This window comes from Apodemus sylvaticus, chromosome X (genome assembly GCF_947179515.1).
Source record: "Apodemus sylvaticus chromosome X, mApoSyl1.1, whole genome shotgun sequence".
NCBI lineage: Eukaryota > Metazoa > Chordata > Mammalia > Rodentia > Muridae > Apodemus > Apodemus sylvaticus.
The window spans coordinates 105,338,545-105,626,902 of record NC_067495.1 but is presented as its reverse complement, the minus strand read 5'-3'; the positions used below and the strand labels follow the sequence as shown (position 1 = coordinate 105,626,902).

At 39.5% G+C, this 288,358-nt stretch overlaps 3 protein-coding genes across 9 annotated transcripts; 1 reads left to right on the top strand and 2 right to left on the bottom strand.

The window, feature by feature from the left end:
* The first annotated feature begins 60,028 nt into the window (after positions 1-60,028).
* On the top strand, positions 60,029-208,431 carry Trpc5 (transient receptor potential cation channel subfamily C member 5). Its single transcript, XM_052170833.1, has 10 exons — positions 60,029-60,422; positions 99,342-99,863; positions 155,886-156,222; positions 158,511-158,650; positions 163,937-164,259; positions 175,930-176,125; positions 202,257-202,460; positions 202,690-202,731; positions 204,774-204,863; positions 207,736-208,431. Exons 1-10 carry the CDS (start codon positions 60,045-60,047, stop codon positions 208,429-208,431), a joined length of 2,928 nt encoding a protein of 975 aa, XP_052026793.1. The 5' UTR covers positions 60,029-60,044.
* On the bottom strand, positions 110,450-110,782 carry Trpc5os (TRPC5 opposite strand). Its single transcript, XM_052170834.1, has one exon. It carries the CDS (start codon positions 110,780-110,782, stop codon positions 110,450-110,452), a length of 333 nt encoding a protein of 110 aa, XP_052026794.1.
* An 8,636-nt stretch (positions 208,432-217,067) lies between the features above and the next one.
* On the bottom strand, positions 217,068-266,750 carry Alg13 (ALG13 UDP-N-acetylglucosaminyltransferase subunit). Of its 7 annotated transcripts, none has more exons than XM_052170794.1 (24): positions 262,634-262,720; positions 244,452-244,535; positions 242,540-242,590; positions 242,167-242,213; positions 241,087-241,159; positions 239,247-239,328; positions 238,891-239,068; positions 237,518-237,593; positions 236,513-236,621; positions 236,074-236,138; positions 235,445-235,545; positions 234,282-234,409; positions 233,067-233,313; positions 232,618-232,731; positions 232,086-232,227; positions 231,331-231,451; positions 230,365-230,397; positions 230,211-230,266; positions 227,995-228,063; positions 226,594-226,759; positions 224,455-224,673; positions 219,900-219,940; positions 217,942-218,185; positions 217,068-217,479 (listed from the first exon to the last, which is right to left on the bottom strand). In XM_052170794.1, exons 2-24 carry the CDS (start codon positions 244,479-244,481, stop codon positions 217,223-217,225), a joined length of 2,649 nt encoding a protein of 882 aa, XP_052026754.1. In that variant the 5' UTR covers positions 244,482-244,535; positions 262,634-262,720; the 3' UTR covers positions 217,068-217,222. The 7 variants fall into 7 exon arrangements, 6 of the variants coding, with proteins under 6 accessions (XP_052026754.1, XP_052026753.1, XP_052026755.1 ...); XM_052170793.1 differs by lacking the exon at positions 262,634-262,720 and adding an exon at positions 245,144-245,378; XM_052170795.1 differs by lacking the exons at positions 217,068-217,479; positions 262,634-262,720 and adding exons at positions 223,579-223,616; positions 245,144-245,378 and having other exon boundaries at positions 217,955-218,185.
* Between the last annotated feature and the right edge of the window lie 21,608 nt (positions 266,751-288,358).

Genomic DNA, 288,358 nt, shown 5'->3' with positions numbered 1-288,358 from the left:
TCTCTCTCTCTCTCTCTCTCTCTCTGTGTGTGTGTGTGTGTGTGTGTGTGTAGTATATGTACTGATTTTTCAAAATTCTTTCATTTTGGCCACCACTCGCTTTCTTCCCCACAGCCTCAGGAATATAAGAGCAATGGAATAGTGCAGACATCCTCACATGCTGCTGGTGCTGTTGGAGAACCCCACTGTTCTGCCAGAAATGCTCAGCACAGCCAGAGTGAGTTGACTTAGGTAACAGACTTTGATCCTTGAGACTGTGTGGGCCTCCCTCCAATGGGAGCAAACTGCTTAATAGAGCCAATTTCTCCTAAAAGGCAGCAAATGACTCTAAGTTTAGTCATCATGAGTTCTGCAACCTTTCCATCATAAAAAAAATCTATGCACATTTTGGAGAGCCCTGTATTCTTCCCCATTCTTTGGGTGGGTGCTAGATCTTTACACCAACCAGATTAGACACATTCTGAATTACTGAAGCACTGTGGATAATAGGTCCCTCTATCCTGAAAACAACAAAATCAACCATAGAAACTAAAGGCTTTCCAAACCTAAGAAGTGGAGAAGATTTCTCAAAAACAGCCCAATCCCAAGTTATGAGTCATTCTACCCTGTACACAGAATCTAGCAAATCCTGTTTTCTCTCCACAGTCTTCTCAGTTTTCTCTCCACAGCCTTCTCAGGCTTAACCTGGTCTTTCCCCTTGTCACACTAGCAAGAACTGAATGCTCTTCCCATAGAGAAGAAAGACCATGACAAGTCCAGCCTTCTCTCCCTTGATGCAAACTGGTAACTCTCTAGCTGGTCCTCTCACAGGCATGGGTCTGAAACTGTGCACTTATTTAACATCTATGGAATAGTTACTACTACGGTTTGGTTGTGGTTTGTTTCTCAATAGCTAATGTGTTAGAACCTTGTGACCCTAGGTGAGATGATGGAACCTTGAAGTGATTGAGCATAGTACAGAGTAACTAGATTGTTGGAGCCCTGCTCTGGAAAAGGATCCATGTGGTTCTCATGGGGTCCTGTTAGTTCTCATATGAGGATTGTTATAAAAGATCAGAGCTAATCACTTATTCTTCTTTCCTGTCTTGTTATGTCATGTCTTCCCTTTACATGTGCTTCCAACATGATACTGTGGCACAATGGGGACTCATCAAAGGCCATATATATGAAGCAGCTCAGTTTCAGACCTTCACTTCCAAAACTGGGAACTACATAAACCTTTTGTCTTTATAAATACCTAACTCTAGTATTTCATTTCAGCAACAGAAAATGAACTCATGCACTTACCGTGTTCCAAGCACTATTCTAGTTTATTTATTATTCTCATAACAACTTTGAGATGGGTGTACAATTATTAAAGCCCTTTCACAGATGAATAAACCAATACAGAAAGGATGAAATAATGTGCCTACAGTCAAAGAGCTAGTTAAGAGGACTGCTGGGGTTTGACCTAGCAGTATCACTCCAGAGCCTAATTTCCAAATAAATAAAATACCTTTGCCTTTTCCAGTAGTCTAGTCCATTTTCACCAGGGCTTGTGTTGCGAGGCATTAAAGATTCCTGCTGAAACGTGGCTTACAAAAGGGCAACTCAGAGTAGCAGATGCTGATCTGTACATTGACGATTTCACATGATCATTTCCCAGGATAAGAAAGCCCCAAATTGGCAGTGGTGGCACACGCCTTTAGTCCCAGAACTTGGGAGGCAAAGGCAGGCAGATTTCTGAGTTTGAGGCCAGCCTGGTCTGCAGAGTGAGTTCCAGGATAGCCGGGGCTATACAGAGAAACCCTGTCTCAAAAAAAAAAACCAAACAAGCAAACAAACAAAGCCCCAAATTGAAATGCCACCCATACTCTTCTCTCCACCAAGGACAAAGCTTGCTTACTGGAAAGTTCCACAGAAAATGGTATGGTGGTTTGGCTGAGAGCCTGAAGTGGTGTTTAATAGACAACAAAAACTGTGACTCAAAAATACAGACTCCAACTGTGAAATCCTTCACCCTTGTATTGCTGAGTCAATAATTTCACACTTAGTTCCCTTTTCTGAAGTATCTGAGGTCCTTCTTGAATTGGGAGTAAAATCTGGCAAGAGTAATCCAATTAGCATCCAGTCATAAATGCATATTATCATAGGCACAGCCCTACAGAGTACCAAATGCTTAGAACATGGGCCTCTGAGCAGGCACGTTGTAAAAAATAAGAGAAACAGAGTTTAAGAAGTGCCCATGGCTGGCACAGTTGCTTAGACTGCAAAGACTTCAGGATGATCACCCAGAGCATCCCCAAGTAGCCATAAATTCCATGAAGGTATTAGGTATCTAGAAGGCAAGTCCCCCTAAGAAGTGAAACTACACTGAAGACACATGTGACACCACCCTTCTCTGGCATCAGAAGTTACAACATAAGCAAGCACAAACGTGAAAGGTGACAGTAAAGTCATGTTTTCAGTGGGGAAGTCTCCTAGTTGGACAAACAAGACTCTTGGGGATGCACATGGTCTTGTCCAAACACAGAGGCACTTCCATCTTGGCTGTACTGCTACTCACTGAAGCCTGACTCCAGTACATGGACCCTAAGACCACATAGAGCAGAGTCATAGGCAAAGAATTTAGTCCCTTTCATAGACTAAGAAAGCAAAAGCTATGGACAACAGAAGTGATAGAGATCCCAGAAAAGCTTGAAGCCCAGATTTCCAGCTGAAGATGGCCACATAGCCCACACACCCTAACCGACTGATTTTGACTTCTCTCATTATTCTTTAGATTATGATTATTATCCATTTATAAACTATTTGATATGTCAGGCACTATTATAGTGTTTAATAGGCATTAACTCATTTAAAGCCGGACATGGTACCAGCAATCAGGGAGGGAGCTAAGCTTGTGAGTTCAAGGACAGCTTGGGCTGTTTCTAGTTTCAGCATAGCTTGGACTAATTGGTGAAATCCTGTCTCAAAGACACACAAAACAAAAACCAAGCAGGTATTAGCTCATTTGATAACAATAATTTATTGAGTAATTGAGCAAACAGGTTTTGAGAAGTAAATGGTCAAAAATTGCATAGTTAATAAAAGGTCAAGTGAAGGTTTTCTACTACAATGTGATTATCTCTTTTAAAATACAAAATGCCAGGATAATGGCTCAGTGGTAAAAGCACTGCCACAAAACCTAACAACCTGATTTTGATCCCCAGAATTCTCATAGTGAAGGAGAGAACTCTGACCTCCACACATCTCATGGAACAAATAAAATACAATTGTTTAAAAGTACTCAATTGAAAGTATAATCTGTTGTTACTTTTCTGTTGCTTTGATTAGACACTATGACCAAAAGCATCTTATAGAAAATTTGTCTTGACATGTGGTTCTGGAGGAGTCCATAATACTGAGGAAGGCAAAGCAGCAACCGGCCAAAGGAGGACACCAAGAGATCTCAACCACACATAGGACACAGAAAGCTATAGCAGAAAGTAGAGCAAGGCTAAACCCTCAAAACCTGCCCCCAGTGCCATACCTCCTCCAGTAAGGCCGCCAGTCCTAGAGAATCCCAACTAGTAACCAGATGTTAAAAACGTGAGCCTCTAGGAAACATTTCTCATCTAAACCACAATAGTATCCATCTATTATATCTATATATACTTATGAACAATCCTAGGCCCCATCATCAGGAGACTAAATTACAGGTATATGTTTTGAAAAGTTTCACCATGGATGACGTAGAGGGTTCATTTTTTTTCTTAAGTTCTCATTTGGAATAGAAAATGATTCTTCATAAATATGAGACAAATATGGGATATAACGAGACTATTTTATGAAAGATTCTTCTTTAAATCGCTTTACTGTGCAGATGGTTGGGTCATGGTTGGTAGATTTGCTGTATTCTAATCCTTACATAAGAAGTTGCAATAATACTGTTTGTTAACAGATCTGCCAGTATGCATTGAATCTCCCCAATTCCTGTGAGATCAAATTGTCCTTTCCTCTTAGTGACCTAAACAGAAAACAATGCAAAGACACCTTAGAGTGCCCTTGGAATGTAGTTGAGGGAGAAAAGGATCAGAGAGTTTCTGGGGAAACCATGGAAAAAGTAAAGCAACACTGTTCATCTGCTATGTCACCCTACTCTCCTGAAACGGAAATAATCAGCAACATATTCCTAGACCTGCAGGTAGGAAGAAGTTCATACTGTGCTCTCTAAATGGAGCCCATGTTGGAGTTCACTTTCTAGTTCAAAGAGAACATGTCCACCTAGGGAATGATCTTTAAGTAAATCCTTCTCCTTCCATGCCCCAGAGTAAGGGAATGTCAGGTCAGGAAAGTTGGGGGAGGGGTTGACAAGCAGAAGGAGGGGGATGGGATAGGGGGTTTTCTGAAGGATAATGAGGAAATGGCATAACATTTGAAATGTAAATAAAGTAAATATCCTATAAACAGTCACCAAACTCTGACACTACTATGGATGATAAGAAATATGTGCCGAAAGGGGCCTGTAATGGTTGTCTCTAGAGGGGCTCTGCCAGAACCTTACAGATTCAGAGGCAGATGCTAGCAACCAACCATTGGACTGGGCATGGGATCCCCAATGGAGGAGCTGGAAGGCTGACAGGAAGAGCTGAAGGGGTTTGCAGCCCCATAGGAAGAATGATGATGGGGTGTAGGTGGGAGTAGGTTGGGTGGAGGAGCATATTCTTGGAGTCACTGGGTGGGAAGATGGGTTGGGGATTTTCAGGGAGAGGGGAAACTGGGAAAGGGTATAGCATTTGAAATGTAAATTAAGAATATATTCAAGAAAAAAGAAAGAAGATCCCTCAATGGAGGAATGGATACAAAAAATGTGGTATATTTACACAATGGAATACTACTCAGCAATTAAAAACAATGAATTCATGAATTTCTTAGGCAAATGGTTGGAACTGGAAAATATCATCCTAAGTGAGGTAACTCATTCACAAAAGTACACACATGGAATGCAGTCACTGATAAGTGGATATTAGCCCAGAAGCTCTGAATACCCAAGACTCAACTCACATATCAAATGTTTCCCAAGAAGAAGGAAGGAGAGGTCCCTGGTCCTGGAAAGGCTTGATGCAGCATTGTAGGGGATTACCAGGACAGAAGTGGGAGGGGTTGATTAGGGAACAGGCAGAGGGAAGAGAGCTTATGGGACTTATGGGGAGAGGGGAACCAGGAAAGTGAAAATCATTTGAAATGTAAATAAAGAATATAGAAAAGAAAAAAACAGTAAATCCTTCTCCTTGGACAGATGAAATAAAGCATAGCTTCATGACCAAGCAAGAGATTAGATCACTTTCTGGGTAATCTCCAGTGAGAACTAACCACATTTGCAGTCACCTGAATACCACTTATGCAGAAGGAACCATGGAAACATTTCCAAAGCAAACTTTGCTTCTTAAGCCAGTTCCTCTCCTAGTCATTCTATTCGGTTATGCAGACCTGATCTCAGAGATCACAAAGCATGGGAAGTGGAAGGGACTGGGACATTCACATCTTCCTGTTGGTTCTAGTTTCACATTCTCTTCATAGCATCCGTCCACTCCCCCATGCCCAGAATTCATTCACCAGACTCCCACCTCCCAGTACTCTGTGCCTTCTCCACTAGCTTTCTGTCTCTAGGACTGGCTGTGTGGACATGTTCTCTGAAAAACCTCATGGGGGCACTCATGTTTGGCTTAAAGCTCTAGTAGTATCACTTTCAAAGTCTCAAAGACTGGGCCCTAGTTTTTCATTTTGCACTTGGTCCTGTAAGTTGTGTAGCCATTAGTGCCTGGCTCTCCCTATTTGGGCCCATCTTGTGAGTACTTTTTCTTTTCTATTTCTGAAAATAATTTCTTTATGTGTCTAATGTCTCTTCAGTACGTCCAGAATAGAACTATAACCCCTCAGCCAGACCTTCAAGGCCCTCTAGCTACAGCCTCTATGTAATCATCGATGCATCCCACATAAGTTCTACCATTCTACACCTGTGGATCATTTTGTCATAACTAATAACAGCAAAGCTGTTAATAGCTCACACTCTGGATGTAAACCGATATCTTTTAAAGCTCTTTTGATATCCCTGCCTTTATAGCTTTGATAAAAACTTTAACCTTTCTGAAGCTACTTCTTCCCAAAAAGAATACCAATATATCCTTATCCTAATGTTAAATGAGATGATCAGCAGACACACACACACACACACACACACACACACATCTCTGAGTAAAGTGCCTGACCCCTGATAAATGCTCAGAGGATATTCAATGCTAATGTTATGGCTTGTGGTTATTGTTGCTACAGAGCTGCCTCTTTCTAGTTGTCACTCATCTTTGTTCCAATCTAATTAGCTACATTGCTGGCTAGATTCACATACTACACCGTGGCCTGTCATGTCTTCGCTCATCCCTCTCCTGTACCTGACAGATAACCTTCAGTGGCTGTAGAGGATCATAATTTGTAGGCTTTTTGGCTGTGTTCACATACATATTGTCTCCTAGTGTGGGAGAAACCAAATGGGCCAGCAGAAGCTACAGATGCAGCCATTAAGAGGAGGCAGCGCGTTTGCCAAGTATGGCTTCTGAGGAAAGAAGCTCAGCGAACTTGCTTTCAGGAGTTGAACTCCTCGCCTCCCTTGCAAGGCTATCCATTCTCCTGCTGGTAGGCTTTGGGGGGCGCTACACAGATTTCAGATGAGCATGGTCTAGACTCTGGGATGCCCCACCTCTATTGCATCAAAAAATCAACTTTAATCTCACAGCAAAGTTTTATCCTGATCTGCTGATGTCATTCACAGAGTAGTCAAGGAGGAAGTGGTTCACAATATATGAAGAACTGCCCCAGTGATTTTTGTATGAGTCCTTTGCCACACCCCAGTGGCCTTGAGAAGAACAGCAGCCAGCAGTGGTCATCCTTGTGGGACCAGAGAATTTGTTCTCATCCCCAACTCATGCAGGAGTTTAATTACCAAAGTCATGTTAGGATTAAGAGGATAGAAACTTATCTGACCAGGTGTTTAGAAGTGGAGCCTTTCAGAAGAGAAGATTAGATAATTTCATCAGGGTGGAAGACTCTGTGATTGAATACTAGTGGCTTTATGAAAGAGCACTAGAGACCATAACACGTATGTACTTCCTGTCTCTCACCATGGGGATACCCTGTGCCATCACAACAATAAGTTCTATACCATATGAAGTGTCTAGACATTATACCCTTAGAACCGTGAGTCTAAATCAAGTTCTTTCTTATAAAGTAGTCTGCATCCCATAAAAGGGACTGCTCCTTCCACACACTTACAAAGGTATGTTATCCTTCTCTTAGAAAAGAAAGTCTCTACCCAGCTTGCAATGCAAAACCATCTGTGAAAATATGAAATGAATCATTGCTGAGGTGCCCTCAAAACCGATTAAGGCTGAATATATGGATTTAGGAAAGAATACCCAGAATTGGTAATATCAAGTCCCCACACATTTCTCTTTTTTTAATTTTTTATACATTTTTAGTGAAAACAGAGTTACATCACTTTCCCCCTTTCCTTTCCACCTCTAGACTGTCCTAGGTCTCCCCACTTCAACCTGTCTCATGTCCCCCGCTCTCAAATTGATAGCCTCTTTATCTTTGATTATTGTTGTGTCATACATGAATACATGTGCATAGATATACACAGATAATAAATATAACCTGCAGGGTCCATTTTGGCTGCTTATTCTATTCATTGTTTCAGGAGGGGGAAAGAACCAATAGGTAAGATGAAAATAATAGCTTCTAAGTCAATATCTAGGTCTCCATGTCACCAATCTTCCTTAAAAACCTCTATGTAAGCTATTACTGAATGAAGCTTAAATAAAATAAAACATGAAGTGCATACGCCCCCAGTAGCACTCTGTTCATTTTCATGTCTCCTTTATCCACGCACCATACTCTGACCTCTAAGGATCCTTAGCAGCCCACAGAGGCGCCCTCTACCTTCATCTCACAGAAAACTCTCACGCTGTTTCCTTGACCTAGTATGGCTCCTCTTTCTCTTCCTCTTTGCTAACAGCAGGGGTTCTCAACTGTGAGCAGGCAGGCGGCAGAATCCCCCAGAGAACTTGTTAAAACAAAGCCAAAGCGAGCTGGCTGTGCTCAGTTCCACCCCAGATTTTTCCACAGTTAAGGTGGACCTGAGATTTGAGTTGCTAACAAATCCCTAAGTGCTGCTGCTCCTGCTGCTGCTCTAAACAGCATATGTAGAAAAGAAGTTGCCTGGGAGACTCCTCTTACAAAACCTGACCTGTCCACCTCCCTCATTCAAGACAAGGTCTTCTTTAACTTCCCACCTCCTTTCCCTGGTGAGGATGAGCATTCCGTGCTCTGCATCCCTATGGAGTTCAGTGTTCCTGTTGATTACACTTGCTGTAGCTCTTACTCCCTCTGGAATACAAAGCCATCGAAGCCATTCATGTTATAGTTAGTTTTGCATTCTCTCCGAATGAAACTGTCTCCCATAAATGAAGTCATTTCTCTAACTCTAACACCTAGAGGAAGTACAGACTTTGAATTTGTGTCCCATAGAACAGCACCTTTCATCATCTTCTTATTGATTGACAATCACTTACTACCAGTCCTTATTTTGTATATAATCAGGGGTGAATATGTATAAAAAGTTAGGAGGTGATGAGGACACTATAGTAATAATCACTTATTTCATTCATTTGTAAAAACTATTGAAATGTTGAAGAAATGTTCAAGAAGCATCTAAATGCATACCCCCACAACCTTCACACACAGAACACTTTCATTTTTCAGCGGTGACCCCAACACTGCTCCTCAGTGCAGTAGTTCAAGGGCTACGGATGTAACTCAATAGGAGAAAATTCACCTCATGTGCACAAGGCTCTGGGTTCGATTCCCAGGATGGCATGAAAAAAAAATCAAAGAAAGAGAGTGCAAAGAAAAAAGAGGGGGAGTCCAATTCCAGATCGCAAAGTCACACTTCTTATTGGTCACACTTCTATAATCTTCCATATGATCACTTGTATTGAGTGATTATATTAACGTTGGCCTTTGGGAAGATTCCAGGCCTCATTGCAATTGACAGTGACCTGGTTTTGGTTGGTGTTTGCTCAGGCAGTACTAGCAATTGAAATAGGGACTGACTCGCATGTCAAATAGGTATTCTACTACTGAACCCTAGCCTGCTTTGTAAATTAATTTTCAAAATATAAAAGGCTTCATTGTGACATCATCATATATGACTTTTTATTCTTATTGCTTTTGTTTTAGTCTTATCTTATTTTGTGAGATAGACTTTCTCTATGTAGTCCAAACTGGCCTCAAACTCGTGTCCTTCCCACCTCAGCTTGCCAAAGGACTAGTGTCCCAGGCATATACTGCCATACTTCCCAGGGAAAACTTTAAAAGTATAAGTTTGTCTGCAGCGTCCTTTCATCCCTCTTCACTCTTTTCTCATTCCTACCCTCCTATTCTCAAGGACTCAGAATTTTAAAATTCTTTGTTTGTTTGTTTGTTTGTTTGGGAAGATGGCATTTGTCACAGTGTGCATGTGGAAGTCAGGGTAACTTGTAGGAATTAGTTCTTTCCTTTCATTTTGTTGCTCTTCAGAATTAAACTCGGTTCATTGGGTTTGGGGGCAAGTGATTTTAACCACTGGGATATCCTGCCATCCCTAGATGTGTGTACCTGTCTGTATCTGTGAGCGATCTCTCTCTCTCTCTCTCTCTCTCTCTCTCTCTCTCTCTCTCTCTCTCTCTCTCTCTCTCTCTTTCTCTCTCTCTCTCTCTGTGTGTGTGTGTGTCTGTCTGTCTGTCTCTCTCTCTCTGTGTGTGTGTGTCTGTCTGTCTGTCTCTCTCTCTCTCTCTCTCTCTCTCTCTCTCTGTGTGTGTGTGTGTGTGTGTGTATTTCCTCTGGGTGTATGTGTGTGTATGCCTGTTTGTATGTGTGTGCCTGTGTGTGAGCATGCTTGTTGTGTATTAGAGAGAGAGAACAAGAGAGAGTACAAGAGACAGAGAGAGAAAAGCAAGGATGGAGGGAGAGAGAAGTAGTCAGAGAGACAGAGAGATAGAGAGATAGAATTCTCCCTTATTCTCTTAAAACAGGAACTCTTACTAAAATTGGAACTTGGCTGGTGCAGCAAGCCTCGAGCATCCTGCTGTCTCTGCCCACCCTTCCATGTTGGGGATACAGGTTTTTGATATGAGTGCTTGTATCTGAACTGGGACCCTAATACTTGCACAGCAAGTCCTCTTTCCTACTGAGACATGTCTCCAGCTCCTCGCTCAGGATTTTCATACTGATTGTGTTGGCTGTGCAAAGTGTTCCATAACAAATGTTCTTATACTCCAGCCAGGCTTTTCGGCTCTCCTCATGTGTCCTCCAAACTCTGCCTTTATTAAGGTAGTATAACAATTACAAGTAGCCCATAATTATTAAGAACATGTATTCTAGGGTCAAATAAGTCTGACAGATCCATTATCAATCTGGTATATGACAGTAGGAACACACTAATCTCTAAGGCTACATTCATTCACTCATCTGTCTGTCATGGGATGGTATTTTATGTACCATAAGCTAAGATTATGCCTTAAAAAGTAACTGATATAAGGCATATACCACCCAAATGGCTCACACAAAGTACTGAATAGGTAGCTGCCATTACAAAGATGTTAAAACTTTACTATTAATATTTGCTGAGTGAGAGCCTGTCTGATTACCTCTGCATGCCTGTTCCCTCCTGTGGAGCTGGCATTTTGTGTTACTATTTTGTCAGTATAACACTATGTAGCTCAGTCTAGCTTAGAACTCACAGCTCTTTTGCTACTTCTCTAGGGCTGAGATGACAGGGCTGAGTCACTGCCTGCCTTCAGGAATGGTCTCTAAAGAAGCTTTATTTTTTCACTGTAGCCAGAATAATCTTTTCAGAATCTGGAAAGACTTTTTTTCTTTCTCCTTTCACTTAAACTATGTCTTACTGAATCCTCTGGCTTCTAAGACAAAACTATAAATTCTTTGCATTCAACAACTATTAGTTCAGAGTACTTGGAAATTTAGGAACATTTGGGTTGTCATAAATACCAAGGGGACGTTTAGTGTGTAAAGGCCTTCAATCTTGCCTATGCAACCTCTGGGCACAAATAGAACTGTCATACTCTAAAACATGCGCTGTCCTATTGAGAAACACCCTTGTCAAACTACAACCAAATCTCCCATCATTCCTTTGTCCTCTGTACTCCAGCTGCTCCGGCCTTGTTTCTACTTATCCGAAGAACCTTGGACCTGCTATTCTTTCTTAGACGACAATTCTTACTGATAATTCCTGTAAGTCTTAATGGGTCCCATAAATCTCAAAGCTTGGATTAAGCAATATTTCTTTGTGGAGGCCTTCATTAATCCCCTAGTTGGGATGGTAAATCTTGATTAACCATCAATTCGTGTCCCTAGGAGTATCTGTGCGGGGTTATCTAAATTAGATTAATTAATGATTGACCTAGAATGACCCACCTGAAATGTGAATGGTGTCATTGCATAGGCTGAGGTTCTGGCATGAATAAAATAGAAAATATAAGCTAAATACAAGCAGTCATCACTATCTGGTTCCTATCAATTCAATGTGACCAGCTATCCTAGGTTCCTACCACAATGACTTCCTACCACAATGGGACTATATTCTTGAAATGTGGTCCAGAATAAACTATTTCTCTTCTAAGTTACTTCTGTAAAGGACTTTACCAAAGTAATAAAGAAATGACCTAATATACTATTATTGCATATGCATTCTTCAAACTGGGAGACTTTCTTTCAATGTATATATCTCAGTTCATAATTCCATGTTCATTTATACAATCATTTAATTTATGCTAGTTTCACCATGAGATCACAGCATCCAAGAAAGCAGGAACAACATTCGTTTTTTTTTTTTTTCTCACCACTCTATATGGAGCACCTCTCTCCATACTGGTGTGTCAGTAGGCCCTTTGGCCTTTCTATAAATGTGCGCAATGAGTACTGAGTCTTACAAAGCTGCACAGGAGAGTGGACAACTGTCAACTTGATTTGTTTTGGAAGCTCTCATTGAACTCTCTGACATAAAATAGGGGATTAGATAGAGTAGAAGGATTCTTCCCTTTAATGATTTTGTTTGCACTGAAGCATATTAGAATGCAAGTGTTGGCCCTAATGCATGTTTCCAATTTCTCCCTGATTCCAAAATGCTACACAGAGACACCCTGATTAATTGCCTACTTGCAATTGGAATTATAGTAAAACAAATGAATTGTTTAAAGCACATTGTCCCTTCTTTATTTTAATGTTTCTGTCATGCAAGAAGTCCTACTTTTGGAAATTTTGAAAAATACACTGCCATGAGTCTTAAAGTCTTAGAACATGTTACTGCATATGGTGGTCCTAATTAAACCTCAACTCTCGTGTGTTCTGCATCAAAATTCCAGCCAATAGGTTCCTTGAGCTCTAAGTGATTTGGAGTTGTGCTGCCTTTTGTATGCCACAGTCTAGGTGATCCAAAAGAATGAGGAAGGGGCATAATAAGGAGATGTGGACAATGAGAGAAGAGCTACAGAGACATGCAAAAGCACACTTCATTGGAGACAATAGTGCCCATGAGGAAAGAATATGGTGCCCGAGAGCGCAGTAGATCCCACCTTGATAGACAAGATGGCTCCTTTGGTGGGAGGCTGCATTTGTGTGGTGGTTATCACTACTGAGATATCTGTCTTGGTTTTACTGCTGCTAAGGGACACCATGAGCAAGGCAACTCTTATAAAGGACATTTAATTGGGGCTGCCTTACAGGCTCAGAAGTTCAGTCCATCATCATCAAGGTGGGAGCATGGCAGCATCCAGGCAGGCATGGGGCTGGAGGAGCTGAGAGTTCTACATCTTCACCTGAAGGTTGCTAGCAGAATACTGGCTTCCAGGCAGCGAGGACAGGGTTCTTAAAGCCCATGTTCACAGTGAGACTCCTACTCCAACAAGGCCATATCTCCTAATAGTGCCACAGCCTGGGCCAACTATATACAAAGCATCACACTATCTGAGGACATTTTTTTTTGCACCTCAGAAATATAGCTGTAGCTGAATTTAGGAACAGGTAACCCTCACTTGCTTTCTTCCCTCTCCTCCTAGACATCAGTTATGGGTGACTGACTACCTTGCTCCTTTTCCCCATGTTTCTTGTTAAGATTTGGGCTGGAAAGAAGCAGATTAGAGTTGTCTGCCTTACCCATTTAACTGGAGTCTTTTAGCACTGTTTCTGGAGAACCGGTACTTTGAGAAAACAAAAAATTCCCCCCCAACTAAATCTCATTGTGACTCATATGGTTATATGGATGTAACATAAATTCAAGCCTTCCTACTGTTTATGTCCCTTCCCTTTCAGAATATAAATTCTTATCTCTGAGCAAATATCTATGAATTACATTTCATTTGGAGCTATAAGTTCACAAAGTATAATAATCCAAAACCTCAGCATTGTTACCAATAGCTTTCAGTTTCTGTTACTTAAGTTGTGTGTGTGTGGGGGGGGGGGCGGGGTACACATGCATGCATGTATGTGTGCATGTGTTTGTGAGACAGTAATAATGCAAAAAAGAGGCCATGAATTTGAAAGGGAATGAAATGGGCTAAGAGAGGAGTTGGATTGAAGAATGGGTAAAAGTGATATAATTATATTTAAATTAAAAATATTAGCCCTACAAAATCTTTAGTATCTCAGATTTTGCAACCAAAATGATTACAAGAAAAAAAAGGTCATTTTTCCACTTTTGCATAATCAAGATGAAATATGACCAAACTTGGAATGGCATTATGTTAGAGTAAATGATTTTTTTGTTTTGTTTTTTTGTTTTGTTTTGTTTTGTTTTTTAAACTACATCTGGAAACTTTATTCTTTTTTTTATTCGATATATTTTTTATTTACATTTCAAATGATTTCCCCTTTTCTAGCCCCCCACTCCCTGAAAGTCCCGTAAGCTCCCTTCTCTCCCCCTGTCCTCCCACCCACCCCTTCCCACTTCCCCGTTCTGGTTTTACCGAATACTGCTTCACTGAGTCTTGTAAATGTTTTTTTTTTTTTAATATTTTTATTTTCTATATTCTTTGTTTACATTCCAAATGATTTCCCCTTTCCCGGATCCCCCCTCCCCATATGTCCCATAAACCTTCTTCTCTCCATCCCTTCTCCAATCACCTCCCTCCTCTTTCTCTGTCCTTATATTAAGAAGATAGTAGTAAGGGACAGTATAGTTTGTTTTATTGGTTTTTTGTTTTTTGGTTTTTGGTGTTTTTTGTTTTGGTTTGGTTTGGTTTTGGTTTTTTCTGTGTAGCCCTGGCTGTCCTGGAACTCACTCTGTAGACCAGGCTGGCCTCGAACTCAGAAATCTGCCTACCTCTGCCTCCAAGAGCTGGGATTAAAGGCGTGCGCCACCACCGCCCGGCTTTGGTGTTTTTTTCAATGCTAACATGCTCTCGTGTACCTTATTATCACTGAGCTGTATCCAAAGCCCTTCTGGGGTGCTTTGTTTGTTTTCTCTTCAACTAACATTTAGGTTACCATACTAAGTAATGGGTTTCCCTATAGTATTTTTCCATTTTGATCCTTCTGTATCATTTTGTTTTATTTTGATTTTCACATTCTCCTTGGCCCCCATCCCCTCAGCAGCTCACTGTCAATTTCTTTTCCCTTCCCTTATTGGCTTTCATGTCACATGTAAACTCTTGTTTTATGCTTTTTCCATAAGATTTATTTCCCTTTCATTATCTCCCCTTTTAATTTTTAAAAATTATTTTATTTTATGTATTATGGGTGTTTTGCCTGCATGCATATCTGTGTTGCCACAAGCATGCTTTGTACCTTTGGAGTTCAGGACAGGGCATCATATCTTTAGAACTTGAATAACAGATTGTGGGCCACATTGGCGGTGCTGGGAATTGAACCTACATCCTCTGGAAGAGTCAGTACTTTTAACCACTGAGCCATCTCTCTAGTCCCCACTTTTTAAAACAGTATTTTAACATAATAAAATGTTTATAGTTTTGCACCTAAAATGCAAGAGGGAGGCCAGACCTTTCAGTTTTCTTCCCATAAATAAACTGAAAATATGAAATTGTTTATTCCCGATCCTGTAGTCTGTTTACTGTGCTTAGGGTTGAACCTACAGCCTTAAGCTATGCAAACTATATGCTGAGCTACATCTCCAGCTGTAGTTTGTTTCATTCTGTAACACATTATAAAAAGTGCTTATATAAATATTAAATCATCATATTCATATCTTATGTCTACATAGCATTATATCATGATTCCCTTGTAGATTCATGACACACATACAAGTACACATATATAAATACAATTCTAAACCTAAGTTCTGTGTATGAAAGAAAATATATAGCATTTGTTTTTCTGAGTTTGGCTTATTTTACTTAATAATTTAAAGTTCCATCCATTTAGGCAAGAAACTTTTTTTGAATGAGTTTTTTTTTTCTTTAACAATGATAGGAACATTTCCTATGGCCAATTATTTCCTAAAATGGTACAGGTGCTGTTATAAAGATAGACACGTGGACATCTGGTTGGGGAGCAAAGGAAAGGTATAGCACCATTGTAGCAACCAGATCGGGAACCCAGGTGGGTTGGGAAGAAGCCTTTGGGGAGATTGTTAGACATAGGCCTATGAAGTGCTCCCACTGGGTTACAGGAAATCCTGATGGGCTAGGGAAGGGGTGAGAAACTACAGTCCTGAAACCTCAGAAGAAACAAATACCAAACATCTCACAGAGGCTATGCTAAAAGCTCAGGAAGGGGCCAGAGACTGAGAGGCTCTTTAAGTCTGCTTTTATGTGTTGGTGATGGAGATGCTGAGTAAAGAGACAGGCCCAGGGAATTAGTGGATTAGCACAGAACACATTCCTGTTCCAAATGCTTCAGAGCTCTGTTGGCCCGAATCTCCCACTCAGTTTGCAGGTAAGGAAGCTGAGGTCCAGCGAACACAGCCCTTTAGCATCGGACAGATTCCTCTTCTCTTTTCTGGGCTTCCTCCGTCCTTGCTGTGGCGGTTTGAATATGTTTGGCACTATTAGGAGGTGTGGCCTTGTTGGAGGAAGTGTATCACTGTGGGGGTGGGCTTTGGGACCTTCTTCCTAACTGCCTGGAGACAGTCAGTCTTCTCCTGGTTCCCTTTGCAACTAGATGTAGAACCCTCAGGTCCTTCTCCAGAACCATGCCCTCCTGGATGCTGCCATGCTTCCCACCATGATGATAATGGACTGAACCTTTGAACTTGTAAACTAGCCCCGATTAAATGTTGTCCTTTTTAAGAGTAAAAAAAAAAAAAAATGTTCCATCCATTTGCATGTACATACCATGATTCAGTTTTTCTTAAAGCTGAATAAAATTCCATTGTGTATATTAACACGATATCTTCATATGCTGCTGATCATCTGGGTTGTTTCTACATTCTGTCTATTGTAATAATACATCAATAAACATGAATGCATATGTTTCTTTGTGGTATATTGACATAGAGTCTTTTAGAATTGTGTTCAAGGGTGGACCTATAATATTCCTTTCTCCTCCTCCTCTTCCTCCTCCTTCTATTTATTTATTTATTCATTCATTCATTTATTTATTTTTGTTGGTGGTGGTGGTGGTGGTGGTGGTAGTGGGTTTTTTTGTAGTAACTTCCAAAGTGATTTCAAAAGTTCAGCTCTTAGATTTTTGAGACAGTGTTTTACGCTGAAAAATTAGATAGCCCTTAAACTTGGAATCTTACTATCTCAATCTACCAAGTACTAGAAGAATTACGTGTATGCAACAACATGATTGACTAGAAATACTAAAAATACAAATTGATTCTGATCCAGTGTGATGAGACTGACGAGCAACTAGAAACACAATAAAAACATGAGATCTGGAAGACAGGTAATAGGAGATTTAAAAATAAATTCCCATTCCTGTAAGTAAAATAGACAGCCTTGGAAGTTCTTTGAATAGATAAACAGTATGATATAACTTGTGTCCTTTAAAGACCACTTTGAGTGTTATCTGAAAGAAAGATGGAGGAGACTTGCATGTTGCAAGGGATAAAGGACATGGGCATCCAAGAAGTCTAGGAGGCTCTCTTGATTTCTCCAATAAAGGAATATGGATACTCTAAAGCAGATGATAGCAGAAGGGCAGTAAAAACTGGTTAGATTCTAGGTACATTTTTTTGAAATATACTGTATGTCATTTATATACCAGGCAGTAATGCGTATGTTTGGATACAGCACTGAACAAAAGCCAACCTCATTTTCTTCATACAACTTGCTTTTCTAGTACATAGTAATACCTGACAGTTTTTGAGCACCTCCTGTGCTCTAAACACTTTGCTTTCTTAACTCACTTAATGCTAGTCACAACCCAACCACATAAGTAAATTCAAAGATGATGAAATTGGGGCTGATGAGATGGATCAATGGTTAAGAACACTGGCTAATCTCCCAGAGGACAGAGGTTCGATTCCTAGCACCTAAATGGTGGCTTACAACTGTCTGCAACTCCAGTTCTGGAGAATCCAATTCCCTCTTCTGGTCTACGTGAATACCAGACCTGCAAATATTAAATATACATACATGCAGGCAAAAACTTCATATATATAAAATAAAATCAACATTTAAAAGATGGTGAAATTAAGATAGTACAGGAGATAATTTGTTTCTTGACAGCATACAATTTGATAAATAAAAACCCAAGAAATATACCTTGATTGTTAGAGAACAAGCCATCCTACCCAGAACTTGCCTTTTTGCCACACAGTAATTTCCACAGCAGAGTTTCTCTTGGGGTCCCCTTTTGTCTTTGTTCTACATATGGTGGAAGATTTCACAGAAGATTGCCAGGGTGATTTTACTGTCCAAAGCTTCCAGAGTTAGCTATTGGTGTGTCAAGTTTTCAGAAGGCCCAGTAAACCTCTTCCATTTTCACATACACTTCACCATCTTTGTTGATACAAAGCTGACTTGAGCATGGTACAATAACACACCAAATAATGGAGGACAGTTTAGAAAGTACTTACTGGGTCAGATCCATATCCAGCCTACCAATTCATGTTCAGAATCAAGTATTTTTCAACTGTTTGTATGGTTGTTCCTCAGTACCTGAGGAAGATTTGTTCCAGGAACCAAAAACCAAATATCAAGGATACTCACATCTTTTATATGACATTATACAATATTTGTATGAAGCACATCTATATCTTTCTAAATTCCTTCAACCATTTTTAGATTACTTATAATCCCCCAATAAAATGCAAGTACCATATTAACAGTTGTTATACTGCATGATTTAAAGAAGTGGTTCTCAACCTGTCAGTTGCAACACCTTGGTGGTTTTAACAATCCTTTCACAGGAATCGCATATCAGATATCCTGCATATCAGATGTTTACATTATGATTCACAAGAGTAGAAAAATTACAGTTATGAAGTAGCAATGAAATCATTTTATGGTTGGGGGTCACCATAGCATGAGGAAATGTATTAAATGCCCACAGCATTAAGAAGGATGAGAGCTATTGATAGAAAGATTTACAAGAGTAAAGTCTTCACAAGTTTAGTTTAAAATAATCCTCTAAATGAAGAAATGTTCATAGCTCCAATACTAACTTGGAATCATCTGATTTAAGAAGCACATACAAAAGAATCCTTATTTCCAATTATTTCAGAGCATAAACTTGTACTGTCCACCCTCAACATAAACTCTCTTCTATCGCTGAAGATGTCCAACCATGTTCAACCATGTTACACATAATGACATGTTCAGTGCTATAGTATTATCCCCCCTCTCTATGAGAGACAGACAGAGAGAGAGAGAGAGAGAGAGAGAGAGAGAGAGAGTTAGTTTACGCTTTAAACAGCTTCTTTTGATTCTGTACACTTTTCACCAAGACAAAAATTAAATTCTAGGTCCAAGTAAAATAATTGCCTGCCATTTCTCTCAGGCTTTATATGTTCTCAGTATAGATGTGCTATCTCATTTAGTTCTGAATGGTTGAGTTAGGTTATCTCACTACTGTCCTTATCTTCAGATGATACTCAAAGCATTTTAGTGTTTGCTTGCTTGCTTGTTTGTTTGTTTGTTTGTTTGTTTGTTTTAAGGAACCCCAAAAGGCACTCAGCTAGGAAATAACAGAACCACATGCCTTCCCAATGCCCCAACCAGTTTTCTTAACCACTGACAGTTTGACCTAGGGAAAAAAAACACAATTAAAAAAGCAATTTTATCTTCAAATTCTCTCAGAAACAGATATATAAAGATATAATTGAAGTATAATCAACTCTGCATGTTTGAAGTATGTGACTCAGTAAGTTGTAGCATATGTATGCACCTATGATGCCATTGTCACAGTCAAGATAAAGATGGATGATAATACTGATTGCTTGCAAAAAAAGTTCCTGGGTCAAAGCTGGATACTTTTTGTTTGCATTACTTTGGGCTTTAAAAGACAGCGTCTTTCTTGCTGTATAATCCTCACTGGCTTATATCCACCATGTAGGCAAGACTGTCATGATTTACAACATACTGCACACTGCAAACTTGTGGAAGTCTTAGGTATCTGCCTCCTAAGTGCTAGAATTCCAGGTGGACACCTCTATGACCAACACAAAGTGTTTTCTTAGTGTAAAAAGTGGTAATATAAAAGAGTCCCAACTGACCATACCAACACTACCCTTAATATACTCATTCACTTGATTAATATCACAGATTGCCACTATGTAAGTTGTGATTTTCGATGCTAAACTTCCCAAGCTAAGAACAGCAAGCAGAATGATGATAAATACTGAGTTAGAAAATTGGTCCATGGAGTCACTAGGCTGATCGATTTTTTCTTATTTTTAGAAATAAAATATGTGGATTATTTATCAGATAAAATGAAACCTTAGTGTTCCTTTTGGGTACTTATATATGAGAAAAATGGGCTTGGTATTTATAAGCTTTTGAAAAGATCTTTATATTGCCTAGAAAAGAGAATCTCTGTCTATGACAAAGGTGGCAGCTAAACTCATTTAAAAGAAAAAGGCAAAGGGAGGAAGAGGGAGATGGGAGTCAGGGAGAAAGGAAAAAAAAACTACACACCTGTTTATTTGATGGATGTACCTAGTAGTGATAGATTGCCACCATGTTCTTAGAAAATTATGCACAGGAGCCCTGAAGGGTTTTTCTTTATCAAATTGATTTATCAATCACCTTTGCTCAAGTACAGCCTGCGCCGCCCACATTGCTATAACGTTTTCACTCTAAATGGGAGAACTGAGGTTGAAGAAAGATTACATGGGCATCTGGGCCATGACAAACCACTGCCCTGGGCCACTTTACCCACCCTTTTGATTTACAGTCTTCTTCATGAAATCTGACAGTAGGAAAAGAAGATTAATATCACTTAAAGGAGTATAACATCAGGATGAAAAGAGCTAGTTGTGTATACTAACGATGATAATGCAGCCTTCTTAACGAGGTGCTAGATACAGGATCACAGAAGAAGGGAAATTATTTCAAATGCCACATAGCCACCAGGGATAGAGATACAAATGAGTGTAGCAACTATAATGAGTATTGATGGGAAAAGCCATTTCTAGTATGTTAAGTCTCTAATGGCACTGAGCTGTTGACCTAAAAGAAATAGACATCCCTTCTACCAAAAAAAGGAAGAAACCAAGAACTAGTGGGAGTGAGACCATAGGTGCCTATTAAAGCTTCCGTCTTTCTACCACATCCAGTGGCAGTCAGATGTCTAGGTCTTTTAATTTGAGACAAATCCTTGTCTCCCCATCAGATATAAAGTAATTGTAATTAGAACAGATTTTACGAGCAGCAAAGGTTAGCACAAAAGAAAAATTAAGCAGGGAGAAAGAAATTCTGCACTTTCTTTTCCTATGGAAACAGAAATATCCCATAACGGAAATGACTGGGACAACCTCCCTGTGGTAAACTATCTGGTTGCCAAGTACCTTCAATCCTCAATTTCTTCACTAAAGGCAGGCCATAACTCATGTAGTCTAGGAAAAAAAATCATTGAAGAGAACGATATTTACTTATTTTCCATTGATTATATCAGAATTGGATCCCGAAATTTCCAATGGAAATACATAGATAGGTACTGTAAAATTCAGCACAAAAAGTCTCTAAATTCTGATGAATCTTTAATGGTAGGAAAGACTTGTACACTCTCAGTGGGAATGACCTCTCTCTCCTTGTTTAAAAATTAAACTTATATGTCCTAAAAAGCAATATACAATGGCCTCCCTCCCCTGTGGCCAACTGTTATATGGGAAGGCAGTTCTGAATCTCCTCAGTATCTACACACAAAAACCCTCATGCTTTTCAGCCAGTAACTAGTCAGATATGCAGGGAGCATATGTTACAATGCACATTAAAGGTATAGGATAAAAATGAAAGACTGGAGAAATTCACTTATGTCAGTTTGCTATGAGAGATTCTGCATTTAATGTTGTGCCTTGTGGAGCTTGCAAAGTTTCTAAAAGTGTGGTTGGTTGATGAGGGAAAACAAGAACCAAAGGACATCTAGTGAATAAATTAGAGGTCTGAGACCTACCTTACATTAACGTAGAGGAAGAGATCTAAAAGTGTAGTGAGACAAGAATTTTTAAGCTGACATCATTTTAGACCACCTCAGCAATTCTTGAAAGGTCTAGAAAACATGATTCTCCCTGGCTGTGTAAGTTGATTATTGGTGTCACTGACACGTTCTAGGATTGACTTTCTTTGTAGGACAAACTAGGAGCTGAAGTCCCAGACTTGTAAAATGTAAATAAGATGAACGTAATTGAGTTCCAGGAGCACGTATAACACTCATGTATCATCAAAGCATGAGTGCAGTTAATATAAAGGGCAATGGAGCCAAAGCAGCAATCCAGGTAAGACATCTGCAACCTACGGCATTAGCTAGCTGGTTATAGAAACCCTGAAAAATGAAGTACACAGGAAGGCTAATCAATTGCTTCATTGTGTAACTGAAAAGGTCCCATGTTAAATGAGCAATAATGTCCAACCAGAATCATAAAATCAGAGTCAATGAACTCCTTGACTTCCATCATTTGACAGACCCAGAGCATCTCAAATGGCAAAGAAGGTAGATCCCTTGATAAAAGATCTCAGTCTGCTAGAAAATTCTATTCTGTTAATCTTCCCCCCAACCTTCCCAAAAAGAATCCATAGCTTTCTTTCAGTAGAATTGTGCACTTATGCCTTAGGAATATATCCCAACATGGGTTTTAAAGTGACAATGTGGCCCACTGTTCAGAGTATTAGCTTATTTAGATCAGGAATCAATAGTGCTTTAACTCTGGACTTTTTTCACAGTAGACATAATTTTGACAGCATCACTGTTCAGAGTAGTTGCTTCTTGGAGATCAAGGTATCAAGAGTTCTTTAGACTCCAGAGAACCAAATAACCCTATTAAAAATGAGGTACAGAGCTAAACAAAGAATTTGCACCTGAAGAATTTCAAATGGCTGAGAAGCACCTTAAGAAATGTTCAACATCATTAGTTATTAGGGAAATGCAAATCAAAACAACCCTGGAGGGAGGCACCTTGCTCGGTGAGTCCCTCTGACCAGCAAAGTAGAGGATCCATCCGGAGGCCACTGGCGGGAGCCTTCTGGTCACCACCTCTAGATCAGAAGCAGCCTGGGCCACCCGTCCAGTCCCCGTCCCCTGGGAGGCACCTTGCTTGGGTGAGTCCCTCTGACCCGGCAAAGCAGAGGATCCATCTGGAGGCCTCTGGCGGAAGCCTTCCGGTTGCCACTGCTGGATCAGAAGCAGCCTGGGCCAGTGGTGCATTTGAAGGCCGGCCACAGGGAAGCACCTTGCTCGGGTGAGTCTGTCTGACCCAGCAAAGCAGAGGATCCATCCTGAGGCCTCTGGTGGGAGCCTTCCAGTCACCACCTCTAGAACAGAAGCAGCCTGGGCCACACGCCCATCCCCAAGCAGTGCACAGGGCCAGTGTGCATCTGGAGGCCGGCTGCAGGGAGGCATCTTGCAAGGGTGAGTCCTGCATTGACAACAAGACCAACTAACACCAGTGAGATCTAGATGGCAAAAGGCAAACTTAGAAACGTTACTAACAGAAATCAAAGCAATATGGCATTACCTGAACCCAATTCTCCTTTAATAGCAAGTCCTGGATACCCCAACACACCAGAAAAGCAAGACTTGGATGTAAAATCACTGTTTGTGATGCTGTTACAAGAACACATGAAGGACATAAATAAATCTCTTAAAGAAATTCAGGAGAAAAATGATCAAAAGCTAGAAGCCCTTACAAGGAAACACAAAAATCACTTAAAGAAATTCAGGAGAATATGGGTCAAACAATAATAGCCAATAAGGAAGAAATGCAAAAATCACTTTAAAAAGTACAGGAGAAATTTGATCAACAGGCAGAAGTTATAAAAGAAGAAACACAAAAATCTCTCAAAGAATTACAGGAAAACACAAACAAGCAAGTGAAAGAACTGAGCAAAAACATCCAGGATCTAAAAATAGAAGTAGAAACAACTAAGAAATCGCAAAGGGAGACAACGGTGGAGATAGAAAACCTTGGGAAGAAATCAGGGACCATAGATGCAAATATGAACAACAGAATACAAGACATAGAAGAAAGAATCTCAGATGCCAAACATACCATAGAAACCATGGAATCAACGGTCAAAGAAAATGCAAAATGCAAAAAGCTTGTAACCCAAAACATCCAGGAAATCCAGGACACATTGAGAAGGCCAAACCTAAGGATTATAGGCATAGATGAAAGCGAAGATTTACAACTTAAAGGGCCAGCAAATATCTTCAATAAAATTATGGAAGAAAACTTCCCTAATCTAAAAAGAGAGATGCCCATGAATATACAAGAAGCCTACAGAACTCCAAACAGACTGGACCAGAACAAAAATACATCCCGTCACATAATAATCAAAACCCCAAATGTACTAAACAAGGAAAGAATATTAAAGGCAGTAAGAGAAAGAGGCCAAGTAACATATAAAGGAAGACCTATCAGAATCACACGAGACTTCTCACCAGAAACTCTGAAAGCTAGAAGATCCTGGGAAGATCTCATGCAGACTCTAAGAGAACACAAATGCCAGCCAAAACTACTATACCCAGCAAAACTCTCAATAACTATAGATGGAGAAACCAAGATATTCCATGACAGAACCAAATTTACACAATATCTTTCTACAAACCCAGCCCTACAAAGGATGATAGGAGGAAAACACCAATACAAGGAGGGAAAGTTCACCCTGGAAAATGCAAGATAGTAACCTTCTTGCATCAAACCCAAAAGAAGATAACCAATCAAATATAAAAGATCAAAATTAAATCAGGATCAAATAGATCATCTAAACAGACCCATAACCCCTAAAGAAATAAAAGGGGTCATAGAAAGTCTCCCAACCAAAAAAAGCATAGGACCAGATGACTTCAGTGCAGAATTCTATCAGACGTTCAAAGAAGACCTAACACCAATACTCTTCAAACTGTTCCACAAAACAGAAACAGAAGGAACACTACCCAACTCATTCTACAAAGCCACAGTTACAGTGATACCAAAACCACACAAAGATCCAACAAAGAAAGAGAACTTCAGACCAATTTCCCTTATGAATATCGATGCAAAAATACTCAATAAAATTCTTGCCAACCGAATCCAAGAACACATCAAAATGATCATCCACCAGGATAAAGTGGGCTTCATCCCAGGGATGCAGGGATGGTTCAATATATGGAAATCCATCAATGCAATCCACTACATAAACAAGCTCAACTTCAGCAATTAAAAACAATGAATTCATGAATTTTTTAGGCAAATGGATGGAACTGGAAAATATCATCCTAAGCGAGGTAATGCAATCACAAAAGAATACACATGGAATGCAGTCATTGATAAGTGGATATTAGTCCAGAAGCTCTGAATACCCAAGACACGACTCACATATCAAATTATTCCCAAGAAGAAGGAAGGAGAGGTCCCTGGTCCTGGAAAGGCTTGATGCAGCATTGTAGGGGATTACCAGGACAGAGAAGTGGGAGGGGGTTGATTGGGGAACAGGCAGAGGGAAGAGGGCTTATGGGACTTATAGGGAGGGGGGAACTGGGAAAGGGAAAATCATTTGGAATGTAAACAAAGAATATAGAAAATAAAAAATAAATTAATTAATTTAAAAACTAAAAAAGAATAATAAAATAAATAAATAAAAGAAAAAATAAATAGAAAAAAGAGTTATTTAGCTCTGGACTGGTTCATAGTAGACATAATATTTTACTCAAACCCATCTGGTAGCTTTTTTCAAAATTGAGATTACACAATTGAAATACATACACTTTGCAGTTGGAAGAATCACCACATTCCTTTGTTGACCTGTACACTGAGATGTAAAAGTTCAAACAGATGCCACTAGAACCATTTGTTCCTCTATAAACAGCAAAGCAAAAGCTACATCCTATTCCTCAAAGAACTGAAGAAATTAATGTCGTCTTCAAAGACATGAAAGATACAGGAGTAGTGATTTGTACCACATCACTATTAATACCATCCGCTTGGCCTATATGAATGGTAGTTGGATCATGGAGAATAATGGTAGGTTATTGTAAATTGAATAAGTTATTAACTCCAGTTCCAGCTGCTGTATTAGATGTTGCTTCATTACACAAACAAATTAACATGTTTCTCCCGGCTTAGTTACTTTCTCTGATGAAGTGATAAATACTTTGGCAAACACAACTTGAGTGATAAAAGGTTGATTCTGTCTCCCTGTTCAAGAGCATAGTCCATCATAGTGAGAAGTCAAAAAGTCAAGGTCTTGAAGTGTCTGGTCACATTGCATCCACAACCAGGAAGCAGAGAACAATTAATGCATATTGCTGCTTTGCACCCTTTCTCCATTTACACAGTCCAAAATCCAAGCCGTGGATCTACAACCCATGATGAGCAACTTTGGCCCCATCAAATGTAATCAAGATCATTTTCTGATAGGCATACATAGATGCCCTTCTCCCAGGAAAGTCCAGATTGTGTCAAGTTGAAAAAAACCATAACATCATTGCCACTAGGATGTAACTGATTAGCAAGTGGATATTCTCCACCTATGTCATCACCAGAACACTTTTCATCCTGTTGGTTCTATTTTTCTGGGCAAATATTAGGTGGTACACACCTCTATTACACATTTTTGATACCCTTTGTAAATAACAAATGTATAAGACTATTTATTGTGAAGTTTATGTGCAGCTTTGAATGTTTCACTTAAACTAACATGTTTAATTCAATTTAAATAATGTTTAATTTATGGCTTTTAGTGCACATTCAAACTCATCCCATTCCACCTTAGATTGAAATTGTATGCCTTCTATGTGTACAGAAATATAATATATATATTTACTATAATATAATAACAAAATAAATAAAAATACAATGCTCACATTTTTCATATTCCAGGCTTTGTAATATTAATGACAAAGGTTTTATATTTATATATATCTCAAGCTTTTGCTAAAATTTCCCATTACATTTGAAGAGGTTTAAATAGGAAAACTATATTTCTGTCTATATATTGTATCAGTTATTTTTCCTGTTGCTGTGGAAAAAAATAGTCTAACAAAAACAATTTGGGGGAAATGGTTTATTGTGGCTCACATTTCAAGGATACGGCCCGATCATGACAGGGAACCGTGGCAGCAGGAGCTTCTTGCAACTTATTTCATTGCATCAAGCCAAGAGCCAGAGTGATTATTCCGAGTGCTCAGTTTTTATTCCCCTTTTTATTCAGTCCGGGACCTCAGCTCATATTTATGGTGTGTCATGCCAAGTCAGTTATTAGCCTAAAATAGTTAACTGCTCACAAACATGCCCAGAGCCTTGTCTCTGCAACGCTGTGGATCCTGCCCAGTTGACAGCCAGCAACTGAGTATACCAATGAAGTTTCTGATATACCAATGGAGTTTCCACTCTCTGTTCTCATAATACCCTGTTACACATCCATAGTTTTATATTCTCTTTCTTTTTGCTATAAGACTTCCATTCCTATTTCTTCTGCTTGTGACATCACTCAGATTTTTCAGTCTAATTATTTTTAATCTTCATTTCTGAAAGACATTTGAAGAATAGTGTTCTAGGTTATAAAATTTCCTTTCATTACTTACATTACATGAAAATGTTGCCTTTCTTGTTTTATAACTTCTGAGAACTCTTCAGCTATCCCTTTAACTGAGAACTTAAGATTTCTGGTTTTGTGACTGCTTTCAATTCTCTGTTTATCATTAATGCTACATAATTTAATTCTGATATTTCTTGATATAGTTCCCTTCAGGTTTCCTATACTTAAGGTTCATAATACATATATATTGTTTATTTCATAAAATTGATATATATTTCAACTACTATATTTCAAAGATTTTCTTTGACAGCACTATTTCCTTTTCTGCTACAGTGATTTCAGTCATAATTATATCTCTTACTGAGATGATCTTTGCTGGGTGGTGGTGGCGCATGCCTGTAATCCTAATACTTGGGAGGCAGAGGCAGTCAGATTTCTGAGTTCGAGGCCAGCCTGGTCTACAGAGTGAGTTCCAGGACAGCAGAGAAACCCTGTCTCGAAAAAAAACAAACAAACAAACAAATAAATAAATAAATAAATAAATAATTAAATATGATCTTGTCATTTGTTTCTCTGTATTATTTTAAAAAGATATTGCTAGGGATTAATTTTTCTTCTTTGTTGTATAATTGACATTGATCTTCTGAAGTGAAATCACTTCATTACTTGTGTTTTTCATCTCTTAAATATTTAAATTGCACCTTTTATACCTTCAATGTGCTCTTAGGCTAACAGTGTCTTAAATTGCATACTGGTTCATATATGGCACATGCACAAATTTCCCTATTAGAGAAAGCACTTTAGTGACTTGTAGTATATTTATAGTTCTATGAAACAATTAGAATCCAAGAATTACAAATGGACAATAACATTGGAAAGTGGTATGCATATTTAGCCATCAGAGCAATGCAGATTGAAACTACTTTGAGAATTCATGGTACTCCAGTCAAAATGGCTACCATCAAAAACGAAGTAAAATACTAGTAAGGATGTGTAGAAAGAAAGACTCTCTAAACAATACCGTAAGGAATACAAATTAATGTAACCACTGTGGAAATCAGTATAGATGTTTTCAAAAAACTGAAACTAAAATCTAATATGATTTTTTGCTGTACTAGCCTGGGAATCAAAGTCAGCATACATTAAAGATCCTACATGCCACGTTCATTGTGACAGTATTCATAATATAAAAATTATAGAATCACCTTAACTCCCCAGCAAGAGATGAATGTATAAAGAAAATGTGGTGTCAATACACAGTAGAGTATTATTTAGACACACAGATGAATGAAATCATGTTGCTTGCAGGGAAATGTTTGAGACTAGAAATCCTATTAGTAAAATAAAACAGCTACATAAAAACAAATATCACAAGTTGCCTCTTACATTCAGAATAGAGATTTAACAAAGAAAGTAGAAGAGGTATTATAAGGGGCCAGGAGGAGGGAAGAAAAGGGATCAGAAAGACCAATGAGTATGTTGTATACAGTGTGTGAAGATACCACAGTGACACTATTTTGTATGATTATCATATATCTGTGCAAAAATTTCTATAGCAAATTGCAGAACATTTTCTTCAACTCAGCAAACAGTTACTTATCCTTTAGCTATTACTTTCTTAACCTTCCTAATTCTGTAACAGTAGGATGATTTCCAATGTGGATAATCCATTTTATAGTGCCAAAAAAGTAGTATATGAGGATTGCAATAACTTCATATCTTCAACAGCACTGGTTACTTTCTTTTATAGCATAGCCACCATAGTGCATATGAATTAACTTTTCACTATTGCTAAAATTTGCATTTTCCCAGAATTAATGGTGTTGGCCATTCATCTATCTTCTGGGGGAGAAACAAAAATAATAAATCTAAGTCCTTTCCCCTTTAAAACTGATTTCCCTTTTTAAAAACATTTTTAATTAGATATTTTCTCCTCAATGGACCGATCGGGAAAACAGAAACTAAACAGGGACACAGTAAAACTAATTGAAGCTTTGGACCAATTGGATTTGACTGATATTTATAGAACATTTCACCCTAAAGCAAAAGAATATACCTTTTTCTCAGCACCTCATGGTACCTTCTCCAAAATCAACCATATAATTGGTCACAAGACAGACCTCAACAAATATAAGATGGTCGAACTAATCCATGCCTCCTATCAGATCACTATGGTGTAAGAGTGATTTTCAATAGCAACAAAAACAATAGAAAGCCCACATACACATGGAGGCTGAATAATACTCTACTCAATGACACCTTGACCAAAGAAGAAATAAAGAAAGAAATCAGAGAGTTTTTAGAATTTAATGAAAATGAAGGCACAACATACCCAAATCTTTGGGACACAATGAAAGTAGTGCTAAGAGGAAAACTCATAGCCCCGAGTGCCTCCAAAAAGAAAATGGAGAGAGCATACACTAGCAGTTTAACGACACACCTGAAAGTCCTGGAACAAAAAGAAGTCAATTCACCCAGGAGGAGTAGAAGACAGGAAATCATCAAACTCAGGGCTGAAATCAATCAATTGGAAACAAAGAGAACCGTACAAAGAATCAAAGAATCCAGGAGCTGGTTCTTTGAGAAAATCAACAGGATAGATAAACCCTTAGCCAGACTGACCAAAGGGCACAAAGAAAGTATCCAAATTAACAAACTTAGAAATGAAAGGGGGGATATAACAACGGAAACTGAGGAAATCCAAAAAATCATCAGATCCTACTACAAGAGCCTATACTCAACACAACTGGAGAATCTGGAGGAAATGGACAATTTCCTTTATTTACATTTCAAATGCTATCCCCTTTCCTGGTTTCCCCTCTGAAAACCTCCTATGCCATTTCCCCTCTCCCTGCTCGCCAACCCACCCACTCCTGCTTCCCTGACCTGGCATTCCCCTACACTGGGGCATCCAGCCTTCACAGGACTAAGGGCCTCTCCTCCCTTTGATGTCCAACAAGGCCATCCTCTGCTACATATGCAGCTGGAGCCAAGGGTCCCTCCATGTGTACTCTTTGGCTGGTAGTAAAACTGATTTCCTAATCTTTGCACATATATAGTGAATTTTTGGTTCTTTTCACTTCATTTTACCCTGTCTCACTCCTCCTCCTTTTCCTTTTAAATTCGTTCTTCTTCTTAACATATTCCATTTCATGCACTCATTCTTTTCTGTGCATGTGTATAACCTGCCAAGATTAATTGGGGTTGCCTGCATGAGCACAGATGGGAGATTATTTACTGAAGAATGGGCAATTTAGTAGTGGCTATACTACTAAATAAGGTAATACATCTTCCTCCGTTTACCACTAGCTATTAAGAGTTTCTCAATGATCCTTTCCTCCTCCAATGATGAAATAATAGACAGCCTGCCTGCAGGTTTTGTGAAAGTAACCACAGCAGTGGCTCATTGGCCTTACCCTCATTTTACATTGGAATATTTGTTTTCTTTTTTTTTCTTTAAGAATCACTTATTTGAAAAAAAAAAAAAAGAAAGAATCACTTCTTTTATGCATATGACTACACTGAAGCTGTCTTCAGACACACCAGAAGAGGGCATCAGATCCCATTACAGATGGTTGTGAGCCACCATGGGGTTGCTGGGATTTGAACTCAGGACCTCTGGAAGAGCAGTCACTGCTCTTAACCACTGAGCCATCTCTCCAGTCCCTGAAATATTCATTTTCTTAATGTTGAACTTTAAGAGATCTTTGAATATCTTTGATAAGTACACTGTATCTTTTTAAAAACATTTTCATAGAATATATTTTGATCTTTTATAAGTAATTTCTACCTCTGTATATTATCTTCCTGTTTTATTGACAGTTTCCTTAACATAGCATAAGATTTTAATGCCAAGGAAATACAGATTATCAATGCATCCCTTCATGGATCAAAACTCCAGTATTATATCTATAAAATTAGCAGTATACCCATGTTTACCAAGATTTTCTTTTACCTTTAAATGATGTAAAGTTTTTCATTTTGGTCCATGATCCATCCTGAACTAATATGTATAAATGGTATAAGATTTCTATCTAGATCAATTTTTGAAAGTGGATCTCTAGTTGTTCCAGGACTATTTGATGGAAAGATAACCTCTGGTCTACTATATTGCCGTTGTTCCTTTGAAAAAGACAAATGGTGTTTACAAAGCTCTACTTCTTTGCTTTCATATCTATTCTTGTCTATTCATTGATCTTCTTGTCTATTCTTTTGCCAACTACATACTGGCTTGATCACTGTAGCTTTAAGCATAATTTCACAGGTTCGATAGGTCAGACCTATCCAAAAGAATTTATTCTTCACCTTCAACTCTGAGTTGGCTATACTTGGTATTTTGTTTCTTTGTATAAATACTACAATCAGCTTGTCAATATCAAAAGAGACGTGCTTTGTGTTTGCAATTGTGTTAAATTTATAACTCTAATTAAGGATTAACATCTCAACAACATTCAGTCTTCTTATCTATTACCATAGATACTTTTCTTCCATTATTTTAAGGTTATTTGTTAGCAGAATGTTACAGTTTTCTCCTTGTACATATTTTTTAGATTTGTACATTTATTTTTTCATTTATTGGTAGAGGTGGTGCAATTGCAATGTGGTTTTTTCAATACTGTGTATTGATATGTCAAAAGATAATGGGGTGCATATTAACATGTTTCCTTTCTCCCCTGGTTCTCCCAGATTTTCTACATAGATAGGTGTGTTATTTTGAGAACAAAGACTTTTATATTTTCTTTTCTAATTTGCATATACTTCATTTCCTTTTCTTATTTGACTCCATTAATTTGGAATTCTAGAATGACAGTTGAATGTAGTAGTTAAACAGACTCCATTGCCGTATGATGCTAGAAGAGAAAGTTTCAAATGTCACACCAGAAAACAGGATATTGGCTATGGGACTTTTGTAAAAGTTCTTAATAAGGTTGAGAAATTCTACTTCTATTTCAAATTTGTTGAAAGTCCTTTTTAGTCTCAAATGAAAATTGGGCATTGTCAAATGCTCTCTCTCTTTGATAACAGTAATATGAATGTATTTTAAAGATTTATTTGTTTGTTTATTTATTCTATGTATCTAAGTACACTATTGATCTCTTCAAACATACCAGAAAGAGGCATCAGATCCCATTACAGATGGTTGTGAGCCACCATGTGGCTAGTTGCTGGGAATTGAACTCAGAACCTCTGAAAGAGCAGTCAGTGCTCTTAACCACTAAGCCACCTCTTCATAATTTTTGTCTTTAGTCTATTGATGTAATGAGTTATATTAATTCATTGTCTTATTTTCATAAACCACTTTATTGAGTCATTATTTATATACCAAAAGCAATAAATGTTTAATGTTTACAACTTAATAACTTGAATATAAAAAATACCTGTGAAATTAATATAGTTTATAACATAAACATATCCAGGTGCTTAAGAGATGGATCCCCAGTTAAGAGCACTTGCTGCTCCTGCAGAAGACTGGAGTTTGATCCCTAGTACCCCTGTCAGGCAGCGCCCAATCATTGGTAACTTCAGTTACAGAGGACCCAAAGCCTTCTTCTGATCTCCCCAGTAACTAATGCAGGTGTTCATAAACCCAGAGATACACATATAAATAAAAATAAAATGTATCGTTAAAGAAGATATCGTTAAAGAACCTATGGATCCTCTTTAAAAATTTTTTCCTCCTACTTTATGAGAGGAGGAAAATTATTCCTCTCATAAATGTTTAATGTATGAGAATGTTTAATGTAAGATCAACTTTCTAAGCATATATTTAAGCAAGCAATATAAGGCTCTTAACTCTAGACCTGGTGTTGGATGCTAGGTCCTCTGACACACTCATCCTTTGTGATTCAAACATTTTACCCTTTTTTAAATATCTGCTTATCCCTATCCAAGTTCATGACAATCACATCTTTATTTTGTTTCAGTCACTTTGACTATTTTAAACTCCTTGTATTTATACTACTATGGATTTTCAATTGTGCATATTACTAGCATCATTTAACATAATATACTCCAGGTTCATCTAGCTTGCAAATGAAAACTTTCCTTGAAATTTAAAGCTGTATATTACAAATTGTATATGTTGAATTGTCTTTATTCACTTGCTGTCAACTGACATCTAGGTTGTCTTCATGTCTGGGGTATTACAAATAATGCCCAGGTTAGCATAGTAACACATTTATCCTGTTTCAACTCCTGTTAGACAATACTGTCCTTTTTCATAGATGCATCTAGTAATTATTGTAGCTAGGTATTTTAAGCCATTAAATGTATTATCTCAGTAAGTCATGCTATACACATTTTCCAGTATTTGTTGCTAGTTCTGTAATGCCAGTATTTTTTGTCTTCTGTTCAGTTAACTTAAAAAGAGATGTTTTTAAATATCCTGAACTAATAGTCCCCCTACATTAGTCTGAGAGCCTCTAATTGTGTGTTGAAGCAAGCATCAATGTTCTGGAAGGCAGTTAAAATTTGTGTGTTCAACTTTACTGTTTATTGTGTTGAGACTCAACATCATTCTTGCATTATCTTGGACCAGTCAGACTTTGCAGGCCATTTCTGAGCAAACATGGCAGGACGAGTATCTTTAGAACATGATGTTGAAACCTTTGGCCATGTGCCAAGGACTGGTACAACTGGGTCATGTGGTAGATTTATTTTCAGCGGTTTGAGAATTCTTCACATTAGTTTCACAAGCCATTTCTGAGCAAAACAGAGAATGAGAGAATAGACTGTGCTTGTGTCTTGGTTATTCACTCAATATAATATTTTCTGCTTTCTATCCATTTACCTGTGGATCTCATTTTTCTTCATAGCTGACTAGTATGCACATTTTTGTTGTCCATTCATCACTGGATAGATATTGATGAGGCTTTCATTTCTTAACTACTGTAGACAGAGCAGAAAGGTACATAGCTGAACAAGTATCTCTAGCTTTTTGAGAATTCTGCACACTAGTTTCTAAAGTAGCTACACCACTTGTAATTCCACAATAAAGGGAATAAAGGTTTCTTTTTTCCCACACCCTCTCCAGTACTTGTCATCAGATGCTTTAACCTTCGCCATTCTGATTTGTATGAGATGAAACCTTACAGTTGATTTAATCTGCATTTCCCTAATTGCTAAGGATTATGGCTTTTTGAAAGCTATATATTATTTCTTCTCTTAAATCTCTGCTCAGATCTGTAGCCTATTTTGAAAGTGGGGCCTTTGTTTTCCTGAGTCTTTGTTTCATGAGTTCTTCATGACTTCTGGATACTAATCCCATTTCAGATGTCTAGCTGGCAAAGAGTCTCCCATCTGTGAACTTCCTCTTCATTTAGTTTTATTTTTTAATTTGCTGTACAGAATTCTTTTAATTTCTTGAGGTTCCATTTATCAATTGTAAGCAAAGCCTTGTCCTGCACTTACATCTGTAGGGTACTATCTGTGATTTCTTTTAGATTTTCAGCATTTCATTTTTCGCACAGAGACCTTTGATCCGTTTTTAGTTGATGTTTGTGTGGAGTGAAATATATGAGTCAAATTTCATTCTTCTACAGGTGGATATCCAGTTTCCCCAGCATCATCTCATGAAGATGTTGTCTTTCCTCTAGGACCTTTACTCTTTTGTTTGTGGGTTTGTGTTTTTTCAGATTTTATGAAACTACAATTACCTGGCTTCTTAGTCTGGCAGGAAATACCAATCTAAAGCCAAAGTGCATATTTTTTATTAAATATGAATGCATGCTGAGCTAACTGTACATACATATTCACCGTGTCCGTATTAAAATCAATTTAGGCTAGGACTGGTGGCACAGGCTGAAGCAGGAGGATCAAAAACAAGTTCAAGTCCTCCCTGAGCTACAGAATGACTTCAAGGCCAGCCACCAGGCAACCTAGTCAGAAGGTGTCTAAATAGAAAATGGAAAGAGTGCTAAGGAAATGTCTTAACAGTAAAGCAATTGCCTAACATGTATAAGACAGTGGATTGAATCTCTAGTAACACAAAGTTTTGGGTTTTTTGTTTGGTTTGATTTGTTTTGTTTTAGTATGAGTAGCTTTATATTATGAAAATGAATTGTTTATAACCATATATATATAATTTTATTTTACTCTTTAAAAGAGAATTATAATACTCCCCCTTCTATTTTGCCCTCCATACCTCCCAGTTACTACCCACTCCCACATACTACTCAAGTTGATAAGATCTTTATGTTTGATTATATTTGTTACATACATATACATGTGGGTTTATACACACACACACACACATGAGAGAGAGAATCTGCTGAGCCTGTTTTTGTTGTTTGTGTATATATGATTTCAATGCTGGCCACACTACATTGGACAAGCAATAATGGGGCTGATCCCCAGGAGAAGTTAACTCTCCTTTAGTCAGTCAGCAGCTGTCTATCATTAATCATCTAGGGGTGGGACACCATGAAAATTTACCATTCCAGATAAACATTGATATTGCTATTGTTCGGGTCTTATTCATACGGACTTCACTAGGAAAGGCTGTTTCACACCAGACTTTCTATTATTCTAATTCTTACAATCTTACCAGGATTTCTTTCAAGATGTCCCCTGGGCAGGAGCTGTGATACAGAAATATCTGTCTGAGCTGAACTCCTCAGTCTATTGATCTCTGTATTGTGTCCAGTTGTGGTTTTTCTGTGATGGTCTCCATTTGTTGTAAAGAGAAGCTTCTTTGATGCGAGGTGATAGCTACACTTCCCTGTGGGTTTAAGGATAAGATTTAGAGTGCATTAAAGAATTATACTATTCTAGCAAAGTGGAGGTAGTAGATTCTTTTCTAAAGCTCATGACCTTACTAGGCTCAGAAATCTTGCTAAGTTTCCAGTACTGGGAATGATTTCACTCCTGTTGAATGAGCATGAAGTTCAATTATGCAGCTGTTGTCTACCATGGACATGTGAGAAACATGTCTTGCACCTTCGTGCATATCTTGTCATGCTGAAATTGTTGAAGTCCATAGGCATTGCATCTGGGTTAGGACTGTTGAATTCCTTCCCTCCCTTGGCAATTTGTATAGCATTTCCTGGAACCCTTGAAGCTAGACCTCAAGAAAGCTTTCAGATCAAATCAAATGCATCATCTGGATTATGTGTTATCAGAGTGTGGTATCTTCAGCAATATGGGCCCACCCTCAACCCCTCAGAAAGCATCCATAGGTTGCATTGATAATCTATATTGGAATCACTTTGACAACCCTATGAAAGGATGTTTCTTATATCTAGTACTAAAGTTTTCATTAGTCTATGATTCTTATAAGAGTATTGTCAGCAAGGTGACTTAACTTTCTATAAGATACACATACATACTATATACATATATACATACACACAGAAATGTGTGTGTTAGACTATGTATATTTTATAAAAATTCTGCATCAAAATTCCACATTTGTCACATTTTTATGCCACAGTCACAATGTGATATGTAATAGAAACAGTATTTTCTTTTTTTATTAAATATTTCCTTTATTTACATTTCAAATTTTATCCTTTCCTCATCATCCCTACAAAACCCCCTATCCCATCCCCCCCATGCTTACCAATACCCCCCCCCACTTTCTTGACCTGGCATTCACCTATACTGGAGTATTGAGCCTTCACAGGACCAATGGCCTCTCTTCTCACTGATGTCTTCTGAAAAGGCCATCCTCTGCTACATATGCAACTGGAGCCATGGGTCCCACCATGTGTACTCTTTGGTTGGTGGTTTAGTCTCTGGGAGCTCTGGGGTGTACTGGTTGGTACATATTATTGTTCCTCCTATGGGGCTGCAAACCTCTTCAGCTCCTTGGGTCCTTTCTCTAGCTCCTCCATTGGAGACCCTATGCCCAGTCTATTGGTTGGCTCTGAGCCATGGGTATTTTGATACCCCTTCTAAGAAGGGTCAAAGTATCTACACTTTGGTCTTCCATCTTCTTGAGCTTCATGTGGTTTGTGAGCTGTATCTTGGGTATTCTGAGCTTTTAGACTTATATCCACTTATCAGCAAGTGCATATCATGGAAACAGCATTTTCTTAAATGCCACTAATTTTTAATAGACAACTTAGAAATAAGAATTTCCTAATTCATGGTGTTCGAAAGATGGCTCCGTGGTTAAGAGCACTTGCTACTCTTGCAGAGGATCTGGGCTCAGTTCCCAACACTGACATGGCTGCAAACACCCTCCTGTAACTTCAAGTCATAGAGAATCTGGTGCTATGTCCTCTTCTGGCTTCTGAGGGCAATACATGCATGTGGTGCACAGACACACATAAGTAAATCAGAACACAATAGCCTTTTCAACCAATGGTGCTGATTCAACTGGAGGTCAGCATGCAGAAGGATGGGAATTGATCCATCCTTGTCTCCTTGTACTAAGCTCAACTCCAAATGGATCAAGGACCTCCACATAAAGCCAGACACTCTGAAGCTAATAGAAAAGAAACTGGGGAAGACCTTTGAGGACATCGGTACAGGGGGAAAGTTCCTGGACAGAACACCAATAGCGTATACTCTCAGAGCAAGAATTGACAAATGGGACCTTATAAAATTACAAAGTTTCTGTAAGGCAAAGGACACCATCAAAAGGACAAATTGGCAACCAACAAATTGGGAAAAGATCTTCACCAACCCTACATCAGATAGAGGGCTAATATCCAATATATACAAAGAACTCAAGAAGTTAGATCCCAGAAAACCAAATAACGCTATTAAAAAATGGGGTACAGAGTTAAACAAAGAATTTTCACCTGAAGACCTTCGGATGACAGAGAAGCATCTTAAAAAATGCTCAACTTCATTAGTCATTAGGGAAATGCAAATCAAACAACCCTGAGACTTTACCTTACACCAGTCAGAATGGCTAAGATTAAAAATTCAGGAGACAGCAGGTGTTGGAGAGGGTGTGGAGAAAGAGGAACGCTCCTCCACTGCTGGTGGGGTTGCAAATTGGTACAACCACTCTGGAAAGCAGTCTGGCGGTTCCTCTGAAAACTGGGCAACTCACTTCCAGAAGATCCTGCTATTCCACTCCTGGGCATATACCCAGAGGATTCCCCAGCATGTGATAAGGATACATGCTCCATTATGTTCATAGCAGCCCTATTTATAATAGCCAGAAGCTGGAAAGAACCCAGGTATCCCTCAACAGAAGAGTGGACGCAAAAAAATGTGGTATATCTACACAATGGAGTACTATTCAGCCATTAGAAACAATGAATTCATGTAATTCTTAGGCAAATGGATGGAGCTGGAGAACATCATACTAAGTGAGGTAACCCAGTCTCAAAAGATCAATCATGGTATGCACTCACTGATAAGTGGATATTAGCCTAGAAAACTGGAATACCCAACACATAATCCACACATCAAATGAGGTACAAGAAGAACGGAGGTGTGGCCCCTTGTTCTGGAAAGTCTCAGTGTAGCAGTATAAGGCAAAACCAGAACAGGGAAGTGGTAAGGGGTGGGTGGGAGAGCAGGGGGAGGGAAGGGGGCTTATGAGTCTTTCGGGGAGTGGTGACCTGAGAAGGGGAAATCATTTGAAATGTAAATAAAAAATATATCGAATAAAAAAATTACTCAAAAAAATAAATGTTAAGAAAGTTTCCTAATTAACAGAACACTCCGGAAGAATATTAAGATGAATGTAAGTAAGGGAAATGGGCTTTTCCTAAAGATTTTCCAGGAAAGACAAATAAAGCTGTTTTGCCTGAGTCTTTGTAGAGGTTGAAACCCATTCTGTTCTCTCTAGTTACGTCGAAGATTCAGAATATTTCAATTACTGTATTTCTAAGTCTGCAGCATATCAAATCTACTATTACTCTAAATAGTTGGTTATGGGGTTAGTGGGGATGAAATTGTGATAATTTTTCCTATTTTTTTAATCAAGATTGAGTTGTTTTCTTTTTTAAAAATGCTTCTTGGATTGTTACAAGGCTTTGCTTAATTTCAAAAATTCTGAAAAGAATTTTTGACCTTTTTTTAAAAAAATTTTTTCCCAGAATTTTCATAGGTTTTATCAGGGGATCAGATTCATGTAGATTCATGTGACTTCTTAAGCATTGTGCCAGAAATTGTCTCCTGGGCTGAGTATTTTCACATTCCTAAAAATATTCTTTATCTTTATAGAGCAAAGACATTTAGAAAAAAATTTTAACCTTGTAAATAAAATTTTTCATATGATTTATTTTAGACTCTTCCAAGGTATGACTTACCATCTCGATTCCCATTATTGATAAAAATTTTCAGTCTGGACAGTGGCAGTAGGAGCTATACTCTTTGCTTTGTGTGGGTGCTGGGGAATAGTGCTTTTAATCTTTAAGTTGTATTTTCTCTAGTTGTGGGCTATCTTGTCATATACACATTGTGATCATCGTTCTCAATGCCAATGTGCAATCCTATATAGATATCTGGGGCTTTTGTTCTGCAATTCTCATCCCATTGGTCTCCCCTGTGATCTGTGTGGTTGACTTTGTTTTCACTTCATCTCTGTTTAATCACAAAGAAGATAGCAGTCTCTGATTCAATTCCCTTTCTACGACCTGGAAGCTCAAGGTGACAAGCTTGGACAATTATAGAATTCTCCTCACTTTTTTCCATCTCTTAGTGACCACTTTCATTGGCTGATATGTTCTATCTTATTTACTTTTGTTTGGTTCAAACAGAAAATGAGATTCAACTTCGTTTATTTCATCTGGACCAGAGGCATAAATCTGTCCGATGGCAGTCTTTTAAGCTTAAATCTGCATTGTTAGCACTCTCTCACTGCTTTCTTCTAGAAAATCAATAAAATAATAAATCTAGATCTGACATGAAGCATTTGCCAAGTCATGAGATATAAAAGAATTCCAAATATCTTTTCCCGTGACCAATTTTAAAGTATTAAAAATACATGTTTCTACTACAGAGATATTATTTTTAAAAATTAACTTCCAAAGAATAAATAAGGGTAAAATATAGCAGAAAATATAGAGGATCTGATATTTAAGTTTCCACTTTGTTTTTACATAGTTAAGTGTAAGTTGATATACTTTCATTTCAATAGTAATCATATTGAAAAATCACTGTCAGGCTTCAAACATCAACTGCTTAACCATCTGCATCATACACCTGCCTCTATGTCTGGCAATTAGCGTCATCATGGAAGTCGGTGCATGTCAGGAAGCAAGGAAGAACTCATTTACCCTTGTTCCCTGCTCATCGGGGTGTTGGGATATCCTGAAAAATGCACGTATAACCATTTGACCACCACAAAACCAAAATCTATTCTAAAATTTTTGATATTAAAAGTTCATTAAGATAGATCTTAACATCTTTTTTTAATTTCTAAGAATTACCTTTCAAGATGATAAAGTATTTCCTGTGAGCAGCAATACAGTGAGCCTATCACCTAACATCTTTATAGATATTAAGCAGCTAAATAAGAACAAAACCCAATTTCATTGGCCTACAGGATATGTGCTTGGATGGTATAAGAGAAACAGGTATAGAAGAAAAATTAGAAAGAAAAGGTAAAAATGTTCAAATGAAAAGTCAGTTCTGAAATATTCACAGATCGGAATATATTGAAGAAGGCCAGGCGGTAACTGTGTCCTCTTGCCTTGGCCCGATTCCTCACTAGGAAGGGAGACTGTACAAGCGCTTAGCTATCTGTCTTACCTGACTTCTTGATAACATACCAATTTTAGGGAAAGAATTCGAAGAGAGAAAAAGATGATAAGGCTATCACAAGCCTTATACATTTAAGATGCCTTTAGGATCATGGCAAAACTAAAGATACTGAAAAGTGATGGCTGTACAGTAGTTCATATATAAACAAGAAACTCATAGTGAAAAGTCACAGAAAGTGTGGATGATTGGTTTGGGAAGGAAACTTGGGATCGTAGTAATGAGAAAGAAATCAGAAGGACAATCCCATTCAAATTCCCTTAAAATACATTAGAATAAACCTACCAAGGGGAAAAAAAGGCCACTCCCCAAAACTCCTTAAAACCCTGAAGAATGAAACTGAAGAAGACAGTAGAACTTAAAAGGACCTCTCTCATGCTCCTGGATTGAAAGAATTAATATTGTGAACGTTGCTATATTCTTCCATAAGCAATCTCCAAATTCAGTGACATTTTCTTCGACATTCCAATGACATTCTTAACAGAAATAGAAAATGCGGTCTTAAAATTTACATGGAAGAGACTGTGCGATGGCTCACTTGCCACCAAATCTGCTGACCTGAGTCCAATCTCTGGGACTCTCGTGGTGGAAGGTAACAACCAATTCCCTCAACTAGTTTCATGACTATACACACATATTCTACTCTAGCACACCTGTGTGCTCATCTGCAAGCACATTATATAAACCCATAAGATGAAATAAAAGAAAATTTAAAGCTCATGGAAGTACAAGAATCCGTAGATAGCCAAAGCAATTCTGACTGAAAAATGATGCTGGCGGTATTAGGCCACATGAGTCCAAGCTATCCTACAGAGACATAGTACTGCAACAGACACAGAGATCTACAGAATAGAAGAATGGAAGACGCAGATGTTATTTCATGCAACTTTCAGCTATGTATTAGGACACAATGCCCATGTTTAGAAGAAGGAACTTAGATCTTTTCTTCACTCTTTACAAAAACCAACTCCAAGTGGGCCAAAAACCTTAATATAAGACTTGAAACACTGAACTTAGTAGAGGAAAAACTAGGAGAAACATTTTAAGACATAGGTATAGGCAATGACTTTCTGAATGTGATTGCAGCCACTCTGGCAGCAATACCAACAAGTGACAAGTGGGCTTTCACAAAATTAAATATTTTCCACATAACAAGCAGCTAATTGAGCGAGCATGCAACATAAGGAATGGAAGAAAGCTTTGCTAGCTAGGTTTGCTGTGCACCTTTCAATAACTGAGAGAAGCCTGAAATGTAGAGTCTGGAAATGTGAGTTGTGACTGAATCAGCCACTTATGAGTACTGGAGTCTTGGGGTCATTCCTTCTTGTGGTGCTAAAAATACTCAAGGCAAATGATGATACTGTGACGTAAGCAAGGATATGTGAAAGAATTAATGAGACAAAGAATGCAAAAGAAAGTGGTAACTATAAAGCTAAAAAAAAAAAAAAAAGGAGACAAAAACAAAAGCCTGATAACCCTAGAGACACTTCATCTGAAGTGAGTGGCTGGCCAGGAAGAACGTTTCTAATGAGAGCCACAAAATCCCAAGATATTATACTATTCAAGAAACTCCAAAAATAAATAAAAAGTCTCACAGTGCACAGTACATTAGGAAACTTGCCGAATTTAATTTGCTGAACGGCTTCCTATGAAAAGTAGGAGCACAATGTGACTAACTAAATGCCACTTTGGAAGGATTCAGGTCAAATGACATTAGCCAAATGACAGCTCTGTGAATCACTGCTGATGTTCAGATTACGCCAAACTGTCTGCAAGGAAAAAAAATGAGGAAGTTATTAATTTACGTACACAACCTGAAACCAATGTAGCTCAGGGATAATATTTTGTCTATTTCAGGATTTTTATTAATAAACTTCATTTAGACCTTCAGTCACTACTAGCACACATTCATGGTGACATTGGCAACTTGTTTTGTTTTAATCATGGTCGCATATGTATGCTTGTATTTTAAAGTGCTAGTAAAAATTTCTTATAGTAAGATCAGAGCACAGTATATATTCTCTCAGTCTCACCTCCAAAGGCCATGCCCCACCACTACCACCCCACCACCCCAACCCCCAACCCCCAACCCCCAATCCCCAGCCCCTACCCCACCCCCACCCCTGTAAGGGAAGTGCTGGGATAAAGACAGGGCAACTGTAACCTGAGATCATCAGTGAGAGGGGGGAAAAAACCTGAAAAGAAGCCAAAGCTTGCAGCCAAAAAGAAGAGTTTACATCAGCATTTAATGAAGAGAACCAGTTACAGACTGGATATAGAACTAGAAATCAATCACGAGAGGAAGAGGAGGAGCCAGGACATAAAGCATGTGTTACTGTCCTCTATTTATATAAGGTTGAGTATATACTGAAGAACTAGGTGACGAGCTTAAAAATGGAATAAGTTACTTCAGTAATTACAAGGTCTAGAGAAGGCATCCTGATTAACAAGTGATCTGTCATCCACTTGTGAGAGATACTGAAGTTCTTTGTGGGTGAAGGTGACATAGGTTACATTAATAATAGGAATAATAGACATAATCTTCATTCTTGAAAGGGACAATAGAGGAAAATATCCCTTCTAACAAAGCAATCCTTAGACTCCATTAAAAGAAAGACTTCCGTCTGGTTCCCCTTATGATGCAAATCAAAGATTACAATGCTCCACTAAGATGGCTCTGAGGAAAATGCCTGCTATTTCTGGAAGTCAGCCCTGAGGAGGCTGTCATCACAAACCACATAAAATCAGAGCAACCCCTCTTTGAGGGATAGTTCCTTTCTACCTTTGCAAATGACTCATAATATTGGACTGATACTTGGTTGCAGGAGAAAGAGGATTCTATCTGGATAATCTACTATATTTAATCAATAAAAAAAGCATACACTGATAGTTTGGGCTTCGTTGGCCTGAATGATCCTGTTTGCCATTCTGTATCAGGTATATCAGAACTGACTGACAGCTGTGCCCATGCTATGTGCTATACATAACTCAGAGGCTTCGAAGTATTATAAATGTCTCTAATGCTTTGAAAACATTTATTATACTAATAAGTAATTGATTTTAGGCCTGGCATTGATCTTAACAAGTGTTATCCTTATCTTCTTCAAATGATAGTAGAGACAATGAGCACATTAAGTCTTGCCTGAATTTATCCTGCGAGAGAAGAGTTGACACCAGAATCATTTCTAGACTGCATTCTTAATTAGCACTGTTTAACACATAGCAGTATACACATAGATACTTCCCATATATGTGACCATGACATGATGTTCTCTTTTGTTTTGAAGCTATACTGTTGTGACATCCCAAATTCAAATGTTGCATGCTGGCCCAGGCATGGAAGGAAAGAATTAAACAATTTTGTGGGAAATCTAACCTTGTATAAAACAATTCTTTGAGTAAGAACAAGAGCGACCTGGTTTTAGTGAACCAAATATGCAAAGCAAGAAAGTTACAAAACACACATGCGGAAGGTGATTGCGTTTATAAGGGACTGCTCAGCATAACTGCCTGCGTGCATTTAAACGTTTAAGATCATTACTTGGCAGAACCCTCTGGGACAGAGAAACAAAAGTTCAATGTAAAGATCCATTGCCAAATGAAGACCAAAAGGACGAAATAAGCATCTTTGAAGTAATAATGGAAGTCAGGAAGAAATGGAATCTCTTCAACAGAACCTCCATTTACCTTGACAATATTAGAGATCTGGTCATCAGCCTAGTGCATGGCCTTTCTTAATTTCTCAGAAAAGCAGTGCCCCAAGTTTTAAGCACAGACTTCCATATTATCTTGTGCTGCTCCCTATGTCTCATGTCCTCCAGTCTCTTATCAAGTCATTTGAAGAAACTCTAAAATTCTCTTTCTCCTTTGTTTGTAGCGTCTTGTGCAAACAAAGCAGAAGCATCATTTCCATTCTGCTCCAATTTAGTTCTCGATTGTCCTGGCTGTTAGACTCACCTTTCTTTTTGATCATATTTTTCCTGTAAGAACTTTAGAGGGATTCACAATGCCTACCTTCTCAACTAGATTTTCAATATTTCTCAATATGTAGCTAGATATACCTTACCTATTCCTATATTATTTCCTTTCTTTCCAAACACAGTCCTACACAAGACAATATGAACTCCCACCCTGGACTTATGATATAACAGGTATTCTCTCAGCTACTATTTAATCTCTCAGCTGCCTATTTAAATCCTACCCAACCTTAAAGATGCAGCTCAAGGTCTACTCTTCTATTTATTTTCCTATCCACCACCCTCAATAACTCAACTTAATCTTAACCTTTAGGATTATATTTAGTGCCAGCTTTGCTCAAAGCATTGACCTCTTTTTTTGCTTTGTTTAGACATGGAAAAATTGCCTGGCATGTGCAGATATGGATGCTCAGTCATTGGGAGCAACATCAGGAGTTCAGGCCATGGTTGGCTATATTAAGCTTAAGGTCAGATTGGACTACCTGAGACCCTGTATTAAAACAACAACAGAAGAAATGGTATAAAAAAGAGTCATTAAAACTGGAACCCATTTTGTAATGTGTGACTCAGAAACAGAGATGATCCTCTGTGACTATGAAGAACAATATGCCATCAGCTGAAAGGCTTCAAATGTTTTACCTTCAAAAGATCAAAGTGACATAGATGCTGAAAACTCTTTAAATGTATTTCATCCATGTCCAAGTATCCATTTGTTAAATACACATGGAGTCTAGGCACACCTGAGAAGGAAAACTTCAAACTATCATTCACACTGAACATGAAAACGACAACAGCAAAACAAGGTCAAGTTCCATTTCCTGGGATTTCTTCCTTTTTTGTTCCCCTTAGAAGCCAATATTCATTGATAAATAAAACCAATTTTAGAAAATGTATAAGTATGAAATGAGAGCTTTAAAAAATGCCCTTTGTGATTTGACTTCAGAGAAGCTATACTGGGAGACTAAAGGTGAATGCATGCAAAGATCTTTTATATAAATATATGTACATATCAACTGTTAATTCATGACAATGGACATAAATGGATGTAACCTTAAGTGAGTCCAAATAGTCAAGTACCTTAAGACTAATTAGCCTGACATGCTAGTATATGATAGTATGAAGCACATTCTCTCAGGTTTACCTGCAGGCCACTCTCCTATATACAAAGGAAAATGATTCTGAGAAGGATAGAGATATAGAAAGTGTTCGTGTGGAAAATGATGCATGAAAAGTTTCTTTAAAAATTAAGTAAAAACACTGGGTGGGAAACCTGGGTTAAGAAAGAACACACTAGTGATCTGATGATTCACACTTCTCCAGAGGCAGAAACTAGCAAGTTTCTATGAGTTCAAGGCTAACCTAGTCTCACATAGTGACTGCCAGGTAGGCCAGGGTTACTTAATGAAATGAAACCCAGTATAAAAACAAAACAAAAACAAAGCAAAAAGAAAAAGAAAGTCTCGAAAGAGTGTGAATTTTGGAGGATATAAATAAATAAAGTAATTTCAAAAAGAATGAACACATTAACACTGCACATAGGGGAAAGTGAAGGGTTATTTTAAGTCATCTCATTTGACTTTTTGTGATAATGTTCATAATTTGCTCATATACATACATTTTTTTACTTTTTATTTTCAAAGTCATTTCCTAGACATAGAAAAGTTTCAAAAAAATCTAAAGAACTCCCATATATCTTTTGTCCATATTTTCTGATTTTTATTAAATTGTTTAAGAAAGCCCTCTGCCCCATTTAAAGAAACTTTGCTAATAAACTCTGGTGTAAACATTGTCACTTCAGATTTCAAAATTAAGGGGTAAGCAAAAGAAGACAGACACTGATTCATCATGACCTACACAATCAAGGATAAAAGCAACTCTCAGACTAATAACCAGATGCAAGACTTCTAGCCAATTATACTGCCTTCTATTTGCTACAATTGGTGTCATTTCCTCCTATCTTTCTCTTAACTGCTTCAAAGAACATCACGCAGACACGGTGATAATGAGTATTAAGCAACAGATTTAAAGTCCTCTGTGGATTGCCTTGTCAGGCATCAAGGGGAGGTCAGGTCCACGGTCATATGAAGGTTCAATAGATTCCCCATTGTAGGGGAATCGAGGGTGGGGAGGTGGGAGTGGGGTGGGTGGAGGAACACACTCATAGAAGTAGGGAGAGGGAGGATGGGAGAGAGGTTAGCCGGGAGGGGGGAAAATGGGAAAGGGGATAATATTTGAAATGTAAATAAAGAATGTATCCAATTTAAATTAATTAATTAATTAATTAACAAATCCTCTATGCAGCTGAGAAACTTGAGGGAGAGCAATATCTATATTATATGTATAATTTGCTCATGTTTTCACTCCAGTGAAAGTGAAATGTATTTATTTAATCCAGCTGCTAATGGTCTGACAAAACATTCCAGGACATAAGTGCACTAGATACACATCCAAAGCCAGGAAAATGCAGTATACAAATCAAAGGATCATATACAATGTGCATTTTTCCTAGAATTGGAATAGTCTTCACTGTAGATATTTTAGAGGTAAAACATGCATTGAGGCCAACAAAAAAAAATGTTCTATACCTTCAGTATTGGGTATAGTATCCTGAGCTATATGTGACTATTAAAGTGTCTAAAATGTGACCAGTATAACTGAGGGATTGAATTATTTCATTTAAACTTAAATATTCATATGTGGTTTGTGGCTACTGTACTTGACAGCAGAGATCTAAGGCATTCTATAGAAAATTTCTCTCCAGTTCTAATTGCTTTCTGTTCTCTATGATGACTACCACCACTACCAACATCACTGGGTACTGTCTGTAATGATGGTGGTTAATTCTAGATGCATATTATATTCAGTTGAGGATCTTTTTGAAAATATTACTGTAAGGGTGACCCAGGCTGGGTACTTTTCAATTCTCTTTAAGTGACTAATGTACAACAAAAGATGAGACACTTTGAAGAACATACTGCGGTCTCTATAGTTCTCCGTGCTTCACTCCTTATGCTGACTGCATTGTTCCTCCTAACACTCCAAGACTTATCTTTCCTCTCCCTTCCTCAAATCTTCCAAACTGTAATTGCTGAATCGCTACAGCTCAAATACTTATTTTCAATTCTACATATTCTTTTTGTACCCAACTCAACATGGCCTGCCTTTCTCATTTCCATTTCTGGATATTTTTTAGTTATTTTCTCCCTCTCTCTATCTCTCTGTCTCTGTTTCTCTCTCTCTCTCTCTCTCTCTCTCTCTCTCTCTCTGTGTGTGTGTGTGTGTGTGTGTGTGTGTCCTTGTCTCTGTTTCCATCTTCATCTCTCTATTTGTCTCTCTCTTGTTTTTCTTTCATATTTATTTATGTATTTATTTATATAGAGTCAGGGACTTACTATGTAGCTCTCATTGTCTTGGAACTTGCCATCTAGACCAGGCCGGCTTTAAATCATAGAGAACTGCCTGCCTCTGCCACCCATGTTCTGCCACTATGCCTGGCTATAGTTATTTTCTCAGTAATTCCCTTATAATTTAGAGTTAGTAGTTTGGAATGCTTCTTGAATGTATAGAACACATTGATTCATTTTAGTCATCATGTGTCCTTATTACATGTTGGAGCATCTTCTGGGCATATGCCCAGGAGTGGTATAGCTGGGTCCTCAGATAGTGCTATGCCCAATTTGCTGAGGAACTCCCAAATTGATTTCCAGAGTGGTTGTACCACCTTGCAATACCACCAGCAATGGAAGAGTGTTCCTCTTTCTCCACATCCTCTCCAGCATCTGCTGTCATCTGAGATTTTGATCTTGGCCAGTCTGACTAGTGTGAGGTAGAATCTCAGGGTTGTTTTGATTTGCATTTCCATGATGATTAAGGATGTTGAACATTTCTTTAGGTGCTTCTCAACCATCTGGTATTCCTCTGTTGAGAATTGTTTGTTTAGTTCTGTACCCCATTTTTAATAGGGCCATTTGGTCCTTTGGTGTCTAACTTCTTGAGTTCTTTGTATATACTAGATATTAGCCCTCTATCAGATATAGGATTGGTAAAGATCTTTTCCCAATCTGTTTGTTGCCATTTTTTCCTATTGACAGTGTCCTTTGCCTTACAGAAGCTTTGCTATTTTGTGAGATCCCGTTTGGCAATTCTTGATCTTAGAGCATAAGCCATTGGTGTTCTATTCAGGAAATAGTCCCCTGTGCCCATGTGCTCAAGGGTCTTCACCAGATTCTCTTCTATTAGATTCAGTGTATCTAGTTTTATAAGGAGGTCCTTGATCCACTTGGACTTGAACTTTGTACAGGAAGATAAGAATGGATCAATTTGCATTCTTCTACATGTTGACTGCCAGTTGAACCAGCACCATTTGTGGAAAATGCTGTCATTTTTCCACTGGATGGTTTTAGTGCCTTTGTCAAAGATCAAGTGGCCATAGGGTTTGTTTCTGGGTCTTCAATTCTATTCCACTGATCTATCTGCCTGTCATTGTACCAATATCATGCAGTTTTTAACACTATTGCTCTGTAGTACTGCTTAAGGTCTGCGATACTGATTCCTCCAGAGGTTCTTTTATTGTTGAGAATAGTTTTCACTATTCTGGGTTTTTTGTTATTCCAGATAAATTTTGGAATTGCTCTTTTTAACTCTATGAAGAATTTTGACAGGGATTACATTGAATCTGTAGATTGCTTTAGGCAAAATGACCATTCTTACTATATTAACTCTGCCCATTCATGAAAAATGAGAAATCTTTCCATCTTCTGAGATCTTCTTCAATGTATTTCTTTAGAGACTTGAAGTTTTGTCATGCAGATCTTTCACTTGCTTGGTTAGAGTCACACCAAGGTATTTTATAGTATTTGTGACGATTATGAAGGGTGTCATTTCCCTAATTTGTTTCTCAGCCTCTTTATCCTTTGAGTATGTATAGGAAGGCTACTGATTTATTTGAGTTAATTTTATATCCAGCCACTTTGATGAAGTTGTTTATCAGCTTTAGGAGTTCTCTGGTGGAAGTCTTGGGGTCACTTAAGTATATGATCATATCATCTGCAAATAGGGATATTTTGACTTCTTCCTTTCCAATTTCTATACCTTTGACCTCCATTTGTTGTCTGATTGCTCTGGCTAGGAACAAGTACTGTATTGAATAGAATAGTACTATATTCAAGTACTATATTGAATAGATGGGGACAGAGTGAGCAACCTTGCCTGGTCCCCAATTTTAGTGGGATTGCTTCAAGTTTCTCTCCATTTAACTTGATGTTGGCTACCAGTTTGCATATATTGCTTTCACTATGTTTAGGTATGGGCCTTGGATTCCCAATCTCTCCAAGACTTTTATCATGAAGGGATGCTGGATTTTGTCAAAAACCTTTTCAGCATCTAATGAAATGACCATGTAGTTTTTTTTGCCTGGGTTGGCATTTGTGTTTCCTTATGGTTTGTATGAGGTCTGCCCAGGTTATTCTGGCTTTCACTGTCTCTGGTGAGAAGACTGGTGTAATTCTGATAGGTCTGCCTTTATATGTTACTTGGCCTTTCCCCCTTACTGCTTTTAATATTCTTTCTTTGTTTAGTACATTTGGTGTTTTGATTATTATATGATGGGAGGAATTTCTTTTCTGGTCCAATCTATTTGGAGTTCTGTAGGCTTCTTGTATGTTCATGGGCATCTCTTTCTGTAAGGTAGGGAAGTTTTCTTCTATAATTTTGTTGAAAACATTTACTTGTCCTTTAAGCTGGAAATCTTCGCTCTCTTCTATACCTATAATCCTTAAGTTTGGTCTTCTCATTTTGTCCTGGATTTCCTGTATGTTTTGGGTTACAAGGTTTTTGCATTTTTCATTTTCTTTGACTGTTGTGTCAATGTTTTCTATGGTAGCTTCAGCACCTGAGATTCTCTCCTCTCTCTTGTATTCTGGTGTTGATGCTTGCATCTATGACTCCTGACTTCTTTCCTAGATTTTCTATCTCCAGAGTTGTTTCACTTTGTCATTTCTTTATTGTTTCTACTTCCATTTTTAGATCATGTATGGTTTCGTTCAATTCCTTTACCTGTTTGGTTGTGCTTTTCTGTATTTCTTTAAGGGAGTTATTTATGTCCTTCTTGAAGTCCTCTATCAGCATCATGAGCACTGATTTTAAATCCAAATCTTGCTTTTCCGGTGTGTTGGGGTATCCAGGACTTGCTGTTGTTGGAGGACTGGGTTCAGATGATGCCATGCCACCTTTGTTTCTGATGATGATATTCTTGAGTTTCCCTTTTGCCATCTGGTTATCTCTGGTGTTAGTTGGTCCCACTGTCTCTGACTGGAGCTTGTCTCTCCTGAGGGCCTACAAGCCTGTCTCAGCACCCCTGGGTGACCAGCTCTCCCCTGGCACAGAAGGCTGTGGCTCAGCCCAGCTCCTGGGTGCAGATGGAGCCCAAAAGGGCCCTGTCCCAGCTGCTCTGCCCCTCCTGTGCTCCCTGCTCTCCTGGCTGAACCCACCCTGGACAATCACTGAAGAGAAAATGAAGGTCTCACCTCCAAATCCAGGAATCAAAGCACACCCTGGAGACCAGTTCTTCCCTGCCAGGACTAGTACACAGACATCTGTAGAGCAGCCCAGCTCCTTAGTTGAAATATTTTTTTAAATATTCTTAATATTAATAAAGCTAGGTGTATTTTTAAGTTCTATATACAGCTATAAAATCATTTGAACTGAGTGGCTTTTAATAGGTAGATATTTCAGACTATTTTAATATAACTATTGTTCAAATTTTCTATCTCTCAGAGGTTTAATTTTGGTAATTTATATTTGAGAAAATGCTATCATTTGAGGGTTTTTTTCAGTTCTTTTAACAAAATTGGATAAAAGTGGATTAGCAAAAAGGAGCTATTATCTTGAGTCCCAAAAAAAAAAAAAAAAAAAAAAAAAAACAGAAGTTGAGACTCATGAGAGCTAGTTCAGTGACCCAAAGACATCATAAAGGCCCTAATTTATAGCATCCTTACCAAGTATGCTGCATCACTTATTGGCTTTCTTCACATAATAGCCATTGAAGTCTTTGGGATCACATGCAAATTGAAACACAAGGAAATAAGCCCTCCAGTGCATCTCATTGACCAGAATTACATCAATTTCCCAAATACAGCTTTGCCCCTCTCCAAAGAAACAAATAATTAAGACTCTCACTATGGTGACAGAATTATTTCTTTCATAAGGGTATGACTTTATAGTGGGGGTATTTATATTTAAATAAAACAAGATTCTGTCAACAAAGCATTTCCCCATCTCTATCCCTACCTCTATGTTATGTAATATTTCCATGCATATTTATGGATACATATTTATGTATCATCTTCTGAGAATAGTAATGTATGCAGGATATATAAAGTTATTGTTCATATTGTATTTGTATTTGGAAAGAAAGAACTAGGTGCATAACTAGTAAATCAACAATATATGGTCAATATAAGAAGTGTCTCCAATGAGGAGACAGAGATGTTTTGAACTATTGGTATAAATAAGTCAGTAGGAATGATTTATTGCTATGTTCCTTTAGCATAATAATAGTGTTAGGTTTTCCACTAGAGCACATGACCTATGTAGCTTCAAGTTCTTATCCACTCTAGCTTTGTCCTAAATGGGTTCCATCCCATGAAGTAGACCTCAAATCTAATGAAAATTGATTTGTTACTATAATAACATTAAGAAACAGAATGTTAATTGCAAATAAGGAAACAATTGAACAGAGAAAAGCATGATGACTAACATCAAATATTTCCAGGCAATCTGTGGAAGAAAGAAATGGCTTTTTGGACATTGCTCTAGAGGGAGCAAGTGTTGAGGACTGAAAGTTGTAGGCATCTAAATTTCAGCTGTACAAAATTAGCACCATACAGGTGACAGAAAGACAGAAAAATTAGTTGCCTATCACTACAGGTACTCATAACAAGAGTCATTAAAAAGGATATTGTCAAATGAACCTTTTTATTTGGCTGAGACATATTATAGATGGCCTGTAGAATATTTTTCAGAAGAGTCTTCAGATGAATTTGACAGTGAAAGACTATTGTTACTACTTTAGTGTTTAGGAAATTTGAACTAAGAGCAGTGACTACTATCTATAATTCCAGCATTCTAAGGCTAAGGCCTTAGAATGAGTTAAAGGCCAACCTGGGCTGCATAGGAAGTTTCTGTCTCCAAAATCCAAGAATAAATAAACCAAATTTAAAGCTAGAAATTGAACAAAATGGTAGTGGGGAAAAATGCTAAAAGTACTCTGACAATCAACACCCCACAACCTTCCTCTGACTACTTCACAAAAAGGCTTGGTTCCATGAAATTTGCACCATGTACATATCATGGTGTTTGGCATATAGTAAAATTCATTAATTGTCAGGTATTCAAACTTTAAATGTCAAATTTTTTATCAGGTTAAATGTCTTTGCATTAGAATGTCAATGAAGGCTTGTACTATTGGACACTTGGCATGAACAGTAGTGAGAGGTCACTGAGTTCCAATAATAATGTCTTGGTCAATCTGTCACACATTCTAAGCAATGTGTGGAGACCAGGTTCCTCTGAAGATGCTAATGTTTTATATAGGTGGGAAGCCAGACTATTGTACATACACACATACAGAGAGAGAGAGAGGGAGAGAGAGAGAGAGAGAGAGAGAGAGAGAGAGAGCAGCCCTGTGCTAGGCAGAGATCTGGGCTGGGATTTGGCAAGTCAGCTTCATACTCTGGCCTTCTGCCCAGTCAATTGATTTAGCTCCTTAAATCACATGATTTAATCCCACAAATGTCACAGATAACCATTAGACAAACTCATCTGGACAGCATCAAAGGAAAAAGGGAACATGATAACCCTCGAGACAGCTTGTTAATCTTTCATGCTTGGGGGACTCCACTGGTAATGGGGTTTACTGGCAGTATGGCATGAAACACAGGCTGGTTTTGTTTTCTTAACTTTGACTTAAGTTAATGAAGTGCAATCGAGCAAGTCTAAAGGCAAAGAGCAATGGGAAGGAATCTTTCTGATAACAGATCCTCAAGAGATCCAGTCACTCCCCCATCAGATCCTTATTCCCTGAATAATTGGGAATCGAGGCCAGTAGAAACCTATGGAAAGGAGACTGGGACACCACCATAACTGAGGTAAAAACTGTGAGGGTTCAGGGGCTCTAGTGGTATGCTCTAGAAGAGTTTAAAGAACTCAGCAAGTCATTAAACATCTACACAAGCCTGTATAGCAACAGATAACACAGGAACAAGAATTTGTTTCATTCTCAGGACAGTGTAGAGCTAGGCATGGCTCTACATACTTAAAAGAGTTTCCCACGGTTGGACCCAAGGCCTCAACTTTTTCCCTTTATTAAATCCTCCCTGTACATCTAGAAAATAAATTCTTTATTTACAAGATAATAACACCCCTAATGGTGGACTTCATATAAACCTATTACTAGATTTTAGACATCCAATTCACTATTTGTTCCAGTGGCTGTTTTGGAGATCTAGTGTAATATCACAATCTCAAACAAAACGCTGGAGGGAAGTTTTTCAACATAAGGATTCTATGAGGACTCTCCTAACACAGCATACTATAAATAAAACACAACAGATTGGTTTGAATATAAGAGGCAAAATGCAAAGGTAGACTATGGTTTACCTATATATCTACTAATTATGTGTGCTTCAAGCCTCCTATTATCATAAATTTAGTGTCATCTCCCTTTATGATTTTAACTCAGGTATCTAGCATCTGGCACATAGGGAGAATGTAATGAATGATGCTGCTTGCTGCATCCTCTACTATTAGAAGCAGTCAGAGTAATAGTGCAGCCCCAGCACCTGGCACAGTGCCCAGAAAACATTAACTATTTGAAACTAGAACAATTATTTTTATATCTTTATTGCCCCATCTCCTGGCATAATGTCTGGCACATAATAGGGAACTAAATGTGTCTGTTTCCTTCCTTTTCATGTTTCCTGGGGATACATGTATATTCTGTTTCCACTATGGTGGTACTTAGGTAAGATGGTCATAGATGTCCCTTACACTGCTAAGCCCAACATAGTAAGAAGAGACTACCAGCCTTTTTTTCTATTGTTGCCTCTGTAGAGGCAAGTAGAAAATGTTTGAGATCATTGCACAGCTGGGGAGACTAAGGCTATGAACTACATCTCTAATTCTTGTGTCTTGCTGTAGCTTGAAAAATCAACCTTCCCCGTCCCTTCCCCAACAATCTCTCAGCCAAGCCATGATCAGTCTTGTCACTTAAAAGTCTTCCCTCGCTGGGCAGTAGTAACACATGCCTTTAATCCCAGCGCTTGGGAGGCAGAGGCAGGCAGACTTCTGAGTTTGAGGCTAGCCTGGTCTACAGAGTGATTTCTAGGGCAGCCAGGGTTATGCAGAGAAATCCTGTCTCAACCAAAAAAAATAAAATCTTCCCTCTATAGAGCAGAATGGCCCTCACATTTGTATATTTAACTAGCTCTCTGAAGATTAGCTCAATAGTTGCTCCCTGAAACATTTTCTGAGTCCTCCAGTCCTTGTTGAGCCCTTTCTGAGATCACAAAGCATCAAATTAGTGCCACCTACTTAGTATTTAATTCTGCTATCACCCAATTGGTTTTGGTTCTTTAATGCTCAGAATTACTACCTGCCATGTTCTAGACCTGTATGAGTGCTGGAAATATGGAGATCTATGTTCTGCTACCCTAGTCATATGGAGACAAAAAAAAATGCAATCAGTGTTACTGAAGAAATGTGATCAAAGTACTGGTACAGAACAGGAAAACTGGCTGAACTCCTGCAAGCACTCAGTAAATATTTTGCACCAAACAGAACTTTTGATTGAGGAGATATTGAAAGATAAGGAGAAGTTGGCTAAGCAGAGAGGATAAGGTGATGTCCAGAAACAAAGAACTTGTTAGAAAAGGACAAATCAGAACATGGCTCAATATGACTAGACCTTAGCTGCGATGAAAAGAGGTAAGGGAATATTGGGGATGGCTGTCCCATCTACTCACTAAGTATGGATCTAGTGTCCAAATTGTGCCAATCAATGGACAGGGCTGGGTGCCAAAAAACAGGACCTGGTACAATTCTTGTACCTGAGCTTTAAGGCTATCTGGGAAGAACATTTAGCCAATAAGACAAGTAAGTATTAAGTAGACTTTTTGGTAAGAAACAAAGAGGGCGAAGACAGGACCATAAAGAGAAGACTATGAAGGGAATAATTTGGAAAGGATGATTACTGAAGGTAGCTCAGAGAGTGATATTTATGTAAGAACTAAACGATGGGAAGAGATGGTAAGAGGTCAAAGGTCTTGGAGTCAGAAAATCTTGGCATCACAGAAGAATTGAAGCAATTATCATGGGGTGAAACATTTGTGGCTAGTATGAGTTTAAGGTAAGGTCAGGAAAGTAAACCGGAGCCAAGATCTTGCAAGCCTCCTAAAGATTTAGTTAAAAGAATAGCAGGAGGGGCTGAAAAAATGGCTCAGCGAGTAAAGTGCTTGCCAAACAAGCATGTGAACCTGAGCATGAGAGTCAACGTGTATAATCTGAGCACTGGGGAAGCAAAGACAAGAGGATCCTTAGAATTTGCTGGAGGGAAACTCTAGTCAAAAGATACATCAAATGAGGTACAAGAAGAAAGGAGGAGTGGCCCCTTGTTCTGGAAAAACTCAGTGAAGAAGTATAGGGCAAAACCAGAACGGGGAAGTGGGAAGGGGTGGGTGGGAGGACAGGGGGAGAGAAGGGGGCTTATGGGACTTTCGCAGAGTGGGGGGCTAGAAAAGGGGAAATCATTTGAAATGTAAATAAAAAATATATCGAATAAAAAAAAATTTGGAAAAAAAAAAAACATTGCCACAGGTCTCCAAAGATACTTTAAACTTTGAAATTTTGACCACTGTTGAGACTTTGATAGACTATAGCGACCGTTGAATTTGGACTGAATGTAGTTTTGCGTTATGATATGGCTACATGCCTAATGGGGTCAGGGAATGTAATGCGGTGGTTTTAATGAAAATGGCCTTCATAGGCTCAATAGGAATTGACATTATTGAAGGTGTGGTCTTGTTGAAGACTGTGTGTCACTTAGGGTGGGCTTTGTGGTTTCAAATGTCCAAGTTAGGCACAGTGTTATTCTCTCTACATGCTGCCCGAGGATATGAATGTAGATCTCTATGCTACATCTCCAGTAACATGTTACTTGTGCAAGCCCATGTATTTTTGCCATAATGATAAGAGACTGAACTGTAAGCCAGCCCCAATTAAATGTTTTCTTTTATAATAATAAAAAAAAAAGATAAAGGAAAACAGCCACAAAGTGAGATATCTGGTATTAATCTTGGGCTACCACCCATACACAAAACACACACACACACACACACACATGCACATACATGTGTACACCAGTAAGAAATCATGGAATATAAGCAGAATGGAATCAGGAAGCTATGCTTTATAGGATAACTTAGATGCACACTAGAAGTGAGGGGGAAGGAATGGATTCAGGTTGATTAGTATGTCCAACATGTGGCAGTAGTGGAGGCCAAAAAACAAATTATGGTGAAAGCGGAGCCTGTTCTACCACCTCCTCCACACACGCCCCGCCCCTGCACCACCACTACAGTGGTTAGCAGAATGTTGGATACAGTGGAATTGCTCCTAACAGAAGCCCAAGAGCTCTTGAGTCTTTCTTCAGGGGCTCACACTCTTCTTCCCTCCCACTTCCTGTTGACAACACAGAAGCAGAGTGGCAGTCTAAAGTTAGTATTACCAAGGTCATATGGTGTTCAGTGGCAAATGCTTCCTCTAAGTGCCAACTTCCTTTAGACTCTGGCAAGTTCTTTGCAAGTGGCTGCCCTAGTGTTCTTCCTGTCGCTGTGCTGAACACTGTGACAGAAAAAAACTTGGGGAAGAAGACGTTTATTTGTTTTACACTTCCTCATTCATCAGTCAGGGCAGGAACTCAAGCAGATGGAGAAGCCGGAAAGATGGAGGAAGCTACTTATTGGCTTGCTCTCCACAGTACACTCAGCTACCTTTTTGTTTTTGTTTTTGTTTTGTTTCTTTTTTTTTTTCAAGGCAGGATTTTTCTCTGTAGTCCTGGTTGTCCCAGAAATTACACTGTAGACCAGGTTGGCCTCGAACTCACAGAGATCTGCCTGCCTCTGCTTTGTGAGTGCTGAGATTAAAGGCGTGCACTGCCACTGCCCTGTTTTTGCTACTTTACTGATGTAGCCTAGCCCAACTGCCTCGAGACAGCATCATCCACAGTGGGCCTTCTTCCATCAACTAGCAATGAAGCCAATCTGAGCAGATGCAATTCCTTGCTTAAGGTGGCTCTCCCTCTCCAGGTGACTTGAGTATGTGTCCAATTAACAAAAAATAACCAGCACAGTAGTGAAAGACATGAGAGTTTCTCTAGGGAGTCAAACAGCACCCTGTCTTCCTGATCGCTGGACAAAGAAAGAAATTCATCATTTGGGCAAAAGGCAGCCAACCAATATTTTCAAATGCTAACTCCCCCAAAGATCACAAGAATATGAATTGCAAATGCTACTTGATATAATACATGCTTCTTGCCCTGTCAATGTAATTACCTGAAAAAACTGATGTAAATGTGGAAGTTCCATATCTTCTCATACACCCAAGAGATGAGACCCGGGGCTCTCTATCACACTTCCATTCCCTGCTAATAGTAAAACAAAAAGTATTAAAATGAGGCCATCTTAACTCTAGAGAGGCCTGGAGATCTCAGGGACAGGAGAGAACAGTCGATCAATCAGCTAATAGATCTAAGTCTCATTTTCTCCCCTGAAGAGGATCATCACTCCCCTCTCACAGGGAGAGTCCAAGGCACCAATGAGGAATGTGAGCGAATCTGATCTGTAAATTGCAAAGTAAGAGCTGTACTCTGTGATGCCTTCTGTATGGTTATAGGCAAGGGCACTTTTATTTTCTTGGTCATCCTAAGAAAATATGTAAACACATTGCAGGAGCTCAGTAAAAACCTACTTAGTTTTCACTTTACAATCAGTTCTATGAAGTGTGATGTGACCTTAGATTTGGCACAAACGAAACAGACCATTTGTTCCTCCGAATTAAATAAATTGATTCTCCAGTCTGTTAGCTTCAGAGTTTGGAGTAGCAGCAGAAAGAAACCAGGGGTAAGTTTAGGAAGGGAATCTGTCCTTGTCATTTGCAGATGGCTTTGGCCTGTTGAAGTCAATGCTTCTCCAACTTAGACTAAACCATATATATATATATATATATATATATATATATATATATATATGTGTGTGTGTGTGTGTGTGTGTGTGTGTGTGTGTATGTATACATACATATATATATTCCCTTTTGTCTTTTTTAAAAATACATGATCTCATAAATCCTAGGCCAGCTTTAAATCCACTTTTGGCCAAGGATGACCTTGAACTTGTGATTCTCCTTCCTCTACCTTCTGAGTACTGAGATTATAGCCATGCACTAGCAGATCCATTGCATGTGGAGCTAGGGATCAAACATGGGGTTTGGGGTAAGTGGAGAAACATTCTACGAACTCAGCTGTATTCTTGGCTCCTAAAACAGTACTTCACTCTAAAATGTGCATCTGGAACAGTGGGAAATGAAATCTCAAAAATTAGATTACAAAACGATGCACAGACCCAGAGATCAAAAGAGAGTGGCCCTATGGCAGGATGAAGTTAGCACCACTGATCAGAAGTAGTACCATAAATATTTACAGCAGTGAAAGGAAAAGGACAATCTAACGTATACTGTACCTTAGAGGTTATGATCCTGTGTAACTCTTGTAACTATCAGAGGAGCTTTTCAGGGTAGGACTTATTCTCTAGCACAAGACTTGGTAAGAAATGTCTAGATAATAACTGCTAATAATATTAATATTGATACCGCTAGGAACTAATGTGGTAGAGGCTTTGACTAACTTGTCCAAGATAACAGAGCCGGTAAGTGTTAGTTTGAGGCCAAGTCTTTCTAATCAAAGCCTGGGATTTTGCTAGTCTTCTCCTTGGCAACAGGGGGACATTGGTGTCATTTAAACACTTTGGGATTTTGAAATGCCACTAAAGAGAGATCATTTGAAACCATCAGGTAACTAAAACTCTCTCTCTCTCTCTCTCTCTCTCTCTCTCTCTCTCTCTCTCTCTCTCTCTCTCTCTCTCTCTCTCTCTCTCTCTCTCTCTCTCTCTCTCCTTAGTTTTCTAAATTGCTATGAACCATGGCTCAGCTGTACTACAAGAAGGTCAATTACTCACCATACAGAGACCGCATTCCACTCCAAATCGTGAGGGCTGAGACTGAGCTGTCTGCTGAGGAGAAGGCCTTCCTTAGTGCTGTGGAGAAGGGGGACTATGCCACAGTGAAGCAGGCACTGCAGGAGGCTGAGATCTACTACAATGTCAACATCAACTGCATGGATCCTTTGGGCAGGAGCGCCCTGCTCATTGCCATTGAGAATGAGAACTTGGAGATCATGGAGCTACTGCTGAACCACAGTGTGTATGTGGGTGATGCATTGCTCTATGCCATCCGCAAGGAGGTGGTAGGAGCTGTGGAACTGCTGCTTAGCTACCGGAAGCCCAGTGGAGAGAAGCAGGTAAGAGAATTCCCTTAGGCTGGAAATAGCTAGAAATCAGGGTGTCGGAGTCCAAAGGACAAAGGATCCGCAGTCTGAAAATGAGAATCCCTATCTTAGAAACTTATCAGTTGTCTCCTGAGCTATCCCAGGAGCTGCCCTACATGGCTCCTGCTGTTTTAATTCGTTGCTTTGTCTTTTTTCCCCTTAGTTACTCATACATATTCAATACTTAACAATGCAAAATCATGTTCTTCATGTCTAGAATATGTAAACTCTTTCTACTTTCTTTGCCACCCCCACTATATCTTCATTTTCTTCCTTCACTCAAACATTACATTCTAGAAAAGAGACCAAGCATGGACCCACGCTTTCTCTCGAGAGACTTTTCTTCCACAGATGAGAAGACTTTAAATTTGAGTGCTATAGTAGAGACACAAATAAAAACCTCACATATTTTCCTAATACATGGTATGTGATTGACTCCTACTCATAGGCATTTGGGAGTTTATGTCTGTAAGTTTCATATTCTCAAGTCACAGAAAGTTGATGTCTTTTGAGTCATCTTTGATTTCATCGTCAAAACTCATCCCCCATGTTCAATCCCTAAGCCCGGTGGTTTCCCCCTTCCTCTTTCTTTCCCTTCTAACCCAGTTCCCATTCCTACTGCTCTCTCTGCCATCGCACACATAAGTAAGGGTTCTCAAAGCGTGGCTGAGAGACTGGCAGCAGCAGCATTCCTGAGAACTTATGCAAAATGCAAAGCCTTAGTGTAGTGTTAAGCCCACACTACAAGCAGACTGAGTCATGAGCTCTGAGATGCTCCCCAACAAACTGTGCCTTAACAGGTCCTCGAGGGCATTCTAACCCAGGCTCCACTTTGAGAGTCACTGTCCTCCACTAACAGGAACATTTTCTCCTTAGTCTCCCTGTATCACTTCTTTTTGTGCCTCTGAAACCTTCCTGAAAAGTCAAGTTAGATTATTCTTTTCTACTTTAGGATAATGATCTAATTACTCCTGTCCATTCTTTTAATGCCACAATATCTTCTCATATTGGTTTTTCCTCTGGTGTTATGAAAAAAAAATGCTTGAGGTGATATATTTTATAAAGCAAAGAGGCTCGTTTTGCTCATCATTTTTGGAGGCTGGATGGCCAAGATACTGTGGCTTATCTGATAAACCTCTGATGAGGGCCTCCTAGCTTTCGTTATAGCCATGGTAAAGAAAATAGAATGGGAACTGGTCAACTATGGAAGGATCCTGATGAGCAACAATGCAAATAGTCAAGCTCAAGTCTAATTATGAGATAGTGCCAAATCTGGAGTTCTGGGAGACCCACTGTTATTCATACTGATTCGTTTAGGACAAGAGCAGTGGAAATGAACTGACCGCCCACAAAGTCCTGGAATTGTCAGAATGGAGAACAGACTCGTAGTCTGGAATTAGCAGATCAACAAACCTTGGAGTAACAGGCCTAAATTCCCTTCCCCATCAGCATTTTCCAAAGGATCCCATCGCTCCTGTTCCTTGCTGTATCTATCACACTACCACACGAAAGTACCTGGACACTATACTTGGTAAATACTTATTTAATGGAAGAGTAATATAGAACCAGAACTGATCTAAGCATCTTAACATCTTAACATGACTTACTTCATTTAATCATTCAGGCATTAATCTGCTAGACATTATTATTTTAGCAGTAGTAGTAGTAGTGGTAGTCATAGTGGTAGTAGTAGTGGTAGTAGTAGTAGCGGCAGCTGTGTATTCATTCCCTGTTTGCCAGTGAGAAAAGGATTATTAAGTCAATTGTAAAGATCACATTAAGTATATCAGAGCTGGCCTTCAAGCTCCTAAATGTCTTTTAGCCACTAGGCCCTGATCACTCAATTGAATGAGACTGTTACAAAGAATATGGCAACCAAAGCTGGAGAGATCGCATGTTAGGAAGATGTATTGCTTTTGCAATGTGGACCTGAGTTCAATTTTCAGCACCCAAAGTTGAGCGTATTGTAACCACCTCCAACTCAGTTCCAGGATAGTCTATGCTTTTTTTTTTTTAATCTCCACAGGTACCTGCATTTATATGAACATACACACAGACACATAAACACACAAACACATATAATAAATTAATAAAACTAATCTTTTAAAAAATTAGCAACAGTAAGATGTTTGAACTGAAACAATCAGAAACTGATTTAAAGTCAAACATGCAAAGAATCTCAGGTGTTTGTGGCAGTGCTTGCTCATGATGTATCTACCATACAGCCTCATTGCAGCCTTGGCTCTGAGCACATGGTGTGGGCCCTTCACATGGCCCCCACTAGTACTGTTCACAATGTCTGTGACACTTCTCAGCTCAGATCTGAGACTAATGACTGATAGGTTAATGACAGTGTCTTTATTTTACAAACAGATTTTCGATAATTATGGGATTATAGAAACATAATGGCATAACTATGGAAAACAGAGATTTAATATTTTTGTTATAATTCCTCAGCATGTTAAATTAAATATTAAATTGGTATACTTTTGGATTGGATGGCGTTAGAATATTTGATTTCTTAAAAGCTGTTCACTGAGTTGTTTTCTATAAAAAACAAATAAATTAGTGAGTTTTAGTTTGAGATAAGCACAGAATGTCCAACAATTTCTTAAATAGCCCTAAACATACTTCTGCTATTTCATAGTATATGGTTATATAAAGCAGCAATCTTGGCACTGATTATTATAAAACTAAAATCTTGTTCCACTCTGAAAAATGATCCTTCAATATCAAATATCAAAAAATATCAAGAGAAGTATCAAATATTTAGCCAAGATTTGTTTAATTATTTATATAAAGATAAACAAGTACATATGTCTTATTAGTATGCAACTTTGGTTTCATCTTTAATAGGGTAGATCTAGTAATTGTTACAGGCTAAATTTAGTCATGATTTAGTATCAGCACGTGTTTAATATTTCTAAACCTCTTATATACCTATATACCTGGGCTAGATTAGAATTTCTTGGATGAAAGGGGCTTCTGAATGTAAAACATCTTAAAGGCCATACACTAGGCCACACTGCTTTCCTAGAAATCATAGAATCCTACCACAGGAATAATGAGATGGATCAAATGAATAGAAAATAGATATGCTACCTAGTGATAGGCCTTAGAGATATACCAAAGTAGGTGAGTTTGTTTCCTATTTGGTCCATCGTAGCAATTTCATCAAAAGTGATTTGTTCTGTCATTCTCCCCATTAAGCACCATCCTCTAAGTCCCTATACTACACTGGATCGATCTCCTTACCTTTAATTGAAACTAATCGCATGGCACCTTGCACTAGTGGGTGGCCTCAACTGTAGGAGTATCTAGTCCCTTTAATGTATGGTATAAGCCTAATGCCCAGTTCTTTTCATGCCAACCCTCTGTGTACTGAATCCATTCCCACAAGATAAGGGATGATATATAAATATTTGCTGAAGTTATGAAGAAGTGAAGTATTATCTCCCCCCCCCCAAAAAAAATCACAAGACATTTTTCCCTGAATAAGAAAGACCTTAGGGGCCTGTGTAATCAATCACATTTACCCTCATACCTATTGGGAGGAAGAAGAGAACACAGCACAGTTTTCTAGCTGTGTAGACAATGTCAAGCAAGTCCATGTTTGATGGATCCCATCTCTCTCATCTTTCCCTGTGCTCTAGCAAATGCTGATGATCTGCTAGTCAGGAAGGAAGGCACCATGTTTTACTTACACTAAATGTTGCACTTACACTAAAGAGCAAGTTGATGTGATCTCTCCTTGGCAGAATTAGAACTCAGCTCATAGAAACAAACTACTCTTGGTACAAAATCAGGCATTTGAAACCTGGATAAGGATACTTGTAGCAGCCTGCTTTTTTCTAAGACCTTTTGTCAGGCACTGCCATTATAATCCCTCCTTTGTGGGTACTCCACTATCATACAACAATGTATGTGAAATCACATAGAGCCATCAGCTCCATCCTTGTGCTTTCAGTAGCTTTGCCCACCTCTTCCCCAAGCCCAACTGCGAGCTTCCACTAAGTAATGTCCTTCCATTGCTGTGACAGTCACTATGATAAATCATATGTCAGTAACTATAACACCAGACTGTCCCGGGGCTAGAGAGTCCTGTGTTTCTTTGGGATCAAAATAAGATTTATTCATTTGGGAACAATAGAGAATGTGAACAACACAGGCCCCTTAAAGGACCTTGAGTTCAGCTAGGCAGACCATTTTCAGGAAGGCACCCTTTCCACACACAATATAAAGAGCAAATCTTTTTCACAGAGCCACCACCACCTGGTCTTCATCTCTCTAAAAAATAAGGCACAGCTGACCTCCATCAATCTTGGGAAGATAAATCAGGGCCATCTTCAGCATTTGTAGGCACGGACATAAGGTCCAGGATGGCAGCAAAATTCCCTCTGTGCCTCATTTACCCCATTCTCCTTATGCTCTTCCTCCTACTCAGCCATATTAAAACTACTTTACAATAATGATCAGAGACCCAGCATAAATGGTCATTATTGGCTTCAAGAATCAAAATTCACATAGAGGCCTGAATTTTCAACAGGAACCAGATTTTAGAATAAAAATAATATCTTATCAGGTAGACTATTCCACACCCAAAAGGCATAGAAGAAGTAGTGGTCGTAGTGGCAGTGGGAAGAGGAGGAGGAAAAGGAGAGAGTTCCTCTTGTTGGTCTAGATTCTGGCCCTTTGACCAACTTTCTATCCACCGTAGACTATTTCTTTAGGAATAAAATGTGGCAACTTGAAGGCTTTGTAATATTGATTGATTAATTAATTGCAGATAAACACACTTAGAATTAGTCACAAGATTCAGAACTTGAGGACAAGAGAAGACCTGATGCCAGACTACTTCTTGCCTGTTCTACTTACTACCTTCTAGCCATTGCCTTTAGGAATCCTTAAAGGACCCTTGTCAGCAGGGAAGGCTGATTCAGCTATAATTCAGAGAAGAGGCTGGCATTTAAGTGAATATGCTGAACCAACTCTGAACCATTTGATATAAATATACATACATATATATATGAGATGTGTCAAAACACAGGTTCCTGAGGCTCAGCGCATGACTATAGGATCAGAATCTTGGGGCTAAGGCCTGAAACCAACACTTTAACAATCTCATCTCCACCAGTGTCTAGGTAAGAGGTCCTTATGCCTCTGTATTTGTTCTCTGTAGTCATCTTTACAAATTACCATAAACTGAGTTGCTTAAGGCAAAATAAATGTATTATTTCACAAAGTAAGAGGCAATAAAGAATGAAGGTAATAGTAAGGAATCATCCTTTTGGAAAGCTATCTGATAAGATTTGTGGGTTGCCTACAACCCTCATGCTTCTTACATTTATATCACTTCAGTCTCTACCTCTATAGATGCAAAGTATTCTTTCTTTGGCTCTCCTCTGTTTCCATCCAAATTACCTTCTTCCTTAAATGGATGATTCCCATCTTTTTTTGTAATTGCATCTACAAAGACTCTTTTCCCAAATTAAGTCATACTCAAGGTTTGTACAACTTAAACATATTATTCGGGGTGCACAATTCACACTGTGTGAGACATGCTGTTCCAAGTCTTCAAATATTTCTAGCAGTAGAGCCATTCATAAAATCCCACTGAGAAACCACCCAGAGACCTTCCTTAATCTAACTTCAGGTTGAACCCAGAGCATATTGATCCACTCTCTTGCTTTTTCTTGACCTTTGAGGACTTAGAAAAACTTGAATACCACAAATGTAGAGGACAGAACGTAGAGTCTAACTCACTCCTCACAGCACTAGCCAGCTCAGTTCCATCATCTATAAAATGCCACTACCAGTCCCTAACTGCTGCCTTAAGGAAAAATTAAGATTGAAATATGTGAACGACTTTGGGAGATCCTTCAATGTTAGACTGATGTCAGTCGTGATCATTTTCTAATTTGCTCCTTCAGTTTGCTTGAGCTCATCATAGTGTGTGAAGAGACCAGATGGTCCGTGGCCCTGGTCACAAGGCACCCCGGGTACAGTATGTGGGAAGGTTGGAGAGTGAGCTGGCCCAATTCACAGATCACCTCCCTCCTGTCTGGCTGGCCTAGATGGCAACAGTCTGCCTTCTGCTACGGAAGAAGCTTCCATAACCTCAAAGGCATTCTTCCTTTTTCAAAAGGGTTTAAAGACTCGAACAACGTGTAAGTAGAGCTTCTGGTCATTTTACCAACAGCCTACCCAAGTAATGTTCTTTCTTGGTCACTTGCATCACTGCAGGCATTCAGAAAGAGGCTAAGCCAAGCTTTTCCCTGTGGCCCACCCCCTCTGGGCTCTGCCATAATTATTCATTTGTCTGTGGCAGATGGCTCCAAATTAAAATTGGTCTTACAGATGAGCTACAGAGATTAAATCTCAACAACACTGATAAGTGTTTGTGTTGAGGTTATAGAAAATCAGCAACAGGACACTGTTTGGCTTGGGTTTTTTTTTTCTTCTATCAGGCTCTTAATCTCGGGGTAAGTTGTACAGTGTAGAAGAGGGACAATGAGGACCTGCACAAAGTTTACTGAGACACACAAAGAGGACTGAAAGAGACTAGTCCATCTAGTTAACTCAGTGAGATAGATGAGAAAGTAGAACTTATAAAAGATACCCTGCTATTTACAGATACTCTATACGTTGGAGTCAACCACTTATTAGATGCATTTCCTTGTCTCTCTAAACCTCAGTCTTTTCATCTGTGTCTAGAGACAATGAGGGAATCTACTTTATAGAATTACAGTTCAAGTTGAAGCAACTATGGATACATTGATGTTGAATGGTACCTGGCATGTACTAAGCACCCACTAGACTGATAGTACTGCTGACACTGACTACTTAGTCATGCTGGTGTCATCTGCTGGTTAATGGCATCTATTTTCTCAAATGAAGCTGGGAGATAGCTCAATTGGTAAAGAGACTCCTGTGCAAGCCTGGGGACCTGAGTTCAGATCCCCAGTACTCGTGTAAAAGCTGGACTTAGGGACCTACATCTGTAACCCCAGCACTGATGGGAGCTGAATCCCTAAAGTTTACTGTTGAGCCTTCCTCATCAAATCCTCATCAGTGAACTGCTGGTTCAATAAGAGACCCTGTCTCAAAAATTAGGGGAATACCCAACAAGTAAGATACCCAAAGTCATCCTCAGGTTTCTATACATATGCACCTAAGTAAATAAGTTGTATATACTACACACATAGATCAGGGGCACACATGCTTGCACATTAAGTACTCATTGTACAAAGTAGGTAAAACTTGAATTGGAGAAGTTGGTAAGATAGTTCAGTGTAGAGAGCACTTACAGCTCCTGCAGAGGACCTGAATTTGGTTCCCAGCACGCACGTCAGGTAACTCATAGCCTGCAATGCTAGCTTCTGGGGCCACTCTCTTCTGGTCTCTGTAGGTACTCTACACATGTGCACAACCCCCCCCCACACACACACGCTTTCTCACACTCTCATGTGCACTTAAATAAAAAAATCTTTAAAGAATAAAAATCCAAACTGGGTGACCTTGGGAAGGTCATTTACCTCATTTTAGCATGAGTTCCCTTATCTGTAACTTGAGGCTAATTAATAGACTTACTAATATTGTAAGTGTCTTAAAATGTGAGAATGACTTTGAACTGGGGAAATAGTTCGATGATAGAGGAGTTATCTAAGTGATTATTACATTGAGCCTTTGAAATAATTTGCAGAATGTCATCTTTAGTGTATGACAGAATATAATCTTTAGTGTATGATATCCATATTATTTGCATCAATACAAAATAGTTTTATTTGCTAATTTTCTCATAGGTATAATAAATTACCTGAAAGAAAAGCAACTGAAGGCTGAAAGACCTTATTTTGGCTCATAGTTTGGCATAGTCCCTTAGGACCAGGAAATCAGGGAGTGTGTTCATGGTGCAACTGGTCATATTGCATCTGCACTCGAGAAGCAGAGAGGGAGAGATGCTGGTGCTTAGCAGGTTTTCTCTTTGCATTCAGTCCAGGATCTCTGGCAATGGAGTGATGCTGTCTACATTTAGGGTGGGTTTTCCCATCTCAATTAATCTAGTTTAGAAACTACTTCACAGACATGAGTAAAGATTTGTCTCCTCTCTTGATTTTAGAGTCTGTAAAGTATAGTCAGTATTAACCATCTAATATTACTATCCCACTTAATTTCATAACCTGAATTTCCCAGTATCAGAGTAATGAGTTTTTGTATTTTTATCAATCTAAATATCTTCCCATTTTATTGCTTTTATTCCCTTGTTATTCCTCCAACCATTTCTATTGTCTCTGACCCAAAAGTTCAGTGTCTAGATACCATATTTTAGAACATTTAGAAGCATAACTGAGACAAAATTAATGTATAAACCCTTTATATATTTGATGGGTATAGTCTGATGAATCTGGACATATGCATAATAAGCAAATCTATCACTTCTGAACAGTTCCTATTGCCTCCCCTATTTTGTCCATATACTGTTTTTATCTCCTGACTTCCTGACATAATGCCTACCCAGCTATACTTCTTTTTTGACCACTGACTCCAGCATTTTTTTTCTTCTACAGAATCATTATATTTTTTCCCTTGCATTCTGGTTCCTACTGATAAACCAAAACAAGATTAAGTAAGTCCAATTCACAAAATGTTCTCTGTGCTGAGGAGTATGTCAGCTCTATGAAGTTCTCCACAAATGAAGAAAACATGATTAGAGGGAGCTTCAGTGCAGGAGGGTTTCCTGTGTCACTTTGATCTCAAACAATTGTTGTCATCCATTTATTAGTGAAAAGGGGCAGTGAGCTCCCTGAGAGAATCTTACTTTGTGGAGTCAGTTCTTTCTTTGGGAAAATTCTGGAGGCTGAACTCATGTCCTTCAGCTTGTATTTTGGGGCAACAAGCACCAAATAATGAGAATAAAGATGAGAAAAGAGCACTGACCAGGCTGGCACATGAGATGAAGGGGTGGGGGAGTATCAAACATCAAAGGATAGTCTTCAGTACAAATGGTTTTGGAAATAGTCTGGGCTACATGAGACCCTGTTCCCACTCTGGCATGGAAGAAGGGATGTGGGTACAATGTTCCACCCATAGAGTAGCTGTAGGCATTAGATTGCTGTTTTCTTCAGTGGATTAATGACTGGCGCGTAAACCAAAATCCAGGGCAGGCCTCATGCCCAGGAGTAGCCTGCCTCACAAACTGGACTCAGTGAGATTGGTTTCTTTTATTGTTTGTCTATTTTTTTAAAAAGAAGGCAAGAAGGAGAGGGGGGAAGAGAGGAGGAGAGAAAGAAGAGTATGAAGTTGAGTCAGTAGGGAGTTGGATGAGAATGAGCAAGATCAAACAAAATAGAGTATATGAAATTCTCAAAGAATAGTTAGGAGAAGGACTGAAGGAGATTGCAACCCCATAGGAAGAACAACAGTATCAACTAATCAGACTTCTCAGAGCTCCCAGGATTAAGCCACCAACCAAAGAACATACATGGGCTGGTCGGTGCCCCCACCCCTGCTACATACGCCTTATCTCTCATCAGTGAAAGGAAAGGCCCTTGGTCCTGTGAAGCCTTGATGCCCAGAGAAGGAGGATGCTAGAGGGGTGGGGTGGGAGCAGGTGGGTGCGGGGGGTGGGGAGAGCACCCTCTTAGAGGTGAAGGGAAGGAGGGATGGAGTAGGGGGCTTGTAGAGGGGAGGCCTGGAAGAGGGACAACATTTGAAATGTAAATAAATAGAGTAATTAATAAAAATAGATAAAATACCATTTTAGTATAAATAAATATAGTGAACGGGCCATCTAAAGCAAAGGATGGCAAATAATAGAATAAGAAAAGAAAAAGAAGTTGGTGCCAATGACAGACTAGACCATCTCTCCCTTCTCTCTTCCCTTTCTCTTTTAAGTAAAGTGGAGCGATGACTTGGAACTTTCTGATATTGGAGAGCACAAATTCTAAATCCCTTTCAGGTTTTCCAGGGCAGCCTTACAGCCACTATCAGCTAGCTCCATTGTCCATCTCAGAACTCTGGGTGGAACTCTGAGTTAAACATTATGAAGAGGGATTTTCTAATGCATCCCCTTATCATCCAATAGGCTTTATACTACAACCACCAGAGAGATACTATGTCTCCATCACTAGCATATCGTAGACCAACAGCCAAGGTTTAGAACAAATTGTGCTTTGTGTGCTCAAACAAAATGAATGTGCACCATAACACCCAAGGTCTTCTTAACTGTCTAATGGAAGATGTAAATTTGTTTAGCTATCAGACTTCATATTCGCTGGCACATTTGTGAACATTCATCTGCTTAGTTTTGAGTTTGGTTCTAAAAGAAATCATGTTAACTATAAGAAGTATAACAATATAATGGCATGAGAAGAAAAATATTCTGTTTCCTCTTCCCCAGACTGACTTTTTAGAAGTCATGACTAGGACTAGATTTGTTTGTTCTTATTTAAGCAGAAACAAAGAGAGACTTTTTGAGCAAAAGATTTACCAAAAAAAATATACCTTGCTAGGTGATTGTGCCTTATATATTTAATGCCAGCAGTCGGGAGGCAGAGGCAGGCTGATCTCTTTGAGTTTAAGACTACCCTGGTCTACAAAACTAGTTCCAGGACAGCCAAGGCTACACAGATAAACCCTATGTCAAAACAAACAAATAAACAAACAAAAAACCTCTAACAATACATTTTAGCCATCTTTGTTGGAGATTTATTCATACTGCATTTTTTCTATCAATATGGTCCTGTAGAAGTGTGTCATATTTATTTGTCCAGTATATTAAGTGAGTACTTCAGTTGTTTCAAGATAGGATTATAGGGTCATAAAACATATGTATTGTTTAATTTGGATAACAGCAGTCCAACAGTGTGGCTATTTCTTACATCTTTATCATCATAGATCAAAAAAGCATTAAAATCTACATCATTTCTAATCTGACAAGCAAAAAGAAGTACTACCTCATTATAATTGCATATTTGACTTTTTGAAGATGTAGCTTAAGGCCAGAAGAGATCATTGAATCCCTCAGAGTTAGCATAACATGTTTATAGGAAACCCAGCATTTTCATTGGATGCTAGGATCAGATCTTCAGTCCTTGTGATTGGTCAGCAAAAAGCCATGTCCCCGGTCCTCCACTTGAGTTTTATTATAAGAAAGATTTAGCATATTTTAATGTCATAAGCCATTTGTTTTATTCTTGTGTGAACATCTGATTGTATATTTTACCTCTTTTTCTACTAGAGTCATCTGATTTGTCTATGTTATTTTCATATTATACTCGTCAAGCTTACTAAGTTTGTAAAACTGTTCACCTTGATTTATTAAAGATCAGGAATTTAAACCAAGTTATGCAGCAAGTCTGCAGCAAAGAGCAAAGCTAATTATACTCTAGGACATGTAACTTTGCTGTATATTCATGTAAGACTATCTTACATGACATTTAAAATATCTTAATATCTCTTGAGGATAAAAGTATATATGCATAATAGCTCTTTATTTTTAAGTTGCCAGTTTAGTACTTTAGCATCTTGAGTCAAAAGAAAGAAGGGGGACTGCATTCTCAGCCAAAGGAAAATAAAACAGCACAGAAACAGAGAGGTTGTTCTTTGGTGTAAGAATGAGTTCTAACAAAAGAACAATAGCAAAAATCCATCTCACTCATTGCTTTTCCTGTCTTCATTAGCAACACAGTTGCTAGTTCCAAAAAAGAAAAGCTGTCAAGGAGTTGATAATTTGAAGAAGACAAAAAAGTTTTCCTTGATTTGCTGTATAGTGAAAAAAAATTATGAGTGATAAAATGGGCGATGGGACCAATCTACACTTATTTCTCATTTCAATTTTTCAATCATCTACATTGATCACCTAAGAAGATAATTTCCAAATTCCTTCTACATTTGATGTCATGCAGACATCATCAAGATTAAGAATGTTTGGCAATATGACAGTTTCTAGGTTCAAAAACTCTTGTCTTCTGCTCCTCCAAGTTAAATATCCAAATCTTTAGCTGCAAGTTAAAGATTCAAAAGTACAGTCTGAATCACACAATAGGGGACAAAAACATTTTTTAAACTTCAGGAATGAATATGTTTGGAGGCTGGAGCTGCCATTTAACTGGAAGGTGAATTCCTAGCACACCCGAATCTCTGGGCTCCATCTCCAGTACTTCCTCATGTTTGGGGCACTAAGATAGAGTATCAATACTGGGGACAAAATGGACAGTCATGGCATCCTGACTGATAATAAGCCTAAGCACTCTTGGTGATACAGAGATGTGTATAGTGCTTTCTCCAATGGTCAATTTGTCTTAAGCACATAACAGTTTTGATGAGCTTGAAGAGGGGGAACCCTCTCTAGAATGGTGACACCAACAGCCTCAATTGTTACTATGGGTATTTTTTCCTTCTTTAATTTGAGGGGAGGTTTTGGTAACTTAAATTCACAAGAGGGATAAGTTTGAGCTCCCTTTGTTTTAAGTGTGTAAACAGCAATTACAGAATCATGTCTGAAACAGTCTCCAAGAACAAAGAAACTCTTTAGATGGTCATGACAAAAATGTTTAGGCTTTCAGTCACTCAGAATATCCTATGAATCTGAACTCCATGTCACTCTTTATTTAAAGATTTATTTATTTAACTTATCTGACTGCACTGTCCTGTCTTCAGCCACACCAGAAGACAACATCATATACCATTACAGATAGTTGTGAGCCACCACATGTAGTTGCTGGGAATTGAACTCAGCACCTCAGAAAGAGCAGGCAATGTTCTTAACTGCTAAGTTATCTCCCCAACCCTTCATACTACTCTTACCACCATCAACTCACTTGGTCAACCACAGTAGCCCCCTAAATGTGTTTCATTTGTTTGTTTCATTTTTTCCTCAATGTAATATTTTGTATTAATTCCTTGGGAGTTTCCCATCATGCACCTCAGTCCCAGTCAGTTCCCAATCCTTTCATGTCCACTCCCACCCTTGTAAGCCCCCAAAAAGAAAATAAAAAATTGCATTTACATTTTTAAAAAAATCTTACCAATCCTTCTGGGCAATGGACTGCTCCTCTATCAACTACAGCTTTATCTTTACCTATCACAGCTGTTGTAGGCCTATAGTTCCATCATGCTCAGTACCACAAATTTCCTCCATTCTGGCTTCTACACCACATAATCATTTGTCATAGTGGAATTGGTGGCTGCAGTGTGTCATGCAGTACACATGTTTGTCCAAACAGCTTTACTTGCAAATGTTCGTTGTGATGAGTTATTGGACTGGTTCAAGGACTCTAGCTTCTGTCATACCATCAATATAGGACCCTCGCCAAGACTTTGCTTGGATATCTTACTGTTGCTCTGGATCATAGAGATCCTGCAGCATTTGGTTTCACAGTTTGAGCCCCTTCACATACTCCAGAGGCTCATAGATGCTAATTGGGGTAGGCTGGATCTAGGCCTGGGGAATAGCAAAGTTGGTTAGCCCAGGCTTCCTTTGGCCATCACATCACCAAGTGCCAGTAAGAGGCACATCCATATCTCCTGTATCCAAGCCACAAGGGCTGGTTCTCCCTTGCTCATGGCAAAGCTCATCAAGGCCCTCAGATGTAAACATGACTTTAGGTGGCAGCCGAGACCACAGATATGTACATGGCCTACAGTGGTCACATGAGCGACACATATAAATACAACCTCCGTCCATATCTGGACCACCAACCCACTGATGGCTCTCAGCAGCTTCAGAAACCTCAGGTCTCATTGTAGCCTCAGATGACTGTACACGCCAATAACATCAAAATCCCCACCCCAGGCATCAAAACCAAGTCATTAGTCAGCAGCACAGGCCACTTATATCCACATGGATCTCAGGCTTCATCACAACTTAGAGCAGCAGAAAGGACCACAGACACCAACATAGCCTCTCCTGGCATCACAGAAAACTGAGATCCTTCCAGGAAATCCAATCCATAAAGTGAACCGTTCCTCATTTTGGGCCTCCATCATTGCCCAAAGCCAGGGTGATCCTACAACTGGGAGGCATATTCAGGACAGAGCCTGCATCTGCATAAGGTCCAGGCTGCTGCACATGGCCCATACCAACCCTACTGAGTGATGACGACCTCAGCCCCCTCTGCTCACCTCCATCACATCTTTAGTTCTACCTGTCTCCACCGGGCATGCACTGATCGTTTTTTCTGTCTTTCTCTCTTCTCCATCACATATATAATCATCATAGTGGCATCTGCCCCCACTCCAAGTGGCAGGGAAGGCCTGACTGTGTTTCATGCTGGACTTTCCCCATAATCTGTAATCACCTGCTCTTTTATTTATATTTTTATTGAAAACATAGTTTTATTTAATATACTCTGATCCAGTGGTTTCCCTTCCTGCAACTCCTCACCACCCCAACCCACCCAATTCTGTTCTCTTTAGAGAACAGATGGAGAAAAACTAAATCTTTTAAAAGCAAAGGATAAAAGCACAAGAACACACACACACACACACATAAAACATAAAAACACAAAATCAGAAAACAAAATGCACAAGCAAAATATCAGTAAGACCAAAATAAAGTAATATAAGACAAAAAGTCTACAGCAATATCAATGAGTTCATTTTATTTTAGTTATATACTGCTAGGCATGAGGACTACCGTTACATGTGGTTAATATACTCAATGCTACTCCATTGGAGAAAACTAATTTTCCTTTGAGAGAAGATGCCATTTAGAGATAGCTTCCAGGATAGTGATAGAGGCTCATGGCCACTCCCCCCTCAATGCTAAAACCTCATCTTGCTTCAACATATGCAGGCCCTGTATATCCTGTGACAAGCTCTGTAAATTCATATGTCCATCAGTCCTGTTGTGTCTGGAAGACAGTTTGCTAGGTATCCCCCATCTCCTCTGACTCATTCTGCCCCTTCTTCCACATAGTTCTCTGAGCCCTGCCAGGATACATCCCATTTAGAACTGAGTGCTCAAAAGTATCCCATTCTCTATACATTGTCCAGTTGTGAATCTCTGTATTTGTTCAACTTTACAGCATGAAGAAGTTTCTCTGAATATGACTGGGCAAGGCACTAATCTATGGGTATGGCAGAATGTCATGAAGAGTCATGTTATTGCTATTACCCTTTAACAGAAAAATACTATTTGGTTTTTCCCTTGGGCCCTTGGCCTATCCAGTCTCAAGTAGTGTCAGCTTCCACAAATTCCATCCTGTGAAGTGGGCCTTAAATCCAAGCAAGGACTGACTGGTCAGCCCCACACCTTTTGTGCTACATTTGCACCATCACATCTAAGGTAGACAGCTCACCACTGTAGATCTCAGGGTTTGTACTTGGGTTGGTGTTTACCTTTCTTCTCTGGGGTCAAGCACAATACCTTCCAGTACCAATTCAAATATAAGAAAAACTGTCATTCTGCTCAAAGCTCACTAAAGCTCTTTGGTGCTTATGGAACACTGTATGATTTGACCTCTTACCATCAGCTTCATCACCTACTCAGTTGCTCTTGCTCGACCTGCTCTCGCCATACTCACTTCTTTAGGATATTTTTGTTGTTTTGTTTAGGATACTGTATATGGAACCTAGAACCTTATTGTGATAGATAAATGCTCCACCTGTAAATTATATCTGGAGACCTTTTGTGAATTGTTTTTAGGTTTTTTTTTGTTTTGTATTACTATTAATGATATTGATTTGTAACTCTAGGAATGGAACACAGGGCTACTTCCATGCTAGGAAAATATTCTATGATTGAGCTACTACTCAGTTCCCACACTCACTTATTTCAAGAATTGTGTAACTCAGTGTTTTTGTATTATTTTCATCCAGGTAGTTGCAAGACTAACTCTTCATTCTCCTTTAGATTTACATTCCCATAACTCATAAGGTAGGTTCCGCCCACCTTTTTCTTCCTATCACCATTGCTATACTTCAGGACCCTTGATGTTATCACCACCTGACATACATTTATTTCCTGCCTGTGTCGCCTTTTGTCAAAGGTGATCTATTATTTTTACTTTTGATCCCCCAGTGCCCAAAGAACATGGTAGGTTTTCAGAACATGGTAGGCTTTCCATATAATTTCTGCATGAATTAAGAAGCGATGATAGTAGAATGTTAAACCCCAAAATATTGTCTAGTCCATTTCTTCATTTTATTATTGTGAAAAGTGATAGATAAAATATCACTTTATATCTGCCAAGGTTCAATGTGGTAACTTCTATAAGCCAAGAAATACAGAACTTCTGACTTCGTACAGAGTATTATATCCATGACATTGAAATAAAATAGGTCTATCCTTAAATACACTCTGAATGAAGTCTATGGCATCCTCCTATGCACTGTGAAAGTTCCTTATATCTAACCTAAATCCTACATCTTTTTTTTAAAGTTGTTTTATGTGCATGCCTGTTTTGCCTGATGAATGTGCACTGCAAGTTGTGCACTGTCCATTAAGGTCCAGAAGAGGGTGACATATCCCCTGCAACTGAAGTTAAAGATAGTTGTGAGTCATAATGTCCTTTATAAGAGGACCAGATCCTCTAAAAGAACAGCAAGTGTTCTTAACCACTAAGCCAAGCCAAATCCAAATCCTACAATTCCAAATCCTACATCTTATAAGCTAAGGCGTGTGTGTGTGTGTGTGTGTGTGTGTGTGTGTGTGTGTTTAATAAAGTATTTTTATACTTTATATAAAACTGAAGGTAAGATTTTGATCTCTATAGTGCCCTAAAAGATCTCAATGTCACAAAATAAGTTTCAGATCTCATAGCAGAGATCTAGGGATGTATGATTAGAAGGCCATGCAAGTGACAATATTTATGATTGCATAGTAGTGATGTCTTGGCAGAAAAATATTAAAAACATGTACTGTAATAAGGAAAAAAATGTGTAAAGTTTAATAAGCCAAGCCCATTTAGTGTGTAGCCAACTGCTCCTGGCATTGAATTAGAAGCATTCATTTATAATGTAGAAGTATTCCTAGTTCAGACAGTTTGTTAACCAAGCAGCCTTCTTTTCACTAAAACTAGTGAAGACTTTGCCCCAGCATCTTTTTCTTTCTGACTTCCCTGTATGGGGAGTGGTTTCTTTCTACCCTCATTAAATTGCATATTTAAGTCAGAGTGTCATTATTTCCAAAGCAGCTCTTGCTTATTTGTAAACCAGATAGTGGCACAAGGTAGGACTGCAGTTTCTCCTGTCGATGCTAACTAAGCTCATATAGGTGTATCTGATAAGAGTAGAAAGTGTTTTTCTGGATCCTAGAACATAACTGGAAGAAAATGAGTAAAGTTAAACTTTAGTGGAAATTGTTAGTTGGCCATTTTTTTTTCTTAAACTACCAAGGAACAAGGCTGACTGAAAGAGCCATCTGTTGGCATCATCTCTAGCCTGTTTGTCTTCAACACTAGAGAACACAAGAGACAGATGTGTGTGTCCTGATAGGAATACCAACCTAACACTCAATCCTAAACTGTTTTCTTTCAACCAGGCTGCAATATTTCCTTGAAGACGTGTAAACTTAGTGTCCCAAAGATTGAGAAGCTAAGCATGAAGCCATCCTGTGCCTATAGGGACTGAATGTCAAGACAGAAAAGCATTTCACTATCTAGGGGACTATACCAAGTGGTTTGACTTTATTATTTAAAAAAAAAAATTGTGATTACAACGCACTCAATAATTAACATTGAAAAGCTTCTTGCTAAATATAGGTACCATATCACTGAAGTAATGCAATAGCACCTTCTTAATACATCTATCATTTTCTCTGTTTGTTTCTACATTTTCCTTTTTGGCCAGTTTATTGACCTGGTTTCTCTCTCTTTTTTTTTTCTTTCAGAATAAGCCAGAAATCATAACATTTATATTTAAGTATGTGGCCAACTATCTGTAGTGGTTAGAAATGTCCTTTTCTCTCCTCCTCTTCCTCTTTTCCTCCTCTTTCTTCTTTTGCCTCCCTTGTTCTGTGTTTTGTTCTTTCATTTGTCTGTTTTTTGAGACAAGTTCTCAATAGGTAGCCCAGGCTAGTCTTGAACCTTTGATCATCCTGCCTGCCTCTGCAACCTAAGTACTGTGATTACAGGCATGGACCAACACAGTTGCTAAGAAAGCATTCTTTTAACAGAGTTCTTTAATAGTGGTGGGGGTCTGAGGGTGCTGAATAACATTTGATGTGGAAAAGGAACTATGCTTGTCCATACAACTCCAAACTCAGGAGAAGTGGAGTGACATACTGTCTAAGATGGAGAATGGCAACTCTGTGGGAATGTCCTCAAAAGGGTTAATCATCTGCAGTAAGATAAGACCCTGTCATCTCCCAAGTCTCTTCAAGCCAGTTTTGGGACATGTTTATTAGCTGTGACACATGACATGATGGGCAGTCTCAGGGCTTCTGTTTTCTGTTTATTCCTCAAGCTGTCAGGAAGCAAGAAGCAAATTCCTCAGCCTCTCAATAGCTTCACCGCTTCTCATGGAAAAGGAAATGATCTCACAAGAATGCCATGAGAACATGAACAGCACTTCCAAATAACCCTAAATGTACTTGATAAGCCCCCAATAAAGAGGTCTGACTGGCATAGCTGGTTAAGGAAAGAAGCAAGAATATACCATATTAAATAAAAACCTTCTGGATAGATCACTAAAAATCTCACACATTATCCTGACAAATATTTATAGGGTAAAACCACTAGCATTCTGGGGGTAGCTAGTTGCCAGTAGTATGCTTAATTACAGAATCATTTGGATTTTCATGAAAATCATGGGCATCTAATCTTTATATAAGCACAAACAATTTTAATGACTTGTGTTAACCAAGAATGAAGTTTAACTCTATTAAGGAAAATGAAAATTAGAAGCATTTTCTATAAAAGGAAGTACAACCTCAAGCGTTAAACACTTAACATAAGTCAACTTTATAGAAATCTGAAGTCAGATCACTCAGAAATAATACCAGTAGGGAAAAGGAAAAACACAAGGAAGGGGTGATACAAGAAAATGAAACATGAATAGGAACCGTCACTTGCAGCTTTAGAAACAGGAAGGAATTCACAGCAAGAAACAGACACAAACCTGACCAAGAATGAGACCCTGGATGCAACAAAAAGCAACTCAGGGTTGTAATTTGAAAAACAAACAAAAAAACCTACAACCAAGATCCCCAGATCTTACCTGTGTCTGACTTTCACAACTATTCGTCCTGGAAAGCCAGTCAGGAAGATATCATTTTGTTTATATAATACACCTGTTGACATGACAAAGTGGTCAGGTCAGAGAAAGATTTATCAGTTTTTTCAAGTGATCAGCAGAATCCCAAACTTTCTTAGTAAGAGGATCTTGAAATGATTAACTTTGCAACCTCCTTGTGGACTGAGCTGTACCAGTTCTAGCCAGCGTTTGTTAAGCTGCCTTGTTCTGCTCCTGACAACAAAACTGGTTATTCTCTCTGTACCTCCTTCTGCAAACCCTGGGGCTACACACACTTCAATTTCTGGGAAGATTCATCAAAGAATCGTCTTCTTTGAATGCATTTTAAAAGTAAAGCTGCGGTCCGTTCACACTGAGCACACGCAGGATAAACAAGATAAGCGAACTCAGCCAGGGCTCTCCCTTCTCTGCCTTGGCAGCTTCCACAGCAAGAGGAAGCTCTTGTCACTCATACCTCCATATTCACTGCTATAGTTTTTGGGTAGGATACAATGAAAATGTTATGAATCAAGCAACCTCCAACTTTTGCCCACCCGCCAACCTAAAACGTGTATAAAGAAATCAAAACGGGGTGAGTTCAGGCCAAATTGGCTAAGTCAGCAAGACTTCCTTAAAATAAATAAAGGTTTACACACTGTAGCTCAGTTGCCTGGCATGTACAACGCCCTCCCCCCTCACAGACACACACCACACAAAAGATCAAAACTAGGCTGGGATTATATAGTGGGATTGTATAGTTCTATGACAGGAAACTTCCTAACATGTGCAAGGCTATGACTTTCATACACAGAATCGAAAATAAAAGGGAGAAAATGTTTAAAAAGAAGAAAGGAAAAAAAGAAAAAAGAATGAGGAAGGGATTAAATCCTTACACAGGTTTATTTTAGTAATTCCCAGAAAGATTCACCAGGAATAGTGTGCTTCTAATCAAATCTAATGAACTGACATTTGACAATTTTCTAAACTGGCAAGACATTCTAAGATATGGTGACTCTACAGTTACAGAAAGTGGAGGTGCACACAAAGGCACAGTAGACAGCAACTGTGCATGGTAAAACACGTGTCATGTGTCTCCTTTGATAGGACCACAAACATCCAATGGTGTAAATCATGATTTCCTAATAAATACACAAAATTGTAAAAATGAATAAACATGAAGGAAGGTCAAGAAAATATAAGAACCTAAAACACAATATAAGGAAGAGATAACTACAGATATAACTTTTCACCATGGTGTTGCATTTAAATAGATGCTTTATTACCATAATGGAGGCAGAATAAACCAGGTGATGATATTCTGTTTACTAAAGGATGCTAAATTCATGATAGAGCATTTTTCCCCCCTGTGGGACAGTCCCTCAGTTTTGTTTTATTTTTGTTTTTTTTTTTTTACTGTAACCAGCTAATTAGCTTACTATTTTTTTTAATATTTTATTCGATATAATTTATTTACATTTCAAATGATTTCCCCTTTTCTAGCCCCCCCTCCACTCCCCGAAAGTCCCGTAAGCCCCCTTCTCTTCCCCTGTCCTCCCACCCACCCCTTCCCACTTCCCCGTTCTGGTTTTGCCGAATACTGTTTCACTGAGTCTTTCCAGAACCAGGGGCCACTCCTCCTTTCTTCTTGTACCTCATTTGATGTGTGGAGGATGCCATCTCACTTATTAATCTTTGATAGATGCTGATAAAACTGAAAGGCAATCGGTCAAAAACCACAGGCTGCAAGTATAATGAAAACCTCCTTGCAAATCTCTGTGTGGAACCCCTTGCATGGTTCATGAAGACTCTACCACTGAGTTATAGCCCCACCCTTAGAATAACAAAATAAAAATGGTAAAAAGCAGTTTAGGCACCTAACTTAATTCCTAACTTAGCATCAATTGTTTTATTTCATAATCCAAAGAGGGCAATGTGAATGGTTCCACCTATCCATAAAAATGGAAATGATCATACAAATCACAGTGGCTGGGTTCTCACATTTCCTGCTTGTTCAACTTAAAAATGTTCACCTTGTATGACACTCAGCTGTTGAGGGGAAGCAATTCGAAGTCCATTGAGTAGCTGATAAACCAGGTGGAAGGAGCCATCAACACTTAGCCTTGAAGTACCCTTCCTGGGTGACAATTAAACAGATCTTCATAGATGATGTGTTGTGTACAGAAGTGTTGATGAGAACGAGGCTTAGTGTGATATGCAACTTTGTTGATGGGCTAAGGCACATCACTATTGCTCAAGGACCTCTGTCCTTGTTGCAACAATGGGCCTGAAGGTAGTGAAGAAGAGTTTGTTTTACACAGCACTGTTTGCTTTGCCAAACCTCTGCACGTGTTTGGAATACTGCTCTTAGATGCAGGGTCAGGACGCCTGCCACAGCCTTGTGATTTCCATTATGCCCTACTGAACAAAGATCTTTTACATAGACCTTCTTTTTGGGCATCTCTTGTTTGCGGTGTCAAGAGACGTTATATGCTCAGCCAATGGTAAAGAGACTACAGTGAAGCTTCCAGAACATTCTGATTCTGTGACAGTGCCACTTGCTAATAAGTCTATTTCACCATGTACCTGTAGACTTTCCAGAACTGACCATTGGCTACAGAAGGAGACAAAATTCTCCTTCAGTTCCTCCTTGAAATCAAATCTATCTTCTGTTTCTGGACTTAGGTTCTACTCCTTGCTGATCTCAGCTAAAGATTTCTTCTGCCACTTTATTTTTATTTTTTATTTTTGCAGATGTTCTAGAAAATCTTACAAACAACTTTAGGAGGACTTGTGGAAACAAAGTCACACATTAAGAATTGCTGGGCTTTGTCATCATTTGCTTTTGAGGCTGGGTTTGTACTGACACTTTATTCACAACATATCTGACTCAGAAGAGTAAACCACATTTTTTTAACTTCTTCCTTTCTGCATCACTAAATAAATTTGTCCTAGATGTGTCTTCTTTTGGATCTGAAATTTATTGTCATATAACAAAATTTGAAGCTTAAGATAAGACTGGATCATGCTGTCCCATCTGTTTATCTTAAGGTCTAGGATTCAGGCTGAACATCCTGACCCAACACAGTCACTTATTCATTCTCTACAGGAGATGTACTCAGATTCTCCTTAAGCACACTGGCTCCTTCAGAATATTAATGCAGTAAGAAGAATGCTGCAGCTCCTCCAGGCAGGAGAGCACTGCCCAGCTGTGATCCCAGGGCCATCTGCAGCTAGCTAGCTCTATGGTGGCTTAACCCCAGCTGACCCTTAGAGGCCCAGGAGGCATCCTTTGGAGGCCACACAGCATTCCCTTGGAGAACTTGAGAACCGCAGGACATCTTCCCAGGATCCTGCCTTGAGCAGAGTTTCAGAGCAAAGGACACCTGGGGCTGGACTGGCAAAACCAGCAATCTATTCTGTATGTCACTGCAATCCACTTAAGATATATTAACCTCTAACTCCCAAAAGACTTAAAACATCCCAATGCTGATTTTATGAAACAGAACCTTGACAGAGTGTGAAATAAATCCCACATCAATTCTATGCCAAGTGTCAATTGCTCAGAATTCTCACAGGTCTATCTATTGCCTCTGTGGGGGTCTCAAGTTTGTGAAAGCGACCACAGAGGAAGCTGAGCTTCTTCCTTATTCACCTGGCTGCCTGTGACAAAGAGAGAAATCCTTGTGTCTAGTGCTAAGTGCTGTATTTCCAGCCCCAGATTTCATCCATTTTTGATTGCTTTATCCAGTATTAACTGAAAACAAAAGAGGACACTAAGTACATTTAATTTTACAGCCCTTTCCCCTTTAAGGCCTTCCTTGGATTAGCACTGGTCTGTGCTGCTAAGACGTTGCTGTGAGTGAAAGATCACACCGAAGCTATATAGTATCTAAGTACATGTGTCGTTCAGATAGAGGCATATGTTTCGCAAGTGACTAAAATGTCATCATTGCATTTAAAATACTTTGCCTTTGCAAGTTTCAAATTGGGACACGTTTGACTTCAGAGAATTAAGGACAAGCAAGACATCTGATAGTTTCTTGATTCAGTCATAATCAGTACCTAGCTTGTTTACCTTTCTGTGCAGAGACAGTATCCCACACCCCTTGCGGAGGGAGTATAGAGGAAGAAAAACAGACATAGGGCAGTAACAGTAGTTAGCAGCCAATGGAGCTTTCTTTCCTATCCCTAACCAGAAACATACAAGCTCCCAATCCTTTAACACTTAGTCTGTTCTGACAAGAACAGAAGGCATCTAGGCATCATGTTTGATATTTGAGATAGCAGGGTTGATGATGCATCTAAAAGTGATGAGAGGAAAGGAAGGGGGAGCAAAGACAGGGAGGGGTGATAAGGAGAGAGGGGATGAAGAGAGATGGAGGGAGGATGAGGTGGGGATGCTTGTGCTATTCCCTCTCAAATTGTGATAAAAAACACACACATACACAACACACACATGCACATATGCATGCACACATGTGCGCACATGCCTATTGATTCTTTTTGCATAGCTGGGACAAAAACACCTGAGAAAACAAGGAAGGACATATTGACTTTGACTCAACTTTTCAGAGGCCTCAGTATGCAGTTGTTGGCCCCATGTACTTGGATAAAACATGTTGGAGTATGAGTAGCTGGTTCACTTCAGCAAATACAGGAATCTGGGGAAGAAAGGACTAAGGAACAGAGAAAACTTTCAAAGCCATGTCTCTAGTGCCATACTTGCCCCAACTATGCCACATTTCCTACAGTTTCCACTGCCACTTCCCAAAACAAAACCACCAGTTTAGGGACAAAGTATTCAGCATGTGACCCTCTGGGGAATAGTTTCTGTCTGAGCATAATGAATAAAGGCAATGCATGATCAGAGAAGAGAAAACATTTTCTTGTCAATAACTGTTTGGAAAGGACTTGCTTACAGTTGAGTGATGCCGACAGAATGCAGCAGTTCAATCACCAAATGATTTGTTACTTTTTTCTGTTCATCAAAAGTTACTTGTAATTTCTCTCAAAAGGACTAGAAAAAAATTAAAACAAACTTTAAAAAAATGAAGTTGGGGGACAGGGATGCGGGACTGATCTGGGAGGATCTGGATAAAGGGAAAGAATATGATCAAAATATAAGGGAATTTTAAATAAAAAGTAAGTTAATTAAACACACACACACACCAGAGTTACATGTTTTTTAAATGGATTCTGTTTAATCAGTGAACCAGTAATTTAATCTTAGCCACCATGTACTGAACATGAGCTGCTTTCTGTCATGGCCACCAAGCAGAGATGTTTAATTCTCACATCTCTTCTGAAAAGGCAACAAATATTTCTGAAATGTGTCCCACAGAGATATCTAAGGGAAGTTAAGCTTCTTGACGTCACTCGGACTAGTGATTCTTTCTTCAAAGACATTCTCATTCTAGTCAAGACTCGCTGGAGATGAATTTACAGCCCCATGAACATTTAACATAAAAAGCCCCTCAGAAATAGCCCAGATAGGAATTAGATTGCAAAGATCCTGTTTACAACATTTCTCCCAAAGTGCCTGTGACAGTACCAACCAGCAAAAGTGTTTCTGTCCACTAACACTGTCATTGTAGGTGTGATTCATATTTTCCCAGAGCATCCAAAGCTCAGTTTCCATCCCGAAAATCAGTGAGGTGGTGCCAACATAAGAAGTATTGATGCCCCTTTGAATAGTGATGGGAAATACCACCATGGAACAGAATAGCAACCTCCATTATGATCTCTTCATTTCTGCAGTGCCAGCCTTCCCCTAGAGTCCAGAAAAAGACTTCAATTCCAGGGAGTGACTCTTACTCCTACTCTTATGATATGACACTTTTAGTCCAAGATCAAGAATTGGTCTTATTTCTAGTCATGAAGACTCTCAGAATGAGAAACAAGTAGCTCAGCAGAAGAGCATCCCGTCCTCCAAGCTTCTGGTCCCCTCCAACTTAGGGTCTCATATAAACAAAACTGTCTTCTAATTTTTGCTCTGAAGTGGAGGCTAATCTTGAACTCTTGATTTGATCTTCTTTTCTCTACTTCCCACATGGACTCTAGTCTTTTTTGAATCTTATATTTTGATGGTAATGCCTGGGCTATTATCTTATTGGCCTGTGAGTCCCTATATTATTTTTTTTAATTTTAATTTTAATTTTTTACTCCACTTAAGGTACTAAGTGACAGGCATTTTTAGCCTCACCCAGTAGGATATTTAGAAGGTAGGATCCTTGGTAAAATGGTTGAGACACATGGTATCTATACTACCCAATGGATTGACATACAAGTGGATTGATAGATCGATGTGTTTATTGTGGGAGTGCCTTAGTTACTGAAGCAAACTCTTTCTAGCTTGCTTGCTCTGTCTGCATAGGCATGTCATATCTTTCACAATCTTGTGCAGCAAAAAGGTCTTCATGAGACACTGAGTTGGAATCATGCACTTGGATTTTTCAGCTTCTAAAACCATAAGACAAATCTAACCATCCCTAAATTATATAGACCTGGCTTTTCAGTTATAGCAGCTGAAAATGAACTAAGATAGAAAATGCTATAGAAAAGGGAGGCCATTGATAACAATGAATACCTGAAAATGTAAATATACATTTGGGGATAGGGTAATGAGCAGACGCTGGAAGAATGTAAAGATCAAGACTACACAGAAAAGAACTATATTACTATGGGCAGGACCTTAAGTGTGACTCTGGTGAGGGCTCAGAAGACAAGAATAAGAAAATTCTGTAACTTTGTAAGTATCGATGAACTACTAAGGGCCATCAAAGCAAGCCCCTCATGAAAGCAATGTCAAACATAAGTGTGAGATACAAGCTGATAGAAATATGCACAGTAAATGCTATTCTACTCAATAAATGTCATGAGGTCCTAGATGGAACTGGGGGGAAATATTGGAAACTAGAGTTAAGGCTGTAATTGTTATGCAATTTTAAACAAAAGGGTATATAATGGGCTAGGACTATATGAACTGTAGATCTTTAAAAGAATGAGCAATGAATAAGTCTGATGGAAGAAAATTCTAAGTAATGAAGCATTCAGATTAGTGAATGACTGCATTTTGAAAACTCTTTAATAATATTATTAGTTAACTTAGTTTTTGTCAATTTCATATTATTCATATTGACAATTGTACATACATAATATATTCTAATTACTTTCTCCCACCCTTTCATATCTCCCTCTGATCCTTATGACTTTTAGCTTCATTGTACAGCCCATTTAGTTTAACCAGGACCATATGTGTAACCATTGGATTAGCCTTATGCACTGGAGCACTGTGCATTCACGAGTCAGCACATAACTCAAGGCAATGACTTTCCTTCTCGTTGATAAACCAGTAAATGTAAAGAAGTGAGATCTAGAGACCCTGAGCCTCTTTTCCATCTATGCCTGACTGTTGACAAGCCCATTTTTACATAGACTCAATACATGCAGGCATTTGTAGCTGCCATGTTTGTGATTGCATAGGATGTGTCTTGCCCAGAACATGGCATTTTCTAGCCCATTCTTCTATCTTCTGGCTCTTACATTCTTTCTACCCCTTCTTCTATAAAATGTTTCCTGAACCTTTTAGGAGATGATATAAACATCTTGTTTAGGTTTGAGCACTCATCTACCACTTATTCTTAACACCTTTTATAGCCATGAGTCTCTTCATTCGGTAATGTTTACTGAACAGAGATGCTTCACTAAGGCTAAGCATTTCATTTGTTTAAGGGTATAAACATAACTATTTAGAAGGCAGTTTGATGGTGTGTAAATTTAACTTAATGATGGTATCCAGTTTTCCCCCAAGACCTATGAATTCCAATGCCATGGGCTTTTTTAAAACTTCATTTACAATACCAAACATTAATTCCTTCCTATAGAATGGGTCTCAAACCTAATCAGACAAAATTTCATTACCCTCATAACCATAGTTCCATTACTATATAAATGGGTACAGCTTGCATGGCAGGTTGGTCTCTTAATCCCTAGAGTTGGCAGCTGGGAAAAACCAGTTGATGCCATTTATCTTCCCCAGTGGGCTGCACAGCAGCTTCTAGGAATAAAAAAGCCATCGGAAGGAATCTTCTAACTCAGTTTCAACTTGATTTCTCTATATTTTGCAACCAAGGTGTGTGGTATTTTCAACATTAGGGTCTTATCATCTAGTTCTGGTAGTCAATCACGAGGAATAAAAAAAATGTGTATTGTTTGTGGTGGAGCTCTTGGGATTCTCTGACCAGCAGCAACTCATAAGAAGGTATCCTACCTCTAACATTGAGACTTTTGTTTAATAACCCACAGCTTCTTAGAACAGCTTTTTTCCAGCCTCCATTGGCTACTTTTAACTGCTTGCAGTGAGATGGGATAGCAAAAAATAACTTAAAATAGAACTTATAATTAAAAGGGAAACAGAGCAGAAAGATTTAGAAAATTAGCAGCCCAGCCATGTGCTAGAGACTAAAGGAACATTTCAAAAGAAGGAACCAAGAGTGTAGCTGAGCAACTGTTTGATAAAGAGATTAATGTGAAAGGCAGAGGGACCATCAAGATAAAGGAAGAAAAGCACATTAGACACTTCAGAAAGTTTTAAGTCTTCCCTTTCCATTCCAGGTTCAAAGTTTCAGAGGACAGGATGGTTTGACAGGTGAGCCCAAGACATATACACATGCTCATTGCCCAGGGCCGCCTCAAGTACTGCTTCACAAATTACACTGCAAAGCTTCTTGACCACCGTAGCTAAGAGTCAAGCAGAACAAGGTGTTGCTCAGCCTTCCACTGAGAAAATGCAAGCTGTACTTGGCAACATCTACCTTGTACTAATTCCGCTGATGTACAGAATACAATAGACAGAGACATGGAGACATCTATCTAGATTTCAAAGCATGTTTCAGACTAAAGGAAAACCAGGCAGAGGAATATTGCATGCTCAGAGCCACTGCGCACAGCCCTGACTAGATAAATATTGAACAGGAGTGTGGAGTTAGAACTATCGGAGACATCCAGGCAGTGGTGGTGCATGCCTTTAATCCCAGCACTTGGGAGGCAGAGGCAGGCGGATTTCTGAGTTTGAGGTCAGCCTGGTCTACAGAGTGAGTTCCAGGACAGCCAGGGCTACACAGAGAAACCCTGTGTCAAAAAAAAAAAAAAAAAAAAAAAAAAAAAAAAAAAAAAAAAAAACAGAACTATCACAGACACTTGTCTCTCTTACTCATGTGTCCTGCTTGCTTCTCTCTTGCCCTCTTGGGCTCTCCTTTCTTCCCCTTCCCTTCCCCCCTCTCTCCACATGGTCATGGTCGGTCTCTACTTCTCTACTCTCTCCCTCTCTCTGCCTCTACTACCTTCTTAACTCCCCTATCCATGCCCTGAATAAACTCTATTCTATACTTAAAAAAAAAAAAAAAAAAAAAAAAAGAACTACTACAGAAACTTCCCATGAAGACAGTGCTTCCTGGAACTAAATATAGGCTGCCACTGAAACCTTAAAACTGTAGGGCTACTAGGGTGTAACTCCAACATGGTATAGAGGTATAGGTGAAAGATGATTTTCAAAGGTATTGAGAGTCTACCCCCTAACCAATATGCCTAGAAAGGATTATGTGGAGTCAATTGGTGATTATTCTAGAGTTTAAGACCTAGTGAGATTTTTCCTGTTGAGGTTGAGGCATGTGTGAAGTCTGTTAACTGCTTTCTTTTCAACTGCTTCTCCCCTCTGAAATAGGAATAGCTTACAGACTGTTATAGTTATTTTGGCTGGTTTTTGCTATTCATTGCCTTCATTCAAGAGTAATCATGAGGACATTATAGTGTCATAAGTTTCCTTTCACCCACTACCAACCAAATAGGCTCTTTTTTTTTTTTTAATCATCAAATCACTTCTATGTCTGATCTGGAATACCTGGTCATAATTACCGTCTTTCAACTCTATGGCTCTAAACTGCCTAAACAAAGTAGAGATTCCCCAGTTACTGTGTTCACACAAAAGCTCCTCCTTCCACTCATTTCTTATTTTATTTTGCTGGTAAGCATGTTCTTATCAAGATCCGTAGCCAAAACCTATCTTAAAATAATAAATGGTTATTTAAACTGAATCTGATCATATAGTTTATGGCAAATTGCTTATCATGTACCACCACAGTCCCATGTCTATACCAGAGTTCTCCATCCTATCCAGAAACCATTCCTAGGATCTCTACATTAACACTGGCTGTATAATGAATAGCAATATGGTAAAATAATCAGCTTGACAACTGAGAAGGGATGCTATCCTCTTTCTAAAAAAGAAATCTACCAAGGGATTTTATTTTTTTTTAATTATGTAGAAAATGAAACAAGAACCATGTCCTTCCTGAAAGGTTGTTTGCATCCAATTCAGCTCCAGAACTTTCTGCAATGGTAATTAAAACCCAGGTCACACTGGGAAAATAGGGGTTCATTCTTTTGTACAGTACAAGAAATACATTGGTGAGACCACCACTCCTGAAATTTTCCCCATGACAATAAAAGGTATGCCTGGTTTATTTATTTCTTGACTCATAGGCCATTTTCATGATTTCCTGTAAAATGTGGAGAACACACATACAAAGCTGCCTAGTACTTCCTAGCTATGTGTCTATATTTAAGGCATTTAATGGGTTTTCTCGGCTGTAACATGAAATTAATATACCTATTAGCATAGAGTAATAGTGAAGACTAAATTATATTCCTCAGTATGGTCATTGTATGCAGAAAATACTCAATAAATGTTATTGTTAGGCTTATCCTTGCTAAGGTGATCCTAGCCACTGGTTTGTCTGTTGTTGATTTGTTTTTAAACTCGATGTTGAATTAATTGTATTTTGAGCACATGCTCACATGGGGACACAAATGTATATGTGCATATGTATGTGAGTACATGTGCCTTCCTCCTAAGATGAGTTGGTGCCTGGTGTCTTCTTCAATCATTCTTCACCTTATTTTTTGAGACAAGGTCTTTCTCTGAACCAGTTAGGCTAGGCTAGCTGGCCAGGGATGTTCTAGGAACTTCCTGTCTCTGCCTCACCTACACTGTTGGCACATGTCACTGTGACCAAACTAGAGTTATCCAAACTAGAGTCATCATGTGTTCCACAAAAACTGGTTTATCCACTGAGCCATCTGTCTAGCCCCATATTATTTTTATTTAGCCTTTTAAAAACCAGGTGAACAGTGTGGCATTTTCCTTGCTGTGGTTTTAATGTAGGGCATCTTCTCCCTAAATTCATATGTTAGAAGATTGATTTCAGAGGTGCAGGTATTATTGATGTTCTTGAAAGGTTCTGTGGACCGTTAGGCAATGGGGTTACTGAGAGGTTTTTGTATGATTGAGGATATGCCTTTAAAAGGATTGTGACATCAAAGCCAGCATTCTCTATGTCTCCTGCTCCAACATGGACTCACGCCATTGCCATCTGCCACCTTTTCCAGAGGCCAAACCAATTGGCCATCTGATTTTGAGTTTGAACTTTCAAAGTCTTAGCTAAGTCTTTTCTCTTTATGAGTGAATTAGCTCATATATTTTTGAAGTAACATAAAGCTGAGTGATGCAATCCTCCAATAAATTTTGTTCATTGTAGTTGTCTGATCTAAGTTATTAACCTAAATTGTTACATACATTAGCATTAAAATCAGCCGATGTGGTCCAGCAAATCTTAATTCTAATGGTTCTGTTTTGTTCAAGTCTGCAAAGCAGATTCTTCCTCCATCTGATGCCAATGCCTTTCTCTAATGTACCTCATGCACCACAACTACTGGCTACCTAATATTCCGGGGATGCGATAGATGTGATTAGATATCAGTGTTCTAGTTTATGTGTAATACAGGAAAATGAAATTCCACTTCTAATGGTTTCTGAACAAGATTGACCATTGATTTTCTCTGACATGTTAGAATGGGAAGGAGGTGCATAGCAGGTGGAAAATAGGTGATTATAATTTCTATTAGTCTAGGCATAAGGCAGGAGACTCATTTCCAAATGATGCTACCAGGCTAGTTCTGTGAGGAAATAGCCATCACAAGATGATATGTGTCTATGAACAGATGGTATTATAGGTATGAATGAAGTGGCTACTGAACAGGGCCTTTCTTTTGAAATTGAAAATAGGTGATTCAAATTTCAGAAGGCTGTGATAAATTCCTACCAAGAATGCTTGCCTAAGTCTGGAAAAACCAGGTCTAGAAAATCACCAAGTAATCTATGGTGTTCAGGGATGAGGTTAAAGGAATTTAATATATCATTTGGATCCTATGTGAACAATAGCTTTATAAAAAGTTTGAGCTATCTTCAAAGTGGCGAGATTATGTATGCCATTACCCATCCCTCTTTGTCATCCTTTGTCAATATAATTTAGATGAAAATATAAGGAAAGGAACTTTATCTCACTCTGTTCATTGCAGGAATGAGCCTTTAACTGAGCAATTCTATCCTATGCTGATTGATCTAGAAGGATCCTAATGTGTTATACTTAGCTTTCAACAAGCATTTCTTAAGAGAATGGTAGGAACAAACTCAGTAGGATCTAAGTGCAAAGCCAGAGAGAGGCAGGCAATGTAACTTCTTTAATGGTCATGTCCTTACCATACATCATTGCAAATTCTCAAATTCAATCAAGTCGGCTGATGTACCAGGTTTCTTGCAGATAATATAAGTCAAATTTAATTTATTAGCCTGATGATTTCCCTCGCTTCTTCCACTATCCCTGCCAGCTTCTTTTTTATTTCATTAAAAAAAAAGATATGATTTTTAACTGGAAGCCTAAGATTTTGTAGTTCAATGAGAAGCAAGTTTACATAAAAAAAATAAAATTGAAATTTGCATGTTACCTCTATCTGAAAAACAAACAAACTAGCAGCTACAGGATATTTAAAGGGACAATAAAAATTTCTGATCCTCACACAGATTTAAAATTAACATATGTCAAAGGATTTGTTTTACTTATCAATTAGCAAGGACATTTGTCAACAGGGCTCTGCAAATTGTGGCACATAAACTAAATCCTGTTGTCCTCACCTGCTTTTGCAAATAAAATGCTGTTGGGAACACAGCCACATCCAATCATTTAAGCATTGCCTGTGGTTATTTTGTGCTACAATGGCAGCCTTGTAAGATCCCATGATGCTAAAATATTCACTCTTCTGGTCTTTGACGAGAACAAAAATGTTATAGATCACCAAGAATGTTGACAAAATTGATAGATATATGGAAAGCATCAATTATCTGCAAGAATATCTGTATTCCACCAGATAAGAAATATTTGCATTACAATATATAGAGCAGTATGGTTTTTTTAATTAAAGGGTATAAATAACCAAAAAAAATGTAGGAGGCAGAACTTCCAATTTCCTGTTTTGCACAATGCAAAGTCATTCTCAGCTTTTCTTGCCAATTGCTAAGAAAGAGGCATGCCTGATAGCAAAGTTTACTCTAACTGTAGATGAGGAGGATGCATATTGTATGTTGAAGTGTAAGGCCTTGAGAAGAGCTACAGCCACCCCTAAGTCACCAACAGGTCACTTCCGGAAGTCTGCAGTTTCAGACAAGACTATCAGGTAAATGCAAAAAACCTCTATCAAACATGGCCAAGATATGTTAATCAGTAATAATTTGATACTGGCTCCCCTACCAAGACAGAAGCTGAACAGTCACTTATAAGAATAGAAAGTTCGAAGGACCTCCATGAAACTTTGATCATATTTTTTATAGAAACACTCTATATTATATAGAGTAACTTAAATAGAAATACTCTATATTATAAACAGTAACTCATATAGAAATAGTCTATATTATTTACAGTAATGTATATAGGAATACTCTATATTATATACAGTAATGTATACAGAAATACTATATATTATATACAGTAACATATATAGGAATACTCTATTATCCTATACAATAACGTATATAGAAATACTCTATATTATATACAGTAATGTATATAGAAATACTCTATATTATATACAGTATCATATATAGAAATGCTCTATATTATATACAGTATCATATATAGAAATGCTCTATATTATATACAGTAACATATATAGAAATACTCTAAAATATAAGAACAACTCCAAGAAGGCAGTACTGGTGAAGCTTACTTGGGAGATTTAACATGACAAGGATGTGTCATCAAAGACAAGCAAAGATGAAAGCTCTAGGCTAACTTGCATTAAGCAAGAAGATCAGTAAAAGAACACAGAATAACACAGAGGTGTTATTGTTAATCAGTAATAATTTGAGTGTTAATTGTTAAGGTTTTGCATCCATCAAAGTTTTTATCTATAATATCAATAATAAAAAATAATTGTAAACTAGGTATAATGGTGTAGACATGTGATCTTAATATTTAGGACAAGGCAGGAAGATCTTGTCTTTGAGGCTAACCTGGGCTACAAAGTGAAACCCTGTCTTAAAAACTTAAGACTTTTTTGAAATTAGTTTGCTGGGAAGTGTTCCTGTTGGTATACTTGTATTTGTTGTGACAGTTATAGCTGAAAACTTCATATGATCCTATATAGGCGGTATCTTAGTCAGGGTTTCTATTCCTATACAAACAGGAAGCAAGTTGGGGAGGAAGGGGTTTATTCAGCTTATACTTCCACACTGCTTTTCATCTAAAGGAAGTCAGGACTGGAACTCAAGCAGGTCAGGAAGCAGGAGCTGATGCAGAGGCCATGGAGGGATGTTTCTTACTGGCTTGCTTCCCCTGACTTGCTCAGCCTGCTCTCTTATAGAACCCAAGACTACCAACCCAGGGATGGCACCACCCACAAGGGGCCTACCCCCTTGATCACTAATTGAGAAAATGCCCCACAGCTGGATCTCATGGAGGCACTTCCCCAACTCCTTTCTCTGTAATAACTCCATGATAAGTTGACACACAAAACCAGCCAGTACAGGCAATATACATATATGCAATCTCCATTTATACTGCCCCCAGCTGTTTTAGTTATGTTTTCAACTATGTTACAAAATCCTGGGCACAAAGTGAGGCAGGATCTATCCAGGTTCCAGGTTCAGAAGACTCACTTCAAGGCCAAGTGGGTATGGTGGAACATGGTTGGTCAACTCATGTAACCCAGGAAGTAGGCTTATAGAAAGGGGATAGTCCCTAAGTAATGTTCTCCCCACCTACTTACCTCCAGCTATGTCACACCCCATATTTTCACTATCTCTCAATAATGTCCTCATGTTATGAATCAATAGCATGATTAATGGGTTAATTCTTTGATTAGCTTAGAGCCCTCAGAATCTAACCATCTCTGGAAATAATGTCATAGACATCCAGAGATGTGCTTTACTAAATTCCTACAATTTCCAGTCTGATTAAGTTGAAAATTTGGGTTAACCATCCTTTGCTCTGGACCCCATCTGCTCATCACCCCAAGCTCCCTTCTTCCCTTTATTTGGAATGTCTCAACTTTCCTGGTTCCTGCTCCCAAAGGGAGCACATTGCAGCTTCCTCCTGTGCTTTTCACAGATATATTTAAGTTTCTTAACTGATGTATTCACCAAAAGTATCAGTCTGGGGATCCAGAGGGAAGACATTTGTGACACACTATGACACAGATATGGAAGATATGTCAATTCAGACATGAAAAAAAAAAAAAAAAAAAACGATGCCCTAATGCAAAACCCCAACAGCTGGGATATTGAGTGTAGGAGGCTGACAGCAGTGACTTCTGCTCATCCCCCCCTCAATAATACATGGTGGGGTTTCATGAGCTCATTTTATATCTTGACTTTGGCTCCAGGAATCAAACGCAGGTCACTAGGCTTGTGTGGCAAGAGTTTTACCTGCTGGCCCACCATGTAGTCATTGTTGTTGAGACAAGGTTTTTCTATGCCACTCAGACTTGACTTACAATGCTCCTGTCTCAGCCTCCTGTGTAGGCATAAATACTTGCAACCTACTTTTAATAAGGGTTCGACCTCTCTTCTAGCCTACCACCCAGCAGAGGTAGTAAAAGAAAAGTTATTAGTATATGAAGGAAGTGGACCTGTTCAGCAATAATTCTTTGGGGGTGAACTTAAACTTCTTGGGCAGCAGTGCAGTCCCATAGCAAACACCAAATACAACTCAGCAGTTGCAGACCAGACCTAGGCAGGCAGACACCAGGCACAAACTGGTAGCTACAATCCAGTTCTTTCCACAAGCAGACACCAGACAGCTGTAGTTTGATCCTGAAGGAACCACCAGGCTTGCCAACTGGCATAAGGTGAAGCCTTGGAAGTTGCAAGCTGCCTCAGAAATCTCACAAGCAATTCTTGTGTGAATTTCTCTCAATGGCAGTGTTACCACAAGTTGAGCTTGATAACGCTAGGTAAGGTGAACGAATACATGTGGTCTTTAGTGAAGAATAGCGAGGTGGAGCAAACCAAACCAAAGCTCAGTGCTCGGCTCCCACTGTTTGTGGGCTCATATTTACACTTCTTCATCCTGGGTCCTTTCATGTGTAAGCTATATCCAAACATCCTTTTACCTGTGTGTGCTTCAGGAAAACAGTCTTTCATGTGTTTGCTTTAACAAGACATCCTTCCACCTGTGCACCCCAGTAGAACATCTTTTGACATAACTTGCCAAAGAACTAGAAGTTTCCACTTCATTGTATCCCTGTAGCTGGAATTAGAAGTAATGGTGAGTCACCCAACATCATGAGTGCTAGGACCTGAACTCTAGCCCTCGTGACTGAATAAAAAGTTGTGCTGGCCACTGGGCCATGCGTGCAGCACTCTTTAGGACTTTGTCTGAGAACTGTCTGTCCAGTTAGGTTGCTCATTTTTGATTTATTAGTTTGTCATTCCCAGAGGTCCATCAGTTAATCGTAGATTCTATCAAGTTGACAATTAACACTGCTCTTCACAGGAAAGCAACGAAACATATTGTGAAATAGAGAGCAGTGTAAAGCAACATCAGAAAAGTAGCTATCCTGGATAAACTCTAGAGCCTATGGTATTTCACTAGGCAGCTGCAGGGAAGACATGGCCAGTGAAGCTTCCTCTTTTTGGAAAAGGTTTCCTCTCAGGTCTCAAGTAACCAGAAAACAAAACAGAGGGTCAGAATGCTCCTTACTGGAATTAATGCGCTCCAGCAAGTTTTTCATATTTCAAGCACAGACAGTCTCCTTTCAGCTCCATGGCTAAACAAGGAATCTTGGGTATGGCTTTGGGTCTTGGACAGTCTTGTCAGCACTGACAAGAAGAAAAGAAATGAGGAAAGGAGGGCGAAAAGTATCCAGAGCAAGGAAGGAGTGGGTGAGCAGCATGTTGGAAAGCAGACCACACCGCCACTGTCACCCAGAGACAACTGTCCACTAGGTTGTCATCCACTCCACCGTCTCCTCACCATTTTAGATAATGACAAAGATTGAAAGCCGTCCCTGCCTAGAGAAAGGACGGATTTTCCTGATCTGAACTCTGTTCTTTCCGAGCAGCCTATGCCAAATTGCTCTCTTTCCATCTCTTCCCCACTCCACGGCTTTATGCCAGTTGTGTTTATGTTCCTTTCCAGGCCCACTCAGGCCTATTTCTTTCTGAGCCTGTGGGCTTATGTTAATTTTGAGATTATTCTTTCCTGCATCCAATTTATTTTATGCGTCGAGTTGTTCACTTCCTGCTGTTCTGTTTGTAGCTTCCCTTTCTCGGTGTTTTACCATGTTTACTCCTTTCTCTGTCCTAGCAATGGTTGACCCACAGCTTTCTGAGGCCAGTGCAGCTACTCGGCAAGGGAAGCAGGTTTCTGGCAGTCTGATCCCCTCACCTTTCCCTCCCTCTCCTTTCTGGCCACTCCCCTATTTAGAAGTCCCTTATTCAAGGGGAGATGGAAGCAAACTATGATGGAAAACAGTAACTCTTGCTTTTTTAATGTCATGAGTAACTCTAGAATGTTACTGCTGTTGTTGTAAAAAATAAAATGAAAGTATTGATTAAAACAATATTTTTCTGTTTTGTGAGAATCCCAGCCGTCCCTGGCCTTTTCTCCCCAGCAAACATGAAACATGAGCTTTGACACTATGCTCTTCTTTTCCTTAAATTTAATAAGATCAGTCTTTCCTCTTTTCCTGGAATACTATTCATGCTTCACATACTCAGGTTTCTCTTCCACAAACCTTCCCGTCGTTGTCCCAGGTTTCCTCCATCTTCTAGCTCCACCTTCTAGTTCTTACATGAATCTAGGGAGCTCCCTCATGTTCCTTTTCCTTTTGAGACAGTCTCCTGTATCCCCAGTGTTCATGTATCTGTGTGTGTGTACTTATATACATACATATATACATACACACACACACATATAGATATATAGATATGGACATTGGACGTCCGTGTGTGTGTGTGTGTGTGTGTGTGTGTGTGTGTGTGTGTGAACTGATGTTCCTGTCTCCATCTCCAAGGTGTTAGGTTACTAAGATTACAGGTGTTAATCACCCTATTCAGGTTCCGGCAACTGAAATCAAAGCTTTGTGCATGCAAAACAAGTACTCGACTCACTCCTCTGGACCCCAGATCCTCTTGCTTTCTTTATTGGCCTGAAAACAGACTAAGTCCCCAAAGATATGTTTTCAAGTTGGAAGGCTATTTTAATTCATTGATCAGGTTTTCAGCACTTCTTTGGGTGTGTTCCTGAATACATAAAGAACTCTGTACTTCCTAGGTTATAGCTACCCAACATCATATCCTAGAGACAACAGTCCTTTTGTCATTAACAATGCTGCCCCACACCTGGAATTCCTCATTTACAATATTACTTCTTCCTGAAAATACCTAATTCTTTCTATCTTCCTGAATCTGAAAGAAATACATAATGGAGGATGCTTGAAACTCACTTAGAAAAGGGAATAAAATGATCAAAAAGAGGCAAATGGAGAGAGGGAGCTGGGTGGGAGGTGGGATGGAGATCAATGGGGGGGGGAGCAGGGAGGGAATTTGGGGTTTCAGGATCAGTTATGGGGAGAAACAAGAGAAATGGCCAGATGGCTATGTGAATGAATTGAAATCACATGCCTTACTTTAACTAAAGTGTGACCACTGAACAGTTACATTGAAAGTGCTTATTGAATTAATTAACCCTGGCCTTTAGTCTCCTAAAGTTCCATATGCATACAAAGTCAATACCATTTGTGAGAGACTTTTCTTTTTGCCATTATGGCTTTATTAAGTTGTATGATCTTCAAAATGATGGCCTGTCTTTGGTATTTCAAGTCAATATTCCAGCACTCTCAACAGCTCAATTAATGCTATACATATAACTTCATGAACTATTATGGACTTTAGGATTTGTTCAACTCTGCTGCAGAAGGCCAGGATCAGTATCCTCTCCTTTTTTGTTTCCCTTGTTCTGACAGTTAGAAGTGGGTATCTTGTGCTATCATAAATTTAAGAGCTGAACTCAACAGTTGTACTACCTGGTTTAAATTTTGCTTCTGCTACTGAAAACCACATAATCTTTGGTATGTCCATTAACCTCTCTCAGCTTCCTCCCATGGGAATAATATTGACCAACTGGGTTGTTGTGAATATTAAATGAGTAAATATGAGTAATGTGCTTAGGAAAGTACCAGGAACATAGAAGCCCACAAACATTAACTGTTTAGGGGAGCAGTGACAAGAGAAAGGAAAATTCAGTTCCTGAATTACCAATGGATGCTCCCTTCATGCTTCCAACTATAACTGTGCCCTCTGTGTTTCTCATTTCATGTGTGTAGGTTCCCACTCTGATGATGGACACCCAGTTCTCTGAGTTCACACCAGACATCACTCCCATCATGTTGGCAGCCCACACCAACAACTATGAAATCATCAAATTGCTTGTCCAAAAGCGGGTCACTATCCCAAGGCCCCACCAGATCCGCTGCAACTGTGTGGAGTGTGTATCCAGTTCAGAGGTAGACAGTCTGCGTCATTCAAGGTCCCGACTGAATATATACAAGGCTCTGGCAAGTCCCTCGCTCATTGCCCTATCAAGTGAGGACCCCATTCTCACGGCCTTCCGGCTGGGCTGGGAACTCAAGGAGCTGAGCAAGGTGGAAAATGAGTTCAAGGCTGAGTATGAAGAGCTCTCCCAACAATGTAAGCTCTTTGCCAAGGACCTGCTGGACCAAGCTCGGAGCTCCCGAGAACTGGAGATCATCCTCAACCATCGAGATGACCACAGTGAAGAACTTGACCCACAGAAGTACCATGACCTGGCCAAGCTGAAGGTGGCGATCAAATATCACCAGAAAGAGGTAAGTTGAGATAATCTCTGTCTCCTGGAAGTTTAAAGCTCTCAGTGTCTACTGCATCAAAGCAAGACTCAGATTCAAACATATACATGTAGGTTGTATGGGCCTCATAGATCCATTCATCTGTGACACAGACAGCTTCTGTGTATTTCCTTCATGATCAAAAATGTAGTCACCTGATTCTTTGAAAGGAAAGCATTTTATCAGGCATTGGAGGGGAGTATCAGGACAGAGAAAAAGGAGAGAGGTGATTGGAGAATGGGTGGAGAGAAGAAGGTTTATGGGACATATGGGGAGGGGGGAACTGGGAAAGGGGAAATCATTTGGAATGTAAACAAAGAATATAGAAAATAAAAATATATAATAATAAAAAAGAAAGCATTTCATCATTCAACAAATCCTTGTCAAGTACACTTATCAGTGTTTAGAATAGAGAGGCTAAATACCAGTCTTACTTGTTTGGAGACATTTTGCAATTTTAACTTTAGAGCATTTGGCTACATAAAATTTGTAAAGATAATTATCTTCATTATTTATATTATGATATGAATACGATTGATCATTGGCTATTTTACAGTTAAAAAGTCTCTTCATCCCAGGGACTAGGCCAAGGGGTACACATGGCTCCAGCTGCACTTGTAGCAGAGGATTGCCTTGTCAGGCATCAATGGGAGGAGAGGTCCTTGGTCCTATGGAGGCTTTCCAGCATAGGGAAATCAAGGGGAGGCTAGGTGGGAGTGGGGTAGGTGGGAGAGCATTGTCACAGAGGCAGGGGGAGGGGTGAGATAAGAGTTTTCTGGAAGGTAGAGGGAAACTGGGTCAAGACGGCTCCACAGCCTTCGTGCACAGCCCACCAAGAGAGAGTGATCTCCCAGCAGTGCTTTCACTTCTGAGCTTGGGGGTGGGGGACGACTTCACTTTCTCTCAAATATCCCTCTGGAGGGGAACCGCTAGGAGTGCACTGGGCATGCCATCAGTGGATCAGCTAGGACAGGAGTCTTCTGGTCACTATTTGCACCAAGGAGCCCAGCGGCTCCACAACCTTCTATGCATGGCCTGCCAGGAGAGAGTCGTCTCCCAGCAGCACATTTACATCTGAGCATGGAGGTAAGAACAATGTGATACACAATGGGATACTACTCAGCTATTAAAAACAATGAATTCATGAAATTCTTAGGCAAGTGGGTGGAACTAGAAAATATCATCCTGAGTGAGGTAACCCAATCACAAAAGAACAGACATGGTATGCACTCACTGATAAGAAGCTTGGAATACCCAAGACACAATTCACAGATCAAATGAAGCTTAAGAAGAAGGAAGAACAAAGTATGGATACTCTGGTCCTTCTTGGAAGGGGGAACAAAATACCCACAGAAGGAGATATGGAGACAAAGTGTAAAACAGAGTCTGAGGGAAATACCATACAGAAAATACTCCCAACTAGGGATCCATCCCATGTACAGATTCAAAACCCAGACACTATTGTGGATGCCCACAAGTGCTTACTGACCAGAGCCAGATATAGCTGTCACTTGGGAGGCTCTGCTAGTGCATGACAAATACAGAGGGGGACACTCAGCCAGCCATTGAACTGAGCACAGGGTCCCCAATGGGGGAGCTAGAGAAAGGACCCAAGGAGCTAAAGGGGTTTGCAGCACCATAGAAGGAACAACAGTATGAGTCACTCAGTACTCCCAGAGTTTCCAGGAACAAAACCATCAACCAAAGAGTACACCTGGGGCTACCCATGGCTCCAGATGCATAGGCAGCAGAGTATGGCCTTGTTGGACATCAAAGGGAGGAGAGGCCCCTGGTCCTGGGAAGGCTCAATGTTGCAGTGTAGGGGAATAAATACCAGGACAGGGAAGTGGGAGGGGGTTGAATGGGAAACCAGGGGAGGGGAGATGGTTTATGGGCTTTTTGGGAGAGGGAACCAGGAAAGGGGACAACATTTGAAATGTAAATAAAGAATATATCTCATAAAAAAGAATGAAATCTCAATTATCCTGCCAAATCTGGAATTATAAACAGGTACTTCCACATCCATCTTTCCCAAGTTTTAGTATTAAACAAGTAATTGCTGAGAGAGAGAGAGAATGAGGGAAAGAGAGAATGAGAGAGAGAGAGAGAGAGAGACAGAGACAGAGAGATTGAGATCTCAACTTTCCAAAATCTCACTGGAGGGAAACAGCTAGGAGTACACAGGGCATACGATCAGTAGAGCAACTGGGACAGAAAGGAGCACGGACACAGGCTTACAAGCCCTCAGTAGGGATAAGCTCCAGCCAGAGACAGCAAGACCAACTAATACCAGAGATAATCAAATGGTGAAAGGCCACTTGGCAACATTAGAACACAGTTCTCCCACCACAACAAGTCCCGGATACCCCAACACACCAGAAAAGCAAGAGTTGGATTTAAAATCGCATCTCATGATGCTGATAGAGGACTTCAAGAAGAACATAAATAACTCCCTTAAAGAAATACAGGAGAACATGGGTCAACAGGTAAAAGCCCTTTAACAGGATACACAAAAATCCCTTAAAGAAATACAGGAGAACATGGGTCAACAGTTAGAAGCCCTTAAAGAGGAAACACAAAATTCCCATAAAGAACTTCAAGAAAACACAAACAAGCAAGTGAAGGAACTGAACAAAACCATGCAGGATCTAAAAATTGAAGTAGAAACAATAAAGAAATCACAAAGGGAGACAACTCTGGAGATAGAAAACCTAGGAAAGAAATCAGGAGCCATAGATGAGATAGAAGAAAGGATCTCAGGTGCTGAAGATAACATAGAAAATATTGACTCAACAATCAAAAGAAAATGCAAAATGCAAAAATATTGTAACCCCAAAATCTAGGAAATTCAGGACACAATAAGAAAACCAAACCTAAGGATTATAGGTATAGAAGAAAGCAAAGGGGTTTCCAGCACCATAGGAAGAACAACAATTTGAACCACCCAGTACCCCCAGAGCTCCCAGGGACTAACCACCAACTAAAGATTATACATGGAGGGACCCAAGACTCCAGATGCATATGCAGCAGAGGATGACCTTGTTGAGCATCAATGGGAGTAGAAGCCCTCGGTCCTGAAAAGGCTAGATGTCCCAGTATAGGAGAATGCCAGGACAGGGAATTGGTAGTGGGTAGACTGGTGAGCAGAGGTAAGGGGGGGTGGGGTAGGGGATTTTTTGGGGGGAAGAACCAGGAAAGGGGACAACATTTGAAATAAAGAATATATCTAATTAAAAAAGAATATATTCATAATGGAGTACTATTCAGGTATTTAAAACAATGAATTCATGAAATTGTTAGGCAAATGGATGGAACTAGAAAGTGTCATCCTGAACGAGGCAACCCAATCACAAAAGAATGCACATGGTACGCACTCACTAATAAGCAGATGTTAGCCCAAAAGCACAAAATAAACAAGTTACAATAAACCTAGCTCAAGAAGGAGGAGGACTTAAGTGAGGGTGCTTTGGTTCCTCTGAGAAAGGGAACAAAATACTCCCAGGAGCAATAAGGAAGACAATGTGTGGAGCAGAGACTGAAGTAAAGGCCAGCCAGAGACTTCCCTACCTGGGGATTCATTCTATAAGCAGTCACCAAACCCCTGACACTATTGTGGATGACAAGAAGTGTATACCAAAAGGAGCATGCCATGGTTGTCTCCAGAGGGGCTCTGCCAGAGCCTTACACATACAGAGGCAGATGCTAGCAACCAACCATTGGACTGGGCATGAGGTCCCCAATGGAGGAGCTGGAGGGTGGTCCAGAGGAGCTGAAGGGGTTTACAGCCCCATGAGAAGAATAATGATGTTGGCCACCCAGACACCCCAGGACTCCCAGGGACTGAACCATCAACCAAGGGGTGCACATGTGTGGGGGGAAAGGGAAAAGAGGGTGCGGCGGCAGGTGCAGCATATGAGAGAACTCTGGCACACAGTAGAGTCCATGAAGGAGGATAGAGAAGCACTGAAGGGACCACACACACTCAGCACTGAGGAGTGCTGCCGCCCCAAGGCCTAAGGGGCAGGAGACTGCCTGGCTAGTGTGGAAGGAGGTCTTGCTCAGAAGGTGGTGCTGCTCTGGCATGGACCTCCCAGGGACCTGTTGAAAGAAGCTTAGTTGCCTGAGAGGCAGCTTGGCTGTGAGGAGGCTTGGATCTTTCCCTGGCCGCTGGAAATGCTGAGGCCTGCTCTGTGCTCTTATGTGGCGGGTTTAATAAAAGAGACAGTTTATAGTTTTCATGCTTTATTATTAAAGGAGTAGAGAGAGAAATAGAGAAAGAGAAGAAAAGAGAGAAAGAGAAGATGGAGAGATGAGGGATAGCCATGACCACGTGGAAGAGAGTTGGGAAAAGACAAGAGAGAGATAAGAGAGCAGGATAAGGGGGAGAGAGAGAGAGAGAGAGAGAGAGAGAGAGAGAGAGAGAGAGAGCAAGAAGCCTCCATTTATAGTAAGTTGGGTAACCGAGGGGCAGGGAAAGCCTGGCTGAAGCCAGGTGACTACAGAGGTGAAGTCCAGCCAGAACACTAGGGGCCTGGGGCGGGGTCACGCGTGACTGATGGCCACAGGATTATGCAGTTGAGTCTCCAGAGCGGCCTTGCCTAATGAAGCTATAGACTGTCTCACACAATGGTCCCACACACATGGTTCCAGCCAAAAATGAGGGAGAGGAATGCCTTGTTGGGCATCAGTGGGAGGAGTGGCCCTTGGTCAGGTGAAGGCTCAATAGAGGCCCCAGCGTAGAGAAATCACAGGGGGTGAATGGGAGTGGGTCAGGTGGAGGGGCACATACTTGGAAGCAGGGGGTGGGAGGAGGGGTTGGGGGTTCTCCAGGAGGGGGGAAACCCAGAAAGGTTTTAACATTGAAATGTAAATGAAGGTTATATTCAATAAAAAAAAGAAAAATGAGTAAATCACACAAAAAAGAGAATATATTCAATTAAAAAAAAGAAAAAAAAGATCTTCATGTGGGATATTACAAAACTATATGGCTAACCTCTATTTTGGACACAAATAAATGAATTCTAACTTTACCTTCACTATATTATCTATGGCAAGTGAATTTAGAATTTTTGTGATAAACAAAATCACTCAAATTCCTTGGAAATGGAGCTAGAGATTGCTTAGTAGTTAAGGACACTCATGGCTCTTACAGAGGACCCAAATCTGGTTCCTAATACCCACGTGGTGACACAACCATCTGTAACTCTAGTTCCAGGGCATACATGTGACCTCTGAGGGATGCCAGCACACATTATACATGCAAAATACCCCTAGACAGAAAATAAACAAATAAATCTTTCAAAAACTTTAAGAAAAAATCCTTTAAAGGCATATAGTTTGCGTATCTTAACAAACTAAGGAGAAAAGTGTATTAATTTTTTATTATTCATGTGTATTTGCGGTGTTGCTCTGGCTGGCCTCAGACACCTGACCGTCTTCCTAAGTATCGAGTTCACAGGCATAGTCCACCACTTCTGGCTCAGTAGCTCCTTTTCTTCCTTCCTTTCTTCTTTCCTTCCTTCCTTCCTTCTTTCATTCATTCATTTATTTTTGTTTTCACTTTGGTTTTGTCCCTTGTGATTCTTCATTTCCCTTCTACACATTTAATAGTATTTTTATGTGTTCCTATGAATGGCTGAGTTTGCGCATACACAGGTGTGACGTATGATGTGTCCGTATGTGGGTATAGGCACAGTCACTCATCCATATACCCAGGGCTCAGAGGAGGGCAATGGCTGATCTACTCCATCACTGTCTGCTTTATACTCTTGAGGCAGGGTCTTCCGCTGAACCAAAAACTTCTAATCACCCTGCCTATCATATCCTCCCCTCCCCGTCTACACACAGCACTGTGGTTACAGGCATGTTCAACTATGCCCAGCTTTTTTCGTGGGTTTGTGGGATTTGAACTCAGGTCCTCTTGTTTACACAGCGAGTATTCCTACAATCTGTGCCACCTCCCCAGCCTAATTATTAGTCTAAGTGGGTCCTATGCCATCATCTGATGGAACCAATTCAACCTGACCATTACATGTTGAGAACCCATAAACAAGTTGGAAACATTTTTAAAGGATAGTTTTCCTCAGTGTCTTTAGTTGCCTAAAGAAGGCTGGTGAATGGATGAAGGGAAAAACCATACAGACCAAAGGTATAGAGAGCAACAGTTTCTCCATGAGTACCGGAAAAGCAAAACCTGGGTGAACAGCCAGCTGGATGCCTGTAGCTGCAATTGCAATCTTTTATTGGCATATCCACATTTCCCCTTTTAGGGAATGCAGGTAACGTTGTATTTCAGTATGGAGCTCTGGATTTTTATTTTATTTGATGCAGGATCATAAAAGAGTATCTTGAAATTTTGAACAACTGTTAAAACTTAGAGGACCCTTGGACTTAAAGCATTTTTGCACTGTCAAACAGCAATGAGATGATGAGAGATAGAGACAAAATGTTATGACTTGAAGCTCAATTGTTCCTTATAGGATCATGTTTCCAGTGTGTTGTCTCCAGCTCGAGGCATTATTTGAAAAGTTGTAGAGCCTGTAGGTAATAGGGCCTATGTATCAGAAGTAGGTCACTAGAAGCAGGCCTTATTAAATTCTATTTACTGCTTCTCCTGGTCACGGTCACTGCTTTCTGGTCCCAGGCATGAACATCCAATACCACAGACTAGCTGCTCTCATCACTGCACCTCCCTCATTCTTGTTAACTGAGACCCTCTGAAACCATTACCCATATAAACCTCCCTTAAGATATTATTTCATTTTCATTTAGGTATTTTGAAAGGGCAAAGAGAAAAGAAATGAGTACAGTATCACCCTCAGGAACAAAATCTTGGCTGAAAGTGGAAGAGAATTTATTCTTCTCTAAAAGGTCTTTTCTTTTTTATTGGTTATTTTATTTATTTACATTTCAAATAATATCCTCCTTCCCAGATTCCCATCCACAAATCCCCTATCCCCTCCCCCTACTTCTATGAGAGTGCCCCCCTGCCCAACCACTCCTGCCCCACTGGCCTAACATTCCCCTATCCTGGGGCATCAAGCCTTCACAGGACCAAGACATCCTCTCATTGATGTCCAATGCAGCTGGAGCCATGGGTCCCTCCGTGTGTACTCTTTGGTTGGTGGTTTACTCCCCGGGAGCTCTGGGAGGTCTGCTTGGTTGATATTGTTGTTCTTCCTATGGGGATGCAAACTCCTTTCTAAAGGGCCTTTTCATTGCACTTTTCCCTCATAATTATTCCTACTCAGAGTCTAATGGGCTCTTCAAAAGAACGTCATTTGGTGAAAGACTAGGCTCCAAAGAATTAAACAAAAGCCAATTCCAAATTATAATTTTTACATAAAGTACTAAGGTGAGGTAGTTTTTGTCTCTTAGAAACAGGTGCAGACTATTGAATAATCCTTACATACAAATTCAATCTTCAGGTGATTTTATACTGACATTTGTTGGTATGGAATGACATCTTAATTGTCATAATTTCATCTGTTCTAGCCCATTGTCAGACATTCCAAAGGCTTTCAAATGTGTACTATTTTGTTTGTTCATTTCTACCATTAAAAGGAAGCAGCAGAAGTGTAGTGTTCATTTTACAAACGAAGATCCATGCTCATGGAATTCGCAGAGACCACCTGACATTCAGTGGACAGTCAGGCTCTCGGTGCAACATTCTCAGTGATCTCTCCGTGACATTTGTGGAATGTCCTTTTGTGGCAGTTCAGTAGCTTAAAATTTTACTACAAGGTAACTGAAGGAGACTACAAGTTCTTTGGCTTTTTAATCAAAATTTATTGGCTAAAATCGCTTAAAAATGATTAAGCAGTCTGGAACAATAGTCTATAAAGATCATAAGTGATTATAACCTAATAATGTGAAGAAATGGTTACATAAAGAGATGCAAGCATATACTGTCAGCAGCTCCTATACTTCAGCTAAAGAATGACGATTTGTACTGTGTACTTCAGTGCCATTTACCAGGCTGTCTTTCTTGATTTTAACACCTTTAGGTTTGTCTCAGAATATAGAGCCTGGCTCCCTCTCTAGTTCTCTATGCCATACAAAATCTGGTTTTGGCACTAACCTCAAAAAGACACAAAACAAGGCTACTTGGATAATAGACTAGTTACTCCAGTCTTCTGGAGAGAGTCAACATCTCAACTGGAGACATCCAATAAACATATTTATTAGTATTTCTCCTTTTATTTAACTCTCTATATACTTAATCTGTATCAGTTACCAAGGAGTTACTTCTACTAAGATCTCACAATTGGCTAATTTTCATAAGGCACAGGTAAATGAACTCAGGAAGTAACCCCATCTCAAATAACTGTTAACTGTTAGCAATTTAAAATGTCCTCTCTACTGAAAATAGCTTCCTTACTAACTCTTGTTCTTATTGCTAAGATTTTTTCCTCATCACTTTTAACTCTATTTCTAATCCCATTCCATATAGCAAACATACTTGATACAACAGTCCATTTCTTGAAATAGAGTTACATCTTAACAGTTCTTAAGTGCACATAATTATGCAATCAAGGCAGATACTGAAATGCAGTCGGCAAAGCAGATCCACATCTGATGACTTCCAGCGTCTTCTTTTTCTGCTGTTTAAGAACAACACTGCCTATTACTTGTTTAAGGCTTTGTCTAGAGTAGTCTTCCAGGTTTCTCTTGTTATGACCTGTTTGAGTTTATTGGCGGTTTATGCTGTCTGACTTTTAACAAAGTCTTACTAATTTATCATGGAAACATTACAAGGCCCATATTGTAGAGTTCTACTTGGATTACTATCTACTGGTTAGTATGTCTATCAGGTTTGCAGAGCATCATTTCCTCTTCCTCAGATAAATTGCTCACCAAATAGAATTTATAGTAGACTGGTGGCCCCTCTCTGGATATTTTTCCCGATTTTGTTCAAGTAATCATAATTTTTTTTGACAGAAAATTATACCCTATCTCCCACAGATCAAATTTCCCTGGCAGCCATATCTATTTTCCCTAGTTGTTACTAAGCCCTTACTTAAAGTGTAGATTATATTTTAACTTTCATACAGGTCTATTGTTGTTGTTACTGTTGGTAAATGTTCTTATAAGATATAGAAATAATCTTACCTGTTCCACTAATTATAATAATTATTATTCATTAACATTTCCTCCTGGCATGGAAAAATAATTTCTTCTTCCTTTCTCCAATCTTGCAATCTCCAATCTCCTAATGAAAATCAGGTTAATTTTCAGTGCATCACCTATTTGCTGCTTTGTCTGTACTTGTGTACCTAGAATCTTTCAGTTTGCTTATTAAAGTTATTGTAGTAAGGAGTTACAGCATACTGCCTACTGTAATATACAATCAACTCCACTAATTACATTTTGACATAATTTTCATTTGTTCTGTGTGTATTTTTGTCATGTATCTGCCATGTTGGTGAGCTCTGAAATCATCTGTACTAAATGCCCTATTAATCTTTTTAACTATGATGTGATTTAGGATTCTATGAAAATTGATAAAAAGGCCATACTGTCTGTCCATGGAACTAAAATGATTGAAAGGCATTAAGTTGGTATAATAGGTGAATTTCTTGCACACTTATTTAGTTGATCTCTGCTTTAGTGTAGGGATGCTTCAAATATTATATTTCACCTTTCTGAAATGTGGAGGGTTATTGTGCCTCAATACCAGTCTACATCTTATTTGTATTTCTACTGCTTAATAACAAATATTGCTAGGTTAAAGTTGTAATGGTCCTAACACATTAAGCCTCCCAAGTATTTGTCTGAACCTCAGTTATACAAACGAAGATACACGCTGTCCGCTTCCCCCTTGTAGACCATTTTCTCCAGGCTGATGACATAAGCTCTTGATTTTCCATTATGAAGTCTTTGTTAGACCCTGTCTTGCCATTCTAGAACTTCTCTCTTTGCTTTTTGGTACAAGCTTCAATATTCCATCAGAAGGCAATATTGCAAAAGAGAGTTTCTGCACACATTAACACGTGTGGATTGGAACCCATCATCAGTCTTTCATTCAATATCTTGACCCCAGAATTCTCAAAAGTTTGGCCCTGGAAAATCTGAAAAAGCTGTCTATACTTTTATTGCCTGGTAGATGTTGCGCTTTTATAATTATTTACCGTACTCAACTATAAAAACTTCTCTCTTTAAGGTACAATGCGTCAATGTTGTCTGTGAGAAAATACTCACTGTAATGCCATGCTGGGGAATACTTACTACCCTTAGAGTTTCTATTTATCACAGAGCAGTGACAGTGGTATGAGCACTGGTAGAGTTCATCAGTTCTTCATTCTATTCTTAGGTAGATTCTTCTCCTTGCTATTATTTGGTCTTATTGTGAAAAATCCTAATAGTACGAGTAAAGCAAAAACTATTTAACTAAAGCCAGCCTTTTGAATTAAAACAGAAAAAAAATGATTTTGCCAAAAAGAAATCAAGGTTTACCTAATCTAAAAGCTTTTAGTAATGGAACTTTGCTGAACTAGAATAAAACAGCTATTGCTGAAGCCTAGAAAAATGAAATGGAAAAATGATGTTTTTTTTTCACATGGTGGCTCTCACTCGCTTTCTGTATCATCCTTTATGGCAGGAAGTATATCCTCATATATCTCGTTGATATCTATCATAGCTTCATCCATGTCAAGGATTAGGTCTTCATCTTCTCCTACTGAAAGGATTGATTCTAGATCGGAAAGTTCCGCAAGATCCGGTAGGGGTTCTTCCTCAGGAGGCGGCGCAGCTGCTTCTGCCTCTTCCACTCTAGCATTCTGTTGCACAGAAGGAACTTGTTCCTGCGAGATGAACTGTAATAGCTCCTCGGCTATTCTTATCAGCTGGGCTACACAATCAATAAGTCCAGCAACCAGTGCAGGGATTGACACAGATTCCATGGCTCAGGCAGGTGGTGTGATTATGACGGTGATCAAGTACAGAGTTAGTCTAGTGGTACCACAAAACTTTTTGGTGATGTTGGCTAACCTCTCACAAAGTATTAGACTATTCCTATTATAATCACCACCAGATTGTCACTTGCAAGACAAAACAGTCAATCAGATCTAATAATGGAAAAAGACAAATAAAAACAGATCAGTATCCTTGACCATTTATCCACATCCATTATAGCTACAGAGTATAGTTACCAAGACTCATCCAAGAGGTTAAATGAGATCTCTGGCTATCATTCTTCCCTTTTAACAGCCTAATGAGGACCTAGTGCCTCTCTTTTCCTTTGGATTTCCAATGATATTTATTTTTGCTCAGGGATATCAGCATAAAATGAGCATAGGTAGTTTGCATATCTCTTCTGAACACCTCCATTGAGAAAGGATATATCATCATTCAGAGTCTTTAACTGTTTTTATTAGTTTCTTTGACTCATGGCCATTTAAAACTGAACTGCTAAAGACTTTGATATTTTTAAATATTAATTCATTAAAGTTCCCAATTGTTGTGCATCTTGGGGACAGATGTTATAGTGCAATAAATTGTAAAAGCTCTTCATTTATCCTTATTAATTAGGCTATATGATCAATAAGTCTACCAACTCTAAGAGGAACTGACACTGGTTGCACATCTCAGCAGTCTTTTCTCAATAGACAAATTAATACTAAAAAGCTATGACAAGTACTCTCTTAATGATACTTAATGGAACTGGCAATGGTTACTCCTTTGATTTATATAAGAAATGAGCATGTCCATTTGATTATGGTGGTGACCAATTATGACATGAGGCCTCTGGCACTACAGAAATTGTTGATGATATTTGGGGATTGTGTCAACTGCCAAAATTTAGACAGTTGTTGAATATTAACACAGTATCACACTAACCATAAATAGAAAAGAAGTGCCCTGCTAATAGAATCATGTATTAACATGAAAGATATTATGCTTAGTGGAAAAATAACATAAAACAATGCATATTGTTCATATAAAATTCAAGAAAATTTATGGTGCAAAAAATAAGAGAATAATTGTGTCTAGGAAAATTAGAAGTAATTAGATTCATGTTAGTGAACTATGACAGTGTCAATGGTTATATTTTACAGAGTTCTAGGCTATATGAGAACATGAAATTGATAGGTTGCACTGATTGCAAGTGTTAAAAGTTGTGCATTTCATTGTATGTCACCCTTCCTTAAATAACCAAACAGAATCAATTCCCAACCTGAAAAGCATGTCAGATGAGATGGTATGTCTGTAGCGTTGGGACAAATTCTCAAAATTGTGGAAGGAAGGTCTATTACATATATAGCAGCAAGAAACCAATTTTACCCATTAGTGTGTCTAATCCTCACAATAAAATAACTGTATAAAGTTATGATTGGAAAAATTAAAAATCATTAGGTATTATCTGAGTTATGGCCAGCCACATGGTGTGGAATAGAAATTAATCCAGGAGCCAGGCAGTGGTGGCACACGCCTGTAATCCCAGCACTCTGGTAGGCAGAGGCAGGAAGATTTATTAGTTTGAGGCCAGTCAGGTCTACAGAGTGAGCTCCAGGACAGTCAGGGCTATATAGAGAAACCCTGTCTCAAAATAAAAACAAATCCAATCCCCCCCAAAAAGAAGTTAATCTAGGGCTAACTTCCAAAGACCTATATCAAAGAGCACACATATGGGTGTCTATACTAAGACATTTGCTTTAATGAGTCCAGAGCTGACATCTCATTCTTCTAAACAAGACTAGAACTGAGAGTGTTCCTTTATTTGATATCCCTAGAAATCAGCTAAATTATGAGCTGACTGTGTCTTACTACTAACTGGTGGAGAGAAGTAGATCCTATGGTGCCCATGTCATAATCAGTAGTTCCATGGAGCTTCAAAAATGTTTGTGTTTGCTCCCATCCTCTGGTGTTCTGAATTTCTCTAAATGTTTGGAAGCTACTCACCTGTAATCAAGTCAAAGGTCTAGTATACAAAGGTATCCTAGAAAATGATTTCTGGAGTTCTGCTTTCAAGTAGTCCACAAATGCTCCTGCAACAACCAATATATATATTGGTAAACACACACACACACACACACACACACACACACACACACACACACATATATATATATATATATATATATGTATATATATATATATGTATATGACACACATGCAGATGGGATTGGGAGGACAAATTACAAAATTAGTAGACTTAAGGGTATCAGAAAGAGTGCAAGCAAGTACAAACTCTCTAATGAGAGCTGACAGTAGCCAGCATTTTCTTTGCTGTGTCATTTGCCAGTTCTGGGCACAGGTTAAAGATAAAGCTTGGGCAAAAGGCAGAAGGTGTCTGTCTACCAAAGAATGAGAAATTTCAGCATAGCTTTTGGCAATTGCAGGAGGCTAGCATAATGGAAGCCTGGTGTGTGCATGGGCAGTTTTTCTTACCTGAAATTTGTTGAAGTCTAGGCTGGTCCGTGGGCAAGAAGTTCTCCCGACACAGGCACACTCCTCAAAAAGGTGTCTAGCACTGGAAGTGAGGGGGACATAGAGGAGGCCAGTGAATCAATAAGATCAAGACTTTTGAAGGACACTTTGAGCAAAATTATTCTAAAATATACAAGCATATACAAAGAGCCAGGCCTCTTAAGGAACAACATATATACTACAAGACAGCAACAGCCTGAAACAAAGGAAGACATACATTGTATAGTCCCTCCCATATGCAGAAGCTAAAAAATGACAATTTGACTGCAGACTAGTGACTACTAGAAATTAGGAATGGCCACAGGGAAGGGGGGGATAAAAGGTTAAATACTGGGTACCAAAACAAAGTTAGATAGGAGGAATATGTATGTTCTAGATTTCAATGGCACAGTAGGGTCACAACAAAGGGTATATTTTCTGAGTCCCTAGACAAGAGTAACTCAAATATTCCAATCTTAAAGAAAAAACATGTTAATTATCCTATTTCTGTTCATGCATGTTACCTAGGAGGTGATGGCACACGCCTTTAGTCCCCGTACTTGGGAGGCAGAGGCAGACAGATCTCTGAGTTCAAGACCAACTTGGTCTACAGAATGAGTTCCAGGACAGCCAGAGTTATGCAGAGAAACCCTGTCTTGAAAAAAAAACACAAAGAAGAAAAAACAAAATAAAATAAAACGAAACAAAAACCTATCGGTACATGTTTATGTGCATATAGAAATATTATGTTGTATGCACATTCAGAAATTGCCATATACAACCATGTTGTACAATATTACATGATAATAAAAATTAAAAATAAATTAACTAAAAAATAAAATAGCAAGGCTAAATTTATGGCTACAGAAGTTAAAATCACGTAGTCCTGATGCATGGATAGAAAAGCAATGAAACCATGACCATGATCATACATCAAATACTGAAAACTAATTTGAAATGTGTAGAAGACTTAAATCTAAAATATAAAACCAATATGTAGCTCAAACCACGAGAGAAAACTTTCATGATCTTAGGAAAGCAAAATATATCACATATACCTCAAATTAGTGAAGAGCTCTCATCTATCAAAAGATATCTCAAGAAAGTAAAATGGTAAACTATGCATATATTTTCTAGACTCCTATAAATGAATAAGACAATATAAATATCATAATCAAGACAAAAGAAATTAACTGCTACCTCATATAAGAGGATATTTACACAAGCTACAAGTACACAAACGCATTTATCACTATTACTTATCAAATAAATGCAAATTCAGTCCATAAGGATATACATTGTACCCGACAAGAATAGGTACATTGGAAAGGCCTGAGAATAAGAAATGCAGAACACTGGAGCCACTGGAACTCATATATAACTGCAGGTAAACGTGTTGGCTTGTACAATTACTTTGAAAAGCTACTGGATAGCATGTACTAAAGCTAAGTCTACCTCTATCTCATGAATCTGTAGTATTAGTACTAAGTATATGCCCAAATTAAAGGATGTCAACATCTACCGGAATACATGTAACCAGAAATGTAGAAGTATAGTATATATCCCATCATTTTATTTAGATGAGATTTAAAATAATGATGAGTGCTATCAGCATTGTTTGAGCAGCCTGTCACTAATGTGAGGGCAATGAAGCATAACATTAAGAGAAGATTCCTTTGCCTGGTGTGGCAATTTCATGTCAATGCAATGACAAAAGGTCCTGATTGTCAGTCAGTTTTTAATTGATGCAACGTGACATAACCTGCCTCTGAAAAGGAGCTAGAGCAAAGGGGATGCGATTTGACTGATTACTAGAAGCGTTGCATCTCTGTCTCACTTTCGCCAGCATGACTAATAAAAAGCTACCATTTTCTTCTCACTGAGTCTTAGTCTGCTATTTGGCACTGCTTCCATCTGACAATCTGGCAACAAGTATCTAACAATGGGACAGAAAAGGAGAAAAGAAATCCAAATCCACTGGCCCCATGTTTATAGTTGATAAGCTTCCGTGCAGCAGGCAAGGTGCCTTTGGTGATCACAGGTGCTAGTTCCGGATTCACAAATAGACTTTTTTTTTCCTTTGCTCCCTTCTGCAGTGCTACAGTACCATTTGGTCACAAGCATTTAATTTAAATGCTTAAATAAACAACACGTCTGTTAATGGCTCCTCAGTTGGTGGTGGGATTACACACACACACACACACACACACACACACACACACACCATCCTCTGCACTGGGACTTTATCTGAAGCCCAAGCAGGGCTTATGCAACACAACACTGCACTCAGTAGAGAAAGAAGAAAGCATAAATAAATAACCTCAAAGTTAAGTGGGAGAGGATGAGAGGCTTTTGAGTATGGTAAGGGGAACAGGAGAGAGGGTAAATGTGTTCAAAATACATTGTATAAAATTCTCAAAGAATAAATAAGAAATTATTGTTATTTAAAAAACACTTCTGGACACACATAACTTCTCTTTGCCCTCCCTAAATCCAGGAAATCATCAAAGAGACCTTGATGCCCCAGCGTAGGGGGATGCTGGATCTGTGGGGTGGGAGACGGTGGGTGGGGAGAACCCTCATACAGGCAAAGGGGATGGGGGGTTGGTGGAGGGATAACCAGGAAGTGGGATATCATTTGAGATGTAAATGAATGAAGCGATTAATAATATAAAAAGACATACCCCATCATTTTGATATGGCAGGAGCATCTCTGGGAGATACAATGAAAATAATGAACAAGATTTGCCCTTGCATCTATATTTTAAAGTTAGAAATTGTTGCCTTTACACGCAACTGCATGCAGTGAGGCTATAGGACCTGACATTTGAAATGTCTATGAGCCATCTTTAATTTATCAAGGAAAATGGAAGGAAGTGTGGAGCTGAAGAGCTAAACATGGCCCCTTCTTGAAAAATATATGAAAAATTAAAAACAGAAACCAAATTAAGAAGGAGTAGGGATGCCTCTTTTAGTCGGCTTAAAGCAAGTTTCTTCTACATTTCTTTCCTCACTTTTCTAATTTGTTCATTGCTGCAGACACAGTCTTAGACTCTTGCTTACCCTGTAGAACAACAACTTAGCCACTGCCGGCAAACTGCAGTTTGCAAATATCTCTTTGTCATTGCGTTAGTCAGGCACACAGTTTTTCAGCATAGTATTCAGCCATGGGGTCAGCCACCTTATCTTGCCTTGGGGAAACATAAACAGACTTGTCTCTGAAGCTTAGCTGCTGTAAAAGTCCCCTGAGAAACCAGGAAAAGATGTAATACTTCCAGAAACAGTTTTGGCCTTCAAATGGTACCAAGAGCAGGAGAAAGGGCTGAAAATGAGAGAAATAAAAACATAACTGAATATGATAAGAAAAAGAGGTTCTATTCCTAATTCTTCCCTCAGCTTTCTAAGAGGGAAAAAAAATAAAAGTTGTGAGGGTTTTGATGCAGAATAGAATAGTCTATTTAGCAGATACCAAGATGCTAGCAGTGACTCTGAGGGTAATATATTGTGCCAAACCTACTTGTATTTTCATCCTGACTTTACAAAGTACAGCATTTTCCTAAGGTATATTTGCCTTAATTTCCTTATCTGTAAGATAAAAAGAACAGGGAAATTGTATGACTTAGTTCATGAAGTTTAGAATGTTTCCCAGTTCATGGTAAGTGCCTTACACATGCTAGCTGTTTGTGCTATGGAAATTCTGGGATCCAGACAGTAGAGTGTGGTGTATTCTGGCCACTACTAGTGACTCCTGGAAGGTGAGAGAAAAGATGCCCTGAGAGAAAAAATGTGGAAGTAATAGAGGCATAATTCATATACAAACAGGTAACGACTTCAGACTTTGATAAAGATGTGAGAAGAAGGCACTCTCTAGGTAATGAAAGCATGTTACAGTATGTCTAATGTGAATTCATCAAAACTAGTTCAAACATTCAACCATCCCTATGCGGCTCATTCAAATGACAAGGAGAAAGATATATCATACCCTTCTAATCCCTGCCCGAGTTTTGTTCTAAGCTTCAAGAACACACTTGACATGTACAAGACTGAACCCTGGACTTCTGGCTGCCTTTCTCTTTCTGTAAATGCCAGCTGGCTAAGAGAGACTGCATTCATCCATTTTACCAACAAGAATGATCAGAGACAATACACTCCTCCTCTCTGCCTGAAAATGTGCTTGCGCCATCTGCCAAAGAATGTGCCTTTCTGGGTTTAGTGGCTTCAAAATATGATTCCAGAACTCCACTCAGTAACTCATCTCAGGGCTTTACGGAGTCTTCCTTCTGGGAGCCACAGCCTCACGCACATTCACATCCATTAGCCTATCCTGTTGTCCTATCAGACAAATATTTTTCTTGCACAAATGAGGGAGTGAAAACCCAAACATATTTCATATGGTATCTCATTGAATCTTCAAATTACTGTGAGGTCAATGGGGGAAAGGGGAAAGGACTGTATCACCACTATGTATTTAAGAAAATAAAAATCCACATAGACCAAACAATCCAAGGTGCACAGCTGGAAAATGGTAGAATCTGGAACCCGATTTGCTGCTTTTTCCATGGCTTGCAATTGCAAACTCTCTAATCCTTGGGGGAAAGTCTTCCAAATACCTTGTTAGGACAGATACATATTGAATGCTTCAAAATCTAATAACATATGTCATTAATCTACTAGAATAAAATCATGAAATCATGTATAGATCCTATATGTCAAACTGCCAAGTGACTATCCAGAGACTAGGATTCCCATTGACAGTCTCTCCAAGAAAGAAAATACAATTTGAATAGCCAGGCTATCCAGTGGAATGAATCAACTGTTTTCCCAAGCCATCCCGCCTTCCTCTTGCATGATACATTACACCAAACAGGAACATTATAACACAAAAGAGAAAATTACAGTACAAGTAAGTATCTGTGACCTAAAGTAAATCCCAGTGGTCTCTTCCACTGTACCACTAATTGCCTATGTTAAAAGCTTTTCCAGTTGCCACTGCCACACAAGAAGAGTGGAAACTGTCCTTTTAAATGCACCACTAAAGGGGAAGCTGGTATTTATTTGGCAGAAGAACAGGATACTTCATGCTTGGCATACAGCTACCACTGGCATGGAATCCAAAAGCTGCTGTATTCCACAGGGGTGGCAACTAATTTGTCCTCGGGATAATATAGTTGAAGATACAGCTATATTCATGTATAGACTTTTTAACAGAAATGCCTGTCACCTCTGGTACAGCTCACAGGAGGCGACAGAAACAGCACAGGCAGAAAAAGGCAAGCCAATTCTTTAGTGCCTTCTTGCAGCTGAATCCACAGTATCAAAGAACACCTGGATCTTTTTCTTGGGTTCTAGAAACTATACAGGGAGATATACAGTAAAACTGTCCCTAGAGTTACTGAAGTAAGCCAGATTTGTTTTCTGTGTCCCTTCCCCAATCACAGTAAATATAAGAGCTGAACGTTAAATCTACTGCCATAAAAGCTCTGATGGCCATAGTGAAACAGCAAACAAGGGCATATATAAACTTACATTAATGAGTTCAAATCCCAGCAGCCACATGGTGGCTCACAACCATCCGTAATGAGATCTGATGCCCTCTTCTGGGGTGTCTGAAGACAGCTGCACTGTACTTTATATAATCTTTTAAAAAATAAACTTACACTGAAAGCAATGGTGTCAATATAAATACAAACTGATAAATGTTTGATAGATTTCTAATAATACATAAATGCAAACCTCATTGAGCTGTGAACGCATGGCAACCTCAGCCACACAGGCATATACAGAAGGACTTGACACTGGCAAAGAAGGGTGGATGGAGTAAAGAGACTTTTTTTAAGGAAGACAGACACTGAAGACAGAGACACTTAGGTTCAAACTTAAATGTTTCACTTAAGCTTACCGTGATTCTCAGTCCTTATCAGAAATAAATATGATAACACTTTGGGCAACTATAAGCTTTGTACTTTAGACAATTTTTAATTGTGGGAAAAGACCCAAACAATTTAGGTAAAACATGAATATGTGTGATCTGAGTTCAGATACACACTTAAACAGTCTCTCTTAGGCAACCTGAAAATAATTTAGTCATCACTAAATCTTAACTTGACTGAGACCATGTAACTAGATGTAACTGGCCTTAAGTAGATGTAGGTTTAACCTTATCTTGTCTCTATTTTTGTGAGGCCTTATCCAGCCCCTAATTAGAATTTATCTAAGATACCTCTGAGAGAGAGAGAGAGAGAGAGAGAGAGAGAGAGAGAGAGAGAGAGAAGAAAAAGAAGGAGGAGGAGGAGGAGGAGGAGGAGGAGGAAGAAGAAGAAGAAGAAGAAGAAGAAGAAGAAGAAGAAGAAGAAGAAGAAGAAGAAGAAGAAGAAGAAAGAAAGAAAGAAAGAAAGAAAGAAAGAAAGAAAGAAAGAAAGAAAGAAAGAAAGAAAGAAAGAAAGAAAGAAAGAAAGAAAGAAAGAAAGAAAAGAAAAGAAAAAAAAGAAAAGGCAAGATGACTATGCAGACTCAAACTCTTTCTGTATCTGAAATTATATTCTAAATAGGCCTTCTCCTTCTGTTCTGTATCCTGGCAAGGAGTTAAATATATTCTGAGTAGATGGTAACCAGGCACAACCCATGGCCAGGCTAACTGAATTCTATTAGGACTTACCTAGGCTTAGGCTTGGCTATTCCTTAACTTCACTAAGCCTGGAAGGGAACCTCCACAGAAGAACAAGTATTTAAGGCCATAAAGGACCTTGAAGGGGAAAGCTGGGAGGAATAACACAGGGACTGACTATAGCAAAGCCCTTTGTGTGGAGAAGCCATGACCTCAAGATGGGTTTGTCAGGCATAGGCATAAGAACCCCTTAAGAACCCCGTGGTTGGTTCTGGTTTGTGATGGTACAGGTTAACAGACATAAGACTTTAAGCCCTTCTGCTGCCACCCCCACCACACACAAAGCCCTTGAACCGGCCTGTAAACAGGACAAAGATAAACAAGACAAGATAAGCAGCTAATTCTGTGCCACTGCTCTCCCTCTGAAAGCACTACCTACAGTAAAGGCCAGCCATGGGCTCGGTTACGGAACAGACCCATCTTTAGGTCAGGACTGCTGAGTGTGATCTGCTGCTGGCTAGGTTACCTATCCTGGAGTAGGAACGACTAACCAAAACCTGAGTAATAACACAGATGAGATGTGTTTAACCGGACCTAGTCAGGTCATAGAAGAAGCCCAACCTGCAGGAAATGAGAAGGACTGTACCAGACAAGTTAATAGAGCAGGAGCGCTTAATGGTACACACTTTGCCAGTCCCTGGGATATTTATACTTGCTCTGCATGAGACAGTTCTGAACTGGTATTCTTGGCCCCATGCTTAACATGTGTTCCCAGGAAGCAAGAGTTAAGCAATTCTTACATCCCTTAGAGTAAAGAAATAAGACAAACCTGTGCTTTTACCTGTCCTTTGGGGAAGAGTTCTAACAAGGTCTCTGACCACCAGTGTAACCACAATAGTAATCCAACAAGTTCAACATAGCCAGCTCTCTACTCAAATCAAAAAAGACTTAACAGTTCAGGAGAGCACAGTCCCTCTGAAAAATCAGATAGATTCATTGACAGCAATGACACCCCCCCCCCAAAAAAAACAGCAGAGGATTCAATTTGATTACCACTGAAAAGGAAGGCATCCTCATGGTTTTCAATGAGGGCTGCTGGTTTTGTGCTAATCAGTCAGAATTCATATGGGAAAATGCCAAAAGGTTATTAGAAAGGATTAAGGCTAGGAGGTAGAAATGGGAGCCAAAGAAGTACAATATAGACAACATGGGACCTGGTTGGCTCTGCTGATGGGGACTTGTCTAATAATAATGCAAAGACTTCTATTAGGACCACGCATCTTGAGCAAACACCCTGGCCAGCTTCATCAGAAAGCAATAAAATAACTATAAATGATTCGCCAGGAATACCAACCTGTTTCTTCATGATAGGTTCCTATGGTAGTATGAAGGTAAAGAGGAGGAAATGAAGCAGAGTAAGGCAGAAAGGGGCCAATTATTAGATTTCCTTAAAGCACTATTTGTACTGCGCAGTTCCAAGCATGATTTCCCTTGCCACCTGGAACAGAATGACCCGAAGAAATAGCTGAAACAATGAGTTGTTGCCCTTAACAACCAGGCCACCAAAGCTTATAGTCTGTCAGCTTTAAAGTCTGCCTTTAAAAACAAAAAGGCTGACTGCCAGGTAGCTTCCGTAAAATATCAATTGCTTGCTCACCCCACCTTGTAGCTTTAGAGTTTAAATGAGAACGCCAACTGGACCTGGCACGGAGGCCGCTCTGGAACTTTCGTGGATTCAGTTCTCCGGTGAAGACAGCTCCTTGCTTCCACTCTCATTGATGTCAGAGTGCCATTCCAGAAAAATGCGCACAACACCTTCTCTGGATTTATAGCCCAGCTCAGGGACTAACAAAGTTTTCACAAGATCTCAACTGAGATTTAGATCTGGGTGGGATTAAAGTGAGTTCTGAATAGCCTAAACTATGTTTACATCCTAGTCAAACTTTAATCGGGCCGGCTAGGGCTTTCAGAGTCTTCGGTTCTGATTAGACGTAAATAGAACCTGTTGAAACGTCAGCTTGATCCTCATTGGGCCTTAGCTGAAATGAAGATGCTTTTATTGGGCTTCTGCCCTGACTAGAGAAGACCCTTGGTAGCTGACTAAGTCTTAAGTTACTTAACTAGGCCTTAAAATTGTCATAGACCCTTGCTATGTTCTAGCAAGACTGACAAGGCTCGATTTAAACTGAAGCTCTAACTGGACTTAGCTTCAGTCCCTACCGAGTTCGGAGGTATTAACTGGGATTTGGCCCTGGCGAGGCTTTAACTGGACTGTCAAGGTTTTAACTGGGCTGGAATACTGTTACAATTTAACCTTAACTCAGTAAGGCCTTTATCAAGATGGCTAATCTCGAAGTATTCTTAAGCTTTGGATGTACCTTAGAAAAGATTTGTATAAGATTTAACTGTGTTGTCACTATGTTCTCATGACAGTCACGGGTGTGGGCCCTGCCATAAGTAGTTTCTGTCTAAAACTTAACATTTGGCCTTTAATCAGTCTCCAATTATGCAAGTACTATCAGGATTTGACTACACGGGAATTAAGTGTAGAGCATGAAAAATCCTTCAGCAAGGCAGTACTAGAATTAAACTAGACCTTGTCTTTATTTGGAGCTACCGAAGACTCAACTATGCCAAAAGCTGACAAACACACTTTAATACTTAAAAACTAATATAAGTGTGTTTTAAACCAAACTAGTTTGCTCATAATTAGAATGAGAATTCAACTATACCCTAATAGAACTCTGACAGATCTCAATGGTGCTGAGGCCCGGCTGATTATACTCTCAATATCATTTGGGCTCTCTGTAAGCCTTAGCTGGTCTCTAGTCAGACTTAGCCTGGGCTCAGTTTTTAGTTAGGCTTTAAGTAAAATCTAACATTTCACTACACTGAACCTTTGCCTAGAAGTTAACCAGGCTTGATTATACTGTGGCCACAGCAACACCCTGGTTAAGTCTAAAGTAAACTCAACAACACTATGTGGTTTCTAGGACTTTCCTAGGACATAATTAGATTAAAACTAAAAATTAACTAGATTTAGGCTTCAGTGAGGGCTGACCCAGGCTCTGACTTAGACCAAACTAAGCTGAAGCCCTGCCTGTATCATAACTGGCTCCTAATTATATTTAACTAGGTGTAAGTATCAGCTAGGTTCTAAGCAGCCCCCTAATGGACACTTGTTTTATGATGAGACCCTATCTATACCTTAAACAGACTTTGTATATCTGAGTAATCACTACTTTCACACTTAGATTATGACTTAACTAACATCTGGCTACACCGAAACTAGTGCTTAACTGAGATAGGGCTAAATTAGGCTCAGACGCAGGCAAGATTTTACCTATTTTCTAGCACACAACTAGAGCTATGCCCAGTATAGAACTCAGCAAGGTTCACTTACAGTTCAATGAGGGTTAGTCCCTAGACAATCTTATCTAAACCCTTAAGAGAACTAAACTGTATATATGAACTCCTGAGGCTTTAAAAAAAAAACTCTTAGGAGAACAAAACTACATTTTTGAGGTTGCAACAGTTTAATTACATTATGAATAGTACTTTATAGGTTTATTTCCTGAGAGAGGGATCCTGCTAGACCTAAATTAGCCTTATATGCTCAAAAGAGTTTATGTCTATTCTAAGTAAACCCGAATTATTTGGGTTCTAAAAGAATCTAAACTAGCATTCGATCCTGGAAAGGTTTGAACTAACTCTTACTAGGTCTAAGTGAGACTTTTGCATTAGCTAGGTTCTAGATGTGCTCTAACTAACCCTTAACTAGGCTTAGTCCCTGCCAAGATCAAAATTAGATAAATTATATCCAAATGAGGCTGAAGCCCAAAGTATGTCTTAACTATTAATAAACCAGAACCAGGCTTATTTCTTGCATAGAGTCTAACTAGTCTCTCTATATACCTAAACAGGTCTTAGACCCTGGCTAGGGCTTAACTGTGATCTTTAACCTAAGCTAGACTTAGGCGTTAGCTATAAATTCTTTTAGGCTTTGATCAATGATACTTATATAGTCTGAGGCCCTGCCTAGACTTCAACTGGATTTTATTCTGTGTTATCAATTACTTTGAGGCACTTGCTGACTCTGAACCACCCTCTAATAGGACTTAAGTGTGCTGTACCTCAAACTTAATTCATCTTAGGCCCTCACTGGAGTTTACATAGACTCTGATTCGACCGTGACAAGTTTACCACCTGGCTAGAAATACAGGGACTCTTACTAGACCCAACATAGTCCTAGGCTCTGAGTTTAACCAAGCTTGATTTAACAATTATAACTACCTAGGATTAACATAAACTCTAAAGAGCTCTTAACCTAGCAATCTAGCTTTTAAGCAGACCTATGCTTCAGCCATACTTTAATAAGATTTTTGACAAGCCTTAGCAATGCTAAGATTCTAGACAAGAGAAGCAATAGTGTGAGCAGATTGTGTGTTTAGTACCTATCTGCCTATGTCTTTACTGAGTTCACTAGATTTTAACTAGATCATAAGGAGTCTTAGGCAATGTGTAAGTCCTAAGCTTCATATCAACACAACTAAATGTAACTAAGTTTTAACTTCTACTAAACTATGCTTAATGCCATTGCAAGTATCTGGCTGTACTGTGACTGAAAGTAGGATTGGACCCTGATGAAAACTCAGCTAGACTGTGAATGAAACTAAAATCAATTTAGACATTATCCAGACCTTAGCAGGGCTCTGACCAGCCTGAATCCGGTGTAAGCCCTGACTAGTGCTTATTAGGAATCTTACTAACAACAATGATTAGCTTTGTTAAGACTTATCAAAGCCTAAACTTCGTTAAGATGTAATGAAGACTAATTGAATTCTAGGCAGGACCTGGGCCTACTAAAAAGAGTCCACTTAAGGCCAAGGTAGTCTATAAGCCTAGTTTAGGTCTAGCCAGAACCCTATTAAGCCCTAAGGCTAGATAAGGTATACAGAAAATGTCCAAATGTAACTAGGATATAATAAAGTCAGTGGCCGGAGCAACATCACTGAGTGAACAAAAGATTATTTTTTGCTCTTAGAGAAAGCTCAATTTTGGTTCCTAGCATCCTAGCTTCAGGCGATACAATGCCCTTTGCTGGCCTCTGCAAATACCTGCATTCATGTGCACTTACCTACACACACACACACACACTCACACACACACACACACACACACTTAAAAATAAAACAAATACTATCAAAACCTTAAATTGACTGACCCTTAAACACAGAAAGACAGAGAGTGGCAGAGACAGACAGAGATTTAAAAATTAAACAAATACTATCACAAACCTTATATGACCTAACCCTTAACTACACCGTGACCCTCCCTACACCTTAACTACATCCTATTACATCTTAATCAACTTAGGTTGATCAAGCTAAGTCTTAAGGTGACTATGACTATGTTTATGAACTTGCTAAGACTTAACTACATGACACTCAAAGATTAGTTACATTAAGATTCTAGCAAGGGTTTAACATGACAATTAATAGGAACTGGCCAAGTCTTTCCTGGTATTGGCACTGAATAGGTCTAAACGAATCTTAAAACGTAAGATTTACCTTTTTTGGTTTTGTTTGCTTTTGGAGACAGGGTTTTAGGATGCAGCCCCGGATGAACTAGAACTCACTATGTAGACCGGCACAGCTCTGCCTGTCTCTGCCTCTGCCGCTCCTGCCTCCTGAAGACTGAGATTAAAGCCATCTGATACCATATCTACTCATTTTCTTTGGGCTCAAATTCACAAAAGAAAAATCTGCCTCATGAGTGCTCAGAGTGAAAGTATATGCCGCTGCCCCTTCTAGGGGTTTTATGTTTGCTTATTCATTCTTTTTTTGTTCAGTTTTTGAGAAAGAGTTTAATTTTTAGCCCTTTCCTGACTAGAACTTACTACTTACACAAAGCTCAAATTCACATCTGCCTGTCCCTTCCCAAGCCCATGTTCCTATCCATGCCCCTTCTTCAGCCCCAGCCCCAGCCCCAGCCCCAGCCCCAGCCCCAGCCCCAGCCCCAGCCCAAGCCCCTTCCTCAGCCTCAGCCCTAGCCCCAGCCCCAGCCCCAGCCCGAGCCCAAGACCCTGCCCCAGCCCCAGCCCCTGCCCCAGCCCAAGTCCCTGCCTCAGCCTCAGCCCCAGCCCCAGCCCCAGCCCAAGCCCCTGCCTCAGCCCCAGCCCCAGCCCCAGCCCCAGCCCTGCCCCAGCCCCAGCTTCAACCCCAACCCCAGACCCTGCTGTTGCCCCTGCTCGTGCCCCTGTACCCTGCAGTTGCCTTTGCTGCTGCTGCTGCTGCTGCTGCTGCTGCTGCTGTTGCCCTTGCTGCTTCCCAAGTGCTGAGATTAAAGGCATGTGCCACTTTGCCTACCTCCTTTTTTTTCCTTCGCAGTGCTGGAGATGGAACCCAGAGTCTTGTATACATTAAGCAAACAATCTACCGCTGAACTAAACCCTGAGAACTTCTCTGGTTTTGAAATAGGATCTTGCTATGTAGCCTGATTGGCTGGGACGCGCTATATATCAGACTGGCTTCAAAACCCCAGAATTCTTGCCCTATCAGCCTCCCAGGGGCTGGAATTGTAGAAGTGTCACCACGCCTACCTAAACAGCTTTGAACCAAAGAAAGATCTTCACTATAGATTAATAATACTTAAATACATATTAATTATGCTTAGGATCCAGTTTCACTCTAAGACCTTTTAAAACCTTAACTATATTTTAGAACCCATTTAGATCTAAACTAAGTAACTAAATTTTAACAGTAATATCTACACTTTAAGTATAGTTAAACTTTATTCTTAAGTAGCCTAAATAGGTCTTGATTAGGCATAAGTACTTTGAGTTCCCAAGTTAAAGTCCTTTCCTTAATTCAAGACTTTAGGCTTTGCCTAACTTGCAGTCACCTTTCCTTAAGGATAAATTCAGTTCTAGATTCCTTCTAACCCTGTACTCCCATAATTTGTAAATGCTTCCACAAGTTGGCAGTTTCAGGCTGCTCTCTGAATCACACATGGAAAAACCAAGAGTATAATTCCATCTTACCTCACTGCAGCAGGAAACTACCTCTGGCTCCACTGCACCCAGCCATGTCTGCAGTGTGACACAGGGAGAAGTTATGCTATCCTTCAAGAAACCAAGGGATGTGTTTTTCTGTAACACCCAACCTGGGAGTCCTGGAAATATATTTTTATCCTAGTCACATGTTCTGTACTTTTTCAAAGACATTTATACTTTGTAATAACTTTGTAACAGATATGGAAGACAGTGTTCCCATCTACGCAAGACTTAGCAAGAGCGTGGATGTGCACTTCACGGTTAAGAAGAAAGACGGCTGATAGACTAGAATGGCAGTAAAGAGCCTTCTGTACTTTTTACAAGGCTAACTAAACGCTAGGACTTGTAGACCTTCTGAACCCTGTGAAGTTAGCATATCAGTCCCACTGTAAGGAAGTAGGTGGGTAGCTATGTATAACCTTTGCTTATTATAGAATATTGAAGGTTTCTATTGACTATGAAAGAACAAGATGATAAAATCCAGACCAGAGCATGAGCACTCATCCACATCTAATGGTTTCATGGATTCTTAGTGATAAAAGACTGATCATTTGTTCCAAATCCCACTGTACTGTCTGGTTTAGAAGTATTTTACATATTTACTTCTTAGTTAAATATACGTTTTCCTTCATTCATTTCTTCAATTGCAAACTGGTTTATTGGACTTTACCATACAGCAGTAGAAAGATGCACAAAGAAATGTATGAAGCTTTCAAAATGTGACGTAACAAAACAAAAGAGCTGAGGGTGGGTTTTCCAAGTCCTTTTCCCAATATAGTTCAGTTTCCTTGCATTCTCCTTGACCAGAACAAAGTCACACCTTCCATAAACCATGGGTCCCCATTAAGGTGACATATTAAAGTCTCAGTGACACATTTTTTTCATAGTTTTTTTTCCTTCTTTCTCTTTTATTCTTTTTCTTTCTGCAATATTCACATAGGATTGGGATCCCCAGATGAAAGTACACCAGAGATTCTCCAGTTTCTTTCCTATTTGACCACTAAGATGTCTGTACATTTTTTTCTACATCTTTTTTCCTATGTGGTTTGGGTTTTAGCCCCTGAATACCTTGGATTGGTTTGGTTGGCTGCCTGCTTGGTTGATTTGTTGGTTGTTTGGTTTGGTTTGGTTTCACTTACTTTCAAGTTTTGTTGTTTTCGTCTTGCTTTGTTTATGTTTTTTGAAACACAGTCTCATGTAGCCTAAGCTGATTTCAAATGTACTATGTAGCCAAAGATAACCTTGACTTCTACATCTTCCTGTTCCAGTCAGAGTATTATAGTTATAGGACTATGCCATCATTCCCAGCTATAGAATATTACCACCACTCCTGAGTAGCAGCCCCCCATTTACTAATATGATATCATCCTATTCTAATTTATTGTTCTCAGTGTGTGTGTGTGTGTGTGTGTGTATGTGTGTGTGTGTGTATTTTACCAAGGATTGGATCCAAAGCTCCTGAAATTCAGGATAGCACTCTACATGAGATATATTTCTAGCCCCCTCACTCCTTTTGATTTCTTCTGCCTCAGCCTCAGATTTCTTGTTTTAATTAGTTTTTGTAAAGTTAGTATACAAAGTAATATGCAGTTTTCAGGAATTATCTTTGTTGACTGGCTTGCCCCAACCCCCATCCCCCAACCCTCCGTTCCTCTCCTCCCTCCTGAACCTCTTTTCTCTCTTGTATATTCTATTACCCCTTTGTTTTCCATAGAGATAGGCATTCCTCAAACTCAATCCTCCGCCTTTTCTTCACTTGTACCTTCCTCTTATTTTATTTATTCCTTTACACCATTTTTCATTTCACAAGGGGTCTGAAGTAGTTATGATACCGTACTATAAATTTGCCCCGCAATTATCACACCAAGTTCTGAGGTCTCAACTACCATTTCTATGCAAGCAATTCTCAAACTACCACTTCGGTTTTGTTGACCCTTCTACCTCCACAGCACGTCCATATGCCTGACTACCTGCAAGACACTGTCTGCAGCATAGACTCAGGTTACATGAACAACTCATTCTATTCCCCATCCCACCCCTACCCCCACCCCAGGTAATTCCAAATTTTGGAGCCAAGATTCCAGTGTTCTGGGAACGCTCTCTAAATCTCAGTCTACTATGGACAAGTTGGTCATACTAACTAAAACAAATTCATTCATATCAGTCTGAAACTGAGGCTTCCTCCTAGTCTCCAGGTTCCCCTGGTCATTTGTTAACAGAGGTACCATCTTTCTGAATAAGCTTCAGCTCTTCTTCTTCCGCTTCTTCATACTACTGACTGCCCATTTCTATCTCCAAATATCTCTTTCCCATTTCTTCTTTTGAGCCCCCGTTCTCACCTGGACCATCAAAAAGGACTTCTACTCAGTCCCTCTGCCTCCAGTCACTTGATCTTCCCACTCTCATTCCTTTGGCTAACCACTTTCCATGTTGTAAAATATTGTCCTTCACACAAATCTGATCATGAACATGATCATCATTTCGTTGTTATGGGGGGGTCATATAGATTGAACCTCAAGAACAGCATTAAAGTACATTCATTTACCAAGCCTTGGAGCACAATGACTACATGACATGTTAAGAAATATCATTAATGCTGGGTGGTGGTGGTGCACGCCTATAATCCCAGCACTCTGGGAGGCAGAGGCAGGTGGATTTCTGAGTTCGAGGCCAGCCTGGTCTACAGAGTGAGTTCCAGGACATCCAGGGCCACACAGAGAAACCCTGTCTTGAAAAATACCAAATCAAAAAAAAAAAAAAGAAAGAAAGAAAGAAAGAAAGAAAGAAAGAAAGAAAGAAAGAAAGAACGAAAGAAAGAAAGAAAGAAAGAAAGAAAGAACAAAAGAAAGAAAGAAAGAAAGAAAGAAAGAAAGAAAGAAAGAAAGAAAGAAAGAAAGAAAGAAAGAAAGAAAGAAAGAAAGAAAGAAAGATTATTAACAGCAGGGCTGGAGCGAAAGCTGGAGAGTTGGCTCAGCAGTTAAGAGCACTGACTGCTCTTCTGGAAGTCCTACGTTCAAATCCTAGCAACCACTTGGTGGCTCACAACCATCTGTAATGAGATCAGATGCCCTCATCTGGTGTGTCTAAAGACAGCTATAGTGTACTCGCATATAACAAATAAATCTTAAAACATACAAAAGAAGAAATACCATTAAAACTGATTAAATATAGCACATAAATTATCTGAGATGTAAGCAAACTGGAAAGGGGAATACAATATCTCAAGAAGAAGCTAGAGAGATTCTAAGTTTGTCAGGTAGGTACAGCCTGTCTTCTTATTTAGTCTTCTGAGGCATTAGAGAACAACCTCAGTCAAGGTAAGGGTCAAATGCCAAGGAACGAGTGCTGCACAGCAGTCATATATAAACACTTTTGATATTCATTTAAAACAGATTCAACTCAATGTTACAATCCACTGCTTGGTTGTAAGGCCTTGTAGCCTTACCTGCCAATAACTCCTGTTGCAAGACCCACAGGCTTTCCATTCAAGACTGTCAGGAAAAGGCAAGAATTTACTTGAGATTCACCATTATCTCTTACAAGAATTAAATATCCCATTTGGATAATGCAGGGCTCAGGTATAACCTAAAAATTTAGCTTTTCTATCCATTCTTAAGCACAGGCAAGAGTTGAGTCGTTTGTGAAGAAACTCCTCTTGAAATTGGAAGGCTAACTTCCATGGAGAGAAACATGGTAACCAGCATAACTGTGACCCAAAGATTTGCCTCTGGAAAGGAGAGAATTTTCATCATGCTCATTACTTCTACATAATTACGAGGCACACCCTTCCCCGCAAGTGGCTCCCCTATCTGGTGGCCTGCCATCTTTTTTCCTCAAGGCACATTTTTTCCTCTTTGTCCTCTGTCACTTTATTATTTCAGAAACACAGTAATTCTCAAACTGATTCTCCCTTCATTTTTAAGTAACTCTCCCCAACCTAAGACAGGCAGCAACATCCCTACATAGCTATCACAAGTAAGCACGTACCCCTTCAATGTTTGTTTGAGTTCTGTGAACCAAACTTCACGGCCTTGCATACATGCTCTACCACTGAACAACCCTCTTAGCCCCCTTTATTATTTAATACCAGTAAAGCCCTTCTAAATGTTGAAGGCATCATAGCCCCAAAGAAATCTAGTGTCTCATTAGGGAAAGCAAGCAAGCAGTGCTAGGAACAAAAAGGTACACACTCATTTGTTCTCTGCAGTTGCTCCAGGAACTTAGAGAATGCAGCCATCAGCACACACTGGAATGTTTATGAAAGCTTTACATCGTTCAAGATGTATTCAGAAGCCATTCATGTGCCACACAAAGACAGGGATTCTGGAAGTTAATCAAAATCATGCACTGGGATCTGGAGCTCTGTCCTCCCACACATCCCACAACTCTATCCTGTATAGTTTAGGCTCAAAGCATTCAATAGCTTGTTGCATCATGAGTCCTCTGCTGTCGATCTCTTCCCAGCACAAACTACCCTGTTAACTTCCCTGTCCCCACACCTCGTCTTGTAACCACAAACACATTTAAGTCTTTTCCTCGGCAACCCACGACCTTAGAAAGGCAAACACTAACAAGAAAAAGCCAAACACAGAGCATTAGGATTCAAGTGAACATCCATTATGTGCCAGGCACAGAAGTATATTCTATCTGTCCTCATTGCTACTGAAAATACTTTAACTGCCAATTTGAAGGAATTTACTATGTGCCAGAGAACCAGGCAGGATCTTACGAGCTTTCATATGGAGAATCTCATACAGCAACTCTGAAACAATTATACAAATAAGAAGGCTGAGACATGAAAGTGGAAAAGAATTTGTCCAAGCACATACTGCTAAGAAGTGGCAGAACCAGAGTCTGACTTCATATTTGTCTCATTCAGCACTTACACACTAGGGGCTGGGTTGTGTGATGGTTATAGCACAGCCAGAAAACAAGTATATTTTTGATGTTATATGCCACGTTTTTTCGTATGATACTCACCTCTGCCACCCTAATGAAAATGAAATAAGTATGGCTTTATTTCCACAAATTTTTATTTAAAAAGAAGTAATCATAACAGCCTATATTAGGCCCATAGGCTTAGAGGCAGGTGACCCCTAAGTTACAGTATTAAAATAGTGCAATGACTCTGACATTGGTTACAAGACCTGACCTTACCATGTAGACAAGCCACATGTTTCAGTCTCAATTTCTTTAGCAGTATAACTAACATAATGTATCCTCTTAGAGTCATCACTGAAACATGTAACAAGAAAAGAATAAATGGTTGTAAAGCACCTGGCCAGTAGTAAAATTCTTAGTAATTCACTACTATTTAAAGCCCACCACTGAGGCTAGAGGATTAAGTGGGTGGCAGAGCATTTGTCTAGCATCCAAGAGTTCCACAGCGCTGCTGAGGCAAGAAAGGAGGAAGGTTGATGGAGACCACCACAAGCCTCCTGGTCTCTAGAAGGAAAGAAAAGGACCTGGGTTAGGATACATCCTTTTCTCTGAAATATTCAAGCCACCAAGGCCCCAGTGGTCCCCATACTCAGCAGAACTGGTTGCTCCCATGACATTCCAGATAATTTGACTCTCTCTTCAGCTGCAGAAACAATGGGGCTCTTGTGAATTTACCTTTCTGTCTCAAACATTAGTTAGAAAGTTTCCTGACCTCCTTGTTGCTGGTCCCTCCCCGGGAATCCCATCCTGGGAGACAGGAGTCTGGTTGTTACAATGTTCAGATTCTGCTACAGGAATTAGATTCTGACCACGTGAATCATGACTGCATCCCAATTAGGATACTAGAGGTTCTAGGTGATAGAGGTTCTTAATAAACATTGCTAACTTAAGTGAGCTAGCTGTTTTGGGGTATAGCCTAAACCAGAATGTTTTTGTGTTTGCTGGTTGTTGTTTTGTTTTGTTTTGTTTTGTTCTGGTTTGGTTTGAGGTGGTTAGTTTTATTTCGTTTTCAGTGTTGAGGACTGGAATCAAGGCCTTGTGCTTACTAAGTAAGAGACCCATTCCTCAGCCGCATCTTCAAACTGGAAAATGATCTCTTAGACTTCCAAGCATTAAAACTCTCTCCTGTGTGTGTGTGTGTGTGTGTGTGTGTGTGTGTGTGTGTGTGTGTGTCTGTGTGTGTGTGTCTGTGTGTGTGTGTCTGTGTATGTGTGTGTGTCTGTGTGTGTGTGTCTGTGTGTGTCTGTGTGTGTCTGTGTGTGTGTGTCTGTGTGTGTGTGTGTGTGAGAGAGAGAGAGAGAGAGAGATAGAGAGAGAGAGAGAGAGAATGGCTGACTAAAGAGATGGAGAAGTGAGGAGTGTGGCTGGAAAGACAGAACCATATAGTTCACACTGTTCCTGGGTTGCATTAAACACACAGGGGCCACAGACCATGTTGGTCTTATGATTTTGAAAAATAGCCCAGTAAAGTAAAACCACCCTGCAAATTGTATACTTGTTTAAGCCAGGGATACTCAGATTTGTTAAAGAAAAGTAAAGAGGAAAAACTCCTAAGAGAGGGAAGAATTCTAAAAGATAGAAACCCCCAAGTTTTCCTTCTTCCCAGCTTTCAAAGCAACCCTGAGATTCCACAGCTTGTCAGCCATCCTTTCTACTGTCCCGACTTGCCAGACTCTCACAACAAAAAACATCTCTCTGTTATCTACCAAGTTGCCCTCCATCCTCTGTGGTGCGGCTTGCATAACAATGCAGTTTTCCTCTCTAGAATTCGATTGTTAGAGCGTTTTCATTGGATCTGACTACAATAAGGAGTGTGCTGACTCCAATTGGATGTACTTTTCCAATACAATAGCTCTCTTATACCTCACCATGGTTTCTCCCTCCTGCTACCACCATCAATCTCCCTTCCCGAGTTCAAAGCCAATAATTAGCATAACAGGATGCAGCACATCAGGAGAATGTGCAGAATGACTGATAATGGAGGCAAGCATGAAGCATACAAATTTCATCTAAGCATGACTGCACTGGATCATACACTCATCATCACAATAATATATATATATATATATATATATATATATATATATATATATATATATATGAAGCAACGACTCTCCACCTATTTCATAATAAGGAAAATAGCTACCCTTTATTGAATGAAGGGCTTGTTTAATCCTCATAGTAATCCATGATTTTAAAAAAGCATGTTTCTTAGTTGCCTGACAACTGAATCCACTCTCTTAGTCCTTAAAATAACACTAAGGTACAGGTTACTTTATAATCTCATTTTGCAGATGAGAAAATGGAGGCCCAAAGACATTAAGTAACTTGCCCATGGGCATCCTGCAAAGTAGCTGCTGTTTGAATCCCAGGGTCTCTCTGAGTAATAATGAAGTAAACACTCTACCCCTAACTTTGAAATGTTATCACTAAATGCATCCTTTACTCCTGCAGCCTGCTTTATTCTGCTATGTGATCGAAGATGCCTATCCACCTACCCAATGCTGAGAACACTGTATAGTACTTCCCACTCACGATCTGTATGGTTGTCATATTAGTCCTATGACACAGACAACACCCCTGTTCAATAGATGCAGGCTCAAAACCAAAGACTTGTATTCAGTTCCACCACAAATCTGGGCTCAGGTGAGACTAAAGGTTCAATATAGCTGCCTCTCCACTTAGGACAGGTTGTTCTGACAGATCCATGGCCAGTTCAAGATGTAAGTCAAAACTGCCTTTAATACAGCTAACCTGTAAAAGATCCCAGCTTAGCTATATAGAATTCTATAGCGTACCCATCACTTCTCACTGTGAGCACAGGACTGACTGACAGCTGGGGATCACCACCGCTCTTCAGCATCATAAGAGTTTCATACCACATGGGGACTGCCCAAGAATGATTGAAATTTCCAATTCAAAATATGCTTTCTACTGAATGTGTGCAGCCTTTCCACTATCCTAAAGGTAAAGACAAATTCATAAATTAGACTACTGTAAGTTTAATGGAGTTTTTGGTGCTACGAGGCCTCAGTCCATAGTCAGAGCTACGTTGAACTCATGATAATCTTCCCACCCGCAGTCTTCCTGGGTGCTGATACTATAGGGATAGACCATCACGTATGGCTTGGAGGGTTATAAAGCGAAGGCTATCAATACATTTGTTACAGATGATTTTTGTTAACTTATCATTTGGCATCCTGTATTTGCGTATGTTAAGCTTGGCAATCCTAGTGATGAGCACTTCCTCACCACTGAGAATTACCTGACTTATGGTCCAAACTGTTAATATGTTATTGATCTAAATGTTAACAAACGTAGAATTCCAAAACATATGTGGGCCTGAGGGAGAGACCGGAAGGGGGCGGAAATGAGGCTCGTCGCCACTAGACCTCTTGCATTCTCCCAGCCTGGGGCTTCTGCAATCCTCAGAGAATATCCAGCTGTCTCAGACATGCCACCAGAATCACTTATAACTTTGGTTCTCATCAGATTCCCAAACCCCTGCTGAGTTTGTGGTATTAGTTTGACCATTGGTTTCTTTCACTCTCTGCTTTGGGATGTTTATTCTTCAAAGTCCCCTTCCAGCTTCCCGAGTTAAGCCAGCTGAATTGCAACTCCCAGGTGACCTGACCCTGACCTTGTGCCCATGTGCATTCTTGCATGGCTTTACTCAACTCTGAGGCCCTCCTTTTCCCTTGCTTTTATGTGTTGTGTCACCCACCCCGTCCCCACTGAGAAACTTCCCAATTCTGGTTTCCCCTTCCATCTAGAAAGGCTTTCAGAGAAGGAAGAAACCCCCTACCACCCTTTACTGCCGTCTTGTGTCCAGAAGAAACCAATGTATAGCGCAGCGGTTCTCCAACCTGTGGGTCACAACCCTTTCGGGGTTTGCTTGTCAGATATCTTGCATGTCAGATATTTACATTATGATTCATAACAGTAGCAAAATTACAGTTTATGAAGTAGCAATGAAAACGATTTTGTCTGGGTATGACACTTCCGGAGGACCCTGTTATACCACTCCTGGGCATATACCCAGAGGATTCCCCTGGCATGTAATAAGGATACATGCTCCATTATGTTCATAGCAGCCCTATTTATAATAGCCAGGAGCTGGAAAGAACCCAGGTATCCCTCAATGGAGGAATGGATACAGAAAATGTGGTATATATACACAATGGAATACTTCTCAGCAATTAAAAACAATGAATTCATGAAATTCTTAGGCAAATGGTTGAAACTGGAAAATACCATCCTAAGTGAGGTAACCCAATCACAGAAGAATACACATGGAATGCAGTCTCTGATAAGTATATATTAATTAGCCCAGAAGCTCTGAATACCCAAGACACAACTCACATATCAAATGATTCCCAAGAAGAAGGAAGGAGAGAGTTCTGGTCCTGGAAAGGCTTGATTCAGCATTGTAGGGGAGTACCAGGACAGAGAAGTGGGAGGGGTTGATTGGAGAATGGGTGGAGAGAAGAAGGCTTATGGGACTTATGGGGAGGGGGGAACCAGGAAAAGGGAAATCATTTGGAATGTAAACAAAGAATATAGAAAATAAATTAAAAAAAGAAACCGATTTTATGGTTGGGGGTCACTACAACATGAGGAACTGTATTAAATAGTTGCAGCATTAGCAAGGTTGAGAACCACTCACTAATGTGAGACATGATTAAACTGGTCGACTTTCGTTTTCCTTTAAAAGTCTGTCTACATAAGCAACACAAGAGTATTAGAGCATCTGTAAGTGAACCCATTGAGGTAATACAGACAACTGTATACAATTATTTTGAAAAAATACTTAAAAAATGTGTTTGGGGAGAGTCTTAAGCTTCTAGCCCCACTTTTCCTCCATTGACTTCACAGTAGTGGGGCTCAGGTCTAGGTTGACATGGGAAGTGTTTTTCCCATTGACATTTCAAGTGAGTCTGTCATTTATTTTCCCCTTTAAACAAGCAGTGCAGCTTCAGAATCACATCTACAAGGAAACAGCCACATCACAGACGGCTTTGCATCCCGTGTCTCAGTGAAGCCAGAATAAAAAGGATGGAGGGGTGGGGGAGGAAGGAGGGGAAGCAGAGATCGGAATGTAAAGTTAAATAATTAATTAAAAATGCAGGTATCTCCTTGCAGAATAAAATTTCTTCCTAAGGAGATACTGTTTGTTCCTGATAGTGGCCCTGCAAGCTCCACCCTTGCTGACTTGTTCTATCTCACAACCTGGCTCACTTCTCAAAAACCCACTGACCCCAGGTCCTCTATTCCTACAAGGAAAATTTCCCCTCACTTTCTATCGCCTCCTCGGATGGTGGTAACTGAAGATGGAGAGAAATCTGCCCCTAACTTTTTCTTCTTCCTCTCCATGAGCATGAGCACTTGCTACTGCATGGGGCACAGGAGGCATTGAAATGTTAGCCGTGGTTATTATTCTTACTATGCCTCTCTGGCTGAGCCAACAATAGCAGCCTGGTTGAGAGCCCATCCCCTATAAAGAAGCATTGCCTTGCTTCATGCTCTTGAGGCTGACAGGGAGCCATGCTACTGCCACTGCCCGTTATCAGCAAAGAGGCTCACATGGCATATGCCCAGCCCCCCCCCCAAAAAGTTCATATTTGTATTTCATTTTGTTTATTCTTCTATTTACTTTGATTCTTTGAGGAAATGTCTCACTCTTGGGTACTAGCTGGCATGTCGTAGTGACCCCCCCAACCATAAAATTACTTCATTTCTACTTTGTAACTGTAATTTTGCTGCTGTTATGAATCATAATGTAAACATCTGATATGTGAGATCCCCGTGGAAGAGTCATTTGACAACCTCAAATGGGTGACAAGCCATAGCCTGAGAACCACTGCACTAATATATCCCTGGCTGGCCTCAAATGCACAACAACAAAGTCTTACATTTGAAGTACAGTTTATACTGAATGCTTACTGCTTTTATGGCATGAGAATTCCAAGCATCGTGAATCAGGGTCCATCTGTACATATAAAGGGCTTTTGAAAGTACCCAAAGCACAGGAAAGGCTGTGCATATTTTGTCTCTGACTAGTATGACTGCTAAAACAGAAATGCCTTGAGGGACTACAGAAGTTAGATAAAAGAAGGAATGGAGTCTGTGTGGGTGTATGTGCTTGGGTGGCCAAAAGGAAAAGCCAGTTGATCATTTGAGTCGGAATTTTAGCAGGGAGAGGAGGGGAGTAATTGCCTCATATTGTCAAAGGCCATAAATGCCACAAAGCATGTTGAGATAGAAATGGCATGTATGAAAGTGTTCCTCCCCTCGGCAGCCTAACAGTCCATCTTCAGAAAACAAATATAACATAAGGACCAGTAGGAAGAGCCAAAGTGCTCTGGGCTTAGAGGAGAAACAACAGCTAGGTCATCTGTGCTTGGAGAAATCAAGAAAGGCTTCCAGAAGGAAGCAACATACTCTAATTTCAAGCCTTTTCTCCAGCCTTTCCTTAGGACTTTAGTGCCTGCTGATTTTGTTCCTGATTCTAGGTATCCTACGCTGTTTCCTTTCCATACTGCGTAGGTCTTCCCTTTTTTACTGAATGCCCTAAGTTTCGAAAGTGTTCTGCCCATGACAAAGCCGTGAGATTTTCCCAAAGCCATTAAGCAGATCTAAAATGAATGAGTGCCTTTCATTCTAGACCTTTCTCTTATAAAATGGTAACGAGAGATAAAATATGCATGAGCTTCTCTTTTAACCTTTACTTGGCAAAATAATCCCTGAATTTGGATAAGGGGTGGCCTTGGTCTATGGGAACCAGTCATCCTGGGACCTAACCTGCCTACCCTTTGTGTGGCTCATGCGAGCATCTAAGTACAGAGGAAGTTGCCCTGTTAATAGTTTCATAGTAATTAGACTCTTACAGGCTAGAAGTTACCCTAAGTCTCTCAGGTCATGCTCCTCCCACAAGCACTAGTCAGCACTGAGCTGGAGCATGTATAAATGCTTGTTGGAAGTTTCATATGCACCCCTGGCCATAAGCAAATCAAATTCTGTTGTGCCATGGGGTCAGCTGGTAAATGAGCTATTAAAGCCGACTGATTATTTGGACAGCTGTAGAAACAAAAGCCACACATGACAGGCTTGGTAAAGGGCTAGGGAGATGGTTCTCCATTCTCAGAATTCTAAGAGGAAAGCCAAGAAACATTCAAGTTTTCTGAGAGAGGGATAAGCTCTTGGCAATGCAACTTTGCATCATTCTTGCCAAGAAGAATCCCTGTCCCCTAACAGTTGGAGTTGGGTCTGTCTCTGACTCTGTTGTCTGCCACTGGATCCCCTTCCCCCCTACCTGGACTGCCTGGTTGGGTCTCAGCATGAGAGGATGTGTGCTTAGTCCTGTTGCCACTTGATTTCTCAGAGTGGGGGATACCGAAGTGGGGCCTTCCCCTTCATGAAGGAAAGGGGAAAGGAATTTGAGAGGGTGGGACTGGGAAGAGAAGAGGGGGCTGTGGCTGGAAAAAAAAGTAAAAAAGTAATGAATGAAAAAATAAGTAAAAGATTAGAAAGTGAACTGGAGATAAAAAAGAAGTATCCCTGCACAGTGTCAAAAACAGCCACATCTCCCCACCTAAAACAGTAGCTCCCAGTCTGTTGTTTGCTACCCCTGTAGGGTTGAACAAACATTTCACAGAGGTCATATATCAGGTATGCTCCATATCAGATATTTACATTACAGTCTCTAACAGTAGCAAGATTACAGTTATGAAGCAGCAATGAATATTTTATGGTTGAGGGTTGCCACAATATGAGGAACTGGATTAAAGCATCAAGGCTTCTTCCACAGCAGTAAACAATGTGCATTTCAATTAGTGTGGCAAGATTCCCCAAGCAAGGTGTGAAGAAACCCAGCTTTCTGTGTTTCTCAAAGCATTACTACCTTTGGATTGTCGGGGAATATAATGTTCCATGAGCTTAGCTCAAGGAGTCAACTAAAGTAAGGTATCAGGTCTGGCTCTACCTCCTACAAATATACCTTAGCATCATTGCCATCATCTGTAAAATGAATGTGATACCAGTATCTGCTGTTAGTGTGCACTGATACATGTGAAATCTTGGAATCTGGCACTTTCTAAGAGCTAAGCACATGGCAATACACCTATGCTAAGAGGTTTCCCAGTGGTGGTTCCTAGGGAAGTTATCTTGGCTACCTAGCATGGCTTCCATCATATACTCAGGAATGGTCAGTTTCAGAAGAGGGTTCCATGATAGGTCTGGCAATACAGATTAATTCAATCATTTGTTTAAAAAAATGACTTCTCAAGCTCACTGCAGCTGTGATTGCCTACATGGGACTTGCACAAAGTCAAACCATTCAACATTTCAGCATAAATGGGGGAGGGACTCATGTGGTCCCACCCCTACCTGGTGAGTTGGTGGTGGGCCTGGGGCTACTGGGGAAGGGACAGTCAGTTGTCTTCAGTAGTTTGGCTCCGGATGAGTTAACCATGCTTGAGCAGATGACCTCATATTCATGAGCATTCAGGCGGCACCAACTGTGCTCTGAGCTATTAAGGGAGGGAAGGAGGGAGAGAGGGAAGGAGGGAGGAAGGGAGGGAAGGAGGGAGGGAAGGAGGGAGGGAAGTAGGGAGGGAGGGAGGGAATGAGAGAGAGAGAGAGAGAGAGAGAGAGAGAGAGAGAGGACATGAGGTAGGGGGAAGTGGAGAAATAAAGACAAAATATATTGTGAATATGTATAAATTTGTCAAAGATAAATGAAAATATTTTTAAGATATGTGTTCAGCATCAACCTTATGTGAGGCATTTTGCAAAATACTGGAGATCTAATGAAGAATAAAGCATGTTCTAAATCCAACAAGCTATTCAGAAGCTCCTGTGCTCCTTAGACTTAAGTTTTCTTTGTTTCATTGAGTTTTATTTCTTTTTCTATTCCTGGGCAGAAGAATTTGGGGGGAAACTGTCCCGTTTTACTCAGTTCTCACAAACGGCAAATGTAAAAGTCACAGGCACTTTCAGAATGGTAGAGTAAGGACTTTTGAAAATCTACTCTTAAAAAATGGTACCAGGACCTTGAGAATATCCTTAAAATCAACTTTTTTTTCCAAAATACTAGAAATGAGCCAAAAAATTCCAACGATCAGAAATGAATTTCTCCAAGTAAAGCAGCTGACTATTGGGAAGAATAGCAAGCTCTGCAGTATTTGAGCAGGCCGTATTCCCATTTTCCTTTACCCAGCCCACAGCAACATGGAAAGACAAAAAGTCCCTGTTGGCCACAGTATCTGTGAAAATTCAGCACTTGGCACCAACTGAAGTGAGCTGAATGGTTTTAAAATCACTCCAAATAAACCTATCCCTAGAGAATTGTCAGTCTATGACTGTTAGGCAACTCTCTACAAAGAAAAGTGTCTGTCACAGTGCTTGTCCTCCTACACCTGACTCAATACCAACAGCCCTTTTACAAGGGCATTTTGGATAACAGACGCAACAGTTGTTTAATGTCTAGTCAGCCTGAGGCAGACCATAATAGCTGGGTGAAAAATAATAGAATAAACAATGAAGGCAATCTGAATGCAACAACATATAAGAAGGATCCCTCACCTAGTGAAGTGGACTGTATCCCAGGAATGTGAAAGTAATTCAACATAAAATCTCCCCATGTAACACAGTTGTGGAGGGAGGAGTAAAGCCCTCAAGATAGTGTCACTTGACACAGAGAAGGAACTCAACAAAATCCAACAATCTTTCATGGTCAAAGCATGTGAAACGTGTGACTAGAAGAGAATGTCCTCCGCAGATAAATGGAAAACTACAAAAGGCCTTTTGCCCTAAGATCTGAATTAAGACAAATACTCCTACTCTCATTACTTCAATCAGTTCGTCACTTTACCAGCGATAGAAGTAAGAAGGTAAGAAGCACGGCTAAGCATCCAGCTCGGAAAGGAATAATTAAAACTCTGGTGTGGAGGCCATGATCTGGTATAGAGAAAATGCTGAGGAATGAACAAGAAGGATTTGTTGTACCAAGAGAGATGGCTAAGACTGCAGCCTACAATATCAGCATGCACGATCAGTCAACAATTACTGTGCCAGAATTCATTTTGAGCTGAGTTCTGAACTAGGCTTCAACAGAACAGACCAAATCAAAATAGTCCCTTTCACTAACTGTCACATGAAGGAACCAACTCTCTGAGGATCTAGATAATACTCAACATAAATATGCAGTTTTGGAAAAGAGGAGATTTAGTCTCCCTCTGAACCAGTTTAAGAAGGAAATTCTATGTTGATCCTTACCACAAGGAAGTACCTACAAGTAATTTGATGGTAACCATTAGCTTTTTTGCTCTGTTTCATTTTCTTCTCCGTCCTTTATGCAACTTATTGTTGTCTTATTGTCTAGTGGGGGGGGGCTTTTATTTCCTTTTGTAGAATACAGATTCTCTCAATTTATGAATCATGACGAAAAGCTCATTAGTGCTATAAATCAATGGGTTACAAATTTTATCTCTTGATAGCTTCTATTCACTAAAGAATCTGAAATTAAATTAGAAATAAAATAGCATCAACGTTAATAATGTGCTAACCAATAGAATTAGTGAATGGAGTATAAGACCTGTAAACTGAAAACTATAAAACATTGTAGGAAGAAAATAAAAGCCAAATAAATGGCTATTTCAGACTGATTAACTTAAAATTTTAATGTTGGAAATTATGTGACTAGTAAACTTAAGAGCCAGGAGTTGACCCGATATAGTTTATAGAATTCTGCAGTTGAAACTGTTTAGCTGTGCTTTACACTCCGTCAGATCTGGGCTCTCCTGACAGGCAAGTGCCGTAACTAGCTAATACAATACTGGAAACTGACAACAGCATTTAAATACCTTTATGTACTGCCATTTCCTAAACAGTTGAGTAAAACATCAAAGTTTCTCTGACAGCAAGTAGGGATGTATGCATTTCAATCAGGATGGCAAGGTCTCCAAGCAAGATATGAAAAAAATTCAGCTTTCTGTGTTTCTCAGACCATACTACATATGGATTGTCAGAAAACACAATGTTTATGAACTTACCCCCATAGACTTTACCAGACATGGGTATCATTTCTGACTGGACTTCCTACCAAGAAAGGTGCCTTGGTGTCATTGGCACCATCTTTAAAATGAATATTATCTGTTCTATTATAGAATGTATTCTATAGTGCAAACTGTTACACAAACTTGAAAACATGCATTCCCCACTGTTCTCAATACTAGTCTTCATTATTTATGATGTCTGAAAATTAGATGCTTTTGATGAGCTTTTTTTTTTTTTTTGGTTTTGGTTTTGGTTTGGGTTGGGTTTTTTTTATTTGTTAATTTTTTTTTTTTTGAGACAGGGTTTCTCTGTGTAGCCCTGGCTATCCTGGAACACACTCTGTAGACCAGGCTGGCCTCAAACTCAGAAATCCGCCTGCCTCTGCCTCCCAGAGTGCTGGGATTACAGGCGTGTGCCACCACTGCCTGGATTGATGAGCTTTTTAACTCCTCCGTACCCTCTAGTCTCATCTAGCAATTTATAGCCACACAAAGACTATTCCCTAGATGGTCCATGCACTTCTTCACCACTGTCCATGCCCGTAATTTTGCCATCCTCTGTGTTTGTTGCTTACTCCTATTCCCTTTCTCCTCCTGGATCTAGGCACCTCCTATACACCCTTTAATACTCCACTCAGGGGAGCTGACCCTGTGCCACGGAGCCCGGAGTGGATCCTATGCCACAGCTCTCCATACCCAAATTCCTACCAAAGAGAATTGGTCTCCCAGGAGTGCTGACACACAGGCTTAGAGAAGGAACAATTCACAGCCAAAGACAACAAGACCAGAGTTATTTTGTTCTCTGGAGTCTTCTCAACTTCATGAGTTCTTTGTATATATTGAATATTAGCCCTCTGTCAGATGTAGGGTTCGTAAGATCTTTTCCCAATTTGTTGCTTGCCGTTTTGTCCTATTGACACTGTTCTTTGCCTTACAGAAATTTTGTAATTTTATCAGGTCCCATTTGTCAATTCTTGATCTTAGATCATAAGCTATTGGTGTTCTGTTCAGGAACTTTTCCCCTGTGCCCATGTCCTCAAGGGTCTTCCCTGGTTTCTTTTCTATTAGTTTCAGTGTGTCTGCTTTTATGTGGAGGTCCTTGATCCACTTGGACTTGAGTTTAGTACAAGGAGATAAGGATGGATCAATTCGCATTCTTCTGCATGCAACAGCCAGTTGAACCAGCACCATTTGTTGAAAAGGCTATCTTTTTTTCCACAGGATGGTTGTAGCTTCTTTGTCAAAGATCAAGTGACCATAGATGTGTAGGTTCATTTCTGGGTCTTCAATTCTATCCCATTGATCTACCTGCCTGTCACTGTACCAATACCATGCAGTTTTTATTGCTATTGCTCTGTAATATAGCTTGAGGTCCAGGATGGTGATTTCTCCGGACGTTCTCTTATTGTTGAAAATAGTCTTCACTATCCTGGGTTCTTTGTTATTCCAAATGAATTTGCAAATTGCCTTTTCTAACTCGATGAAGAATTGATTTGGAATTTTGATGGAGATTGCATTGAATCTGTAGATTGCTTTCAGCAAGATGGCCATTTTAACTATATTAATCCTGTCAATCCATGAGCATTGGAGATCTTTCCAACTTCTGTGATCTTAGATTTCTTTCTTCAGAGACTTGAAGCTTTTTTCATACAGATCTTTCACTTTCTTAGTTAGAGACACACCATGGTGTTTTATATTGTTTGTGACTATTGTAAAGGGTGTTGTTTCCCTAATTTCTTTCTCAGTCTGTTTATCCTTTGAGTAGAGGAAGGCCACTGATTTCTTTGAGTTAATTTTATATCCAGCTTCCATATATATGTGTGTTTTCCATTGTTATGGGGTTTTTTTTGTAATTTAAGACTAGTCTTCGTCTGTGGTTATCTGATATGATGCATTGTATTATCTCAATATTCTTATATCTGTTGAGGCCTTATTTGTGACCAATTATATGGTCAGTTTTGCAGAAGGTCCCATGAGGTGCTGAGAAGAAGATATATTTTTTCTGCTTTAGAAAGAATTGTTCTCTAAATATCTGTTAGATCCATTTGGTTCATAAATTCTGTTAGTTTTACTGTGTCTCTGTTTAGTTTCTGTTTCCATGATCTGTTCATTTCAGAGAATGGGGTGTTGAAGTTTCCCACTATTATTTTTGGAGTGTGATGTGTACTTTGAGTTTTAGTAAAGTTTCTTTCATGAATGTGGGTGCCCTTGCATTCAGGCATAGATGTGCAGAATTGAGAGCTCATCTTGGTATATTTTTCCTTTGACCTGTATGAAGTGTCCTTCCTTTTTTGATAACTTTGGGTTGAAAGTCGATTTTATTTGATATTAGAATGGCTACTCCACCTTGTTTCTTGAAGCCATTTCCTTGGAAAATGGTTTTCCAACTTTTTACTCTGAGGTAGTGTCTTGTCTTTGTCACTGTATGCCTTTCCTGTATGCAGCAAAATGCTAGGTCCTGTTTAGATATCCAGCCTGTGAGTTTTTGTCTTTTTATTGGGGAATTGAGTCCACTTATGTTAAGAGATATTAAGGAAAAGTGATTGTTACTTCCTGTTATTTTTGTTGTTAGAGGTGGAATTATGTTTGTGTAGCTATCTTTTTCAGGGTTTGTTGAAGGATTTTCTTTTTGCTTTTTCTAGGGTGTAGTTTCCCTCCTTCTGTTGGTGTTTTTCGTCTAATATCCTGTGTAGAGCTGGATTTGTGGAGAAATACTGTGTAAATTTTGTTTTATCATGGAATATCTTGGTTTCTTTGTCTATGGTGATTGAAAGTTGATTAGTAGTCTGGGCTGGAATTTATGTTCTCTTAGAATCTGTATGAGATCTGCCCAGGATCTTCTAGCTTTCATGGTCTCTGGTGAGAAGTCTAGTATAATTCTGATATGTCTTCCTTTATATGTTACTTGGCCTTTTTCTCTTATTGCTTTTAATATTCTTTCTTTGTTTTGTGCATTTGGTGTTTTGGTTATTATGTGATGGAGGAATTTCTGTCCTGGTCCAGTCTATTTGGAGTTCTGTAGGCTTCTTGTATGTTCATGGCATCTCTTTCTTTAGGTTAGGGACATTTTCTCCTATAATTTTGTTGAAGTTATTTACTGGCCCTTTAAGTCGGCAATCTTTGCTCTCTTCTATAGCTATAATCCTTAAGTTTGGTCTTCTCATTGTGTCCTGTATTTCCTGGATGTTTTGGGTTAGGAGCTTTTTGCCTTTTGCCCTTTGTCTGTTGTGTCAGTTTTCTATGGTATCTTTTCTACCTAAGATTCTTTCTTCTATCTCATGAATTCTGTTGGCGATGCTTGAATCTATGACTCCTGATCTCTTTCCTAGGTTTTTTTTTTTTTTGAGTATTTTCTTGACTGATGATTTACTATGGCAAGTGCCATCCCTGAAAAGCTGGAATAAAAAGTCAATCTCCACAAGATAGTAATTCCATTCCTTCATGACCTCATCTTCAGTGCCTGCCTCCAAGTTCATGTTTGATTTCCTATACTGACTGCCATTCTTAATGTATTGCAATATATAAGATGAAATAAACTCTTTCCTCTCCAAAAAAGTAAAAAATAAACAATAAAATAAATTTAAAAGTTCAAACAGGGACTGCCCCACCCAGGAAGCCTTATTTGCATTCCTTTTTATGCCTTGCCCATGTCTCTTCTTTTGGAGGGGTCCTTCCTTGCCCAGTGATATGGCTGGCTAGCAGGAAGCAGTCTCCATTTCCTCCTTGGCTGCTTCAGGAGAGGATAGCCACCATCACCATGAATCAGTCAGAAGTTGTCAAGACCACAAAATTTTTGGCCAACCATCTGCCTCAGAAGGAACAAATGGTCATCTATGCCCTTTACCCTGGGAAGGCAACAGATCTGAAGACAGAAATTTTGCTACAGTTAGTCAAAATACATAAGGCCATACCAGACATCATTGTTACATTTGGATTCAGAACCCAAGACAACTGGCTTTGGCATGATTTATGATTTCTTTAATTATGCAAGCAGAATGATCCCAAATGCAGACTTGCAAGACATGGTCTATTTGAGAAGAAAAAGAAGAGAACAGTGAAAGGAACACAGGTTCGTATTGAAGATAGGGGTAGGGAGCTTGCAAAAAGCAACAGGATAAAAGATTCTGAGGTGGAAACTATATACTGGGGCGGCGGTGGCAGCAGTGCAGCAATGGCTGGTCCAGCTGAAGGGCCATCAGCAGTGGAACCAAGGCGACACAGGGTCCAGTTAGGCCCTGCGTCCACGACCACTGATCTTCGCTGACCAGCCAGGCTGCAAGAAGCTGTGGTTTTGCGGCGCCTTTTGCTGTACGGAAGCCACTTCAGAACTCGGCCTCACGCCAGTCAGGAGAGGCTCTCCTCCATCTTGGTTTCGGACTCCAGAGATATCGGACAGACTGTGATCAACCTGGGCGGTGGCACCACATCTCCAGGTCCTGCAAGAGGCTAGAGGGGCTTCCGGGCAGCCATCTGGGAGAAGTCAGTGTGCTCCGGTGAATCCAGCGGGCCCCAGCGGGAGCCTTCGGGTGCCTGCTTCCGGATCTGAACAGCCTAGGCAGCAGCACCCTGTCTACAGGCAGTGTAGGAGGTAAGCTGTGCACCAGAGGCCAACTGGGAAGGGGCAGCTTGCACTGGTGAGTCCAGCACTGACAAGACAAACTAACAGCAGTGAGAACTAGATGGCAAAAGGCAAATGCAGGAACGTCACTAACAGAAATCAAGGCAATATGGCAACATCTGAACCCAATTCTCCTCTACCAACATGTCCTGGATACCCCATCACACCAGTAAAACAAGATTTGGATTTAAAATCACTGGTCATGATGCTGGTACAGGAACACATGAAGGACATACTTAAAGAAATTCAGGAGAAAATGGATCAAAAGTTAGAAGCAACTTGCAAGGGAAACACAAAAATCATTGAGAGAAATCCAGGAGAATACAAAAGCCAACAATGAGGACACGCAAAAAAGACTTAAAGAAATACAGGAGAACTTTGGTCAACAGGCTGAGGTCATGAAAGAGGAAACACAAAAATCTCTTAAAGAATTACAGGAAAGCACAAACAACCAAGTGAAGGAGCTAAGCAAAACCATCCAGGATCTAAAATAAGAAGTAGAAATAACTAAGAAAACTCAAAGGGAGACAACTTTGGAGATAGAAAGCCTTGGGAAGAAATCAGGGGACAGAGATGCAAATATCAACAACAGAATACAAGAGATAGAAGAAAGAATCTCAGATGCTGAAGATTCCATAGAAACCATGGACTCAACAGTTAAAGAAAAGGCAAAATGCAAAAAGCTTGTAACCCAAAATATCCAGGAAATCCAGGACACAATGAGAAGACCAAACCTAAGGATTATAGGCATAGAAGAGAGTGAAGATTTACAACTTAAAGGGCAAGCAAATATCTTCAATAAAATTATGGAAGAAAACTTCCCTAACCTAAAGAGAGAGATGCCCATGAATATACAAGAAGCCTACAGAACTCCAAACAGACTGGACCAGAACAGAAATACTTCCTGCCACATAATAATCAAAACACCAAATGTTCTAAACAAAGAAAGAATATTAAAGGCAGTAAGAGAAAAAGGCCAAGTAACATATAAAGGAAGACCTATCAGAATCACAGCAGACATTTCACCTGAGACTATGAAGGCTAGAAGGTCCTGGGAAGATCTCATGCAGACTCTAAGAGAACACAAATGCCAACCAAAACTATTATATCCAGCAAAACTCTCAATCACCATAGATGGAGAAACTAAGATATTTCATGACAAAACCAAGTTTACCCAATATCTATCCACAAACCCAGCCCTACAAAGGATAATAGGAGGAAAACACCAATACAAGAAGGGAAACTTCACCCTGGAAAAAGCAAGATAGTGACCTTTCATCAAACCCAAAAGAAGTTAAGCAATCAAATTTAAAAAATAACATCAAAAATGATAGGAAGTTACAATCACTATTCCTTAATATCTCTTAACATCAATGGACTTAATGCCCCAGTAAAAAGACACAGACTAACTGACTGGATACGCAAACAGGACCCTACATTTTGCTGCTTACAGGAAACACACCTCAGGGTCAAAGACAAACACTACCTTAGAGTAAAAGGCTGGAAGATACTTTTACAAGCAAATGGTCTCAGGAAACAAGTTGGAGTAGCCATTTTAATATCAGATAAAATTGACTTTCAACCCAAAGTCATCAAAAGAGACTCTGAGGGACACTTCTTGCTGGTCAAAGGAAAAATACAACAAGAAGAACTCTCAATCCTGAACATCTATGCTCCAAATGCAAGGGCACCCTCTTTCATAAAGGAAACTCTACTAAAGCTCAAAGCACACATTGCACCTAACACAATAATTGTGGGTGACTTCAACACTGCACTTTCCTCAATGGACCGATCAGGAAAACAGAAACTAAACAGGGACACAATGAAACTAATTGAAGCTTTGGACCAATTAGATTTAACAGATATATATAAAACATTCTATCCTAAAACAAAAGAATATACCTTTTTCTCAGCACCTCATGGTACCTTCTCCAAAGTCGACCATATAATTGGTCACAAGACAGACCTCAACAAATATAAGAAGATCGAACTAATCCCATGCCTCCTATCAGATCACTATGGAGTAAAAGTGGTCTTCAATAGCAACAAAAACAACAGAAAACCCACATACATGTGGAAACTGAACAATATTCTACTCAATGATAACTTGGTCAAGGAAGAAATAAAGAAAGAAATTAAAGACTTTTTAGAACATAATGAAAATGAAAACACAACATACCCAAATCTATGGGACACAATGAAAGCAGTGCTAAGAGGAAAACTCATAGCCCTGAGTGCCTCCAAAAAGAAAATGGAGAGAGCATACATTACCAGCTTAATGACACACCTGAAAGCCCTGGGTGAAAAAGAAGCTATTTCACCCAGGAGGAGTAGAAGGCAGGAAATCATCAAACTCAGGGCCGAAATCAATCAAGTAGAAACAAAGAGAACCATACAAAAAAATCAACAAAACCAGGAGCTGGTTCTTTGAGAAAATAAACAAGATAGATAAACCCTTATCCAGACTGACCAAAGGGCACAAAGAAAGTATCCAAATTAACAAACTTAGAAATGAAAAGGGAGATATAATAACGGAAACTGAGGAAATCCAAAAAATCATCAGATCCTACTACAAGAGACTGTACTCAACACAACTGGAGAATCTGGAGGAAATGGACAATTTCCTTGACAGATACCAAATAACAAAATTAAATCAGGACCAACTAGACCATCTAAACAGTCCCATAATGCCTAAAGAAATAGAAGGAGTCATAGAAAGTCTTCCAACCAAAAAAAGCACAGGACCAGATGGTTTCAGTGCAGAATTCTATCAGACCTTCAAAGAAGAGTTAACACCAATACTCTTCAAACTATTCCACAAAATAGAAACAGAAGGAACACTACCCAATTCCTTCTATGAAGCCACAATTACGCTGATACCAAAGCCACACAAAGATCCAACAAAGAAAGAGAACTTCAGACCAATTTCCCTTATGAACATCGATGCAAAAATCCTCAATAAAATTCTTGCCAACCGAATCCAAGAACACATCAAAACGATCATCCACCATGATCAAGTAGGCTTTATCCCGGGAATGCAGGGTTGGTTCAATATATGGAAATCCATCAATACAATCCACTACATAAACAAACTCAAAGAACAAAACCACATGGTCATTTCACTGGATGCTGAAAAACCATTTAACAAAATTCAGCATCCTTTCATGCTTAAAGTCTTGGAGAGAACAGGATTTCAAGGCCCATACCTAAACACAGTAAAAGCAATATACAGCAAACCGGTAGCCAGCATCAAACTAAATGGAGAGAAACTTGAAGCAATCCCACTGAAATCAGGGACCAGACAAGGCTGCCCCCTTTCTCCTTATCTTTTCAATATTGTACTTGAGGTACTAGCTCGGGCAATTCGACAACATAAGGAGGTCAAAGGGATACAAATTGGAAAGGAAGAAATCAAACTATCATTAGTTGCAGACGACATGATAGTCTACCTAAGTGACCCAAAAAACTCCACTAGAGAACTCCTACAGCTGATAAACAACTTCAGCAAAGTGGCAGGTTATAAAATCAACACAAGCAAATCAGTGGCCTTCCTATACTCAAAGGATAAGCAGGCTGAGAAAGAAATTAGGGAAATGACCCCCTTCACAATAGCCACAAACAGTATAAAGTATCTTGGGGTGACTCTTACCAAACATGTGAAAGATCTGTATGACAAGAACTTCAAGACTCTGAAGAAGGAAATGGAAGAAGACCTCAAAAAATGGGAAAACCTCCCATGCTCATGGATCGGTAGAATCAATATAGTTAAAATGGCCATTTTGCCTAAAGCAATATACAGATTCAATGCAATACCCATCAAAATCCCAACTCAATTCTTCACAGAGTTAGAAAGTGCAATTCTCAAATTCATCTGGAACAACAAAAAACCCAGGATAGCTAAAACTATTCTCAGCAACAAAAGAAAATCTGGGGGAATCAGTATCCCTGACCTCAAGCAATACTACAGAGCAATAGTGTTAAAAACTGCATGGTATTGGTACAGTGACAGGCAGGAGGATCAATGGAACAGGATTGAAGATCCAGAAATGAACCCACACACCTATGGCCACTTGATCCTCGACAAAGAGGCTGAAAACATCCAATGGAAAACAGATAGCCTTTTCAACAAATGGTGCTGATTCAACTGGAGGTCAGCATGCAGAAGCATGCGAATTGATCCATCCTTGTCTCCTTGTACTAAGCTCAAATCCAAATGGATCAAGGACCTCCACATAAAGCCAGACACTCTGAAGCTAATAGAAAAGAAACTGGGGAAGACCCTTGAGGACATCGGTACAGGGAGAAAGTTTCTGAACAGAACACCAATAGCATATGCTCTAAGAGCAAGAATTGACAAATGGGACCTCATAAAAATACAAAGTTTCTGTAAGGCAAAGGACACCATCAAGAGGACAAATCAGCAACCAACAAATTGGGAAAAGATCTTCACCAATCCTACATCAGATAGAGGGCTAATATCCAATATATATAAAGAACTCAAGAAGTTAGACTCCAGAAAACCGAACAACCCTATTAAAAAATGGGGTACAGAGTTAAACAAAGAATTCACACCTGAAGAACTTCGGATGGCGGAGAAGCATCTTAAAAAATGCTCAACTTCGAAAGAGGAACACTCCTCCACTGCTGGTGGGGTTGCAAATTAGTACAACCACTCTGGAAATCAGTCTGGCGGTTCCTCCGAAAAATGGGCACCTCACTTCCAGAAGATCCTGCTATACCACTCCTGGGCATATACCCAGAAGACTCCCCACCATGTAATAAGGATACATGTTCTACTATGTTCATAGCAACCCTATTTATAATTGCCAGATGTTGGAAAGAACCCAGGTATCCCTCAACAGAAGAGTGGATGCAAAAAATGTGGTATATCTACACAATGGAGTACTATTCAGCCATTAGAAACAACGAATTCATGAAATTCTTAGGCAAATGGATGGAGCTAGAGAATATCATACTCAGTGAGGTAACCCAGACTCAAAAGGTGAATCATGGTATGCACTCACTAATAAGTGGATATTAACCTAGAAAACTGGAATACCCAAAACATAATCCACACATCAAATGAGGTACAAGAAGAAAGGAGGAGTGGCCCCTGGTTCTGGAAAGACTCAGTGAAACAGTATTCAGCAAAACCAGAACGGGGAAGTGGGAAGGGGTGGGTGGGAGGACAGGGGAAGAGAAGGGGGCTTACGGGACTTTCGGGGAGTGGGGGGGGCTAGAAAAGGGGAAATCATTTGAAATGTAAATAAATTATATCGAATAAAAAAAAATTAAAAAAATTAAAAAAAAAAAGAAAAAGAAAAAAAATGCTCAACTTCATTAGTCATTAGGGAAATGCAAATCAAAACAACCCTGAGATTTCATCTTACACCAGTCAGAATGGCTAAGATTAAAAATTCAGGAGACAGCAGGTGTTGGAGAGGGTGTGGAGAAAGAGGAACACTCCTCCACTGCTGGTGGGGTTGCAAATTGGTACAACCACTCTGGAAATCAGTCTGGCGGTTCCTCCAAAAACTGGGCACCTCACTTCCAGAAGATCCTGCTATACCACTCCTGGGCATATACCCAGAGGATTCCCCACCATGTAATAAGGATACATGTTCTACTATGTTCATAGCAGCCCTATTTATAATTCCAGATGCTGGAAAGAACCCAGGTATCCCTCAACAGAAGAGTGGATGCAAAAAATGTGGTATATCTACACAATGGAGTACTATTCAGCCATTAGAAACAATGAATTCATGAAATTCTTAGGCAAATGGATGGAGCTGGAGAACATCATACTAAGTGAGGTAACCCAGACTCAAAAGGTGAATCATGGTATGCACTCACTAATAAGTGGATATTAACCTAGAAAACTGGAATACCCAAAACATAATCCACACATCAAATGAGGTAGAAGAAGAAAGGAGGAGTGGCCCCTGGTTCTGGAAAGACTCAGTAAAGCAGTATTCGGCAAAACCAGAACGCGGAAGTGGGAAGGGGTGGGTGGGAGGACAGGGGAAGAGAAGGGGGCTCACGGGACTTTCGGGGAATGGGGGGCTAGAAAAGGGGAAATCATTTGAAATGTAAATAAATTATATCGAATAAAAAAATTAAAAAAAAGAAACTATATACTGTAAAAAAAAAAGATTCTGAGGTGACTTTATCTGCTATGATGAGGCATATTTCTAAGGAGAGAACTAATAAACTGTAATAAAAATTTAAAGCATCCTACTCTTTATACATCTGTTTTCCTCAGTAGACTTGATACTCTGAGTGGTCTTTTTTCTTTTTCTTTTCCATTGCATCTGAAGATCTAGCTTTCCCCTTCAACTTCCCTGTATCTTCTTGGGCTTCTTTGGCATAGTCTGTGATGCCTACTGTTTCTGTTTCTGCACATCATGACCAAGAAGCAAGTTGGGGAGGAAAGGGTTTACTCATCTTACACCTGCTGTTCATCACCAAAGAAAGTCAAGACAGGAACTCACACAGGGCAGGAACTTGGAGGCAGGAGTGGATGCAGAAGCCATGGAGAGGTGCTACATTCTGACTTGCTTACCTTGGCTTGCTCAGCTTGCTCTCTTATAGAACCCAGAACAACCAGCCCAGGAATGGCCCCACCCACAATGGGCCCTCCCAACCTGATCACTAATTGAGAAAATGCCTTACAGCTGTATCTCATGGAGGCTCTTCCTCAACAGAAGCTCCTTTCTCTGTGATAACTCCAGCCTATGTCCGGTTGACACACAAAACCAGCCAGTATACCTAGAAAAGTAAAAAGGATCTATATGATTTGTGTATGTATTTGTGGAAAGGATGATAAAGTCAAAGGATAAAAATATTTTGCAAATTAGAAAATATTTTGGTATATTTTGTGTGTGTGTGTGTGTGTGTGTATGTGTATGTGTGTGTGATGGTTTTGCCTTTGTGTATGTATGTGTGCCTGTGTCCATAGAGGCGAGAAGGAGGCACTGGATCCCCTGGAACTGGCATGTTACAAATGCTTTTTAGGCACCATGTGGGTCCTTAGAACTGACCTGAATCCTCTGCAAGAGCCTCCCTACTTTTAAACATTGAGCCATCTCTTTACTCATTGAGATTATATTTCACAGTATCATAGTTTTCAACTGCTTTAAACCTAAAATCATATGGTGGCTTAAATACTATAGAATTTTCAAACGAATGTAATGTTTCAAGATAAATATTCTTGGTCAGCAGAATATTTTTTATCTTCCTCATGTATATTGAAGGACATGGGCTCTCAAAAGCTCCCCAAAAGCCACAGAGGGAGACACATGCGACACTTCTAAGGGCCACTCCTGGAATTGTTGCACATTGTTTCTCTTCCTATTTGGTTAATGAGAATTTAGTCAAATGGCCAGGGATGCTGAGAAATATAGTCTACCCATTGAGTAGAGTCAGGGAAAGAATGACTTGATTGAGACTTTCTGGTCATTGTAAATATAATAGGAAATTTGGGATAGTTTGCCTTAGGTGTTAGGTAAATGATGGAAGAGGTTTCTGTCCTTTGTATTAGTATGCTACATGGTATAGCTATGTTAATCTGTCCCCAGGGAAGCTTGAATAGTCAAATGTAGGCAGTATTTCAAATCATGGTTGACAGCTGAGCTCCCTATTGAGTCACTTACCAGGAAGTAGCAGCTGGAGGGTAACTTGCATTGCTGATTATTCCTTAATTATTAATCACTGACACTTTGTAAATTGCCTTAAGTCAAATCCCAGCTGAGTTAGTATACAATATTACAGTGTTGGCCCCCAAATATTTTTCCTGTGTTGTATGTCTAGGCTAGAATGGGTATTAAATAGATAGCAAAGTAGCAACCTTATTTATTGCAAACCAGCCAAGTGATACTCAAAACAAAATGGGAAAAAGGCAAAAATCAAAAAGGGAACTAATTTCCATTTCAAGCCATAGCCAGAGGCACAGTTTATTCTCTGGCAGTTTGTGTTTCCCCAAACCAACTGTACACTTGACAGTGACCTCATGTAGGATAAGGGAATGAGCAGAAGTAAATCGGTCTGAAATAAAAATCCTCAGGATTCTCAACTGAGATGCACATATATTCCCAGAAAAATTTAGAAAACTGATACCCAGGCTCAATCCCTCCATAACTTAGGGAGTCTCAGCCCATCAGGAATAGACCTGGGGAGCTAGATTTTTTTCAATGTGCTTTTAATGACTCTCAGTCTCTCCTCTGTGTCACATAGGCTCTTGCTGGAGAAGACTGTGGAAGGAAGTATTATGAGCATTGACTTTTTCCTGGGCATCTCAGGTGCCTAACTTGTTCTTTTCTTTTCCCAGTTTGTTGCACAGCCAAACTGCCAACAATTGCTGGCTACCCTGTGGTATGATGGCTTCCCTGGATGGCGGAGAAAACATTGGGTAGTCAAGCTTCTGACCTGCATGACCATTGGATTCCTGTTTCCTATGCTGTCCATTGCCTATCTGATCTCACCCAGAAGCAACCTTGGGCTTTTCATCAAGAAACCCTTTATCAAGTTCATCTGCCACACAGCATCCTATCTTACCTTCCTCTTCATGCTTCTCCTGGCTTCTCAGCATATTGTCAGAACAGATCTCCATGTTCAAGGACCTCCCCCAACGGTTGTGGAATGGATGATACTACCTTGGGTTCTAGGTAAGTGAAACAGAAAGACAATAATGAGTAGGCTGTCTGCTAGTCCCACTTTAAAAGATACTGGACATGCATTTAGTGGGGTGTGTACCCAGAGTACCTCTGAATTAGGACCCCTCTAGTAAGCCTGTGTTGAGAATCTAAGAAATGTGGTCCCTTCTAACCTAGTTTGTGATCACTCAATTATCCATGAGCCATTGTAAAATAAGGATGTTCTCAGAGCTTGCATCTGCTCACCTAACATCTTCTAGGATTGAAAATATGGATGTTAGATGGCTTAAGGAAGAAAGCTTTGTGCCACTCACTATAGCCTTCAGGGAAACTAGACAGGGCAAGCACTGAGCATTCTATTTAAAAAATACCCATTGCTAATAACCAGGAAGCACATGCACTTTGCTGATTTCTAGTGTTTGTGTCTATTTTGTAGAATCCTAGATCAGGTTCTATGTACTATTGAAATACTGATCCCACAGTAAGCAGAAAAAAAAAACTGAGAAATTCATTCTAGCCATGGTAAAAGTTGATCTCCCTGTGACCTCTGGACATAATTAGATGACACTATTCTCCAGTACATGCCATCTTCTAAGTCTTTGTGACCTAAACTCTGAACCTCAAGCTAACATTTTCAGCATGATTTGAAATTTTATCAGAGATATCTTAAGTCTTACCCTGAGTCTAGAAGTTAAGAGCATCCCTAAGTGATCCATACTTTAAATTCTGGTGATTAATTATCTTGACCATGGTCACACAGTTTTGCTGAAACATCTCTGTCATCAGGCAATATTTCACACACACACACACACACACATCATATGAGAAGAGAACAGAAAAAAGAGATCCTGAATTCTTTGGAATCTAGCAATGTGGTCCCTGGTCAGTACATCAAAACCCAGTGGGAGCTTTTCTCCTTAGCACCCAGAGGAAATTAAAGACAGTAGAACAATACTGACAAAGTCAATTTATTACATTCCAAAATGGGGAGAATGGAGAATCCAGTGCCTAAAATTGTAGTAGCTAAACTAAAGCTTAAGAGAAAACCATAACCGCCTCCAATTACGAAGAGCAGCCCTATGACGGGAGCAACCATGCCAACCAACCAGGTCCTCTGAGGTCCCAGGAACTGGGCCACCAACCAAAGAGTACACATGGAGAGTCCATGGTTCCGGCCACATATGTGGCAGAGGATGGCCTTGTTGGGCATCAGTGGAACCAGAGGCCCTTGAGCCTGAGGGGGTTCGATGCCCCAGTGAAGGGGATTGCCAGGGCAGGGAGGCAGGAGTGGATGAGTGGGTGGAGGGTGGGGAGCACACTCATAGGGGCGGGGGAGGGGGAGGGGATAGGGAGTTTCCAAAGAGGAGACCTGGAAAAGTGGTAACATTTGAAATGTAAATAAAGAAAATATCCCATAAAAGAAAAATAAAGAAGAACAAAGTGGAAAATAAATAGTTTAGGGAGTACTTATCACCATTAGTCATCAAGGGAATGAAAATTAAAACTCCTTCGAAATTTTATCTCATCCTAGTCAGAATGGCTAGCATCAAGAAAGTAAGTGATGCCAGGTGTAGGGAAAGAAGCCTCATCTACTGGTTATGAGAGACTTCTGCAGGCAATGTGGAAATCAGTGTGATGGCTCCTCATAAAACTATACTATTTGTGGGTCAGGTTCCCAAAGAACCCAATATCCCACCATTGCACTATTTCTTGCTGCACTATTGACAATAGTACGGAAATGGAACCAGCCTAGATACCCATGAACAAATTGGTGAATAATGAAGGTGGGGTCCGTACACACAATAGGAGTTTGTTCCATTGCAAGGAATAGTCAAATTGTGAAACATACAAGAAACCGGATGGATCCAGAAAATATATTGCACAAGGTTACCTAGACTGAGAAAGGCAAACACTTCATTATCTCGTATGTGAGCATGACTGTGAATGTGAGGCACACACATAGAAAGAAGACCATGAGCTAGAGAAAGGGAACACATATGACGTGAAAGTAGAAAGGGGGATACCAAGGCTAGAAGGGGACAGGAACGAGGAGAGAGACTGGTGAGAAGGGGGGTTAAGAACATCGAAGGCAAATTACATCCTAGCTTTGACAAATTCAAGGTTGGGAAATGGAGATGGGGTAGCTGATGAAAGAAAGATAAGGGATCTCCACCTCTTAGAGTCTTACCCACTGGACCCAGTTCATTCATGAATCTCATCTTTGTTCATTTGGAAAACTTCTGTTGTGATGCTCAACACTGTCTTGATATAGGAATAAACTTATTGCCTCCATTCTTCAGGTTTCATTTGGGGGGAGATAAAGGAAATGTGGGATGGTGGATTCACGGAATACATCCATGATTGGTGGAACCTGATGGATTTTGCAATGAACTCCCTCTACCTGGCGACCATTTCCTTGAAGATTGTGGCCTACGTCAAGGTAAAATGGGATGTCTACCATCTTTCTTCCCCTGTTATTTTGTCTGGGTTATGTAAATAAACTTTCATATTGGGATCAGGCAGAGTTTATGGGAAAAACTAATGTGTGTCCCATCTGCAGTAGGAAATACTACAGAGACGTTTTCAGTAGTGTGTAAGTAGTGTCTACGTAAGCAAATCCAATGAAGAAAGGAACATCTTTTTTTCACAGGAATCTATATGTTTCTCAGACTATTAGGGTAGAGTTGTCTTCAGCCTTCAGTCCTTAAATATCTATAACATTCTTTGGAAGGAGATGGCACACTGATGCTCACACAGGGTAGGGACAGTAAATTCACTAAATGTATTACCTCCAAAAAGCCTCTTATATGTTATCACTTTAGTAATATCAGTTATTGTACATCTGACTAATCTTTCCCTGCTATAGCCATTGGTAAGCACTCCTCCATGAGGAGATATGCAGAACAAAACTGATTCCTCTCTGTAGTATAGATAGTGTCCCCTCTCCTTTACCTTCTGAGTCATTGTTTCACAAAGCCAATATCCCCACTTCCCCACCCATTCTTTGTATAGCAAGCAGCAGAACCCCGGAAACTGTACAACACATGAGTTTACCTACAATAACCTCTGCTTTCTTCATTATGTCTTCTGTCAGGATAATTGTTCAATTCATTAAAAAAAAACAAAATTTTATTATCACTCACCCTACATCCCCCTACCCAGTTCAGAAAATGTCTACACTGAGCATACCCTGTCACCTTGATACTTTCCCCATACATAAGCACCTTGAATTATTCTGAAAATAATTTTAAAATATGCACAATTGCAATTTTTTGCAATTTTATTGAGATCTATAAGTGGGTAGAATCTGGTTCTCTCATCAGCAGAGATATAACCCGTGTAAGATGACCTTCCCCAAGCAAAATGAGAGAAGTATGAAGTAAAGTTCCAGGCACCTTTCCACAAGCCACTATATTTGGGGGTAACCACAGGTCTGAGTCTAGGTCTGTTATTTAATAATAGCAGGCATGGCTATTCTCCTTATACCCTGCTTTGAGTTTTTCCCCATGAGCTAAGGCTGACAATTATTCCCCAAGATGTCTAGTCAGTCGTGCTTTTAGTATTCAATTTCACATTGAGGACTTTTAGAATGGGAATATGGCTGTCCCCCAAGTCTCCAACAACTTCGTTTATTTTTACATGCCTAATATGCATATTGCATAAATTGTAAGACCTTGAGAGTTATATAGAGCATGAATATTGAATGCATTCATGAAACATTTTTGAAAAGATCCCAAGAGTATGCCTTATATGTGTGGCGATCATTTAACACATGCTTACAACTTTCTTAAAAGAAAAAGCCTAGGGAAAGAAAATGTTGGCCTCTCTGGTTAACCAGCCTGGGTTAACTCCATGTCCCTCTGGCACTCTGCTGGCTAAATATCACAGTTTTCCTTTTAAAAAATATGCTGTCTGCATTATGAATTTTTAAAAAATAATCAATAAAAATATTATATATATATTTAAATCTCCTTTATAAGTAGAGAAACCATAACTTCGTAATCTTCAACTTACTAGTTTTTGTTTAACCAGGAAAGTTTAGAATAAATGATGAAAAAAAATATTTCTGTCTGGGGGTATTAAAATGTGTCTACAGATGCTCAACATCAAGTAATTACATAATCTTCCTAATTTCACTGATGATGCTTCCAAAGAGCTAAATACTTCTCCATCTCAATGTCTAATAAACCCATTCAGCTAAGTTTCTAAATTCTGCCTCTTAACATTAAAAGGAAACACAAACAAGACATGTCACATGCAGAATTTCGATTTTTAAACATATTTATGTGTATGGGTATTTTGTGTGCATGAGTGTGCATATGCTTAGTGCTCATGGGAGCCAGAAAATATAGACCCATCCCCTAACCTTAGAGTGACAGATGGTTATAAGCCACTGTGTGAGTACTGGGAATTGAATGCAGGTCCTCAACATTAGGAGTGGCAAGCAGTCTTAACTTCTGATCTATCTCTCCAGCCTCAAGAATTTAGATGTTTTACATGAGAATTTCATTTTGTGGTCCTCTCATCCACAAAAAAAAAAAAAATTGCAACCAGTTTAGACATTCCCTGAGCAGAATGATATATATATATATATATATATATATATATATATATATATATATATATATATATTTATGAACAAGTCCTGTTGAATGTCTTCCTCAGTAGCTCTCCACCTTATTTTTTGAGACATGGTCTCTCACTGAAACTGGAACTCACCATTTCCGTTAGATGGGTTGACCAGAAGGCTCCTGGGTTCTAGCTGTTTCCACCCTTCTCCCCAGCAGTGCACTTGACATTTATAGGTGTGTTTGAGATCGGAACTCAGGTTTTCATGCTTTCACAGATCCATGTTTTTCTTGACCTATTATAGTGAAAACTTAGTTAACAATACATACTCCTCCTCACAGGGTTTAAAGCAACATGAACCAAAAGACATTCACCAGAGTAACCCCAAAGGACAACTATACATATGACTGACCCTCAGTGCCTACAAGCAACCCCTTGAATGGGCAATAATCAGCTTTTCATCTTCTAGGATATCACTTGGGTCCATCCCTCCTTCAACTTGATTACTACACAGACTAGATCAAGACTGTGCTGATTTGTGGACATTTCTCCAACATTTACTCTACTATAGACAAAATTACCTCCTCCTGTTCTTACCATCATGGAGTCCCCATGTCAGCTGACCCCTCTTCAGATTTTTCTTTTAGGTTAACAGAATGTAATTCACACCTCTTTGCAAAGAAGTGGGGCCAAGTTTTAAATTGCAGTCTGTTTTCAAAGAATGCAAGAAATGGCATTTCTTTCCCAGTATTGCTAACCTAGCTTAATTAAACATGATTTTAATCCCTCCGCCCACCTGTGAGGTGGATTACCACCAACCAGTCCTTCCACCTCTCAGAGCTTCAGTCCTGCCTCTGATAAATAAGCAAACTAAACTCCACTAGTGGTTTTCAAGCTTTGTATTCCATGAAAATGTATCATCAGGAAGAGACTTACAAAGAACTACAGTGTATGAAATAGCTCAAAGGGCTAGGGTTGGGGTAAAGAATGTGTCATCTAATCTGCTTCTTTGGCTCTCACAATGGTCATTACGATGTCTCCATTAAACCCTGAGGATCTAAGAAATACATTTTAAAATTTACAGTATTAGATCAGGAGTTATTAAGCTCTGGTCTATGGACAAAATTTAGCTCACTGTTTTTGCTCACTTTAGTGCTACAAAAGGAATGCTAAGAAGTTATGACAGAGACCTATAGCTGACAAGCATTAACATATGCATTATCTGGCTCTTGACAGATAATGACATTGATATTTATGCTAGATGAAATCTAACCTTATTTCCCACACTCATCACCTATCTGCTAAGGACTTCTCCAAAGCAATAAGATGCAAACAAGAGATGTCCCAGGAGAATTGTCTTTCACATGTCTGAGTATTCTACACAGCCAGATTCACCATCCTGTGAGCACGAGGCTTCCCTGTGGTAGAGAGAGGGAATGGAAAGTTAAATCAATTCTACACTGTGATTCATTCTCACTTTGAAATATAGGCTCTGTTTGGTTATCACCAAAGAATTGCCATCTCTCACATAGATCTCAAAACTTGGATTGACCTTTGTAACATCTGTGTTGTGAGATCAATTCCCACTTGAGTGACATTTCATGCAAGCAGTGCTAGACTTAATGTTGAGGGACCTGGAGTTCAGTTCTGTCTCTGCCACCAAGTTTGCTGCATGATATTTAGCAAGCCATTCTGTATTTCAGTTCCTCTTGTAAGCCAGGCATGCCACCCACTTGCTCACAGTGAGGCAAAAACTGGTTTGGGTTTCCTTTCCTTTGAAGAAAAATGTAAATTTATGGGAAATTTGACTAAGATTACAGAAAACTGATCACCCCCCAAAACATCTATCTGAAACAGAAGCACACATGTGGCACAGTCTCTCTGATTCCTCTGACAATGAAGAACCTTGGATTCACACAAGTGATTTTTAACACCATCGGTTTTATTGGTTGTTGGAAGCGAAGCACATTTGAGAAGCACCCACAAGATTATTTGGCCCCCAACACTTTTTCTCAGGAAAGTTGCCTACATTTTGTACTGAGAAATTGTGATACTTAAATGAGAGTGTAAAGTATTCGTGCTTCAGATTGAATTCCAGGCAAAACCTACCATGCCCTTGGGAAGGTTAACAATTAGTTCCTTATTTTTCCATACCATCCTCCCCTGTGGAATACAGAGACTCTTGCAGATAAATAATGAATCCCAAACATGTCCATCAGGTAGGAAGGGCATTATCCTTTTCTATTGTGAAGGTAAAAGGAACAGACAGTTTTAAGTGATGATTTCCAAATTGGAGTCCAGTCCTCACCATCTCACACTTTGCCATGAGGCTACGGCTCACATTCCTAAAGTCAGAGGTCTTCAAGAGGCTGGAAATAGGCAACCAACTCTGTAAATCTGGCTATTCCCTCTCCTTCAACTTCCTGGCTCTTCATTTGCACTAGAAGGCCTTTCTAACTTGTAAGGTTGTTAAAGAAACAGCAAAATACATCCATATGCTGCTAAGTGGAGAAGTACTAAATTTGCTACCTGGAAGGTTGACATGCCATTTGCAATGGTGTAGAATACATTACAAACTGCTAAAAATGCAACAGAAAGCTCTGAGGAAAGGCTCCCTAAGGACTCTCTACCAGCCTGAAACTATACGCAGCAGAGCCTGGAGAAAGAATGCACAGGAGGCTACCTCTATCCATTGTCCTTCAGTAACTACAAATTAGCCATGTGTTTCAAGCCAATGAGAGGGGGTTGGGGTATAAGTCTGAGTTGAAATTTCACTGAGAAGTGAAAATAATTTGGTGCCCACTAGCTTGGGGGCCCCAATGGCTCCTTTTCAGAAATACTCAACAACAATCTGGTAAATCCGCAGTTAGAAAATGTCTGTTGATAAACCACAGGTGGCTGCTGCAGATGATGGCTCTGAAATTCCTTCTGCTATGTATATATGCTTGGTATATATTTGGATAAGAGTGGGAGGGAGAGCGTTATTAGCACTGTGTACTGATTGAATGGGGCAAAAAGACAAACAAACAGTGTCATGCATGGGGAATTTTATGTAAGCAGAGTGTTGAGTACATATTTTGTGTGTGGAAGAATGCAAGGGGGAAATTTTTGGAAATACTGTACTTCTCATACTGTGCACTTATGTTTTTTCCCCCAGTATAATGGTTCTCGTCCAAGGGAAGAATGGGAAATGTGGCACCCGACTCTGATTGCAGAAGCACTCTTCGCAATATCCAACATTTTAAGTTCCTTGCGTCTCATATCCTTGTTCACAGCCAACTCCCATTTAGGGCCTCTGCAGATCTCTTTGGGACGCATGCTGCTTGATATACTCAAATTTCTCTTTATCTACTGCCTAGTACTACTGGCTTTTGCCAACGGACTGAACCAGCTTTATTTTTACTATGAGACCAGAGCTATTGATGAACCCAACAACTGCAAGGGGATTCGATGTGAAAAACAGAACAACGCCTTCTCCACGTAAGATGTGCATCACTTTTTCTTCTGTTTACTTTCTTTCTTTCTTTTCCTTCTGTGTTCCATGCACAGCTTCATCAGGATCTCCTCAGGGGAGAGCAGAGCTCTCTGCAGGTCTACCCAAAGGGTCTGGTGTAGAAGAAAATACTTCCTTCAACCTAGGAAAGTAGTATTCAAAGAGAAAGAGATTAAACAGAGACAGAGCGAGCCATGCTGTGATTCCATTTTTAAAAAAGTAGTTCTGAGTACTTCTTGTAGCGCCCAAAGAGTGGTAGCCATGATGGAGGTGAAAGCACAAGATTATTCATAGGAAACTCATGGCCACAAAATTAACTTAACTACTGTAAGTCAAGCTCAATGCAAAGAAGACAAAAGGGTCTTAACGCACTCCCTTTTGCATGCACACACTAGGGCAGAGTAAGACAGGCTTGAGGCAAATGTATTGTTAGCTAGCCTACTAGACCAATGTAAGAATTGGAGGCATGGTGGTGGCTGGAAATGTCTCTGCTCCAATTTGCAGTATAGAAGTTGGTCCAGAAGACCACAACTTTTAGAGAGGTAATTTCTGTGCTTTTCCTTCCTACTGTAAAGACCTGCTACTTTGGATTTTTTTTTTTTTACCCCCTGAATGGCTTTAGAATGATAGTGAAAATAGAACAGAGAAAGAAAAAACAAAATTTGATGTAGTTACACATCTTCTTTTTTTAATATTTTTATTTTCTATATTTTTGTTTACATTCCAAATGATTTCCCCTTTCCCTGCAGAAGGCCAAGGCAGGAAGTTCTTGAGTTTGAGAATCACCTAGGCTACACAGTGATACCACATCTAAAATGAGCAAATGCAAAAAGAAGGAAGGGTAAGGTGGAGGGAGGGAAGGAGGAAGAGAGGATTGAAGGGAGAAATGGATGAAGGAAGACAGGAAGGATGATTTTCTTAGGTTAGGAGCCACACTTCAGTGTCCTTTCCTTTGCCCATCTCATACCCATTCTGTAGACCCAACACTTCTTCATGATCCTTAGTCGTCATTAAACTAATCATTTCACATATAAATATACAAATCTTGGAGGTATAATGTGAAGTTCTGATATATGTGCACCGTGTACAATGGTCAAATCTGGATAATTAGCCTGCTCATCACCTAAAGTATTTCTCATTCCTTTGTGGTGAAACAAGCAGAAACTCTTCTAGCCGTTTTGAAATGTACAATGTGTACTCTAATATATAGTCTCCCTATTGTATGAGAGATCACCAGACCTACTTGTTCCTGTCTAACTGCAACATTGTTTTGGTTGGCCAAACTCTCCCACCCCTCCCACCTTCCTCTCCTCAGGCTCTAGTAACTACCACTCCACTCTGTACTTCTACAATATCAATTCTTTTACATTCCATTTATGGGTGACATCTTACAGTTTTTGTATGGCTAGTTTATTTCACTTCATATTAATAACCTTTGCATTAATTCATGTTCCTACAGATGTCAGAATTTCAATATTTTATGGCCAAATAACATTCCAATTAATGTGTGTATGTGTTGTGTATGTGTGTGTGTGTGTGTGTGTGTGTGTGTGTGTGTGTGTGTGTGAGAGAGAGAGAGAGAGAGAGAGAGAGAGAGAGAAAGAGATCACATACATGACACTGATACTTCTGGATATTGGTTCTCTCCTTCTACTATGTAGGTTCTGGGCTCAATCTCAGGTCATCAGACTTGGTGACAAGCACTTTTACTCACTGAGGCATCTTGCTGTCCCCTTTCACCAATTTTTCCCTTAATTCTGTAAGTCAGTCCAGTGGACTATGACATTCTAGAAAAATCTTTTCTAGCCACAGCCAGGTCAAGTGATGGCCTGGAATCTCAGCACTCCCAGGACAAGGGAGGATTACAAGTTTGAGGACAGCCTAGATTACATAGCAACACTCTATCTCAAAAACAACAACCAAAAGCCACTGACAAAGGGTTTCTACAGAGGCTATCTTTTGGGGACAAGGTCTCATATTATCCCAGGCTGGCTTTGAACTTCTTGTGTAGCTGAGAACAACCTTGAATTCTTCCTGTCTCCACCTCCCAAGTGCTAGGATTACAGGTTTTCATCATCGGAGCCGGTTTCCCAAAGGGATTTTAATTTGATCAAATGTACTCATCAGAAAACTCAATGCATTCTCTCCTCTCCGTGTGACTTGCCTCTAGCTATGGTTCCGAAAGCAAGTGAGTCATATAAATCCCACCATTCAATGCACTGGTAACAGGCATGAAATAGAGTCTGAGGTAGGATGTGTTTCAGAAATGTTTGGACAAAATCTGAACTTTTTTTCCTGAAATAAGTCTCAGAGTCCTCCACTGTGGATCTCCATCACAGGAAGACAAAGGTCTTCCCAAATATGTTTGTCTCCAGACATTCTTCTTCACTCTATCTTTCAAATGATCTTTCCAGTTAACATGTTGGAGTGAAACATGTTGGCCTATTCCATTGGCCACTGAAGCAGTCTTCACCTCCACCAGACCATCACCCATTTCTCCTCCCAGAGATCAGAGTGAAATTGCAGATAGGAAAAAGGAGAAGGTGAAGATCCAGGGTGAGTTGGTCAAGAAAAAGCAGTGTTGTTAAGGCAAGCCAGAGTGTACAACAGTAACTTAGCATTTTGCTGGTTCTTCACCACTAGGAAGTCTGCCTTCTTCTTTTGCATGATTCTGGAGACAGGACTCCAGGTTATTAACCTAATTTCATTATGAAGAGCAATTCTGCAATTGCTGAAGTCAGACAAGGCACCCAAGTTAGGGGAACAGGTTCCATAGGCAGGCAACAGAGTCAGGGACCCCTCCCACTCCAGTTGTTTGGAGACCCATACAAAGAGCAAGCGGCACATCTGCTACATATGTGTGAGGAGCCTAGGTCCAGCCCATGCTCACTCTTTGGTTGGAGTCATTTGCACCAAGACACTACATTATTCACATAAAAGTGTTAGAAAGGATGGAACACAATTAGATGCAAGGTGCTTTCTAGGAGGCTGGGTCCTTACCAACACCCTTTCCAAGTGAGATCTGACAATAAAGTGCCTCCTTGTGAGTTTGTAATCATTATCAAAACTCCTGTGGCCAACTGAAATAGTGCTCCCATTATTTGCTTAGCAGGGCCTATCAACAAGAATGGGCATCTGCCATACCTGAAATTATATCTCGAGGTACCAGGGATAAAGAAGCATTGTCATGTTGGATCCAAATTAGCAGTAATATCACTTCAGTTTTCCTTCCATCTTTGGATTGGTTTCTTCCAAAAGAGCCCTGATTCAAATTTGTTTTCTTTTAAACACTTCAACCTTGGCATTGATAATAATATCTAAAATGCATGCTGCTCTGTGGAACATCAGAAAGACAGCTTTTTAATATTATTTATTTATTTATTCATTTTACATCCCAATATCAGCCCCCCTCCTTCTAGTAACCCCTCACACAGATTCCCCCATTTCCCCCTCCCTTTCTCCTCTGAGAAGGGGGAGCCCCCTTCTAGGTATCATACCCCCTCCTGGCACATCAAGTCACCACAGGACAAGGTACATCCTCTCCCACTGAAGTCAGACAAGGCAGCCCAGTTAGGGGAACAGGATCCACAAGCAGGCAACAGAATCAGGAACCACACCCACTCCAGTTGTTTGGGAACAACTGGAAAGAGCAAGCTGCACATCTGCTACATATGTGTGGGGAGCCTAGGTCTAGCCCATGCTCACTGTTTGGTTGGTGGCTAAATCTCTGAGAGCACAAAAGGATCCAAGTTAGTTGAGTCTGTTGGTCTTCCTGTACAATCTTTGTCCCTTCCAGGTCACAATCCTTCCCCCAACTCTTCAACAAGACTCCCCAAGCTCCATCTAATGTTTGGCTATGGGTCTTTGCCTCTGTTTCCATAGGCGGCCGCTCGGTGCAGCCTCTCAGAGGACAGTTATGCTAGGTTCCTGAGAAAGGCAGATTTTTATGGAAAGGGAATGTGAGCTTGTTTAGATACTTCATAAAATGTTTGGTGTTCACTTAACAAAGCATACCTTCCTTATGATTCTCAAGGAACACCATTGCTATTGTGCTTTAAAATGTGGTGAGTTTTTTTCCTCTTGAGAGGAAACTTTGTGAGGAACACTATATATTTGCTAACAACTACATGGCAACACTGTTTGCTGTTGATTTGAGCTCTGCATTCTGTATTGGGAGTGCCCGACCTTCACCTGCACTTGGAAGAGTCAGTAAGGAAAGCAACATCATGCTCATCATCATAGAGTTTGCGAGGGATACAGGGTGAAAGTGTAAGAATGCTAACCTCTCCGTCCTGCATCTGTTTTCAGTGATCCAGGCACTCATCTACAGAGGCCTGAGAACACATGGCTAATCATTCCACATGCTCCTCAAGACCCAGAAGGTCTGCAACTAAATCACTTATCTCCATAGTCACTCTAACTTAGTTTCTCTTTGATTCCTCAGCTCATAAAATGACAGCAGCCAGAATCCTACAAGTCATCTGACATGCTTAAACTATTCTTCATGAAACACTGAGTGTTTCCACTCACCCTGTCAGTTCTGCTTTCTAAAGTTCCTACAACACACACACACACACACACATACACACATACACACACAGAGAGAGGGGGGGCAGAGACAGAGACAAAGATAGAGATGGAGAAGCAGAGAGACAGAGAGAAACACTGTTTAGGTTCAGGCCTATATCCTAAGGACTGCAGCAACAGCCTCTTAACTGGTCTCCCTGCCTCTACTCCTATCTCCCCTTATAATAATGTTCCTCCACAGTCTGTGGAAATTTCTATAGAAAGCCCAGTATAATCCCACCAACTCCGGCTTCAACGCCTATCCAGTCTACACCATTCTCCTCTATAAACCCAACTTGTACCATACCATGCAGGGGGCTTGGAAATTTGAACACAGGCCTCTACACACTTTTCCTTCATAGTCGTTTTTTCTGCTCCCCAGAGGCATGAAAGTGTCTTGTCTCAGCTGCATGGGTCTTATACAGAATGCAGTAATCTCTCTGCCTGGAATATCTGTCCACACAGTTCAGGTTAGATTTATCTTCCTGTAATAAAAGGCCCTGACCAAAAGCAGCTTGGAGGAGAACTTTATATCATCTTATACCTCCAAGTCACAATCAGTCCTTGAGGGAAATCAGTGCAAGAACTCAAGGCAGGAACCTGGAGGCAAGAACTGAAGCACAAACCATGGCGAACTGCTGCTTACTAACTTGGTTTCAGTCTCATGTTCCACAACTTTTCTCCCTGCCTAGGGATGAAATGGCACACAGCAGGCTAGAACCTCCCACATAAATTTGCAATCAGTAAAATACCTTCACAGAAAGACCCAGAGGCCTATTTGATGGAGGCAATTCTTCCAAAGAGGTTCCCTCTTTCCAGGTGTGTCAAGGCGACCACCAATATTAGCCATCACACACCACACCTAGTCAGTTTGGCAAACTTTTCCCATCCCTCTAGATTTTAAATATCTCTGATTTTAAAATCTTTTCTTGCCCTCTTTCAGCTGCAGATTTCTTTTCTTGCCATACAGCATTGTAAACACTTGTCTTCTATAATATATAACCTTCTGTATCTTAGTCGTCTGTCTCTGTCCCTACCAAACTGAGACTCCCACCATAAGTAAGTTTGTACTTACCATACATCAGCCCAGGACCTAAAGGTATACAAAATACCCATCAAATAGTTGGAACAATGAAGACAATTGATAACTATCACTTTTAATCTGGAGATAATTATAGATTTATATGTGTGCGACCATAAGAAATAATATAAGAGAAACCTATGGAGCTTCTCTCAGATGTTTCCCACTGGTAACATATCATATAAATATTATACCATATCACTAGGAAATAAACACTGGGGAATTTGGTTGACCTTGTCTAGAGTCACCAGTTCTATAAGGAAGCCATTTGCAACATGGACGAGCGTGAAGCCATCCTATTCATTTTTAAAGATTTATTTATTATGTACCTAAGTACACTGTAGCTGTCTTCAGACACCAGAAGAGGGCATCAGATCCCATGACAGACAGTTGTGAGCCACCATATGGTTGCTGGGAATTTAACTCAGGACCTCTGGAAGAGCAGTCAGTGCTCTTAACGGCTGCTCCATCTCTCCATCCCCCAGCAATCTTATTCTTAATTATAGATCATCTGCTTCTATTTCTATCCCATAGGTGGCTTAAATTGCCTTATCCAGCTCTGCCACTCTATTGATCACATTAAAGCCTGTTTTCAGCAAATCCCCTTGGCTTATTTCCCAATCGCTCCTTCAGTATTGGACTCTTGGCTGAAGAGAAAAGCTATACATGGTTCTCTCTTATACTCCATCTGTTAGTTTCAGCCCTTTGCTTCCACTGTTGAAATGTTTTCAAATCTTTTTTATTATATTTTGTGGGGAGCACGTATGCCCCGGCATGAGTGTAGAGGTAAAGGGCGACTTCCCTTTTTGATCTTGATCCTTCATTTCAATGTATTAGCTATCCTTCCCAGTCCTGTATCATCAGAAAATTATGAAACATGCCACTGGCTGGGCAGTGGTGGCGCACACCTTTAATCCCAGCACTTGGGAGGCAGAGGCAGGCAGATTTCTGAGTTCGAGGCCAGCCTGGTCTACAGACTGAGTTCCAGGATAGCCATGGCTACACAGAGAAACACTGTCTCAAAAAAAACCAAAAGAAGAAAGAAAGAAAGAAAGAAAGAAAGAAAGAAAGAAAGAAAGAAAGAAAGAAAGAAAGAAAGAAAGAAAGGAAGGAAGGAAGGAAGGAAGGAAGGAAGGAAGGAAGGAAGGAAGGAAGGAAGGAAGGAAGGAAGGAAGGAAGAAAGAAAGAAAGAAAGAAAGAAAGAAAGAAAGAAAGAAAGAAAGAAAGAAAGAAAGAAAGAAAGAAAGAAAGAAAGAAAGAAGAAAAGAAGGAAGGAAAGGAAGGAAAGAAGGAAGGAAAGAAGGAAAGACATAAAGAAAGATCCTACTGATTTTCACACAAAGTGTAGGTAGTTTTGTCAGGTAGCCTTTGTCCTTGCTAGGTGGAGAGTGGGGCAGCTATGCAAATAATACATATGAAGATCACACATAAAAGGTGTCTACATCAAAAAGTGGAAACTTTATGTTTTCATCTATGAATTGTATTCACTTGTGTACATGTGTGGGTGAGCATGCGCCATAGTGTATTGCAGAACAACTCACAGGAGTAGCTTTTCTTTCTCTACCATGTACGTTCTGAGGATCAAACTCAGGCCTTTGGACTTGATGGTAAGCAGCTTGGCATCCCACTGGCCTGTAAAAATTCTAAAACACAAGAAGCAGATGTATTATTTTCACAACTATGTAGTACGAGAGACACAAATGAATAATAATCTATAAAGACTCAAAGAGCTACAAGGAACATAGGAATATGAGGATAGAGGGCTTAACAACAATAGTAATAAAAATAGTTAGTTTGCGAGTGCTCTGAGCGCCAAGTGCTCTTATAAATCAGGCCTATGTGAACAAACACACTTTATCCTCCCGCCCTGGCCGTGAGGTAGTCAGTCTTATTATTACCCATTGTATGTATGAAAAATTAGGGTCCAAAGCAATTAACCAAGCTGCTGTCAGTTGCATAAATCCTAAGTGGCAGAGCCATGATATAAATCCAGACATATAGGCTCTAATCTGCCCTTGAACCAAGAATATGGGAATAGAACTGGTTCTGTGCAGTTACATATGGTCCTGGCTTCTAATGTGTAAAAAACACCACCAAGCCCTGGCTGTGCCCTGATAGCAGAACTAGATTTCTGCACCTCATAGCTCCCTATTTTTAACCTTCTGCTGAGCTGTGTGATACAATGCATTACTTAGCTCTGACTTCTTCCAGTCTCCTGGCAATTCAGACGAGGCGCTGAGAATGCAGGTCCGTTGGTAGAGTGTTTGCCTACTGCGCACAAAGCCTGTGCTCTATCCTCAGCATCGCATAAGCTCAAGACAGTGGCACAGATCTGTACTCCCAGCATATCTTATCTGTTCTCCTACTTATCATAACCCCTGCTTCTCACGTCCTGGCCCCTCAACTATATAGACTCCCATCTTACTGATTTTCATTTTCTGTTTTTAAATTTTATTTTAATTTATTTACATTTCAAGTGTTATCCCCTTACCTGGTCATTCCCCCACCCCCTCCTCTGAAACTCCCTATCCCATCACCCCTCCCCCTGCTTCTATGAGGGTGTTCCTCCACCCATCCACCCACCCACCCATTCCCACCTCCCTGCCCTTGATTCCCCAACACTGGGGCATCTATCGAAACTTCATAGGGCCAATGCCTCATCACTTAGCATTTACTTGCAACAAACAAAATATAAGCTTTGAAATGGAGAAAAAAGTAAGTTTTTGGAAGTCTAGTACTAGAACTGACTGGCACCTCTCTGAAATGAGGAAGGGTAGGAAAGCTTGGCCAATGGGAAGGGTGTTGTACTAAGATAGGAACAAAGAGCCCCAGAGTTCTTGTCCTCAGTAAGATGACTCTACATAAGGACAGTATATATTGCACACTGGCTAGCAGATGGGATTGTAATGTTTTAGCATAAAGAAATGACAAATCCTAGAGGCATTAAAGATATCAATCAACATGATTTGGTCATCACATAGAATCTCCCTGTATCAAAACTTTACCCCCAAAATTTGTGAAATTATTATATGTACATTACAGATGAACTGAAGCAATCCAATGAGATAAGTTCCTTTTTTTTTAAAAAAAAAAAAAAAAAAAAAGCAAATTCTTGGGCTAGGGGTAGAGTTCAGGGTTAAAAGACTTGCATAGCATGTACATGCTTCTGGGTCTATCTCCAGCACTGTTCAGAAAAAACATTGTGAGGAAAACTTTTCTTTTTCCAATTTGAGACAGGGTCTCATGTAGGCCAGTCTTGCCTCCAAATCACTGTGTGGTTGAGGACAACACTGAACTCCTGATACTCCAGATTCTACCTTGCAAAGGAACAGTCATTTTTTGAGCAAACTGAAAAAGTATATTCATTGTTAAGAGTAGTTTTCTTTGGCTAGAGAGATGGCTCAGTGGTTAAGAGCACTGATTGCTCTTCCTAAGGTCCTGAGTTTAAGTCCCAGCAGCCACATGGTGGCTCACAGTCATCTGTAATGGGATCTGATGCCCTCTTCTGGTGTGTCTGAAGACAGAGTGTACTTATGTACCTAATAAATAAATAAATCTTTAAAGAAAAAGCAAAAAAAAAAAAATAGAGTAGTTTTTTTGTGTTCTGCAATTTTTCTTGCTTGAAAAACGCCCGACGTGCCATCATGAGCCGTCTGCACTGCATCGCTGTAGGCAGAGTTCTGCAAAGTCCCATGTTTGTCTGTGGAGACTAGAACAGAAAGCAGTAATTTGTGAAGCTATCTCACAGAGACTGATGTAATGACTTGGCAAGGTCACACAGGCCTGCCCTTGAATTCTGGCTCAGCAGTTACTAACTCGGTGTCCTTGAGCCAACCAATCTCTGAACGTAACATCATCCATAAGAGTAAAGTCTTCCTTTGATTTATTGGTTTCTCCTTATGAAAAAGTCACTATTTCCTCCACAGATTTTTGAGATCATCTAGTTATTGTCTAAAAAGCATCTCTTGGATATGCCTCTAGGGTCTCCATAACCTGTTTTCTCCATTTCTTGGCAGTGCCGTAGCACTTTATAGATTAGTAACACCTCTTACAATGGAAATGTTGCTGTTTTTCACAGTAAAGTTTTATGAGTCATGATAATAATGTATTCATATAAGTATAAAACATGCCAGGATGTGTTGGTACATGCCTTTATTCCCAGCAATCAAGAAGCAGAGGCAGAACCGGGCAGTGGTGGCGCATGCCTTTAATCCCAGCACTTGGGAGGCAGAGGCAGGTGGATTTCTGAGTTCGAGGCCAGCCTGGTCTACACAGTGAGTTCCAGGACAGCCAGGGCTATACAGAGAAACCCTGTCTCGAAAAACCAAAGAAGAAGGAGGAGGAGGAGGAGGAGGAGGAGGAGGCAGGCAATCTCATTGAGTTCGAGGCCAGTCTAGCCCACACAGTATGTTCTTGTCAATTTTATTTTTAAAAAGAACATGTAAACCATGCATAAAGAGTGAGTTTTTAATAATGCCTAATGTCTTACTGTATATATCATTAAAACAGGAATACTACTCAGCAATTAAAAACAATGAATTCATGAAATTCTTAGGCAAATGGTTAGAACTGGAAAATACCATCCTTTTGTTTTGTTTTGTTTTGGTTTGTTTTGGTTTGGTTTGTTTTGGTTTGGTTTGGTTTGGTTTGGTTTGGTTTGGTTTGTTTTTTTTTTGAGACAGGGTTTCTCTGTGTAGCCCTGGCTGCCCTGGAACTCACTCTATAGACCAGGCTGGCCTCAACCTCAGAAATCCACCTGCCTATGCCTTCCAAGTGCTGGGATTAAAGGCGTGCACCACCACTGCCCAGCGAAAATATCATCCTAAGTGAAGTAACCCATTCACAAAAGAACACACATGGAATGCAGTCACTGATAAGTGGATATTAGCCCAGAAGCTCTGAATACCCAAGACACAATTAACATATAAAATGATTCCCAAGAAGAAGGAAGGAGAGAGCCCTGGTCCTGGAAAGGCTTGATGCAGCAATGTAGGGGAATACCAGGACAGAGAAATGAGAGGGGTTTGATCAAGGAATGGGCGAAGGGAAGAGGGCTTATGGGACTTTTGGGGAGGGGGGAACCGGGAAAAGGGAAATCATATGGAATGTAAACAAAGAATATAGAAAATAAAAAACCATATAAATATTATTTTGAGATTCATCATGCTCTTCCACTGAGCTTAGTAGTATCTGAGCCCTATGAGAGCCACAAAGTAGCAAGTTTGGTCTCAGGTACAATACAGTGATAGAGATCATATTTGTGAGTCTCTATACTCCATCACCTGGACCAAAACAAAGGTAGAGAGGAAAGGCAACTTGCCCTCACACTTACTCAGTGAGTGAGAGGAATCAAATATCAGATGAGATTTCAACATGGTGCAGTATAGCCCAAGCTCCAGATTACGTTAATTTTTTTAATTACGTGTGTGTGTGTGTGTGTGTGTGTGTGTGTGTGTGTGTGTGTGTGTTTATGTCAGGGTGTGCACACAAGCACAGATGCCTAAGAGGCCAGAAGAGACAGATTCTCTGGAGCTGGAGTTACACACAGCTGTAACATGGTCCTGGAAACTGAACTTGGGTCCTCTAAGAAGAGCAGCAAGTGGTCTAAACCATTGAGACATCTCTCAAGCCCTGCTCCAACTTGTAAAGTTCCATGTTTTATACTCTGCATTTACTGGCCCCGAATAATTAGAAAGGTAATAGATAACATGATCTGAAGGTGGGAAATAGCATTGTTTGACAGAGGAAATAGCCCATGAAATAAGTTCTGAGCATTTTTAGATTACCAGTACAGAGAGGGAAGAGATAATATTACAAGTAGACGTGCAAAACATCAAAATGAAATGACCTGGCTATCCTGTGGTAGTAGGAAAGAGACCAAAATCCACGAGGTACACAAGCAAACCAGTCTACCTGTTCCAAATCTGACTGCCCTTTTATAGGCCACATCATGTTTGCTCTCTTCTCGTAATCTCTTTCCAAAACTAACCTGCTCTCGCATCTCTTTTAGGCTCTTTGAAACCCTTCAGTCACTCTTCTGGTCTGTCTTTGGCCTCTTAAATCTCTACGTTACCAATGTGAAGGCCCGACATGAGTTTACCGAGTTTGTGGGCGCTACTATGTTTGGGACATACAACGTCATCTCCCTGGTAGTGCTGCTGAACATGCTCATTGCTATGATGAACAACTCCTACCAGCTCATTGCCGTGAGTAACCGCTTTACAATGGCCCTTCCTTGGGTTTCTGGAGAAGCCCCAGGGATGTGCAGCCCATTGCAAGCCCTATGAAACAGCTTGCTCGCCTCGGTGAATACATATTACTGCATACGCGGTAGCCAGTTGCCCACCTGACCTCTTTCCAAAGCAATTCTGTTTGCAGACTTAGGATACAGAATGCCATTAATCTAGATTAGGTTATTCTATTTGATGACTTTCTTGCTATTGGTTGAAAGCATTTTAAAAATATGTGCATTCATTTTCTTTTCTTTTTAGTAAATATTATAGTACTTTTATATTTCCTGGACCACATACATAAATTAACCAGTCACTTCTCTTTTTTGTAGATTTTTTTATTCGATATATTCTTTATTTACATTTTAAGTGATTTTCCCTTTCCTGGATCCTCCTCCCCAAAAGTCCCATAAGCCTTCTTCCCTTCCCCTGTTCCCCAATCCACCTCTTCTCACTTCCCTGTCCTGGTATTCCCCTACACTGCTGCACTGAGCTTTTCCAGGACCAGGGGCTACTCCTTTCTTCTTCTTGTACATCATTTGATATGTGAATTGTGTCTTGGGTATTCCAAGCTTCTAGGCTAATATCTACGTATGAGTGAGTGCATACCATGAGTGTTCTTTTGAGACTGGGTTACCTCACTTAGGATGATGTTCTCCAGTTCCATCCATTTCCCTAAGAATTTCATGAATTCATTGTTTTTAATAGCTAAGTAGTACTCCATTGTGTATATATACCACATTTTCTGTATCCGTTCCTCCGTTGAGGGACATCTGGGTTCTTTCCAGCTTCTGGCTATTATAAATAGGGCTGCTATGAACATAGTGGAGCATGTGTCCTCATTACATCCATTTTGTTACCTCAGTAAGCAAACCTCCAGGGATATATACACACTTCGCTACTCAATTTGGCCTCTCACTTATGTTCAGAATAAATAAAGTTGATCTGCTTCTCTGAGGATAACACTGCAAACATCTTCCTCCCTACATTTAGAATTTTGTTGCAAACATGACCTTCAGAGAAAGAGAGGGGCTATTTTGTCTTTGATACAATGTGTCACAGTATCCAAATTTAGCCTAAAGCTCACGCTGTAGCCGAGGACAACCCTGAACTGCTGGTCCTCCTGTCTCTACCTCAGTACCTGGAATTACAGAAGTGCACTGTAGTGCTCAGTTCATAAGAAGGGCTATTTTTGTATGAAGTAGACTGTACTCTACCATTAGATCTTCTTAGGTTGAGCTCATTGGTTTTAGACAAGTTTTATTGTATAGCCCTGGCTAGCCTCAAATTCCCAATCCACTTGCCTCAGCCTATGGAGCACTGGGGTTACAGACATACACCATGACATTTTGCATTGTTCATTGCTGGGTTTTTTGTTGTTGTTGTTGATCACATTATTCTTTCAATCATTAGTGCTTGTTACCCTGGACTAGAAATGGGGACGGTAGAGGATTCAGGATTAGTTGTGGCACCTCTGTGTCTCTATTTGTCTCTCTATGTGTCTGTCTCGCTGTGTGTGTATGTGTGTGTGTGTGTGTGTAATTGATATTAATTAATTGACATATTAATTGATGTCCAAGAAGAACGGAGGAGTGGTCCCTGGTTCTGGAAAGACTCAGTGCAGCAGTATAGGGGAATACCAGGACAGGGAGGTGGGAAGGGGTGGATGGAGGAACAGGGGGAGGGAAGAGGGCTTATGGGACTTTCGGGGAGTGGGGAGCCAGAAAAGGGGAAATCATTTGAAATGTAAATAAAAAATATATTGAATAAAAAAAGAATAAGGAGTTCTACAACAGTACAATATTAGAAAACTGGGCAAATGGACACCCTTGTCAAATGTCTAGTAGTAGAATGTTAGAAGTGTGATGTCTATGACAAAAGTTCTATGGACCCATACTTTTATGTAATCTACAGAAGGAACAAATAGTGTGATCACAGTGACATTACATTTATACATATACTAGGAAAAAAAGAAAGTAAAAGAAAGAAACCATTGACTGGAACCATTCTCCTTATAATTTGATCTGTCTCCCGTACTTTCTCACAGTGATAGAAAGAAAATTTGTAGAATTTCTGCCACTGGGAATTTTTTTTAAGAATGTAAAATTGTCTACTGGGGTACTTTAGGTCATAGATGTTTAAGTGCTGACTATAAAGGGAATGGTCGTAGAGTAGAAAAAAAAAAAAAAAACTAAAAACCAAGGACTCTAATCCTGGGACTGATTTTTATTTTGGAATCAAGTTGGGTAACTTCTTTCCCCTTCTTGAGCATCTGTTTCTTCATCCAAAATATGAGAGAGTTGGATTGACGGTGACTAATATGGTTGCCAGCTCCGTGAGTCTGTCTCTACAGATCAGAGTAGGACAGCAAGATCCTCTCTAGCTCTGAAATTCTCCTCCATTGTTATATTGAAATAGAATAACACAATAGAGCTCAGCATCATTGGTTCACCCCCCCCCCCCCCCCGTCTCTCTCCTCCCTTCTTTCCTTTCTCCTTTCCATTCAAATCCAACTAGAAAAGAACTTTGAGATGATTTACAATTTATGCTCACACCTCATCTATCTCTAGAAGGGGAGAGAACACGCATGAAATCTACCTAGTTTCTTTTTCTACCTGATAAGGCATTTCTAGTTGTCTCACTAAGTATCTAGCAGCGGATTATTCCTAGTGACAGGGGAAAAAGTAAAATTTTCTTGTCATCAAATGTAGGGCTTCAATCTGCCCACTGAGTTCAGTGACATTTTCTAGCTAGAATGGGAATCATCAACTCTAACTTTCTTTTCACCAGCTGCTGGCAGCAGGTTTGGTTTTAGTGCTACCTACTTGTGCACTCCAAGAAAACCTTGATTCTCCTCCCTAAGGGTCCAAGTAGATGTCCTGAGTGAGACCTATACCATCTCCCACATCTTGAGCCAGAGTTAATCATTCTGGATCCCACCCACTGCTCTGGAATTTCCTGGCTGTCTATTTACACCATTTAGAAATGGACCCAGTAGGATGCTGATACTGAGCAACCCAATTGCACAAATACCCGGGTTTTCATAAGTTGTAAAGAAATAAAAAACAGATGTCATGTCATTTGTAACATTTCTAACTTCAGAATGGTCTCTTTAAAAGAAGGCCTCTGCTATAGGGAGAAAGACATCAGAAAGAGAAACCACTGGAGACTCATATCTCCCCTTTCAAAGGGTATCACAGGCTGCTTCAGCCTTGGTAGGAATTCGGTTGTCAGCAAATCTCACTGGGAAATTATCCAGTGTTTATTCGAGTTCAAAGGTTAAGAGCAGCAACTAAGTACTATCCCAGAAAGAGCTGAGCTCTTTATCAGTGTTCTGTGAAGGATTTAAAGATGCTGGTGAGATGGTCTGCTTTAATGAGCAGTTGAATCTAAACAAGAAAAAAAATGTACAAATGAGAAAACATACATAACGTTACCGTAAATTGTCAGTATTCAGAGTCAGATTTGCAATGCTATCCATGAATTTCTTCCCTTAATATTTTGTTCCCAATTCTGAAACAAATGTCATCAGAGCTAGTAGCCAGTCGTTTATAACAGTTTAAATGTATGGGTCCTGGCTCTTCCGAGATCAGGTAAGCAAAGAGAGGTTCCATGAGGGAAATGTGCCTGAGGAACATGTTGGCAGAAGGGAAACCGACAAGAAAAAGAGATTAGCACAGAAAATGTCACCGACATTATGGTTTTGCAAAGGCTCAGATCTGGGCAGTGGTTCCCAAGTCAAAGATACCAGCAGCTTCCATATAAAATAACAATTACCAGTGGGCAATCTGTAGATTTAAAAAAATGGCTATATTTGTATTTCAAAAGAGTTCTGGGCTGAGATTCAGAAAGAAGTGCTCCTTGTTTAAAACTGGGCCTTCCTGGAGATTGGTCTCATGATACTCTCTTTATAAGTTACAAACTATATTTCTGGATCCTTGAGTGTCCATGGCCCAGAACTCCGGACAAGAATGTGATTATTTTTGTTTCTTCCTTATTTCTATAATCTTTGTTCACAATATACTAGTCATTGGGCCAGTCTGGCCCCACCACACTGTCACATTGTCCCTTACTTGAAATGCATGTAGTGTATGAGCTGGAGAAATGGCTCATTGGTTAAAAGTACTGACTGCTCTTAAATAGAAGCCCAGTTCAGGTCCCACACAGTGGCAAATAATAACCTGTAATTCCAGTTCCAGAAAATCCAGTGGCCTCTTCTAAGTACCATAGGCACCAGGCACATATGTGGTATACACACACACACACACACATATCTTTTAAAAATAGAACCATAGCAGAATGTCATTCTTTACCTAGTTCTATCACAGCTCTAAACTATCCAATCACCTTAGCCTAACCAGTTCCAGTGATAAAATCATTTATTGTCGTCATCAGGGGATAAAGGCCCTACTATCTGGCCTGACTTCTTTCAGGAAAAATCCTGGGCCTGGCTCAACTCCCAAAGAGTTGTTTCTTAAGAATGCAGAAGACCGTATAAAGCCCTCTGGCCTTCAGTCCCACTGAACAGTCCAGCTTCTGAAAGCTGGACTGAATCTAAGCAATAGCAAAGTCTGTTTCCAGGACAAAGACTCGCTCCTTTCAAGAAGCATTAGAAATTGCATGAAGTTTCGACAGAGCCATTTCAGATGTCACTAGATGGCTCTTACCTTTGGGAGGCCCTCAAGCAATCTCAATACTGACTCTTGCTCCTCTCAGTTTCTGCTTTCTATGCAACCAAAACACCCTGAGCAAGCTGATCTGGGACTGCCACCTTTCATAAAGGAGAAACCAGTCATGCCCATCCGTCAGAACATATAAAGCATCTCCTTAAAGAGAAAAGGAGCAATGGCCCTATCACCATGAGTGCATTAGCTAGCAGTTCTTACCAAAAACATGGGCCCAACAACAGGCAGACAAGCAGGGATTGGAACCTGGGTGGCCATGTAGCATAGATTAAGCCAGTTTGCCTCCTCTGCCAACCAGGTCTTGTGAGGGAGCTCCATCCAGTCCCTAGGCTATGCTAACAGTACCTCTTCATGTTACCTTTCAAACACTGGAACAAGAGGTGCCCCCTATTACTGCTAAATGCTGGCTCGGCTCAGTGTCTCATGTTCAGCTCTGCATCTTCTTCGTCCCTATATAATCAGTGCTGTATTATGTCTGCAAAGTTTGAACCATTAGGTGACACCTATTTGTTCAGTTGTAGTCCAAGCAGTATCCTTTGACTGCATTGTCATGAGGTATAGTTAGGTGTATGTTGATCTGACTTTGAAGTATGGCTCAAATTTGGAAAAGACAGAAAAGTGACTGCAGGGTTGAGCTCTTATCTCCGGCAAGGAAATAGCTTGTACACCAGCTAAGAGTGCCCTGGTGTTTGCTAGAAGCAGTAAGACTGGGGGAGGGCCCTTTACTCCTTTCAGCCGTCACTGCTTCCTTGGGAAACCTTTCAAACATAAATGGAGTTCTTTTGGCCCCAATAAAGAGTAGGCTGGGACTGGAGAGATGACTCAGTGATTAAGAGCACTGACTGCTCTTCCAAAGGTCCTGAGTTCAAATCCTAGCAACCACATGGTGGCTTGCAACCATCTGTACTGGGATCTGATGCTCTCTTCTGGTGCGTCAGAAGACAGCTACAGTGTAATCACATATAATAATCACTCTAGACTGGAGCAAGTGGGGCTGACCAGAGCTAGCAGAGGTCCTGAATTCAAATTACCAGCAACTACATGATGGCTCACAACCATCAGTACAGCTACAGTGTACTCATATATACATTAAATAAATAAATAAATAAATAAATAAATCTTTTTTAAAAAGACTCTGCTGGCATAGAGCAGAGAATGGAAAAGACTCATGTGTCTAGGAGCTCCATCAAAGCTCTAGACCCTGTCTGTGTAACCATAACAACGGGAGTGAGCTTGCTGTGTCTGGCTCCATACATGCTCATTCTGGGCCCCATCACTGATATCTATAGGAGCTCTGCCCAGCATCCTGAGCTAACTGACCGGACAAATCCCCCTTTCTACATCTTTAGCCAAATATAAGAGGTTTTAGAGTTTTTCTAAGATGTCAAAATGAATCAGTAGTAACCATACAATGAATCAGAATAACTGGCCTGTGTTTGGGCATGTGTTTATCAATTGCCAGGCACTGAACCTATTATTTTCAATCTATTATCACTATAATCACTATTAATGACCACCATTCATTGTGAGCTACATGTTATACAAATACATTCAGTGTATATTATCTCATTAAACCATTACAACCACAAATTTATGAGGTATTATTAGTAATTTCATTTTATAAACAGGGAAGCTGAAGCAAAGAGATTGAAACAACTTGTCTGAGGAGGCATACTCTTTTTCCTTTCTGATTAGCATGCTTAAATTATACACGTAAGTTAGTTTTAGTATGCTATTTCATTACATGCATACAGCAAGCACTATAGAAGTCCAGCTTCTATGTATCTAAACTGCCTTCCCTCTGACTCTAGCAACTCTGCATTTGGGTCAATCTTCCTTAAAAGCCTGTGCTTGTGAAAGAGAATACATTCTATTTGTATTTCTGAATCTGGCTTTACTTCACCTAACATAATGCCCTACATTTCCATCTATTTTGTTGCAAAGGAGAAGGATTTCATTTTCTTTCTGTTTTTTTTTTAAAGATTTATTTAGTATATTTAAGTACACTGTCATTGTCTTCAGATACCAGAAGACAGCCTCAGATCTCATTACAGATGGTTGTAAGCCACCATGTGGGTGCTGGGAATTGAACTCAGGACCTCTGGAAGAGCAGTCAGGGCTCTTATCCCCTGAGCCATCTCTCTAGCCCCCGGATTTTATTTTCTTAATGGCAGAATACTACTCCATTGTGCACACTCACTGGGTTTTCTTTACCCATTCATGTGTTGTTGATAGGCACCCAGGTTGATTGTGTATATTAGCTATTGTGATAATGCCACAATAAACGTCTGGATGCAGATATCCCCTTGGTATGCTGATTTCCATTTCTTTGTGTGTATGTCCAGAAGTGAGACCATTGGACATTATGAATTCTGTTTTTCTTTTGTTGAGGAGCCTCCTTTTGTTCTCCACAATGGCTATGCTAATGTTCATTCCTAGCAATAGTGTATGGGAATTCTTCCCCCCCCCCCCAGACCAGCATTTGGTATTTCTTGTCTTCAGTTTCCGTTTTGATATTAGCCAAGGACAAATTCTCAGTAAGGTCTCCCGATCCAAAGAACAATATCATACCTCCTCCTTTTGACTTGCATTCTAATTCAAAGGCCATGGTTCACATAAGATACCCACACAGGTTCTATCCAACCTCACCCCTCCCTCCCTTTGGCTGCCTGACTGACTGTATCCGGGCTTCTAACCAAAGGGATCCTATGGGGAGACTGTCTTGTTTCTGCAAACTGCCATCTTTGCTAAGTCCTTATGCTCAGCACCTATACCTTGGTCTCTCTCTCTCTCTGTCTCTCTGTCACTCCGTCTCTCTGTCTCTGTCTCTTTGTCTCTCTCTCTGCCTCTCTGCCTCTCTCTCTCTCTCTCTCTCTCTCATGTCAACCAGACATCAAACACACACTTTTCCCTCAACTCTGCCCTTAGTTCTGTCAGACAATGGAATGGCTCACATCTTTATTCTTTTCCCAGTCTAATATGTGTTCATTTATTTACTTACTTTTATTCTTCTCTCAAACAATACATCCTGACCTCAGGTTCCACTCTTCCCAGTGCCTCGTCTCCTCTCCCCCAGATCCACTCCTCCTCCATTTCCCTTTAGAAAAGAGCAGACCTCCCAGGGATATCAACTGAATGATATAACGTGATATTTTAAGATTCTTTTTTTTTTAAATGTGTATGGGTTTTGCCAGCATGCATGTCTGTGTGGTATTTGCACACCTGGTGCCTTCAGAGGCCAGAAAAGAAGTTATTAGAGTTACTGATCGTTGTTACCTCCCAGGAATAGAACCCGAGCCCTCTGCAAGAACAAGAAGTGCTCGTAGTGACTGAGCCTCTCCAGCAAATGGCTCCTGCCTTTAATCCTAGCCCTCAGGAGGCAGTGGTAGGTAGATCTTGGTGAGTTCAGGGTCAGCCTGATCAACATAGCAAGTTTCCGGCCAGCCAAGCCCTGTCTCAAAAAAAAAAAAAATATTCTGCCAGAAAACCAGACTTCAACCATAGAATAAACAATTTTGCTATTGTACTCCTGAGCACGACAAAACTCATTCTCTCACGCCTACCTTGGAACACCTAGGCCCTCTGCCTGTTTATTTCCCAAACAGATCTTGTATTCCTTAAGTGTCTCTTGAAATTATACCCACACTGGCAAACGAACTGTCCACCACAGTACTTTGGCAAAGGTTGTCTGTAACTGATCAGTGCTCAGACTGCGCCTCTCTGCCTGGGTCTGGTTTGGCTCGCCCCCTGGTGGTCGACCTTAGAAACATCATTTTCTTCGTTCTATCGCTCCCGGCCTTCTGATTTTGTTGTGTTTTTGAGTCTTTTTGGAGGGTGTCTTATCTGCTGGGGGCCAGAATGATTCACCTCGAGATTCTCACAGCAAGTGGTAGCAGGGTTCTGCTGAGCTCCCAACTCTGTTTTCCAAGTGCAGTCGGAGCCTGTGCTGCTTTCTGCTGAATGCCAAGTGTTTTAGTGACTGACAGAGGGGCAAGGAGAAATGGGAAGAATACATTTCTTTTCTTTCCTGTTATTAAAAGGCAACTTAACGGGGTAGATACCTGAGCCGCTTCTCTGTATCTGACACGTTGCCTGCCCTGGACGTTCAGAAACATAAATAGTTGTCATAGAGATTCTGTCGTGAGGCTATCTAACCGAAACAGGATTGACTATGCCAGTTAGCTACCAGTTTGCCCTGATGCCTCTCTCCATACGTGCCTGAGGAAGTGTAGGGAGGGACCCAGGCAAGAAACAGTGATCGAGGCACAGGAAATATCAACATCATTGTGGTTTTGCAAAGGTTCAGATCTGGGTAGCAGTTCCCAAGCCAAAGATGCCAGCAGCCTCCATATATTCACAGCTAAAAGTGGGCATTTCAAAAGAATACCAGACTGGGATTCATGGACATAATTGCTCCTAGTTGAAAACAGAATCTCCCTGAAGACTGCTCTCAGGATGATTTCTTCATAAATTACAAACTCCATTTGTAGACAATTCAAGTGTCTATGGCTCAGAGGTCATTACCAAGGTGTGTGCCTCTTCTTCTACCCTATTCTCCGAGCCCTTGTTTGGGATACTAGGAATCTTTTGACTGGAACAACAAATGATACACATATTCTTTCATTTCTGATTGGACTAAGATTTTCGGGGGGGGGGAGCTGTTCGCTTTTTCTTTCAATGTTTTTAAACAAGAACTCACTGTGTTGCTCCTACAGACAGGCTTTCCTGTGTCTCCAATGTTCTCAGGCTACAGGTGTGTGACCCCGAATCCAGCTTCTGCTTGAAATTGAAGAACTAGCTATTGTATTGGCGCCATGACTCAGTACTCAAGGGTCTTGCTGCCTTTGCAGAGGAGTGGAAATAGGTTCCTAGCAAAGATGTCAGACAGCTCACAAATGCTTTTGACTCCAGTTCCAGGGGGATACGATGCCCTCTTCTGGCTTTTTGGGGCAGACACACATTACACACACATACTTTAAAATACTTAGAAAACATTAAATGTGTATTCCGAGTTAACATTAAGAAAGCCTTTCTCTTCCTGTGATCACCAGAGATAAAATGGACTTGGAGCGTTGACTACTCGCTAACCAAAATATGTAGAGTAGTATCAGGGACATTGTCTGCCTTTTACTTGAGATATAATAGCCGATTACTATGATCTCAGTTGTTAAGGTAAACTGCTGTTTTACATTACGTTTTATTTACTCTTCTCTCATACAACACATCCTGACCGAAGTCTCACCTCCCTCCACTCCATTTAGTTCTGTCAACTCTCCCTCTATCCCAGATCCACTCCCTCTCCCCAGATTACAACCTCCGCCCCACACAGAAAAGAGCAGGCCTCTCAGGGACATCAACTGAACATGGCACAAGACAAATCTACTGTTTTAAAGGAGGACTAGAGAACATATCAAGGTAAAATAAGAATATAACATCTCTCTCTCTCTCTCTCTCCCTCCCTCCCTCCCTCCTTTCCCACTCTCCCTCCCCCTTTCTCCTACACCCAGCCTTCTCTGTTTCCTTTATGCCTTTGTTTTCTTCACACATTTCTCTTTTCCTTTGCTCTCCTTCCCACTTTTCCCTGGATAACAAAGTCTTGATGAGAAACATATCTCGAAGTCTCTCCTAATTATTGCGGCACACCAGAAATCTTGCAAAATAGAAGAAAACATTGTAGTCTTCTCATTAAAGAATCAACATTTTCTAAAAGTTTTATTTAGTTTATGTGAATATACTGTTGCTGTCGTCAGATACACCAGAAGAGGACATCAGATCTCATTAGAGATTGTTGTGAGCCACCATGTGGTTGCTGGGACTTGAACTCAGGACCTCTGGAAGAGCAGTCTTAACCACCGAACCATCTGTCCAGCCCAGAATCAACAATCATTATAGAAAATTTGAATTAATGGGTTTATAAATCTCTCCACTAACCCCATCCAGTCTACTTTACCTGGCTGTAAAGAAATGTTCTAGGAGAAGATACCATAGGGCTTTGATCATAAAACCTCATTTGTACATGTCACACAGGCAAACTAATTGATGAAGAGATATTTTAGAGCAGAGGGTCTCCATTTTAACTAGAACTCACGTTCTAGAATATTGTAGGCTCTTTTTTAATATATGTATGTGTGTGTGTACACATATACACACACACATACATATTATTCACTTAACATCCCCATGACTGCCCCCCCTTACAGTGCCCCTTCCCACAGTTCCTGCCACCTCCCCTTCTTCTCTGGGTATCCACTGACCCAGTCTCTGCAAGGCTAGGTTTTCCAGGTACATGGATGATTTCAAAATATGCATCTTTTCAACCTTTGTAGACCTAAGAAAGCTTCATTACTAGGAACTGTCAATTGTTTTCTTCATATCCCACTACTTCCCTGGAAAATGGGACATATAGTAGGGCTTTAGTAAATATATTTTATGAATTGATAGAAAGAAGCTTTGGGCAATCTCTGATTTAAACTTGTCAACCCTGTTTTAAAAAATAGATAACTATTTTTTAAAACAGTGGTCGCGTGGTCGCGCACACCTGTAATCCCAGCACTCTGGGAGGCAGAGGCAGGAGGATTTCTGAGTTCGAGGTCAGCCTGGTCTACAGAGTGAGTTCCAAGACAGTCAGGCCTACACAGAGAAACCCTGTCTCGAGAAAAAAAATCCAAAAAGTAAAAAAAAAAATAGATAACTTGATTTCTATTACTTACAAGTATTTCATGCATAGAGATCAATGAATTGTTTAATTGAATGAAAATCTGCCTCACTTGTAGATTTCATGATAATAATTAATACAGTCCCTGGTTTTAATCTGTGCCATCAATAATACATAAATTATATATATATACTTATACTTAAATAAGTATATAAAGTATAAAAGTATTTATATTTATATATTTATTATATATAAGGTATATATAATAAATATATATTACCTAATATTGCAGTTTTCTTTTTTTCTTTTCTTTTCTTTTTCTTTTTTTCTTTTCTTTGGTTTTTCTGAGACAGGGTTTCTCTGTGTAGCCCTGGCTGTCCTGGAACTCACTCTGTAGACCAGGCTGACCTCGAACTCACAAATCTGCCTGCCTCTGCCTCCCAGAGTGCTGGGATTACAGGCGTGCGCCACCACCACACGGCTAATACAGCACTTTTCAAAAGCATGCTTACATATGTCTTTGGCAATGCTATCTGCATGTTACAGGTAAACAAGCTTCTCATAAATGTTGAGAGATACCTGAGTTCATGTCTCAAGCTTCATGTGGCACATTCATTCACTCATTCATTCCTTAACACAGTTGTATATGAGAGCCAGTTAAGGAGAAGTTATTGTCTTCGGTGATGAAGCCACTGGCAAGTTGTCCGTGCTCCATTGGATAGCTTTTCACGCATTTACCCATAAGTGGTGCTAGTGAAATCCAGTTGCTCACAAAGGGAAAAAAAAAAGCATGAAAGTGGAATGAGAACTTGGTGAGAGGTGTGTTGGGGTCCATGAGTTGCCCACAAACCATACACTCAGACACACACCCTAATACTAATTGATCCAGGAAGTAGCTCAGAATTATCTGCGTGTCTTTCTCTGTCAGCTTTTAAAGAAAAACAAAAACCATACTCGGGGTGCAGGAAGTGCTGCCCAGTGGTCAGCTCTGACTCAAGCCATATTAGACATAACAGTTCATAGCGTCCTTTAATTTGATAGGTCGTACATGAAGCTTTGTGGGATTTCTTAAGATTAACAAACCTCATAGAGAACATAGAGACATAACAGGCTATGTGGTCGGCCTGATCTTGCTCTGAGTCGAGTCATTTTTCTGTGTCAATGACTGACAGGCATATTACACCAACAGTATGAAAGGATGGCAGGCATGGAATAAAATGGCTTCAGCTATGCTGGGGGGAAGGGGAGGCATACAGATCTCACTAGGTAGCAGGAGGACAAGAGGAGATGGAGGGAAGAGTGTCCAAAGAACATAATACATATGTATGTGAATATATTAAAGAATAGATTCATTTTTTAAAAAATCTCATTTCTGGGCATAATGGCCCACAACTGTAACCCCAGCACAGGGAGTGGGGGGGGGGGGGAAATTGAGAAGGAGGGTGGGTTCAAGGCCATCCTGAGTTATGTATCAAGATGGTCTCTCTCAAAACAACCTATGACTAGCTGGGGAACATGTTCACCAGTTGTTTCATGGGGTCCAGGCAGAGATGCACTAGCAGCTTATTAGGCCATTGCAACCCCATTGTCACAACCACTCATGAAGTTTCAAATAATGAAATAGGCTATCATCGGGCATCACTGTTAGACTGCAAAGATGTTGTGGACAATAAATGGACTGTGAGTTCAAGCCGGAAAGCTCTCTGCCCCTGATGTTTTGCATCTGGGTCCAGGCACTTGAGTTGAAATCCATAAAGTATTGAAAGCAATCCCGACAGGCTTCAGAATGAACAGTTCATTCTAACTGCCCAGGAACCTCAAATAGAAAAGGTTTGCTGAGTGTTGAGGCATAGAAAATCAACCCTCCCTAGACTACTGCACACATGTGGTAAGTTAAAGAGTAGAGTCTTAGCTCATAAGACACTGAACACCATAGTTTTAAACATTCTAGTTTTGTTTCTTTTTAATGAACTGAAATAAAAAATGGAAAACTGGCATGGGCTGCCAGACTGGTAAACTCAGCACTTGAGAGACTGAGCCAGGAAGGTTTCTCTAAATATAAAACCAGCCGGGACTATGTATTATGTTCCCTGCCAGCCAGTCTGAGCTACAGCAACTCCATCACACACACACACACACACACACACACAGAGAGAGAGAGAGAGAGAGAGAGAGAGAGAGACAGAGAGACAGAGAGACAGAGAGACAGAGAGACAGAGAGACAGAGAGAGACAGAGAGGAAAGTTAAAATTATAATATCTTTAAAATGTATGTTTTAAATTACATTTTTACCGTGTATGAAGCAATGTATACATTTTGGTAAGCTCTACAAATGTGCATGTTTAACATTTGACCCACGTAATTGTGAGGAGTAGCAATAGTTAAGACACAAACCCCCAGTTCTACCTAGCGAAAAAGGCATCCTAAGTGAGACTGGCATGCCTTGAGATGACAGAGAAAATGAGTATTCTTCCTTTTGTTTAGGGTGTATGTATCGTGGTCATTTTTGTTGCTTTTCCATCGAGGGGAAACAGAGCTGGTCCTATGTTCGAATAAAGGAAGCAATAGATAATTAGTGTATAGGATGCCAACATATTCTTCTGATGAGTTGTCCCTAGGGCCAAAGATTTATGGGAACAGCCTTTCTCTTTAAGGGTTATTATTAGCGCTGCACTCCCTGGGTTTGTGTTGTTTTGCCTCCTCTGCATTATCTTAGAACGTTGTCCAATTTGTTAAGCAAGATGGCTGCTGGCAAGAGATCTGAGGGAATGCATAAGACTGTCAAGAACACGTTAGAAATTGGCCCCAGAGTTTAAAAGAATAATAACCATGAGCTTGCATTTGTTGAGAAATATGAAATTGAACAGATACGTTCTTTCCACCGAGCTCCATGCGCTTACACTCTGAAGAAGTCATCAACCTCAGAGGGTGTGTTCTACGGCTCGAGCATGGATCCACACAGCAGGAGGAGCCAAAGCATAGAAACTCTGTCCTGCTCTGCAGGAGACCATGATCCCAAAGACAAAGCAGGGCACACACATGGACTAGAACATACCATTGAAGTTATGTTGCTGCGTCCACATGAAAGTCCTAAATGTTTTGGGAAAAGTTGGAAGGGGAAGGACCCCTGTGTTGGGGGGGGGGGTGATTCTCAAAAGTCATCATCCATATGTTTCAAAGTTATAGTGGAGTCTGAGAAGGTAAGGCAGAAAGAAGGCATTGGCATCAGCAGCAGACACTTGAAGTAAACAAAACAAGACACAAGCAATGTATGATTAGTGTACCATATAAGGGGAAAGTCCTGCGCTGATCAGAAAAAAAAAAAAAAAAAAAAAACCCTGAGGCATCATTTATTAGGAAAGGTTTAAATAAACATGTTGACAAAAGCTCATGTATAATCCTGCAATTCAATTTATAGCAAGTTGGGAATGAAACCAGCATCCATATGCCAGATTCTATCACTCACATTGTTCGCCCAATCAGTATACAAATCCTTTTTAATCAACCAGTGGCTCATACCATGTACTCTACTATTGGCTGGTGTTTAGGGTTGAATCCTAACCAGCCTAACGATCCCAACAACCCCAACAATTTTCCTGGCACATGCTACTTGCTCATTACATGAACTGAAAATGACTAGGTGGACAGATATGACTTGATTTATAATAAATAGATGAGGGGAGGGGGAAGCTAGTACAAAGAGTATTTGCAACGACTTCTATGCTCCGTCCCAACTTCTTTGGCAATTCTTAATGTAAATTTGTCAGAGCCCCAGGGGAATGGAATGATAGTGACAGGAGGGGCTCCTGTGATCCTTTTTCAAAATGCTTATAAGTGAGCAAGCTGAAATTTGGAACGTCAGAAAGCCTCCAAAAACTCAAGAGATGTTGACTGTGCCTTATAGCTCGGCCCATTGAATGTTTGCATACTTTGCCAAAAGCAAATCCATTTCTCCCCAGACCTGTAGCAAATTACTTTTTACAGTCTCTATTTAATTTTGGGATTATCATATAATTACATCATTTCTCCCTTCCCTTCCCCCTCCAACCCCACTGATATAATCCTCCTTGCTCTTTTGTTGTTGTTGTTCAAATTCGCAGCCTCTTTTACTTTTCATTAAGCAAATTGCTTTTTAAAGGACACAGATGCTTATGTTTTCAAACAAGTACAAAGACCCAGGACACTGAGAGCTCTGAATCAGGAGTTTGAGGCCAGCCTGGGGTACAAAGAAACATTTTTGTTTTAAACAGACTTTTAAAAAGTAAATAATTTTTTTTAAAAAGGTAAATGCATAAAATAAAATACATACAAAGAAAAAGGAAAATAAAGCTGAACTCAAATACAAAGAAACAGAAAACAGATGATGTCCAGATACCACAGTGTCTAGGCAAAGTATATGAGAAACTAGCTGAATCCCCACATCTCCACGGGAGCCATAGCTCAAACAGGTGAACACACTATTAAAGCTCTCTATGGCCAGGTGGTGGTGGCACACGCCTGTAATCCCAGCACTTCGGAGACAGAGGCAGGTGGATTTCTGAGTTCGAGGCCAGCCTGGTCTACAGAGTGAGTTCCAGGACAGCCAGGGCTACACAGAGAAACCCTGTCTCAAAAAAAAAAAAAAAAAAAAAAAAAGACATATAAAGCTCTCTCTGTCTCTCTCCCTGTCTCTCTGTCTGTCCCTGTGTGTTTCTCTCCCTCCTACCTCTCTCCCTCCCTTCTTTCCCCCCCTCCTACCCTAGCCTTCAAGGACACTTGTTTGGGTGTTGTTTTGTTTTTCATTTTTCATTAGCTTAGAAGCAGTCAGGCTTTATCAGCTTCTCATCCCACAGCCTGCCTTGAGCCCTCCAGGACCTTCCCTTCTACTTTGTGTCGGGTGTGACTTCTAGATTTTTTTTTGGCCTGCTTTCACAGATTCCTATCTCATTCTACACTCTATATCTCGCTCTTATAGCCCCTTATGTATGCACAGAAAACATGATAAGTTAGGATCCACATATGAGAGACAGCATGGATTTTTTTAAATCTCTCAGACTTGGTCACCTCATTTTTAAGATCATACTCTGATATGAAGGTTTGTGCTTAGTCTTACTGCATCATGTTCTGCCACCGTTCTTTGATACCTCCAACAGGCCTTCTCTTTTCTGAAAGAAAATGGAGAAGCAGTGGTTCTGGGTGAGTGGGAAGGTAGGGGCTGCCAGGAGAGACTGGAGGGGGGAAGCTGTGGTTGGGTTGTACTGTCTGAGAAAATAAATAAGTAAACAAATAATAGAATTTTAAAAATTGCACCCTGAGATCCATCCATTTTTCACCAAATGACTATAGTTTATTTTTTTACAGATGAAAGGCTCTCATTCACTACTGATGAATCTAGAGAAACAAAACCATGTATTTCCTTTATATTTTGAGGTTGATATCTAAGCTTTACAATTAAACAGAACTTAGTATGGGGTATAAATGACAGACTAAGGTAGACTGGCATTTACAATAATACTCAATTCCTCATTTAAGTACTTCTCTTTTTTATAGTATAATGTATTTTAATAGCAAACTTACAGGAACAGCACAGAAGACAGACAACATTAAGAACATGTACTTGCATGTAGGACAACTCAGAAAAGTATAGTAGCCTGGCGGTGGTGGCGCACGCCTCTAATCCCAGCACTTGGGAGGCAGAGGCAGGAGGATTTCTGAGTTCGAGGCCAGTCTGGTCTACAGAGTGAGTTCCAGGACAGCCAGGGCTACACAGAGAAACCCTGTCTCGAAAAAAACAAATCCAAAAACAAAAAACAAAAAACAAAAAAAAAAAAAAAAAGAAAAGTATAGTGAATGGATGGAATCTACTGTATGGTAAAAATGTTACAAACACCATTTAGTTGCCATCAATAAGATTTACTTATTTTTTTTTAAATCCAAATGCTGGCATTGTCCAGAAAATTTTAACAGGTTTATTTATAATTGTTATAAAGTTGAACTATCGAAATGTGTTCACTGAAACATTTTGCCTGCATTAATGCTTTCCATCTTGCATTTATATTAAATATTTACACACAAATGAACATGGAGAAACTGCCAATACCTGATTCTGTCCCCCATCTTTCCACTCACAATCATATACTTAGGTACCTTTGACCCCATGGAAAAAATATCTAACATTCAGAACTACTGATAACAAGAAAAAGAGGCAAAAAATTGAGAATGAAAGAGCCCCTCATAGTGGACTCTTTTTTTTGTTTTGTTTTGGTTTGGTTTGGTTTGGTTTGTTTTTCGAGACAGGGTTTCTCTGTGTAGCCCTGGCTGTCCTGGAACTCACTCTGTAGACCAGGCTGGCCTCGAACTCAGAAATCCGCCTGCCTCTGCCTCCCAGAGTGCTGGGATTACAGGCGTGCGCCACTACTGCCCGGCTCATAGTGGACTCTTAAGCACTTTCTCCGCATATGTGGTTTGCTAGCTGGATATCTTTCGGCATAATTGTTACAGGTTTGGCATGGATAGCACACAGATTGGTATCTTCAAAAAGGCCAACCAGATAGGCCTCACTTGCCTCCTGCAAAGCACTAATAGCTGCACTCTGGAAGTGCAGATCTGTTTTGAAGTCCTGAGCACTTTCTCACACCAGGCCCTGAAAGCGGAGCTTGTGATCAGAAGTTTAGTGGACTTCTTTTTTTTTTTTTTATTCGATATATTTTTTATTAGTGGACTTCTTTTTTTTTTTTTTTTTATAAACCAAATAGATTATATTATTTTATTTGGTATATAGTAAGGGGCTAGAGACACTGTTCAAAAGTTAAGAACATTCATTTCTCTTCCAGAGGACCCAAATTCATTTCCTAGTACCCACATGGCAGCTCACAACCAGCAATAATGCCAGTCTTAGGGGAATCCAATACCCTTTTCTGCATTCTTTAGGTACTACACATGTTGTTTGGACATACAGACATGCATTCAGGCAATACTCATACACATAAAATAAAAATCTCAAAAACATATAAAACTGATATAATCGGTTTAAATTTTCTTTTACAATTCCATACCAAGTATTTTAACATGTATTCAGTTTATCATCTTCTGTTTTTAACCTGAAGTAAAAATTCCAAATAACTTCCAGAATTAGAAGATTTCAATCTTTTACTTGCCAAATCCAGTCTTCCAGTGGCCATGCCCTTCCTACACCTCTGGGCTAATTCTATATATTAGTGGACTTCTGATAGCGTCTGATTTCACTGAGTGCCACAGTACCAGGTCTGTAACGATGAGCTTTCTTCACCCCTCCAGCAGAGGGCGCACTCTTGCGAGCGTCTTTTGTAGCCAGTTGTTTCCTGGGTGCTTTACCGTGGGTAAATCTGAGGTGCAGTCTGCTTTGTAGGAGCCATGGTGTGAGCACCTCCTTACTTACCCCGCTTCTCCTTCAGCTGGAGCGAGATAATCAAGAGGCAGCACTGGCGGGGCTGCTGAGATGGCTCAGCGGTTAAGAGCACTGACTGTTCTTCCAAAGGTATTGAGTTCAATTCCCAGCAACCACACGGTGGCTCACAACCATCCGTAATGAGATCTGGTCTGTCTGAAGATAACTACAGTGTACTCACATATAATAAATCTTAAAAAAAAAAAAAAAAGAGGCAGCACTGGCGTATTTCTAATGATATCAGAATACCAGAGTTATTTGTTATGCATAGCTAAATACATGCTTAAAATTAAATAGTTAAACTCTTTCTGAAGGGAAGACATTTCCATTCCCCTTCTCCTTGAATTCTCATTTACATTACAAATAGACACAATAAAAACAAAAAACAAAACAAAACAAAACAAGGCCAGGTGGTTGTGGCACATGCCTGTAATCCCAGCACTTGGGAGGCAGAGGCAGGCAGATTTCTGAGTTTGAGGACAGCCTGATCTACAGAGTGAGTTCCAGGATAGCCAGGGCTATACAGAGAAACCGTGTCTCAAAAAAAAAAACAAATCCCCCCCCCAAAAAAAACAAATGGCCACAATATTTATTATATTTAGAGGCTGTTGTTTTTTATTACCTTGCCATTTGTTATAACTATAAAATACAATTTAATTTTTTAAAGATTTATTTATTGTACGTATATTCATACACTGTAGCTGTCTTCAGACACACCAGAAGAGGGCGTCAGATCCCATTACAGATGGTTGTGAGTCACCATGTGGTTGCTGGGAATTGAACTAACAAGAGTAGTTAGTGCTCTTAACTGCTGAGCCATTTCTCCAGCCCCCTTTAAAATTTAATTTTTACTCCTCATAATGATAAGGTAATGTTAAAACTAATCTTCTTATTTTAGCTATCATTCACCTAGTTTAAAATAGTTCAAAAAACACAAATATTATATAAATTTTGATAGTCATTACACATAACAATTGCATTTTTTTGCAAATACATTTCTTAAACATATATGTAGTACTTTTATCCCAACTAGTTATTATATTCATGGATAAAGACTAAATAATATTCAAGAAGAGTCAGCATCAATTATATTTTCATTTTAATAAAGTAAATGCTAAGATGTAGTTTTTATATCCGTAAGATAGTTTTATAATGCTACTGTCAATTCATTCAGAGTTTTGTGTCAAATTGCATGTAAGAAATTTTTCATAAAATACCATTTTTAAAAGTCTGTCATCTGACAACATGACTGGGTAGGCAAACATTAACCAAGGTAAAGAATCAGAAAGAAAGCATGTGGGTTTCATTACTATTGCTCTGTAGTACAGCTTGAAATCTGAGATGGTGATACTTCTGGAAGTTCTTTTATTGTTCAGGATTATTTTAGCTCTCCTGGGTTTTTTCATTTTTCCATATGAAGTTGGATATTGTATTGTTCTTCCAAGGTTTGTAAGAAATGTGGTATAGAAATTTGGATGGGGACTGTGTTGAATCTGTAGGTTGCTTTTGGTAAGATGACCATTTTCACTATGTTAATCCTACCGATCCACGAGCATGGGAGTTCTTTCCATCTTCTGATTGGGAAGAGTGAAGGGAGAGGGAACTGTGGTCTGGATGTAATATGTGAGATAAAAAGAAGGTAGACAAATACATGGGAATTAGAAAGCATCTGATTTAGCCAAAGGGTTCATGGGACTGGGGAGGATGACAGTGAGCTTAATCTACAACACCCATGTAAAAGTCACCATAGCATGTGTGTTTCTCGGGGACAGGAAGATAAGAAAGGGGATCTCTGGGGCTACTGCTGACCAGCCAACATAGCCAGGGCCCAGTGAGTTAGTCCCAATAAACGGGGTGATTGTGGTAGACACCAAACATCAACCTCTACTCTCCATCTGGATGCACAAATGGCCATGTGAAATACACACACACACACAGAGAGGGGGGAGGGGATTTGTTATCTAGGAGAAATTATAGTCACTTGGTTTCTTGCTTTGTGAAAATGATCCTATAGTTAGCAGTGTCAGAGATGAAACCCTTCACTACAACCTCTTCCTTATGTATTTTTTTTTTTGATCAGGAACTGGATCTAAGGAACCACTTTGGGGATTACAGTATGATAACTACAAGTAATAATACTCTACTGGACGTTTGGTCACTGAGAGTCTATCTTCAATGTTCTCTTAGATTTATAAAGTGAGAGATGTGTTAATTAGATTAAGTCACTCATTTAAGTGTCCACATTTACATATATCACATATGCTTTACCCCGTAAAATGTGCCATGTTTATTTGTCAATTATACCTTTCAAAAGCTGGGTAATAAAAAAGAATTTGCAAGTTTTGGATATGAACATACTGGCTTTGCCTTCTCTCACTCTGATAAAACAGCCACAATGCTAGGAGCTGCCCTGGAGCATGTGACAGAGAACTGGGAGACGTGTCCACTCAATAGCCAACAAGAAACCAATCCTTCCGTTAAGTACACTAGGAGATGCTAAATCCTGCCAGCAACTCTGGCACTGAGGAAGATGAAGTAGGACAGCTGTCACTTCCCACCACAGAAGTCAAGGTGTTGCCTGAATGCTCTTGAAGGCTCTAGCAGAAAATTCATGTTCATGTCTCCTTTTCAATCTGTAGAACCTTCCTTCTTTGGTTAACACCACCCTTCCTCCTTTAAGGGCAAGAGCAGCTGTCCGAGTCTGCCTGTCTTAGCACTTTGGTACCCATTTCCTTTCATTAAAAAGCAATCTTGGCGCTCCTAGATAATCTGAGAATGAAATCTCTATGTCAAGAATCATCTAAGTAGCAGCCTTAATTTCTTTCTTTCTTTCCTTCTTTCCTTTCTTTCTTTCTTTCTTTCTTTCTTTCTTTCTTTCTTTCTTTCTTTCTTTCTTTCTTTCTTTCTTTCTTTCTTTCTTTCTTTCTTTATTGGTTTTTGTGAGACAGGGTTTCTCTGTGTAGCCCTGGCTGTCTTGGAACTCACTCTGTAGACCAGGGTGACCTCAAACTCAGAAATCCGCCTGCTTCTGCCTCACAATTGCTGGGATTAAAGGCATGCGCCACCACTGCCTGGTGCAGCCTTAATTTCATAGGGAACCTTAATTTCCCCTTTTACCTATGTGATAGCATAGTCACAGTTTCCAAAGATTAGACTGGGGCATCTTAAATGTTCTCCCCACAATTTTGACGATGTAATGGATGTGCTAATGAATTCAGTTACATCATTTCACAATGCACATACACATCAAAAATCATGTTGTACTCCAGAAAAACATAGAACCTCTATTTGCTAAGTTAACATTTTACAAGCTGATTTTAAGATGGACAAGGGGGTAATTGCCTTTAATCTCAGGACCAGGAGACAGAAGCAGAAAGATCTCTGTGAATTCAAGGCTAGCCTGGTTTACAGAGAGTTCTAGGGCAGCCAGGGCTACTTAGTGAGCCCCATCCCTAACAGACAGACAGACAGACAGACAAGACAGACAAAGAAAAAAGCTGATTTTAAAGAATCCATTACTCCATATACCAGACAAACCACGTTTTTGTTTGTTTGGTTTGGTTTCAATAAGCATGCTGGAGTGCAGGGTCTGTAGAAGCTAAGTATGGAACTCCTGCTGAGCTCTACCCCAACCCCCGAAACACGAACTTTTATCTAAAATTATTTTACACTAAAAGTTAATGGGTATGAATCATCAATCACAAATGATCACAGCCCTTGAAGTAAAACTTCACACATCCATGGAGAGGCCCAAAATTATTTTTCCAAGATTTCAAAGTTGCAAATATCATGACATCTTGTTCAAAAAACTGTAGAGCCTATACTGTTACCATAATACAGCTGAGGCGTTTGCCATTGGCAATTAGGAACTTAGAGCCATACTCCTTGTCAGAGTCCCCTTCTGATCACAAGCATGGCCTTTACATTCATTGCAGTTGACCATCATAGCCTTTTTCGTTTGTTTTAAACTCAAAGTCACGTTGTGGTTTTGTTGTTGAGAGCACAGACTGAACAAACAGCCCATGGTATATATGAAAAAATGACATCCTGGAGGCCGCTGGTGGGTGGGATAGGTTTGGGATCCCTGCCCATATCTGTTCCAGGTACTTCCTTTGATCTGTCCAGCAACTTCTTGGAAAGTAGCAATTTATGGAGGATGTTTTTTAAAACATTTATCTATTTATTTTGGGGTAGGGTGTGTGTGTGTGTGTGTGTGTGTGTGTATGCATGTGTGTGTGTGTGTGTATGTGTGTGTGTGTGTCCTGCGTATATGTACACAACTGCACACATAAACACATTCTACAACATGCATGTCTGAGGACAGTTTGTGGTAGTCATTTCTTTCCTTCCACCATCTGACTCCTAGGACAGGAACTCAGGTTGTCAAGCTTGGGAGCAAGCCCCTTTATCCAGTGAGCTAGCTCACTAACCCCTCTGTACAGAGACTTACTTTATGTGACCTCGTTCTGAGCTCATTCATGGAGGAAAGCAGTTCGTAGGATGCCTGTTTCTTAGAGTGGCTCTGAGTGACTAAATGAAGCCAATTGGCAAGGGGCTGACTGAAAATACGAAGAAAAATTTGACGAATGAAATGTCACTGAGGGATCTGAAAATGTCAAGCATTCCCACAGGTATAGAAGGCCATGAACATGTATCCAAGCCAATAAAGGTGGGCAAAGGATTTGAACATAAAAGATTTACAGCCGGGCAGTGGTGGCGCACGCCTGTAATCCCAGCACTTGGGAGGATTTCTGAGTTCGAGGCCAGCCTGGTCTACAGAGTGAGTTCTAGAACAGCCAGGGCTACCAAAAAAAAAAAAAAAAAAAAAAAAAAAAAGATTTACAAGTGACCAATATGCATATCAGCAGATAATTCAAAATCATTATCCATTTAGGAAATGCCATTACAAACCATAGTAAGATACTGCTACAAACTCCACCAAGCACTGAAGAGGATATGAAAACTAAAGGCAGTTTATTATAAAGTTACACACAAATTACCATCAGGACTTAGTAATATTCTTAGTGAAGCTAGAGAAATGAAACCTATGTTTACACAGAAGCTCATACATGCTCACAGCAGCTTTATTCATTGTTAAATGCTGAAAACAACTCAATTTTTTCCCAAGGGGTAAATTATTAAACAATCATACACCCAACTAAAGGAAAACTTACCAGCAGTAAGACTGAATGCACCGAGCAATACAGAACCATAGGCAAATCTCACATGTGTCATGCTTAGTGAAATAGGCCCATATCAAAAACTTGCTGACTGTATGTCTCTATTTATATGGCATATTAGTAAAGACAAACTATAGGAGCAGAGAGGAGAGAGACAATTGGCAGAGACTACACGCTGGAGAGTTTGATGATGAAGGGGCAACACGAGAGAACTTTGGAGGACAGAACCATATGAAGCTCAAGAAGAAGGAAGACCAAAGTGTGGATACTTTGATCCTTATTGGAAGGTGGATCAAAATATCCATGGCTCATAGGCAACCAATAGACTGAGCACAGGGTCCACAATGGAGCAGCTAGAGAAAGGACCCAAGGAGCTGAAGGGGTTTGCAGCCCCATAGGAGGAACAACAATATGAACCAACCAGCACCCGCAGAGCTCCCAGGGAGTAAACCACCAACCAAAGAGTACACATGGAGAGACCTATGGCTCCAAATGCATATGTAGCATAGGATGGCCTTGTGGGACATCAAAGGAAGGAGAGGTCCTTGGTCCTGAGAAGGCTCAATGTCCCAGAATAGGGGAATGCAAGTCTGGAAATTGGGGGGGGGGCATAAAGAAGGGGGGTGGGATAGGGGGTTTTCAGAGGGGCAATGAGGAAAGGGGATACCATTTGAAATGTAAATAAAGCAAATATCTAATAAAAAAAGGAAGTTCTAGAAATGTATAATAATGTCTCCATACCTTGTGATGGTAATTCACAGGTATATATGTGTCAAACACTTATAATATGTAAATTTTAGTTTCTGTAAATTATACATCAAAAATGTGTCTTGAAAAAACGCTTTGAGGTGGGTATTGCATACCTTTAATCCCAGCACTTGGAAGGCAGAGGCAGACGAATCTCTGAGTTCAAAACCAGCCTGGTCTAGAAAGAGAGTTCCAGGAGAGCCAGAGCTACACTGACAGACCCTGCCTTGAAAAAAATATCAGAAGAAAAAAGCCATTGGTGGTGGTGCATACCCTATATCCCAACACTTTGGAGGCAGAGGCAGGTCGACCTCTGAGTTCAAGGTCAACCTGTTTGGTTTACAGAGTGAGTTTCAGGACAGCCAGGGCTATACAGAGAAACCCAGTCTCAGAAAAAAAACCACTTTGAATGTCAACAGTCTCACTAGGACAATCAAATAATAGGTGACAGTCACATTGAGGCTGGTGGTAAAATGCAGTGCTTGGGAATTTTGTTTGAGAAAAGACAACATACAGATAACTTGGTGCCCTAAAGAAATTATAGAAAGACCTTTGGTTGGAGATGAAAACATGCTCGTTTTCTGTTTGCTGATGGCTTTAGATGGTGAATAATAAAAATATACAGTTCTCTCATGACCCCCCCCCCCCGCAAAATACAAATGATACAACTTTAACCCCATCTCTGCCTCTTAAAAATAACAATGGTTTACAATGTAGTGTATTATCTGCCTAGAAAATGTAAATATGTAATTTTTCAGTTAATTAAATGACATCTTTGCATGCAAATTATTGTAATTTTTGCACTCAAGAGCTTAAACAAATGTATATATTCATATCTATTCTACAGACAAAGTGGGATCTATAAAGTTATATTGTATGCCATTTTGTTGTGTTATTTATTTAAATAGCCATCTACTATTGACTGTGTTGTTTAAAGTTGTTTGTATAACTATGCCCTACTATAGTCCAATGTATAAGTTTTCTGCAATCCCCTTCCTCATGCCTCCCTTCATCCCCTCCTCTTCTTCATTTTTTTAAATTTTTTTCTTTCAGTTCTGGTAACTGGACCCAGGGATTTGTACTAACACACTAACTAAGCATGCACGCTACTACCGAGTCACGTTGCTATCACTTTTTCTTTGATTTGAAGGTAGGATCTTACTATACAGCTCAGGCCAGTCTCAAACTCAGGACACTCCTGCCTCAACTTCCTGAGTAGCTGGGTTTAGAAGCATGCAGCACTGAACCCAATAAGGTTTATTCCTCAAAGTTAATTGCCAGATCGATGAACTTGCATTTATAGGGTTATGGGATTTGAGTTTATATAACTACTGCCAGGTTGTCTTCTATAGAAACAACTACCAAGGTTAAAATAAGACATAAGTGTATTTACCAGTTTCCTGTCTCTCAAACCTTGCACTTGTGTCTTTCATAGGATCATGCTGATATTGAGTGGAAGTTTGCAAGAACAAAGCTCTGGATGAGTTACTTTGATGAAGGTGGCACCTTGCCACCTCCTTTCAACATTATCCCCAGCCCCAAATCATTTCTCTATCTTGGCAACTGGTTTAACAACACCTTCTGTCCCAAAAGAGACCCTGATGGAAGACGAAGGAGGCACAACTTGAGAAGTTTCACAGTAAGACCAGTGTGTGTGTGTGTGTGTGTGTGTGTGTTTCTTTTTATACAAAACTGTTTTCCTATTTCCCTTCTTCATGAAGGTTCCTACCTTAAATATGCTCCCGTTATTTGTCAGTCAGGAACTATGTATCATTCACCAGTTCTAATATTTACCAGATCACTGAGATAGGTGAATGGGTAGGGTGCTGGCCAACTGAAATAACCTCTCTGTCCATTTTGAATTACAGGAACGTCATGCTGACAGCCTGATACAAAATCAACATTATCAGGTACCGCTTAACCACTGGGGCTAAACATAATAGTTCTTGGGTCAGTTCTGTGGAGTAGAAGGAAACTCTACTCTAGCTATGTCTGGACTTACCTTCTGTAGGGGCACTTAATTCATCAGGATGAAAGCATCTGCTCTATAACCCTGTTCATAGCCCTTTATATCAACCTCATCTGGATCTGGGCCATCCATACCTTAGAAGGCTATCTGCCTTGAGATTAAGCAGTGGCTATATAGTTGTGCAATCAATGAGTACCTATTGTACACCAGACACTAAAATACTCATTAGAGAAATCACTATGGACCACAAGACAAAATCTTTGTACCTCTTAGAAGCTTATTACCAGAGATGGAAACATTACATCATTAAAATTATCAAAATGAAGTGAAGTGTAAAATTTGCTGTGAACAAAATATACATACAGCAATGGGAATACATAATAAATAAGGAATACAGAACAAGAAAAGTTATTACTTATGGCAGTGAAGGGCTTTCTAAATTATAAACATGACTTTAATCAAAGGAGCAGATATGTGCTTCTTACAGGAACAGCCAGAAGACAGCCAAGCATAAAAATATGAGAGACATTTATTGAAAATTATCTTTGAAAAAAAATCACAAATAAGAAAACTATATCTAATCTTCTGAATCAAAGGAAATGCAGAGGACGATGGGATGTAGCTCAGTTGGCAGAGTGCTTTCCTACCTTCCAGACCCGTGGGTTTGATCCCCAACACCGCATAAACTGAGTGAAGGAGAGGGCAGAGGATCAGAAGTTCAACTATGGAAAGGTTAAAGGCCAACTTGAGACATTGTCTCAAGAAACCGAGGTAGAAAAATGTTGTACAAGATTTAAAGGAACTATATTCCACAAATGGCCTCCATAATTTTGTACCTTTTAGTAACAATAAGAAACACAAAGTATGTTTCATATCCTCAACTCTAATAACTAAAAAAAAAAAAAAACGATGAAGGGCTGGAGAGATGGCTCAGCAGTTAAGAGCACTGACTGCTCTTCCAAAGGTCCTGAGTTCAAATCCCAGCACCCACATGATGGCTCACAACCATCTGTAATGGGATCAGATGCCCTCTTCTGGTGTGTCTGAAGACAGCTACAATGTACTTACATATAATAAATAAATCTTTTAAAAAAATGATCGCCTAGGTACGATCCAACAGCTTTTTTTTCTGCTTCAAACTTCACAACAAAATGAAAAAACAAACAAACAAAAAACATTCCCTGGGCATCTCAGCGACTTTGCAGAGTTCACCAAGTAGTGGAAGTGCGAACTACAGCATCGCTCACTATTAATAGAGGCTTTGGAATCAGCCTTAAGTAGAATAAAATCTAATGTTTGCATTTACCAGCAGTGCGACCTTGAAGGAGCCAGTTAACACCACTGAGCCTCAGCCCCTTCATCTGCAAGCCAGGAATAATAGGAACAGTTAAATTATATGGTTGGGAAAATTCAGTGTAAGTGGCACCTGGCATACTGCCTGACATACTGCAGTAAGTGGTATGTAGCTATCATCAACACCAGCCTTGCAATCACATGTGTTCCAGTCCCTCTAAGGCTAAGGGGCCTTTCCTATAAAGGTGAAGTGTTCATTCTATGAAAAATATCCTGATTATAAAATTGCTAGCTCACTTAGTGACTCTCCAGTTCATGAAGAGAAAAATATCTTACTTCACTAAAAGTACCAACATTTAATCCAGCCCCCGAGGAATGGATTCTGAATGAGCATTCAGGGACTCTTGTATTCTCATGATACATACATACACGTACTCACACAGAAACACACACACACACACACACACACTGAATATATACTTACCATATATTTGAGTGAAAATTCTTCCTTTGGGGTAAATTTAACAGCACTGGCATACTCTGCCACCAAAATTCAGAGATGTGATGACTTTTTAACCCAATGACTTCCTATTCGAAAGATGACCTAGATGAGTTTTCTAAGCAACTTCCTTACTAACCTGATAGCCTGAAAGGAAAACTGAATACCTCTTCATGGTTCTTCAATTCCAGGAAGTTATCAGAAATTTAGTCAAGAGATACGTGGCTGCAATGATAAGAAACTCGAAAACAAATGAGGGGCTAACAGAAGAAAATTTTAAGGTAATTTAATCATGAAGTGAGTAAATCTCTTAATATCTGTCTATCACCTCCCCACACACACTCTGCAAGTATTTTCCTGTCTACAGAGCTGCATTCAAGCCCTAATGTCTCATTTCTTGGTATAATTTAACCTTCATAGAGCCTGAGAATTCTAATTATAGAATTTCATTTTCCTATCCAACTATTTAAAACATTTTTTTGTTTTAGTTGGACAGTAGTGGTGTACACCTTTAATCCCAGCACTCAGGAGGCAGAGACAGACAGATTTCTGAGTTCAAAGCCAGCCTGATCTACGGAGTGACTTCCAGGTCAGAGCTATACAGAGAACCTGTCTCAAAAAATAAAAGGCCTTTAGAATTATTCTTTTTAATTGAAGTTTTGAAAGATCTTAGTTTAGTTTCTGTACATGGGTGTTTTGCCTGGATACGTATTGCCTGTGGGTGTCAGGGCCCCCTGGCAGTGGAGTTACAGATGGTTGCAAGCCACTGTGTGGGTAGTGAGAGCTGAACCCCGTTCCTCTTGAACACAGCTCTCCTAACCACTGTGCCATTGCTCCATCCCTGCAAGCCTCAGTCAGTCATCCAGTAGGTGGACAGATGGGTTTTTTTTTTCATTTTCTTTAAAAAAAAAAAAAAAACCAAAGCTTGTAATTGAAATAAAATTATATTTTCTTTTTCCTCATATCTTTACCATACCAACTCACAAGTTGATAGCTCTTTTCTTTTTGATTTTTATTGTGCGCATGTGCATTCATGTGTATGTATGTGCAAAAGTATGTAAATACAACTGTTTTGAGTCTGTTTTTGCTGTTTGTGTATACATAGTTTCAGAGCTGACCACTCTGCACTGGACAACCAGTGGAGGGGGGGGGGGGGGGGGGAGGCTTACCCCAAGAGTGGTTAAAATGCTTTCCCCCAGTAGCCACTGCTGCCTGTGGTTCTCTGTCTTGGATTGACAGGCTTTTATGAATGTCCATCACCATCAGTTTTCCAAACAAAATGAAGCCTTCCTACACATCCTTTCTTTTGATATTCACAGTGTGAGCCTGACCTGCTGAACTGATACAGCAAGAATGCATGGGAAGGGGTAGGTAGGTAGGGAGGTCAGCAGACAGGAATTGCCTGGAGACCTAAGGGCTTTCTCTTCAAGATGGGAGAGTAAGGACCAAAATATGTATCATGAAATTTCAATTCTTAAGAAACTGCCATTAAATAGCAGAATTTTCCTAACACTGGTATCAAGCTAAAAGAGTGATTCTCATGAAGGGACAGTTATGTCCTCGGGACACCTTTGGGTGTCTGGATATGTTTTAAGTTGTCATACTGGCATCTAGTGGGTACAGAGAGGGTAGATACTAGCCATCCCACAATTAACAAGATAGCTTTAAAACACAAAGAACCATCCTGCCTGATATACAGAACCTAGAATAAGAAAGCCATTCCAGGGCCTGGAGAGATGGCTCAGGGGTTAAGAGCACCGACTGCTCTTCCGAAGGTCCTGACTTCAAATCCCAGCAACCACATTGTGACTCAAACCATCCATAATGAGATCTGATGCCCTCTTCTGGTGTGTCTAAACGCAGCTTCAGTGTACTTACTTACATATAATAAAGAAATCTTTAAAAAAGAAAGAAAGCTATCCTGAGATGTATGATTCATAAACAGACACACAATATCGCACCCCTGTAAGGCACAGTGGGATTCAATACCTGTTAAAGATCACATGATGTCCCAATCACTTGGCTAAGTTAGTACTGTGTGCCAGTTCAGGAGAATAGGGAGCAACTGGGGGTGAAGGGAGTTGGGAGAAAGAAAAACAGGGAGAGAGACAGAGAGACAGAGAGAGAGAGAAGGGGGGAGACACAGAAATTCTCTACTACTACATAGTATGGCATTTATAGTATGTCCTAAAACAGTGACATTACTAAGATGTTTTAAGCAGGAGAATGACATGATTAGCTTTAAGCTTTGGAAAGATGGTTTGTAAAGGAACAAGTTAGTGTGGTACCCAAGCAACTGGATAGAAGGCAATTCACATGCATTTGTATTGACTGCTCCCTCTACTCCCTGCCCCAACCAAAGCAGCAGCCTCAGCGCCTGATACTTCACTTCTTCAGTTTCCTTCCTGGACCCTAAAGGCCTTTGCTTCTTCAGTTATCCTTTAACTTAGAGACACTCATAAGAGCAAGTACTCTAAGAGCTTCTCAGTTACCCCCCTTTTTTTGGTTGGTTTTTTTCGTTTTGTTTTTTTTGTTGTTGATGATGATGTTGTTTTGTTTTGTTTTTTCAAGACAGGGTTTCTCTGTGTAGCCCTGGCTCTCCTGGGAGACTCACTCTGTAGACCAGGCTGGCCTCAAACTTACAAATCCACCTGCCTCTGCCTCCCAAGTGCTGGGATTAAAGGTGTGCGCCATCACCGCCCGACAGTCACCACTTTCTTTTGAAATTTTCGTGTACATGGGTGCTTTGCCTCTGTGTACATTTGCCTACATGTAGGTATATGTACCACCTGTGTGTCTGGTGTAGGTAGAGGCTAAAGCAGGATGTCAGGTCCCCTGGAACTAGAGTTACAGTTGTGAGATGCCACATGGGTGCTGGGGGTTGAACCCAGGTCATCTGGGTGATCAGTCAGTGAGTGCTCTTAACCATTCAGCCATTTCTCAAGCCCAGTTACCGCTTTATTAGGTGTTAGTTCATATTCTTCAGAGGTTCAGAAATCAACCTTACCACTGTGTAATTTTTTCAATTGTGACAGAATAGTTTTTCAGGTGCCTTAAGGTTTATTACTAGGTACAACTTGGTCTATGCAAAATACTGAGTGTCTTCTTTAAAGACCACTTTTCTGATAAAACCTGTCTCCTCTGTCTTGCTAGGAATTAAAGCAGGACATCTCCAGCTTTCGATATGAAGTCCTTGACCTCTTGGGAAACAGAAAACATCCGAGAAGAAGCTTCTCCACTAGCAGCGCTGAATTCTCTCAAAGGGATGATACCAATGATGGCAGTGGTGGGGCTCGGGCCAAATCTAAGAGTGTCTCTTTCAATTTAGGCTGCAAGAAAAAGGCCTGCCATGGAGCACCTCTGATCAGAACCATGCCAAGAGCTAGTGGCGCGCAAGGAAAGCCAAAAGCTGAGTCGTCTAGCAAACGGTCCTTCATGGGTCCCTCTTTCAAGAAACTGGGTCTCTTCTTCTCCAAGTTTAATGGTCAGACATCTGAACCTCCTCCGGAGCCAATGTACACCATCTCTGATGGCATTGCACAGCAGCATTACATGTGGCAGGACATCAGATATTCTCAGATGGAGAAAGGGAAAGCAGAGGCCTGTTCTCAAAGTGAGATGAACCTCAGTGAGGTAGAGTTAGGTGAAATCCGGGGTGCTGCTGCTCGGAGCAGTGAATGCCCCCTAGCCTGTTCCAGCTCTCTTCACTGTGCGTCCGGCATCTGCTCCTCAAATTCGAAACTTTTAGACTCGTCAGAGGACGTATTTGAAACTTGGGGAGAAGCTTGTGACTTGCTCATGCACAAATGGGGTGATGGACAGGAAGAACAAGTTACAACTCGGCTCTAAGTCAAATCCCCATCATCTGTTCTGGAATTCAAGAGAATGATTGTAATTTCCTTGTTCTCAGAGGTGACCCCCAAATATGGTTCCCTCCCTGTGCCCCCTTCTAAGGCGTGAAAGTCCTATTACTTTCAGTCTTTTCTAGCCACATTCTTCATGTTTTGTTTCACTGTTATTTGCCTTTTTCTTCTATAAATACTAAATCCATCTCAAAAGGAACTGAAGGGGTACTGCCCCGAATGAGCAGCAGTGCGGGCAGGGGCTTAAGCCCTTTGCTGGGTTTGCTTCATTCACCCTTGCCTCTGTGAAGCTCCAGGTGCCACTTTGCTACCATAGCTGCCGCATAGATTCCTGACATGCCTCAGGATCTCACTCCCATCTCCCCACAGAGCTGAGGGATATGGTCAGCAGTCCCTACCAGCTATCGGATAAGGCAAAATCAACCTGCCTGCCTTCATTGCTCTTCAGTGCTACACGCTGCCCATGCTGGCTCGATGACCAGCAAGCATTAAAGGGAGACTAGACTCCAAAGAATTGTCAGCTTGTGGTTTCTAGGTAGAACTTGCCTTTCTGTTCTGTTTTTAAACTCTACAACTTCTACTTGTGGGGACTGTTGTTTTGTTTCGTAAATGTGTGTTAGTTTCTTACGTGTGGCAATGAGATCTCTACTGTACAGTGTGTGTGTGCCACATCTAATAAGTTAGCTAATTTCCTTTCCTGTGTTTGTACATTTCAGTTAACTTACCATACCCTAAAATTTGAGAGTATCAAAATTAGTATTTAGGATGTGTACTTTTTTCAAAAAAAAAAAAAAAACCTTTTACTGTACTTTAATCAATAGTTACTACATCTCATACATTGGCAAGAAAAATAATTAGCTGCTATATTTATAGGGTCCTATCTACTGTGGATAGTTTTAATCATCATTGATATAAAAGCATTTCTAAGATTAAAGACTGGATTTGAAATATTTTTTATGAGAAAAACATTTTATTGAGGTGTTGAAATTTGGGAGGAAAATGCACCTCAATTTAATTAATTGCTTTCTGGAAAGAAAACCCAACAGATACAAATGTAGGTTCAGATAACCTAATTCAGGTTGCAGCTGAAGTATCTACTAGGGGACAGTGGAAACTGCATGTGTGAACTCTTGGATATATAACATAATAATCCTAGTGGATGTGTAGAACTATACTTGTCTAAGTTCTGCCTTCCAAGAAAGTTGCATTTGTACATTCAAATTGTTTCCCATAGGCAAGGAATACTTAGTCAAAATATAAGTTAAAAATGAAGTTATTGTGCACATGATAATAATCTTAGAACTGAGAACCACCACACAGCTGAGCAAACACAGGTTTACCAACATATGCTTGGCTTTAGAGATCGACAATGTCCATGGCAGGAAAGTTAAAAAGGTGGTTGGGTAGCACCTGGTCTTTTTAAAGGTCACCACCACTAAGGACTCCCTCACATTCTTAGGGTGTCTGCTGGAGGTGAAGTGGGGACTGTTAAACAGCATAAATGTGTTAGCAAGCTTGCTTTTGACAGTGTAGTTTATGTCAAACTGACTTTCCATCTCTATCCCAAGCACTGGTGAATGATGGGAAAAGTGTTTCATATGGAGATGAGCCAAATTAGGGACAAGAGAGGCTGGAAGTGCTGCTGGATACAACTCAGATACTCAGAAAAAGGAATAAGGAGAGTAAGAGCCATCAGCATCCATTTGGCTGGCAAGGGTTTGTTCCAAAATGATCTGTCTGATCTGAAGTGCTCATTATTGAAATCCAACTGCTGCCCTGCTTTCCTAACATCAACTATCACAAACTGCTCTGATACAAAGACAGATTATTTTCTAAAAGGAAGAGTTCTAAAGTCACAACTTCAACTTTCCCAACTGCAAAGTTTATTCTTAATAATGAATGCCCCTTCAACCCAGTGATGGTGGTGCACACCTGTAATCCCATTACTCTGGAGGTGGATCTCTCTGAGGTCAGCCTGGTCTACAGAATGATTTCCAGGACAGCCATGGCTACACAGAGAAACACTATGTATAAATAAACAAGTAAATAAAAAAAACCTTGAGAAATACTGTATAAAATATAAACACCTAAACTACAATCCTAACTCATACCACCAGCAAAGCTAACATAAAACATATAGTCAAAATATTTTTCTCACAATACATCAACTATTGATGATCTAGGCATAACTGTTCTAGTGGTCAGAAAACAGGTTAGCAAGACATGAAATCATGCTCCAGAGCAGTCTTCTGTCAGTTCTGTTCTGAAAGGGGAGGAAGGATATACCACAACAGCTAATCTCTGCTACTGAAAGACACCAGTGCCGTATATTTCTTGGGAACACATTCCAGTCCAGATAGACCCAGGGTTATCATCTTTGTGTCTTGGGCTTAGGACATCACTACCTATGTAAAGGTTTCAATTTACTATGAAGGTGGATACTAAACAGGAATTGTCCTTAGTACTGTGTTGATAATAGCAATATTATTAACTTTAAGCTAATACCAAGTAGGAGAAAGGCATCTTTCTACCCTGTTAATCAGATATTGCTTAAAATCAACAGTCAGCCAAGTTCTGTTTGCAGTACCAGTTTTTAAATGGGGCTGGAGAGATGGCTCAGTGCTTAAGGGCACTCTGTCTAACAAAGGACCCAGATTTTATTCCCAGTACCCACATGGCAGCGCAATCTGTCTGTAACCTTGCTATTATCCTACTTGGCAATTTTGAATGGTACAGAAGCAGTAATAACTAACTTAATACTTTTCCTGGGATGTGGTAAATAACTGAAAAATCAATAGCCACAAGACCATCTTCTGGAGAACTGTTAAAGCAAGAGCTATCCACTTTAGCTTTTCTACTTCTGAGGACAGAAAACACTTAGACCAGAAAAGGCCAGCTAACCCAAGAAATATATACACTTTGGCAAAAGAAAATCTGCGTAGGCTTATTATATACTTAAGACTTACAATTCCCAATGCTGCCACGTGAGCTAGCAGCTCTTCAATATGTTCAGAGAAGAAGGTGCTAGTCTTTGGCTTTGGAGCTTTACTTTCAGAAAATGGAGTGATGAAGAAACAGAAGAATTAAATGCTAAAATGATACAGGCAACAAGCTAAGGTACTATATCATCTTCAAGCTCAGAATTGATTTTTGCAACTTAAAATCAACTTTCAAAGTGCTTGAAGTAGTGGCAGCTTTACAAGTATAATGCCACCTACGGAAATTTTAAAGGACAACATACTTTAAGTAGAGACCCTCCACTGATTGGGGAACAATCAAAATTTAACCCCTGAAATCCTTGTATTTAAAGAGCAAAGTCTGTCAACGGGTCAATGTCCCAAGTTCTAAACAAACGAACAACCGTCTTTCTAGATCTTCGGGTGATCTAAAAGATACATTTTATCATGTACAGGTTCTGGCAAGTAGGCTGTTGGCAGGATTAACAAGACGAATGAATTTCTAAGAAGCCCTCAAGATTCTACAGAAAAATCAAGGGACAGTTTTGAACTGGACATTCACAGTAGCAGATGTAGTGATGAGACAGGGCTCAAATAGATGAGGCAGCTAGCTGAATTCTCATGTCATTTGAAAGTACTATGTTTAAAGTAGGTGTGTCTATAGAAGCGCTAATCATTTTATTTACAATATAGCTTCATCATAGCACTGTACTTAAACAACGAAGGCAGTTGCCTGTATTCAATAGGAGTAACAAGATCTGACAAACTTGAGAAGGAGAAGCAAATTTAAAGTTGTTTTTATGACCTCCAGAACCAATGGCACTAAAATCCCTTGTATAAGTTTACAAGGAGAGTTCTAAACCCAGGCCGTCAAATGCATTAGCTTACTTAATGTTAAAGGAAATAATTTCATAAAGTAATAGCTTCGGATTTAACTATTTGAATTCACCCTTTAAACACAAAATGGCCATGTTCTCATCTTTCAATGGCACAACTGTAAAAGACCTTGTCCAAGATCATTTCAGTTCAGATAAGATTAAATATAACCGTCCCCAGAGAAAAAAACATGGATATGTTTTTATTATTTCATGTATGTGCACACTAGGGGTAATATTCAAGGAGAGAGAAATATTCTGCTTACGGATTCTATTTCTTCAAGATTTTATTAAAGGGGGATAAGAAGTTTCTTTCTAGTCAGTGCTTATAATTTAGATCTATAGCCTAACAGTTTTTAATTTTTGTTTGTTTGTTTTCCGAGACAGGATTTCTCTGTGTAGTCCTGGCTGTCCTGGAACTCACTCTGTAGACCAGGCTGGCCTCAAACTCAGAAATACACCTGTCTCTGCCTCCCAAGTGCTGGAATTAAAGTTGTGTGCCACCATTACCCGGTTGTTTAACAGTTGATAAAAGAGAAAAAACTAGAAAACAGAGGCTATGCTTATCAAATTTTCTCAGTATAGTCCCTTACACATCAACATACAGAGAATGTTTGTCAAAATTAAGGTTAAAATTGTATCTCCTGAGTTTAATTTATGAAAAGGGAAAGAAATGTGTTTGTGTAAATGGCATTTTGGCTTTACAGATTATTTAAAAGCTAAAATCCTGAGTAGCAACTTTTATCTAAATATTTTCTGTAAGAAGTGAGAAGTGTCACCTTGAAATGTGTGGAAAATAATCTTGTATAATAATTTTGTGTGTTTTTCGCTTCAGTATGAAGAAAAATAAAGCATTTACTTCCTTCCCCTCCCACAAAACGTATGGCTACTTAGAAATAAGGTGTTTGTTCTTCCTTTTCCAATGTAACCATTTATACCTATTAATAAATGTTGATGAACAGCATTGGGCTTCAAACGATAATTTAACCTGCAAAAACACTAATGAAAGACTACTGTAGTTCAAAATATTCTGAAAAGTCTGGCTGAGAATCAACAGTATGTCAATTTCTATAGTTCCTATGTAAAATGTTTTTACTATTAAGCGCTGAAATAGTAAAAACTAATGGTTCACTCACCTCAATCAATTTCAACTACAAGCTTGGACTACGTACTTCAAAAAATGGTTTTATCCAGAGCTATGAATATACTTGAAAAGTATAAAACTTTTAAGAACTCAATTACCCCATAGCTGTCTTGATGCCCTAGATGCCTTAGCAAGATCTATATGAACCTTATGACAACCACTCTAAAACGTTATAAATTTCTTTTTAACATTTAACACTTTTTAAATGAAAAATATATTTTGATGTTTCCCCCTCACCCAACTGCTCTCAGATACATCCCTGAACCTTCCCACTAACTTTATGCTCTTTCTGTCTTTAAACCAAAGAAACAAAAGACAACAACAACAACAACAACAAAAAAAACATTAAAAGTCTTGGCCTCTTACTAACTTCAGAAGCAAGCACCAAAACTCAGTTATCATAGCATGCACATATATATTTATATTTATATTTATATTTATATTTATATTTATATTTATATTTCTGCCACAAGGCAAAAGTAGGTGAGAGTATTAGGTGACCTAAGCTTTAAGGATTAATAACTCCAGATGCAGTGGTGGCGCATGCCTTTAATCCCAGCACTTGGGAGGCAGAGGCAGGCGGATTTCTGAGGTTGAGACCAGCCTGGTCTACAGAGTGAGTTCCAGGCTAGCCAGAGAAACCCTGTCTCAGAAAAAAAAAAGGATTAATAACTCCAAAATGGTTAAAAAACACATGAGTTACCTAAACTCACGAAACTCCATTTTCTACTCGTTCCTGACAAGTCTTATAAGGAAAACTGTCTTTGATAGTTCAGCTAAAAGACATGTATTCTAAATCAAGTTGCTTCTACTAAAACTCAATATTCTATAAACTATGAGTGGGTGGGAACTAGGGGATTGTCTTCCACTACACATTAGTTCTTTCACATCCTTACACTTTTATTGTAAGAGGAAATAAAATATGCTTCAAAGCTATATCATGCAGAATGGTCCAAAGCCTAGGTTCAGTTCAAGCTCTGCCACCCTCCACAATGGACCACAATGGGTCACAATGGACCATTTTGTTATTTATGCAGATTTACATCTCAATTAGGTTTTGAGAGTCTGGTATTCACATTAAAATATAATTTGTTTGTTTATATTTCATTCCCAAAGATAATTAAATGGTTATGCCTTGATTATAGACTCTAAGGAAATGAAAGATGTTTTCAATTCACAAGTCTTGAATTTCAACAGTAAAATAGGCTCAATATTTTCATCTGCTCTTAATCAAGGCAGAGAGGGACAATTAGTTTTGAGAATATATATACACAGACTAAAAGGCATTATTTTTCTTGCCATGGAAATTACTTAGATTTCTACCTTTAGTGTGACCAGATTTTATCAGGAAAGGAGTCCCAAACCAACCATAGAATCTTTATATCCCCTCACAATAATTTGACATTGCTATTTGGTTGACAATACAGAAAAGACAGGATTAGGTTTTGCAGTGTCAATGACAACTAAAGAGATAATACATTTGGCTTGAGAGCTTAGTCAGCAAAGTGCGTGTCACAGAACCTTGAGGCTCTGACTTTCTCAGGCACCCATGTAATGAGCCAGGCCTGGTTGTGTCCATTTCTATTTCCAGTCCTGGGAAGACAGAAACAGTTGGCTCTTTGCAGCTGGTTGGCCAGCCAGCCTAGCCTAACTGTTGAATCTCAGGTTCCAGAGACTGTCTCAAAAGAAAATAAGGTGACATCTTCCGAGGACTAAGATTACAGGTTGTACTCAAGTTTTCACATGCCCGCAGACATAACCCCCTAAGTATGTAGCTTGCCTGTGCTTTTGTCTTTTGAGTATATTTATCAAGTTATTTCCTTTCTTTATGGTAGCTAACTCCAGTAAGTACTCCAGACTTGTGCAGCAATTCAGGTTAGCCTCCGCCCACAAGAAGAAAACACTGACAAGAATACAAAAGCAGTATATGATTTAAAGTTAACAAATATTGTATATTTAATTTAATAACAAGACAAACTCATTACACAATGGTTTAAACTTTTAAGGATAATCATCAAATTATGGTAATGGGCTGCAAGACAGGGCAACGACTTCCAAGTTTGAAGTAATAAAAGGATCCAACAAAAAGCCTATGTCAGAAGTGTGTGCCTCAAAAGCAAGTAAACCCCAGACCCATGTTCTCAAACAATAAGCATCAATACATTCTAAAACACTCGTTATAGGCTCCTTAGTGAACTGAGGACAAATGAATCCACTTGCTGTGAGCTATGGTGTTTAGAAATGTTTGGGACATTCAAAAATGTGACCGAATGGTTAATTTTATGTAGCACAAAGTAACCATTCTGACATTTTAAATGATATTTATAAACACATTTTATTGAAACTGTTTGTGTGATGAGCAAAAAGTACTTGGAACAAATTAAGCCCCAGAGGAGTGGTCAACAGGAAACTTGTTTGGATTCACAAAAGGCAGAAGGGTAAAAGAGATGATGGATTATGCCTCACAGAAAGTCAGAGACAAGCATATTTTAGGAAACAGTATAAGCCTAAAAAACAAAGTGCACATGACAAATGGTGACGTATAAAAACTACAGTAAGTAGCCTAAGTTTTCATGAGGAGGTTAAAAGAGATGAACAGAACAAGAGTCATGCTCCAAAGTGTGTCTATTGTTCTCTTAACCCATATGTTTAAAATCTGTTTTAAAATACCTTCAATAAACCTTGACTGTGCTTTAAAAATAGCAGCAGTGTTAGGAAGAGAAGAAAGACAAAAGAATGTCTGTGCCATTCTACTACTAGGCACACTATGGAGAGGTGAGAGTGTGCAGGGGGCCAAAGACAGGAGAGGACAGAAGACAAAAAGCAAATTATAAGGACCAACAAAAACAAATATGTTTGAAAATGCCATAAACTCAATACTTAACCAGGCTAACTAAAATAACTTTTTTAATTAAAAAAAATTTTAAAAAACACTAAAATACAACCTGAATAGGAATATTCTCAGGAGAAAAGAACAAAACATACTAGGTATGAATTGCAATAGGGATGAAATCAAATAGCATTTCAAGTGGCCTTACAACTACTCATCACCAATTCAAGCTATAAATTCACTCTTTCATAACTACAATGTCAGGGGAAACATATTGAAACAATCAAACATATGGTACTTGTTTTGTTGCAAAAAGAAAAGTCCACTCATTTTGGCAATTTTAAATGCTAGTTTTTATTTACTGCAAATTGTGCAAAGGATACTATAATACTGTGCAGTAGGACAGTTATGTAAATCCAATATTAAACAATACCATATGGTGGCAAATGTAAAGCAGAACACCATGGGCCTTCCAAAGTGATTCATAGCAGGCTGCAATTCAGTTCTGACAACTCTTAAAGAAACCTGAAGAACTCTCATGTAATATAAACAAATAGCCAGGAGCATGGTCACTTGTTTGGTTGGATGTTTTTGTCTCTTTAAATTTCTCGAAAAATGGAAATCATACTAACAGTAAGTAATTGATTACGATGTATCATAAAGGAAATTGCTTGAATGTTTTCCTTTATCAGTTGGCACCATCCATTAATGCAATTTAACAAGCTGGCTAACAGGAGCTGTCTCCAAAGAACTTGCCCATTATAGGGTCTATTTGTACATTCATTGCAATTTTCTTATTCATAACAAAAAAATGTCTTTGTTTTTAAAGAAATATTTTACTTCAAAAGTAAAATGAATTTTAAAGACATAGTGAGCATTCCTCCCAACTAAACCACTTAAGAACTAATGTAAAACATTTATGAACCATAACAGTAAAGATGGCAGCAAAAAGTATTTCACATTGCCAAATCTTAATTCTGAGGTGTATAATGAGGTGAGTTAGGTAGAAGCATATAGCTGACTGGCCCAGGATTTATAGCACCGTGGATTTGTGCAGAAGCACCATATGCTGCACCAACTGGATGCCACATGGCAATACTGGAATAATCTGATGCAACAGGAACGTAGGAATCAAAACCCGACAAAGGAGATCCATAGGGATCTGTCATTACTGGATAGTAGACTGTTCCATGAGGGATAGGTACAGTATCAGCAATGGGAAAAGTATCTGAAACGAAGAAGAGATACAGTATATATACTCTGTTATAAGATTTCACTAAATGTGAATGAATATGCTTACAAATGTATCATTGATCATAAAAAAGACATCAGGGCATGCCAGCAAGGCTGCTCAATGGCTAGAGACACTTGCTGCCAACCCTGACTGACATTTCCATAACCCATGGAGTAGGAGGAGAAAACTGACTCCTTCCTTGGGTTGTCCTCTAAGAGCTACATGTGAACCATGGTTTGCACATGCAGACTCAAACACATTTACACACACAAACACACACATACTTTTCAAAGAGCCTCAAGAGTCACAAAATATCTACATATTACATTTTCAGAACTGATATGCATATATCATTACTGCATATGTACATATGACCTTATTGAAGTATCTGAAGACAACAATTATGCACAAAAAATCCAGCTGATGTTTTTGCTGGCAATCTCATTATATACTCACCATTTGTTGATACATTTGCCTGTGTGCCATCCTCTCTCGCCACATCACTGTACACACGAGGAACACTTTGGTCTACGACAGGTTGCTCAGTACAATCTAGATAACTCTCTCCATGAAGCTGCTGCTGTTGCTGTGGCTGCAGCTGCAGCTGCTGCTGTGGCTGCTGTGGCTGCAGCTGCTGCTGTGGCTGCTGCTGCACATGTGGCATATAGACCATGGAATGCCAGTAGTTGTGATGATAGCACTGGAGCAAGAAAAAGTAACAAGTAAAAACTTGCAATTCCTTATTGTTATCTAGTCTCAGGGTAATTCCTAGCTTAAAAAAATGTGGTAATTTATGAGTGTTGTGTAACATCTGATATGTAGAAAGTTGTTTATAACTACAACTTTAAGATCTCTTTCACCACTTATAGTTCATATTTATACCCAGGGATACATTTGGAAAGAAAATCACATTAAGGAAATCAAACACATAAAAAGACTTGTGTGCAAACATGTCAATTGTAGCATTAATTTTTACAAACATCATTAAAAGCTTATGTATTCAAAAGTATAGAGCTGTGAACAGTGTTATGTACCCATAGCAGAATACTACACAAGCAAAAAAGCCATGCTTTATATCAAATAATTAAAGTCACAGCCATCTATAACAGGATCCAATGTCCTTTACTGGCACGCAGATGTACACACAGAACACTCATACACATAAAATATATGAATAAATAAATCTCAAAAAATAAAGACTAAAAGCTACTCATTTTGAGTTAAATGGTTATAAATTTCATAATATGATGCTTATATAAATATACTATAATGAACACTATAAGCCTGCATTTATTTATTTATTTATTTATTTATTTATTTATTTATTTATTTATTTATTGGTTTTTTGGATTTGGTTTTGTTTTTTTTTTTTTCCCCGAGACAGGGTTTCTCTGTATAGCCCTGGCTGTCCTGGAACTCACTCTGTAGACCAGGCTGGCCTTGAACTCAGAAATCCACCTGCAGGATTACAGGCATGCACTACCACCACCCGGCTATAAGCCTTTATATAATAAAGTAAAATGTATTAAGCCATCTATTATTTATTTCCTAGTATTCCTGTGACATAAAGAGTTGATGTTCTTGTGGATTTTATAGCCTTATGGACTATATGTATGTCAAAGTCTCTGTCAAAGTTAACTGAAGGGACAAGTGAATAACTCTTAGAACACATTTAAAAAGAAAATGTCAAAGAATAAATACCTACACCTTTAAATGTGTCTTATATGGAGAAGAAAGCTTTCTGCTCAGATCTAAGGTTCAGGGAAATTATTGCAAGGTACTATCAACTAAGCCATTTCCAAGAGACCAACAGTTTAATATCATTTACTAAATATTCATCTGCATCATTCTTTGTCAGGAAATATGCTATCTGGTTATAGGTTATATTAGTTACAAGTGGGAAAATGATCCTAGTTCCACAACACAAAACACCTATCAATGATATCAAGATGTATGCTAATAACTTTCAAAATCAGGGAAGAATTTGGCAAGAATCCAAATTTGGTACTTTAAGTTATTTACATATCTTTGAACTAGGTCTTATAATAATTTCACATAAAATACAGAAATTTCTAGGAGCTATTAAGTAAGCAATAAACCCATTCATTCATTGTGAGTATGTAACACTGAAGGGCTGGTATATAATGTTAAATATGAAGCCTAACCTAATATATATTAAGTTCTGCTGTTTAGAACCCAGACCCCATTCTCTTTTAATACTATTTTATAGTAACACGGTGAATCATGCTAAAGTAGAAAACTGACCAACATAATCTTCAGAGATCTCTTGAGAGTAACAAGAACTTTTAGACATTTACAGTATTCTTGGCTTTTAAAGTTCAGGAACCTTGATTTCTCAAAACATATTATCATTTGAATAGGATTTATCAAAATCATTTTATTATTATCCCTACCTGCAATCCCAGATTGAAATAGTACTGCAAAACTTTTGTATCTAAAACAAAAAAAAAATTATGAGAGTGACACAAAAGCAATTCGAATTAACTTAATATCTATATAGACAGCCATTTCACACACTATCACTATTCAAGTGTTTTAAATGACTATTTTTTACTTGTCATAGCTATGATTATTGAGATACAGGGTTGAATCACCCAATACAAATTTCATTTCTTAGTATCAGACAGATGCTATTAGAATGCCACTGTTACTACACTAGCAAAGACATTTTCTTGCTTGTTTCAAGATGGAAATTTCACTACAATCATACCTTAGTTACCTGAGCACTACTCCATAGTACAAAGGAAGGGATGGATGCCCACTGAGAAAGCAGGCATCATATGGAACAACTCATCTTGGGATTTTTCTTAACATACTCCCACCAGAACTCCAAAGAGAGAGGGACAGCAAGCAAGGCAGGTAAAATGGGTTAAAGCCTAAGATGATTAAAAAAAAAACTTTTCCAAGTATAGAACTCAACTCAAATTAACCAAAACTAGATGTACAGAAGAGGAACTGTCCATAGCATTGTTTCGTTTGCATTATTTTAATGTTTGGAATGAACCCCAAGGCCTTGAAAACACGAAATGAGACTCTACCACTGAGCAAACACCTCAATCCCATTCTTAGTATTTTAATCACATCCATAAATATATTTAACTGACTGTGACTGACCTGGGTCCATGCATATTTTTCATATTACTATATCCCAAGTACCACTAACAGATGAATTTCTGGAAAAGGTCTCATTTAAGTCACACCCTCCCTATGGAATACATTTTTTTGCCATTTTGTAAGAATCATTTTGGATTTTAATATACTGGGATATAAAGCCAGATGTTCAAGCTAAAGAATATGAGATAAACAGGAAGTAAAATTTTTAGTACACACAAACAACAACACAAAAACCATCATACCAATGTTTATGACAGTATCATTGACAGTCAACAGGTAGAAACAACCAAAATCTCCATCAATTAATTAATAGATAATAAATGTGGCACAAACATAGAGATTATTCAACTATAAACAGTGAATTATTGGTACCTATTACAAGAAGGATGAAACTTAAAGACATGCTATTACAAAAGCCTAAATACCTATTGATAGATGATTATATAGATTACATATATACAAAATAGTTTGATTCAGCCATAAAAAATAAAATCATGACATCTATTGGAAAATAGATGGCACTACAGATCATATGTGAAATAAGCCAGACTCAGAAAATATTTCCTTTCACATGGAGAATCTACTTTTAAAGGTATTTTTCAAAAGTTTTTTGTTGTTACTGTTTTTTTGTTTTTCAAGACAGGATTTCTCCATGTAGTCCTGGCTGTCCTGGAACTCTCTCATGTAGACCAGGCTGTCCTCAACTCAACACAGAGATCCACCTGCCTCTCCCTCCTGAGTGTTGGGATTAAAGGCATGCACCATCATGCCTGGCTTGGAACTCTTTAAGGGGTTATTGTCAGTGGTTCATGTCAGGGTTAAAAACCTAATGGCAACTGTATTTGATATACTAAAAGGACAAAACTGGAAAATGAAACATCAATTTGTGTTTGGGACGACAAATTTAGCATATTTTATCTCATATGACTACATGTAAATGTATATACAACACATAAAAGCAGAAGCAAACTAACTAGTAAAAAGTAATCCCTGGGGGCATTAAGGATGAGGAATGATAACGGCAATATGGTCAAAGTACAATGATTCACAGTACAAAAATGTCATGATGAAATCCATTCTATTACATGGTGTGGTGATAAAAAAGCTCGAACTCTAGCCTGACAAAAACCCAACACAGAGAAAAAAGGTACAAATGGAAGCCCATCACTAGCTTAGGTGCTATTAGCACTGAGAGCTTCTAGAAATGAGAGTTTTCTTTTAATGATGTGACCTCTGGTGGGCTGAACACACACCAGAACAGACTCCAATCTGAGCGGAGCAACACAAACTGGATTCTATGACAAAAGGGGAAAAAAGTATTAATTGTGTAGAAAAGAATGGAAGGAAAAACTTGAGGGAGGTGAATATGTTCAAAAACATATGAAATTCTCAAATAACTTATAAAACATTTTTTTAAAAATTAGAACTGGAATATTCAGCTAAGTAGTAATAAAAAAACAAATGATACTTCTTTAAAGAACACTGACAACCTCAAACACGCCAGTTTAAGAAGCATTCTAGAAGTTACACACTATATTGGCTACATTTATATAAATATCCAAAGCAGGTAAAACTAATGCATGGTAGAAAACAAGAACAGAGCAATGATGATGTCTAGGGGAAAATGTGGATGGGCCAAGGGGAAGACAAAGAGGTGACATAGATAAACTAAAACACCTGTCATGAAGGTGTGAAGAAATAAAGCCAAGCCCCAGAACTCATGTAAAAAAATGGGCATGGTGGTACACACTTCTCACCTTAGCACTGGAAAAGCTGGGGTAGGAATTGGTTAGCTACCCGGACAACCCTGCCTACATGCCAAGTTCTTGGGCAATGAGATCCCATCAAAAGGAAAAGAAAGAATGTCTGAAGAACCACACTGAGGTTGTTCTCTGGCCTACATGTATACAAATATGCATGTGCAGAAAAAAAAGTTTTTTTTAACAAAAAAACTAATTAAAAAACAAGTATAGGATCTGGAGAGATGGCTCAGCAGTTAAGAGCACTGACTACTCTTCCAGAGGTCCAGAGTTCAATTCCCAGCAACCACATGGTGGCTCACAACCATCTGTACTGGGATCTGATATCCTCTTCTGGTGTGTCTGAAGACAGCTACAGTGTATACATACATAAAATAAATCTTTTTTAAAAAATTTTTTAAAAAGTATAAAGCAATGACACTATTTTATAGTTGAATTGGTAAAGGGCTAAATGGGTATTGTTTGGTTTTATGTGTTGATATTAACAAATCATATAATCTTTCAATACATGAATACATTGTACAATAAATCACTGTACAGTAATGAAATATGTTTGAGTAAGCATATTCACCGCTATATTCATCATTTCCTTTTGGTGAGAACATTTAAAATCTTCTTAGTTATTTTGAAATATATAATATATACAGCCTACTGTACAAGTATAACATCAAAACATAGTCCTTAGGGACCCTTCTATACTCTTCTCAACATCTAGAAATTACAGTCCTATTCTATATTTCAATGAGATTAGAAGCATGTGTTCACATGTCACAAGTAAGGTCAGTACATGTCTTTCTGAGCCTGGCTTATTTTAACAAATATTATGTATGTCCTCTAGATTCATACACAAAGGACAGGAGTTTGGCTTTTATGGAGGTAAATAGTATTCCACTGTGTTTATATACTCATATTTATTATCCATATGGTTGAGGAGGTATACTAATATATACAATTTACCTTTAAAGCCATAAAAAACAAGGTGGGTTAATTTCTAGTCAGAAGGACAAAAGGAAAAATGAGCAAATATGTGATAAAACAATACAGTTAAAGATTGAATCTGAGTATCTTCACAACAAACTGGTAGAAAAATAGGCAATATGCCTTATATGATGAATGAATAGCACAAAAGGTTGACAGAATAAAGGTATCAGGATTTAGATATTAGGTTAAATTAGATAGAAACAATAATAATACTTACAAAATATGAAACCAAGAAGAGGAATAAAAGTTTGTTGACTGGCGAAAGACAAGAGGAAAAAGATGAGGAATTTCATTAGAGACCTATAACTTTGAAAGTTAAAAAGCTAAGTGAAAATGTCTAGTAAGTCACCAAAATTTCCAAACAATACTAAGTAGATTTAGAATAGACTACAAAGACCTACTCTATGGAAAATGATCAAAACAGACTTGGAGAAAATCTAGTTGACCAGTTCAGGAGCTGGAAAGAACTCAGAAAAAAATCAACAGCTCGGAAAAAAAAAGGGAAGCAAGAAAGTCTAAGCAAGCTGCTAACGACTTACAATTACAATTATCTTTGAGTAATACAGCTAAACTCAGGGGCAACAAAGAACTTCCAATAGAAAAATCACTGATTGGTTAAGAAAGCAAGAATACAAGGCTGATATATCCAAAGTAGATCAGATGAACAGAAGCTTCCTCCATTTCCCCAAAATTCAGTTGATATACCAAGTATCAAATAGGTTAACAACTTCATATACTTCAGGAAAGAATTTATGACATAGAAGAAATTTTTAATATTAATGAAAATGTTTAATATTAACTCCCAATTTAAAATAAGATACTTGCAAAACAACAAAGCTACTCATCTGTAAATTTCTTTCAGGAAAGACATGTAGCTACAAAAGAGGAGCAGAGTCATGATTCAATCCACCTATCTACTAGTCATCTCTGTAGATGATACATACTTCCAGATGCTCCTTTTGTTAGTCATCTCAAATCATATTCTCAAATTACTCTCATTTGGTTCTGTACCCATCAACTATCTGGAAAATGTTCTAGACTCAAAAGCCATCTCAAACCTAACTAACCTGGACCAAATCTCAAAATACACTACCTTGGGGCAGATCACTTCCACTCGGATCATAGGAATAAGGCGGTGGTGGTGGTGGAAGAGGAAACCCTGAAGCATCTCCTGCTTCAAGAGGAATGGCAGGAGGAGGAAGTGGAGGAGGCAGTGGCAGAGGTGCTGCCACTGGTGTTGCCACTGGTGTTGCCACTGGTGCTGCTGCTGCTCCTGCTTCTGCCCCTACTGCTGCTGAAGGCTGAAGATAGGCTGCAGCAGTAGAAATAGGAGAATTATTATGGATAGGATGGCAATAATTAACAAAGAAATAAAACATGAGAGGCACAGCTGTTGTCCGGTATAAAGCAGTAGCTGACGTGCTTTTTCTGACCCCCAATATAATCACAGAACATTGAATTCTTGTGGTTGACTTAAAAAAAAAGACTTGGAGGTTACCCAATGCAAATTTAAACATGTTTCCAGCAACCTATCACTCTTCATCAAAGCATGAGACATACAAGAAGCAAAACTGAATATAGTAGAGATTTTAGAAACCTTACACATTCCCCTGGCAGCCCCAGAACAATGTAAGGAACTTTAAATCATGAATTTCCAGTTCTAAGGAGACACAGAATGTAAAAAATGGGCTGGATATAATATTTTATTCCTGTAATGTCTATATTCATTACTATACTTAAAAATTACTCATCTAAGAGTTTCAGTTTTAATACAAAAATCAATGTATTTGTTTGCATATTAACCCCTAAAATAATCTAGTAAAAATAGCTATATTCATGTAATATACTACTTAAAATGTGATATTTTGACAAATGTTAAACGATACAACCCTTGAAACTTAACTTGATAATTTTAGTCAATTTACAAAATGAAGTACCAAACTTTAAAGCTGTGCTATCTATATGACATTTTTAACACTTAAAAGGAATAAATAAGCAGTTTCATCTCATCATTTCAATAAGGCATTAAATTCAGAGCTCTAACACATGGAGATAAGCTTAAAAACAAACTATTTAAGCTGAGTTTGTTGCTCTGAAAATCTAGCATGAATGAATGTACTTTGCCTTCACTCACTGGCAATGCTAATAATGCATTCATATATACTTTATATACAATTACATGCTAATAATAGGAGATATATCTACAGATAACACCAAAGCAAAAGCAAATTCATAAACAGGTTTCCTTTTTGGGAGATGAGGGGAATGAAGAAACAATCCCCTTTTGATTGTAGTGTTCCTTACAAAACAGCATACTTGTTCACAGAACTGGACAACAGAAAATGAAATTTATTAAAGCTAAACTACATAACAAATTTTAAAAACTTCTATAACTGCTTGGAGTTGTGCAATATATTTTGAACTGTCTACTTTTATAGTTTCAGAAAAGTATTTTGATTACTAATGCTTGGATGTTTTTGTAAACATGGCTTTTCCAACAAAGTTATTCTTCTTTATCTCCTTTAAACTAATACTCAAAACAAATAAATCATACTAGGTTTCTGGATCTGGCAGAACAAGATTGTAATATCAGCCACCTAAATAGGCAAGGCAGAAAGCTCTCAAATTCAAGGCCTGCCTGGGCTACAGAGTAAGCTCAGGGCCAGCCTAGGCAAAATGGCGAGACTCCACTGCAGTCACAGGACATAGAGTTATTACATGGGTTTGATCTTTATAACAAACTTTTGGCGAAATTTACTATTTACACATCAATCCTTAAGTAATAAAACATAATTCAAGGGGCTGAGATGGCTAAGTAGGTACAAAAAATTGCAGTACAAAGCTAGTGACTTAGTTTGAACCCTGAAATTCACATAAGTAAAATCAACTCTAGAGTTTCCTCCAGCCTTAGCATCTTCACCTTTAAAAAAAAAAAGATTTACAAAATAACTCAAGGTTGTAGGAATAGTACAAGATCTCTACCTATCCACTGAGTAGCAAAGGGCAGGTGCAAAAACACTCTATTACCTACCAAAACCAAAACAAAAAAAAAAAAAAAAATCAGATTTTAAGCTGAGTATCACTGATTCCATAGTGAAATAACAACCATTTTAAGTAAAATTGACATATCTATTTCTTTAAATTACAATACTACCTAGTAGCTAGAATAACAGTATGTGCATACTCATAAGTAGAAAAAGGTTTCCAAAGTAAATCAACACTAATAACCCACCTTGACTGTCTTGTGCAGGTGGAGGTACAAAAACAGGTTGTATGGCATTCTGTGAAGAAACATCAGAGGTACTGATAGCTTGATTATCTCCTGCACAGTTAGCTATGACTGGAACTGGAACATGGCTGGCCCAAGAAACTGCAATTGCTGCAGAATTTTCTAACACCTGGAAGTGGAAGAACAATTAGAATTCTTAAGTTTGGTTTCTCAAACCATATTTGTTTCTTCCCCTTAACCTAACTTGAGCAAATTATAATTTCTCTGTTGACAAAACAATGAGAAGTCATTCTTCATGCAAACCACATATAAAGTTACTTCTTTAGCTGATTTCTAACTTCATTGAGAGCTATGTTTCCTTCTGTAAAGATAATACATTGATTAATATCAAAACCATAGCTGGGCAGGGGTGTCACTCGCCTTTAGTCCCAGTACTTGGGAGGCAGAGGCAGGCAAATTACTGAGTTTGAGGCCAGCCTGGTCTACAGAGTGAGTTCCAGGACAGCCAGGGCTATACAGAGAAACCCTGTCTTGAAAAAAAATCAAAACCATAAAGCCATCAAGTTGTACAAGATGGAAAGTTTCCCTCCAACTCTTGTTCTTTATCTGTCCAGTTAGTTGCCGTGTTCCTAAAATAGTTAACTTCTCAGGCTCCACAGCTTTGTAATATAGACTCATTTCCACTTTTACATATATTCACCCATAAAATATTTTAGTAGAAGAGATGCTTTTGCATTTAAGTATAACTGACGGTTTTTTTTATTAAGGTTCAATATTCTTCAAGAGAACATAGTACGTTCTCAGGGCATATGTTATATGCAAATGTGTGTAAATATAATAACAAGACAAATCTCATAAACACCTGACTATTACAGGATCACTCTTACCAGTCCAAGCATCTAAAATGACAAAGTCATGGAATCCTACTAGTCTCTGGTTAATCTTTACATTGTTTGACCTCTTGGGAAAGGACCATATTTACTACTCATAAAAATGTTCTCATCCCAGAGTATCAATACTTTTCTTCCTTCCTCAACTGCTGGTTCTCATTTTCAAAAGTGTGATGATGTACTTACTGACTATATGCTAAATACTGGTCTCATATTCTTCCCTTTTCAGGCACATTTATAAATGCGAACTCCCAATTCACGTTTCAGGAAACAAGAGACTTGGAAAGTAATTTACTATTGACTGATTTATACAAGTTCACAGCAGATCAGAAGAACAGGTACTTAATTGATTGAAAAATCAACGTATTAATCACTGTGCCAGGTAACAGGAGGCACAGTAATACTTAGAGAAATATAAGCACCTGCTCAGAATTATGATGAAGGCAAAGAAAAGGGAAAATTTGTTTTCTATTTAGTTCACTGTAAATAACTGTTAGATAACTGTGAAGATTACCTTCGGGGGGTAGTTGTATGAGGTAACTGTGTCTTGAGGCACAGAACATGGTCCACTGTCCTGAAGAGACTTTAATAAATTCAGAAATATAATTAAATAAAGGGAAACTAAGAAAGCAAAGGAAATTTTCACTCTTTCCTATCCTCCATCATAACTCTTCTAGTCTCATCCCCAGCCCTGTTTGTTGGTGGCTTTCCTTCCTTCCAAACTATCCCCAAACCTGGGGACTACATAAAAACTTGATGTGGACCCACTTTCCTCCTTCCTGTGGACCTTCTCACCAATCACCAACCCATTCCCATTCTTTTCAGTCAGCTCCAACACCTCAGAACCCCTTTTACCTGGTACCCCAGTGATTAAACCTGACAGATTTAGGTTGCTAACTCCCACTATCGTCCCTCTGCTTCATTACCATCTCTACCATCTTCCACATTCCAGTCTCACCCTTAACCAAGCTGCTTACAGGGGTCCCTCCTACCTCAACTCCATTCACTGGAGACTCTAACTCTGACTCAAGTTGCGCCTAAACCTTTCATCTCTGTCTCTTCAAATTATTCTTTGCCTTACCCTCAACCTACTTGCAAGATGCCCTCGTCCCACCACACACCCAACTAACTTCCTAAGAACCTCATTTCCTGATGTGAGCAAGATCTGCTTATCTTTTGCCTGAAGCCCTTCTCAGCCTTTATTCCTAGCCTACCTTCCATTCTTCTCCACCACCCATCAACCCACAGAAGCACTCAATAATAGTAAGACATCCACGGCAAACATACTTTTCTAACACCCTGAGAAGGCAAACGAAAACAGGAAATGGAATGCCCACCCAACAAAGACAACGCCTGCTATCAAGACACTTAGAATCACCAACTAGACACTAGCAGAAAACCACGAAAATTAACAGCTAGAACAAAATGCTTCCACCAGAATCTAGTAACCCTATAGTAGGACCCAAGATATGCAATATAACTGAAGTATAAGATAAGGACTTCAAAATAGCTATTACAAATGTAAGCTAGTACGAATTATTACAAATGTTATGTTCAAGAACCTTAAAAGGGGATATGAGCAAATCACTTAATGAAGTCTGTGAAAACACAAACAGTAAAATGAAATGAGAAATAAATGAAAGAAACTGAATCACTACATAAGGCCCAAACTAAGATAAAATTGGAAATAAAAAAAATTAGTAAATTAAAAACCTCAGTAGTAAGCTTCACCCACAGCAAAAAAGACAAAAAAGAAAATCTCAGTCATGGAAAACAACAAGATAGAAGAAATGGATACTTCAGTCAAAGAAATATTAAGTCAAAAACTCCAGGCACAAAACATCTAGGAATTCTAGGAAATTAAAAAAAAAAAAAAAGAGAGAGAGAGACCACATCTGTAGATAATAGGAATAGAGGAAGAAGAAGATTTCCCAGGTCAAAGACACAAAGTCATATAAGCATACAGAACACTAAATGGAGTAGGGACCAGAAAAGATATTGAGAAATAAATTCAAGTTAATAAAATTAAAGGCAAAAATGGGAACATCATGACACCAAGGAAATAAGAGAATCCTAAGGACATACTTTAAAAATCTATACTCCAAATTGGAGAAACCTAAAAGTAAAAGTAATGAATAAATTTCTGTATGTGTGTGTCTGAGACAGAGAGAAAGTGTGTGGGGGGGGGGAGGGAACTAACTTCTAAAGTTAAAGCAAAATCAGATAAACAAGCAGGAACTAAGCCTCCCAAACAACAGCAAAAATAAACACGATAAGACAAATTCAGTACAGAATTCTGAGACCTTCAAAGAATGCTAATATTCCAAAAGTTACCCTGAAAAATGGAAACTGAAGGAATGTAGGATGCAACAACTCACTTTCTAAGAACTCTTTTTCAAGTCCTACTTCTAAATAAAGAAAAGAAAGCTTTGGAATAATTAACATGGACAATTCTTATTCTTAATACTATCAAAGTATTTCTAACTTTCTGCTTTCTAGACAGAGAAGTTAGGCTCTTTAGTAGGATCTGCTTTTGACAAATGAAATGAAAAGAAAAATCGTCAGTGTCCTCTCTGTGCCAGGGCACCATTTACTACTTTTTAGTTTCTGCCTTGCAATCCTGAATGAAGGTCGCATCAAAGTCCCTAAGGAATCTCTCCTATCAGGCTACACTGTGTCCTTTCTATAAAGTATATGAGCTATTCATCTTTTTTACTATGAAATACCTACCAGGTTTGCTGTAGATACAGTTGTGGTGTACACACTGGAAGTTTCATAGCCTTGTTCTAGAGAATACAGCCAAAGGTTTTTAAAAGAGCATTATTTTTAGTTTGAAATACAATAAATAATAAAGAATATAAAATTAAATCTAGATCTCACTGACCTGAAGAATAAAGATACTCTCCATGATATCCTCCTAGAAAACAGAGAAAAAAGTGTACACAGATTGTTTTAACATGTCAGTAATTGCTTTTTCTTGAGTTTTATGGGCATATTTTCACAACTAAAATACATAGATAGTTGAAAGTGACTTGAGCTTTCCTATTAGTCAACAGAAGTCAAGGTAAGCTATCAAAAGTAGAAGTTTCTGCTCAAATTTTTCTTAGGTGTCAAGAATAATATTTTCTTCTATGTACATACCAGAGACAATATCTGAACTATCTTTTTTAATAAAGTCACTTAAAATGCCTCATACTTCCTCAATGTACACAATTATTGTTTCAATAATACTGTATTATTGATTGGTAGATGGTAAGAACAAGCAAATGCCATGGCACAAAGAAAAGTAACTACTAAATCTCTACAGACAGTTATAGAGACTTTTAGTTTGGTATATAAGAATGTATAACTTTGGAGGATGATGAAAATGTAGAGTTGATTGTATGAATGCAACAAAAACACTTTTGAGTAAGCAAAATTTTGGTATATAAATAGTATAAAAATGTATCTGTGCCATTATCAAGAGTATAACCTTTGCTATGTTAGATTTCAAATCTCAGTTTCCTCCTATATAATACAGGGATGTCATATTTCCCATAATGCAGCAAGGATTGTAATTATATTATAATTATTTATCAGAATGGATGATATATAACATTCAATAAATGTCAGAATGTTTTGAATTTAAGTATAAAAAGCTCTTTGGGTTATCTGGGCTCTGGGATTTGAACTTAGGTCCTCAGATTTGCATAGCAACACTTATACCTACTGACACAACTCACCACCCCCAATCTTATACTTCTTACAAGTTACCACAAAAGGTGTGAAGCCCCCAAATATTTCCAAGTTCTGATATACAAATGCTACAACAATTGTCTTTTCAGAGATTAGTAAGCACTAGCTGACTCACCATTATCACAGTGGTCATTACTATCTTCTGAATTCAAAGTTGGTTTGCATGAGTTATAGCCCTGCCTTGCAACACAGTATGCTGAAGTAGCAGGAACCATTGTAGTGGGGCCACCATTGTTCTGTACCAAAGAAAGACATAAACACAGAATTCCTCCTGTATTAGTCAGAAAAAAGGCTAGAAGGATGTTCTAAAAAGTTAGTTAATAGAAAGTAACTTCTTCTTCTTTTTTTGGGGGGGTGGGGTTAAAGACAGGGTTTCTCTGTGTAGTCCTGGAACTCACTCTATAGACCAGGTTGGCCTCGAACTCAGAAATCCGCCTGCCACTGCCTCCCAAGTGCTGGGATTACAGGCGTGCGCCACCACTTCTGATACACTATTTAAGAGAATTATGTGGCTGTTTTAATACTTTAGAATCGAAAATAGGTGAAGCAAGAAAACAGAAATTTTAGTTCACATTATATGCCAGACTGCTTAAATCTCTTATTTTCTTCTCAGTCACAGCCTTAAAACATGTCTTTTCATAACTTTAAAGCTCTAAGGTGAAGGCTTCATAGTATCTGAAGATTTTTACTAAGTTCTTCATACAAAAATTTTAAAAATTAGGGCTGAGGATGTAGGAGAGAGGTAGAACATCTTACATGTGCAGGACCCTAGCTTTGATCTATGGATTTGGGTAGATCGTGGTGGAAATCATATATAACATTTCTCCATAAAACCTTAAAGCTTTTTCAGTGAAGCTTTCACCCACTTACAGGTAAAGTTGAATAAGCAGTCTCATTCCCTTCTTCAAGTGCGTAAAATGTAACAGTTTCTTCCACTCCATTCTCTGGAGCAAAACCATATTGGCATCCTTTATTCATGCAATGCATCTGACGATGGCTACGCCTAAAAGAACTTAATTTGAAAATCAAAATGGGGAAATACATTAAAACATGGTAATAGCTTACCCTATTTCTCTGTGTAAGATAAATATCTCAAAGCAGATGTTTTTAGATTTAATTTCTGTGTATGCATGTTTTGCTTGCATGTATATCTGTACACCATGTGAGAGATCAGAAGAAGGCGTCATACATCTGGAACTAGAGTTGCAGATGGTTGTTAGCTACCAAATGGGTACTAGGAATTAAACCCAGCTTCTCCAGAAGGACAGCTAATATTTTTAATCTCTAAGCCATCTCTCCAGCCACAAACTGAAGTTTTAGAAAGTTGTGCACATTATCATTGCTTAGCAATAAAACCACACACAGATGTTTTCCCTTAACTTTCAACACTTTAAATACTTACCGAGACCTATAGGAGACATTATCGTAGCTCTGGCAGCACTTTCTGCCTGAGCCAGAGCAAAACCCAACTTTAGGATTTGGCATGTTTTGCCTGTTTATTAACTGAGATGAATCCCTAAGAATAAACATAAAGAAAAACAATTACTTCTTGCCAGTCTCAATAGTTAAGTAGAATATACAAAGTTTTCTGGAAATATTGAACAAGTAAGACTGACTGGTATTGAGCCTATACAGTATTAATGGATACAAGAACATATTTTATATCAACATTCATTTCAGGTGGAATTCTATCTTTGAGCATCTCTTCAATCCTTCAATGAGAATACAAATATGCCTCCATTCTCACTATAAAAGTTGTGGTTATCAATTCTACTATAACTCAGTTCAGGAATTGTTTCTAAAACCCCCAAAAAGAGACATACATTATCTTAAAAATCAGTTCATTCTTACCTGGGCATCCCATATCCCCGTCCTTGTCTTTGAGATGACTGTTGAGGGTAAAAATGTTCACTAGACATAAGATGACTAGCTGCCTGGGAGTAATACAGTAGAGGGTCATGCCCGTAATGCATACTATGCTGAATTCTGGACGGCAGAAGGGGGTCACCCCTGCTATAGGCCATGGTCATATAAATCTCTTTCCCTCGAAATTTCTTGAACATCTTCTTCCGTTGCTTAATGTTCATATCTGTCATAACTTTCAGAAAATACATAGTAAATAAGTTTTATAACCCAAGTAAAAGTTCATGCACCTTTGCCCTCAGCATACCTTAAACTGTCAGATAGATACTTTTCTTAGGAAGAGATCAAAGTATGTGAGTATAACATAGAAATGTATTTAGTTTTCAAGGATGCACTTGACCTTCCAGTTGGAAAGGTAAAAGAAACAGTTCATTTCTATGTTGAGGAGTATTTCAACACTCAGTATTTCAACCCTCTCTTTAGTACTTGTAGATCTGGTCATCAAAAATATTGAGTCATCTAATTACCTACAATATTTTTTTCTCTAAAATAAATGTTGAAAACTTCTGGTTGCTTTTGAGATGTCTTCCTACTTCTTTGAAAATATTTAAAATCTCTATCAGCTTAAGTTTATATGAGGTCAACTGCCTCCTATAGAGTGTGTGTATGTGTGTGTGTGTATGTATGTACATGTGTGTGTGTGTATGTTGGTGTATATATATACACACATATGTATATGTATATATACATATACATACATACATACATACATACATATATCCCAATGTCCAAAGACAATTTGATTGCTACAACTGGGCAATTAAATCTATGGCACAGATGCTAGGATCACTCTAGAATATATAGACTAACCCTCTCCTCTCCACCAAACTATTAGCTATGGAAACACAGTAGTGTGGAAGAAACAGTACTCTATAACAGGACATATGGTATACCTTTAAAAAGCATATTTTTTCTTTTTGGTTTGTTGAGGCAAGATCTCTCTGGGTAGCCCTGACTATCCCAGAATTCACTCGGTAGACCAGTTTGGCCTTGATTTGAATTCGCCAAGGCCAACCTGCCTCTGTCTCCCCAGTACTAGGATTAAAATATCACCATTGCCCAGCTAAAAAGTACAATTATTTGTAAGTAAAATAAACTATAACACAAAACAAAAACCACAGGAAAAGCCTTCAGGTTACAAACCTATTTCAGGGAAATAGCCTCCAGTTAGAGTCGGGAAACCTCTTCCATTACGAATTGGTATAGCATTCCAGGAAGGAAGAATTGCCACTTGGTTGACTGGTTTTACATGGGCCATCGGAATTGCTTGCCTTGAAATGAAAGGTATGATGACCCCATTATAACACATACTTAACTCTCATTCAGTAAACTAACATAACCTTCCTACTTCATTTTAAGCACATTAACTTTTTCTGTTTTGCTTGGAAACAAGGTCTCATTATGTAGCCTTGGCTGGCCTAGAACTCATTACATAGATCAGGCTGGCCTCAAACTCAAAAGATTTCCCTCTTCACAATCCTGAAAGTTAGATTTAAAGCATGTAGCACAAACCCTAGATCAAATGCATTTTTGTTAAGTCTATTTATACTAGCTTTCCTACACATTTGTTGGTTTTGTTCTCCTATAACTTAGACAATCTAAATGTGGTTTATATAACTTCACAGATGTTTTGTAGTGTCTACTGCATCCAGGAGAAATATGATGGACTATATAGCATCCTTTCCATGAAAGAGAATATTTCCTAACCTGACTCAAATGAGGCTTAGGTATATAAATTACAGTTACTCTGACCACTAAAAAGTAAAGTATCTTTACCAGTATCCAACACTGTCATGGTCTCATTTTTTCCTTGTCTGGGATTATGAAAGTTTGTTTTGGAACAAATCCTTTAGCCTGACATTGACTACTGGCTCAAGGCTGCTTGGACAATTAGTTAGGATTATCTCAAAATAAAAGGTAATAATAATACATATAAGTAACATTATATAAACTAAATAGGTTATATTTAGGGACTGTATACACACATGTGCATATAATAATAATAAATGAAAAAAGTCCATGAGTTTGATTAAAAGAGGTAGTATATTATAGGATTTAGAGGGAGGAAAGGAAAGGAGGAAATGATGCAATTTTATTTTCATCTCAAAAATACTTTTAAAAAGTAATAGCAAGGACTGGGGGATACACCTATTTTGATATTTTATTTTATAACATTTACTTTTATTAATCAAAATAATTAGCTCAGTAGATAACAAAGTAGAGAACAATCTGGTTCTTTCAACTAGCATCCTGGAAATGCTCAATTAAGTAAGCACCTGGCAATTTTGATTGCCATACAGTCTTACCTTTCTGCAAATTCCTCAATGAAAACTATTACTGCATTTTTATCATTATCAATTTCCTGAATATGAGCATTATAATATTTTCCACCTGGTTCGACGCAAACCTGAAAGACCGGAAAAGGGAGTTGTATATTAATTCATCTGTTCTTGTACATTGACAAATCTGTGCTTAGCTAAACAATCATTTCTCCAAACATAATTCAGTGTCTATTTTTTTTTTAAAGTAACTGAGATCATGGCTCATCTATGGGGAATTTACCAATTTACATCTAAATGTCATAAAGTCTGTAATTAAAATTTAACACAATACAAACAAGGAAACCCTTTCTCTTAGCATTTTGTAAAGAAGTCCTGACCAATGTCTTTGTTGTTGTATTAAGGGCCTAATCCAGAGCCTTAGACGTTGGCCAAGTATTCTACCACTGAGTTATACCCTCAAGCATTGTTCTACTCAGACAAGGTCTTAGTATAACTATAAAGCTATAGTTCCTAGACTTAAATGTATGATTTTCCTTCCTAGGCTTCTGTACTGTTACAATGACAGACAGGGATTACTAAGCCCAGGGTAACTCACATTACTGATTTAAACTACAATCTTATAAAAACAAACCATCTTCGAAGAAGGAACTAACCTGACATTTGTCTCCTAAAAAGTAAAATCTTCCACCATACTCCATGCAATCTGTTTTTTGAAGTTCTATGAGAAGACAAAGATTATTAAAGCTCAATTTTAATTTATTCCTTTGTTACTGCACATAATTTATCTCATTTACATTAACAAAATGTATTTGACAATGCTATCATTAGAAAAAAAAATGTCCCAGCCAGGCAGTGGTGGTGTATACAGAGTGAGTTCCAGGACAGCCAGGGCTACACAGAGAAACCCTGTCTTGGGGGGAAAAAATCCAAATAAATAAATAAATAAATAACTTAATGAACACTGAAGTTTGAATTATGTAATTTTCATGTCTTACAACTTCTATACGTTGATGAAAACATATCTTTTTAGAAATAACTTGCAAGGTAATTCTCTGAACCGATCAGGATTTAAGGTATCCTGCTGATAATTACCTTTTCTAGTGTCCAACCAAGCATCAAATTCTACATTGCGATAGATTTCTGGATCCAGAGCTTTCAACACCTTATAGGGAAACAACATCCTTGATGGAGTTTCTGGAACCTGAAACAAAAATAGTCATGCTATAAATGCATTATCTTTAAAAATCATTCTTTTATGGGGAAGAATGAATGAAGATTGTTTTCTTAAAAAACTGGGGGACTGTAGAGATGGCTAAGAGCACTTGACTGCTCTTCTATAGGTCCTGAGTTCAATTCCTAGCAACTGCATGGTGGCTCACAACCATCTGTAATGGGATGATACCCTCTTCTGGTAGGAAAGTATACATGAATTAAATAAACAAACCATACACAATCCCCCCTTTCATTTGCTATTAAAACAAATTATAGCACAAAAATTTACTATGTATCTAAAAACAATAGCCTAAAAAAGAGACGGCATGAAGCAACTAGGCTTTACATGTACAAATATTTGTTTCTTCAACTTCAAAAAATGATGATTAGCATTTAATTTTATAATTATAGGCCACTAATTACAACTAATTATCTATTAAATTTGTATTATTATTTTAATTTCAAAGGTTTATGAGATGCCTCAAGTGTTCACAGAATCAGTTACGAAAATTCTAGTACTTAAGAATAAAACTTCTCACAAAATACATATTTTTACACTTGAGCAAGTAGGATTTCCATGAAGGAAAATATAAACTAGCCAGGCAGTGGTGGCACATGCCTGTAATCCCAGCACTTGGAAGGCAGAGGCAGGCGGATTTCTGAGTTCTCTGCCAGCCTGGTCTACAGAGTGAGTTCCAGGACAGACAGGGCTAAACAGAGAAACCCTGTCTCACAAAACCAAAAAAAAAGAAAAAAAAAGAAAATAAAATATAAACTACTTCATTCCCAGCTTTACATAATTAGAATGGACTATCTGGTCTTATTTTAAATTATGGTATTTTAAGACAAGTGTATGAACATTCTTTGCCTAAGAAATTATCAAACCTTTTGATGTTCTGTTTTTTGCTTATCGCCTTCTGGTGTACTTGCAACACTGGAACAGGCACCAACCTCTTCAATTCTAATTGAAAAGATTCAGAGAAAAGAACACTATGCAAACGTAGCAGTTACTTGTCTCATGTTTCAGAACTATGCTACTACTCAGTGGTAAAGAGCTTAATCCTAAAATATAAAGCAGGTAAGTTTTCAACACATCTCCATTAGGATTCTGTATTAAGTTATGTGCTACAAAATACTTGGCAAATTATATTCTAAACACACACACCCATTGCCCCACCCATCTTGAAGATCTCACATTCCCGTGCTGCCAGTAGAAAAGTAAGTAAGCAGTCATGTTCACCCAGCTGAGTGTAGGTCACTCCTCCCACAAGCCCAAAAGAAAAAAAAAACAAAAACAAAGAAATCAGTCCACTAGCTAAAAAGAATTAAATGCTACCGAGAATCATGGTAGGTATTTGCCAAAGTTTCAGTTCCAACCTCACTCCCGGCCAGCTTCTTTATTAACCTTCTGATATCAACACAAAAGAGTAAGCTAAGCATGGGATGATTTCTAAAGCACACAGTTATAAGGTCAATGTTGTTTTAAGCTGGCAGGCTTTCAGTAATCTGGCCTTTTAACTACTGTAGTGTCCATAGATCCTAAACCCTTAAGGAATCAGCAAATGGAGCTATTTTCATTTTGATAAGATTCCTTGACAGGCAGTGGTGGAGCACACCTATAATCCCAGGACTTAGGAGGCAGAGGCAGGCAGATTTCTGAGTTCGAGGCCAGCCTGGACTACAGAGTGAGTTCCAGGACAGCCAGGACTACAGAGAGAAACCCTGTCCCGAAAAAACCACACACAAACACACACACACACACACACATACACACACACCACACCACCCCACCCTCACCCCCCACAGATTCCTCATGGTCCCAAATAAGCTTTAGAAACCATTCTTCTGTGGGTATGAAAGATCCTCCAAGTGTGTAAAGCATCTAGCTGCAAAGCCCAATCTACCTGGGGGTGATTTTTTTTAACGCAGATTCTTAGATACAACATGACCTCAAATGTTGTGATAAGGCCCAAAACTCTCTGTACAATCAACAATGAGTAACTTATATACAACTAAATTTTAAGAAATGCTAATTCTAAAGCTACATATCTCCTATATTGGAAAAAAGGAAGATTCTAGAACTCTTTTAAGTCTGAACATTTCACAATACAATTGGTACAATTTTGTCCTCTCATTAAAAACAATATATCCCTAACAGACACGTATGTGCATATATATAAAATCAGACAATTTCTACTTTCAGATGATAACTCAAAGAAATATGAAAATCAAAGTTGACAACCCTTATCTTTTAGTACCTATCTTGGGTTGAACTCTGATCAGTAGAGCTCTTCTGATCAGTACTGCCTTCTACATTTCCAGTTAAATTATGGTGTTTGTTTCTCCTGGAACCACTTCGAAACAAATCAACTGCAGTTTTCAATGTTTCTTCATCCACAACAAATACATCTTTATAAAGAAGTTCATATAATATGGCTGAAAGCAGAAAAAAAGCCAAAATTCCAATTGTCAAAATAAGACTCTTCATATCAATGTGAATACATTCATAATCCAACATAGAAGTTCCAAAGGTACCAACAATGTTTTGTAAGTTTAAAGACTGATAACAAATCATCTGAAACCACACATATATTAATAAAAGACCTTTATATACCTTGACAAATCCCTGCAGTTGATTGAAATTCTTTTGAATATACAGAATCATAATGGCCATTATTTGAATAACAGAGAAGAATCTGAAAAAAACATACGGAATTATGCTAGTGTTAACATACCTTACAAGCACAAAAATTAAGTTGGTAATTAGCAGTTCATAACTCTCAAAAAAAATTGGAAACAGGAAGACTCCTAAGATCATCTTTTGGCCATCACAAGTACATTGGTAAGAATACCCACAAACACACATGCATATACCACACCTATACATGATAAATTGTTTTTAATTTGGGGGGGGGGTGAGGGGTTTCGAGACAGGGTTTCTCTGTATAGACCTGGCTGTCCTGGAACTAACTCTGTAGACCAGGCTGGCCTCGAACTCCCAAGTGCCGGGATTAAAGGCATGCACCACAACTGCCCGGCAATAAAATTTTTAAAACTTAGAAAACAACAAAATACACTGACAAAGATATTAAGAAATAGGAACCCCCATATACACCACTTGTGGGAATGTAAAATTCCCAAATTCTATTGAAATCAGTGTGGAGCTTCCTCAACAATCTAGAACTAGAACTACTATATGAATCAGTCTTATCACTTACTCTTGCCTTATATGGAAAGGACTCTAAGCAAATAGATTGTACATGTATGTTTACTGCTGTACTACTCAACAGTTTAAAAACTGACCCAGCCTAGACATCTACCAAAAGATGAAATGGATAAATATGTGGCACATGTATGCAATAGTGTTTCATTCAGACAAATGAAATCATGGCATTTTCAGGAAAATGTGCCTGTTGAAAGTTTTTTTTTGTTTTTGCTTTTGTTTTTGTTTTTTGTTTTTTGGATTTAGTTTTTTCAATACAGGGTTTCTCTGTATAGCCCTGGCTGTCCTGGAACTCACTCTGTAGACCAGGCTGGGCTCAACTCAGAAATCTGCCTGCCTCTGCCTCCCAGAGTGCTGAGATTACAGGCGTGCGCCACCACCACCTAGCCTGTTTAAAGTTTCCAAGCAACTACTTTGTACTATTTTCTAAGCACTTTACTAAAGCGTAAAACCTGTGACCTAAGACATTTCAAAACTGATTGAAATAGATGGAAATATGAGGTGATAAAACTATGAATCATGATTAGAAACAAGATAGGGTTTAAGAGAAAAGAGATTTGGGGAAGTTGGGACTGTTTCCATGGAATTGACAAATGAGGGACAAAAACGGACCCAGGAAATCTGAACTAGTAGAAGCATAGTGTGCACACTAAGGACAAAATGAGACACTGAACCTAATTCCAGATTTAACCCTTATCCTCTCTAGTCAAGAAGGAGTCACTTAGGGTTTTATGTGGCTCTGTGGATTTTCTCATCACAGAAGGACAAGAAAAATGTTTTTAAAAGTAGCTAATACTGGGCTGGAGAGATGGCTCAGAGGTTAAGAGCACTGACTGCTCTTCCAGAGGTCTTGAGTTCAATTCCCATCAACATCATTACAACATCATTACAACATCCCAGCAACAGCATTACAACAATATGTAATGGGAACCAATGCCCTCTTCTGGTATGTCTGAAGACAGTTACAGTGTAGTCACATACATAAAATAAATTTCTTTTAAAAGAAGCTAATACCATAATGACAGCAGGCTAGAGAAGGAAAGGTTGCTCCCATAGAATATTACCAGTTACACAATATTTATCAGGTAACTCAGTAGCTGAGTTCAGTGACACTGCATTGGACTTCAAGACTATGGCCAATCTTCAACAAATTAAGTCAAAAGGGTTATTTCTAAATACTGTAGTATTCTGGCTGAATCATCCAACTTTTAGTCAGCATTCATTTTCCTACCTTATCTTCAAAGCCATTATCTGTGACTTGAGTTGGTGGCTTTCCAGGATAACGATAAAGAATGAAATCTCGACTATACAGATAGAAAACAAAGGTAAATAAGAAGAGATTTAGTATATAAGCTAAATAGCCTTTTAACTTTTTCTTAATTTCTCCATAAAGTGTTAACAACAAAATATAATTTGGCAATTTGAAGGATCATTCAACTTTAAAGTATCTAAACTTTTTGCTGCACACTTTTACATTACAAGTGATATTGTCAGTGCAGGCCTTTACTCCTAGCACTTGGGAGGCAGAAGCAGGCAGAGATCTCTGTGAGGTTGAGACCAGCCTGGTCTGTACAAAACTAGTCAGGACAGGCAGAGCTTGTTACACAGAGAAGCCCAGTCTCAAAAGACCAGGAACACATTGCCCCAATGACAATATATAAATAATATTAAGTATTTAGGAAGTTTTAAAAGATAGCTATTCTAGGTTGGAAAGATGGCTCAGCAAGTTAAGAGAACCGACTGCTCTTCCGAAGGTCCTCCTGAGTTCAATTACCAGCAACCACATGGTGGCTCACAACCATCCATAACGAGATCTGACGCCCTCTCTGGTGTGTCTGAAGACAGCTACAGTGTACTTATTTATAATGAATGAATGAATGAATGAATGAATGAATGAATAAATAACTTTTTAAAAAAAGAATAATTCTAATTTCCTACAGGAAATATTACCAGTTCAGCATTTTCAGTCTCTTAGTTTGTCTAAAGACAAGTTCTTGTTGTATAGCCCAGTGTGGTCTTGAAATCAAGAGTGTCTTGCCTCTGCCTCCCTCCCTGCTCAGTGCTAGTATCATAGCATGTCCCAATAACACCTGCCTTCCTTTTAATCTTCCTTTCCAACAGATACAAATTCTAAGACAGAATAATAAGGTTATTCACCCAAGAACTATCAGATGGATTTTGCTCAACCCTTTATTCTACATTATTAACTTATTAACTCTCAAATTTCATGAGTCCTAAAAGGATTCTGACATATCATTCACATTCATATTCGTACATTCCGCCTTTGGCCCCTTTATTTGATACAACTTACTTATAAATGAGAGAAAGAGCTCTTAGTTCCAGCTGGCCAGCACTCTCCTAAATATAAAGAGTTTTAAAAAACATTTTAGAACTATTAAGTAGTTTTCACAAGTTCAGCATGAATATCAGAAAATTAAGATAGCTACTCAATAATATAAACAAATAATGAACACATAGCTCTTCTTAGCCATAAAAGTATATAAGTGTAACTCCTACTTTTTAAAAGATAGGAGACCACAGAAACAGTAAACACAATTCTCAAAACCAGCCATTGCATTTTACACAATAATTATTTCTCTTGATACAGTTTTGAGTCATTATAGCCATAGACTTATATTTACGTTACTATTTCAAACAACTATGAAGATGATATTCAAACTTACCTTGGGATCTCCCAACCGTTCCAGATATTTCTCAAAAGATCCCTCCACATACTTCAAAAACAAAACAAACTTGACTTAGCCAAATCATAGCGTTATGGCAATCCGATTATATTCTACAGTTATCACCATCTCAAGAGATTTTCCTTTTATTTGAGATAATAGATTTCTCTCGGCTTCCAGACCCAGGACAAGCATTTAACATAACAAAGTGAACCTGGCCTACTGTTTTCCCAGCATCCCACAGACCCTAACAAAAGAGGATGATGGCTGACATCCCCTGCCCTCCAAGCTGAACTTTCCAACCCAGTGATGGAGTTTCCCTCTCATCCAGTTGCTCTTCACTGTATAATAGAGACCCTTTGTCTTATAGAGACCCTTTGTCTTACTTTTCTCTCCCTATCCACTCCCTTTCTCCACAACTCTCTTGTACAGGTCTCTTTTCCTCGTTCTTGCCCCCTCCATCTCTCTACACTGTGGGCCCATTTTCCTCGCTTCCCCTTCCCCTCTGGTGCTAGCTCTGGTGCTTGCTCCTTAGGTCTCTCTCCTCCATCCCCTTCTCCAGATCTCCACTTGACTGACCCCATCCTGTGTGGTAAACTAGCTCTAGAGAAGCCACCAATAATCTGACTCGAATTGCCTCATTTAGTCAGCAGAGATAACTTATCAACTAGCATGCAGTAAGTGGAGTAACTTTAAAAAGTGCAAATTTTGACCCTGAAACTACCAAACAGTAGGGACATTGAAGCTAAATAATTTATCTAACACCCAGAGGTGTCCTTGTGCCCTTCTAGTTTTCTCTTTAAAAAAAAAAAAAAAAGGCTGGCAAGTAAAGACATAGCATAAACTTTACCGGAGGGGATGAAAGAGCAGGCTTTTACCAGTGTGTTTTACACATCTTTTGTTAGTCAAAAAATGGTCAAGCAACACCCTTAATTTACAAGTTTGTTTAAAATGCAAAAATCTGAAGTCACTGCTAAACCTACTTCATCAGAATTCATAGTTTAACAGAAGCTCTACCATTATCTCTACACACAAAATACTTGAGATATGCAGCATTGGAAAGAAGACTTGCATTTCAATGCCAGGAGCACTATTTCTCCCAGGTGGGGAGAATACTGTAATCAACAAGATTTAAGCCTTTATAGTCACAGTTGAGAAATTTAAAAACAAACCTCCAAGGGCAGTAACTCAATATAGAGTCAAAAGAATCAGTAAAATGTCGCATGATACAGGCTTCAACTCTAATCTGGATAAACCTTAACAAAAATTAAACTACTGACTTGTGTACAAAGATGTTCTTTAAAGGTTGTTTAAAGTCAACCATAGGGGCAGAGTTTCAATTTTCACAATTTGTAGTATTAAGACTAACAAACATTTCCTTACAATATATTTTACAAGAGTATTCAAATTGGCTTAGGAATACTGAGTATAGATTAAAATGGACATTTCACAATATTAGCAAAGTCAAATCCAACAAGAAAAGTGGTACAAACAATACAAAACTGGTCAAAATATAAATGCTATGGTCTTGGGAATCTGTTTTGAGTGTAGAGGAAGAGGTAAGAAAGACAAGGATTGTTACTTCTTTTAGTCACTTGTTCTGACAGTCTCCCTATACTGCTCAGGCTGGCCCAGCTGGATTCAGAACTCCCATTCACCATCAAGAGTTCTGGGGTAAGAGATCAGACCTGGATTACAAACCTACACCAACAGGCCATTCTTAATTTTTATTCAGCATAAAGCTATATTTTACTTTGAGGAAGAGGTACAAAAGCTCTAGGAAGTCAGCTGAGAATTAAATAGCTGCTTACTGAGAAAATATAACATTTTTGTACTAGGTACTAAGAATTCTTTTTGCCCATTTACTATATACATTACCAACAATTCTCTTCAGTGCATATATTCTACTTACAGACTCAAAAGCTTGTTGATTTTCCTTCATATATGAGACACAAGCTCTCCTGATATGTAAATGATGGATCTGGCTGTGAAACAGCTATAAAAGAAAAGACTAGCTCATTGCCATGTCATTTCAAAAGAAGGTTCTAAATTAAGACGATGAATTAGACACAAGTTTCCTAAACCAGAACACATGTTGGAAACAGAAATTAAGTCCATCTGCTACTACACCTGATCTTAGCCAAAGGCAAAGAAGCCTTGTCATGTTAAAAATTGGTCATCTTTAGTAAGATTGAGGGTTAATGATTCTGTCCTGGACTTTCAACCTCAACTTTCAACTTGTATGGGTACGGGTACAAGCTATAAATCTTTTTCTTATGCATAAACAAAGGAGTAGGACATGCTTACAAAGGATTGAGATTCAGTTCAATGTTTTCTTTAACCTCACATTAATGTACCCCTCCCCAATTACAAACTGGCAATGAAAAGCAAAAAAGTAGCCACAGGAGAACCGTATTTGATCTGATCAGCAACAGCACGGTATTTCAATCGGTACTTCTCAAATAGGCCAGAATATTTTCAGTAAAAAACGAAAACTATGTAGTTTTTTTTTTTCCTTTCAGTACTCCACAGATTGAACTACTGGACCACACCACATCTCACCCTGAAAACTTACAAACAAGGCACTTTCACGCTTATATTTACCTGCTCAGAAATAGCACGAAAGAGGCAAGAGGCATCCTTGGCAACCACCTTTCGAAACAGCCCTAAACTGCCTAAATATTCATCCATTGATGCCTCATTCAAAGACTTCTGGCCGCAGTACTTTTTCCATCCTTTATGCATTGTGCATGGGATGAGGAGAAAGGTACAGAGGGGTGGAAAAGAGGAAAACACAGATGCAGGGAAGACTAGGCAGTGGCCACAAGTACTCGAGCTTGTGTAGGCAGGTATCCGAAGCAGCTCAAGGTCTAGGCAGAAGGCAGTTGCAGTTGCGGCAGGGCTGAAGAATCCTGGCACTTCCCAGAAGCACAAGCAAGAGGCTGACTGGCGCAGGACAAGACAGGACCCTGTGGAAAAACAAAAACGAAGAGCAGATGCTCCAAAGAGTAAGAAACTTGAGACAAGGGAGGAAGAAGGTACACAGTTACAGAAAGGTGGGACACAAAATCAGCTGAAGACATAAAGTGACCAAGCAACGGATCTCTGGAAATCTAAGAGCTCGGGAAAGCTACAACCTCGGGGAGGCTGCAAAGGAGATTACAAAGACTCAGGTGTGTAAAACTGCCTACTCCACAAGCAGCTTTGAGATCACTCCCTGAATTCCCAAATAGTTTCTGTCCTACAGGTGCCCTCCAGGGTTTCAGGGTAGGGATGGGGGTGGGGTTTAACTAATTCCCTTTAGTATTTAAGAACATCTTTTTTTAAAAGACAAAGGGGCAGGGTCTCCAACAGTTGGAACAAAGATTGCCAAGCAACTAACAGGTTGACTATTACAGGTAAGAGAATACCAGAATAATTCTAGATAAAATTGTCTATAGGACCACTAATAAGTTTACTAATTACGCTAGGAAACCGAAGATCTTGAGGAATGTTAGGTTACTGCATACTACTACTAAAAACAGAGAAAAGTGAAAACAATGAAAATGAGATACAGCTCAGCAGTTAAAAGCACATGCAGCAAAGTACTTCCCAGCACCAATGTCAAGAGGGTCACAACAACCTGCAATTCCTCCATTATCCATGTGCGTCTGCACCCACATGTGCATACCCACAAAAGCAAACATATTATTAAAAATAAATCTTTACAATGTGTAAAATGGAAACAGCATGAAATATCTTACACAAAAACTGTCAAAAATGTAATTTAAAATTTGCTTTTTTTTGATGGCATATTATTGACATGTTGGATATGTTAGGTGTGTTTTAAAGTGTTCTCAGGGTACTTTGCCAGGGAAAAGGTGCTCTGAGTAGGGTAGGGGACTGGAGTACTGCTTCTATTATTTCATTCTGGCAACAAGTGTCTTATTTTTATTTAAAATGCCAAAATACAATCTCCTTCAGTGTTTAAAAAAAGATTTAGGGACATAAAGCTCAGTGATAAAGCCTGAACACTAGGACATTCCATTCAATACCAGCACCATAAATAAGTGAATAAATAAGTCAAATCTTGCTTTTTCCTATTGGTCTGGAGTTGTTAAACTTGTGTTTTTCCACTTGTGCAATGATTTCACACTAAATCAAATATGTAAATTCTTATCTACACAGGTTTAATTACAAAAAAAACAATAAAGGTATACTGTAAAGAAAAAAACCTTGACTTCAGAGATGTTCCAATGACTGCAGTCTATAGGAAAATCATGGATCATTACTTGTAAATTAAGAATGAAATAAAAATCACCAGGCAGTGGTGGCGCACACCTGTAATCCCAGCACTCTGGGAGGCAGAGGCAGGTGGATTTCTGAGTTCGAGGCCAGCCTGGTCTACAGAGTGAGTTCCAGGACAGCCAGGGCTACACAGAGAAACCCTGTCTCAAAAAAAAAAAAAAAAAACAAAAAAAAATGAAATAAAGTCATGGTAGATAAGGAATAAAACCTTGACTTTCCTTACCATTCAGTTTTCATATTACTTTTTTTCTAAAGAAACCAGAATACTTTTTGTAAAAGTTATGAACCATTCATTCTGTTTCATGATCACCAATTCACCAAGAACAACTAATTTAAGCTTACAGTTAAAAAAGTTGATTTTGTCATAGTCTACAAATAAAGACAAAATACAAATTATTTATATCTATTGAACTTAAAACCAAACATGAGTATAAAACTTCAACAAATACTATTTATATACTTCCATTTGAGAAAAGAAATGGAAGGGAAAGAGCCAGCAAGATGATCAGAATATAAGCAAAACCTAGAAACAAAGATGAGAGAGACAAGAGAAAGAGAAGAAGTACACACTAGGAAAGCAAACAACAGATATGAAGAGGTCATTTTATTTTGACAAAGGTAATACAAACGATGATTCAATAAAGTATTTATATCAGATAGTGCAAGAATTGATCATTCTAGGGCAAAAATTAGCCCTAGACCCGAATCTCTCATCTTGTTTTCTTAATTAATGCAAAGCAGACCAGATCTAAATGTCAAATAAAAGCTTCTGTATTTATCCTTCACCAGCCACCTCCCAAGAGGGGGTAAAGCAGCAAGAGAAAAGCTGCAAGCCAGCCTCCCTGTGCCCTTTGTATTTTAGCTTCTGAACTACAAATATTTGGAAATCAATGCATAAAAGTTCTTTAAAATGTTTTAAGAAGATTGGCAGTGGTGGCACATGCCTTTAATCCCAGCACTTGGGAGGCAGATTTCTGAGTTTGAGACCAGCCAGGTCTACCGGGTGAGTTCCTGTTCAGCCATGGCTACACAGAGAAACCCTGTCTTTAAAAAAAAATGTTTTAAGAAAAAAACAAGACCGTAGGATAGGCAGAATTATTTTTTAAAACCACACAGACTGAACTTTGACAAAATTAACTTTTGTTCTGCAAATAAAAATGTTAGCCAGTCATGGCACACGCATGTGATCCCAGCACTCTGGGAGGCAGAGGCAGGCAGATTTCTGAGTTCTAGGCCAGTCTGGTCTCGAAAAAAATAAATCCAAAATAAATAAATAAATAAATAAATAAATAAATGTTAGGTGAGTGGCATTATAAGTTATAAATAAGGGTAAGAACAGCTACATATTGCATATCTAACAAAAATGTATTGAAAATATATATTTAAAAACTACTTAAAGTGGACTGGTCTCGAAAAAAATTAATCCAAAATAAATAAATAAATAAATAAATAAATAAATGTTAGGTGAGTGGCATTATAAGTTATAAATAAGGGTAAGAACAGCTACATATTGCATATCTAACAAAAATGTATTGAAAATATATATTAAAAAACTACTTAAAGTGGACTGGGGATGTAGCTCAGTTGATACAGTCTTTACTTAACATGATACAGAACCTAAGTTTAATCCACCACATAAACCTGAGGCACCACATAAATGTGGCAAGATGGCACAAACCAGGAATCTCAGCTCTTGAGTAGCAGAGGTGGGATTTCAGAAGTTCACAATCACCAGAGGCTACACAGTGAGTTTGAGTCTGGTCTTTACTACAAAAATAAAGTCAACAATCAACAATCCCATTTTTTAAATGGGCAAACTAATTTTAGTATGTTTTACTAAATACAATGGAGGGGGAACTATCAACATAGTAAGAGTGCTTGCCTTAGGTGCAATATCCCAGCTTTGGGAGCTAGCTGAAAGAGGAACAGGATGTTTAAGGTTATTCTCTATTAAAGGGAGTTTGAGGCCAGCCTGAGCTAGAGTCTCTGTCAATAAAAAGGAGAGGAGGAGTAAAAATGGCTACTAAGTAGTTAATTGTTCAGTAGGATTAGATATTAGGGAAATTAAAATAAAAATCACAGTGAGACAATTACAATTATTATACTGGGATAGCTATATAGCAAGCATGAATTGTGGAGAAACTAGCCCTAAAAGAAACAGATGCAAAAGGTATGATTCCAAAACACAGGACTCTGTTTAAAAAAATGAAATATGCCAAAATGGCAAATATAGATAGAAATCAGATTACTAGTTATCTGGGGTTTTGGAACAAAGAGTCATTGGAAACAAACTAGCACAATCTTTTTAGAATGATAAAAATCTGAAAATCTCCTAATGGTTTCACTGAATTATACTTTTGTTTTTTGACAGGGATGCTCTATATAACTCTGGCTGTCTGGGAACTCCCTTTGTGAACCAGGCTGGCCTCAAACGCCTTCTACTTTCCTGTCTATATATATCGTTTTAAAACTGGTTAATTTCTAACATCCACTTTAAGGTTAAAATTTAAATGATTTTTTTTAATATATGCAGTTATGCATCCATCAAAATTTAGGACTTTCACTTGAAAATGAAACCTGTATCTTACAGACAACCACCTCTAATTATCCTACAAATGCTGGGTAACTACTAATGTAGAGATATTCTGGACAGTTCAAATAAATGTAAACCTACATTATATGTTACTGTGTGAGTGGCTTTTTTTTTTTTTTTTTTTTGGTTTTTCAAGACAGGGTTTCTCTGTGTGGCTCTGGCTGGCCTTGAACTCAGAAATCATCGGCCTGCCTCTGCCTCCCAAGTGCTGGGATTAAAGGCGTGCAATGCCGCCGCCACCACCACCTGGCTGTGACTGGCTTCTTAAAATAGCATTGTTTTTCAATCAACATCCAACTACACTGTCATATACTTCACTATTTCAATCCATTTCAAACCCTAATTTAACTATTTATCAGCTAATAGAAATTTGGTTATTTTCATTTTACACTATTAGGAGACCTGATATAAACATTTTTAAGTTTTTTTTTAAATATATATATAGTGAGTACACTATCACTATATTCATATACACATGAGGGCATTGGATCCCATTACAGATGGTTGTGAGCCACCATGTGGTTACTGGGAACTCAGGACCACTAGTTAAGAGCCAGTGCTCTTAACCACTGAGCCATTTCACCAGCCACCCATTTCTAAGTTTTTGAACAGTCATATATTCTCAGTTCTCTTGAATCATATGGCTATGCTATTATCACTGGAGGGAGAGTCAAATTATAGTCTACCTTTTGATTTAAGCAATTCTATTAGTCAGGATGTCCTATTCCACTATTGTTTTGATTTGCAGTGCCCAGAGGGCCCATAACATTAAGAACCTTTTAATATGTTTTTCAGACATTTGGATTTTTTGTTTTGGGTTTTTGGGGTTTGTTTTTTTGTAGTTCACCCCCGACTCAACATCAAAATAAGGCCTTGATCATACTAGACATATATTCTACCATTCTCCTAAACCTCTTGGGCCAAGTTTTTTCTATTTTTAATGAAATACCAGTATATTCATTTTGGAATATGACTAATTTTTTAAAAATCTACCTAAATCAGGTTGACAAAGATGGAAAACTGAAATTCTCATGTTGCTGCTGAGAACATGAAATATCATGGTCACCTAGTTTAACAGTTTCTTACAAAATTAAGCACAGAAATTGCCATATGATCTAATAATTCCACTTCTGGGTGTCTATTTGGGAGAAATTTTCACACATAAATCTACTCATGAATGTTGACAGTACCTTTAGCCAGTCATGATCCATCAAAACTAGAAACCATTTCAGCATGCACTAATATATCCAGACAATAAATTGTGGACAGTAATACAAAAAATGAAATGCAGAGGCAGGCGAATTTCTGAGTTCGAGGCCAGCATGGTCTACAGAGTGAGTTCCAGAACAGCCAGGGCTATACAGAGAAACCCTGTCTCAAGGGGGAAAAAAGGAAAAAAAAACACCAATTTTTTAAACACCAATATGGAAAAGACAAATTTTAACTAAGAAAAATATGTAAGTTGTTGCCAGGTATTAAGAATTGCAAGAAAAGTTTGCTGGTGGTGGCCAATGGCTTTAATCTGAGGCCAGCTTTGTCTACAAAGTGAGTTCTAAGACAGCCAGGAATATGTAAAGAAACCCTGTCTCAAAAAAAAAGGGTTGCAGGGAAAGGTTAACTACAAAGGGATGGCTAGAAGAAATGCATGATGGCAATTACGTTGTTCTGTTTTCTTGACAGAGATACTGGGCTTATTATTCATTTGTCTGAAAAAGAAAAAAATATGCCAGGCTGTACATGGCAGCTTTCACCTGTAACCCTGACACTCAGGAGACCAAGATAGAAGGATACAGATACAAAGAATTCAAGGTCAGCATAGGGTACAGTGAAAAGCTATCAAATTCTAATATGTTAATTTAATTTGAAATTTGGAAATAAAAATCAGAAAGGATAGAATTTAAAGTTGAGCTCAATGAAAGAGCCCACATCTAAAAAATATATGCCCAAAATGAGAAGATATGATGATATAATAAAAATCCTAGCACTACAAGGTAAACAGTTACCCATAGTGAAGTTGAAAGAGATCAAGAAGTATGTATATAGGTAGGACACTGAAAAAAAAAGATCACCAGCACTAAACATAAGGAAGTTACTGAAGTTAAGGCAAAGGCTAAAGAAATTATCTTAAAACATTTATCATGTTAAAATAGGCCCTATATACCCCCCAAAAGACACAACTTTAAATAGCTATTAATTTCTCCACAGGAAAAAAAAACCAAATTAACAAAGCAATAGAGAGCTGTGGATAGCTGTCAATTGGTACAGTGTAAATAAATGAACCCCTGGATTTTGACTCTAGTACCACATAAATGGGGCATAATGCCACATGTCTTTTATGCCCAACACATGAACAGTAGAGGCAAAAGGAAAAGTTCAAGGTCGTTAAAGACCATTCTAGGGTACATGAAACCCTGTCAGAAAAACAGAAAAAGATACGCAGGTGAAAAATTACCGTGCCACAAATGGATGACCAAAAATAAATTTCTAGATACCAACAATCTACTCAGACTAAATCACAAAGAGAAAAAACCCTTTTGGAAATAAAATTGAACGTAAAGGTAAATAAAATTTAAGTAATAAAATATCAAACAAAATTAATGGAACATGTAGGAAATAAGAAAATGTTAGTGTAAATAACAGGCTGGAGAGATGGCTCAGCACTGGTTAAGAGCACTGCCTGCTGTTCCAAAGGTCCTGAGCTCAAATCCCAGCAACCACATGGTGGCTCACAACCATCCATAACGAGATCTGATGCCCTCTTCTGGAGTGTCTGAAGATAGCTACAGTGTACTTACATATAATAATAAATAAATCTTTACTTTTTAAAAGTAAATGTAAATAACATGTAAGCAATAAATGTCTCCTGACAAAGTCAAGTGCTAGAGATACAACCAAAGGCCTTGGGTTCAGTCTCCAGCACCACACAGCACGCTCACCCACATACAAAAACAAATATAAAAGACCATCAGGATTTGAATAAATTAAGAAAATATAGTGTAATAAAATGGAATACTATTCAATCTTTTAAAAGTAGAAACCACCATTTCTGGTAATTTAAACAAAAGTTTTCATATCTTGAGTATTAGTGTAAGTGAAATAGATTAGGCACAAATATATGACATTGTTGGAATGTAAAGTTGAAATCATAGAAGCAATAGTTAATCAGTTGACACCCTGAGTAGTTAATGGAGAATAGGAAATTGTTTAAATGGCACAAAATTTTAGCTTTGAGATGCATGTTTGAAGTCTAGTAACATCATGATGAGCAGCTGATAATATATATTTCAAATTATCACCATATATTTCACATATTTCACCACGAAAATAATAAGTAAAAGAAAGGATAAATTAGCTTGATTTAAATCATTGCACAGTGCATGCAGGTCAATATGACTCTATACTCTAAAATATATAAATACTTGTAATTAAAAATATTAATTCTAGTAGTTTCAGCATTTAGGCCTATAGATATTGAAGATCAAAAGAACTTTTGTAAACTATAAAACAAGCAAAATACTAGAACTTTGGGTGTTTGTTAAAAAATTGCATATAAAATATAGGTACAAGAGATATATCAGAAATGACAAAGTATAGCTTACAGTTAACTTAGTAAAATGGGATCTTTTTAAGACTGATGGACCAAATTTTAGACTATCCTTAGACCATCCTTGATATCAAGCTGTACTACAGAGCAATAGTGATAAAAACTGAATGATACTGGTACAGAGAGAAGCAGGAAGATCAATGGAATAGATTTGAAGACCCAGAAATGAACCCACAGAGCTATGGTCACTTGATCTTCGACAAAGGAGCTAAAACCTTCCAGTGGGGGAAAAAAACAGCATTTTTAACAAATGGTGCTGGTTCAACTGGCAGTCAGCACTTAGAAGAATGAAAATTTACCCATTCTTATCTCCTTATACAAAGCTCAAGTCTAAGTGGATCAAGGACCTCCACATAAAACCAGAAACACTGAAACTAAGAGAGGAGAAAGTGGGGAAAAGCCTGGAACACATTGGCACCGGGAAATTTCCTGAACAGAACACCAATGGTTTATGCTGTGAGATCAAGAATTGACAAATGGGACCTCATAAAATTGCAAAGCTTTTGTAAGGCAAAGGACACTGTCAATAGGACAAAATGGCAATCAACACATTGGGAAAAGATCTTTATGAATCCTATGTCTCATAGAGGGCTAGTATCCAATATATACAAAGAACCCAAGAAGTTAGACTCCAGAGAGCCAATTAACTCTATTTAAAAAAAAAATGGGGGTACCGAGCTAAACAAAGATTTTTCAACTGAGGAATATGGAAAGGTTGAGAAGCACCTAAAGAAAGGTTCAACATCCTTAGTTATCCGAGAAATGCAAAAAACAACACTGAGTTTCCACCTCACACCAGTCAGAATGGCTAAAATCAAAAATTCAAGTGACAGCAGATGCTGATGAGGATGTGGAGAAAGAGGAACACTCCTCCACTTCTGGGGTGATTCCAAGCTGGTACAACCACTCTGGAAATCAGTTTGGTGGCTCCTTAAAAAATTGTACATAGTACTACCTGAAGACCCAGCTATACCACTCCTGGGCATATACCCAGAAGATGCTCCAACATGTAATAAGCATACATGCTCCACTATATTCATAGCAGCCTTATTTATAATAGCCAGAAGCTGGAAAGAACCCAGATGTCCCTCAACAGAGGGATGAATACAGAAATTGTGGTATATTTATACAATGGAATAGTACTCAGTTATTAAAAACAATGAATTCATGAAATTCTTAGAGAAATGGATGGAACTAGAAAATATCAGGCTGAGTGAGGTAACCCAATCACAAAGGAATACACATGGTATGCACTCACTGATAAGTGGGTATTAGCTCAGAAGCTTGGAATATCCAAGATACAATTCAACAGACCACAGAAAGCTCAAGAAGAAAGAAGACCAAAGTGTGGGTGTTTTGGTTCTCCTGAGAAGGGGAACAAAATACTTGTAAACATGGAGATAAAGTGTAGAACAGAAACTGAAAAAAAAGTTCATCCAGAGACTGGCCCACCTGGGGATTCATCCCATATACAGTCACCAAACCCCGATACTATTGCAAATGCCAATAAATGCTTGTTGAAAGGAGTCTGATATGGTTGTCTCCTGAAAGGCCCTGCCAGAGCCTTTTAAATAGATGCGGATGCTTGCAGCCAACCATTAGACTGAGCACAGGTACTCAATGGAACAGTTAAGAGAAAGGACTGAAGGAGCTCAAGTGGTTTGCAACCTTATAATAACAACAAAAGTATCAACCATCCAGACCACCCCAACCCCAGAGCTCGCAGGTACTAAGCTCCCAACCAAGGGGTACACATGGCTCCAGCTGCACATTTAGCAGAGGATTGCCTTGTCAGGTATCAATGGGAGGAGAGGTCCTTAGTCCTATGAAGGCTTGACAGATGCCCCAGAGTGGGGGAACTGAGGTCAGGGATGTGGCAGTGGGGTGCCTGGAGGAACACCCTCATAGATGCAGGGGGAGGAAGGATGGGATAGGGGGTTTCCAAGAGTGAGGAAACCTGGAATGGGGATAACATTTGAAATTTAAATAAAGACAATATCCAATAAAACAAAAACGTTATTTCAAGACAATTCCAAAACTTTAATAAATACTACACAAATCTTTGAGATTCACAATGCTAATTAGCAATTTTAAAGGCTTCTGAGGAATGCTTGATGAGCTGTCAGAAGATATATAGTACTAAAGGTTTTGGGAATGATGAAAGTATGAGGAAAAACATGTGAAGGAAATAGTTTCTAAATACAAATATCTGATGAAAATAGCATGCATATATTTGTAAACAGGAAAATCAACTATGATAATTTCTCCATGTAGATTCTATGAATAAACATATACTTAAAAAATAGCACTGTAAAAACCCAAACAGGGTATCTGTGACTAACATAAATGTGTAATTTGGGGGATAGTGATCTAATGTCAAACACTGTTTTAGTACACCAATAAAAGACAATCATGTACTGAGAGTTTAGTGTTCCAATTAGCATTCCCAGATTACTGCCCATTGCTTAGACTCTTAGATAAAGACTACTTCAGAGATAATGAATGTCCCATGTATAGTACACTAAATAAGGAACAATGAATGCATCTGCACTTAGCAAGTGTTAATTTAACCACAACTGTCATTCTTCCTTCCCTATTCTCCCCAAAATAATGTGATTTATTACATCATAAAATTGGCCACAATAATGGTTATCAGAATTACCCATTCCTAATATTTCAAGCAATCCGCCCATAGTACATCATTAAGCAGACAGTAAAGATGTCTTACAGTTATCATGACAAATCATTATACAATGAACATGGAACTGAGGAACTTTCACACTAAGGGTGAAAGGAAAATGCCTACAGTACTTTTTAACATTACTGACTTTAGTCTTTACCGTTTATTTTTTCCTTTGTGTGTCTTAAGTTTCTATAATCAAAATCAAATGCCTGAGTACTTTTGTTATGCCCCAGAACCTTGTAACAAGTTTATTGGCTAGACTTGCAGTATCTCCCAATCATTTCAGCTCATTCTCTCCCAATTATAAGCATTAAATCTAGAACCCCTAATCACTAAGGTCATCTCATAATATCACCTCTTATATACTCAACCATTATAAATTTTCTAGGACTAGTCAAGTCACCTCTGAATCTATCCTTGGTCAATTTACCAACAATCAACATTTTTGTCTCCTGAAAATCTAAACACCACTAATAAAAATATTAAACAGAATCCGGCTTACCCAGTGACTTTAAACTTTATTCAGAAATATTTCAAATGAATTCGTTTTTCATAGCAATCAGTAACAAACTTTTTAGCCTGTTTACACATTTGTACTTCTCAAAATCTCTTCCAAGAGATTGGAACAATCTCTTTAACTGTCTATTTAACTGTCTTATTAATCTCTTTAACAATCTATTTAACTGTCTTAAAATGAATTGTCAACTAAGACAGTCTTCTAGCATTGATCCTACTCAAAGCACTTTTATAAAATTCTAAACAAATCACAAGTTCGAGTTCTATGTAAAGTTATAAGTCATCAAGGAAACGACACATTGAAATTACTACTGCTGAAAAATAGCCAAACTTAAAAAATTTTAAAAATCCCCTAAATTGAAGTAACTTAAAAAATAGTAACTAAAAATGCTAACTTTAAAAGTACTAAAATAGCCAGGCAGTGGTGGCGCATGCCTTTAACCCCAGTACTTGGGAGGCGGAGGCAGGTGGATTTCTGAGTTCGAGGCCAGCCTGGTCTACAGAGTGAGTTCCAGGGCAGCCAGGGATATACAGAGAAACCCTGTCTCGGAAAAAAAGAAAACAGTACTAAAAAAAAAAAAAAAAGTAACTTAAAAAAAAAATGGGCCAGGCAGTGGTGGCACACACCTTTAGTCCCAGCACTTGGGAGGCAGAGGCAGGCAGATTTCTAAATTCAAGGCCAGCCTGGTTTACAGAATGTGTTACAGGACAGCTAGGGCTACAGAGACCCCTTCTCCATAAACCAAACAAACTGAAAATGCAGGACTCAAGTCAAAAGGCTGTTTTCATAAGCAAATTTTCACCTCTGGAGTCTTTTCTCAGTTGAGAACGTACAGAATTCCGATTAATGTTGAAAAACTGTCAAGTAAAAATTGAAGTATCTTGACTTAAAACCCCACAGTAAATATGAATTACCACAATGGTATAGTTAGAAACATAGTTACCACACACCACAAAGGCATAACTAGTGGATAATTAAATCTACATTATGTGTCCTAACAGTTCAGTATTTGAAAAATAGGAAGCCTGGAGCTTTTTCCATGTATCTGAATTTGAATAGATTCTCTGAGTAGTCATTCAAGCCATAAAGTCATTAAAAAGATTAAGTGGAGCCAGCAGTGGTGGTGGTGGTGCAGGCCTTTAATCCCAGCACTTGGGAGGCAGAGGCAGGCAGATTTCTGAGTTTGAGGCCAACCTGGTCTACAGAGTTCCAGGACAGCCAAGGCTGCAGAGAAGAACCCTGTCTCGAAAACAAAACAAAACAAAAAAAGATTAAGTGGGTCAGGGGGGTAGGGCGTGCCTTTAATTTTATAAAAGTCCTATTAAACATTAAGATCCTATCCCTGGAAGTGAATACAACCTTTTCGTAAAATTTTATGCAGCTGATAGGGGTCCCAGAGACCTAGTATTGGGTGGGTGGGGGGGTCCCAGATGGCAAATGTTAAAATTAAGTGAACAGATGATATAGCTCAGTGTAGAGTGAATACTTAGCATGTGCAAACACTACTACCTCTATCCAGAAAAAAAGGGGGCCAGTGAAATGGATCCTGAGAAAGCAAGCATCCCGGTACCAAGCCTAGAGACCCACATTTGATCCCAGGAATATGACTAAAGGAGAAAAATGATCCCAATTGTCTTCTGACTTCCACATGCACATGTTCACACATACAAAACATGTAAAAAGAATAACAGCCAAGTCATACTGTTATATTTTTGGATTTTTTCTCTATCATTTAAGACATTGTTAATATTATCACATTCTACCTACATATCTGCATGTACTCATGTGAATTTAGACATGTGTCCTATGGTGAGCTGGGGAACATAAGAGGAAAACCCAAGGCTCTATCCTTACTTTTTACCTCCCTTGGTAACAGGTCTCTTTACCATTCACTATTGTGAATACTAGGCTGCTTAGTTCAATGTCTTCCAGGGATTCTGTCTACGTCTACCAATAGCATCATAGGCACAGGGATTTTAAATACACACCACCATGTCTGACTAACATTTATCCTGAAGATACAAACTCAGGTCCTCACACTTAAAGAGCAATTACTTTTTACTCACTGAAGAATTTCCCCAGCCCTTGTCTATTTTAGAAGAACAAATATTACCAGGAATGGTGGCATGTGCCTGTAATCCCAGGATCAGAAGTTCAAAAGGTGAACATATCTATTTTATTCTGAGTAGCTACTCCATCAATTACTTTGATCTTTTTCGAATTAACTATTAGCTTCTACAAAGTAAACCCATTTTTACTCATATTTGCTTAATACAAAAATGCTCTCTTAAGATTATGATCCTACGAATGCTGATTTTTCTCACCAAAATGTTACATTGTTAGCATTTTTACTCAAAACAACATTTAATGTTTGATTCTTATTAACATTTTTTTTTTTGGTTTTGCCATTCTGTTTTGGTTTTTGGAAACGGTTTCTCTGGGTAGGGTTTCTCCATGTAGACCAGGATGGCCTTATTAACTCAGAGACATATCTGCTTCTGGATACCAAAGATTAGAATTAAAGGCATGCACCACCACTGCCCAGCTTTTGATATTTTGAAATTTTAGAACAAAACTGTGAAGGCTTTTTTTCAAAGTTAGGACTCATTACATATTCAAAGTTAGGGAAACTTCAAACGTAACTAAAATTAGGATCTAGACCCAACTATAATGTTTATGCCACAAAATTCCTTATAATATTGTTTATAGTAAATATATTGGTTTATATTGTTCTACAAATACATGTCATAAATTTATTTTGATTTAATCGTATTCCATGAACAGGATTTAGGGGTATTTTAAAGTGTTGAGAGTTTATTTTTGTAATCCAACAACTTTATCCAAAAATGCAGAAAATTTTTCTGGCTGGCCAGGAGGATAACATTTCAGTGTTGATAAATCCATTGACTGTAACAGCCCAGGAAGCATGCTAAAACAAAAGAAGAAAAATATCAGGTAACATGAGAGAAAATTCTGGAACTTATCTGCTGCCTGTTTCCCATTTGGCGAATGAACAGTTGTGCTGTCAAAACAAAGAATACTATAAAATGTCAAAAGAATTGAATAGATATTCTTATCTGAGTCAAATGAATTGTGTCAGAAATGTCACTTCAAGGAAAATGTTTTTATACTGTTTTGTAATAATACTCTCCAGGACCACACAAATATAAAGTAAAATTTACGAAAATAATAAATGAAACCATAACAAACTTGAGACTGACTGTAATACATCGTTCATGCAAACTGTTGAAAACTTTTTTAAATTTAAATTTATTTAATGTACTTTGATGTTTTACCTGCATGTATGTCTGTGTGAGGGTGTCAGATCCCATAGAACTGGAATAACAGTTGTAAGTTGCCATGTAGGTGCTGGGAATTGAACTAGAGTCCTTTGGAAGAGTAGCCATTACTCTCAACCACTGAGCCATCTCTCTGCCCCATGAGAAAACTTTTTTACTGAAAACTATCTTGAATTGTTAACTAAGGAAATCAGTATTTGATCACTCACCATGCATGTTAGAAATAAGGTTCTAAACAACACCATATAACTATTACTTCAGAAACTATTAAATTAAAAAGTCAGCTAAATTACAACAGCCATACCACCATCCAACATAGGTTTGGAGAAAATAAATGATTTAACTACACCAAAAATATAATAAATGCTTCTTGATACTTTCATTTGAATAACTTTTCTAGAATAAAGTTTCTAAAACTATTTAAAAGAAAAAGGAGGGGCAAAAAGATGTTCAGAGGATAAAGGTGATTGCCACCAAGCCTGAAGATAATGAAATCAATCCCCAGGACCCACATGGCAGGATAGAATTAACTCTTTAAAAGTTGTCTTCTACCCTTCATGTGTACACCACAGCACACATACATAAATGATTGTTCTCAAAAAGGAGACATATAGATTTTTTCATCCTGCAGAAAAAGTTAGGATGTCTACACACAAATGTTTTCTCTTTTATAATATACTAAGAACAACAATAAAAAATCAGAGCTAAGCAGCTAGCATAGTGGTCAGTACCTATCTAGACATCTCAAAAAACTCTGAGGCTGAAGCATAAGAATCAGGAATTTGAGGTTAGCCTGGGAGAGTCTCCCTCCCTACCCCCAAAAATGCTGACACATTTTGAATGAAAATAGTTTTTCAATAAGTCCTTGAAATATTAGATCCCTTAAGATGTTAGGAAGATGTGTTCCTGTTTTAAAGTGGTGTTATCAACTTTTAATGGTATCAACAAAGGGTAGATAACAACAATTATGTGAACCATTCCTAGCTTTCCTTCTGACTCAATGTACCAATTCTTTTCCTCTATCACTATACAGATGAGCACACCATTAACTTTCTTCCTAGAATACACATTGAATCTGTCTTCTCCCACTAAGAACATCATAGCATATAACAAGTGTTCCACATGTAATGAATGCACAAGTATATAGCAAATGTCTGAAAGAAATAGGAAAAAGAATCCAAAGAAACACTTAACGTGTTCTAACTTTTTTGAAAAGCACGATTTTATTGAAAAAGTAAAAGCCTTTTATGATAAAATTGAAGATTTACATAGAAAATATATCTGATAAAATAGAAGAGATATATAGAAAAACACGTTAAAATTGACAATTTTCATGGAAAATTGATGAGTAAATTGGTATCCATAAAAAACATTGCTAAATTCATTGAAAAGGGAAATAGAAACATTTTATGACAGAACTGAAGATTTATGTGGAAAACATTTCTGATAAAATTGTAGAAAAATGTAGAAAACATGGTAAAATTGATTATCATGGAAAATTTTATATAGATATAATAATGATAGGCATAAAAGTATTAGTAAGTTGATAGAAAGTGGAATGATAAACATTTTCTGATAAACTTGCAGATTTACTTGGAAAATATTTCTGATAAAAATTGTTCTTTTTTTGGATTTTTCGAGACAGGGTTTCTCTATGTAGCCCTGGCTGTCCTGGAACTCACTCTGTAGACCAGGCTGGCCTTTGACTCAGAAATCCACCTGCCTCTGCCTCCCAAGTGCTGGGATTAAAGGCATGCGCCACCACTGCCCAGCCTATTGTTCTAACTTTTCTATTAAGATACAGATATAACATAAAATTAATTTCTTTCTCTATAAGGTCATTTACTTTAAAATGCCAAATTAGAAAAGTTTTTACAATCAAGCAGGTGGCAATTACTGACCTGACCCTTTGGCAAGCTTCTAGTGTCCCAAAGAAGAACAGAAAAACAGCATTTTTCTTCAAGCTTCTATTGCGATGCTGATGAGTTCCTATGGAATTCTAATCCACTTCATAAAGCAATATTTCTTACCAGATCCCTTTGCTTAAAGAGCTTAAGTGGCTTCTCATTAAACATAAAATAATATTAGAACTTTCACAGGAGCTATGCCCTACCAGCTTCACACTTACTCTTGGTTACAATGCTCCTACCATATAAACCTTCCCTGGTCATCAAGCATTCCAAATTCGAAGTTCATTTCTAAGTTAAGGCTTTTATAAACTCTGATCTTCACATAACTGGCTCTTCCTTCTAATTTAGGACTCACATTCAAACTAAGGGCTATAACCACTCTTGAGGTATACCTAATTCTTCCTTATCCCAGATTTGGTATCACCCTGTCTTTTTATCTGTAGTTCACCATGCGAAATTCTACCACCATAAGATAAATACAATGTTTGCCACTTATCCTGAGCACTTAAAACAGTACACATTTTTTTTTTTTTTTTAGTTTTTGTTTGTTAGTTTTCTAGATTTTTTTCTTCTTTTTTTGGCTTTTTGAGACAGGGTTTTTCTGTATAGCCTTGGCTGTCCTGGAACTCACTCTGTAGACCAGCCTGGCCTCGAACTCAGAAATCCACCTGCCTCTGCCTCCAAAGTGCTGGAATTAAATACATGTGCCACCACTGCCTAGCAGTACCCACTTTTTATTAGGTAGAAAAGAATATGTGAATGAATATAATTAATTTAGGGCTTCCAGTGAAGTTACTAAAAAAGTCAAATCTTAACTGACAACTAAAATTTATTATATACATATATATGACACTGTCAAAATCACCTAATTATCCCTTAATTAATATAAACAGGGACCTTCTTTAAACACTAAAAACCTGAGTAGTGAACTACAATACAATTCTTGGAACCGGGCAATTCCATATGTACATTCACACATTCAAATTCACATACACTGAGTAAGCAATAAACAGGAAAAGACAAGGCAAAGAACACAGTCAAAGCAATAGACAAATGAAATGTTTTGGTTGAGAAAAATCAAAATATAATTGATGAGTATGAAAAAGATAAAAAAAAATCATTATGGTCTAAGCAGATGGCTAATAACAGCAGGGGAAGGAGGAATTAAGGGAAGAGAACAATAGATCAGTTTCTAGTATACCTGCAGGTACAATAGAAGAGATGGCCTTCTTTGTGTAACTGCTTTGCCAGTTCAAATTGATGATTGTTCATTAACTTTTCATTTACAACTACCACAAGTGGTTTGCCTTTTTCCAGACTCTCCAAACAGCTTCCTGCACCTGCAAAAATAAAATCTATTAATTCAATTTTTGTAAAGTTATGATACTATTATTATAGTTTTTATTCTAAACTTGAATAATTTAATCATTGCCACAGTTTTAATTCTAACTGAAGCTGGGCAGTGGTGGCGCACACCTGTAATCCCAGCACTCTGGGAGGCAGAGGCAGGCGAATTTCTGAGTTTGAGGCCAGCCTGGTCTACAGAGTGAGTTCCAGGACAGACAGAGCTATACAGAGAAAACCTGTCCGAAAAAACCAAATCCAAAAAAACCAAAAATTCTAATTAAATAATTTAGTCCACAAGACTGTATAAACCAAATGACAAGTATAGGTCAGGTTTAATGGCACATGTCTCAAATCCCAGCATATGGGAGACTGAAGGAGAAGGTTCATGGATTTCAGAGACTTAATATACAAAAAGAATTCAAAGCAGGGCTAATGGCATAAACATAAACATACTATGATGCTATACATTTTAGTAATGTTTCAATCCTTTGACTTGTTTGCTTCCTTGGGACATGGTCTTTCTGTCAACCCTTGCTGGCTGTCCTAGAAATCTTTGTAGACCAGAATGGACTCAAAGACCAACCTGTCTCTGCCTCCCAAGTGCTGGGATTAGAGGTGTGTGGAGAGCTTTGTACCACTACCACCCAGGAGTAATATCTATTTCTAAGGAATTTTCTCTCCTCAAATTAGTCTTTGGAAAAAAAAATCATGTTCTCCACAAATACCCATAACAATAAAAACTACACTTATCTGTACAAAATAACTTTTAAAGTACTAGGAATCTCAGGAACTCCATCAGGTTGATTCTCTGAAAGTTCCAAATTATTAAAACTATAAGTATAAAATATATATTTAAAATGTAAGATTTTCTAACTCTATGCTGTATCTCTGAATGCATAAGTATAAAATTTTAATTTTACCACAAGCTACATAAGAAGAAAATGCTACTGCATTTATTTTACATACATTCAACAGAAATATTAAAAAGACAATGTCTTTTTTAAAGATTTATTTAATTTGCCAGGGCAGTAGTGGCACACGCCTTTAATCCCAGCACTTGGGATGCAGAGGCAGGTGGATTTCTGAGTTGAAGGCCAGCCTGGTCTATAGAGTGAGTTCCTGGACAGCCAGGGCTACACAGAGAAACCTGCCTCAAAAACAAAAAACAAAAAACAAAAAAAGATTTATTTAATTTATATATATGAGTACACCATCGATGTCTTCAGACACACCAGAAGAGGGGATTGGATCCCATTACAGATGGTTGTGAGCCAGCATATGGTTGCTGGGAATTGAACTCAGGACCTCTGGAAGAACAGTTAAGTGGCTCTTAATCACTGAGTCATCTCTCCAGTCCATAAAGAATCTTTCAATGGCAATTTCTACAACTACAATAGTACCACTAAAAGTTATAATGTCCTTCAGATCTAAGCCCAAACATTTATTTCAGCTTAAAATGTCATTATTATTGCATACATTATCTTTCCCCTGTGTTTACAGTTTTCTACTATAAAACTGGGCTAAAATAACTTCATAGTCTTCTCTTACCAAGAAATATCCTGCTTTCCACTAATGTTCTCTATATTCAAGTCAATCAAAGAATTCTAGTAAAATCGGGGTTGTGATGAATTAATTCTCTGTAATTAACTTACATATTTTTGAGACAGGGTCTCAGGTAATCACAGGTGTAAGTCATGGAGCTCGGCTTTTATTGTGGTTGTAAGGATTGCAGCTAGGACTTTTCACATGATAGACAAGTACCTTATCAGTGAATTGCATCTAGCCCTCTGGAATTCAATCTGAAAAAGTCTGTTACTTCTTATAAAACAGACCCCCCCACCGCCCAGGATTCTCAGATACTTTACCTGCGTGGCTAATGACAAGATCAGCTTGCTGAAGGTCTTCTTTCAAAGAATCCTTATACCTGTAAACATCCAGAGTGAATGACTCAGTACTGAATGGCTCAGGCACCACAGTGCCTCTACCAATTTGGAGGACAAGTTGGTTGTAACCCAGACTCTTGAGGACCTAAAAAAAGGAAAATAAGATAACAAGGAGCTTTTAAATTTCTTTTTTTCCAGAACACCAGTCAAGCAAGGCCCAAGTTGCAGCTCAAAAGCAGCAGCCAGACATGTGAAAGCCATCTGTGACCTACCAGTTAGTTTTCGAACTTAACCCTTTTTCCCCTGTCTGGGCACAGCCAAGGAACCTCACTACCCACCAGCTGGTGGAGCACAGAACCACCAAGTGTACCTTGGATGAGGAGGAGTGGAGAACTAGGCAAGAACCAAGGGAAGAGCTTGTTTAGTAGGTCCCACCAGTTGAGCCAAGACTGAGCATTAGGTCACCGAGGGAGCCACCCGAGGCAAAGGCCCTCTTTACCTGTACAGGAGTCCACACATCAACGCTTCTGGGCAATCAGTTACCGGTCTCAAGTCAAGGTGCTCCAGGCTACCCTGCTACCAGGGGGGAAAAGGGGTCTCGCCCAGGCGTCGAGGGGAGGGGGTCGAGAGACGAGGTGTCACGGAGCAACCTGTAACTGACACACGGGAAGGGGGTCGCGCGCCAAGGTGTCACCGGGCAACCTGTAACCGGTGCATAGAACGGGGGGTCGCGCGCTGAGGTGTCGTCACGGGGCAACCTGTAACGGACGCACGGGGAGGGGGTCGCGCGCTGAGGTGTCGTCACGGGGCAACCTGTAACGGACGGCACGGGGAGGGGGGTCGCGCGCTGAGGTGTCGTCACGGGGCAACCTGTAACGGACGGCACGGGGAGGGGGGTCGCGCGCCAAGGTGTCACGGGGCCACCTGTAACGGATGCAAGGGGCACGGGGAGTCTCGAGCTAAGGTGTCACGTGGCAACGTGTTCCCGGCGCGCGGGGAGAGGGGGTCGCGAGCGAAGTTGTCACGTGGCAACCTGTTACCTGGGTGCAGGGAGGGGGTCGCGAGGCACTAGGCAACCCTTTACTGGCCAGCATGGCGGGGGGGGGGGGGGGTGGAAGATACCGAGGGCCGAAGTGCTAAGGGGCAATGTTTACCCGCCTGGGGATGGGGGGCGTGGACCGAGGTGCTGCCGGGAAAACCCGATCTCAGCCTGAGGAGGTTGGGAGGGGGTTACACACGCAGACGCTGCGGGAGGCGGAGGGGGAGAAACCGTGTCTTGCCTGAGGGGGTGGGGCCTCGCGGCCAGAGACACAGTGAGGGAAAACCGGTAGCCAGCCTGGAAGAAATGAGGGGTCTCGGGCCAAGGGTCGGGAGGAGACCGTTTAGGGCTCAAGGGGATGGGGTCAGCGGACCTAGGCGCCTCAGAGCAACCTGTTCCCAAGTTGGAGGGGCTTAAGTGTGGCGGGGGAGTGTCGCGCACGGAGACGCCGCGAGCAAAGACCCTTACTGGCCTAAGAGGGTGGGAGGTCGCAGACCGGGGCGCCAAGGGGCCCCGGACAGAGCTTCAGGGAGGGACCAAGCCAAGGAAGCAAGACGTGGAAGTAGTAGAGGCCGGGGAGGAGGGCCCGAGAGGCGCGGGGCGGTGGGCGGGGAGGGTAGAGGAGACGGAGGAGGGGCGGTGGTAGAGAGAGGCTGTGGAGAGACGGGAGCCGCAGGAAGGAGGCATGACAGTTGTAGGGAAGGCTGTGGGAAGGCCACCGAGGCCGCTGGGAGAGGCTCAAGAGAGAGGAAGAAGAAATGGTGGGGTGAGGAGACTGGCGGAGCTCGGGGCCAGGGCTCCGCGGTCCCCAGAGCCACGGTTGCCCAGCTTCCTTTGAGCCCGTGGCGCCCGGGCAAGGCTAGCAGAGCTTAAGCAGCAAGCACAAACAGCCAGAGCCGCCCGCCACCGGCCGCCAAGCCCAACTCACCTGAACGCAGTCGTTGGCGACCACTCGAGAGACGAGCTCGTCGAAACTGGTGGTCCCGACGGTCACAAACGCTCTCATCGCGCGGGTTCCAGATTCGGAATTCTTGGAGCGGAAGTGACGTAGGTGCCTCGCACCGACGCCGGAGGGGAAACGGGATGGGGAGGAGGCGGAAGTCCATGTGGGGGGCACTCCCGCGTGTGACACGCGTCCGGGAGGGGCGCAAAGCTACACTCGCTAGGGCGTTCCCTCCTTCCCACGGAGGTCCAAAGCGCTTCACGCTTAGAGCCAGCGGGCTGTCCAACTCCCAGCATGGTGGTCAATGCTTTATACCTTTGCAGGTAGCACAGGTATTATCTATCAAAAAGTATGGAAACTTGCCAAGTGTAATCATTACACCCTGAACACCTAATTAAACAGTGTGCTGAAGGCATTGTTTGAGTACAGCACATCTTTCCCTGATAAATCTGAGGTGATCATGTGACAACATAAACGCCCACTGCTCCTAGTTCATATGACCCTTTTGCAATAAGAACGGCTTTTCTCAGGCAAACCTTACCATATCTTTGCGGTGCAATTTTAGCCCTGACATAATAGTTCAGAAGAGTCAAGAGGACTGATTGTTGAGAGCACCAAGTAAGCGATAGATAGAAGATAGGCAGATAATCAAGACCTAAAAAAAGAGAGAGAGAGAAGCCGGCGGTGGTGGCGCACGCCTTTAATCCCAGCACTTGGGAGGTAGAGGCAGGAGGATTTCTGAGTTCCAGGCCAGCCTGGTCTACAGAGTGAGTTCCAGGACAGCCATGGCTACATAGAGAAACCCTGCCTCGAAAAAAACAAAAACAAAAAAAGCATTCAGCTACAGTAAATGATATTGAACTGTTTCTGTTTCGTTTTGTCCTTGCTGGGAAAGTAAGGAAGTGAAGTTTGTTTTGGGGGGATTTTTTGTTTGTTTGCTTTAGATTTTTTTTTTTTCTGAGACAGGGTTTCTCTGTGTAGCCCTGGCTGTCCTGGAACTCACTCTGTAGACCAGGCTGGCCTGGAACTCAGAAATCCTCCTGCCTCTGCCTCCCAAGTGCTGGGATTAAAGGCGTGCGCCACCACTGCCCACTGGGATTGGTGTTTTAATGGACTGTAATAAAAACAAGCTGTAGCACTACTTGGGTCATCAAAGGCTGGGGAAAATGATTTTTCATTTAATACTCCTAATGGGCCAAGTATTATGGTATATAATGCTTAGATGAGTCAAAGTGTTATAACTTTGATATTTTCTTTTAACAGGACCTCAAGATTTCTGAAATGCTTAAATTATATTATTTTGTTTTAACCAATTGGCTTCGACTTCTGCTAGCATGCAACAAAGATTATACTTTCTGAGCCAGAGAAATGGCATCCCAGGGCCCATGTGATGGGTCAAGGGAACCAACTTCTAAAAGTTGTCTTCCAACCTGTGACATGCTCAACATATCACTTGTACCACCCCCATAGAAACGAATAAATAAAGATAATGTTTGTGTTTTAAATTACTCCTTATCAGCTCCGCACTGTTGCACACACCTGTAATCAACTTAGCCAAGATAGGGTGAGAGCCCTGGCCAGGTAACCAACAAAGTTAAGCCACCCACCAACATTCAATAAGCCAGTTATAGAGCTAAGTAGACTGGGAGCAAAAGCTCCTGAGGCATCTGGTCGCAGAGCAATATGACTGCACACACGCAGGCGCACGCGCACCCACGCGAGCGCACGGGCACCCACGCGGGCGCACGGGCACCCACGCGGGCGCAGCGGGCGCGCACACCCCCTGATGCCCAGCTCCACTTTCTTCAGAGTCTACAGGGGCAAGAGGAGCAGCAGTCCCTGCTCTCCCACCAACAGTGAGAGCTTCATGCTGCTCACCAAGAGAAGAAAGTGGTGTCACTTTACTAAACCTGCCAGGACATGGAGTGAGACCTCTGCAGACAAGTCAGCCAAGCAGAGGAGTGGGGAGGAGAGGGACTCCAGCTGCAGCCTGAAACCCTTCAAGCCCAGCTGAAGCTAGGAAACATGTCAAATGGTTCACATTTGCGAAGACCATGAGGGCCTGGTGCCCCACTCCACCCTACCCCCACCCCCCACATCTACATGCACTTTTAGTTACCTCCTGAGGATACAGGGATACAGGGAGTGGAGTTTGCTCTATCCAGCAGCAAAACCCAAAGCCAGCCGGCCGGTGGTGGCGCACGCCTTTAATCCCAGCGCTTGGGAGGCAGAGGCAGGCAGATTTCTGAGTTTGAGGCCAGTCTGGTCTACAGAGTGAGTTCCAGGACAGCCAGGGCTACACAGAGAAACCCTGTCTCGAAGAAACCAAATCCAGCCGGGCAGTGGTGGCTCATGCCTTTAATCCCAGCACTTGGGAGGCAGGGGTGGGAACCTGCCTTAGTCTTTTTCCCCTAGCAAGTTATACCTTTGATGTTGACTAACCTGGCTTTTGTCCTAGGGGTCATGATCCCAAAGTACTCTGCTCTCTCCTGCCATTGAACATTCCTACTTTCCCTATCCCTGGCCACCTCAGACTCAAGAGGGAGAAGAGGAGCCTCTGTTTCTCCAGATGTTTGTCCTAGCTGGTTTTATCCTTGAAATAACGAGAATATAGGACATAACCAGACCCCCACAGCATCCAGTGGAGTACCCCACCCTGCCACTCAGTGGAAAAGCAGCCCTGTGTGGATGAAATTCTGAGTGGTTGTGTATGGTGTTGCCACATCAAAGACCAAACCTCAGACCCAAGGAAAAAGTGTCCCAGCTCTTGAGGCTCAGAGGGATAGCAAAGTCTTCCCTTTGTCCAAGTGTGCCTGTTGGTAGTGAGTGCAGAAAATGTCCTTTGTAGCTTTCTTCCCATAGATGTTTAAGGTCTGAAGACTGCTAGTGCTGCTCCTGAATGGGTATGCAATTCTGGAAGCCAATCAGTGTGGTTCTGGTGACTGGAGTTTGGGGGAGGGGAATAAAAGCAGGTGGAAGAGAGTGGGGTCAGAGAAAGCAGATTAAAGAAACAGAGGTCCTGCTCTTTTGCTCTCTGCTCTCCCACACTCTCTCACCTCTCTGCCCCTGGGGCTCTTCCCCTCTCCACTCTCCACTCTCTCTATTCTCTCTCTCAATCTCTCTCTCTCTCTCTCTCTCTCTCTCTCTCTCTCTCTCTCTCTCCCCCACTAACTCCCATCCCCTACTCTGAATAAGCTCTATTCTATACCAAAAAAAAAAAAAAAAAAGAAAAAAGAAAAAAAGAAAGAAACAGAGGTCCTGTAACCTTTCCCCTTCCAAAGTCCATCTTTCTGGATCCTGACCTGAGGTTTAGGTTTAAATAGAGGGGAAGAGGCATGAATAACTAAATAGACCTGGTTAGGAAGTGATCCTAATTTAGGATTACTAACTACGATCCTAACTAAGATCCTAACTAGGCTTAGTTAGACTTCAGTCCCTCCCGAAAGGTGGTCTGACAAGTTGTTAGAACTATGTGAGATTTTTTTCCCCCAGGATGGAGGAGTCTCAGCTCTGGCTGGCATCAGGGTTCAGCTTTCTTCTTCTTGGAGCAGGAGATCGCCTGGAGGAAATTCCAATTCCTTGGGGAGCAATGTTGTAATTGTCTAATAGTCAAAGGAAGGAGGATACTCTTAGAGTATCTTCATTTCTACCAGAATAGTTACAAAGCTCAGCAGTTAGGAAATAAAGGAGGCTGGGCAGTGGTGGTGCACGCCTGTAATCCCAGCACTCTGGGAGGCAGAAGCAGGCTGATTTCTGAGTTCGAGGCCAGCCTGGTCTTCAGAGTGAGTTCCAGGACAGCCAGGGCTGCACAGAGAAACCCTGTCTCGAAAAAACCAAAAACCAAAGACTAATAATAATAATAATAATAAAATAAAATTAAAAAGGAGATAAAGGGGGATTTGGAGTTCAATTTCATCCTTAGCTACACATGAAAGTTGGAGGCTGAATGAAGAAAGAAAACAAAAAGAAAAGAAAGGACATGCCTGTTTCTAGGGATGATGGAATGGAAAGTTTATTGTAAAGAGAGAGCATAGCCAGAGGCAGGGACATTTGGGAGTGTCCAGAGTGATCACGGCCCGGAGCCAAGGGAGAAGAGGAGGGAGCCAGGCACCCCAACCCGAATGCCCAAGGAGGAGTGGTAACAAAAAATGATTGGATTATATAGGGCTGGGGAAGAAGGACAGCCCAACCCCAGGGCTGGAGAAGCTTGGAGAAGGGGGTGGGGTAGTCAGCCTGGAGGGCCCTTAAGGGATGCTGACAGAGGGATACTGGGAGAACCAGTTTGGCCAGGCCCACTTTGATATGTTAAATAGGCACCTTGTCCTTTTGTCCCCTGGTTTGAGACTTAACAGAGGGTGACCCTGTCTCTAAAAGAAAAACTTATTATTTATAAATGTTGGAGACATGACTATGTCACTTAATAAAAATTAATCCATTCAGAAATACTCATTAAGCATTTACTCTGTATATGCCCTTCATACTAGATGTGTTGAGTTCCAAATTGTGATAAAGTACAAGAAAGCTCTGCCAGGCACAAGAGAATACAGATGGTATGGAGGGCAACCTACTTTAGTTGTAAGAGGGAGCAGTCACTACAAATGGAGTTTTTACATAAAGGAGTAGCAGAAGGTTACATCTGCAAAAGGTTATGTGTCAAACTTGGGAATCTTTTATCCTAAAGGCTGCCAGCAAGGCAAAGGAGTCTGCCTTTTTGAGAAGAGATCTGGTAGTCTTAACTAGCTAATGAATTGACTAATGAGCTAATACTGTCATAGATTACCTTGGGGTAAGGAGCTAGTTGTCTGGTTTCCAGCAGTCAAGCTGCAGTTAGCTTAGTTGTCAATGTAATTAGAGGTCTGGGGAGAATAAATTATCATCTAGCTGCCATCTATTAATTGCAATGACAGGGGTTAGTCTATAGTCCGCCACCTAAACCATTCTCCAGGTTCCTGTGGGCTCCATGGCAACTCAGGCCCAGAAGATGAGAGGCTTTTTTTATCCTGTGGAGGAGGAATATGGAAGAAATTACTCACCTATCTTAGCATTCCTTCTAGGCTCTGCCCCACAGTTACCTGGTGTGCCTGACTCAGTATAAAGGGGACTGCTTGCCCTTCCTCTCTCCTTCCCTTCCCTATCTGTCCCTTCTCTCCCCATTCCCCAGCCCCCTCCACATGCTCATGGCCAGCCTTCTCTCTCTCTCTCTCTCTCTCTCTCTCTCTCTCTCTCTCTCTCACACACACACACACACATACACACACACACACACACATACTCTCTCTCTCTCTCTTTCTCTCTCTCTCACTCTCACTCTCTTTCTCTCTCCTCTCTCATATGTAGGTCAAAAAAGGTGTTGTGACACAATTACATTGACTTATATTTATTAACCATTGTTGAGTGTTTATTATGTGGTAATACCTGTGATAAGAACTTTTTCATGAATTTCATGACAAATGGATGGTTAGGGTGATTTAACAAATGAAAACACTGCTCTATGGGCTGGAGCGATGGCTCAGTGGTTAGGAGCAATGTCTGCTCTTCCAAAGGTCTTGAGTTCAATTCCCAGCAACCACATGGTGTCTCACAACCATCTGTAATGGGATCCAATGCACTCTTCTGGTGTGTCTGAAGACACCAACAGTGTACTCACATACATAAAATAAAGAAATCTTTTAAGAAAGAAAGAAAGAAAGAAAGAAAGAAAGAAAGAAAGAAAGAAAGAAAGAAAGAAAGAAAGAAAGAAAGGAAGGAAGAAAGAAAGAAAGAAAATACTGCTCTAGATTTATTTGTAGTCACAGCATAATTTTAAATGGTATGCCTACTTTATAGTGTTCTTTCACTATTATATTAATATATTCATTAATATATATTAATGTTAAAAATCATCCTACACACTTGAGTTTGAAGGTCAGAAATTTGCAAGTACAGTTTGGAGCTTTGATTTAATACTTGTAATGAATTTGGAAAGTACAGAGCCATCCACCACGAGGATGTGACCTTCACCTGCCTGAAAACTCCCAAATTCTTTGAAGTTTCAGTGTACATCAGAAGCACACAAGAATTCTGTTTGTTTAGCTTTTGGTCAATTTGACACAAGCAAGGGTTATCTGCAAAGAAGAAACCTTAATTGAAGCCAGGATTCCACATAAGATTGGCCTGCAGGCAAGTCTGTGGCGGAGTCCTTGATTAATGATTAATGTGGAAGGCTTGGCCACTGTGGGTGGTACCATGCCTGGGCTGGTGGTCCTGAGTTGCACATGAGGGCACGCTGAGTAAGCTGTGGATAGCAAGCCAGCAAACAGTGTTCTCTTTTAGGTCTGCCTCCAGTCTCCTGCCTTGGCTTCCCTTATATCTAGAAGTGTAAGCTAAATAAAGTTTTCCTTCCCCAAGTTGTTTGTGATCAGTGTTTAACACCGCCACAGAGATATTAGGCTACAGTCTCATTTAGATTAGAGGGTAAGTCCTGAGGCAATGAATGGATGTCCTCTAAACAAATGCATAAGCAAATTTCCCATGGGGTGAGTGATAGTAAATCTTTGGATTGTATGTCCATCACAAGGGGGAGGAGTGTTTGTGTGTGTGTGTGTGTGTGTGTGTGGTGTGAAGAAATTCTATCATGGCCAGGCAGTGATAGCATATGTCTTTAATCCCAGCACAGAGACAGGTGGATCTCTGAGTTCGAGGCCAGCCTGGTCTACAGAGTGAGTTCCAGGACATCCAGGGCTACACAGAGAAACCCTGTCTCAAAAAACAAAAAAAACAAACAAAAAAAAAAAACTATGCTGAAGGTATAAAGTTAATTTAGTATCCTAAACCTGCCAGCACTTTGAGTTCCATGTCTAGCAAGGCAGGACAGACCACCCCTAAAATGAGAGCAGTTATCTATGATGGAGATGCTACCCCTGGAAAAAGATGATCTGGTAGGAATCCAGTTGAAGTCCTTGGGTCATTATAATGATTAACACTTTATTGGCCTTGCTATACTGTTAGGTATAACCATACCTTGGTCAAGACTGCCTAAATTTTTCTGTTACACTTATTCATTTATGTGTATGTGTATGGGAAGGGATGAGAGTGTGCGCATGTGTCATAACCAATGTGGGGTCATCAGAAGACAATTTGTAAGCTGGTTCTCTCCTTCTACTATGTGGTTTCCTAGGATCAAATTCAGGTTATCAGACTGGATGGCAAGAACCTATAGCAGTTGAGTCGTCTTGTGGGGCCTGAATTTTTTTTTTTTTTAGATTTATTTATTATTATATTTGAGTACACTGTAGCCATCTTCAGACACACCAGAAGAGGGCATCTGATCTCATTATGGATGGTTGTGAGCCACCATGTGGCTGCTGGGATTTGAACTCAGGATCTTCGGAAGAACAGTCAGTAGTGCTCTTAATCTCTGAGCCATCTCACCAGCCCGGTCCTGAATTTTTAAAAAATAAATTTGGTGGTGCCTGGGAACAGTCTTGAACACCTGATGTTTCTGTCTCCAAGTCATAAGAGGGAGTTTCATACCTCGCCTGGCACAAAACTGGTTTTTTATGCATACCTCCTGACTCTGCTCTAACTCTTCCTTTTCTTATACCTAAATTTTGCATCAGGGTTCCAAGATAAATATGGAATCACTGCATCTTTTTGAGTGTTCCTCTTCTCAGTGCATGTTTATGAAATATCTTTTCTCTGCTTTTCAAAAAAAAATGGACCGTAAACCTAAATAATTCTCTAACACACACACACACACCCACACACACACACATGCACACACTTACCATTCTATATTATTTCATTTAGATGTTTTGCTAAGATTTAAAAAAAAAAACTTCACAAAGTAGAAATCATTGTTTAAAAAAAATCAAAAATTAAACAACACACAAAAAATCTTCAACCGAGCCGGGTGGTGGTGGTGCACGCCTTTAATGCCAGCACTCTGGGAGGCAGAGGCAGGAGGATTTCTGAGTTTGAGGCCAGCCTGGTTTACAGAGTGAGTTCCAGGACAGCCAGGGCTACACAGAGAAACCCTGTCTCGAAAACAACAACAACAACAACAACAACAAATCTTCAACCTACAATTTGTCCTGCTGGGGTAAAAGTGGCAGAGAACTGGCAGGAGTGGCCAACCAATGACTGGTCTAACTTGAGAGCCATTCCATGAGAGAGTCTACCCCTGACATTGCAAGGAGGGCTAGGACCCAGAGGCTGGATAGCCCAGGGACCTAAGATACAACTCAATACAATTGGCCAAAAAAAAAAAAAATCCATGAACGATTCTTAATGACATCCTGTTGTACTCATAGATTGGTAGCTAGCCCAATTGTCATCAAAGAGGCTTCAGCCAGCAGCTGATGGAGACAGATGCAGAGACCCACAGACAAACGTTAGGCTGAGCTCGGGGAATCTTGTGGAAGAGGGGAGGAAGGATTGAAGGAGCCACAGGGGTCAAGAACATTGCAAGAAAACTCACAGAATCACCTAACCTGGGCTCATAGGGGCTGACAACCAGAGAGCATGTACCCAATGGCCCTCTGCACAAATGCAACAGTTGTGCAGCTTGATCTTGTGGGGTTCCTAACAGCAGGAGCAAGGGCTGTCTCTGAATCTGTTGCCTGTTTGGGGATTCCTTTCCTCCTACTGGGCTCCCTCTTCTAGCCTGGATAGGATGGGAGGTGCCCAGTCTTACTACAGCTTCATATGCCATGACTGGTTGACATCCATGGAGGCCGACCCCTTTATGTAAAGAAATGGAGGGGGAGTGGATGGAAATGGGGCTGGTCTAGGGAGACAGACTGGAAAAGAGAGGAGGGAGGGGGAACTGCTGACCAAACTGTTGTGAACAACAGAGTGACTGATGCACATTTGAATTCAGACTGTAACAGCCTGCACAAGATCTGCTTGGGTTCAAAACCTGAAAAACAAATTCCAGGATTGTGAAGTGGAAGTATTCAAAGACCCTACCCAGCAATCAAGAAGCTATTTGCATTTGATCCCACTGGGAAGGTGAAAAATCAATTTTCTTCTTTTTTGTAACATAAATGTGGTTTTAAAAAAGACTTATTTATTTAGGTATATAAATATACTATAGCTGTCTTCAGACACACCAGAAAAGAGCATCAGATCTCCTTACAGATGGTTGTGTGCCACCATGTGGTTGCTGGGATTTGAACTCAGGACCCCTGGAAGAGCAGTCAGTGCTCTTATCCTCTGAGCTATCTCTCCAGCCCCAAAATCAATTTTCTTGAATAGAATATCATTTGGAATAGCAACCACACTCCAAAGCAATCTCCATGCCCAGGAACAGTTGGCCAGCACAAAAGGGACTCCATGTTTTGGGTTTTTTGTTTGTTTTGTTTTGTTTTGTTTTGTTTTTGGAGACAGCGTTTCTCTGTGTAGCCCTGGCTGTCCAGGAACTCACTCTGTAGACAAGGCTGGCCTCGAACTCAGAAATCCACCTGCCTCTGCCTCCCAAGTGCTGGGATTACAGGCGTGCGCCACCACACCTGGCTTGTTTTGGGGTTTTGTTGTCTATTTTTGTATAGTTTTGTTATTTTTTTCATTTATTCATTTTTGCTTTGATTTTTTCTTTTTTTATAAATAGCAGATAAAAACTGCTATTTTTATTATTATTATTTCTGAATTACCATGTCTTGAGATCCAGTTCTTTATTTTTAAAGTTTTTTAAATGCTATTTATCATTTATATGAGTACACTGTAGCTGTCTTCAGACACACCAGAAGGAAGCATCAGATCCCATTACAGATGGTTGTGAGCCACCCTGTGGTTGCTGGGAATTGAACTCAGGACCTCTGGAAGAGCAGTCAGTGCTCTTAACCACTGAGTCATCTCTCCAGCACCCAGTTCTTTCTTTTTTTAAATTAACTAATTTAATGTACTTCTCAGCCTCATTTTCTCCTCTCCTTCCTCCTCTCCTCCTAGTCCTTCATCACCCCTCCCCCACCCACTCCTCCTGCCTCTCTCCTCAGAAAAGGGGAGGTTCCTCATGGAAATCAGCCTGCCTTGGCATATCGAGTTACAGTAAGACTAGGCACCTCCACTCCTATTGAGGCCAGAGGAGGCAAGGCAGCCAAGTAGGGGGAAAGGGCAAGGGCTTTTTTTTTCTTTTTTTGAAGAGAGCTGAGGGAGAATTGGGTGGGTAGGGAAATTCTGGAAGATGTTGGGGGAGAAAAGTATGATTAAAATATATTGTAAGAAAAAATTTAAAAAAATCATCGATTGGATGTATTTCCTTTTGAACTTTATAGATACAGATTTATATAAAATGTGTTTTGGGGGAGCTGGAGAGATGGCTCAGAGGATAAGAGCACTGACTGCTCTTCCAGAGGTCCTGAGTTCAATTCCCAGCAACCACATGGTGGCTCACGACCATATGTAATGAGATCTGATGCCCTCTTCTGGTGTGTCTGAAGATAGCTACACTGTACTCATATAAATAAAATAAATAAATCTTTGAAATATGTGGTTTTTGTATCTGCTTTCTGTAATTTAATAAGGTATTTTTCAGTACTCATTTACACTGTTGTATAGTGTACTACGTTTATTTTCATGCCTGTATAACTTTTTATAATTTTAGTATTCTACAATTGTATTTAAATTATAATATATATTATACTATAATATATATATTAGCTGTCTTCAGACACACCAGAAGATGGCATCTGTAGCAATCAGTGCTCTTAACCACTGAGTCATCTCTCCAATCCCCAAATTCTATTTTTTTTATTTTAATCTTTTTGTATGTTTAAGATACTATATATCTCTGGCTGTCCTGGAACTCTCTCTGTAGACCAGGCTGGCTATGAACTCCCAGCAATCCACCTGTGTGCGCCCAGAGTACTGGGATTAATGGTGAACACCACGGTTATGGCCTGATAACATTCTATTTTTTGGTAGATAATTTTGCAGTTCCCAAAGACTACTGATTCCTTTATGAACATTATTTTTGTGTCTTTTGTGTCTATAATGTAGTTGCAATGGCTATATATCTGTATTGATCATTGCTGGGTCATATAGTACAGTATCAGCTTTAATAGCTTATGCCAATCATATTCAAGATGGTGTACCAATTTCCAAATCACCTTGGCCCAAACCTGGTGACCTCGGTCATTTTCATTTTATTTATTTATTTATTTATTTATTTATTTATTTATTTATTTATTTATTTTTCAAGACAGGGTTTCTCTGTGTAGTCCTGGCTGTCCTGGAACTCACTCTGTAGACCAGGCTGGCCTCGAAGTCAGAAATCTGCCTGCCTCTACCTCCCAGAGTGCTGGGATTACAGGTGTGCACCACCACTGCCCGGCCATTTTCATTTTAAATATTAAAGATGTGAGGGTTTTTTTGTTTTTTTAAAAAGATTTATTTATTATATGTAAGTACACTGTAGCTATCTTCAGAAGACACACCAGAAGATGCTGTCAGATCTCTTTACAGATGGTTGTGAGCCACCATGTGGTTGCTGGGATTTGAGCCCAGAACCTTCAGAAGAGCAGTCAGTGCTCTTACCCTCTGAACCATCTCTCCAGCCCCGAGTTTTTTCTTTTCATTTGGTTTATTTTAGTTGGGTTTGGTTGGGGTTTTGGTTTTAGTTTGATTTTTCAAGACACGTTTTCTCTGTCTAACAGCCCTGGCTATCCTGGAATTCATTCTGTGGATCCTCACATGCACATAGATATATGTCTGACTCTGCCTGCTAATTGCTGGTACTAAAAGTCTGTGCCATCATGCCCAGGTGTTTACTAAAGATCTCAAGAACTATAATACTAAAAATTTTAGTTTAGAAAAATAATTTAAGCTGGGTGTGGTGGCACACACCTGTAATCCTAGCACTTGGGAGGCAGAGGCAGGGGGATTTCTGAGTTCGAGGCCAGCCTGGTCTACAGAGTGAGTTCCAGGACAGCCAGGGCTACACAGAGAAACCCTGACTCAAAAAAAAACAAAAAAAACAAAAATACAAACAAAAAATCAAGAAAAATAATTTAAAGATGTTATAAAATTATATTTAGTTGTGTTGCTTTTCCCTCTTCCTAAAACAGTTTTCCTAGCACTATTGCCTTTTTTTTTCTGCATACGTATCTGCATCATCACTAGACTCTGTTACCCAACAATCTTTCCAAGCTCACTGTTCTTGATCCTGATCTTTGACATAGAAAACTACTTGCATCCCCTTTCTGTCAGAAGACATTCATTCTTGGGCTAAAGAAATAGCTCAGTAGTCAAGAGTGATTTCTGCTCATACAGAATACCCTTAGTTGATCTTCTAGCATCCACTCAAACAAGTCACAAGTGCCTGGACCTTCAGGACCAGGAGATCCAACCTCCTCTTGGAGCCTCTTTAGGCACATGCATTCATCTTCACATACCCTTTCGCAGACATGCATCTACACATATTTTATAAAAATTATAAACTCGTTTAAAAGTCAATTTGTGGCCAGAGAGATGGCTGAGCAGTTAAGAGCACTGGCTGGAGCACCTAGGTTCTCTTCCTTACAGCCACATCAGACAGCTTACAAGAGCCTCTAACTCCAGGGCAGTGAAGATGCCTCCTCCTGATGGCCGCCTTTTGTAACTGCATGCACATGGTACATGTACACAAATTCGGGTGCACACACAGACACATACATAACTTAATCCCAGGTAAGAAATACTCATCCACATCATATTTGCAGTTGTGGTGTCTTGTGGTGTCATTCTCCTAAGAATACTTACTACACTTGTACAACATTGGTATTTTATGTATTTGCTAATTTATTTGTAAATGAGACTTGATATTACTTATGTCATGCAAATGTGGTATCAAAACATGACAACAACAATTTTGGATAAATAATAATAATAATAATTTTACATAAATAAATAAATAAATAAATCTTAAAAAAAATGTTGTGAGCCACTGTCTACCCAGACTGTTTCTTCATAAGTAAGTTTTTTTGGCTTCATTTTTTAGCTTTAAGAAAAAGTGGGAAAAACTGGATGGTAGTGGCACACGCGTTTGATCCCAGCACTTGGGAGGCAGAGGCAGGAGGATTTCTGAGTTCGAGGCCAGCCTGGTCTACAGAGTGAGTTCAAAGACAGTCAGGGCTATACAGAGAAACCCTGTCTCAAAAAACCAAAAGAAAAAAAAAAGGAAAGAAAGAAAGAAAGAGAAAAAGAAAAGATGAAAAAAGAAAAAGTGGGAAAATACGACTATATGTTTGGTATGATATGAGATATGAGATGATATGAGAATGACAGGATTTCTTAAGTTGGAGGTTTTAACCCATGGTAATTAAATGTGAGGAATTCCCTTTGAAGAAATAATGGACTTTGTTATGTTTATGTTGTTGTCCTATCAGATTTTGCCTTTATGAAAATTGGAACTACTTCTGGGATTTGAACTCAGGACCTTCAGAAGAGCAGTCAGTGCTCTCAACCGCTGAGCCCTCTCTCCAGCCTGGCTCACAACTTTCATAGCAGCATTTGGGAGGCAGAGTTAGGTGTTCATGTCCTGCACATACTAAACAAATGGATACATACATACATAATACACATACATACATACATACATACATAAAAATAGTTCTAAACATGCGCTATTTTTGTTTTTTTGTTGTTTGTTTGCTTATTTTAAGGCAGGGTCTCACTTGTTTATTATTGCTATACTGCATACTCTAGACTAATTGGCCCGTTTCCAGAGACTCTCCTGTCTCCACCTCCTCTCTTGGTATAGGGGTGCTGCAGCATCCGTCTCCCTTTTTAAGATTTTGCTTTATAAGCAGGAACGTTTTGCTTGTATGCATGTTTGTGCCACATGATTGTAACTTCGGACTACAGTTACAGGTGGTAGCCGCCATGTGGTAACTGGCGTTCGAACCTGAATGAGCCATCTTTCCCCCAGCTACTACTTCTACTTTTTTATTTTAAATATGGCCTCTGGGGTTTAATCCTCAGTCTTCAGGCTTATATGGCAAATGCTTCTAGCTCCTTACTTAGCCATTTTCTCATCCTCAGAGATAAGATTATATTTCAAGAGTCATTTAAACTTCATGCTTCTTGGAAACTTGTTTGTGATTTCATTATTGATTTTTGGTTCTGAGAGACCCCAACTCCAGATTTTTAGACCCTTAGCAATTAGCCTAAACACAGAGCAACTTGTTTTTTCTGCTCTCAGTCTAAAAAAACCTTCAACCTTAGGATAGCGCTTCCCTCTGCTTCAAGGACTAGTGTTCCCTCCCTTCTCAAAGTAACTGTGTTTGCCCAAGATGACCTGTAACCTTCCTCTGAGCCATGAATTGCCGCTTGATCTCCCCATTCCTTATGACATAGATCACTGCCTTAAGCATCCCCTCCCCTTTTCTTAATAGTCTTCTTCTTTAAAAACCCCCAACTGCAGCTGCGCTGGGTCGAACTCCTCTGCCTCTGCGCAGGACAGAGGCCCCAGTGCACTGGAGAAATAAACCTCATGTGTTTGCATCAAGAACGGTCTTTCGTGAATGTGTTGGGACATCGTCCTATCCTGAGACTTGAGTGAGGATTTCCAGGGATTTGGGAGTCTTTCAGTTCCAGGAATCAAACCCAGGCCCTTTTACAAGGCAGGCAATCACTCTCCCACTAAGCAGCATCCCCAGCCCTACTTGCTCCCTTTTATGACTAATAAACAAATGGTAATTGTGGGATGACCAGTAGGTGGTCAACACGTAAACATAGAATAAGCAACTGTCTTCCTTGTACAGAGAAAAGAAAGAAGACAAGGCGGGAGTCGGGGGTGGGGAAGGGGGGATATGGAAGTGGCCAGTCATAGATTATGGGTTGAATGGTTTAGAGTTCCTGCTCAATTCTGTGTCCCTATGGCAAAAATCTGTCACATTTATTTACTTTTATACCTGAAGCTTTAGTGTGCTTCCTTTCCTCATATTTTCCCATACTTCACTTCTGACAGACACTCATTCAGTACCAATAATAAAATAAACAATATTTTTTTTTAAAAAATGTATGTTGTTAATAAATGGAAAGTTGTCCCCCCCACCATCTTCATGAAGATGGCTGTGCTTATGCTTATAAATGTTATTTTGATTTTGGTTAAGAAAAAATCCACCAGATGGCAGCCTCGTCTGCAGCTGAAGCATGATGTGCTAGGCAGTCCTTGCGAACTCATTCCTGGTCTCTCGGGGCAAATATTCCCTGAGCAGTGCTTGATTTCTATAGCAATCCTAGTAAATGGATACCTGCGAGTCACTTGGGGAGAGTGATTGTTGGAAGGTGGAAGACAGACTTAGTTAGTACATGTTCTTAAGCAGTAAATACTAAAAATATTTCTTATTAATACTAAAAGCAAACATACAGTTTTCTATATTGCCCTCTTAGGTAGATCTTTAATGTGAAGGTAAAATGAACAAAATTAATTTCTCCTCAGTCTGGGGCTGCAGGGCTGTGGAACTGCAGGGCTGTAGACAATATTATTACTTCATGGGTCCCCAGCTATTCTAGTTGTTTTTTAAACTTAATGGTACTCTGAAGGTTATCTGGCTCTCTGAGCCTAAAAAGCAAACTACCTTCCTCATGTCTGAGCTTAACAATACAGAGAGTACTACTGGGGATATTTAATGTGTCCCTTGTTTTCTATTTATAAACAACCTGTCCTCAGGTACTAATTAGGTAGAAGATATTGTATATATTTATCAGATACTGCTGTGCTTTTCCACACAAATAAACTTGTGACCAAGGCAAAGGTTGCTGCTTATATATGAGCTGCATATTACTAATTGTATATGCAATAGTAGATATTTCCAAAAAAGTTAAAAATGAGTGTGTGGACATTTATTCCTCAGTAGCTAACATTTGAATGATATCTTGTATTTCACTAATCCATTTCTCAAAAGTTGAGAGTGATGGTAGATACCTGGAACCCTAGCACTTAGAAGGTGGAAACAGGAGAATTAGCAATTTAAGGTCCAATGAAACTTTGGGTTTGTGGAGAGAGATGTAACTTTCTGTTTCATGGTGCAGACCCCTCTAAGCTAGTTTGTGTGTATATGAGCTTGTCATTAAAAGTTAACCTTTCCTAGCCAGGCGGTGGTGGTGCATGCCTTTAATCCCAGCACTTGGGAGGCAGAGGCAGGTGGATTTCTGAGTTTGAGGTCAGCCTGGTCTACAGAGTGAGTTCCAGGACAGCCAGGGCTACACAGAGAAACCCTGTCTCGAAAAACCAAATCCAAAAAACAAGCAAACAAACAAAAACAAAAACAAAAATAAGTTAACCTTCCCTGTTTAAAAAAAAAAAAAAAAGAAAGACATTCAAGGTTCTACTCTCCTGCATAGCAAGTTAGAGATTATTCTGCTCAAATCACAAGTTCAAGCATCACAAGTAGACCACTGTATACATTTTCTAAAAATTCATGTCTCTAGAAAATTATAAAGAGCAGAAAATGAAATCAATGGAAGCCAAGTGTTATTCATCAGGGATACAGATGATTGAGAGCTACCAGGATGGGCCAGTGGATAAGGGAACTTGCTGTCAAGTCTGGGGTCTGGGTTTCATCCCTGAAATTCACATGGTGGAAGGAGAGAAATGACTTTATCAAATTGTCCTCTAACCTCACGTGCATATTGTGGTATGTTCACGCATGTAAGCAAGAACACAATGCACTCACATGCATGCACTCACATGGACAAGCCTGCACACATGCAAATGAATACAATGTAAAAAAAAAAAAAGAAAAGAAAAGAAAAGAAAAAGGAAGGATGTTTCAACAGACATTTTGATGATCAGGGCTATCACTCCAGCTGCAGGTCCTAAGTGTCAAGTCTGGAAGACACAACTACATCAAAAGAAGGAACTCCAGCTGGGCCCGTAGTCCTAGCACTCAGGACGCAGAGGCAGGCAGAGGCAGGAGTATGAAGCCAGCCTAGTTTATATAGAAGGTTCATAAGGAGATTCTTTCTTTAAAACAAAAGAAGAAAAAAAAACAACCTTGGGACTTGAAAGGTAGAGATAAGAGGATTAGAAGTTCATTTTGCAAATTCAATATGCACGCCAAATACCCAAGCAAGTTCAAGATCGGCTTAGGTAACTGAGTAAATAATAAATAACAAATCAAATAACACAACCAATAAGCAGACTCGTGAAATGGACACATAGTTCACAAAACAGAAAGTACAGCAGCCAATAAACATGGAAAAAGTCCAACCTCAGAAATCACCAGAAGAGAATCAAGTGGTAACTCCACCAAGGATGAAGTAATATGGCCGGACCTGAGAGAACATCTGTGGCCCAGGAAGCCTGGTGACTAGACTTTACTCCCCAGAATATAAGGTGGAATGAGATAACCAACTCAAAGTTGTCTTCTGACTTCCCCACACATGCTGAGGTGCATAAGCACCTGCATTGACATACTTCACACATAGACACAATTGTAACAAAAAGCCTATGTAGGTATTCCATCTCACCTCAGTCAGAATGGCAGGCACTGAGAAAACAAACAACAGCAGATGCTGGCTAAGAAATGTCTGTATGGAAATCATTATGGAGGTTCCTCAAAAAAATTGAAAATAAATCTACTGTACCATCCACCATTCCTGGGTGTTTACTCATTGGACTCAAAGGCAATATATTGCAAAGTTACTGTCTTAGTCACTGTTCTATTGCTATGCAGAAATACCAAGACCAAGACAACTCTTTTTTTTAAAAAGCATTTAATTTGGGGCTGGCTTATACTTTCAGAGCTTTAGTTCATTATCATCTTGGCAGAGAGTCTGCGTGCAAGCAGACATGAAGGAGTTGAAAGGTCCATTCTCTAGTCAGGTGGTGGTGGCGGCGCACGCCTGTAATCCCAGAACTCTGGGAGGCAGAAGCAGGAGGATTTCTGAGTTCAAGGCCAGCCTGGTCTACAGACTGAGTTCCAGGACAGCCAGGGCTATACAGAGAAACCCTGTCTTGAAAAAACCAAATCAAAAAAAACCCAAAAACCCTCCATTCTCATCCTCAGGCTGACAGAGAGAGGGGGCAAGGAGAGAGATATAGATAGAGATGGAGATGGAGATGGAGATGGAGATGATGGAGATGATGGAGATGATGGAGATGATGGAGATGATGGAGATGGAGATGATGGAGATGATGGAGATGGAGATGATGGAGATGGTGATGGAGATGATGGAGATGGAGATGATGGAGATGGAGACGATGGAGATGGAGATGATGGAGATGGTGATGGAGAAGATGGAGATGGAGATGGAGATGATGAAGATAGATATAGATAGACTGGGCTTGGCATGGGCTTTTGAAATCTCAAAGCCCAGGCCAAATGAAATACTACCTCCAAAGCCTTCCCAAATAGTGTCATTCCCTGATGACTAAGCATTCAAATATGGCCAAACGATGGCCTATGGGGGCCACAATGCTGAATTAACGTTTATGCTAGCACAATGCAAAACAGTTATGAAACCAATCTAGGCATCCAACAATATCACAGTGGGTATAGAAACTGTGGTATGTGCACTTAGTCGCTTTTTTGTTTAAAATTTTATTTATGTAAGTACACTGTCGATGTCTTCAGACACACTAGAAGAGGGCATCAGATCTTATTACAGATGGTTGTGAGCCACCATGTGGTATCTGGGATTTGAACTCAGAACCTTCAGAAGAGCACTCAGTGCTCTTAATCACTGAGCCATCTCTCCAGCCCCCATGAAATTTTATTTAACCACAAAAAAAGAATGAAATCATGTACCTTGTAATATGAATGAAAGTTGTCAGGAAGAAACTATAGCTATTAAACTATGGTGGACTGACTGACTTGGTCCTGCATCATTCCAGGTGCTCCACATCACTGAGTTTGAGGCCAGCCTGGTCTACAGAGTGAGTTCCAGGACAGTCAGGCCTATACAGAGAAACCCTGTCTCAAAAAAAACCAAAAAAAATTTTAAAAAAGTTTTATTTGCATTGAGTTTTTACATGTATAAGCATTTTGTCTACATGTATGGATGTGCACCCCTCCCATGCCTGGTGCCCAGGAGATCCGGTTGCTAGTCATGTTTTGGTGGTGATTCCTCTGCAAGAGGAGTAAGACTTCATTACCAGTTGAGCCATCTCAGTCCTCCTTATTGTAAATAGAAAGTGTACCTAATACTGTATAGCAGAGACTTTAGGCATGCACCAAGAAGGGAAAAGACTTTGATGTCTATACGAGGTATGGTTAAATTACTGTGGTCACCAATGTTAGAATCGCACAGAGGAAAATCCTCTATTGACTACAGCAAAGAACTACTTTCCTGCCTGATTATGAGAGCCTATTTAACAGTAAAGCCATTGGCAAGTTTCTGATGCTTTATTATAAGTTCTGTGATTTGTGAAGTATTTGCCTAGATACCATTCTATTTACACAAATTTAACCTGGGAATGTGCAGGTTAACTAATATTTTTCCCCATTCACCCATATAGTTATGTTGAGTTACTAGGCACTGTGAAGAAGGTATTCCTGTAAGAAGGTATCTTGAATTGCATCTCTCTCTCTCTCTCTCTCTCTCTCTCTCTCTCTCTCTCTCTCTCTCTCTCTCTCTCTCTCGGCTTTTCGAGACAGGGTTTCTCTGTGTAGCCCTGGCTGTCCTGGAACTCACTCTGTAGACCAGGCTGGCCTCGAACTCAGAAATCCACCTGCCTCTGCCTCACAAGTGCTGGGATTAAAGGCGTGCGCCACCACTGCCTGACTTTTCTCTCTCTCTTTGAGATACGGTTTTATACATAGTCCTGGCTGTCCTGGAACTTGCTCTGTAGACCAAGCTGGCCTCAAACTCACAGAGATCTGGCCGCGTCTGCCTCCTAAGTGCTGGGATTAAAGGCCTGTTTGACCCTGCCCAGCCTTGTTCTGCTTTCCTATATTGAGGGACCTTAACTTGGGAAGACAAAACTGAATGAAAAGAAGAAACAAAAAAGAGAGGCCATGCCAGCTCCTAGGTATGGGGGAGGAGAGAGTTTATTGCAGATGACAGGGAGAGCACAGTCAGAGGCAGGGACATCTGGGAAGAGTCTAGAGTGCAGATGACCAGACTAAGTCAGGCCATGTGAGAGGAGAGAGGGGAGAGAGGGGAGCCAGACCAAGAGACCAGGAAAGGCAAAGGGTAGATGAAAAAACCAGGTAATCGAAAGGTTGAATTATCTTGGCAAGGGCAGCTAGGAGAAGGGTAGCCCAGCCCCTGGGCTGTGGAAGTTTAAGGTAGGGCTCAGGGTATTCCAACCACATCCTGTAACAGGTAGGGACTGAGGGATGCTGGGAGAACCTGGAGCCCAGGTTCTCTTTAATATGGTAATGAGCACCTGTTAGCCAGGGTTTTAGGCAAACAACTCCTGGGGAGTGTCAACAATAGAATCATTAATATTTTTTAAACAAGGGGCTGGAGAGATGGCAAAGTGGTTAAGAGCACTGACTGCTCTTCTGAAGGTCCTGAGTTCAAATCCCAGCAACCACATGGTGGCTCACAACCATCCTTAACGAGAGACCTGACGCCCTTTTCTGGAGTGTTTGAAGACAGCTACAGTGTACTCACATATAATAAACAAATCTTTAAAATAAAGAAATATATATTTTTAAAAAAATATTTTTTAAACAATACCCCATGGAACCTGTGTCTAATACTGCTCAGGTGGCCAAGAATCTGATCATGGATAGATAGCTCACAGACGGTCTACTGATGGAACAGGAACATAGCAGCAAAATGACTCCTGGGGACATTCTGCTACGCTCATAGAGCCTTCTCAGGTCTAAGCCAGACAGGGTCCCAGTGCTGAGAGAAGTGGGCACACTCCTCATTCCTAACCCACAGGCTATGTCCAATAGACAATCCCTCACAAAGGAGCAATTAGGTTTATCAGATGGAGCCTTACTGGGGATACAAACCACTTTCAAGGCATCACACCCAACAGTAGAAGGCCAACACAAAATGAACTCAGGGACATTTGAGCATTTGGAGTTTTGTTTTGTTTTGTTTGTCTCATAATGCTCTGGGCATTTACCTGGCAGGTCTTTTCTGAAAAAAAAAAAAGTTTCCCATTTGTGTGTTTTTGTGGGATTTCTGTGTAAGCAAATGTGTATGTCTCCAAGACTGTACTTGTTTCTTGTGCGTTTTCTTTGCTACTTATTTTTTTTTCCCTGTTAGCTCAATTTGTTCTTTTCTGGTTGGTTTGTATGTTTGTTGGATTTAAAGATCTCGGAATTCTGAGATGAGGACAGCCTGGTCTACAGAGTGAGTTACAGGACAGCCAGGGCTACACAGAGAAACCCTGTCTCGAAAAACCAAATGCAAACACCAAACAAACCAAAAAGAAAAAAAAAAGAATGCCTATTTATTTATTTATTTTTGTTTTTTGAGACAGGGTTTTCTCTGTGTAGCCCTGGCTGTCCTGGAACTCACTCTGTAGACCTGGCTGGCCTCGAACTCAGAAATCCGCCTGCCTCTGCCTCCCAGAGTGCTGGGATTACAGGTGTGCGCCACCACCGCCGGCAAGATTTATTTATTATTACATGTAAGTACAGTGTAGCTGTCTTCAGACACCTACATGCTCTAAAGTGCTGAGCCATCTCTCCAGCCCCCTGTAAGGCATTTTTAAATTAGTGATTTATAGGGGAGGGCCTAGCTCATTGTTGGTGGGGTCATCCCTTGGCTTATTTTCTGGAGTCCTATTAAAAAAATAAAAGGCAGGGCTGGTGAGACGGCTCAGTGGCTAAGAGCACTGAC

Bases quoted from the DNA above. Each gene is read 5' to 3' on its own strand.
- Trpc5 (XM_052170833.1), top strand. From the start codon at position 60,045: ATGGCTCAGCTGTACTACAAGAAGGTCAATTACTCACCATACAGAGAC. The intron at 60,423-99,341 runs GTAAGAGAATTC...TCATGTGTGTAG, and splicing joins AGCCCAGTGGAGAGAAGCAG to GTTCCCACTCTGATGATGGA. The intron at 176,126-202,256 runs GTGAGTAACCGC...TGTCTTTCATAG, and splicing joins ACTCCTACCAGCTCATTGCC to GATCATGCTGATATTGAGTG.
- Trpc5os (XM_052170834.1), bottom strand. From the start codon at position 110,782: ATGGAATCTGTGTCAATCCCTGCACTGGTTGCTGGACTTATTGATTGT.
- Alg13 (XM_052170793.1), bottom strand. From the start codon at position 245,284: ATGCATAAAGGATGGAAAAAGTACTGCGGCCAGAAGTCTTTGAATGAG. The intron at 239,329-241,086 runs GTAGGAAAATGA...TGTTTTTTTCAG, and splicing joins ATAATGGCTTTGAAGATAAG to ATTCTTCTCTGTTATTCAAA. The intron at 228,064-230,210 runs GTAGGTATTTCA...AATTTATTAAAG, and splicing joins CTGTATCTACAGCAAACCTG to TCTCTTCAGGACAGTGGACC.